General features: G+C 47.1%; 3 protein-coding genes, 1 long non-coding RNA gene, 1 other non-coding gene and 2 pseudogenes across 10 annotated transcripts; 4 read left to right on the top strand and 3 right to left on the bottom strand.

Annotated features, from left to right (window-relative positions):
* Window positions 1-63,561: 63,561 nt before the first annotated feature.
* Window positions 63,562-190,843, top strand: RASGRF1 (Ras protein specific guanine nucleotide releasing factor 1). 6 transcript variants are annotated; one of them, XM_030814881.1, is made up of 29 exons: window positions 63,562-64,276; window positions 91,040-91,146; window positions 97,185-97,332; window positions 106,057-106,149; window positions 108,663-108,916; window positions 120,348-120,427; window positions 123,230-123,423; window positions 124,030-124,139; window positions 127,681-127,799; window positions 130,055-130,215; window positions 135,358-135,421; window positions 137,556-137,692; window positions 140,049-140,131; window positions 141,544-141,666; window positions 142,874-142,912; window positions 144,061-144,309; window positions 146,357-146,730; window positions 148,766-148,891; window positions 150,576-150,746; window positions 151,661-151,767; window positions 152,278-152,390; window positions 154,699-154,759; window positions 159,365-159,468; window positions 160,910-160,994; window positions 166,154-166,351; window positions 170,632-170,711; window positions 177,916-178,033; window positions 179,397-179,465; window positions 188,558-190,843. In XM_030814881.1, the coding sequence occupies exons 1-29, from the start codon at window positions 64,001-64,003 to the stop codon at window positions 188,648-188,650; spliced, it is 3,936 nt and encodes a 1,311-aa protein (XP_030670741.1). In that variant the 5' UTR covers window positions 63,562-64,000; the 3' UTR covers window positions 188,651-190,843. The 6 variants fall into 6 exon arrangements, with proteins under 6 accessions (XP_030670741.1, XP_030670740.1, XP_030670743.1 ...); XM_030814880.1 differs by having other exon boundaries at window positions 144,061-144,318; XM_030814883.1 differs by lacking the exon at window positions 141,544-141,666 and having other exon boundaries at window positions 144,061-144,318.
* A 5,475-nt stretch (window positions 190,844-196,318) lies between these two features.
* Window positions 196,319-220,159, top strand: CTSH (cathepsin H). Its single transcript, XM_003275470.4, has 12 exons — window positions 196,319-196,514; window positions 202,324-202,355; window positions 204,080-204,185; window positions 207,677-207,747; window positions 208,352-208,456; window positions 210,915-211,001; window positions 211,862-211,917; window positions 213,847-213,928; window positions 215,585-215,653; window positions 217,909-218,015; window positions 218,816-218,941; window positions 219,718-220,159. The coding sequence occupies exons 1-12, from the start codon at window positions 196,424-196,426 to the stop codon at window positions 219,791-219,793; spliced, it is 1,008 nt and encodes a 335-aa protein (XP_003275518.1). The 5' UTR covers window positions 196,319-196,423; the 3' UTR covers window positions 219,794-220,159.
* A 15,330-nt stretch (window positions 220,160-235,489) lies between these two features.
* Window positions 235,490-242,676, bottom strand: LOC115835527. Its single transcript, XR_004030575.1, has 2 exons — window positions 242,633-242,676; window positions 235,490-236,252 (listed from the first exon to the last, which is right to left on the bottom strand). It is a non-coding gene; the product is annotated as an uncharacterized LOC115835527 (long non-coding RNA).
* A 2,903-nt stretch (window positions 242,677-245,579) lies between these two features.
* Window positions 245,580-245,675, top strand: LOC115835628 (annotated as a pseudogene).
* A 1,108-nt stretch (window positions 245,676-246,783) lies between these two features.
* MORF4L1 (mortality factor 4 like 1) lies at window positions 246,784-271,978 on the bottom strand. Its single transcript, XM_004088329.3, has 12 exons — window positions 271,697-271,978; window positions 266,497-266,543; window positions 264,202-264,269; window positions 258,278-258,364; window positions 257,137-257,217; window positions 253,450-253,475; window positions 252,896-252,984; window positions 252,156-252,257; window positions 250,867-250,955; window positions 250,266-250,438; window positions 249,599-249,683; window positions 246,784-247,546 (listed from the first exon to the last, which is right to left on the bottom strand). The coding sequence occupies exons 1-12, from the start codon at window positions 271,734-271,736 to the stop codon at window positions 247,462-247,464; spliced, it is 972 nt and encodes a 323-aa protein (XP_004088377.1). The 5' UTR covers window positions 271,737-271,978; the 3' UTR covers window positions 246,784-247,461.
* A 9,015-nt stretch (window positions 271,979-280,993) lies between these two features.
* On the top strand, window positions 280,994-281,481 carry LOC115835575 (annotated as a pseudogene).
* A 2,597-nt stretch (window positions 281,482-284,078) lies between these two features.
* On the bottom strand, window positions 284,079-284,151 carry TRNAK-CUU. Its single transcript has one exon. It is a non-coding gene; the product is annotated as a tRNA-Lys (tRNA).
* Between the last annotated feature and the right edge of the window lie 4,207 nt (window positions 284,152-288,358).

Genomic DNA, 288,358 nt, shown 5'->3' with positions numbered 1-288,358 from the left:
TACAGGAGATCTCTAGAACATTTTTATCCTGCATAACCAAAACTTTTTATGCCCATTGAACAGCAAGTCCCAATTTCCCTCTCCCCCAAACTCACCATTCTACTTTCTGCTTCTATGGTTGACTACTTTAGATATGTCATAGAGGTAGAATCATGCAGTATTACTCTTCTGCAACTGGCTTGTTTCACTTAGCATAATGCCCTCCAGGCTCACCCATGTTGTTGAATATGGCAGGATTTCCTTCTTTTAAGACCAAATAACATGACATGTACACCACATCTTCTTTATGCATTCATTCATTGATGGACATTTAGGTTGCTTCTCACTCTCGGCTTACAATTTTTATACCTTTATTTCTTTCTCTTATTGTTTAGTGCTCTAGAAAAACTATCAGATAACAATGGTGAGAGTGAGCATCCTTATCTTCCTGATTTTAACAGTATTAATAGGTTTTCATCATGAAGAATAGTGCTTACTTTTGGTTTAAGATATGTTTTTTGAACCAGGCATGGTGGTGCATGCCTGTAGTCCTAGCTACTTGGAAGGCCTAGGCAGGAGAATCCCTTTATCCCAGGAGGGCAGTGAGCTATGACTGCAATTGCACCACTGAACTACAGCCTGGGTGAGAGAGAGAGATCCTGTCTAAAAAAAAAAAAAAAAAATATATATATATATATATATACACATATATATACATATATACACATATATATATACATATATATACACATATGTATGTATATATACACACACACATATATATTTGACTACAAGCACAATTTTGTACAGCAGTACAACATATATATATATATTCTTGTTTTATTAAGAAAATACCTGTTTTGTTATGAGTTTCCCTAATTCATATTTTACTAAACATAAAACATTTTATTTTTATTCCATTTAATTCCATTTATTATTATTCCATGTATTATTTTATTCCATTATTTTTCATTCCATTTATTTTTATCAGATTTATTATTATTCCATTAAACATTTGTAATGTTTAATAAAATAGGAATGATAGCAAATGAAGTGTAAAAAAATTTTCTAATATTGAACCATCTTTAACTCCTGGAATGAGCCCCACTTGGTTATAGGCCTTTCTCTTTCTTTTTGCGTGCTACTGGTTTTCATTCACTATTATTTTATTAGGATTTTGTATTGATCATCATAAGTGAAGTTCATCGCTATTATTCTTTTTTATGCTTTGCTGGATTTGAAATCCATATCACACTGGTTTAAGGCAAAACTTGTAGTGTTTCTTTTGCAGTCCTCTAATACAATTTAAAGGGTTTCGCAACTCTGTTTTCGTTCACATTTTATAGAATTTCATTTTTTTTCTTTTTCTAAATTTCATTTCCTTTTTAATTGACATAATAATTGTACATATTTATCGGAAACAATTTGATGTTGTGATGCTTATAAACATTGTGAATCATTAAATCAGGGTAGTTAGCAAATCTGTCATCTTAAATGTCTATTATTTCTTTTTGGTAAGAACATTCAAAATCTTCTCTTCTAGCTATTTTGAAATAAACAATACATTATTGTTAACTATAGTCATACAGAATTCAATTTAAAAAAAAAAAAAAGACTTGTAAAGTCAAAAATAGCCCAGCAATAGGGAAATGATTAAATATATTTGGAATGAAATACTACATAGCTGTTTAAAGGAAGGGGGTAACTCTTTGGCAAATTTCTCATTTTACTCCACAACAATCCATCAGGTGGATTTAGGTCTTCTGTCTGTAACACAATTAATTTGGGAACTTTATATTTTCCAAGAAAGTAATCCAGTTTCTTCAAATTTTTTTACATAGAAATAAGTATTTTCTTCAATCTTAATTTTCTTTGTTTCTATGATTATTTTTCCATTCTCATTTCAAATTTTTTATATTTTATATATTTTTGTTTTCTCCCTTTTTGTCTTGTGTATCTTAACTAGTGATTGACTAATCTCATTATATATTATGTTTATAATATATAACTTCTCCTTGCTGCCTCCATATAAAGAAGGATGTATTTGCTTCTCCTTCCACCATGATTGTAAGTTTCCTGAGGCCTCCCCAGCCCTGCGGAACTGAGTCAATTAAACCTCTTTCCCTTATAAATTACCCAGTCTTGAGTATTTCTTCATAGCAGTGTGAAAACAAACTAATACAGTAAATTGGTACTGCAGAGAGTGGGGTGCTGCTATAAAGATACCCGAAAATGTGGATGCAACTTTGGAAATGGGTAACACACAGAGGTTGGAACAGTTTGGAGGGCTCAGAAGAAGACAGGAAAATGTGGGAAAGTTTGGAACTTCCCAGAGACTTATTGAATGGTTTTGACCAAAATGCTGATAGTGATATGGACAATGAGGTCCAGGCTGAGGTGGTCTCAGATGGAGATGAGGAACTTATTGGGAACTGGAGCAAAAGTGACTCTTGCTATGTTTTAGCAAAGAGACTGGTGTCATTTTGCCCTGCCCTAGAAATCTGTGGAATTTTGAACTTGAGAGAGATGATTCAGGGTATCTGGCGGAAGAAATTTCTAGGCAGCAAGGCATTCAAGAGGAAGCAGAATGTAAGAGTTTGGAAAATTTGCAGCCTAACAATGCAATAGGAAAGAAAATCCCATTTTCTGGGGAGAAATTCAAGCCAGCTGCAGAAATTTGCATAAGTAACAAGGAACTGAATGGTAATCACCAAGACAATGGGGAAAATGTCTCCAGGATACACCAGAGACCTCCACAGCAGCCCCTCCCATTGTAGGCCCAGAAGCCCAGGAGGGAAAAAAATGGTTTCAGAGGTTAGGCCCAGGCCACCTACCCTCCCCCACCACCCCACCCCACCCAGGGCATCCTCAGGACATGGTGCCCTGTCTCCCAGCTGCTTTAGTTCCAGCTGTGGCTTAAAGGAGCCAAGGTACAGCTTGGGCTGTTGCTTCAGAGGGTGCAAGACCCAAGCTTTGATGGCTTACACGTGGTGTTGGGCCTGCAGGTGCACAGAAGTCAAGAATTGAGGTTTGGAAACCTCCACCTAGATTTCAGAGGATGTGTGGAAATGCCTGAATGTCCATGTGGAAGTTTGCTGCAGGGGCGGAGCCCTCATGGAAAATCTCTGCTAGGGCAGTGTGGAAGGGAAATATAGGGTTGGAGCCCCCACATAGAGTCCCCACTGGGGCACTGCTTGGTGGAGCTGTGAGAAGGGGGCCACTGTACTCCAGACCTCAGAATGGTAAATCCACTGACAGCTTGCACCATGTGCCTGGAAAAGCCACAGGCACTGAATGCCAGCCCATGAAAGCAGCCAGGAGGGGGGCTGAACCCTGCAAAGCCACAGAGGTGGAGCTGCCCAAGGCCATCAAAGCCCACCTCTTGCATCAGCATGACCTGGATGTGAGACATGGCATCAAAGGAGATCATTTTGAAACTTTGAAGTTTGATGACTGCCTTATTGGACTTGGGACTTGCATGAGGCCTGTAGCCCATATGTTTTGGCCAATTTCTCCCATTTGAAATGAGTGTATTTACCCAACGCTTGTATCTCCATTGTATCTAGGTAGTAGCTAACTTGATTTTGATTTCACAGGCTCATAAACAGAAGAGACTTGCCTTATCTCAGATAAGACTTTGAACGTGGACTTTTGGGTTAATGCTGGAATGAATTAAGACTTTGGGGGATGGTTGAAAAGGCATAATTGTGTTTTGAAATTTGAGGACACGATATTTGTGAGAGGCCAGGGGAGAAATGGTATGGTTTGGCTCTGTGTCCCCATTCAAATCTCACCTTGAATTGTAATAATCCCCATGTGTCAATGGCCAGACCAGGTGGAGGTAATTGAATCATGGGGGTGGTATCCCCCATGTGGTTTCCATGACAGTGGGTGAGTTCTCATGAGATCCGATGGTTTTATAAGCATCCAGCATTTCCCCTGCTGGCACTGCATTTCTCTCTCCTGCTGCCATGTGAAAAAATACGTGTTTGCTTCTCCTTCCACCATGATTGTAAGTTTCCTGAGGCATCCCCAACCATGTGGAACTGTGAGTCAATTATACCTCTTTCCATTATAAATTACCCAGTCTGGGTATTCCTTCATAGCAGAGTGAGAACGAACTAATACAATTTCCTAAAGTTAAAAAAAAATCATATGTTGAATCCTCACCCCAAGATGATGGTATTAGGAGATGGGGTTTGGGGAAGATTAGCTCACAATGGCAGATCTTCTATAAGGGCACTTGGAATACTGCCCTTACAGAAGAGGCCCCAGAGAGACCCCTTACCCTTCCTCCATGTGAAGAAATGAGAAAGCACTATGTATGAACCAGGAAACAGGACCTCACCAGACGTTGAGTCTGTCACTGCCTTGATCTTGGACTTCCCATCCACCAGAACTGTGAGAAATAAATTTCTGCTGTTGAAAAGATGCCCACGACAATGGAAATAATCAACAGAGTGAAGAGACAACCTGTATAATTTGAAAACTATTCACCCAACAAGGGACTAATATCCAGAATCTACAAGAAATTTAAACAACTCAACAACAACAGCAAAAAGTAATAACCCACAAATAGTCTCATTAAAAAGTGGGCAAATGATCTGAATAGATATTTCTCAAAAGAAGACATACAAATGGCCAACAGGTATATGAAAAAATGTTCAACATCACTAGTCACCAGGGAATGCAAATCAAAATCACAATGAGGTATCATCTCACCCCAGTTAGGATGGCTATTATCAAAAAAGAAAAAAAACACAAACGTTGGTGAGGATGCAGAGAAAAGGAAACTCTTATACACTGCTGCTGGGAATGTAAATTAGTACAGCCATTATGGAAAACAGTATGGAGGCATCTCAAACAACTAAAAATAGAACTACCATATGATCCAGCAATCCCACTATTGGGTATTTATCCAATGGAAAGGAAATCAGTATATCAAAGAGATACCAGCACCCCAGTATTTATTGGAGCACTATTCACAATAGTCAAGACATAGAATCAACCTAAGTGTCCATCAATGGATAAATTGATAAAATGTTGAATATACACAATGGAATACTATTCAGCCATAAATAAGAATAAAATCCTGTTATTCACAGCAACATGGATGTAACTGGAGGTCAATATGTTAAGTAAAATAGCCAGGAACAAAAAGACAAATATCACATGTTCTCCTATATATGGGAGCTAAAAAAAGTTGATCTCATGGAGGCAGACAGTAGAATGATAGTTACCAGGGGCTGGAAAGTGAGAAGAGAATGAAGAGAGTTTGGCTGATGGGTCCAAACATACAGTTAGATAGAAAAAAATAAGTTTTAGTGTTCAATAGCACAGTAGGGTGACTACAGTTAACAACAATATATTGTATATTTCAAAATAGCTAGAAGAGAAAATTTGAAATGTCCCAACACGAATAAATGACAAATGTTCAAGGTAATGGATATCCTAAATATCCTGATGTGATCATTACACATTCTATGCATGTATCAAAAATCTCACATGTACTCCATAATTTGTATGATTATTATGTATCAATTAACAAATGTTTAAGCTCTCAAGTCTATGGCACTTTGTTCTAGCAGCCTGAATAAACAAAGACAGTAATATAAGAATCTGAGGATAGCTCTAGCTGTGGCCTCTAGATCTGTGGTCTCTAATGCAGTACCCACTAGCCATATGTGACTATTGAAATTCATTTTAATTAATTTAAATGAGATAAAACTAAAAATTATGTTCCCTATCAAATTAGGCATATTTTTATAATCTTATAGCCATATGTGGCTTGTGGCTACTGTATTGGACTACACAGATGTCAAACATTTTATTCTATTAGACCCCAATGCTACAGAATATAATATATAGTTGTATTTGTTCAAATTTCTATAGTTACAAGTACAAAAACCCAACTAAGACTCAATTAAGTCCTAGAGGGAAACCATGAATTCAGTGCCTGCAAAGCCCTGGAGTACAGCTGGGTTTCAGCACAGTTGGATTTACTGCTTCGTTTCTCTTCATCTTTTGGTTCTGCTTGTCTTAGCTTCCTCAAATCATATTGCCAGGGTTTTTTCTCCCTCTCGTGTCTCAGTTATCCTTCTTTCTATTTGACTTCTCTTTGCTCAGCTTACCAGTGTGTGGCATGACAGTGAAAACCTTGAGCTACAAAGTCAGACTCTCTGACTCTGAATCCTTGTTCCACCATAAATGTCAGCAATTTATTACTTAACCTCTGTATGTTTCAGTGTTCTCATTTGTAAAATTGGGATACAATAAAAACCTTATAGAGTTGTTGCACAGATTAAATGAGATAAAGCATATACAACACTTAGAATAGCACCTGACATATAGTAAGTGTTCAACAAAGACTACCTGTTATATTAGTAAGGTATGTTCTCTCTATGTGGCAGGCTATCTGGCCACTGGCAGCTACAGTCTCACATTGTCCAAACCTAGCATTCCCAGTAGAAAAGTGTGAGCCTTCTCTATTAGCTGAAAAATCTGTTAGAACTCTAACCCAATTTGGGCCAAATACTCATCTTTAAACAATCACTGTGGTCCAGATCATTGGTTACTCTTGACTGTCCAGGCCTGGGTCCCACGCCCCACTTCTATGGCCAAAGTAAGATTAGTCATTGTAATTAACAACTGCATCAAAACAACAAAGTTTCAGACAGATACAGTTTTCCAAAGAAAAAGTGGGTTACTTTTGCCAGAGGAAGGATGTGGAAAAGTGTGTTGAATAGTCAGAAACGATAGCAAACAGTCTATTACATTCCACCCCTTGAATACCTAACATGTGCACACACACTGCTTTCCTGGCATATAATTTCTAAATGCCCACTAACACAATGCAACTATCTTACATACAGCAAAAATATGTAAACACTTGTCAACAGAAGACAACTCCAAAGTTACATCCAATTACTGTATCTATCTCGAAGTCCAGAATCCCTGAGTATTGTGTATTCCCAATGACCATGCATGCACCCTGACTAAATGATGCATTTAACCACCCCCAAGCACACCAAATATACAATGGCAAATACATGATGCTATAAGTGCAAGTGCATGCACATGCACACACACAAACACACACACACAACCTTGTTGAGAAAATGGAAAATAAGAAAAGAGTAAGTGTGGTCTTAAATCATTAGTGTAAGCCACATCCCACTATACAAGAATAAAAAAGACTCCATTATCTGGCCATGGGTTTAATTCCTTGGTCAGTCACTATGTGATATGGTTTGGCTGTATCCCCAGCCAAATCTCATTTTGAATTGTAGCTCCAACAATTCCCACATGTCATGGGAGGGACCTGGTAGGAGGTAATTGAATCATGGGGGTGTTTCTTTCCCATGCTGTTCTCATGATAGTGAATATGTGAAGAGTGATAGTGAAGACAGTGAATCATGAGGTCTGATGGTTTTATAAGGGGGAGTTTCCCTGCACAAGTTCTCTTTCCTGTTGCCATGTAAGACATGCCTTTGCCCTCCACCATAATTGTGAGGCCTGCCCAGCCACATGGAACTGTAAGCCCATTAAACCTCTTTTCCTTTATAAAGTATCCAGTCTCAGATATGTCTTTATCAGAAGTGTGAGAACAGACTAATACAGTAAACTGGTACCAGTAGAGTGGGGTGCTGCTGTTAAGATACCCAAAAATGTGGGAGTAAATTTGGAACTGGGTAACAGGAAGAGGTTGGAACAGTTTGGAGGGCTCAGAAGAAGACAAGAAAATGTGGGAAAGTTTGGAACTTCCTAGAGACTTATTGAATAGTTTTGACCAAAATGCTGAAAATGATATGAACAATGAAATCTAGGCTGAGGTGGTCTCAGATGGAGATGAGGAACTTGTTGGGAACTAAAGCAAAGGTGACTCTTGCTATGCTTTAGCAAAGAGACTGGTTTTGTCCCTGCCCTAGAGATTTGTGGAACTTTGAACTTGAGGGAGATGATTTAGGTTATCTGGTGGAAGAAAATTTTTTTTTTTTTTTTTGAGACGGAGTCTCGCTCTGTCGCCCAGGCTGGAGTGCAGTGGCGCAATCTCGGCTCACTGCAAGCTCTGCCTCCCGGGTTCACGCCATTCTCCTGCCTCAGCCTCTCCGAGTAGCTGGGACTACAGGCGCCCGCCACCACGTCCAGCTAATTTTTTTTTGTATTTTTAGTAGAGACAGGGTTTCACTGTGGTCTCGATCTCCTGACCTTGTGATCCGCCCGCCTCAGCCTCCCGAAGTGCTGGGATTACAAGCATGAGCCACCGCGCCCGGCCGGAAGAAATTTCTAAGCAGCAAAGCACTCAAGAGGTGGCTTGGGTGATATTAAAAGAATTCAGTTTTAAAAGAGAAACAGAACATAAAGGTTTGGAAAATTTGAAGCCTGACAATGCAATAGAAAAGAAAAACCCATTTTCTGAGGAAACATTCAAGCTGGCTGCAGAAATTTGCATGAGTAATGAGGAGCCAAATGTTAATTGACAAGATAATGGGGAAAATGTCTCCAGCATATGTTAAAGACCTTTATGGTAGTCCCTCTCATCACAGGCTTGGAGGCTGAGGAGGAAAAAATGGTTTCATAGGCTGGGCCTAGGGCCCCCCTGCTGTGTGCAGCCTAGGGACTTGGTGTCCTTTGTCTATGGCTAAAAGGGGCCAAGGTACAGCTTAGGCTGTGGCTTCAGAGGGTGTGAGCCCCAAGCCTTGGCAGCTTCCACATGGTGTTGAGATCATGGGTGCACAGAAGTCAAGAATTGAGGTTTGGAAACCTCCACCTAGATTTCAGAGGATATATGGAAATGCCTGGATGTCCAGGCAGAAGTTTGATCCAGGGGTGGGGCCCTCATGGACAACCTCTGCAAAGGGCAGTGCAGAAGAGAAATGTGGGGTTTAAGACCCCACACAGAGTTCCCACTGGGACACTGCCTAGTGGACCTGTGAGAAGAGGGCTACTCTCCTCCAGACCCCAGAATGGTAGATCCACCAACAGCTTGCACCATGCACCTGGAAAAGTTGCAGACACTCAATACCAGCCCATGAAAGCAGCTGGGAGGGAGGCTGTAGCCTGCAAAGCCACAGGCGTGGAGCTGCCCATGGAATCCTATCTCTTGCATCAGTGTGACCTGGATATGAGACATGCAGTCAACATGTCTCATGGAGACATTTTGGAGCTTTAAAATTTGACAGCCAGCTAGATTTTGAACTTGCATGAGGCCTTTAGCCCCTTCGTTTTGGCCAATTTCTCCATTTGGAATGGATGCATTTACCCAATGCCTGTACCCCCATTGTATCTAGAAAGTAACTAACTTGCCTTTTATTTTACAGGTTCATAGGCAGAAGTAACTTTCCTTGTCTCAGATGAGGCTTTGGACTGTGGACTTTTGAGTTAATGCTGAAATGAGTTAAGACTTTGCGGGACTGTTGGGAAGACATGATTGGCTTGAAATGTGAGGACATGAGATATGGGAGGGGCTGAGGTGGAATGATATGGTTTGGCTGTGTCCCCACCCAAATCTCATCTTGAATTGTAGCTCTCACAATTCCCACATGTCATGGGAGGGACCGTGTGGGAGATAACCGAATCACTGGGGCGGGTCTTTCTCGTGCCATTCTCATGATAACAAATAAGTCTCATGAGGTCTGATGGTTTTATAAGGGGGGTTTCCCTGCACAAGTTCTCTCTTCCCTGCCACCATGTAACACATGTCTTTTGCCTTCCGCCATGACTGTGAGGCCTCCCCAGCCATGTGGAATTGCACTTCCATTAAACCTCTTTTCCTTTATAAATTACCCAGTCTCAGGTATGTCTTTATCAGCAGCATGAGAACAGACTAATACACTATGGGTGCCCCAAATTCTGCACACTGAGGAAATCTCCCTCGATTAATGTTCTACATGCCCATGTATTAGATAGGTTTGGGGAGGGATTCCCCTTCTAGAGGATACACTGCCTTAGAATTCTATTTTCTGGTGGCATAATTAAGGGGGTCTGGGGGTCGCCTTTTGGTTTGAGTAATCACAGATCCAATTTGCCAGTTTAGTTAGATTAGGCCATCTAACTCCTTTAAAATTCTGGTCTTATACCTGAAAATTGTTTTCTGGTATCTCCTTTGAGCTGAAATACCCACAAGAGAAATCCTGCTAAGTTATAGTCTTTGAAGCTGAACACCTCTATTGTCATTTCTGTCATTCAGAAATAATCTTCTCAGAAAATTTGGACTGAATTGACTTTTGGTAAATAAAATTTTGGTGCATTTTCACATTGAATCTGAATTTCCTCTAAAATTGTTTATGAACAACCTGATTTAAGTGCACTTGAAAATAACACAATGAAAACATTTTCTAAGCTATCCAAACCTTAGTTCTGTTATAATCACATGCAAGCAGAAAAAACCCACCCACTCTCCAGAAGTTCAGTGGGGAATAAAGATCGACTGTTTGAATAATATAAGATGACTGATAGGCACAATCATAACTATATTGTCAGGCATTTTTGCCACTATAATTCAGAGTCAAAGTTAGCTAGCCAAGTTAGCTTTGTTTGAAAACCAAATGAAATGTCAATCTATCAAACTTTTGGGGTGCTGTCTTTAAAGCTGGAGTTGAAACTCATTCATGTCTGTAGAACAATTTTCCTGCTCTTAATCGTGTGGCAGTGTCTGTACAAAATAAATAAGTTTGTGAGTACATAAATTAACCATCCTTCTTTTGGATGGTTATATTTCCATTTGACAAAGCAGTCTGGGAGTTATCTGGTTATTTTTATGAGCACAGATCACTGCATTGATTAGAATTCTGGGCTGCAAGCAACAAAGACCAAGTCTAGCTGATGACACGGAAAATTGGTTCATTAAAGGAGAGTGCATTGCTCCCTAAACTGTTGGAAAAGCTGAGGCTTGAGTCTAAGATTTACAAATCAATGACCAAAACCACACCATAGAACTTTCCTACTGATAAGCCCTCCTTCACTTCTTCCACCACCACTGTCCCCCTGGTTCCACTCCACCTTGCAGATTGACATGATTTGGCTGTATCCCCACCCAAATTTCATATCAAATTGTAATCTGAATTGTAATCTCCACCTGTTGAGGAGGGACCTGGTGGGAGGTGATTGGGTGGTTTCCCCCATGCTATTCTCATGATAGTGATGGAGTTCTCATGAGAGCTGATGGTTTAAGTGTGGCACTTCCTTGCTCTCACTCTCTCTCTCTCTCTCTCTCTCTTTCTCTCCTGCCACAATGTAAGATGTGCCTTGCTTCCCCTTCACTTTCCACTATGATTGTAATTTTCCTGAGGCCTCCCCAGCCATGCAGAACTGTGAATCAATTAAACCTCTTTCCTTTATAAATTACTGAGTCTCAGGCATTACTTATAGTCGTATGAAAACGGACTAATACACAGACGCTCCAACCCTGAAAGCCAGAAACCTCAGCAGCAGCCACATTAGCAACATGATTCCACCCAGAGCCTCCTCCTCATGTTACTGTCATTCAAATTAACATCACAAGTAGGTAAGACTGACTAGTAGAGATGAGGTCATATCCCTACATCCTAGACACCAGGAAAGCTAGAGAAAGTTTTCAAGGTTCTCCCTTAAGGAAGATCAGACTTGTAAGGGTAGATGTTCTCTGAATGTAGCAATGTGGCTCAAAAAATTCTAAACATCCATAAAATGTGGTCAATGCCCATTTCAATCGTCAAACTAGATTTTTCAGCCATGAAATCTACATTCAAACATTTGAATTGGATAATTGCCAAAATTCCATACATTTAGGAGTTGTAGACAGCAACCCCCAGAAGCCTACAGACTATCACATGGAAAAATATAATTGGAACAATGAAATCTTTCTCTACCTTCTTTCCCAAACTCTTATAAAGTTGGCCCTAAATAAACCATTGTTGAGAAAGCTACATAATGAATACATTTGGCTTACATGGATTCATGCTCTCTAAAAGGTGATAATGAGACATCTCTTCCAGGCAGATAATTATGAAACTTACCTCATCATTCGCCACTACTGGGCCTCCTGTGTATATCTGGCACACCTAGTTGTTTGTCTTCGTTGTTATCAGTCACCTGACTTAGGAACTGCCTCTTCTGGTTAGATGAAGTCTCTTAATGGCTGCCTTCTTTGTGCCTTTTTCTCCTTCTGAATGTCAGAAGCTGCAACCAAATATCAGTTTTGATTCCCATGCTTGTTTTGATGAACTGATTTTTTTCTTTAGTATCTGGACTGATCTTCTAATGCATTCCCCAAAATGCACCAGGATGGTGGCAGGTGACAGATCAAGACTTTTCTAGGAGTCTCTCTAGGAGTTAGGGTCACCACTAAGGCTGCTATAAAAGGGCACATTGTCTTCTATCCCATCCCACCCCTGACTACCAGCACCCTCCATAGCCCTCCACTGAAAGTATATTAAGTCATGGTTGATAATAGAGAACATTTGTCAATCCTCCTACAGAGATAGGATTCAATATGAAAGAACCATGTTATTTGAAAAACAGTGGGTCTTCATTTGCATACCATGATCCCTGAAGACTCTCCTGGAGCATTTGGATCCACATTTGATATGTAGGTTGAAAAAGAACAGGCCAGATTCTGATTCCTACCTCTCAGTATCACAGACACAAGACAATGATGAACTAAGTGGATTTGATAATGTATACTGGTGGCCTGGGATGCATAAATCTATTTCTTTATTTTTATTTTATATTAATTTTAAAACACCCAGCTAATAAAAACAGTAATCTGCTGTCTTTCCTCTTCCCACCTCCATATTTAGCTAATACAGCATCTACATCCCTACCACAAAATAAGAGGCTTCCACCACTATTTCTTAACTTATCAATTTATTGCAAGATTGACTTTTTGCTGTATTGGATGAGAATGTCGCTATCTAAAACTGTTCCCTTCCCTCCAACCTTCCCCAGTGTCCCAATACAATTATAGCACTAGGTAGAGCTCCTTTTTTGGTTACTTTTGTCGACATGAACAATAAACTAACACAGTATTTTTTGTTCCGTCAGTTTCCCCTTTCCAAGATGAGAAGCTCATAATCCTGGCTTCCCTTCAGCTATTTCTCCTTCCTTCTATATTTCTATTTCTGTCAGCTGAACTCTTACCTTTGCATTTTTAACACTGATAAAATTTGCATTCTGTTCTGTAATGAAAATTAAGTTGTCTTTGCCTTGTCTAAAGGTTAAAACTAAATGCCAGAATTCAATAAGCAGTGTTTACGTGATTGTGATTATGAAACAATCCTTCACTGCAGAGCCAAGTAGTGTAGGATTACTACTCCTTCTTTCTTGCACAGCTATTTACTTTTCCTGAAGTTTATAATTATGTTCTATTTCTATTATCAGCATCTCCATTTTTTCCCCCATAGTCCATAATATCACCTATTTTCTCAAGTCCCTTTTATCCCCCAAGGACCCCTTTCAAGGATTGTTTGGCCTGCACGCAAGTCCCTCTAGTTCTCCTCACTGATTTTCAGAGTTGATTCCTCAGTTTCCTGAATCCCACATCTTCATTTTCCTTGGTTTACTCTTTTACTTTGCAGCACAGTTTCAAACAGCTTCCCCAGAAAAGTGAATGTAGGAGGTAACATTTCAGAGTTCCAGCATGTCTGGAAACAAAGTACTCCTTCCTTCTAATTTCAGTTTGGCTGGGTATAGAACTCTAGGTTACTAATTTTTCCCTTGACAACAACAACAAATCACAACAGCTTGATGCAGAAGCAGATATGGGACTCCAGCTGTCTTTTCCTAAGACAAACATTTAAAAGGTTGCCAAAAATGTTATTTATGGCCAGGCATGGTGGCTCACGTCTGTAATTTCAGCACTTTGGGAGGCCAAGGTGGGAGGATTGCTTGAGACCAAGAGCTCAAAACCAGGCTGGTCAGCACAGCAAGACCCTGTCTCCATAAAATGAAAATTTAAAACTTAGCTGGATGTGGTGGCACAGGCCTGTAGTCCCAGCTACTCAGGAGGCTGAGATGGAAGGATCACCTGATCCCAGGAGGTCAAGGCTGCAGTGAGCTGTGATCACACCACCGCACTCTAGCCTGACAATGGAGCAAGACCCTGTCTCTAAAAAAAATACTAATAAATAAATGTTATTTATGTTAACATATAATGGGTTTATTATCTTTTAATAGATTCATAAATTTTTTATTTTTTTAATAATTTTTTTCTTAAAACTTTGAAGACATTGCTCTATTACAACCTAGCATCCAGTTCTGCAGATGAGAAAACCATTGCTAATTGACCTTTGTTCTAGAGATGACCTACGTTATCTCTGGAGTCTTTTAATCTCTTCTTGGTGACCTGACATTTCACAGCAAAAGGCCAGGCGATGGTCTTTTTCATTCCTTATTCTCTGCACTTGGTGTACCCTGTTAATCAAAAGATTTGCGCCTGTCAGGAAAATCACCCTTTTTATATATTTACATAATTTCTTTCCCTCTGTTTTCCCTATTCTAGCTTTCTGGGCTTCCAATTATTTAGATGTTGACCCTCCTTAATGGATTATCTGTGACTCTTTTTTTATTTCTTACATCTTTTCTATTTATTGTATTTTCATTCACTTCCAAAGATATTTCTTCACATTTGTCTTCCAACTTTTCTTTTGAACTTTCTTTGGCAATGTCATTCCCAACGTCTAAGCACTTTCTTGCCCCTAATTGCTACTTTTTCACAGCATCCTCTTGCTGGTTAATGAATATATCTTCTAGAATTTCTGTGGATAGTAATTAGAGGTGCTTTATGTTGTAAGTTCCCTTTTGTTCCCCCAAATTAATCTATTTTAGGGTCTTTTTTCAGTTCCCTTAGTCTCTGTCTTTCATGCTGGAGGATTTCTTCAAATGTTTAGTGATTCTTGATTTCCCTGCATGTGCAAGAGTGAGACAACAAGACAGCAGAGAGAGATCTGTGCATGCAGATGGCCTCGTTTGCTTAGGGCGACAAGCAGGGAACCAGCTGATGGGTCTAGCAGGGTGACTCCCAAATACCCAGGTGGGATGTTCTGGCTCAGGACCATGCCATTTCTTTAGAGAGAGCCCTCCAGTGTATTTCTTTTTTCCTGTAGGACATACTTTTGGGTGTGTGTTTATGGGGCTGAGGAATGGAGAGTCCATCACCGCAAATAAAACTGTTCACCCAGGGCAGCCGAGGCCATCTCTCTCACAGCCCGTTTCCTGCCTTCCTCGGCTCCCTACACACTTGGTGTTTGCACCTTCCGCTCCAGCAGGAGATTAGACCAGGAGGTGGCGCTCTAACCGGCGGCCATTTCCTCCAAGCTGAATATCTCTGCTCTACCAAAAACCTAAGTCTTCCGCCGGGCATGGTGGCTCACGCCTGTAATTCCAAAACTTTGGGAGGCAGAGGCAGGTGGATCATCTGAGGTCAGGAGTTCAAGATCAGCCTGGTCAACATGGTAAAACCCTGCCTCCACTAAAAATACAAAAAAAAAAAAAAAAATTTGCTGGGTGTGGTGGCGGGCACCTGTAATCCCAGCTACTTTGGAGGCTGAGGCAGAAGAATCACTTGAACCTGGGAGACAGAGGTTGCAGTGAACCGAGATTGTGCCACTGCACTGCAGCCCTCTAGCCTGGGCAACAAGAGCAAAACTCCATCTCAAAAAAAAAAAAAAAAAAAAAAAACCCAAGTCTTCGCTTTGAAGTTGCCTGTTATCAGTATAATGACTTACCAAAGGAAAAACTAGATTCTATTCTACTCCCTCTGCACGCTATTTTCTTTTCTTTATTCCATTCCTCCTCCTCTTTGTCCCCATCATTCCATCTACTTTCTTGGGCAAGCCGTAAGCTGGCCAAGAGCACCTGTTGGCATTTTGCTTCATTCTTTCTTTCTCAGGCCTTCAGAGATTGTTAAAAATATTAAACTCCCAGTTCTTGTTGACTGTGGCACTTTCGTGTTCACAATACATCAAGTGGCATCATTTAACACTGCAACAGCTTCATCATGATTACCAAAACCAAGGATTTTATTATACATTGAGTGTGCTCCTGCCATATGGTTTTGAAACACACTTCATGTCTCAGAAGAAAGGCTAGTTTAGGAAATGTTAATATTTAAAATTCCCCACAGTATTACAGCTTTGTGAAGTCCTTTTGCTCCCTACTGTGAGTTTCTGACAACAGGCTTCTGCTCAGGGATGAATTTGGAATGTGATCCTTCATGTCCGCAACACCTCTGCACCCTCTGCTCAGTCTTTGGGCAGGCAGTTCTGTAACTGGGGGTCTGGGCCTGCCTCTGCTATCGGCCCAGGTGCATCATATTTCTGCTGGTATTTATTGTGTGCTGAGGAGCTGTCAAATGCCTGTGGCTCTGGCTAGAGTTGTTTTTACATTACATTACCTTGATCCTGGTGCTCACTTTAGTTCCAGTTAAATTTCAGCAGAATTCAGTCTGACCCCTGCTTCTGGAATCCCCTTCTCTGCCTTCTGTCTGAATGACAATAGCAACGGGCAGTTTGGTTCTCACTATATCCTTCAGGCAAGGGCCTCTTTGGCTTGAGTCCCTGGTTCCCTGCAGAGGTGTGGGCCCTCCAGTGTCACACACATGATCATGCTTCCCAAAGACAGAGGAAGGATGATCCCACCAGGAGACACTTGAAAAATGGGAAACTTGGGAAACTTGAAACATGAGACTCTATTCGATCAGATTGTTTTTCAGAGACATAACTCAATTCTTTGTTTATAAAAGACAGGATGGGCCAAAAGCTCAATGTGAAAAGGCTTCATCTGAAGTATCTGAGGAGTGTTAAGGTCAGGCAGGAAGCTGCACTTTGCAAGGTTAGAAACAAACACGAAAGTCTCTTTCAAAACTTCGAGATGATAGTACCAAATCCCAGCCAAAGAATGAACTAAACAAGTGTACTAGCCTCCTCTGTTGAAGGCTATGTCCCAAGCACTTATGGATCTTGCATTCTAATGGAGGAGATTGAGAAAAGGAAGGAAGTAAGTTAGGAAGTTGGAGGGAAGGAAAGAAGGAAGGAAGGAAGGAAGGAAGGAAGGAAGGAAGGAAGGAAGGAAGGAAGGAGGGAACGCAAGGAGGGAGGGAGGGAGGGGAAGGGAAGAGTAGGGAAGAGAAGGGAGGAATGGATGAAGGGAAAGAAGAAAGGAAAGGAGGGAAGGAAAGAAATGTCAGCTGATGATAAAAAAATGCAAAGAATTAAAATAGAGGGATAAGCAGCAAGTGGCTGGGAGCTACTTCATTTTGCATGTTCAAGGAAAGCCTCTCTGAGATGCAATTTGAATGACAAGAAAACAGTCATGTAGAAACATCTCTGCCGATCCTATGATATATGTGCTGTCACCAGTTCCTAGATGAATAGACAAGGGTATATAACGTTTAAAAATAACTTATTCATGGTCACCCAGCGACTAAGGAACAAAATCAGCTCAAGGCTCCTTCTACTTCCATAGCTAGCTCCGATTCGGCAGAAGACATGAAGAAGCAGAAACAATTTTTAGGATATTCAAGAGCCTTCTGTCTGGACTTATCTCCAGATATTTTCAGGCAGGAGCAGTAGGTGTTTATAGGTAAACTGAACACCAGTTTTCTGAAATAAGCTCTTTTGGGGGCATAGCGTTAGGGCCATAATATACAGAGGCGCCACTGGCACTGCACAACTCTAGGGGTGTCACCCACACAAGCTACAATGTGAATGGCGTCCCTGCCCCCTGGGATTGTGACAGATGCCGAGGTGCTCCCTAACCTGAGTGATGCACCACAGTATTACAGCCTCAGGTCTAGCACAGAATTGAGTCTGCAAATATCCAGTGATTTTTTTTCTGACAAGACAAAGACAATGATTCTATGGCATTATCTGGTAAAGAATTCCAGCGTGTCCCAAGGCTAATGTTAGAAGACCACTTCCAGGGCTCATTCTGAATGAGGGCTCCACCACCTTCTTTGGTGATAGGAAATGGAGGGAAGTTGGATATAGTTTCCTTCTCCTTCTATAATTCCCCAGTGTACTTTCCTCCAGCTTTTTCCACAAATTCATTACGATAACCTCTGTAAGTGCTGTTTCAAAATATCTGGTTCTGGTGGATGTTAGGGAAATACAATTAAAACAAAATCTCCTCGCAACCCAGAAAACCTCTCCACAAAGATAGAGGAAGAGAAAGAAAACACTTTTATTACTGAATGAGCATTAAACCAGAATGTGATGCATGTCTCAGGCAATTCACAGAGACACAGCAAAGATAGAAAGAACTCTCATCCTTTTATTTGGCCAAGCAGATACAGCACACTGCATACATGTTCTCAAGATGAACAATAACTAGTCCTCAAGTAGAAGAACTCGATAGTATCATGTGTCGCACGTAATTCATCTCAAATTCACTTGATAATTTGGGTGACCACCTATGTTAGCTAATTGGCTTTACCCAAAGGGAAAATTAACTTCTCTTTATCTTTTTGACAGGAGGTAGTTTTACAACTTGGAGGCTCTTACCTTCCCACAGAAACTGGTAGATAAGGGCCCTATCTTCCTTGATCGTTACAATTCAAAGCAATGGTTCTTAAGTCCTTAAAAAGGATGTTCCTAGATCTCTGGGTTGGAAAGCTGGCCATAGGGTTATTTCACTTTTTAAAAGGTTTACATATATATCAAAGAGACAGAGAAATAACTTACAAGTTTTCTAAAGCAAATGCTCTGAGAAAAAGGGAGGAGGAAGTCTCTTCCCTTATTTTTGACAGGAAGAATTAAGCCACTTATTTTTAATTTCTATTTGCTTTTTTATGGGCATGAGGGAACCATTGCAAAACTTTAAAATGGTTTTTTAAAATGGTTCTTTTAACTAAGTTCCGCCTCCTGAGTTCACGCCATTCTCCCGCCTCAGCCTCCTGAGTAGCTGGGACTACTGCCGCCCGCCACCACGCCTGACTAATTTCTTTTTGTATTTTTAGCAGAGACAGGGTTTCACCGTATTAGCCAGGACGGCTACGATCTCCTGACCTCGTGATCCACCCGCCTCGGCCTCCCAAAGTGCTGGGATTACAGGTGTGAGCCACCGCTCCCGGCCTTGCACATTTTTAAGTAGCTTCCAAAGTCTGTGATTGCACAACCAACAGCAGTTGCTATGGCAGCAAAAGTTAATGTTATTCTAATCTAGTTGGTGATGAATTGTCTGGATTTGGGTGCAGGAAGCCATGTTTGGGTGCAGGAAGCCATGTTCTTCGTGTGGAGTTTTTAGTTTTTGTGCCATATCATGGCGAGAAATAGGCTGAGCTTACTGTATGGAAATCAGGGTGTGAAAGTAGGGCACAGACCCAACATGAGGTCTGAGCAGCCATGAGTCAGAAATCAGAGGAACATGGGAAATTAGAGGTGCTTGGGTTTCTCTTTTCCAACCAATCCTCACTGGAGATTGGGCTAGGGCTGGGATCAGGGAGGGCAACTGAGCGGTCACTGTGTGCTGCAGGAAAATCTAGGGATTTTATACACGTGATCCCCTCTAATCCCTCCAATAGCAGCAAGATAGACATCACTGTACGCATTTTACAGATGAGGAAGTGAAGGCTTATAAAAACAAAAGCAACATGTTCAAGGCCATAGAGTTGGTGGCAGTGTCAGGAGCAGAATCTAGGTTTTTCGTCTCAAAGTATGATGAGTTGGCAGTATTGATCTGAGCAGAAATTCAAGGAAATCAGTTTCACAGGAAGAGGAAGTGTTTGGTCTCAGGGTTAGAGGAGGGAATGGAATAAGTGTCATCAGTGAATTTAGGTCCAAGTTATCTAGAAAGAGAAAGAGAAAACAAGGAGAGGAAGCTGATGATACAGATTAAAGCTTCACTAGGATGTAAGGCCCAGGAGGGTGAGGATGTTTGTCTATTTCATTTACTACTGTATCTCCAGGCCCAAGAATAGCACTGGGTACAAGAAAGTCCTCAAAAAAAATGTTGAATGATTGTTGAATGAATTATTGCAATAACATAGGCTGAGGGAAGAACATAGCTTGACAAAGTGGCTTTAGAATTTCAGCAAAGACTAAAATAGTACATATCAATAACTGTGAAGAGTCTGAGGTTTTATCACTTTTACAAGCTGATGAGTTAAGCTGCCAGTTTCATGGATGCTGGCAGAAGACACAAGACTCACGAGGTCGGGAGATCGAGACCACGGTGAAACCCCGTCTCTATTAAAAATACAAAAAATTAGCCGGGCGTGGTGGCGGGCGCCTGTAGTCCCAGCTACTCGGAGAGGCTGAGGCAGGAGAATGGCGTGAACCCAGGAGGCGGAGCTTGCAGTGAGCTGAGATTGCGCCACTGCACTCCAACCTGGGCGACAGAGCGAGACTCCATCTCAAAAAAAAAAAAAATTTAAAAAAAAAAAAAAAAAAAAAGGACTGTGTGACTCACTGTAGTAACAACAGTCAGAGTATCAGCAGATTTTTTTGTCCCACAGGATAATGTAAAGAGGGCCAGGTGACACCTGCATACTCAGTGAGTTGCATTTCAAGAGAGGAACACTGAAGTTAGGGAACTTAAATATTTTCTAATGGGCAGTAAGCAAGCCTGCCCTTTGCTCCAGAGGGAGATACTATCTCTATCTTCCATGACTATTTGGATATATAAACCATTGAAAAAAGTAGTCTGGAACAAAGGCCTCTATTTGTAAGGCATGCAGAAACATGACAGTCCCATGCAGAGTTATGTCCCAACAATAAACTAGTACTATGTTCCCTGGCCAGAGGATCACCCCTCAACAGCAATGACATTGAGGAAACCACATGCAGATGAAGTAAAGGGTAAAAAGTGATAGATCCTCAAAGCAGACAGCACCAGCCTCCCTGAGGTCTGGGGAGAAGTTCAGAAAGGTGTTGATTTTTGATATTATAGAAATTCAGCAATCAGATTTACAGGGAATAAAAGGAAGTAACATTGAAGTGACCTCACAGAAGCTTAATTCCATAAACACATGAGACCTTAAGTACCTTAGTCTAAACTCCCCCAAAGCTTGCATGAAGTCAGTCTATTCGAAAAGTAATCCCAAGAAGCAGAAGTGAGGAACAGGGGGAGTAAGACACTCAAGAAGGAAAAGGTGATCCAAGGATATGTTCACAAGTTGGCCACCTCTGTGGACAACAATGCTCAATCCCATGGCTTCTGTGGAGGCAAAGGAAATGTATTCAAAACTGGCTTCCCCAGAGATAAAAGAAAAAGCATGTATCTGCTGAGTGCATATTGATCAGCTGGATGTGGAGAAATGGGATTTTTACATTCTTGGGTTGCTAACTTGTTGCTAATGAAGAACCAAAGACATTTAAATGCCGCCACAATGTTAGTAAAGACCCCAGGGTTTGCTGCTGACAAGAAAAGAAAAGAAAAGAAAAGAAAAACCATGTATCCATTGGTTCTGCCCCCAACTCCCATCCACTGGTCATAGGATTGAACTTGGCCTGAACATCCAGGTTGCACATGTGTGAGTTGCAAGCAGGTTCCTGGGATTCTGCATGCTTGGGGCAGGAAGTGAGAGGTACTGGCACAGGCCTGAGAAAAGGAGATATCATGCTGCCCCCACATGAAGCTGGTTAAAGCCTATGTGGAACTGGCCACCACGAGGACAGTGGGATAGAAAGTGAGGCTGAAAGCATATGAAGATACACAATGGGCATTATATACAGTCCACCCCTTGCACCACTCAGTTCTACAGATGTCCTTCATTAAGGTCAGTGCATATAGTGTTCCCTTCAAGGTGGTGGTCAAGGTGATGGTCAGCCATAATATCTTCAAAGATAGAATGCAGCTGGCCCCGAAGCCATAAGTAAGCATTATCCTTCTCTACCACTCACCCTAGCTTTGCCTCACCCACAGCCAGTGTAGGAGACAAGGGAAAACTTCCAGTTTGTCCTCTGAAGGTTTGCTGAAGAGTCAACTGACAAAAGGCAGATTAACTGGAGAAAAGGCATACAAATGAATTAATGTGCAGACAGGGGAGAACCACAGAGTAATTATTCCAACTCCCCAGTGGGATTCACAAGTTTATATACCATCTTAAGGCTATAGAAAGAATAGGGGCTGGGACCATGGCAACACAAGTTTGGTGGTAAATCAGGTTATAGTGGCAAAACAGGTTATGGGAGAGAGAGAAGAGGAGGCCTTGCTGGCAAAGGTAATCTTGTTATGTAGATGAAATCTCAAAGGTAGCAGCCCTCAGAGAGAATAGATGGTAAATGTTTCTTTAAAGGTGTCAGACTCAGTTCATCTTTCCTAGATCCAGACAAAGGGAAGCTTCAGAAAATGCCTGGCAGCATCAGTGCAGATTTTCTACAGATGCAAATCTCCCCCTACAAAAGACAGCTTCTGTTTGTAGACCCTCTGAACAGCCATCTCAAAATATGCCAAAGCATATTTTGGGACGAAATATTTTAGTTTCCTTTGCCAGCATGCTGATCTCTGTTGCTCACTGGGCAAGGTGACCCAGTTCTTTTACACTGAAGGGTGTGAGCCCTTAATCACCTTGCCGGTTGTGGGATTGTGGTTGCCGAAACAGCCCACTCACCATGATCACCAGGCATGGAAATGCCATAAAACTCCAGTATATCCTCTGGGCTCCAGACCTGCTCCTTTCTGACCCCATTGTATAGCACGGCCCCAGCACCTTGTGGTCATTAGGGTAAATTACATGCCCCACCCCTCAAGTTAAAGCTGTGAGTGCTCCATTCATATCCCCTTGACAATCACTGTCACGTGCACATGAGCTTCGTACCTCAAGCTCTAGAGACTCCTTGCTGAAGCCTCCCTCTGGCTGTGGGAACACACTCAGCCTGCCCTCAGAGCAGGTCAGAGGTACTGAGAAGGGCACACTCTGGGGACAGTCTCAACTAATGATGACTAGGAGTTGGTAGATAAATACCCCAGCTATGTGGCCCCTCTGATGGGACTGGGACAACTCTGAGGCATGTCCACATGGTCTTTTGGAGATCCTTAGCAGGACTGAGCCCCAGTTACCCACAATGGTGACCTGCTCCTTAAGAAAAAGCACGTACCCATTGGTTCTGCCCCCTACTCCCATCCACTGATCATAGGATTGAACTTGGCTTGAACATCCAGGTTGCACATGTGTGAGTTGAAAGCTGGTTCCTGGGGTTTGGTATGCTTGGGGCAGGAAGTGAAAGGCACTGGCACAGGCCTGAAAAAAGGAGACATCATGCTGCCCCTCCATGAAGCTGGTCAAATCCTATGTGGAACTGGCAAACACAAGGACAGTGGGATAGAAAGTGAGGCTGAAAGGATATGAAGATACACAATGGGCATTGTATACAGTCCACCCCTTGCACCACATGGGCTTCCTTCCCTGCCTTATCCCACTCTCTCATGCCCCTACTGGTGTTTCACTCCCTAACAAACTACTCATCCAGAAAGTCTAGTCTCAGAGTCTGCTTCAAGGGGAACCTAAACTAAGACATTTGGTACTGGAAGTGGCCCCAGGAAGCAGATCATCAGGCTGGGATTCTGGAATTGAATGCCTCACTGGCCAGAAGGCAAGAAGAATTGAAATTCTGGTGGTAAGTGCAGTGGTCATCACCCCCGCCATGCTGCAGCATCGCTCATGTGCAGTGGGTTTGGAGGGGCATAGGGGAAGGAGATGTAAAGGCTTAAACAATAGTTCTGACATCTGGAAAAATCAGGGGATGATGGTGATCATAAGGATTATGGCACTGACTAGCTGTTGTTAATGGCTATAGGAACGATGAAGAAAGAAAATAACAACCACGGGCCAGCCAGATATCAATTCAGGGCACAGTGTAAAAGCCAGAGGGGTCCATGAGGCATTTAAAAAGGCCCTTATCTTGAAAAGCTGGAGGGATAACTGTACTGAAAATCAAGCTCCGACACGGAGCCCACCCATATCATTTAAGTATTTGCTGTGGTTGGGCACTCAGCAGCTTCCTGCTGTGAACACCACTGCTCCCTGACTGTGGGCTTTCTCCAGCCTTCAGAGCATGCCGAGCTGCCATTCAGTGCAGGACAGGGTGCCCTGGAGTTGAAGCTTCTGGGAACAGCAGAAATTAGTGTATAAATACCCCAGTTTCTCTGCCTTTCTGGTGAGACAACTCTAAGGCATGTTCCACATTTCTCCCAGATGTCCTCAGCAGAGTTGAGTGCCTCTTTCCTCAACAGCAATCTTATGTTGGCTTCCTTCTTCAATCCGTCTTACTTCTCTACTCCCCTTCTGGTATTTCCTGCAATCGTCTTCCAAATAAACTATTTGCACTCAAATCCTGATTCCAGGACCTGCCTCTGGGAGAATCTATTCTAAGAATCCACTATAACTTACTTTGCCTCCTGGACCATGGGCACAAGGAGCCAAAGTGACCAACTAGATGACAGTCATAGCTTCCAAGTGAAAGGAATTCCTGATAGAAGCATTCCCCACTTGGGAAATAGGACCCCTAATACAACAGAATATAAGGGTTCAGGACAAGGAAATACAGCTTTCCTAAGTGTCACTGGGAGCAATAGTGAAGGGGACCAAACTTGCTTCCCCTTTCGTTTGCCAGACCTGTGTATTCTAGCTTCTGGTGACACAGTTTGCTCACCAGTTCAGTGTGCATATGGCATCCTGGAGCTCAGCATGCCAACCCTGCAGATTGTTGTCCAAGAGCCAGTCCCTTAGCTAAGCCAACAGGTCATGTCATTGTTGCATTGGGCTTGCTCCTTCCACCTGATGGGTATACCAAGGGAACCCTTTGCAGTGTGCCATTGTCAGCCCTCCCTTTTCCATAAAATAGGACCTTCAAGCTGTGGCCATGTTATTCAGAATACCATACCAGTTCTGTCTGTCCACAGATAGGAGTGTTGGCAGAAACACTATAGATAGAGAAGGCAAACTCATATCTACAGGAGGTAAAAATCTAAAATGAACAAATTGCTGCCCCATTAGAAGAAGAGTCTGATGTAATTAACCTGTAGTCAAGTAGCTGGCAGCCTTCCTTGAGCAATAATGCCTTAGCATAGGGCTCAACATCAGTCTCAACTTTATGCTTATTGATTGGTGGCAAGTCTTAATATACTAATTATATTAATAATTTGCCGTCTATGCTACATTTTGCCCCATTTTATTTTACCTTTAAGTCTTTATTATGATGGGTTTATAGATATAGAAGTGCCTAGCTTTTGTTTTTAGTGAAATCTATTTATATTCCTGTATGGCTTTTTGCCTCTGTTCCTGTGCTTTTAGAAGGCTTTTCTCATTCTGAGGTTGTATATATATTCACCAATATTCTCTAATATACTGATGACTTCTCTCTCATTCTTCTTTTCTTAACATTTAGATGTTTCACCTATCTGGTGTGAGGTAGGGATCTAATTCTATTTTTCCCTAAATGATTAACCAGTACTCCCAATATTGTATATTGTATCACACAACCTTTCATTACTGATTTGAGATGCTGTCATCTCCATATTCTGAATCCTTCTAGTTTCTTGGTCTTTGTTGAGATTTTCTCCTCTTTTCCACCTATGTATCAATTCATGTGGCAGTCTTAAACTGTATCAGTTACCATAGCCCAAGGCACTTTCACATCTGGTTGGGAAAGCTCCCTTTCTTTATTAACCATCTCTAAAAATTTTCCAGCTATTGTTGCACATATTTTTAAAGGAAGCTTCTATATGAATTGGGGAGAGCTATTCTAAAGCATAAGAGATGGAAGAAAGGGGAAAATGTTTCAAGGCTTCAGATTTAGTAGGAAGGATATGAGGGGTAAGGCCTGAGAAACTGATCCAAGTGTACCCAGATGGTCCTTGTTGTGCTGGGGGCTTAGCCAGCTCCAGGAAAACTCTCCCCATGTGCACACTGAGGGGCAGAGGGTTGGCCAAACCAAAGCTCAGATGATTCACTCTCCCAACAATTTGGGAGGGCTCAGGAATCTCTGGAAAAACTCTTTTTTCCTACATCTATAATGGCAAGAGTCAAAATGGAGGCTTACATGTCAAAATGGAGACTGGAGAAGGAGTCATTTGAAGAGATTGATTGAAAATATGAAAGTCTGTTGCCCCATTTGAATCCTTTGAGACTGCTGGAGCTAGGTCACAAAAGAAATAAAGACCTGCTAAACTTAAGGGGAAAGACTTTGCTGAGATGACCATGGAATGGCCAGACTCCCAAGCAAGCAGGTCTCTAGTTTGAGCTGGGAGCTTAACAGGGAGCTGTCAGATGCAAATGGCAATATGAACCAAGAATGTCAGATCCTGGAAAAAGAATAAAAGAATACATTGGAAAATACTTCTTTTGAATCTGTTGGACATTTTGACAAGCAAGAGCGATTCACTGCATAAAATTGTAACCTCCCATGGAGAAAGAAGGCAGGTTAAGAGCCACCCTATGTCTATAGTTGTATCTGACTTTTTCAAGTAGGAGCTAAAACTGAAAAGAAAAGGAAGAATGCTGTTGTTTTAGAAGCAGGCTGTGTGAACAGACCATGTACTAGCAAATGTGGGCACATGTGATCCATTTGCTAAGTGGCTTTGTAGCCCCCTCCAACAAATCATAATATTGCTCAACTGGGAAAATGCACTGTAATTGTACAAACCATAGGAAATTTTTACTGTGAATGCATGTTTATTTTGAATGAATACAACACATTCGGTTTTTTAACATTTTTTTCCCTCTCAGGGTATGTACTGATTAATTTGGAGATTATTTTTTTCTAAAATTATTATCTGCACTTTCAAAGTCACAATGTTAACTCTTTGAGCTGTTTGGACATTTTCATTATGACAATGAAGACAGAATTTAAGAAATCTAAATTCAGCTTTATAAATCAGTGTGTTTACTGGATTTTTTGGTACCACATAAAGGCGTGTGAACCTACACTATGATCCATGAATAAATGCATGGACATTTATTTTATTGGGCTTGTTAGGGAACACGAACAAGGATGTTCAGTATAATGTTTCTTAATGTGGCCAGGGTTGGAAGCCATTAGAGTGTCCATCCCCGGCAGAATTAATAGGTGAAATGTGGAGAATGAACTTCCTGGAGTACCCTACAGCACTTACAAACAGTAGATCAGATGTTCATATAGCAACATAGATAGATCTTAGAAACACAGTGCTGAATTTTAAAAAAAGGAAGAAACAATGGGATCTGTAACATAATACTAGTAACAACAATTTTAAATACATGCCCACAAAACAACAGTGCACATTTACAGGAAGACATAGAAACAAAACAATACTAATTAAATATATTAGAATGGTCTTCTACAGGGAGGAGAATAATGAAAGTAGGGAATGGAGATAAAAAGAGAATAAAAAAAGAACATTTTATAATACCTTTTCAATTCTTTTATGCGTACTTCATATTTAAATTGTGATTTTTTTCCCCTTCTAAATCAGGAAAAAAAGCCTCCCACCCACAATATTCTAGGGAGAGAGATGAATATTCACCATCTAACTTCTGAAATTGACATTTATTTTGTGATTCAAGAAGAAAAGGTGGTAGGAATAAATAACATAACTAGGGAATCTAATCCATAAAACTGGGAAGACAAATTAGATTTTATTAATAAAATCTGAACTGGGTACAATCATCAGCTTGTGAGATTTACTCACTTGGTGATCTTAATGCGGATGGGGAAAATTTTTAATTAGTAACTTTGCCTATTTTTATGGGAATTAAAAATTTTCCCCTGTAGTTTGGGTACGCATTCACCACTGGATGCAAAACTCAGTGCTCAGATGTGACATTTTCACTCAGTGATGCTTTTTGGACACAAATAGCAATGGAACTTACTGAGAAACTCTACAGGATGATTAGTCCCTAATACTGTTTTCTGCTTTCGTTTTTATATAGCCCTGGGATTTCAGCTGTATCTGTGTCTTCTCAGCTGATTTTTAGCAGCCAAGACAAGATTGTCAGCAGCACCTGGGTCCAATCGAGCCCCCTGATGAGGCAGGTCTTCCAGCTCTCACCAGTTGGTAAAGGGATCTTAAGCTGGCCTATTACTCAGAGCTCCTGTGGCCTTCCTAGGCCATGCCTAGAGCTAAGCATTCAATTCTTGCTTTCGAGTGAGAAGTCAGAACCCCACAGTGAGGCAGAGAACTCACCACACTCTTTGTTGAGAATTTCAGTGGCATCGGTGGGCATCTATGCTGGGTAGCACCATCAAACGCATGCAATTACCTCTCTACCACTCCCATATTGCCCAGAACAAAAGAGGCAGCACTCAGCCCTCATTGTCCTAATTCCCTACTTCCTCAAACTGGGTGTTGAGTATCTTTCAATAAGCACTTTCTCAACCTACAGAGGAAAGAAGTGTGATGTCAGTAAACTTAGGAAGCAGAAGCTACAAAGATGCATATGGGTAGCAAGGTCCGCAGGGCTGTTTCAGTTATCTATTTCTAGAAAACACAGTGGCCTCACACAAGAACCATCTAGTTTGCTGGAGATTCTGAAGGTCAGAAATGCAGACAAGACCCAGCTGGGCGGTTCTTCTCTATTGCTCTGTATTGCAGTTCATGTATTGTCTCTTCACTGCATTTGACTGGTGACTGGGCTAGGTTGGAAGATAGAGATCGCACGTCTGATGGCTCAGGGCTCATCCCTGTGGCTTATCTCTCTCACCGTGTATTTTCTTCATATGATCTCTCTTTCCAGCAGGATGGCCTGGACTTCCTCACAGTATGGTGGCTGGGGAGCAAGAGGAAAAGGCCCAACGTGCAAGCACTTATCGAGCCTCTGCCTGCATCACATTTGCTAATGTCCCATCGGCTAAAGCAAATCACATGGCCAGGCTCAAGTCTATGTGGAAGGAGACTACACAAGAACAGAAATACTGGGAGGCATAATTCTTCAAAGTAACAGTCTATCACAATTTCTAATTCCAGCTCTTGCAGCCAGAAGACACTGTTGGGTTTTTAGACGCAGGGACAGCCCAGAGATCCAAGCAGAGGAAATACGTTTGGCTCTGGGAGAGTCTGGAGTTTTATTAGCAGCTAAAGAGCCTGACCGGGTTGTTGCATGTGACTCCATGGTGCAATACAGCCTTTCCAGCCCAGGGGCCATAACACTAAGAAGCCTCCGTAACTGGGAGCCAATGAATGAAGGTATCCTGAACAAGCCTGAAAAGGAGTATCAGCTCAAACAGAAGTTCTACGGGTCTAGGATGGGATCTTGGCCCCAGAGTGGGAAGCGGAAGAATAAACACCCCAGCTTCCTGGCCCCTCAGGTGTGTTCTGGACCACCTCCCAGAATCTCAGCAAGACTGAGGTCCAGGTGCCTACAACATAACCTTCTCATTGGCATTCTTTAATGGTTTCCATCCCTCCATCCCTGTCATAATTCTTCCCTATCAGGGCTTCCTGGGGTCACCTTTCAAATAAACCACTTATACTCGAATTGGACCTCAAGTCCTGCTTCTAAGAAAACCCAGGTTAAGACAATGATGGATTTGGACCACTGGATGACTTCAAGAGTTATTCAGTGGTACAAATCCAAAGCTTGAGAAGTCCATGATCTGATCAATGGTGCGGTGGTGTGCAGTTGGCACTAGACAGGCATGGACTGGAGCCTCAACTCTGCTGCTCACCAGTTTTGTGGCACTTCTGTTTCCAGAGAGGGCTACCAACTATCCTTCTCATTGTTTGTTACACCTGCCACACCTCTCCTCAAGAGATGGAGTCTATTTCCCTTCTCCTTGATTCTGGATGGCCTTGGGCTTGCCCAGCCATATGACTTGCTTTGATCAGAAAAATAAAAGTGATATGGACTTAGGACTTCTCAGTCCATGCTTTGAAAAGCTTGCAGCTTCCACTCTTTTGCCCTCTTGGAAGCCAGCCACCTTGTAAAAATCCCTGACACCCTGCTGAAGAGACACCATGGACATAAACAGTCTCCAGCCAGTCCCCAGCTGTTCTAGCCATCCTGGCTGAGAGGCATGGGCTCTGAGAGCTTTTGAGATGTCCAAGTGAAGATGTCAAGAGGACAGTTAGATACAAATAATTCCCCTATATGTCTCTGAATAACAACCAGGGCCTTTCCTCTGTTGCTTGGGCAAAGAGCTGCGTTGTGCCATCTGAGGAGTTTACCATTGTAAATGGCAAGGCTGCGTGTGTATGAGTATGCGAGTGTGTGGTTTGTGGGCGGAGTGTTTGAAACAGGCTGTGCAGTCTCCCGCCCCTCACAGCCTCCCTCCTACAGACCAAGCCTCAGCCACACCTGTCCCCTCGAGGCCCAGCCCAGACTGCTAAGTCATCAAGCCCGCAGCGCGACCGCAGGACCTCACTCCCAGCCAGCACATAATGTAGCACTTGAGGCCAATGGGAGAGCCTTTCTCACCCGCCTGTGGGACCATCCTAGCGTGCTAGCCTCTCCTCTAATGCTTGCCTCCCAGCCTCCCCATCTCACCCATTCGCCCTCTGCAACTTCCCTCCCCAGCCTTCCCATCAGCCATGACCCTAAATCCCCGTGCCCTGGCAAACAAACTCCCTCCCTCTCCCCTTCCACCTGAGTGGTGGCTTTGCTGAGGATGTCCTTCCCCTGCACCCCCTGGAGGGGTTCACTGCTCATCCTCATGCACACACCCCCAGCTCAGGGTCTAGAAGTTGGGTCAGGGTCCTCTGCAGCTCAGCATCCTCTCCTCTGACAGGCCACACCAATTACTATAGGGAAAGGCAGCCCCAGGCCTGGTACCTGATTAGTCTAGGTCAATCATGAGGCTCTTAGTAGTAATTGGGGCAAGGGTGAACATGTGACCCAACTCTGGCCAATGAGATGTCAGGGGAGGTCTGTCAGGGGACTTCTGGGAAAAGATTCCTTGCTCTTAGGAAGGAGATGGCAGAAGGAATAACTCTTAAACCATTGGATGCTGATGGATCTGGGTGTGATTCCTAGAGCTGCTGCCACCATCTTGCACTGAAGTTGAAAGTGAAATCACAAGACAGGGAGATGGAGGGAACCTCCATGAGATTATTATACTATTGAGCCCTGTTTCCCTGAAAACTCTTCGATCTCTGGACTTCGTATCAGGCGAGATAGCACAAGGCATTACTGTTTGTCATCTGTAGTCAAAGATGCCGTGGTCGAGATAGCCCTGTGCTTCTCCCATCTTTTGAGGTCTCCTGCCTGGACTCTGCTCTGTGCACTAAGGCACCTGCATGACCCAGAGGGTCACAGGCTTGTGCATCTTACAGCTGGGATCTGCCTTCCAGACTGAACACCCTGCTACCTGCCACAGAACAGGTGTGACCTTGACATCCTCCGCCCCAAACCTTTGATGCCAATGCCTGTAGTCCAGAATCCCTTACATGGCATTACAAGACCCAGAATTCCTCTCCAGGTTAGCTTCCGAACTGGCTTTGCTACACTCTGCTTCAAACACATTGATCATTCTTTCATGTAAGTCATTTTCTATCCCTTGACATGTGCCTGGCACTGTGTGAGAAAAAGGGACACAAAGGTGAGTCTGGGGCGGCCCCAGCCCTCAGGGAGCTCAGGCTCTAGTGAGAGCCCAGAGGAGTAAATGACAGTAGTATGTGGTGTCAGGTGCTATCAGGTGTGCACCACGGAGACTGAGGGGAAGGGCCTGGGTGAAAAAGGAAGGCGTCACAGAAGAGGTAACATTAGACCTTGTCCGGTGGATAGGAGTTGGGTGTGTGCGCGGAGGACATTCGTGCATCTTGGGCAGCCTCTGTTCCTAGACCTAACCACGCAGACTCAGAGCTCTGTGCCATTGTACTTGCTGTTTCTCCTGCCTGGAATGCCCTTTCCTTTGTTGATTGGCCTAGGAACTCCTCCAAGGACCCAAGTCATAAAGCACGTCATCTGAGAAGCCATTTCATGACTCCTGAGGCAGGCTGCTCCTCTCTCCGTTCCCATATCTTTGCACTCATTTCCTTCTAAGAATTTGTTCCCACTTTATTTGCCTGTCTATCCTTTCATCAGACAGTGAGAAAAAGACCAGGTCATATTCACCACTATATGCCCAGCACTTGGCCCAGTGCTAGACACCTGACAAATGCTCCTCTCTCCCCAACTCCCTTGTCCCCTCCCAGCCATATTTCCCAAAGGGTTGAGCAGACTCTGACATGATTGAGGGAAGCAATGACTGATGACAGGAAGCCCTGTCTGCTGGGCAGCCCCTACAGAGAGGGCTCCAAATACCAAGCCAAGTAGGGTCCTCCCCAGCCTTAGAGACCTTTCCACTCAAGACCACCATATACAGTGATTCAGGTTGTTTACTTCACAAAGGTATCCAGCCAAGGCAGCAAGGAGGGACCGAAATCCAGCCAACACCCCATTTCCCAAACCTTTTTGCTTTTGCGCAGTGCTATAACCACCTATAGGGGCACCTTTTTCTAATTTGCACAAAAGTTCTATGTAGAATAGCTGTGGCCTTTGTCCACTTGTGGCAGAACCGTCGCCCATCACAGGGCTCCCCTAGCAGGCCTGAACCCCAAAGGTACCAGGGCCTAGCCAAAGAGTTATTGCTAAAGGCAGTCCTGATGAAGAGAAAACATCATTGGTCATAGCTCCATTGCACCTATTTACACTGTTCTGTTTTCTGGAAAGTACAAAAAGATAAGGTGTCTGGCCTGCAGTGACATGTTTGCTTGAAATCATAAGGGAAAGTGTGATTCTTACCATAAATTATAAGCATCAGTTACATAGGCCAATTAAAACAAGGTCCACTGAGCAAGGAAAGTCAGATAAAAGGTCAGCACTCAGAAATGCCCATCTTAATGACCTCGAAAGTTATTAAAGCTGCATTAAAATTTTAGCTCTGAATTTCTAGGCAACCAAAGTTCAAAGGGAATCTCTATCAGTTACATAATTCTTCATTCAATCAATCAAACATCCTGCCAAGGCTGATGGCTGCCTGCTCTGCCAGGCACTGTTAGGCACAGGGAATCAATGCTGACAAAATAGACATGGCCCTGACCTCATGGAGTTTACATTCTAGTGGGGAAAATCAATTTTTAAATATACAAGTAAACAGATATAAGTAAAATGGTTACAAATTCTAATATGTATAATGAAAGCAACAAATAAAAGACTAAGAGAATAAGAGAAATTGGGAGATCTATTTATAATATAGTAGTCAGAAAAGTCTCCTCTGAGGAGCAAAAAATAGGCTGAGGCCTGTAGGACAAAAAGGAGCTAGTCTTGCAAAGGGGTGAAAGGAGGCTAAGAATGGGGAATAACACATGCAAAGGTCCTGTGGCAGGAAAGGAGTTGGATACAAATATACCACAGAACTATGCATACTTTATTGCACTGATCCACCTCATCTCTGTCCTTACCATCAGTAAGTGTCTGCTCCCCCTGCTGCCCACACCTTAAGGCATCCTGCCCTAACAGGTTGTGTACAAGAAGCCTTATGTCAGTCTATTCAGCCCAGTCCCCCACTGCCCAGGTGCTGGACCAATTCAGGTTTGAGGCAAAGGAGTTTCAAGCGGTCAGGAACCCTGCAGGGTGAGGTTAGACATCCAATCACCATTCCCATCAGTCTAAGCCAGTATCTAATCTTTAACCCCTGGAATCCCAAGTGACCCACCATTATAAGCCCAGAAGGTTCTCACTATTATCCTGTAGGATTCTTTCATTATCCTATTCTTAGGATAATGAAAGATGTATATAAAACACATGATGCCTGAGAACCCCCTATAAGTTCCCTGCGTTCTTGCTCCTTGAGCCATGTATGCTTGAGCCAATAACACTCAAACCAGCCATGCAAAGAAACTAATAGGAACAGAGAAGCCTGGACAGGATTTGCATCTGATTTTTATTCATTCATTAAATTAATCAATCTTTATTTGTCACCTACTACGTGTCAGGCCCTGCACTTTCCATACTGAGAGGATGTGGACAAAGTGGGCGTTCAGTTGGGGCTTTTCTCCCAACCAGGCCTGCCTCTCCACCTGGAGTGGCCACCACCCATCTCTCCTGGACCAAATTCTACTCTTCCTCCAAAGGAAAGCTGTCGCCATTGGCTTAGCAGCTACTATGTGCCAGGGATCATTTTAAGCTCTGGGGTAAAGCAGAAAGATATGATTGTCTTCAGGGAGCTTAAAGTATAGTGAGGAAGACACTAAACCAATCAGGCCACAAGGGCTTAAGTAATTCCACCTGTGATATGGGCTTCACAAGAGAAGCACGGGGGATTCTGTGAGAATACAATGAGGGGCCTCAACCCATCTGGGCGGGGCAGGGAAGGCTGTGCAGAGTTTTCAGTAGGAGCCAGCACACTGGTCTAATATTCCCATATGGAATCAAAAAGTAGAAAATACAATAAAGAAATAAATCAGAGAGGGAAACCCAGACCTGAACCATTAGCTTTGCTCCCTACAGCTTGCCTTTAGCAAGACACAGGACTTGTAGTGTCCCTGTGTAGAAATTATCCTGCTGTTAGGATCAGGTTCCTGGGTTCCAGTCCAGGCATCACCCTTTCCTCAGTGTATTATTACCCTGCCCTAGTCTATTATCCTCTTGGAGCCTCAGTTTCTCTGCCTGTAGAACGGGGGCAGCATCTCCCCCATGGGGTTGTTGGAAGATCAAACAAGAGATGCTTATTAAATGGTACAGTGTACAGAACTGTGGTTAATTCCTCCCACACTGTGACAGCCACATGTTCCTGTCTTGTCATCAACGGTACTCTCTGAAACTCCCAGAGCTTCTCAGCCCAATCATCCCATGGACATGCTGACACACATCGGGTTTTTTTTTTTATATGCCCCTCACAAAGGTATGAGATTCTTGCCTAAGCTGGAATCTCCTGTCCTTTCTGTCCCCAATTTGATGGCATGTTGCAAGTATCTGTTTGACACTGTCGACAACCAAAATAGAAATCCCATCTCCAGCTACCCTGGATACAGCTTGTCACTGTCTTTAGAAGATAAATTTGGTGATGGGCTCACTTAGAATTCTTTCTAGTAAAGGAAGGAGCCACAGAAGCTAGACATCAAGTCCGTTCATCCAGATGTGTGGCAGAGGTGGCATTTTAATAAACTGAGGGGCAGGCAGAACATCCCCTTTCACTGTGCTAGAAAGCTGTTCCCTATTCATGCCTGTACTACACTCCAGCTGATTTTTGTTCAGATTGATAGAAGCTATTGTTTATTAAAGTCTACCATGAGCCAGGCCCTGTGGTGGGACTTCACATCCAACACCATTAATGCTCACAACCGCTTTGCAAAACGAAGGTTTTTTAGCCCATTTTATGGATGAGAAAACGGAGACTTCAGCAAGGGTAACTGGTTCCAAGTCACCCAGCTGGACAGTGCTGGGGCCGAGCTTTGAGCTCAGGTGCCCCACCCCAAGCTCTGTCCTGGGCACCACACTGTCTCTGCCTCACTCATGGACATTTTCCATCCCTGCCTCTTGCTCTTGGCCTCTGCCTTCCTTGGCTCCTCTTAGCTGGTGGGTTCACAGCATTCCTCATCTGTGGGCCCCCAAGCTGGGATCTGGGTTCCTGGCAGACACAGCTGGTGCCTGCCCCCTTTACCCATTGTTGTTAAAGAGACTCAGGAAAGGCTGTGCCAGTGTCCCCAGGCCCCTGTGTTCCACCCACTATGCCTCTGCTTGATGCCTACTTCTGAGTCTAAAACAGCCTGGAACCCACAAGCTGGAGTCTCCCCTAGGCCTCCTGCTGATCTCTATATGCCAATCACCACTTCCTGGGCCTTCCAATTGGCCTGCACTTCCTACATCCCTGCCCACCAGAATGGTCTCCAGCATTGGCCCAACTCTGCCTTTTGGGCAGTGGAGTGCAGGTCACCCTTCTGTTCTGATAAAAATCCTGGACTTTTCACCTGAGATCCCCTCATTAGAATATCCTTCCTCTACTGATATTTCTCTCTGCTCATACCAGCCTCCCAAGTACAAAGGCAGGAAGCATCTCCCATCAAGCGTTCTGCAAGAAGCAAACTCACCTGGACTGCTGGTGCAGGAAGGGCCTTCATACCCATCTTGCTGATCCCCACAGTGCACAGGGAGACTGAAGCCCCGAGAAAGGAAGAGGCACAGGGTCTCACTGGCAGAGCAAAATCTAGAGCTCAAATCAGGTGGCTGCTGTTGATGATCAGGCTATCCATTTGTGATTAGGATTTTGAATGGTTTACAGGAGATAATGCTATAAAAATCTAGGGCTAGGGTCCTTTGGACAGTCCAGAAATCCCCCATACAGGTTTTTTACCACTAGAAAAATGTGCCCTTTCCTCAGGGTGTCCCAGCTCCACACCAGGGCAAAGTCTTGGCCAGCAGGGCAAGTGCTAGATTTCTAGCCTGCCTCTTCCACCTGCCTCTTCAGCAGAGCACCCTTGTGCAGTAGAGCACCTGAACAACTGTACATGGTAGCCCTGCACATGTAACAGTGAAATTCTTGGCTTAAGTGTGTCTGCTTCTTCCACCAGACTTAGGGCTCTTTGCGAGTGAGCAGCCTGTTTCATTAATCCTTGGGTCTGTCACCCATACAAAAGGCATGCCAGGCAAAGAGCTGAATCAATGTGTGTATAAACGAAAGAGTATCTCTTTGCAACCTCACTACTTCCCTTTGCATATATTCACTTAAGCAACCTTTACCTATATTTAATTTTTGTAATTTTCCTGCACCTCAGTGTACCCATCTGCAACAGGAAAACACTAACATCTGTTTGTTATCTTCCTCCCAGGAGTGTTGAGAAGGTGGATGGAAGCAACAATAGTTTTTGTATCTCCTTGGAGAAAGATACAAGCCATTACCAGAGTTTTATAGATGAGAGCCCCACTGTTCTCCCTAAATTCATGCGTCTGAGCTCCTGTCTCCCTGGTTATGCATTGCTGGCTGGCTGGAGTTATTCTGGGCATTTCTTCAAGTGTCATTGGTAACTTAGAACTCACCAGTGACAAGCTGGCAAATTCACTTACAGAATGCAGCTCCTGAAAACTACTAATGATGCCGTGAGGAGACAGGAGACAAGAACCGGCAGTATTTGGTCTTCAGTTTAAGGCATAAATATCTGAAAATGAGAAATTCCTTGGAGCCAGCCTCCCAGACGGAACATTTAGTGCTGAGTTACATAAAGAGCCACAGAAGCCAGGAGATCAGGGCAGAGCTACAGCAAGGCCCGGCAATGGGCCTGGGCGGCAGGCGTGGGAGGCAGTGACAGTGCGTATGGGGGAGGGGGACATTGAGAGTATTGCCCAGTTCACCGGGAGTGGTGAATGTCCAGCTTACCTTTATCCATCTATCCAGCTGCTCTACTGAAGTAAGAGCATAATGCCAGACACTGCCGGGAGGAATTTGAATGTGGCAGGATTGCCCAATGGGCAAACCGATTGTGCTTTATGATGTTATAGACTCATTTGAAAGAGAAAGTTGCAGAAAACAGAATTAAAGGAACCTCATCTTTCTCCTCTGAAGAGAACCAGGAGAGCTCTGTGTCCTGAGATCTGTTCCACAGGAGAAATGAAAGGCTTTTATTTTCTGAAGTCTAGGCACTGGGCGCAAAGAGCTGGCTTGTCTTGGATGGGCAGGGGCTCTGGGATGGACAGGAAGAGGCTGAACCCACGGGGAGACCCAGGTTTTCCAGAGACAGGAAGCAAAGGCATGGTGGGATATATGTTGGCGTACTGGTGAAAGCTAACAACGTGTTCTCAGGGTGGTGGGCTGGAGGGCAGGCCTCCTGATTTACAGTGTTTACCAGTTTCTGTGGTGTAAATATTTCCACCATGGTCAATTTCAAGCTACCAACTTTATGTCATTGAGCAGGAAGTTGGGAAGAGACACACACAATCGGCTCTCCTGAGCCAGTACAAGCCAGCTCCAGCACACCACTGACATGGAAACGCGCACCCAGCTAAATGCAGCACCTCAGGAGGCGGCAGGACCTTTGACAGGGAGGCCCCTGGGTGCCAGGGACTGACAAGCAAGCTCTAAGACCTTGTGAGCTGCTGAAAAAGATCTCAGAGCCTGGCTTGGCATGGAGAGAGAAGAGCCACCCTTCTTTGGAAGGAACCATTTGGACTTGAGCATGAGGCTCCAGCAGTGACCATATGGGGCTGAAGAACACAAGCTTTGCTGAAGTTTCTGGACTATGTAAACCATCCTTGCCCACCCTAAGGAGGGGGTGCTCCAGGCAATGACTCAACCATGGTGACTGGGAGCTCACAGCCAGATTTAATTTGGTTTACAAAAATAAAATACTGCCATGGTTCTTGCACATGACTGTTGGGATGCAAATTCATACCTGCTGCAGATTGCTGGGTTCATCTGATTTATGGGGACATATGTTTCTCAGTCTAGGAGGGGAAAACGAAACACGCATTCAAATAACCATTATGCCCAACAGAATGTGGTATGGGCCATAAGAAGGATTATCAATATAGTAAAAAAAAAAAAAAAAAAAAGGCTGTCACCCATTTTATATGTTACCACATTTGCAAGGAGCTTTCTATGTACAAGATCTCCTGCCCAGGCCGGGCACAGTGGCTCACACCTGTAATCCCAGCACTTTGGGAGGCTGAGACGGGTGGATCACCTGAGGTCAGGAGTTTGAGACCAGCCTGGCCAACATGGCAAAACCCTGTCTCTACTAAAAATACAAAAATTAGTCGGGCATGGTGGTGCCTCCCTGTAATCGTAGCTAATCAGGAGGCTGAGGCAGGAGAATTGCTTGAACCTGGGAGGCAGAGCCAAGATCATGCCACTGTACTCTATCCTGGGTGACAGAGCAAGACTCCATCTCAAAAATAAAAAATAAATAAAAAGGATCTCCTGCCATCCTCCTCACAACCCTGAAAAGCTGATAATAGTACCGTTTCACAGATTTGGATGCTGAGAGTCATGGAGGCCCAAAACTATATGGTCCATCAGTGCAGCACCAGCACTCTCCTTCCTGCCTTCTGACTGCCACGTTCAGTGTTCTGACCCCTGTGAAGTGATCAACGCATCCTGGCTTGCCCAGAACCTTTCCAGTTTTGGCACTGAAAGTCCTGCATCCTGGGAAACCTCTCAGTCCCAAGCAAACCAGGATCTGTCCAGGAATGGTTTCAGTACAAAAGTCCTTTGTTCATTGAACCTCTTCATCTTGGGTAAACAGGAACAGTCACTCTAATCCCCCATCCTACTATGGAACTCAGAGGAGAAAAAGGAGGAACTTTTGGCTGGGCAGTTGAAATCAAGGAATTCTGGAGGAAGTTTCCATTGGCTAGGTCTCTAAGGCTGAATTTGAACATATGGGAAGGCGGGGGATGTGCTAGGGTGAGGAGATGAACACTTTTCAGGCAGAAATAAAAAGGACATAAACACAGAGAGGAGGTCTCCAAGGGCATGAGGGCATTGGCGGTTGTGGTTCTGCCTGAGGCATCAGGAAAACCGAAGTGCCACTTCACTTGTGCTTTCTGGAAGGAACAAGGTCTCAGTAGCTAAAGAGTAGTTAAGAGTCCAGAACATGGTCACAGAGACTGCTAGTCCCTTACCACTATTCATTCTCCCCTTCTCTTTGTTAACAGAAACCCACTTTGGCCAGCAATACCTCCAGCTAAAAGAATGTATTTCCAGCCTCCCTTGCACAGTGGCCAATAAGATATAAGTAGAAGTTGTTGGATAAACTTCCAGAAAGGCTTCTTAAGAGAAATCAGCCAGTCAGAGAATGCCCTTTTGCCTCTTCCTATTTTTTTTCTTGCCTGGAACTTGAGTGTGATGACTAGAACGCCAGCAGCCATCTTCTGACCTTGAAGATTAAAACAACATGTTAATGAAGTTGGAGCAAAAAGGTAGAAAGAGGTTGGGTCCCTCATGACCATGGAGCCACCAAACCACCCAGGACCACCTACTTCTAGACTTCCTCTACATGAGAGCATGAACCTGCATGTATTTAGACCGCTAGAATGAATTCTGTGTTGCTGGCAGCCAGTTATAATTCCAGCTAGGGCACAGCTCAAGCAAAGGCACTGAAGCAAGAATGCACACAGCTTTGGGGGTTGCTTGATTACTCCCCAGGGTGGAGTAATCCCTTGGCATGGTTTCTTTGGATTTTAATTTTCATTAGGATCTCTTCCCCTACTCTCACCCATGGGCCTCTTCCTGGCAACTCACAGTAGTGTGTAATGGATTCCTGGGACCCAGGATCACATCTTCCTTTGTCCCTTGGTACCTCCAACTACTTGCCAGCTTTTCACCCAGTCAGCCAATGGCACTAATGACCTCAGGGAATGAGTGTGCATGGAAAAAAGCAGGAAATAAAAGAGGTAATGCTTTGCTTTTGAGTTACAAAATCAACTGTTGGAACTCACGGGAAAGACATTATTTTGAGAAAGGTTTTTCTAATTTCAAAAGCCTGGATACTGTACATCCCTGTGAAATTTCAAAATACCAGCAACAGAAGACCCCACAAACTTCCAGAGAGTAAAAACAGACGACATACAAGAAGGAAGAAGAACCAGAATGGCTTCTGAGTTCTCAGCAGCCAGTTGCTAGAAAACAGGGAGCAGTGCCTTCAAATTTTCATGAGAAAATCATTTTCAAACTAAAAGCCTATTCCCAGCCAAATTATCAATCAAGAGGGATAGCAGATCCAAGACACTCTCAGACATCCAAAGATTCAAATGTTCTATCTCCTACACACCCTTTCTTTAGGTAGCAAATATAAAACAAGAAAGAGAAAGACACAGCTTCCAGGAAGCAGGGGTTCCAATACAGGATAGCCATGAAGGGGAATCTCAGGAAAATGCATACAGTTGGCCTAAAGGGTAACCAGGAGGGGAGTATATGGGAAAACGTGTAGCCACAGGTGCAGAGAAAAGCAGACACATGAAAGGCAAGGCAGCTATGAACTCCAGGACACAGAGTTAAACAGCGTCAAAACATTGTAAGAGTGAACTCTTCATTTATCGTGAAGCAGTATTTGAACACATATAATACTGTATACACGAGCGAATAAAATGACCAAAATGTGAGAAAACTATGGTAGGCAGAGGTTAGCAGTGGGAAAGCTGTGGGAGAGTTAAGTTCATATCTACCATGATAAAATGTAAACCAATAATATCAATTGTTGATAAATAAAATGATATCCATATAAACATATCATTTAGGGACATGGTAAATACAAGGAAGAAAATTCAGAGGAGTTGAGGGTAGTTGCCTCTAGTGAATGGACTTCAGGACATAGGAAGAGGTGAGATACTAACTTTTTAAACTATGTACATTTATTATATCACTAAATATAAATAATAGCTTTGAAAATTATCATTTAAAAATAATGAATTTTTTTATGCCTGTATCAAAATATATCATGTACCCCATTAAATATATACAGCTACTATGTACCCATGAAAATTAAAATAAAAATGTTTCAAACTAAATAAATAAATAATAAAAATAACTTTTTTAAAAGTAATGAATTTTTCAATGTGTTAAACAACCAATTTTAACACACTGGATAACAGCAATATAATCTATCTGTAATCCATAATTTTTAAATGTTATAAATTTAAATTTACAAAATAAAATTTTAATCAATCTTTTAAAGCCAAGGCACTAAAGGCACAAACAGTAGATTACAAAACATTTATGATAGATCAGAACAGTTTTTTTCTAATACATATGTATATTTTTAACTTTTTATTTTAAAATAATTATAGATTCACAGGAAGTTGCAATAAGAGTATAAAGGGGTCAGTATATCCTTCATCCAGCTTCCCCCAAGGGTCTCATTTACATGACTACAGTACAATAACAAAACCAGGAAACTGGCTGGGCGTGGTGGCTCACGCCTGTAATCTCAGCACTTTGGGAGGCCAAAGTGGGTGGATCACCTGAGGTCAAGAGCTCGAGACCAGCCTGGCCAACATGGTGAAACGCCATCTCTACTAAAAATACAAAAATTAGCTGGGTGTGGTGCTGGGCACCTGTAATCCCAGCTACTCGGGAGGCTGAGGCAGGAGAACCACTTGAACCCGGGAGGCGGAGGTTGCAGTGAGCTGAGATCATGCCACTGCCACTGTACTCCAGCCTGGGTGACAGAGCAAGATTCTATCTCAAAAAAAAAAACAAACCCAGGAAACTGGCATTGGTACAATGTGTGTGTACAATTCTGTGCCCTCCTGGCATGTGTGTAGATTCATGTGATCCCCTCTGCAATCAACTGTTTCAATCACTACAAAGATTTCTCTCCTGCTGTCCCCCCAATTTCTAAACCCTGACAATCACTAATCTGTTTTTCATCTCTAAATTTTGTCATGGTTAGAGTGTTATGTAAATAGAATCATATCTACAAGATTGGCTTTTGAGACTGGCTTTTTTCACTCAGCATACTACCTGTGAAGTCTATGCAGGTTGCCATGTGTCTCAGTAGTCCATTCCTATTGATTGCCAAGTATGATTCCATAGTATGGCTGTATCAGAGTCAGTTTAGCTACTCACCTATTGAAGGACATCCTTGTTGTTTCTACTTATTGGCTACTGCAATAAAGCTGCTGTAAGCATTTCTGTACAAGTTTTTGTGTGGACATACATTTTTATTTTTCTGGGATAAATGTCCAGGAGTGGGATTTCTGGGTTGTAGGGCAAGTTCATGTTTAGTTTTGTAAGAAACTGCCATTCTCTTTTCCAGGGTGGTCATCCCTTTTTACCTTTCACTAGCAATGCGTGAGAGACCCAGGTTTTCCATATCCTTGCCAGTATTTGGTGTTGTGACTGTTTTTTATTTTAGCTCTTCTAGTAGGTGTGAAGTGATAGCTATCATGGTCTTAATCTGCATTTCCCTAACACCTCGTGACTCTGAACATCTTTTCATGTGCACATTTGCCATCCATGTGTCCTCTTCAGTGAATTGTCTCCTCGTGGTTTTTTGCTCATTTTCTAATTGTATTGTTTGTTGTTTTGCTGTTGAGTTTTGAGAGTTTTTTAATATATTCTACATATGAATCTTTTGTCAAATATTTGTGGTTTGCAAATATTTTCTCCAAGTCTGTAGCTTACCCTCTTTTTATCCTCTTGGCAAGGTCATTTTAAATCTTTTTGTTTGCTTCATTTTATTTTCTTGTAAACTGACAATTTATAATTGTACACATTTATGGGGTAGAAATTGATGTTATGATTTATGAATACACTAGAGAATAATTAAATCAAGCTAATTAACATATCCATCACCCAAAATGCTTATCATTCTTTATGGTGAGAACATTTGAAATTTACTGTCTTAGCAATTTTGAAATGTACAGAACTCTATTATTAACTATATGCACCATGCTATGCTATACAATAGATATTTTTTTTAAAAAAAATCTTACTCCTCCCGTCTAAGATGCTGTACTCTTTGACCAGCATCTCTCCACTCCCCACAACCCCTGGCCTCTGTAATCACCATTCCACTCTCTGTTCTATGAGTTTAATTGTCTTAGGTTCCACATACAGATGAGAATGTGCAGTATTTGTCTTTCTATGCCTGGCTTATTTCACTTATCATGATGTTCTCCGGTTTCATCCATGTGGTTGCTAATGACAGAATTGTCTTCTTTTTTAAGGCTGAATAGTATGTCATTGTGTGTATATACCACATTTTCCTTATCCATTCATCTGGTTGATTGACATGTAGGTTGATCCTGGAACTTGGCTATTGTAAATAGTGCTACAATGAACATGGGAGTGCAGACATCTCTTTGGCTAACTGGGTTTAAATCTTTTGGGTAAATACCCAGAAATGGGATTGCTGGATCTCATTTCTAATTTTGATTAGGTCATGTTTTTGATATTTTTCTTTAATAAATCATTTTTGTTGTCATATCAAATTACTCTCACCAAGTCCTATGTCCTGATGATTTTCTTCTATAATTTCTTCTAAAAGTTTTATAGTTTATATGTTATATTTATACTTATGATCCATTCTGAGTTAAATTTTTTTTGTATACAGTGTAAGACTTAAGTTGAGGTCCATAGTTTTGACTGTAGATATCTGATTATTCCAGCACCTTTCTTGAAGAATTATCCTTCTTCCATTGAATTGCTTTTGCACCTTTGTCAAAAATCAGTTGGTCATAATTGTTTGGGTCTATTTCTGGATCTTTTCTTCAGTTCCATTGGCCTATGTGGCTACCCCTCTGCCAATACCACACAGTTATATAATATCTTGAAATCAGATAGACTGATTCTTCCTACTTTCTTCTACTTCTTGATTATTGTTTTAGTTATTTTAGGTCCTTCATCTTTCTATATAAATTTTAGAATTATCCTGCCTATACTACAAAAAAAATGTTGCTTGAACTTTGATAGGAGTTGTATTAAGCCTGCATATCAATTTGGGGAGAATTGGCATCTTAGCCATGTTGAGACTTCCAATCCATGAATATCATATATCTCCATTTATTTAGATATTTTTATTTCTTTCATCAGCTTCTGCAATTTTAAGTATACAAGTCCTATACATATTTTGTTAGAATTATACCTAAGAATTTCTTTTTTAGCAATGATAAATGGCATTGTATTTTTAGTTTTGGTTTCTGTGTGATTGTTGCTATTATATAGAAATACAATTTATTTTCATATGTTGCTCCTATATCTCACAACCTTGCTGAACTCACTTATAGTTCTAGGACTTTTTTCTTTGTTGATTCTTTTCTATATAGACTATCATGTCATCTGAAAATAGGTAGTTTTATTTTTTCCTTTCTGATTTGTATGCTTTTTATTTCATTTTCTTCCCTTATTGAGCTATCCAGGACTTCCAGCACTATGTTGAATTGTTTAAAGGAGAATTAACACTACCTGCAGATAATCTCTCCCAGAAAATAGTAATAGAATAAAGAACACTTCGCAATTCACTTTATGAAACCAATATTACCCTGATAGCAAAATCAGATAAACACACTTTAAAATGTGAAAACTACAGACCATATCCTACATCAATATAGATACAAAAAATCCTTAATAAAATCTTAGCAAATAGAATTCAGCAATATATACAAGGATCCAGGATCTTTTACACACTAGAACCAAATGGAGTGTCTTCCAGCAATACAAGGTTGGTTCAATATTTAAAAGTCAATCAACCATATTAACAAGCTAAGAAAAAAATCACATCTTAATATCAACTGATGCAGAAAAAGCATTTGACAAAATTCAACACTTTACCACTTCATGATAAAACCTCTTGGAAAACCTCAAATCGAGAAGAACTTCCTCAGTTTGATAAAGAACATCTATTTTTAAAAGCCTGAAGCTAATATACTTAAAGGCGAAAGCTTAAATGCTTTCTCCCTAAGATCAAGAATAAGGCAAGAACAAGTACTCTTGCCACTATTATTCAAGCAACTATATATTTTTTATTTTTATTTTTCCTATTATACAATCCCTGCACTGGAAGATGGAAAAAAGTCAGATGGCAATGAGGAGAGTTAGAAGATAGAGTGGGTCCCCAAGAAGGGGCCCTGTACCACCACTCCTGGATTCAGCCCTATGGAAAGGGAACAGCAGAAACCCTCTCTCTATGTAGGGATCATACAGCAGAAAAGCCCTGTGCATCATCTCTCAGTTTCCCTCCCACCCAGCTTGGTGCTAGGGCAGTAGAGCAGAGCTGACTTCTTAAAGTGTCTGGGCAATGGCCCAAGTTAGCTTCAGAGTCTCCACTCCTCAGCGAACAGGGTGGGGGAACCAAACGTTCCTTGCCCCAAGTTGCTACTAAAACAGCTGAGAGAGGGTGGTACCTAGAAAATTCTGCAAGTCAGGGATGAGGAGGGCACAGCAGTGACCTTGTGTATTGTGTGTGACCAAGGTCCAAATAGAATAAAGAGCATCTCCGAAGATGCTCCAGTGGCCCCTGTCAGTGATCACACACATACACAGCAAAAGCTCACCACTCCTGGGTGCTTGCTCTTCTACAGTCTACCGCCACCCAGAATTTAGACAGAACACCAAAGAAAAGGGAAGTGAAACCCTGACTAAATGGAAAATGTGAACCGACTGGATTTACTCTCTGCCTCCCATCAGAATCAGGCACAAAATAGAAACGAAGCTCAATTATAGAAAAATACATGACTTGCACATATAAGTTTATGGCCTGAGTGGCTGCTGCACTTATTTGAATGCAGATTTGCCATTATCACATTATCACAACCTGATGTAAAATGACCAATAAAAGAAAACCTAGAGAGCTCAATTTTGAAACATTGGAATCCTCTGACCCACTTAGGTGCCCCTGGGGTGGGTGGAAGGATGATAGAAAGGTAGACCCCGTGGCTGAAAGAAGGATCACAATTGTGGCCGGGTGCGGTGGCTCACGCTTGTAATCCCAGCACTTTGGGAGGCCGAGGCGGACAGATCACGAGGTCAGGAGATCGAGACCACGGTGAAACCCCGCCTCTACTAAAAAATACAAAAAATTAGCCGGGCGTGGTGGCGGGCGCCTGTAGTCCCAGCTACTCGGAGAGGCTGAGGCAGGAAAATGGCGTGAACCCGGGAGGCGGAGCTTGCAGTGAGCCGAGATTGTGCCACTGCACTCCAGCCTGGGCGACAGAGCGAGACTCCTCTCAAAAAAAAAAAAAAAAAAAAAAAGAAGGATCACAATTGTGGAAAGACTCTTACATTCCAACATAACAAAATATGTACAACTTGAGTCATAGGGTTCCATAATGCTTGGAAGAAAGTGTTGATCCCTAAAGGAAACGCAAAGCTTCCATCTGGCCACCCTTTCCTCACTCAGCACTCAGAAATGCTGGAATTCAGGCCCCTGAAAGAGAAAGTCCATGCTTTCACTGAACGGGTCATACACCAAAATTCTTACCAGGAAACCTCAACAGGATTGAAAGCAAAAGCCTCTCATCTCCTACACCAACCTGTGACTGATGGCATAACTAGCTAAAGATGAGGAGGTCCCCAGGTATCAGCTCACCTTTGTTAATAAAAATTCCCTGGCAGATTCAAACTTCTTCCCTGACAGATAGCAGATAGCAGTCAGTGACCCAGAAAAAATATAGAGATGGCCAAAGCTTAGACTTTGTTTGACACAACTCTGGGTTCCACACGCAGGTTCCTACACACCATGACCCCTCACATAACTCTGTCATCTCTGTCATCAAACAGCAGAACAAAGCACCATTTTGAAACTCTGAAATCCCTCCCCAGGGACCAACAGCATTTTTTCCCCACAAGATGCCACACCCACCAGAGGTGGAGAAGGACTTCAGCAGGACAGCCATGAACATCTGGCACGGATGCTCTGTGGACATCCTGAAGCTGCCATGTTTGGACATGACCTGCCACAGAGTGGCACGTGGGCCACTCCAATGGGACATTTTCCCCTTCCTGAGCCTCCGTATCTTTATCTGTCAAGTGGGGTTGTTGTCAGGGAGAGGGCCTTCCAAAGGAGTCTACAACCTCAACGCCTGGTGGCTCCAGTTTGAGCACACACAGCAAATTCAGAAGGCAAAGCCATTCAGTTCATTTCCCTTTTAGCTGTACTAGCCAGGGTTCTGTAGGATGCAAGTGATAGAAAACCAAACTAGCTTAGGCAGAAAAGGGGAATTCACTGACTAATTTAACTGAAAAGTAGATTCAGGCACAGCCGGATCCAGTTAAACAAAACCATCAAAAACCAGTCTCCTCACCTCTGCCCGGCCGCCCCGTCCGGGAAGAAGTGAGGAGCGCCTCTGCCCGGCCCCCTATCGTCTGGGAAGTGAGGAGCGCCTCTGCCCGGCCACCCATCGTCTGGGAAGTGAAGAGCGCCCCTGCCTGGCCACCCATCGTCTGGGAAGTGAGGCGCCCCCTGCCTGCCACCCATCGTCTGGGAAGTGAGGAGCGCCTCTGCCCGGCCCCTGTCTGGGAAGTGAGGAGCGCTCTGCCCGGCCGCCCCGTCCGGGAAGAAATGAGCAACGCGTCTACCCGGTCGCCCCGTCAGGGAAGTGAGGAGCGCCTCTGCCCGGCGCCCCGTCTGGGAAGAATGAGGAGCACCTCTGCCCGGCCGCCCCGTCTGGGAAGAAATGAGGAGCACCTCTGCCCGGCCGCCCCATCTGGGAAGAACTGAGGAGCGTCTCTGCCTGGCGGCCCGGTCTGGGAAGTGAGGAGCGCCTCTGCCCGGCCACCCCGTCTGGGAGGTATACCACGGAGGCCAGAAGCAATCTGGGGGCTGGATGTGGTGGCTCACGCCTGTGGTCCCGGCACTCTGGGGGGCCGAGGCGGGTTGATCACTTTGGGCTAGGAGTTCGAGACCAGTCTGGCCAACATGGCAAAACATATGAAAAATACAACAGACAAACCAACCAACCAACTCAGTGACAACAAAACAGGTCTATCCTGGAGTCATACTCTAATTTTTTCTATTTTCCTCCCTTTCTGATCCTTTATCCCATTTTCTTTTTCTTCCTCTTCCTTCTCCTTCTTCGTCAAATAGAGGATTGAGTTATTATCACTGATCCATAAAAAAAAAAAAAAACCAGTCTCCTTCATTCATTATTGCTGCTTTTCTCATGCTGGCTTCAGTCTCACTGATACTGGCAAGACTGGCTGCCAACAGCTCTAGGCTCATATCATATGCTTTTCAGCATCCCCAGCAAAAAAGAAAATGCATATTCCCTGAGAGCTTCAGAATGCCCCTAGAATTTAATTTCTTTGGCTCTGATTGGCCTGGCTCGAGTCACGTGACCATCCCTAAGCCATTCACCAAAGTCAGAGGGTGTCCTGATGATTAGTCAGGCATGGAGCTGCAGGTAGAGTCACTTTTCATCTGAGCCATATGGCTGAGAAGTGGGAAAGAGGAGCCCCAGACGAAACCAGGGTACTGTTACCAAAAGAGGGAATAAATGCTGAGCAGCAAAAAAAAAAAAAAGACAGGTCCACTACATTGGCTCTTGCTCTTCTATGAGATGAAGTCCCCAATCTAGAATTCTAGCATCTGATATTTTTGTAGCCCTGTGGGCAACACTGTATTTAGCCTGCCCTGGAGGTGTCCATTCCAGGGTGTGAGGTCCGAGGCAGAGAAGATAGAGTGGTGAGTCCTGCTGTCCCTATCTACAACGAGGACGCAAGTGTCTGCTGATGCCTCCCCATCAGCTAGCTGGCAAGTACCCACTTGCCTCCCTGCCCACCACAGCAGCCCCAAGGCAAGGCCTCAAGAGGTGATGATCCACAGAGTGAACACAAAGCAGCATCAGAGAGTCCAGAATCTCAGCACCCTTTCAAGCCCCTCTGCAAACCAGGATGCCTATACTCGGCAGCTTTATCCCTGAGCTCTGGCCAGAGGGACATGACCACTGTGCATCTCAAACTCCATTCCACTGTGTACATGGCTTCCCCTGGGCCCCAAAACCAAACCCACACAGAGCCTGAGCTCCCCATGCAGTACAGGTCTCACCAGCAAGACTTGTTTCCAACGGGTCTGTTTATGGATGATGCTGGATCTCTTCCAGATGTGCCTCTCCTGATTGACTCTCCACCTTGATCCATGTCCTAAGAAGCTTATCTTTATGGACTTCATTGACAGGCTCCTTGGCCCTCCACCTTCTGGTTAGGTTTGTTCAATGGGAAGCATCCATAGGAGATCGGGTGAGGGTGGGGAGAAGTTGGGATGTCGATTCCTTCCAGGTCACCATGGGTTGTCTCTATCCCTTAATGAAGGTCATAGCTCCTGTTGCATGACCCTCCCCACATGGCTCTCCCTTTGGGACTAGCAACTACCCCTTCAAGCCTTGTTTGGTGACAGCTCCCCATTGTTACTGGCCCTGGGCTACTGCACCATCTATTGTGGTTTTCATAAACCCTGACACACCTTTTCAAATAATTCTGCTAATAACTGTCCTCTGTTACTCAGAGTGTGTCATCTGATTCCTGCCTACACCATGTCTAATCCATGGCCCATTCCATGTGACCCCTTGGCTTTCCCAAGGCAGAGTCCAGTTCTCTTCCAGAGCATCAAAAGTGAAAGGAACCTGTTCTCATGGCTTTAAAGTTTGCAGCGGAGGAGCATCAGCTTAAGTGGCAACCCTTACAATGAGGCTTTATGATAAGAAAGTAGTGGTGGCAATAGTACAGATGAGAATCAAAGAAAGATTAAGAGACCTGCAGGTGGAAGACTTTACATTGACTGCTAAGAGGGAAGAGCACTGCAGGCCAAGAGAAGAAGGAATGGCATGTGCAAACACCAGAGGCATGAAGCAGCCTGGGAGGACTAGGGAGCCTCATGCAACTCAGCATGACGTCAGCAGAGGATGCAGGGCAGAAAAGGAGGAGCCTTGAATGGCATGCTGCTGAGCTTACATTTTATTCTAACAGTAACGGAGAGCAAATCGGGGGCTTCTTATTCTCGGATCTAGAGAGAAGCCAGATTGCAGGGAGGAAGGCCAGTGAAGAGTCTGTTTGGGATTGAGAATCTGGCAGTAGAGACGGAGAAAAAAAGGAGGAATAGAGAGAACTCAAGAGATTGTATATCTGGGACTTGGTGACCATCTGGCAGTGGGTGAAGGAGGCATTTTACTGAGACCCAGAGAAGTGGAGCAACTTGCCCACTAGAAAATCAGCAGTCTTGTGGTACGCCGAACTAAGGTCTTTTGACCCCAGTCAGGACTAAGTGCATTTCTCAGCAACTTGTAAATTAAAGTTGATTTGATGTTCGATGTAATCAATTTTGCAGACTCAGTTCCTGCTTGCTGAACTGCCTACCTAAGGACCTCAAAATCCATAACTCCCTTGCCTTCACATACCCAAGATGATTTGGAACATGCTTCCTCACATACCCAAGATGATTTGGAACATGCTTCCTTATCTCCCATGTATATACAACTCCTTCTCAGCACAAGGACTGGATTTGAGCACTTGGTCCCTTTGGATAAGAAGAAAGCTGCCGGCCGGGCGCAGTGGCTCACGCTTGTAATCCCAGCACTTTGGGAGGCTGAGGTGGGCGGATCACGAGGTCAGGAGATCGAGACCACGGTGAAACCCCGTCTCCACTAAAACTACAAAAAAATTAGCCGGGCGTGTTGGCGGGCGCCTGGAGTCCCAGCTACTCGGAGAGGCTGAGGCAGGAGAATGGCGTGAACCTGGGAGGCGGAGCTTGCAGTGAGCCGAGATTGCGCCACTGCACTCCAGCCTGGGCAACAGCGAGACTCCGTCTCAAAAAAAAAAAGAAGAAAGCTGCCTGTTCCTCACCCTACAAATAAGGCAATGTCTTTGGCACACACCACCCTGGATTCCTCTGACATCTTAGGTATCAGCTTTTCAGGGGAAAATTCTGCAATGAGACAAGGGCAGGAGCCCTTGTTTGAAGCAGCAAAACATCACAGAAAGGGGCTAAAGAAATTGGCCCTCTGGTTGTACTGTACCTCTGGCTAACCTGGCAACCTCAGTTCTCTTCCTTCCCACAGGTTGGGATGAATGAAGGACATGTAGAGTGGTTAGACTCAGTGATTTCCGCAGTCCTTTTCAAATATAACACCCTGTGCTACTATGAATGATTCCAGGATTAAGAGACTCAGTTTCAAGTCTTGTTTGTGTCACTGGGGAAATCACTTAACGTTTTGAGCCATCTTTTCCTCATCAGTAAAAATAGGAGAGATGACAACAATCTCATTGTGTTGTTCATGCCTATCTCAAAGGGCTATTGTATCTCAGAGCTCGACAGGCACTAACTCATAGCAGATTAAAGGCAAACAGCCTAGAATCAGGCCAGGTGACCTGCAGAGGGATAACATAGGCCACAGAGATCTCCACATTCTCAGCACCAAAGTTCCCCAGCAGGTGATGGAGTCCCCACCATGGGGTCCAGCCAGAGACAAGAAATCTGGAAAGAAAGATACTCCCTGGCTCCATTCCTAGGAGAAGGAGTTTGTTATCCTCAAGGGTACAGAGGACAGTTCAAGGCTGTACTGTGAGCCTCCAAAGGTATCAAAGCCCTAGGCATTCTTCGAGGAGAGGAACTTGGAACTGGGATCAAGATGGGGGCATCTAGGCAGGGGCTGCAAGGAGGACACAAGCTCAGAAACTGGCGGAAAAGCCCTGTCACAGGATCAGAACTGTTAGTGGGTAAAGCAGGCAGCCACTTGAGGAACCATGCTGGGGACCAGAATTAGGTTAAATGAGAAGCAGTCTCAACACCCATTTCCTTAGAGTCAGAACCCAACATGTTCGGGAATCACTCAGGAACTAGAGAAGAGCAACACCTGAAGATGGCGCATCTGTGTGCCCAGCTACGGAGAGCTGGGATGGTAGAGACCAGTAAGGTGAAGCACAAGAGAAGAGAAGTTAACAGCTACCAGAAGCAGCTGAAATGGTGACTCGGAAGGCACTTTGAAAACTATAACACACTCTGCAGACAGAAGGCGGCAGTCTTCTCCCTCTTGGTTATCTGGGCTCTTAGGAGGCAGTGTGACATCGTGAAAAGTGTGTGGGATGTGAATCCCATAAATTAAACTCTGCCACATATGGGTTGTGTGACTCTGGGCGGTTTCTTTAATCTCTCTGAGATTTCGTTTCCATCCAAACCTGTTATCCCCTTCCTCCCAGGCACATGGCTAGTCCACATTTCCCAACTTCCCTTGCACTTAATGAGTGGCCAAATGACTAATTTTCACCAATGGAATGTGAACAGAAGTGAGATATGCCACTTCTGAGATGGAGCTTTAAGAAAGAGGCTGTGCCTCTGCCCCACTATTTCCCCTCCCACGATTAGAATCTGGCTAAGTAACATGCTGACTAGAACAAGGCCCTAGAGAGCAGCAGAACCGCAAGATGAAAGAAGCCTGGATCCCTGAATCGCCATGTGGAGAGACACTCACCCAAATACCCTGGACTATTAATAAATCAGAGGAATAAAGTTCCACTGGGTTTAAGCTATAAACTTTTGGATTCATTTATAAAGTCTAGCCTGTGTCAGCTAAGACCCAGAAACAGACCTGGGAGTTCATTTACAGTGTATTTAGGCCACGTGTCTCAAGGAGTTGTGCAAAGTATAAGAGCTCGAAAGGTGGGACATTGCTATGGTTTGAGTGTCCCCACCAAAACTCCTGCTGAAATGTAATTGCCAGCCAGATGCAGCGGCTCACGCCTGTAATCCCAGCACTTTGGGAGGCCGAGGCAGGAGGATCACTTGAGATCAGGAGTTTGAGACCAGCCTGGCCAACATGGTGAAACCCTGTCTCTACTGAAAATACAAAAATTAGCCAAGTGTGATGGTACACACCTGAGGTCCCAGCTACTTGGGAGGCTGAGGCATGATAATCACTTGAACCTGGGAGGCAGAGGTTGCAGTGAGCCTAGATTGCACCACTGCACTCCAGCCTGGACGACCAAGCGAGACTCCATTTCAAAAAAAGAAAAAAAGATTAGTTGCCAATGTAATAGTGTTGGGAGGTGGTGCCTTTAAGAGGTGATTAGTTTGTTATGATAGATTAATGTCTTAGTTCTCACAGGAATAAATTAGTTCTTATGGGACTGGATTAATCCCTGTGAGCATGAGTTGTTATAATGTGAGGACACTCTTGTGTTTTGTCCCTTCACACGTGTTCGATCCCCCTTGACCCTCCACCATGTTATGATGCAGCATGGAAGCCCTTGCCAGAACCAAGCAGATGCCAGTAACAGGCTCTAGGACCTTCCAGCACCAGAATCATAAGCTACCTAACCTCTTCTCATTATAAATTATCCAGCGTCAGGTATTGTTATAGCAACACAAAATAAGCTAAGACATGAAAAGTGATTCATAAAGCGATTCTCCATGTTGGGCACCACAGTTGCAACAAGAAACCCCTCATTGATTTTTCCTTTTTTTTTACTTGAAATATTGCAATAATCCTAATGATAGTATGTTTTTTAAACTCTCTGAATTCCATTTTTTAAAAATCCTCTCCTATTTTGGACTCTGCAACAAACCTACTCCAAAGAATCAGTATGGGATTTTGGACCAACCGTTCCTCATTTAGTAAGGCAGTAAAAATCTCTGCTCCAGAATACTCTAGAAACTCTCCAGAACTGTACCATTGTGGATAGATGAACACTCTAAATAGCTGAAGATTTGCCTACTCTCTTAAGCACCAGAAGTTTTTGACTGAAAACATTTCTTAAAGTGTTTTATTTCTTTACTATCATAACTTTTTATTACAAAAAGTAGAAAATATAGATCAGAGAAAAAAGAATATTGAATCTAAATAAGAAAATGAGCACATATGCCTACCTCTCCTCCCACTCCCCTAAAATGATTCAAAAGATCAGATTAGCTGGGCCTGATTCCAATGAAGGGGGTGGTAAATCTTTGACTTATTTTTCATATTCTTCTGTGTTTATAAGTCAACTCTAGCTCTCTGTATTTAACAAAATTGGATTGAAAGAATACTGGAGATGCAAGAATAGCAAACTAAGATTCCAGGGTCTGGAATTCTAGTTCTAGCCATAAACTTGTGACCTTTAGCATGCCTTTCTCCCAATCAAAAGATGAGGAGCTTCGGCTAAATTATTCCTAAGTTTCCAACCAGCTCTGTATCGTTTAGGGTCCAGTAGGAAACAGATGAAACATACAAATTGGGTAATTTGAGAGTCGGGTGTAAAAAAGGGACTATCTGCAAAGGTTTGAGCTCGGAGTAGGGAAACCACAGGAGCCGGTGCACTGCCCTAGATTAAGAACATCCCTAGTACTGGAGCAGTAAAAGCAGGGAGCAGTTACAGGAACCTAGGCACAGGGCTGGCAGGAGAGATGCAACACCAACCTCATTCTCCTCTCTCCCTCCAGGAAAACAATTCTCTTGGTCCAACCAGCACCAGAAGCCCTTGATGCAGGTGAGACCCAGAACTGATACCAGCCTCCTGGGACACAGCAGGGTGGAGAAGAGTGGAGAGCAGGTCTGGAGGGGCAAATGGGAGCTGTCCAGCACAAATTTGTACTGGTGATTGCACTAGTGCATGATACTCTATCCTCTGGGCTCATTGAGGGCTTAGATATGTTTCTCTTCACTTACTGTCAACCACATGTTTGGCTCACTCATCTATGAGTTTTTCATGCCCAATCCTCAATGTTCTAGGAAGCCGCATCACCAGATTCACTAAAAGGCACTGTATAATGTAAACACAGAGGCAATGAGCTATGACCTAGGGGGCTTAACTCTGGTAACATCAGAGCTTGGGAGTACATGGACATTAGTGGTCTTCCTTTTGGCTACTCAGGGGCCCTTTGTGTTTGTTTTCTGGCCTGCTGCTGAGCTCTAGACTTTAGCAAGTCCTTGAGCCTCAGGGACACTGGACAGCATTAGAGGAGAAAAATATCAGCTTTCTCCAGCCCTGGTGCTCTTGACAGTACAAACATCTGCAACTTCGGTGCACAGCTGCACCTACGCTAAACAGAGATCAGTATCAGAGATTTGTTCCTGAATAATATAATTTATTAAACTGATATGTGCCTAGATATGTGTCCAACTCTACACCTTGTGAAAAGAGTGTGTGTTCCCTTTCCCAAAGTCCATGGAACAATCACAAAATTGACCAGATACAGGACAAAACAAAAACGGTAATAAATTTTGAACTGTAGAAATAATACAGACCATTTTTCTGAGAACAATGCAATATAGCTAGAAATAAGCAAAAGCAAGCAAAAAAAATTGACTTGGAAATTCAGAAAGTACTCAGTTAAACTTTGATAAATATCTACCTAAAGAATAAATCAGTTTCATACTATTTTAATATAGTGGTAATCAGAAATTTATATAGCAATCCTGTTGTATCTGGAAGAAATCTGCACTTACAAGAAAAGGTGTAGTCTTAAACACTATTATTATTAAACAAGAAATAATGAAAATAAACTAAGCATTCAAGAAGTTGGGGGGACAACAAAACAAATCTAAAGAAAGCAGGACAAATAATCAAATAAATAAACATACAGGTATATATTAATGAGCTAGAAGAACAATAGAATTGACAAATGAATTGGAAGTCTTAATAATATGATTTAAACTCTTGTAAGAAAAGACAAATAATATAAAAACACAAAATCAGCCCTTAAAAAGGGGAAGTAACAAGTGGAGAAAATTAGAAAAACTGTAAGATAATATTTGGTAGGGCTATTTAATAAATTGGGAAATGTAAATAAATTATCTTGGAAATTATAAATTACCAAGACTGACTCAAAAAGAGACAGGAAAAACTAACTAAATCAATGATAATGTAAAAATTCTCCATGGCTAAGTGGGGTTTATCTAAGAAATACAAGCATGCCTAAATATTGGAAAATATATTAATGTACTTCAGTTGTCTAGCTGGCAAATTCAAACAGATGAATTAAAATTTTAGAAACAAGAATGATTCAGGATTCAGGACAATAACAGCTTAAAAATAAATATATAAATAGCAATCGTTTTCTTATATACTAAGACTGCCCCTTTTTTAAAAAAAAAAATAGGAAAGAGATCATATTTCCAACAGTAACTGCAAAACATATCTAGAAATAAATTAGATAAGAAATATGCAAGATAGGTATAAGGAGAAGTATAAAATTCCACCAAAAGATTTTTAAAAACAAAGAATTGGCATGATACCTTTTTCCTGAATAAGAAGACAAAACATTTATAAAAGTCTTCATTCTTCCTGAACTAATAAATATTTTCAATGTAATTCCAGCTGAAATCTCAATGAGACTTTTTTGAAACTAGACAAACTGAGTATGAATTAATCTTGAAAAGTAAATACAAAAGAATATTCAGGAACAGTATAAGGAGGAAAAGTGATGAAGATGTGTCTGTACTAGCAGCTTTCAAAATGAATAATAAAGCAATAAGAAATAAAATCATGTGTCAGTGGCATAAGAACAGATGGACAGAACAATGGGACAAAAAGTAAAATCTGGAAATAGTCCCAAACATAGACAAGAATTTGGTATATGATAAAAACGCTACTTCTTATCAGTAGTAGAGTTTGAATTATTCAAACAAGTGGTGGTAGACAACTTGCCAGCCATTTGAGGAAATTAATAATAAAGCCAGACCCTAACCTTAATCCTTTCTCAAAAATAAATCCAAATGAATTAAATGATAAATGCAAAAAATAAAACTACAAAAGAAAATACAGCAAATGTTTCAATCTTGAGCTAGCATGGTAGGGGGGCGATCTAAAATCAGAAACTATTAAAAAAAGATTTGTCAACATTCATTTAAAATTTGTTACAACATACACAACATATAGATATGGATATACAGGATTAAAATACAAACAACAAAGTGAAATAAGCCAGTCACAAAAAGACAAATACTGTCGCATGATTCAGTTACCAGAAAAAGGGGTCTCACTGCAGACCCCAAGGGAGCATTCTTGGATCTGAGGCGGGAAAGAATTCAAGGTGGGTCACAGAGTATAGTGAGAAGAGATAGCTTATTGAAAGCAATTGCATTACAGAGTGGGGTGTCCTCGGAAAGCAAGAAGAGAAATGCACCGTCTTTAAGATTTTATTTTATAGGGTCTTGTCTATGCAAAGACAAAACTAAGCTGTGCCTACATGCGGGTGAGCAGGCAGCATGACAAAATTCATTATTCTATTGATTTAAAGAAAACTATCCTTGACATTTTAGTGTGTGAGTACACTGAAGCCTAACTATTATTATCTTGAAAGCACATGTTGTTATGGGTATTCAGACATCTGGCTTTCTGATGTTGTAGGTGTGTGTCCTTGTGGGTTTTCTTCAACTATAAACATCTTTGGACCATGGGTTGCGACTGGCAAGGAATGTGCCTTGCTAGTTCTAAGATGGAGCTGAACTTAAAATGGCTTTACTCTGGCTCTCCTAGGCTTCTGCTTCCTTAACAATCCCACTTACGTGGTACTTAGAATAGCTAAATTCATAGAGATGGAAAGTGGAACGGTGGTTGCCAGGGACTGGGGAGAAGGGGGAATGGGGAGTTGTTGTTTAATGGGTACAGTGTTTCAGTTTTACACAATAAAAAGAGTTCTGGAGATGGATGGTGGTGGTGGTTGCACAACACGGTGAATGTATTTAATACCACTGAACTGTACACCTAAAAATGACCAACATGTAAACATCACGTGTATTTTACCACAATGAGAAAAAGATAGCACTATTTCCAGCATGTATGATAGCCAATGGTTAATATCCCTAATATATAAAACACTGTGATAAATCTACAAGAAAAATATAAACACAACTGCCAAAATAAAGATATAAAACAAAAATTCAAAAAGAACAAATGTGAATGACTGTAAACATGTTAAAATGTCTAACCTCACAACTTTAAAAAGAAATTAAAATTAATACAAGAAGGAATATCATTTTTTGCCCTTTCAAAATGGGCAAATATTTAAGAGATTGGCAATATTAATATCCAGGATTGACAAGTGGATGGAGAAATGGACTGTTTCATCCACTGCTGGTAGCCATGTAAGGAGTAAAAGCTCTCTGGAAATCAAGTAATACAAACCGATGTTATAAATGTGTATAATTTTAACTCCGAAGTGCCACTTTCAGAAATTCAGCCTAAGAGAGGGAAGTGTATATAACAAGATATTAATTGCATTATTTCCAAAAACTTTGAATTGAAAACAACCTAAATCCCCAATCAGAAAGAATCCATTAATTAAATTTGTAGCAGTATTTAAAATGTCCCCACATACTGTTAAGTAAGGAGACAGCAAGAGATTGAGATCATAAAATAGCATAGCATAGTTTCTGTATTCCAGAAACACACTTTGGTAAATATATTTACTTAGGAAAAGAGGATTGTATAGAAAAAAAAAAGATCATTAGAGAAATTATCTGTTTATTTTCTATATTGTCTTAGCTTTTTACAAAGAGCCTGCAGTAATTTTAATCAAACGGAATACTATGGCTATTTTCATTGGCTAGAAAGCAAAAGCGTAAATCACTGGTGTCTGCAGTTGGATGCCTGGGCAAAGATGACCAACTGAGCCCAAAGTTGGAGTAGTAAATCCCCATGGGCAAAGCCTCCATTTCCAAGTCTGCTTCTGACCCCTTGTGCTTAAGTCTAAATTTCTTTAAATGACATGGAAACTACATTTTTCTTTTGGAATATGTTGCCAAAGAAGCAAAGGTTCTCTAGATACTCCATCCACATACACGCTGCATGCCCCACACACATACACACCATACCACTCAGAAACTTCCACACATGCAATACACAACACCCATCACACACACACACACACACACGCACACACACACTAGAAATCCTCACTAGCAGGCACCTCCCATCCAGTCAGACCCACAGAACACCCATCTCAACAAATACCTAAGTTGACCTCCAGTCCAAAGTCTAATCGAAATCCCACATGAAGACTTAGCAGGATTTGGAACTGGGCAATGTCCCTGTCATTAGCCAGCCATTTCTAACTGCAGAGACCAAACCCACCAAAATATTCCTTAATTCTCCTTCTTGATCCTTTATCTACAGAGACCTCGGCCCACAGGGCTGGGAGGTGGGAAATCCAGTAAGCCAGTTCTTCTGGGATGAGGCCTGGACGAGCAGTCAGAACACCTCATCCCAGCTCCTCCCTGTAAGACTCTGTGCATGTTGTTTCCACTATCTGGGCCTCAGTTTTCCCATCTGTGAAATGGGGTTATTAACCTTATGCAAATCCTTCTTGGGAGAATGGAATGAAGCATGGCAAAGCCCAGATGCATCTACAGTGCTCCTGTAGACATCCTCTCCACCTTTGAGGGAGGGTTGACCTCAGGCCTAGTGGACAGCACACATGAGACCTAGGTGTGCCCACTTCCACCAGCTATGGCAGGGAATGCCTACCCCCTTCTTGGCATTCCCCACCCCAGCCCAAGCTGGGGCCAGCCTGGTAAACAGTGTCTTCTTAGCCAGCTAACTTAAGCACCTTCTAGGGGCTCTGAACTCTGACTAGCATTGAGGCAAACGACCACAGAGAGGCCAGTCAGGAGCTCTTCTCCGGTTTCCGGCTGTGGGAACTAGAGAGAAATCAATATGCACACAGCTCAGATGGGAGTCATCAAAGCGCCAGGGCTGATGCCACCCCCCTCTTTCTCACACAGAGGTTTTAAGCCAAGCCCAGCCCTCCAGCATGGACTGGCCCCTCAGGAATTCCTGTAACTCCAAGACCAGCAAAAGGAGGTGGCTCAGACTCCCCAATGCCAGCAAGGGGAAGGAGGGAGTTGAGAGCAGATGTTCTTGGCCCAGGCTTTAGACCAGTGGTTCTCAACCCCAGCTGTGCATTGGAATCGCCCGCGGAGCTTTTAAAAGCACAGATGCCCAGGGCCCACCCTCAAAGGTTCTAACTTAATTGGCCTGGGGTGCAGCCTGAGCACAGACATTTTTAAAACATCTCCAGGTGGTTCCAAAGTGCACCAGGGCTGAGACCCACTGAAATGGGTTCATTTTTTATTTATTTATTTATTTATTTGGAGACAGAGTCTCTCTGTGTCACCCAGGCTGGACTGTAGTGGTGCGATCTCAGCTCACTGCAACCCCCGCCTTCCGGGTTCAAGCAATTCTCCTGCCTCAGCCTCCTGAGTAGCTGGGACTACGGGCGTGTGCCACCACGCCTGGCTAATTTTTTTGTATTTTAGTAGAGACAGGGTTTTACCGTGTTGCCCAGGCTGGTCTCGAACTCCTGAGCTCAGGCAATCCGCCTGCCACCTCTGATCAGAATCTCTCCCCCAGTTCCAGGGGAAGACAGTTTTCTTCCTGCTACACTAAGGATCAGGCAGACAAGGCATGCTTGGGCATCCCTTGCAAGACAGGGACTGTATTTTGTTTATCACTGTATCCCCAGTGGCCCACCCATGCCTGGCACGGATGAAGGGCTAAATGAACACTAGTGGAATGAAATGTGTGTGAATGAGTGAATGAATGAATGAATCCCACCACCTCCCACCTCTCGAGTGCCCTAGAACTTTCAAAGTGTGGTCTGCAAACCAGCAGCTTTTCACTACCAGGGAACTTGTTAGAAATGCAGATTATCAGGTCCTGTCCCAGATCCACTGAAAGAGAATCTGCATTTTCACAAGATCCCCAGGTGATTCATGACCATATCATGAGTTCTCCCATATATGAGCGGTTCTCCACCTTCACTGCACATTACAATTACCCATGAAAGTGTAGCTAGCCCACCCATGATCTCTGGGAAGTGCTTGTTAAGTGCTCCCAGGTGATTCTGACGTGCAGCCCCGGTTCAGAACCTATGTACCATAAGTCCCTCTGCCACAGCAGCCTCTGTGCAGGCTCAGCCTTGACTCCAGCCTACCTGGGAGACCCTCTCTTGACCATCCTACCCCTTCTTGGGATAAAAGCCAACCTCCCTGCAATCCAGGGACCACCCACTTAGCTCTAAAAAGACCTCTGGGACAGACTGCTCAGTTCAAATCCAACCTCCGCTGCTTCCTAGCTGAGCAGTCCTGAGCAAGTCATTCAACTCTCCCATGCATCAGTTTCCCCCGTCTGTACAATGGAGCTCATTAGGGAAAAAAATAAACTTATTACATTGGGTTGCATCAAGATTCAATGGCTTAATTGATCTAAAGCACTTAGAACAGTGCCCTTTCCCTGAAGTTTTCCTGGCTTCTGTAACAGACTTCCAAACAAAAGAGTTTAGACAAAGAAAGGCCAGATTAAGAACCTCAATCCTGCGCACTCTGCTTCCATGAAGAGAGCAAGTGAGAAGAAAAGATGGTGATAGTGTAGGGAAAATTAAGACTGAATGAAAAGGCTTAGCCATCTAGTCTATTTTCATTATTTGTGAAGAAAAATCAGCACCACTGAGTCCTTGGGGTCCCTCAGACTGGAACGATGGCACTAGAGGGAGGACTAAGGTTAACAAGGCCAGTTCCTCTCCCAAAATGCTCCCACTCCAGGAACACAGGCCTGCCTCACTCTGCTCAGGACAGGGGCAGCTCCGTTCCTCTACAGCAGAGTTTCTCCGTGGATTCTTCCTTGACCTACACAGGGCTGCCTGGTTTCCAAGCCCTTCCCTAGGGCTCCAAACTAAGGGGTGTGTGTGTGTGTGTGTGTGTGTGTGGTGTGCTGCATGTGTTGTATGGGGTGTGGTGTGTGTGTGTGTGTGTGTGCAGCCCAGGTTTGGTCTGTGGGGGGGGGAGTGTTATGTGGTGTGTGTGTGTGGTATGTATGGTGTGTGGTCTGGTGTGTGGTGTATGTGTGGTGTGTGGGTGTGTGTTGTGTAGGGGTGTGTAGGGGTATGTGTGGTGTGTGGGTGTGGTGTGTGTAGTGTGTGTGGTGTGTGTGGTATGTGTGGTGTGTGTGTTGCGTATGTGTGTGTGGTGTGCAGTGTGGGGAGTGTGGGGGTGGTGTGTGTAGTGTGTGGTGTTTGTATGGTGTGTGTGATGTGTGGGGTGTGTGTGTGGTGGGGGGTGTGGGGAAGTGTGAGGGGTGTGTGTGGTGTGTGTGGTATCTGTGTGTGGCATGTGTGTGGTGTGTGTGTGGTGTGTGTTGTGTGTGGTGTGTGGCGTGTGTGTGGTGTGTGTGGTGTCTGTGTGTGATGTGTGTGGTGTGTGTGTGGTGCGGGTGTGGGGAGTGGTGTGTATGTAGGGTGTGTGGTGTATGTGTGGTGTGTGTGGTGTGTGGGTGTGGTGTGTGTGTGGTGTGTTGGTGTGTGGTGTATGGTGTGTGTGTGTGGTGTGTGGTGTTTGTGTATGCGGTGTATGTGGCACGTGTGTGTGCGTGTGTGGTGTGTGTGGTGTGTGGTGTGTGGTGTGTGTGGTGTGTATCTGTGCGTGTGTGGTGAGTGTGGTGTGTGTGTGTGTGTCGGGGGAGGGGTGTACGCAGTTTCTGTGCGGAAAGATGGTGTCTTTCCTTCAGAGGACTGCGCGGGCACCCATCCCCGCTGCAAAGCGCCCGGGCCAGGGGCGGCTTGCTCTGGGTCGGGGCGAGCCTGCTGCCCTCTGCGGCAGACAGCGATGCGCGCTCCCCGCCCCAGCTCCCGGCTCGCCCGGCGGCCCGCGCGCCCTCCCGGTGCAGCATGCGGGCGCTGTGACGTTCTCGGATAAATGCCGTGTAACTGTGTAGGCGAATGAGAGCTAAAAATAAGAACGGAAAATCTATCATTAAGGTATCATTGCGCCAGCGCAGCTATTTGAAGGCTCCCATGGTCCCCGGCGCCTGCGTTTGAAGCCCGCCTTCAGGCTTTGGGGGGTATTTGCAGAAAACTCCCGGCAGCGGCTCGCCAACCAGACCTCAGGGTGCAGGGGGGGTGGCGCCGGTAATTATGGCAACTCTCAAAATAATATAAAATAAAGTAACCAACGTTCACCAACCGCCACCCCATCTCACCCCCTGTACTGTCCTCAGGTAGCTGGGGAAGCCGCCGGGAGTGCGGCCGGATGGTGGAATTCAATGTGACCCGGCTGACTATGCAAAGACTAGGACTGGACGCTTTTGCAGCTCTATTTTGCCACCCACCTTCCTCCTTCCACCTTGTATTAGAAATAAAGTAGGGGGTGGGGGAGCCTTTGGAGGAGAAAATGACAAATGGCACTTAACCCCAGGTCTACAGTGCGCCGCGGTGGGGCGCAAAGACGCAAACTCCCGGGATGGCGAGCCTTCGGGGTTCCATTGGGTTAAATGAAAATTGATCTGATTTGCTTTTTAACATCCGAAGGAGAGAAGGGGAGATGAGGGGAGGGAGGGCAGGGTTTGTGTGTGTGCCTGTGCGTCTGCGTGTGTGTGTCTGGGGAGGCGGAGGAGGCGCCAAGGTGCAGCCTGCGCGCGGCTCTGCGCCTCGGCGGGGCTGCGTGCGTGTGTCCCTGTCCGCGCTGCTGAAACGGGCTCTTCGAGGGATCGGCGTCACATGACTCCGCCTGCCCCTCGCCAGCGCGCAGATCGCCAGTCCCTCAGTTTGCCCGGCGCCGGAGGAGGGTCGGGCGGCATCTTCCGGGCACTGGGGCTCTACGGAGCGGAGAAGAGGTTCCAGCGGGGAATGGTGTATCTGGATTCAAGAAGTCGCGGCTCGGCGCCACATCCTGGAGTGTAGATATTTGGGGGGAGGGGAGAGCTAGAGGGAGCGAGCGAGCGAGCGCCAGAGAGAGGCAGCGCGCAGCGCGCACGGACGGGGGGCTGCTGCGCGAAGAAGATGTAAGCGCGTGGGGTCTCGCTGGCCTCTGAGCACCATGCAGAAGGGGATCCGGCTGAATGATGGCCACGTCGCGTCCCTGGGACTGCTGGCGCGCAAGGACGGCACGCGCAAAGGCTACCTGAGCAAGCGGAGTTCGGACAACACAAAATGGCAAACCAAGTGGTTCGCGCTGCTGCAGAACCTGCTCTTCTACTTCGAGAGCGACTCGAGCTCGCGGCCCTCGGGGCTTTACCTGCTGGAGGGCTGCGTCTGCGACCGCGCGCCCTCCCCCAAGCCGGCGCTGTCGGCCAAGGAGCCGCTGGAGAAACAGGTGAGGCGAGCGTCGCGTCCTGACCTCCCCGCGTCCCGGCCGCGGCCCTGGGGGCTCAGGGCCTTCAGCTGGCTGATGACGCTTGAACTTTGGCCCCTCTACTCTTGGCGCCCTAGGCGCTGTCTGCACCCTCAGCGAGAGGGGAGGCTTGCTCCCAGCCGGGCGAGTGACTGCGGCGGGCAGAGGGGGCAGGGATTGAGGGCGGGGAGTAGATGTGGGCTGCGGCTGCCCTTCGCCGGACGAGCCCCGTGGGAGGCGGGTACAGGGGGGCCGACACCTGGAGATGCAGAGGAAGATGGGGTCCTAAGGACCAGACAGAGACGATGAATCTGGACACACGTCCAGCCAAAAATGGTGCTCCCAACCCCCACTCCCACCGCCCAGCCCTAATAGCCCCATCGTCTGTTCCACACCAGGAACGTGTAATTCCCCGCGCTTAGGCATGGGAAGGGCAAGACGGAGGCGTCCGAGCGCTGCCAGCCCTTGCCTCGCCGCAGCTGAGGGCAGAGAGCAGCCTGCGCTAGCTCCGCGGAGTTGGGCTGGGGTTGCGGGGCTACACGGGTAGGTTCGGTACCATCGAGCGGTGGTGGGCTCCCAGCTGGCGGCCGCCGGAGCAACGAGCCCAAAGATTCCCAAGGACCGCTCTGATGCGCCGGGGCTAGGGCCAGGGCTGCTGCGGAGGCAGCGGGACAAGTGGGCGCTTCTCTCCTCCCCCGCCCCCTGCGCCGCCGCCGCCGCCGCCGCCGCAGTCGCGGCTATAGCGCTGCGCTCTGGTTTCCTGAGCTGCAAGGCTAAAGAGCCAGGCCTGGCTCTAACAGGGAGCCCGGGCGGGGTGGAGGTGAGCCTCTGGCGTGAAGGGAGGAGGGGCACCTGCAGAGAGAGCCACCTTTAAGCTTGGTGCGCTTTCCAAAAGCATCTGGTACAGCCCCTTGCCTCTAGGAAGATAAAGCAGATGATAGTGAATCCTAAAATGCCACTGCCGGCAGGAACCTGCCATCCATAGGGCCCAACGGCTGGTGATTGCCTAGATGGGGACATTGAGGCCCAGAGAGAGAAATTCACTTGCCCAGCGTCATGCAAGTAGTTGAGGCCGCCCCAGTGTTCTGAAAAGACAACCGAGATCTCAAAAGCCACTGCTGCATGAAGACACAGACTGGTGGTGGTTGAACTGGTTGAAATAGAAGCATCGCTTGAAGTCTTCCTCCCAATTGTCAGGACAGACAATTGTCAGTCTCTCTAGCACATCTCTTCCTTCCCTACCCTCAGCCAATGGGTGTTAGAAGATGGTTTCTGAGGACTGGGAAGTGTGGACAGGAATTTTTGAGGGTGGGTCCCTGGGAATGACAAGCCATGTGGTGAGCAGGGGCTCCCAGGTGGAAAGAAGAGCAAAGGGCAGGCAGCTCCTTAAGATTAAAGCTCAAATGGAGCCTGGGGAACTCATGCAGAAGAGCCAGTCCCAGGCCAGACTAGAGAATTTGCTCTCAGCCCTTCAGAACTTGCCCCTCTCCGGCCAGTGTCTACCCATACCTACCCAAGGCCTGCAGCCCAAGCCCCAGCCCCAGCCAGAACCCCCCTCCATCCCTCAACCCACTACACTAGATCCCAGAGCTGAGCTCCTGGGTAGGCAGGAAGTGAGGGGTGGGGGAAGCCAAGTTGGTATGGACTCATATTATCTGTTCTCAGCCCCCTGGACATGAAGACAGACAGGCCTGAGACTGAATCTCAGCTCTATGACTTCCTGGCTGTGTGACTTCAGTTAACTTGCTGAACTTCTCTGAGTTTCCATTTTGTAATCTACAAAATGAAGATAATAACACCTACCTTTCTGGGGTTTTGAGAGCCCTACATTGTATATGTATATGAAAGTATGCTCCCAATACATTTTAGTTAGATCTAGACGAATCATAGTTGACTCTGAATTATACCCACCTGGACAGAGCTATTTAGGTCACCAGATGTTAAAGTTGAACAGAACCTCAGAGACACAGCCTTTCCATTTTACAGACCAAGAAACTGAGAGGCAAAGAAAGGGAGTTACCCAGCAACGGAGTAAATCAGTGGCAGAATCAGACCTAGAATTCATCCAATGCCTAAGAATTCCTGAAAATGAGACCCTACATTGATTTCAAATCATCCAACTCTTGGCCCAGGTATTGAATCATCCTAGCAGTAGATCATGGGAGGAACATCAGTGCAAAACTAATTGATGAGATGCACTCATGTTCAGGGCCGTTTCCCCAGAACACTACTAGTCAGAGATCCTCAGGTGTGTTCACAAGAGCAGCCCTCCTGGCACAAGAGAACAGAACAGGGTTAAAAGTAGCAGATGATGGTCTGGTGAAAATTTCTGTTAAAGACTCATACTTTAATCACATATGTTTATATAGGTTCCATTTGCCTCTAGACCAGGTTTGACTCCTGTGGAAAACTAGATCCTGCTCCTTCCGGCTACACATGTGTACAAAAATTCATCGCTGTTTCTTTTCTCAATCTTTGAGTAAAATTGATGGTGCCAGCAGCTGCTCCATGTTTCTCTTTGACTTGGGTGCCCCATGGCATAAGCCACAGAGCCTAGCATGATAGGCCTAACTCCAGGCCATTCTGTGACCAGGTTTGAGCCTACTAGAAGCTTTGGCTCAATCTGCTGGGCAAGTACAGAGTGCCTGAGTTGAGAGGCGTCTACAAAGCCATCTGTTTAACTAGACTAGCTGGTGTCTGATAAAGAATTGGTTTCAGCAGGAAGCCATTTTACCAATGTCCAAGCAGACAGCTTCCTCCCTGAAAGGCCAGCGGTGGTTTTTGAAGGAATAGAAACCAGTTCTTGGCTGGGAACCCCTAAGTGGCTGGGGCAGAGTCAGGGACCATGCACATAGTAGATGCACAGGAAATGCACACTGAGCTGGACTTTTTAGCCTATCATATGTTAATTCCATATTTTATGTCCTCAACCTAGAAGCTGACTGTCACAGGCCGTGAGCCCCTGAGGAAGACAGACATAGATAAGGGTGAGCTCCTTACCCTGTGAAGATGCTCTAATAATGGGATATGCAAGGTGCTCTGGCACCGAGCCCCAGGCCCATCCTAACATTGTACAGTCTCATCTGGCTGTATCCAGACCAGTCTGACTGCCTGTGGTGCAGCCCCAGTGTCCAGGAGCTCTAGCCTGGGATCTTAAGGCCTCATGAAGATAGACTGGCACAGCCATGCCCCCTATTCCATCCAGCAGCTGCAAGCCACCTCCCTGACCTGGGCCCTTTGCTCAGTCCTGATCTCCTCTGCTCCCAGCCCTGTAGCCCACACACTGAAAGCCCAGGTGCTGTTGACTTAGAGCTTGGGTTCAGCTTCCCTAGAGGTTGGCCCTTGGTGTTCCATACCTTTCTTTGGCATGCAGTCCCCCAACCCCGGCTTTTCCCACTCTCATTCCAAGCTCCCTGAAATAAAATGTCCAGCCCCAGCTTCTCAGCAGGGTGCCCAGCCAAACCAACTCCAGCACTCCTTTCATTCTTCCCAACCAGGAAGGGTCAAAACGTAGGCACCAGGCTCTTCCTGGTTCTCTTAGGATAGAAGAGACTCAGACAAATCCTTGCAGCCAGAACCTCAGAAGCTGATGTTGGTGGAGGTCCCAGAAGCTGGTGGGGGGGGGGGCTCTTAGAACCTGTTGTCTACCCACTTTGTGCCCTTCTCTAGAGACAAGACAAAGCCCCACTCCTGGTCCTCATGCACAGGACACATTACTGGTTGGCCTGGCAGATTCAGATCAACAACAGCCCTGAGATTAATGAGTACGCTCATTTTACAGATGAGGAAACAATTTCATCTGTGGCTGCCCAGCAAGGCAATGGCAGAAATGAGATGCGTTCTCTGGCTTTCTCACTCTGTAGCTATTCTATTGTCACCACAAAGCGCACCCTCCTTGGAGTTACAGCACATTCAACCTCTCAGCCAATCAGAAAAATGAAAAGCTGAATGTAGAAAAATAAGGTTGCTCTAAAAGCAGCAGCCCTTAGACACAGAACCCTGGGACGCTGGTATACATATGGTGCCAACAACACAGACTGTAAGATGCTTGCACCTACAGGAAACCAGCAAGACTACCCAACCCGTTCCAGACCATGCCCAACCCTAGCAGGTGTGGGGCCCCAGGATCACCTGTGTGGGCTACTAGTCTCCCACCCCATCCCCCAAATGTTCCTAGAGTTGGAATGAAGTTGAAGAGGCACAGTAATTATGCCTGGAGTGGGACAAGGGAATATTGGCTCCTCGCGCCTATGCTTGGTGACAGTGTGGTGAGGATCAGAAACAAATCGTACATCCACAAGCCTGACCTAAAATTCCACATTGTTTATTCACGCCCTTGGTGAAACATTTTGGCCCTTAGTGTCAGGCCTGTGGTAGGTCCTGCAGTCACAGAGAAGAAGAAAACTTAATCTTTGTCTTCAAAACACTCACAGTTGAGTAGGGAGCTCGCCTCTCTCCTCAAAACTCACTCCCACAGTAATCATCAAGTGCTGGCAATTCTCCCTCCTGAAGAGCCTGGGACTCTTTCTCCCTGCCTTGCCTTGGTTCAGGAGCTCATGGAACCCTGCTTGAGACTTATTGTAGCTATTCTGTTGTCACCACAAAGCACATACTCCTTGGAGTTACAGCACATTCAACCTCTCAGCCAATCAGAAAAATGAAAAGCTGAATGTAGAAAAATAAGGTTGCTCTAAAAGCAGCAGCCCTTAGACACAGAACCCTGGGACACTCTGAAAACATCAGTGACTCCCATTGCCTTTAGAAAAATATTCAAACTCCTGACCATGACCTGGAGTACCCAGTGAGATCCAGGTCTTTTGCTGGCCTCTCTAACCCAGAGCCACCCATCCCCTCTCCTCCTTCCTCATCCTGCTCAGGCCATCACTTTTCAGAGCTGCATATGCCTCCCCTTTCCTATCTCAAGGCTGTGGCAGAAGCCGTTCCCTCCACCTGGAATGATCTCCCACCAACCATGCCCTTAGAATGAACAGCTCCTTCTTCTCCTGCCGGTCTTAGCCTAAACGTCGCCTCCGTCATCACGTGCGTTTACAGCACTGGACTCTTCATTCATACGGCTGATCACAGTCTGTGATTACTTCATGTATCTGGCCAGTTGCAAACCATCCTTCTCCCCACTGGAACATAAGCACCAGGAGAGCAGGAGGCAGGCAGAGGCAGGAGACTAATCAGGGGCTGCTGGAACCCAGAGTCCAGGTGAGAGAGGTGGAAGCCGAGAGGATAAAGGAACGGGGTCTTTACAATTAAAAAAAAACTTTACCAAGAGACACTCAGGTGGAAAATTGGCAAGACCTGCCATCCCATTGGTTGTAACAGAAAAGAAGACAGGATCAAACCTGATGTCCATGGTTCTGCCTGAGGCCACCAGGCAGATGCGTGTCACCAGTAGAGAGGGGAGAGCTGAAGACAAGCAGGTTTATGGGCAGTGGAAGAGGATGAGTGGCAGTGATCTCATCACATTTAATCTCAGGGAGGTCACATTTGAGAAGCCCAAGGGCAGAAAAGGGCTTTAGTGCCCCCCCCCACCCTCTGGTATGGTAAGGACACTTATTACAGAAACCAGCGGAGTCCCACGAGGAGGACAGTGGGTGGTGTGTGCTGAGAGGTGTGGACCGAACAAAAGGGCATGTGCAGAGGCTCAGCAGGTGGCGGCCCTGTTGTCCAGAGCCCAGAGAATGAAGTGATGTGGCTGCCAGGTGCATCGCAGGGGACGTGCAGGCTGGCTGAGAATAGTGCCACCTGGGCAGAGCCTCATGAGGTCACTTTGGGGTCTGCCTGCACTCAACACTTTCACAGCCTGGCCTGGCTGGTCAGCCTTTGCATGCACTTCTTCAAGAGCAACAAGCCAGCACTGGGAAGTTGCATTTGGCAGCTCGTCCACACAAGGATTTCAGTTTTCAACACTGCCAGGCAGATGCCGTCACTCCTTCATAGGATTTGCCAAACCTGCACAGGAGAAGTAGGATTTGAACCTTCTCTCCCACTGGGTCACTGTAGACAAATCCTCAACTTCCCTTCGTCGATGCTTTTCTGCCTCATTCTGAGGAGCCCTGGGGGCCACATTCCCACATCAATCAGAGCAGTCTCATTTTTAACTGTTTTATATATTAGGTTTCCACATGAGATTTTCTCTTTCCTCATGCTTTAAAAAGCTTGACCTTCACCATGAGTTATTACTAAATGCCCTTCAACTCTGCCATGCTACAAATGCAGATTTAAATGTATATAATTTTGTATAGCAGGATGTTTCAAAACACCAGATCAAAAATGCCGAATGACAATAAATACCATTTACTGAGCACCTGCTGTGTGCCAGGCACCAGAGTGCATGTTTTGCATGTAGCTCTTCCCTTAATTATTCCAACAGCCCTGTGAGGTTATCACTATTTGCCCATTTTCTAGATGACAAAACTGAGGCTCAGAGATGTTAAGTTGTTCAAAGTTATAGAGCAAGTACATGCAGAAGCTGGCCCATGAACCCAGGAGGTCTTCCTGATTCTAAAACCTGAGCTCTTCATCTACAAACACAGCATAAAGACTGGCTGGGGACTGTTATTCCTTGCTGTCTATTGCCAAAATACATGGAGAAAGAGAATTAATAGCAGGTGAAAATATGTCACAGTCGCGCCAGTGATTTTTGTGAAGGCGGCTTTTGTTTCTGCTTGGGTGGGAACCTTGCAACTCTGAATCCCCTGAGCGTTGATGGGAAGCGCACCAAGGCAGGCATCCACGCCCCAAAATCCAGTTTCCCTGGAATCTGTGGGAGCGTGGAGCCGGTGCCGGTGTGCGTGCAGCCAAGAACAGAACTCAGCCCCCTGATGTTTATGCAGGAGCACTAGTGACGCGTGGACTTGAGAGAGGTCCAGAACACTGCCAACGCCCAAACACTTCCGTGAGGGCGACTGTCGTGCAGGGAGCAGCTGGGAGGTGTGACACCCCCACTCTCTGTCCCCGACTCAGAGAGGAGAGTACAGCCCCTCACACACGCAGCCTTCATTTCCAGCCTCCAGCCTCCTTCACTGAGGAGTTATTTTGTCCCTGATAGTGAGGCAGCTTTGAGAATTTCCAGCCATGGCAACCCGGCGTTAGATCCTGGCTCTAAATCTCGGCTCTGCCACCTCCTAGCTTGGGAAGGCTTTTAAGTTCTCTGAGTCTCAGTTTCCCCATCTCTGTGTTAAACTACATGCTGTTTGGAAAGCCCTAGCACAGCACAGTAGGTGTTATTAGTAAATTGCAGCAGCTGGGGCTTTGGCTTCTACCTTTATGACAAGACTGTTCCTCACTATAGCAGTGACCCAGGTCCCTGGGGTCTCTCGCAGGCTGGAAGCAAGCCAACACTGAGCCCTGACCCTGCATATGAAAATAGGATGGAAATCTTAGCTCAAAGAACCTGTGAGTTCCTGAAAAGGTCTGAGCAAGCAAGCCCCTACCAAAGGACAGATGATTGCTGCAGCAGCGTCCTTCATCCCTGTGGACAAACCATCACCAAGCCCTGTTAGTTTTTCCTCCTGGGTATATCTCTCAGAGCTGTGCCCTCTGTCCCTCTCTTCCTCCACCACTCTGGTCCAGGTTGGCATCACCTCTCACCTGGACTCATCTTATGCAGTGGCCTCATAACTGGTGTGTTGGTCAGGGTAGGTTGGGTTGTGCTGCAATAACAACCAACGCCCAGATCTCCATCGGCACAACTAAGGCTCATCTCTTGCTTGTGCTTTACATTCCATGCAGCTGGCAGAAGGCCACTGCTCATGATGATCACTCAGGGACCTGGGCTGGTAGAGGCTTGGTCCTGACGCCAGCCTCCATGGTCCCCTCCACTGAGGGGAAGGAGTGTGACAGATGTCTCCTTGGCTTTTCCCAGAAGGGATCCACTCTGAGCACTAGACAGGGTGAGCCACCTGGCTTTATTTCAGAAGAGGTGCAGAAGTACAGACCTACTGCGTGCCTGGACACAGAGCACCAGAAAGGCTGAGAGGAGAATATGGTGCTAATGGTATCCACTGTCCCCACACATGCAAGGTGCCCCCACCCCCAGTCCACTGGCCTCTCTGCAGCCAGAACAATCTTTCCAAAATGCAAATCGGATCATCAGGCACACACACAGTAGCTGAAGAGAGGTTTTATGGTGGTTTCATGAGGACACGGATAGTATGTGGTGTGAGTGTGAGCTCGGAGCTTACAGGGGCAGGATCCTTGCCTGGCCTCCCCTCCTTTCATTAAGCTCAGTGACTGTCATTCTTTACCAAATGTCACAGAAGCATTTTGGCCACTAGGCTTCCCTGGAATTAACAAGAGAGAGGATTTTAAAGGCTAAAGTGTCCTCCTGAGATGTTAACACTCCATTGACAGCCTTTACTCAACAGATTTACCAGTACCTCTGAGGAGCCAGGCCTGTGCCTGCCTGGCACTGGGGGGATGGGACAAACAGCAGGGGCCCTCCCTGGAGGGGCTTGCCATCCAGTGAGGGGACAGCCTGTGAACAGACAGTGACAATGCAGTGTGATCCCTGTTGGCACACAGGAGAGTCAAAGAGGGGTGAGAGCTATGGGAGTCCAGTAAGGGCACTTCCCCCAGCCCTGGGGTGCGGGGGGTGATTAGGGGCATATGGGTTGCAGGGGACACCAAAGCTGCCCTAAAAGCCTGTGTGCTATGTCACAAAGCTCAGGCCTTCCCAGACCCAGTGCAGAGCCAGTGCAGGGCTCTGAGTGGGAAAGCGGCAGCTCCGATCTGTGTGTTAGGAAGATCACCGCAAAGTGAGAATGAACAGGAGAAAACCCATCTGGAGGCAGGAAGCCAATTAAGAGGAGGCTGCAGAACTGAGCAGCAGCAAAGGCCTGAATTTGGGAAGTACCATGAGCACTTAAGGTCTCCCCTCCACTCCCATCCCAGCCGTGACTCAGCCACTGAAGCCTGTGCTTTAGTAGTGGGCCATTAATACCATCCAAAGCTCAAGATCCTGAGACTCTGCAGCCCCATGCCCTCTGCCCCATGCCCTCTGGGGCTTCCCACATCCTGGGTTTAGGGCGGCAGTGGGAATGTCAAATTCTCATCCCGTGAAAGCTTCAAGTGTTGTCTCCACACCTTCCAAGTCAGCCACCCACTCAGATAAAGCACCTTTTCAGATTACAAAGTCTTTTTCACGATTAGCATTTCATTTAACCACCACAGTAAACCTGCAGTTACTGTGGTTCTACATAAGAGAGGCACAATCCTCATTTGACAGACGAGGCTTGCATAGACAGAGTTCACTCTCTCCACAAATACCAATTGAGTGTCTATTTTGTACCAGGCACTGAGCGCTCGCTGCTAAATGTCAGAGTCAGTATCTGCACCAGGCCTCCCGGCTCTAGGTCTAGTGGACATTGAGGCTGGTTGTTAAATGAGGTAATTTATACTCTAAAGACTAGATTTTACTAATCCATCAGGGCTAATGCAATTTCTTTCCCCTGAAATGAGATAATTATTTTCCAAAAGATACTTCCTAGTTGAGCTTTTTATTTTTTTTTCAAACTGGAAAATCCAACTCAGATCTTAAAATAAAGTCCTTTCAAAATCAGTTTTAGAAGAATGAATGAATTTTTGGTAACCTTAGCTGGTATTCCAAAACTCCATGTAGAAATTTAGAGAAATTTCTGATTTCTGATCAAGAAATGATCAAGATGAACTTTTCCTGTGAGACTATATGAGTGAAATATAATCAACTTTGTTTAGATACCTCTTGGGCTCTTAGCCAAACTCAAGAAATTAGTGAAATCGTTTGGAAGAACCTGTTCACATGTAGTGTTCTCAGCCTGCCCAGTTTCCCTGTGCCCTAAGCCTGCTGCTGCCCTCCCATCCCCTTTCCTCCCTCAATGGGCCTTCCTGCCCCCTCACTGCACTAGTGGCCACCCCAGCTCCCTTCACCTCTGGTCACATCTGCAGGCAGCAAGGAATTGGAGTTGGAGGGGAGGGCTGGTGTTTCAGGAGGAAAGCCAATATCAGGTGGGCACCAGTGAGGAGAAGCAAGTAATTACATCTTAGAGTTTCCTGGTAGCCTGAGCAAGGAGGGAAACAGGCTAGTTATGAGATAGTCATTGCCTCATGGAAAGACAAAGTCTAGTTGCTCAGGCAAGAGTACTTGTGTCCCAGGAGCTTGCATACGGGGGACCAGCAGGGAAATGATGATGACCTCGAGGGCAGAGGCACTGCCAGTATAGGGCCTGCCCCCATGAGCCGCATCTGCTGGCTCTTAGGGGAGGCTGAGCATGCTCAGTGAAGATCACATTCCAGGAGGCTTAAATGGTGGGGTCCCAGGGAAGTGTGTCCTGGTGTCCAGAAAACACAGGGTGCAGCTTGGAGAAGCCTGGGGAATGGATGGGCAATTGGACCCTCTTAAATAGCCATTGCTTTCTTTTATTTTAAATTTTAGGATTGGTAATGCATTTCCATAGCTCAACATTCAAAACAGACAAAAAAGTATACAGTGACAATGTTCCTTCAATGACTCTGTTCACTTCCCTAGTGGCCATTATACCAGTTTCTTATCCATTCTCCCGGAGGGATTTTATATATATATATATATATATATACATATACATGCAAACATCTGCCCATCTATATGCATGCGTGTATAATTATATAAATGGTAGCACAGTCTGCACCATGTTTTTCTCACTATTTTATGGAAAGGATTCTCTGTGAATACATTGATTACCATTCTTTTTTATGGCTCTATAGTATTCCATGGTGTGGACGTGCTATCATTTTTTTTTTGGCCAGTCTCTTCTTGAGGGATATTTAGGTAATTTAAAGTCTTTTGCTATTACAAATGGAGCTGCAGTTAATAAGTAAATATCCCCACACATGGGCCATTTCCAACCAAGTTTTTGACAAAAGCTGAAGGGCAGATACATCCATACTGAAGTTCGTACCTTCTTTCAGCAAGTATGAGAAAGGGGGCTGTTGAAGGGGAGGGCAGGCTGGCTGAGGTGTCATCAAAGATTGAAAAATGTTTGTGCAGGACCAGCCAAGTGTAACAGCCACCAGGACCCGTTCCATCTGTAGCCATGGTGCCCAGGCCCTGGAGTAGTTTACATTAAAACAGAGACCCTTCCGCAGGCAGAAGCTTGGAGGCCTACACTGACATGGGCCCCCAGGCCTTGGGTCAAACACAGCCTCGTTCAAGGCTGATTCTGAAAGAGGGGGGCTTTCAAGGGCTTCTAAGCCCTGAGGTTGCAGTCACTTCCTGAATCTCCTCCCACCTACTTCCTCTCAGCTCCCAGCAAGGCCAGGTAGGGAGGATGAGTGAGCACATAGTATGGCACCCAGGAGGTCAGTCTCTGGCTGCAGGCCTCTTCCTGGGCTAGTTTGGGGCCCAGAGTGACATATGGCTCAGGCCCTAAAGACTGGGAATCTGGACAAAGACCTGAGACAGGCACTGAGAACAGGGACAGAGGTTCTGGTGCAGCCACCACGACCCAGGAAGACTCAGACTTGAGAACTCAGAGGCAGAGGTTGGGCAGAAAGAAGCCAATCGGAGCTAAGAAGGAGGTAACAAAGTAGGGTCCTGATGCTGCGTGAAGCCACATCAGGAGAGGTAGGGGGTATGAGTAGTCAGGGTGGATGAGTGTGGGGGAACTAGGGGGGCATGGGAGAAGCTGATACTTCCTGCTCCCTCGACTGCCTTCCTGCTCAATGGAAGTATTAGCCTCTGCTGGCCCCACAAGTGCAGGAAGTATTCCCCGACTTGGGAATAATGTGCTTAGTGAATCCCCCACTGTACACCACGGCATGAGCACGTGCAGCCAGGGCTGGAAGGAACCAGCGATGACGAGCATGCACTGCATTGCAGCAGCTGTGAGAGAGGTCGGAAGATGGTCTTGGGGTAGCCTGCAAGGGTCATGGGACAGAGTGACTTCCCCTGGGAAGGAGATGGAAAAGGGAGCTAGAGGATCTGGGTGGGGATAGGGGGACCTAGATGGATGTCCCCATATAGATGGAAGGAAGGAGAGAAGATGGACCCCCGGCCAGGGCAAGTGCACACACACGCACATGTATGTACGCGCACGCACGCGCGCGCACGCACACACACACACACACACACTAGGTTCTCTGTAGCACAGCCCCTCCCTGCACTGGGACATCAGGCAGCATGTGGCAGAAGCACAGCGCCTGTGGGCCCTCAGCCCCAAAGGTCAATGATGGTGGGGGGGGAGGAGCCAGGACCCAGTTGGGGAGAGCTGGCCCTAACCAGAGCAGCAGAGTGGGACCTGGTAAGGGGTGGGCTCAGCCAAAAGTGGTGGCATCTATCCCCCAGCCCATCCCACCCACCCCTTCTCTCAGAGGAGGCAATGAGCAGAGGTCCAGGCAGCAGGTCTGAACTCCCAAAAGGCGGGATGAATTGGAGAGGGCAAGGAGATCAGAGGGGACTGTTTGATGATCCTGGTGGGTAATGATGAATCCCTGAAGCAGGCATGGCAGTGAGGATGGGGGAAGGCACAGGTTCCAGAAATACTAGAGAGGAAAAACGGATACAACTGGCAGCCAGTTACACAGCGGGAAGAGGAGAGAAGCAGGAGCTGAAGATAATGTGCAGGATGCCACAAATGCCATCTCCCTGTAACCCACTGATCTTGCATGGCTGTGACCATTATGGTTATGAGCCCCTCCCCACCATGCCCTCAGGACGGTGGCTGGATCCTACGTTGTGTGTATGTGTGCAGGCATATGAATGCTCATGCATGTGTGTTTTCCAGTAATGTGCCCCTGCTAGGTTGATTAGACCCATCATTTGACCTTGTAAATGAATCCAGTGCTTTACAAATCACTATTTGAGCCTTTTCATGAATGAGGAGCTCCCACAATGCTGTCCTAAACAACCCCATGAGGTGGGTAATATTGTCCCCATTTTGTGAAAGAGGAAACTGTCCACAGAAGTGAAGAGTTGTGCTGAAGACCCCAAGGCTAAATAATAAATAATAAATTTGAACCCCAGTGTGATGACTCCAAACCCTGGTAGACCCCACAACCCCAGGGCCCCAAAATGGACTCCCTGGAACACTGGTTTTATGGAATATTGATAGATCTTCCCAAAAAATGAAAACAAGATTCCATGGGGGTTCCAGAAAAGGCTCCTTATGGAAGGACTGCTCTGCGCCCTGTCAGCTCTCCCTGAAGAGGCACAGATGGCTTTCATGAAAAACCAGACCCCCCAACCCCTTCCAGCCAGCTCCATTGCCCATGCCTGAGGGGTATATTCAACATCACCCCCTTTGTGGCTTTTGCTATTAACCAATTAATAAGCTGGGCTCCTGGGCAGTGGTGACAAATGCATTCAGTCAACCAGGGCTACCCTGTGCTCCGGCCAAGGCACGGTGCCAGGCTCCAGGGAGAGTTCTTGGTCAGGAATCATTTCTTTGAAAGGAGCAGGGGCCTTTTGCTCAAAGTAGCTTGAGCAAGCGAGGACTATCCTGGAAGAAACACAGCGGTAGTTAATGGAACCCAGGGAGAAAATACACGTGTGGGTCTCCATGGCCTGAACACCTCCGCCTAGCCTTGCCCCCACGACTTGAGTTCCATCACCACCTCTTGCCACTTTCTCTGAGACCCTTCTGCTTCCTTCTTGGCTTCTTACTTGCACTTAGAGCTCAGCACATGCAGTTCATCAGCCTGGTCTCTCTGTGCCACTGTGCCACATTCCCAGGAGCCCCAGATGGGTGAACCCTGATGCATGTCCACTGCTGCTCCAGGCAGCTGCGTCCAGGACCATGGGCCTCTGAGAGGGCATGAGGGGCAGGGGAGAAGTCCTGCGTTTCCAGTATGACAACAACCACATTGCTCCTCCCTCAGGGGTTCCAAACTCTGGGTGATTATAACCAGCTGGGGGGCTTTCAAAAAGACCAGTGCCTGAAACCTCCCCTCCCCTCCCCACCCACCACTCTGTTTTAATGGATCTGAGAAGGGACTTGAGCGACAGTGCTTCTTTAAGTTCCCAGACATCGCTAATGTGTAGCCTGGATTGAGACTATGGGCTGTAGCTGGAAAGATAATCAGAACATCGTTATGATATGAGTTGAGAATGGCCTTGATGGCACAGGATGGGTCGCTATCTGGGAGCCCCTGGCAGCTCGCCCATTAGGAAGAACCACCATGCCTTTCCAAAAGCACGTATACAGCTGGCATGCGTGTTGTCATTGATGGCTGCAGAGTGAACTATGTCTGGCTTCTAGTGGGGGCTAAATACTGGTTGAATTAATGAATGAGAAATGACTTGGAGAGTAAAAGGTGTGGGAAATTTTCACTCTAATACCACGTGTATAGAATTGACCAAGGCAAGTGTTGGGCCTGTTTGTCAGAAAGGAACCAGGGCTCAGAGAGATGAAAAGGCTGCCCAGAGTGCCCAGCTCTGCGCTTCACTGCCAGACTCAGACTCAGCTATGGAGGCTTCCACCTGCTCCTCTGTCTGTAGGGGAACCAAACATCCCAGTTTGCTCAGGACTGTCTTGGTTTTAGTACTGAAAGTGCCACGCCCCCAGGAAACTCGTTAGTCTCAGACAAACCCAGTACAGTTGGTCACCCTACTGTCAGCGGTTGTCCAATGTTCTGTGTTCAGTGGAGAGGCTGTAGGGGCTGCTGGTCAGTTGGGAGAGGCAGGAGGCAAAAGAGTGTCTAAGTAGGTAGGGCTTCAAGCCTCCAGCCCCAGCTTCCAGAGGGGAAGTAGATCCAGCTGCAGACTGACCTGGGGTAGCAGGGGCCATTTTGCAGCCTGGTTGGACAGGAGAGGCATACTGGGGCCAGGAAGGATGTACTGGACAGGAAGGGCATACTGGGGCCAGGTATGTGCTGGAGCTCATGCACCTCCAGGCCAACTGAGGCCACAGGTGTAGTTCCAGAACATTTCCTCCAGTGAGTCTAGTCCTGGCACAACCCCAGATGTGATTTCTGAATCCCCGCCTGTGAGCCTGGTAGGTCGCAGGTATAGTTTGTGGATCAATCCCTCTCTTCCTACTGAAGCCCCAGGGGAAAGTCTAGACCAGTGAGTAGTTCTCAACTTTGGCTTCCCGTTGGAATCACCTGGGGATGCTACATCAAACTCCAGTGTCCAGCCATGGTTGAGACTCACAGGTCTAGGGATACTCAGCAACCCAAGTCAAGCCTCAGGAGGTCCAGGCTCCATCCCTGCACTTGGGAAGGCCTTGGAATCATTGTGGATCTGTTACAGAGATTTTGATACTGCGAGTATTTCTCACTCGATCTTAGGACTCCTGGTGGAATCTCAAATCAGGTTATCCATCCCTTACTTCAGGTCTAGGAAAGCTCTAGGTCCATCCTTGACCTCTATGGAGGCCCCAGGTGGAGCTCTGGGCCCGTCTCTGCAGCCCTGCAGGGGCTTTAGAAGTGGTTCACCAAGTCTTGCCTCTTCTCTAGCAAAATCGGGTGTGGCCCATTGGTGGTTTCTTCCTCTGTTGCATTTCTGGGGAGTCCCCGAATGAGGCTGTGGTCTGTTCATACAACTGCAGTTGGACCCCGGCGATGGTTCTGTGAATCCCTGGATGCATTATGAGGCCTAGGTGTGGCTCTGAGTTGGCCCATGCAGGCTAGTGAGGCTCATGATAAGGGTCTTTCTACACAGCCCATGGCACCTTCCAGGTGTGGTAGTGGACCTGGGCCTCCTGCCCAGGTGAAGCTCCACATAGGGTACTGGCCCTGCCCTCACAACCTGGTGAGTGGCCTGGTAGTGCTGAGGCTGTCCTTGCAGTACTGGGCTAAGCCAGGTTTGGATGTATCTCTGGACTATAAGACTTCCCATCATTGACCCTCACATCAACTGCCTATCCTCACCCTAACCTGGCTCCAGTCCAGTTCAGGGAAGAGCCTCAGCCCAGTTTCCCCACAGGGGCCAGTTGCCCTTAGAAGGAGCCATGGGCAACAAAAGCCAAAATTGACAAATGGGATCTAATTAAACTAAAGAGCTTCTGCACAGCAAAAGAAACTACCATCAGAGTGAACAGGCAACCTACAAAATGGGAGAAAATTTTCGCAACCTACTCATCTGACAAAGGGCTAATATCCAGAATCTACAATGAACTCAAACAAATCTACAAGAAAAAAACAAATAACCCCATCAAAAAGTGGGCAAAGGACATGAACAGACACTTCTTAAAAGAAGACATTTATGCAGCCAAAAAACAAATGCTCATCATCACTGGCCATCAGAGAAATGGAAATCAAAACCACAATGAGATACCATCTCACACCAGTTAGAATGGCAGTCATTAAAAAGTCAGGAAACAACAGGTGCTGGAGAGGATGTGGAGAAATAGGAACACTTTTACACTGTTGGTGGGACTGTAAACTAGTTCAACCATTGTGGAAGTCAGTGTGGCGATTCCTCAGGAATCTAGAACTAGAAATACCATTTGACCCAGCCATCCCATTACTGAGTATATACCCAAAGGACTATAAATCATGCTGCTATAAAGACATATGCACACATATGTTTATTGCGGCACTATTCACAATAGCAAAGACTTGGAACCAACCCAAATGTCCAACAACGATAGACTGGATTAAGAAAATGTGGCACATACACACCATAGAATACTATGCAGCCATAAAAAATGATGAGTTCATGTCCTTTGTAGGGACATGGATGAAACTGGAAATCATCATTCTCAGTAAACTATCGCAAGGAGAAAAAACCAAACACCGCATGTTCTCACTCATAGGTGGGAATTGAACAATGAGAACACATGGACACAGGAAGGGGAACATCACACTCCAGGGACTGTTGTGGGGTGGGGGGAGTGGGGAGGGACAGCATTAGGAGATACACCTAATGCTAAATGATGAGTTAATGAGTGCAGCACACCAATATGGCACATGTATACATATGTAACAAACCTGTACATTGTGCACATGTACCCTAAAATTAAAGCGTAATAATAATATAATAAAATTTAAAAAAAGAAGGAGCCATGGGCTTATCAGTTCTCCTTGAGGCATGAGCATGTACGGAATCACCTAGGGTGCTCTTTAAAATAAATCCCAGCCATACCCCTAGCGATCCTGATTCAGAAGGCAGCTAGTGCCTGGAGATCTACATTTTTAGCAAGCGCTCCAAGGGATTTGGAGTGGACAACTGGGATACTGAAGTAGGAGAAATGCATTTTTACATCTACTTACCTCTGGGGCAACTCCTGCCCAGCAGAGCTGTAGATCTGAGCCTGGTCCTGGAAAACTGGTGGCACCCAGCAAGACTGAAGACAGTCCTGGCCCCGCATGTAGTTTTATCTCAAGTAATGGTAGCTTGTCTTAAGCAATGCTTCTCATACCACAGGGTGCAGCAGGATCACCTGCGGGACTTGTTTCAAAACAGAAGTCTGGGGTGGAGCCCAAGAACTTACAGTCCTAACAAATTCCGAGGTGATTTGGGCGCCGCTGTGGCTCCAGTGACTTTAAGGATTCTCATGGCAGTAAGCGTGGTGAGACATTCTTGGAAGAACAAGAACCACAGTACAGGTAGCATTACCAGCACACATAACTGAGAAGAGGTGGAATCCAGGTATTCCAGGGCAGCCAGTCTTGTCCCCATGCCACCCTCAACCACCTGCAGCCAGAGCCTGACACGCCACCTCTAGCTTTCCACCCTCAGTGCAACTCAGCGGCACCCCATGTCTGCCAGTGCCACCCTCGGTGCTCTGCTATCTCTGCTTGGCCTCACACCTCCTGCTCACCTGCCCTTCTTGTCTCTCACAACCCCGACTCCTAGTGGTCTCCTTACAGCTTCTGATGATACTGCCAAACAACTGCCTCTCCTCCTATTTCCTAAGGCAAACTCCCAGCCTCACTTCCCTGTTGGGGCAGTTTGGGGAGCCCTTGCTCTACCTGGCTCCAGTCCAGTTAAGGAAAGAGCCCCAGCCCAGCTTCCCCACAGGAACCAGCTGCCTTTAGAAAGAGCCATGGGCTTATCAGCCATCATGACTCCCCTTCCGGGATCTGGGCAGTCTGGTGAAGGGCTGCGGGGGATGCTAGATCTGTTCCAGCAACTCTAATAGGCCTGTGAAGATTTGTTATTGAAACTTGGACTCGGGTCCTATATCTGAATGTATCCTATAGCCTTGATCACATATAGTTGAGTCCTGATCTCATCTAGGGCCCAGGGAAGGTGGGCATGAGGCTCTCTGTTGCATTGGAGTTTTAGGGTGTCCCTGGGACTGACTCCAGAACAATGCTGCTGTTCTGCAGAGGAATCCAACTGGGATCCAGGCAAGCCTATGTGGTCACATTGTTGTGGCAGGTGTGACTCGGGTCCTATCCTGTGGTCACACTGAGGCTCATGTGTTGTGAGTCTGAGAAGCTCTGGGTAGCTCTGGTTGGTCTCAGCATCATTCTGGGGATGTCCAAGTTGTGATCCTGGCCTCATCACAGCAGCTCCAGTGTTGCCCCCAGTGTGAGTCTGGTTTTTACTCTGCAGCTTTGGAGGGATCTGTCTCTGGCCTCTGCCCAACCTTGGAACTCTGAGGAAGCTCAGGTGGGAGTTCAGCTTTCAAAGGTGACTCAGGTCAGCCTGAGCTCTGAACCGATACCAGTTGAGGTTATGAGACTGTCTCAAGAGCTCTGGTGCTATGCAGGGTCATTGTTTTTCCATGGAAGAAATTGATATTAAGATTATTTATCAAGAACTTCCAGAAACCCCCTAACTGCTCCAGACCGCCACCCTCGTGAGGTCCTCAGGCAGTCGCTAGCAATATAATGCTCCTCAGTTCTCTCCAGCTATCTCAGAGCTCCAGGAGCTGGGATGACCCAACTGAAGCTTTGGAGCTTGGGTCTCGAACCAAAGCAGGCCAGTGGCTCCTCCTTCCTCCCTCAGCTCATTTCCCAATAGCAGATGGTACTGCTCCAGAATCCAGAAAGCCTCTCCCAAAACATACCCAAACCAGCCAGAAAAGATCATAGGGACAGGAGAGCGAGTCTCAGGGCCAGAAGATATGTGTTCAGACTTCTAGGACAGGGGAAAGGAGATGGGAGCCCCTGGCCCTGGCACACTCAGTCACAGCCTGGAGAAGAGGAGGGAGCCAAGAAAGGGGAAACTAGGGGGCCCCAATATGGGGTGCCACTTTGCAGCTGGTACCACCCTGACCAGCTGACTTCACCTGCCACGTGGAAAGAAGCTGGGAAGAGTGGGGAGGGAAGACCTGGGAAGGGGACACAGAGGAGAAAGGCAGGAACAGAGACACAAAGAAAGAAGGAGACAGCTGCAGAGGGCCAGGCGCAGTGGCTCACAACTATGATCCCAGTACTTTGGGAGGCCAAGGCGGATGGATCACTTGAGGACAGGTGTTCGAGACCACCCTGGCCAACATGGTGAAACCCCGTCTCTACTAAAACTACAAAAAAAAAAAATTAGCCAGGCATGGTGGTGCACACCTGTAGTCCCAGCAATTTGGGAGGCTGAGGCAGGAGAATCACTTGAACCCGGAAGGTGGAGGTTGCAATGAGCAGAGATTGTGCCACTGTACTCCAGCCTGGGCAACAGAGTGAGACTGACTCAAAAAAAAAAAAAAAAGAAAAAAGAAAGCTTCAGAGAATGCAAAGGAGAGAGACAGAGAGAAATGGAAAGAACAGAGAGGAAAGGAAATGATCCCTTTCCAGGATCAAAGAGCCAAGAGGTGGAGTTTTTCTAGAACTTTGGCCTATCCATGCCAGAGGCAGCCCTGCTCCTTGTTGAAGGTGCAGTAATGGGAGATAGGCTTGCAGTGGGTCCTGAGACCCGCCATGAAAACAAGGCTTCAGGCTCAAGCATGTCCAAGCCAACATTCATCTCTCTTGCATATTTGCTCCTTAGGAACACAGCATGAGCTTCGGCAGCCCAGCCTGAGGGTACAGCTGCTCTCTCGGGGCTGGACACCAGCAGAGGACAAGAGGTCCGAGTGTCCCTTGGGGAGGGTTGCCCTGAGCCTTGACATGCTCCATGTGCAGCCACCAGTCACCCACGAGATGCGCAATTGAGATCCTCAACAACTTTGTGTCTATTTCCCTGAAGTTGTCCTGAACTTCTATAATGGAGTAGGGCCTAGAAGATCATCATATTTTTTACCCCAAGCCCATACTAGCCAAGAAATCACCTGTGCTTTGAAGTAGGCACCCAAGCTTGCCAAGGAGAAAGTTATAAAAAATATTAATAAAAAAAGAAGCCTAGTGAACGTGCATTGGATGCTTGCTTGCAGGGACCAGCATTATCTCACTTGACTCTCACAACAACCACGTAAGGAAGGGACTCTTCTTATGCCCATTTTGTAGATGAAGAAACTGAGGTGAGAGCCATCCAGTGACTGGCCCCAGGTTACACAGCTAGCAAGTAGTACCAACAATAGCATTTCCCAGATAACACAATGGCACCTACGCCTGTCATTTGTTGTCACCTGAAACATTTAGGAATATGAACCTCCACCTGCTTAGTCCTCCTCCAATTATTAAGGCCACTTCTTTATCTCAAAAGGAAATCAAGTTTCCCAAATAGAGTCTCCCTTTTTTTAAAAAACCCCAGACAGAAACTAAGGCTGAACTGAAGCATCTGTCTCCCTTTTTCCCCCGTTATATGCTCTGTCCCAGTCAGGGGAGCTGCCCAGGTAGGGGCTGGGTGGAGAGTGGGCTCCTTGACCCAAACTGGACCACAAAGCTGGGCTATTGCAACCCTGAGATTTCCATGTGCTCTCCATCTCCAAAGTCCCAGAAGATCAATGGGACACACAAGCATATCCCAAGACCCAACCTCACACCTGTGGAACCAAAGCGACCTGAGCAGAATGTTAGCACCTGAGCATTTCCCAGGCAGAAGCAAGGCACCCCCAACATTACTCCCCAGTCCCTGCTGCCACCATCCATGGACCTCATGGGGACATCCGGGGTTGGGGGCTTCCACTGTCTTCAGGTGTCTGTGTCAGCTCATGGCAGGGAAACTTCCATTTGGGTGAATGGTGCATAAGAGCCTCTTAAGGGCCAAGGTTTTCTGCAAGTGCCATAAGGTGTAATGGTGAAAGCTAGGTGGTGGGATATGGGTTTTTACTGTAAAATAATTATAATGTCTGTGAATGTTTAAAATTTTCATAATAAAATGTTGGCAGTGGGTGAGGAAGGCGGACAAAGATTAAGGCATTTTCAGCCCAGGCACCTCAAGGACCCAGTAAGAAGCAATAGGAAGGGCCAGGCACGGTGGCTCACGCTTGTAATCCCAGCACTTTGGAAGGCTGAGGCGGGCGGATCACGAGATCAGGAGATCGAGACCACGGTGAAACCTCGTCTCTACTAAAAATACAAAAAAATTAGCCGGGCGTGGTGGCGGGCGCCTGTAGTCCCAGCTACTCGGAGAGGCTGAGGCAGGAGAATGGCGTGAACCCGGGAGGCGGAGCTTGCAGTGAGCCGAGACTGCGCCACTGCACTCCAGCCTGGGTGACAGAGCGAGACTCCATCTCAAAAAAAATAATAATAAATAAATAAAAAAGAAGCAATAGGAAGTCCCTTCTTCTGCCCCCATTTCCCCCAAATCTTTGCCTTCCCTTACTTAAGAAACACCAGCATTTATAGTCTTTACTATTCTGATACCATCACCAAAATATCTCTTTCTGTCCAACTGCTGCAGCAAGACCTGCTTCCCCTGGAGAAGTCTGCCCAGTCCCTCCATCCTGGCTGGAAAGCAGGATAAAGATGGGAAATTGGTTGACACAGAGAAAATTCTATCACTTATATTCCTCACTCCCAAGGCTCCACTTATTTGGGGTGAGCCTACATTGGGACAAAAACAGTGGTTACAGATCCTCACTAACCAAAGACAGCAAATGGGGTCTTGCCATCCCCACATGGGCCTGTGTCCCTGAGAGATACAGCAGTGTGGCTGGGATGTCACAAGTGCCCAGAAAGGTTGCTTGCAGAATCATTATTAACAAGTGCAAGAGGGGTGAGGACCATCACGAGGTCCTGGGTGCCTCATCAGGACGTCATCAGAACCCCAAGGTGAAGCATTCGTGTGTCTGTTCATTCACTCATTCTTCAGCTATTCATCAGCATCCACTCAGTACGAGGCTGTGTGCAGGGTTCTAGAGTTTCCAAATGAAGCAGGTACAAGCCCTGGCCCTGAGCAGTCCAAGACCAAAGGGTCAGCCGGGCTGTGAGGCTCCAAGGAAGGAGGGGCCTCAGGGAGAAGTCCTGTAGGTGAGGGGAAGGATGGAGTGCAGACACCCCCCATCCCCAAGCCTAAGCCCGGCCAGGCCTGTGGTCCAGGCAAACTCTTTTCCCTGACACCTGAATCTCTGGCCTGTGTGTTCCCTGGGGCCCAGGGGGGGTCCTCGCCTGGCCTCTGCTGGGGTTCCGCCTGCCAGGCTGACCCCAGGACACAGTGCCTTGCCCAGACCCTCAGACCACACTTAGGCCACACACCTGACACTGACAGAGAAGAGGGATGGGCCAGAAACATACACAGCCTCTGAGAGCTATGGAAGAGATTGGGAACAACCCAGGGCCTATCCAGAAGTGGAGGGAAAGACCCAAAACACATCCACACACATCCACGCGTGCACACTCTCATTCACATTCTCCAGATATATCAATGGATAGATGTAAAAGCGTGTGTGTGTGTGTGTGTGTGTGTGTATACACATATATATAAGTATATATGTATGTATATATATGATATATCAATGGATATAAAAGCATGTGTGTATATACTTATACATATATGTGTGTATATATATGTATATATACTTATACATATAAATATATGTGTATGTGTGTGTATATATATATATATATATATATAAGCTCAAAAAGACCTTGAGCCCAGCTCATTTAACTCCCCATTTCATAGATGAGGAAGCTAAGGATGACAAGGAAGAAGAGACTTAGTTGCCCCCAAGCCACACTGTCTCAACTGCAGAACTGACACCAGATAAGACCCCCTTTCCAGTACTCTTTCCCTACCCAGAAAGCCACTTACCCCCTATTAACTCTTGTCCATTACAGTGAAGAGAACAAACAGGGTGAACAGAAGGGCGCTGGGCTAAGAGCCAAGCCACTGTCACCCTAGACAGCAATCTCAGAGACACCTCACACCCACCTCCAAGCCTCAGCCCCCTCTGTGAAGTGGGGTCATGCCACCTACCTCCACCGTGGCTGGGCTCCCTCAGGAACACAGGGACAGTGCCTGCAGGGTGACAGGCACACAGCAGGGCCTCACAAAATCAGTCACTTTCCCTTTTTTTCCCCACACCACTGGTTGTGTTTTAGGTTTTCCTGCACATAGGTTTGGAAATCTGACATTCTCACTGAGGCCCTTCCACCTCTCTAAGCTCCCTTTTTCATAGCATCTTCCAGGAGCCTGGAGGTCATCCTCTCTCTCTAGACGTGGGCTTTGGTCTTTCCCAGTGGATTATACTCTGTCTCTGCGTCTCTGTAGGCTTCTCCCTCTCCCACCTGTCCCCCACGCATCTATCTTATCTCTGTCTCTGTCTCTATCTCTGTCCCTACCGATTCCTACATAGAGCAAAGTCTCATTTACTTGCTACCCAAAGTCCAGATTTGTGCTGATTCAGAAACTCTGGGTGGAAGCTGACTTTCCCTTAGCAAACAATTTCTACAAGTCAGTCAGGCAATGTGGTTGCATAAAACAGATGTCAGGGGGCAGGTTTACAAGCACAAAGGGAACAAACTGCTCTCAAGTCATTCCAGGGACTTATATTCCAGCTCAGGCCTCCTGCAGCAGCAAAAGCACCACCGGGCAAAGGCAGCCCAGGGTTCTGGCTTCAGTGATGCTGTTTCTAGCCTGGTGACCTTGGACAAATGAATGTGTCTTGCCTCCACATGCCCTCTAAATGGGGATAAGAGACTTAATTTCTAGGGCAGTTGTGTCTAGTCAGCTGATGTGTTGAAAGAACCTAGTACCAGGCCCGAGGCATGGTAGATCCTCCCGCTTCCCCTTCTCCTTAAGGTGGAGGCCCTCACAGCTGCCTGGATTGCAGTTCCTCTGGCCGGGAGCCTGAAGTGGCTCTGGATACTCCCAGAGCTCGCCCTGGCCCCTGGAGCCTGGCCGTTATGCCTCACAGGGAAGCTTCTGGGTCATGCTTGTCCCAAAGGCCATCCCTCCATAAACTGGCCACTTCACTTGAACTCCAAGCCTGTCAGTCACTCAGGGTCTAGGCAGTGTCTCCTATCCCAGGAGGACAGCAGATGCAGGATGCTTGTTAGGAGACTGTGACAGTAGCCCAAGAGAAGGGTCGTGGGGCCTAACCTAGGGTAGCGGTGATGGGGTCAGAGCGAGGCCACACAGATGGAGTAGACGGGCAGATGAACTAGCAACTATTGGAGTGACAGGAAGGGAGTGGGGAAAGCCTCTGGGTAGCCTGCGGCCGGCTTCCTGAAGCCTCCAGGAACCCTGTGCCTGGTCTGCAGGACGGAGAGTTGGGCATCATAACCTGTCAGAAGCTCAAGGTCTCTGATGACTGGGTTCAGGCCTGGAGGGTCTTCCCGGCATCCTTCCTCACAATTAGGTTTCCAGCAGGGGTGAGGCTGCAGGGGATTCCAGTACACATGGGTAGCAGGGAGCCATCTGCTTCCCCACTCAGTAGGGGTGATTGGGAAGAAGCCTCTGTGAGGAGTGAAAGGCCTCATTCAAGCCCATCACCCCATGCAGCTCTCAGTCCCCTGGTGACCCAGTAGGGAAGGAGAGCACTCCTGCTCTGGTCCCAGCAATGGGCTCCTATAGCTCTGGGACATTCCCCTTGGGGCTCTAAGGAGACCCAGCAACCCCACTGTGCCTATTTGTAGCTGAGTGCCTTGTTTCTGATTTGGGACTCTGAGTCTCACCTACCTACAGGCTCCTTGAGGTGGGGACTTTGCCTTTTTGTCTTTGCATCCCAGGACCAAGCCCAGGACCTGAGCAGGTGGCAGTTGCCCAGTGCGGGTTTGTCATCCCAGTTTCTCTGCTTTCCTGCTGTTTGGCCTTAGGCAAGCAGCTCAACCTCTCTGAGCTTCAGGTTCATCAGCTGTAACACAAAGAATACCTGTTCTGCTTGGTGAATGTGGAAATAATGAGATCATGGGAGACAAGCATTTGTGTGTTCATCATCTCTCGAGAGATGGGGAAAGTGCTAGGTAGCCGCCTGCCACTATGTGTCACCTGTTTCCTCCTGGAGGAGGGCAGGGTGCCCACTGGAGCCTTTCAGATTCAGTTATTTGAGGCTGTAGCTGACATTTCATTCTATAGCCCCAGTTATCTGTTTCCTAGGAAACAAGAGACAGACACTGACTCCGTAACAACTCACTCTCTTTCTCTCTCTCTCTCTCTCTCTCTCCTGCCATACTCATTCCCCCCGCCCCCCGCTTCACATACACCCGGCTGCCACCTAGACTGACAATTAACAAAAATACATAAATGTCAGCAGAAGCTAAAATTAGTTTACACACTGCACCTTGTGCTGCTGCTCCCTGCCACCTGGACACCGAGGGATGGAGGGACGGGCACCCTCTCTGGCTCGGTGTCACACCATGGCTGGCCCGTGGTGCATCCTCTGAATGGCAGACCTAAGGGCCCCTCTTTGCACCTCACCCCCTGCCTCTCTCCTCCCAGTTTCATCAGGCCCGGGCCCAGGCCCAGGCTGGGCCCCCAGCACTTCGTTTGTCTGCCCTCTCTCTCCGACGAATCCCTCTGCATGCGGAGTTGGCCCCTCAGAGCCCCCTGCCCCTTCCTCCTGCCTATGCCCCAGCCCAGTGTATGACTCTCCCAACATGCGCAGTTGCTCAAACCAGAAACTTGGGCTTTGTCCCTGCTGCCCTCTCCTCCTCTCAGCTGCACCCCAGGCCCCTGCCCACCTGCCCCCTGGCATCCCTGTACAGCCCCCTCCCCCTCCCAAATGTGCTGTGAGCTCTGGACACCAAGCTGCCCCCTATGCTCTTCCATTCAGCTGAAATAAAACCAGAACCAATGTCCCATCCTCTGGGAAGCCCTCCTGATCTCCCTGGGATAAGTCAGTGGGTGACTTTCTCTGTGCCCCCACAGCCCTTTGTTCTTAGTTCCATGACGGTAGTGATCGCACCACATTAATTACAGCAATTACAGTGCTTACTAGGTGCCAAACATTCTTCTAGGAGCCTTACATGTATTTAACTCATATAACAGTATTGCAGATGGGTGTCTATTGTCTGGCTCTTCCGCTTCCCTGAGTCCTTAAGGGGCAGGGCCCATGGTTGGTATGGTTCTAAGATAGTCACCTGCACCCAACACAGAGGTGGCTTCCAGTGGGCTCTTATAGGGACCGTGTCTGTTTACTCATCACTCTAACCCCAGGACCTAGAAGGGCACTTAGTCCATTTTTGTGGAGTGAGTTAAATACATGCTGCATTGAATTGGTACCCAATTCCCAAAAGGATGTTCTAATGATGTGCTTTCCCTGCCTTTCCTCCAGCGCGCCTGATGATTTCAAACTGGCTTTTTTGCAATTTGTTGTCAAACAGGGCTTTGTGTGTTTTGTTTCCTTCTTACAATATCCTAAGCATAGGCTCTGTTACATGGTACAAAAGCCCTTTTAATCGAGAATTGGCAACTGCTAAATAGAATGGTATTCTGATTATCACAAACAAGGAATCTGTGCCTAGCTGATGTGACAGCGGGCACTTTGCAAAACAGCTAGATTGATTGTGGGAGTCGCTGTTGGTCCCATGGACACTCTGGTAATTGGAGATGTCTTCTTCTTGGTACAGCATTACTTCACGGTGAACTTCAGCCATGAGAACCAGAAAGCTTTGGAGCTGAGGACAGAGGACGCAAAAGATTGTGACGAATGGGTGGCAGCCATTGCACATGCCAGGTATGTCTCCTTGCCCAGGGCAGGAAGCCCCTATTCCACAGTCCAGGCAGAAAAGACCAGACCCAAGGGCCCTTGAACAAAGCCAAGCCCCATGAAGAGGAGGGCATGGGAAAGGAGGAGGAGAAGCATCTCTTGGCAGGGTCACCCTTACAGCCTGCACCTCTGGGATGAGCCTCTCAGTGCCACAGGGAATGAGAGGCCATGAGTATTGCAGCTCCTGCCCTGCTCCCACACTAGTTACCTTTTTTATATTAGTGGAACCAAGTATGATTTGGTTTGGTTAAAGGATTTTGTGGCTCCTGAAGCCTAAGGCCTCCAACATTCTGACCCAAATGCAGCCACTCATTTGCTGCATGACCATGGACCAGTCCTCCCTGCTCTCTGGACCTCGATTTTCTCATCCAGAGCTGACATTCTAAACCTCTCTGAACTTTGACACTCAGGGATTCTAGGCCTGCTCCTCCCCTCTGCTCCAGCAGTAAGTGCCCCCTGTAGGGAGACTCCCTGGGCCAGGAGAGGGGAAAGCCAAAGGACAATAGGTGCCACAGAGACAACAGGGGCTTCAAGCTGAACTGAGTCCCTTTTGGGTCCTAGGGAAATGATGGGTTTGTGAGCCAGGATGTGGTCCCAGAGCTGACAATCGCCTGGCAGAGCTGAGCATGGTTGGGGCAGCAGCACCCAGACTTCCCCTTCTGGGCAGTGGATCTTTCTACCTTAGTGGATAATGGTGTTTCTGTGTCTACTGCCTAAAAAAATGGAAGCTCCTGAGGGCAGGGACCAGATGTGATTCTTTGCATTACCAAGGCCTGATAAAGGCATAAACAGAGTGCCCAGTAAATATGGGTTAGAGGAATGCAAGGATGGATGGGTGGTTGGAGGATGGATGCAAAGCTGGTTGTTGAGTTTATATATGGAAGATGAATGGTGAATTAATGGAGGATACATGGATGATACATGGACAAGTTGAAAGTATGTGTGGATGATGGATGTATGGTTGGATAGATGGATCCTAGGGCCCGTCCTTGAGCCTTGGGTCAGACTAGTTAACCAGAAGCCCTTATTATGACTATAGCAATGACATTGGCCCTGAGATAAGGCCATCTCTAGTTCTTTCCTCAAGGGGTATCCATTCTAGCTACAGAGACCAGGTTGTCACATATGAACCAATAGTCAGGCCCAGTGCACAGTGCTGGGAGACAGATGGATGCAACATAAGTATTCCCCCAGGGATATTACAGTCTAATCATGTAGACATTAGACGTATGCACAGGTAGCTCTGGTGTATAGAGGCTGGGTTAAATACAAAACAACATGAGAGAGAGACATTACTTCCATCTGCAGGGAAATAGGAGAATCTGGGGAAGCTGGAAATAGGGTAAGATTTGGCCTGAGTAAGGGGATTGGGAGTCAGACTTAATGGGTTAGATTGGTAGCATTGAAATGCTCATTTCTCCCCACCCACCCCAACAACAACAACAACCAAAAGCCTTAAACAAAGGTGCTGATACAGGAAAGAGAATTCCAAGAATAATGAAGAGGCAAAGTTTGGGTGTCATAAAGTAGATGAGGTTAGCCAGATGCGGTGGTTCACGCCTGTAATCCCAACACTTTGGGAGGCCAAAGTGGGCAAATCACTTGAGGTCAGGAGTTTGAGACCAGCCTGGCCAACATGGTGAAGCCCCATCTCTACTAAAAATACAAAAATTATCTGGGCATAGCGGCGGGCAGTAGGGAAGCCTATAGTCCCAGCTACTCAGGAGGCTGAAACAGGAGAATTGCTTGAACTGGGGAGGCAGAAGTTGCAGTGAACCGAGATCGTGCCATTGCACTCCAGCCTGGGCAACAGAGCAAGGCTCAGTCTCAAAAAAAAAAAAAAAAAAAAAAAAAAAAAAGAGAAAGTAGATGAGGTTGGACCATGGGCTGCAACCAGACCATAACTGGATCTTGAATACCACTGAGATGTTTATCCTTTCCCCTGCGAACGGTGGGAAGCCATTGAGGGTTTTATACAAGGGGAGTAGCATGATCAGAACTATGATCTGAATTGGAAATTGCTCATGATGTAGAGGATAAAACTGAGTGAGGAAGAACCCAGATGCAGGGGGAGCAATTGGACCTCAGTCTCCTAAGCACTAAAGTAGAACCAAGAGCACAGTTATTTTGAGGAGCAAATAAACTTATTTACGTGAAGGGGCTTTGTAAATGTAGAAGTATTATAGAATTCTAAATTTTACATGCTGATAACCAGGACTACATTGATTTAGAATCTCAATGAATACAAAAAGTTTCTAAAGGCAATGAAATACCAATACTTATAGAGTAGAGTGGCTAAAATGCTTAAGACAGACAATATTGAATGTTAAAGATGAGTGGAACAAACGTAACTCTCATCTAGTGCTGGCAGAAAGATAAAATGGCACAACCACTTTGGAAAATTGCAAGGCAGTTACTTAAAAAGTTAAACATACACCTGCTCTGTGACCCAGCAGTTCCACTTCTTGGTACCTACCCAAGAGAAATGAAAAAATGTCCATAAGAAGTCTCGTATGCAAATATCCCTTAGCAGCTTTATGCATGATAGTCCAAAACTAAGAATAGCCAACGTGTCCATCAACAGGCAAATGTCTAAAGTCACCTTGGTACATGCATGCAATGGGATGCTGCTCAGCAGTAAAAAGAACCAGCTACAAATGCATGCAACCTGGTGGAAGAATCTCAAAATCAATTTGCTGAGTGAAGAGCCAGACGCAAAATAGTACATGATATTTGGTTCCAGTTATGTGAAATTCTAAAATAGGCAAAATAAGCCTGTGGTGATAGAAATCAGAATCGTAGTTGCTTCTGGTGTAGGGATTGACAGGGAAGAGGCATGAGGGAACTTCCTGGGGTGATGGAAATTTCATCTGGATTTGAGTGCATGCATTTATCAAAACTGATCAAACTGCACTTAAGACCTGTGCTTTCTACAATATGTACGTTAAACCTCAAATTTTAAAAATGAATGATATATATATACTTATTTTAAAGATAGTGTTCTAATTATCTATTGCTGCATGAGAAGTTACCACAAACTCAGCAGCATGAAACAACATCCATTATTTTACCTCCCTGTTCTTCGGGTCAGAAGTCCAGGCTTGGCTGAGGTCTCTCTCTGCCCAGGGTCTCACAGGCTAAAATCAAAGAGTCAGTGACTGAGCTCCTCTCTGAAGGCTCTGAGAAATCATTGCTTCCAGCCTCGTTCTTGTTGTTGGCGGGATTCAGTTCCTTGTAGCCCTGGGACTGAAGTCCCTGTTTCCTTGCTGGCAGCTGAGAAGGGGAGGAGGGGGCAGTTCCTAGAGGCTGCATACTCCTTGCCACATGGCCTCCTCCATCCTCAAGCTAGCAACTCTCCAGCCTCAGATTTCTCACTGCCCCTTCTACAACCAGCAGAGAAAACTCCCCGCTTTTAAAGGCTCATGCAATTGGATCACAGCCACCTAGACAATCTCCCTGCCTTAAGGTCAACTGAGCCACATTGACACAAGCCGGTGACAGGAGAAGAAGCCCTGCAGGGCAACTGTGCAATGGTGCATGCCAGGCAGGCCATGCACACCTCTCCTGCCTACCATGGACAGGATAATTTTTCAAGCAATTCACTAAATTAAGGACTGGCTCTAAGAAGCCAATAAAATAATAATAATCCAATTGACATCAATGCTGCCAAGCCTGTCTGGGCCTCCAGAGCCTGACAGAATGTTCTGCATCTGAGGGTGTCTGTCTGCTCTACAGTCTGTCCAGCTCTCACAGTTCATCATGTGCTTAAGAGAACCCAGGGAGGGGTCTCTTCAGCCCGTTTGACAGACGTGCAACCCAATGTCACACAGGACATGGGTGCCTGAGCGGGGGTTGTGGAGTCCCAGATCCTGACTCCCAGCTTAGAGCTCTGCAACTGCCAGGTAATGCAGATTCAACACAAACTAGAAGCCTTCCTCCTCAATAAAGGAGCAGCTGGTGATCAATACCGCCTACCTGTGAACAAAAACCTCTCTATATGCATCATCCTTTTGGAAGCCAGCGGCACATGTCAATGGGACAATGGTGGAGTGATGGGACATGCTGATTGTTTGCCTTCTTCCTTTGTCAAGCCCTGGGGTCTGGGTCAGCCCACTGGCCTCCCAGGAATGTCTCCCATTCAACCTGGGGGGGGGGGTGGGGGAGTGACACAGTGATGGTCGCAGAAAGGGAAATCGAGTACCTTCCTTAGAATAGTCAACATCAACATCAGCCGTCCTGGCTGAGCTGAGGCTTGTTGAGCAGTGCCTGGGACAACAGGAGCTACCATTGTACCACTTATCTATTATCTAGGGAGCTGGCCATAAGACCAGAGGGGGACACCATAACTGTAAGCATCACTGAACCTCAGACACCGTGTGTGTGTGTGTGTGTGTGTGTGCGCGTGTGTGTGCGTGTGTATCGGGGAGACACTGGCTGTCTTCCACAGCCATATTGAGTATTAAGTATTTTTACATATTCCCAATTTAGTTTTTATTTACATATACATAATAGATACTTCCTATGTACGAAAAAAGGCACTGGAGTGTATTAATATCATGTAGAGACACAATGTTCTCTCGTGCTGTATGTATAATATTCTAGTATTATGGGATGCCTCTGTGGGGGGTGTGCGTTTATATACAGCAAGGTATAAAATGCAACATCAAGTGCATTTTACGATGTACGTTTCAGGGGGGAGAACTGTATGCCAAACCAGAAGACGAAACCACTAAAGGGGGCACAAATGCATTGTCAGGGGCTGGAGCCCGACTCTAGCCCCAGCTTTGACGCTCATGGACTGTGATTTGGACCTCAGTTTCTTCATTTGTGAAATGAGATAATTGGTTTTTTGTGATCCCCAAGTTCCCTTCTCACTCTGAGAGTCTGTGAGTCTGTAAAGATTGCACCTGCACGAGGGGGGATAGAAGGATAGGGAAGGATAGGGGAGGATGGGGAAGGATGGGGGGGATAGGGAAGGATAGGGGAGGATAGGGAAGGGAAGGGAAGGAAGGAAAGGAAATGATTGGGAAGGGAAGGATAGGGAAGGGAAGGATAGGGAAGGGAAGGGAAGGGAAGGATAGGGAAGGGAAGGATAGGGAAGGGAAGGATAGGGAAGGGAAGGATAGGGAAGGGAAGGATAGGGAAGGGAAGGATAGGGAGGAAGGATAGGGAAGGGAAGGGAAAGGAAGGATAGGGAAGGGAAAGATAGGGAAGGAAAGGATAGGGAAGGGAAGGATAGGGAAGGGAAGGGAAGGATAGGGAAGGGAAGGACAGGGAAGGGAAGGACAGGGAAGGGAAGAGAAAGGAGGAAGGAGAGGAAGGAAAGGAAAGGAAAGGAAAGGAAAGGAAAGGAAAGGAAAGGAAAGGAAAGGAAAGAAGGATGGAGGGAGGGTTGGAAGAGGGACAGAAGGAGGGAGGGAAGTTAGCAGAGCAGCCTGCAGATGAGGCGGACGCCTGTTTTACAGCACTCTAACGGGGTCCATTAGTAAGAAGAGACTAATGAAGCAGCTGAATTTTCACACCCATGGCTTGAGGGGAGGTGTAGTGGTACAAAAACAGCCTCCTTCATGCTCTCAGCTGAATTTCCTTTGCAAGGAAAAACAAGTCTCTTGAGAAGTTGGAAAAACTTAAAAACCTGATATTCATTTTCATAACAGAAGCACAAAATCTTATTATACTTTAATAGGATAGCATTACAAACTAAAGGATTCTCTCTTCTAGCCCTGTTATTTATCTTTAAAAGTGGGTGGGAACAAGAACACAAATGTGCTTTCCGGAGCAGGCTCGTACTCGGGCCCACCGCCCCGCCTTGCTCCAGCTGTCTCCGTGCCTGGACTGCCCCCAGCTCTACCCTGCCAAGCCCTCTCACTCTTCGGGGTGCTGGGAGTCAGGGCCTTCTGCTAAGTGCAGGTGGGTGGGTGAGCCCCTCTCCCGGTCAGTGCCCTCCTTGGTTCGCCAGAGGACAAGGAGTCAGCATCTTACCTGCCATGTCCATCTGTCCACAGCTACAGGACCCTGGCCACAGAGCATGAGGCGTTAATGCAGAAGTACCTGCACCTGCTGCAGATCGTGGAGACGGAGAAGACCGTGGCCAAGCAGCTTCGGCAGCAGATCGAGGATGGGGAGATTGAGATCGAGCGGCTGAAGGCAGAGGTGACTGCGGGCTGGGGGGTGGAAAAGGCTGGCCAGGGGCCCAGGCTCTAGGCACAACATCTCAAACCCTGGGCTCCTGCAGGATTGGGGGGCCACATGACGGGCAGGGGAACCAGCTCCCAGATGCAGTTCTTCCAGGCTCCAAACTTAGGATGTGGTGGTACTGGCAGAATGAGAAGGTCCTGTGGTCAGACTGAGTTTAAATCTCACCTCTGCCACTTATTGACTGCAACCTGGAACAAGTCCCTCAACGTGCCTGTGCCTCAGTTTCTGCAGCTGTAAAACAGGGCTTTCTATAAACACCTGACCAGGTCGTGAGGATTGACTGAGATTATCTTTGGCAAGCTCCTAGTTACTGTGTCAGCCACTGTATTGACTGAGCATTCTGCATTATTAGCCCAAGACTCCGGAGGGCGCAGGGTCACTGGTAGGTCGAGTGTGGGCTTCTGCCCAACTCCAAGGCAGCCCCTTCCCTCCATCCATCTTGATGAAAGCTCCTGCAGCGGCCCACCAGCCAGCATTCTGGAGGCAGCATTGTTGCCAGACTAAGCCTCTTGGCACCTGGCTTCCCCAAGTGTGGTCCATGAAGCAGCAGCATTGCTTTCACCTGGAGCAGAATCTCAGGCCCCACCCCAGATCTTCTGAATTGGAATCTACAGTTTAACAACAGCCCAGGTGATTCCATTTACATTAAACCTTAGGGAGCACTAGCTCTTAGTTCCTTAGATGCCCCTCACCAGCTATCAACCCTGGCACAGAATGATCTGATCATCTCTTCCCCTTATCACCTCACCAGCATGCTCAGAACCATCTGGCCATATCATACAAGGACCACAGACTTTGCACTGAGGAGGGGAAAATGAAAACAAAGACTCCTGAAGTCAGCTGGGTATCTAATTTGCAGGGTCTGATGTGAGGTGAAAATGCAACGCCCAGGCCAGGGAAGTCATTCTGCTGTCCCACAGCCTCCTGACTCGACTCATGGCAGACGGGCAGCACCCAACCTCAACCTCCAGCCTCCCCTGCCCCGACTGCCAGGAAGTGCGCAGTAGCTGGACTGGGGTGGGCAAGGAGCTCCTTCTGAGTCACCCACCTAATGCACCCTGGCACTGCCAGCCTGCAGCAGGGATGGCTATCGCCTTGCCCTGCAACACCATGGGGCGCACACTGGACCCCAGCCTGCACCTATGCCCAGGCACCTGCTGAGGGTCGGGGGCGATGGTGGACTGTGATTCTCCTCAGCTGACTCAACCAGTTGCTCCCTGAACAGATGGTAGCAGAGGTCTTGGGGCCTGGGATGCCAGAGTGTGGGGAATAAGCAGCCAAGAACCCATCCAAGGAGCTGAAAAAGCAGTGGGAGGTAGGAACATGCATGAGCCAAGGCTCCGAGACCCTGCGGTGTGCTCATGGTCCCATCAGATTCCACTCACTAAACACAATTCAAAGAGAAAACTATCTTAAGAATTTCAACAAAAGAGCTTGAAGTCCCAAATGCAGAGCCTTCTGAGCATAGGACCCCATCACACCTGCAAATCCAGCTCTGCCTGGAATGTTCAAAGATCTAAAGCCAACAATTTCACCTTGTTCTGCAGCAGCCAAGCCCTGAACTAAGAGTAACATCAACTTGCAACCTCAAGGTCAACAAAAATTCCAGATTCTACACATCTCTGCTAGCCTGATAACAGGCACCTTCATGACATACTCTCATTCCCCACAACCATCCTGATAGGATCAGTCACCTGCATTTCACAGGAGGAATCAGACTCAGAGAGCCCAATCCACTTGCCCAAGCTCACACAGCTGGGAAGTGGCAGAGCTGGGACTGGAACCCAGGTCTTCTGTCTGCTTGCCAGTCTTTCCACTCTACTCTGGTAGCCTCTTCCCACAGGGCTACCAGAGCTTAGTTCAGGGATGTCCCCACTCCAGCCCACCCAGTTCATTCTGGGATCAATCCTCGCCCAACACAGATTCCTAAATCTAAACCGAACTCCTGTATGGGATCAGGGAAGGAGTCCAGCCCCAGTACCAGATTATTAGCTTCATAATCAAGAGTGTCCAAGTGTCATTCATTCATTCACTTACTCACTCACTGAAGATCACCTACCACTGACCTCATCCTTTTCCCCAAGCACCACCTCTTCAGTCACTGTGGGCACCGTGCACTACCCGCCTCCTGGCCTTTGCACATGCTGGTGCTTCTGTTTGGAATGCCCTTTTCATCCCCACGTGTCCTACCTGGTGACATCCTACCAAGCTCAAACACCTCACCCTGGGGGACCCCTGCCCCGGAGGGTGCTCCCTGCTGTCTGCTCCCATGGCTTTCCCACACTCAGCTCACCATGTGAGAGCAGGCTCCATGTGTGCCTGTCACCCCAACAGGCCTGGCGGGAACTCCATAAGGACAGGGCTGTGTCGCTTATCACTCCTTCTTTTGGCCTGGCACATAGTAGGTACTCAATAAGGGCTTGATGAATGGATGGTTGTCAGGCTCTGTGGTAAGCATTAAAGAGATGAAAGTTTCTGCCTTTGGGTCTGATTGTGGTAGAGTGTCTTCAGTGCCATCGTAGGGCTTGCAGTGTGAACCCAAGTCAGGAAGTTGGTTGTTTTACAGCCTGGGAGGTGTGGGTTTATGTTGCACGTGGCCTTAGAAGGTGTCAGGGCGTTGTAGGTCAGAGAAGGGGTGTAGGTGCAAAGGGCAGAGCCCCCTGTGGTGTTGTGGAACAGAAAGCAGGTCAATCATGACTGAGTGAGAGGGTGTGTGTCTGTCTCAAAGTGGCAGCAGAGACTCATTTGATGGGAATTTTCGGAGCAATGCTTCCAATCGAGTGTATTAGGGCAAAATATTTTTAAAGAAGGACCATCTTGGGAAAGCTTTCTGGCCATAGTGTCTCTCTTGGTCTCTCTCTGTCTCTCTCTCTCTCTCTCTGTCCCCCGATATACACACACACCTACACATATGCACAAACACGTCCTGCAGGTCAGAGGGTACTTGCTGGCTCTGAGTGGGCTCTAGGAGAATGGAAACAGAGCTCATTCCTGAGGAGTGGCCATCAGGTGGGCAGGACACACTGAAAAGCCAGGTGAGTGATGAGTGACACCAGTGAGGAAGGCCCAGGGTCTTAGACTATCAGACCCAGGAGGACTCTGAAGACACCAAGGTCCATGGGGAGGAAGCGACTTACCCAAAGTCTCTCGCTTCCACCACTGGATCTCCTGGCTGAAATCCTTGGCCTGAGCCTGCCCCACCACAGCCTTCTCCTCCCTGCTGAGGAGAGGACCTTGATAACAGGGTACATATTCAGGAATGACAGTGTTGCCTGGATGGCCCCACACTCTCATGGTCCACCTCTCTTCTGATGGCCAAATAAGCTTCCTCAAGCCCCATCCCACATATTCCTGAGGATTCCCAGGGGTTTCCCTGGCCACCTCTTGCTTTCAAACTCCACTCTCCTGATCTATCACTGCACTTCTCATGGCTGCCTCCCCTCAGTCTTCACTGCTTCTTTCCCCTTGCGTGGTCACTACCTGTGTCTGTCAGAATAGGCTAGATTATGCTGCAGTAACACCCTCCAAATCTGAATGTCTTAAAACAACAGAGGTTGATTACTGACTCTGTGTGTCCATTGAGAGTTCTGCTGAAGACTCTGCTCCCCAAAATCCTTCAGTGATTGAGACACAAGCCAAGGAGGCTTCTGCCATCAAGAAATTCACCAGCCATGTGGCTGGGCTGGGGAAAGGCACGTGGCACACTGCTCACATCACATTGGACAAAGCAAGTCACGTGACTGTGCCCAACTTCAGAGGATCTGGGAAATACAATCCCACCATTTCCAAGAAGAGAGAGAACCAGAGTATCTGCAAAAGTCCCAATAACGACTCAGAGGAGGCTCCTCCTTCAGTCCCTACAACCCATGACACAGGCTGTTGTATGTAACAGAATGGAGGGGCACTCCACTATTAAAACAGAAAACAGCTCAAAAATGAATAGAAAACGCCTCTGCCCTTATGTCACCCAGCCTTTCCTGCCACAACCATCCTTCACCAATCTCCCCTTTACACACTGACTTCTCTCCTCACACTGCCACGTGCCGCTTTTGTTGTTGTCCATAACCTCTTTCCCTACCAAGGTCTTCCCCCTGCATCTGGTGATGTGCCAGAGCCTGCTTCTACCATTGGCCATTGGCTATCTACACAACACTCTATCACACCAGCTTGCAAGAGCCAACTGTTAGATTTTCAAGAATTTCGCTAGCTGGGTATTTGACCTTTGGTAGCTTGAAATGGGCTGAGCTAGAAATGGGCTGACATCATGGGAATTGGCAAATGCTACAAGTCAGTTTTCCTTTCAGAGAGCTTTACCATTTATAATTTACCATTATATCATTGTCTGCAACTTTTTTCATGACCAGCTCTGCAATTTGCAGGGCTCAGCACAAAAGAAAATGTGGGGCCCTTAAAAACTTTGAGACAGCAACTGCAGAAGCTCAAACCAACCATTGGGCCCTTGTAAGCCTGGGGCTCTGTGCCAGTGCACAGGCCACACATCCATGAAGCCAGCCTGTCTCTTCTCCCTCTGTACCCTCCATCCCGTGGCACCCACCCCAGCCATCTCTGTTAACAGGAGATCATGCCGACACACCTGTAACTTTACTAAGCAAAACAATCAATCCACTGCTGACTTAGTCTCTTCTCTCCCTTCTAAACAATCCTATCAGGACTACTCTTTCATTACCAGAAAGCCCCATCAAGGAACCATCTAAAACAAGGGAACATCTACCTCCGAGAAGACTCCTCTCTTCCTCTAGAATGCTCAGTTTGGCATGATTTCATTTTCTTAATAGCTATTTCTCTCCCATTTGCAATTGGAAGTAAATTTGGAGAGCTAAGACAGGCCCTAAAGGGCAGCATAGGAGTTTGCAGGTGGCTGTAATATTTTACTGGAACGGGAACATACATATCCTAGAAGGCTGACAGTGGAGGGAACTGCAGAGATCTTTACCCTAAGGTTCAAAATGAAGACTTAGCCTTGGAATCAGTTTTGGGTTTTTTTTTTTTTTTTCTTGTCGCCCAGGCTGGAGTGCAATGGCACGATCTCGGCTCACTGCAACCTGCACCTCCCGGGTTCAAGCAATTCTTCTGCCTCAGCCTCCCAAGTAGCTGGCATTACAGGCGTGCGCCACCACACCTGGCTAATCTTTATATTATTAGTAGAGATGGGGTTTCACCATGTTGGCCAGGCTGGTCTCGAACTCCTGTCTCAGCCTCCCAAAGTGCTGGGATTATAAGTATGAGCCATTGCAACCGGCCTAGAATCAGTTTTGCAAACACACTTTGATGTGGAACCCCAATATACAAAATAGGTAGAAGACTGCTCTGGGGAAAGGAGGGGAGGGTGGTCTTGGTCCTTCCCCACCAGCACCCCCTCTCCATGGCCACCCTCTCTGCTGTGGCCCTGCTCCCCATCTCTCCTGCCATCCCCCATTCCCAAGACCTGCTGCCCTGGCACACAACACTCTATCACACCCATGCCTTTGTTCATATCATTCCTTCTATTTGAATTCCTTCCCCCACATATACCAACTGTTGGACTCCTGTTTGCCCTTCAAAACCTTTCCTGGGGAGCCTTGCCACTTCCTGGCCCAGGCTCTCCCATGGCAGTGGGTACACAGCTCTGTTCTGGCCTGGCCTTGTTGGATTGCGAGCCACCTCTGTGAATGCCTGACCTCCTTCTTAGGCTGGGAGCTCCTCCAGGGAAGGGGCACTTGGCATGGTGTCCAACACAGACACCATCAGAGCATGCTGATAAGGTTGGCACAAAGGGAAACAGAGATAGGGGCACCTGTTGGGCTTCAATGGGGGCAGAGGGAAGCAGGGAGGCAGGAGAGAGAGCTGAGTTGTGTGGCACCTGCTTGAAAAGCAAGCAATGCAGCAATCTTTAGTAAACCGTTGGCTGCTAACAAAGAGAAAAAGATCTGGATTAATTCCATCACCCGTTACTGCACTGACTAAACACACTCCAGGTTAAAGAAAGTGTCTCCAGAGAGGGGAGTAGGGTGGAGCAGGAGCCAATGCACCGTGCCCAAAGCGGGTGTAGCAAGTGAGAGTTTGCCTCTAGGGGGCAAAGAAAGCCAGTCTGATGGTGGTGGGTGGGCAGGAGCCAGCCAAGACACCAGGCATGGAGCCAGGTGTGGAGTCGGCCAGCCAGAGTCAGGGCGTGAGCCAGAGGTCCAGTTCCCCATGGCTGTAATTCATGAGGGTCAACTAAATAGGGGCAGGATGTAACCAAACAAAGCAGGGTGCAAAGCAAAATCTACTTCCAGGAGGCACCTGCCAGTGTCAGGGAAAGGCTGCCTCCATGAGCCCTCCATGAGCCCTTTAGGCCTGGGGCTCCCACCACCATCCCAATACTGGCTCCAAGTTGCAATGGACCAAGACTAGACATAGTTCAAGACTTTTGCGGAGTCCCCAGGCTTGCAACCCTCCAGAGCTTTGCCCACTTAGCCTGATCCTTAAATAAAGCCTCTAAAGTTTTTGTTGCCTGCGCATGTAGGATGGTGCCTGACCTAATTGCATCTATTTTCTGCCCTAGTCCCTGTTGAGTAGATGTCCCGGAATGCCTCTCTCTGAGAAGAGCGCAATCGGTTTTAAACCCAGACCACTTCCCCCAACCCAGCACACATACACACACATATCACCATCCTAAAGTGAAAAGGGGTGCTATGTGCAAATCCCAAAACTGGCAAAGAAAGCATCCTGGCACAGAGGTGAGAAGAAGCCGAAGGTAAAGTTGTTGACTGAGCAGGCTCCAAAGGCGGTGTGTGTGTGTGTGTGTGTGTGTGTGTACGCTTGCGTGTTCCTTAGCCCTTTAGAGTCCAGATCAAAGAATCAGTCATCATTTCAATGTGCAAATGTTCTCAAAGGATCAAAAAGGGGGAGGGGGTGGGGAGAAAAGCCCATCTCCACACTGACTATTTCTCAGTTAGATATTTTCAGCCACTCTTCAATCACAGGCTGGGGTAATTTTAGCAACCAGGGAGTGGAGAGCGGGTAACTGTTCCATTTTGCTTTCAAAGTGCTTGATTCGCTCAATTATGAGCGCCCATTCATCCTGTGGTTCAGCAAGTGGCCTTGAGGGGACAAAAGCCATGTGTTCCCAAGAGAGAACAGCGCCGGGCTTTGCAGCTTTGTTCGTAGAATCCCCCGAGCTACTATCTTTAGACATGTGGGGCTTCATTATTGCAGGGTTTTCCCTTGGTTAATGTTTTTGTTGCTGCTGTTGCTCTGATTTTTTTTAATTCACTTATTTGTGTAGACAAACAAGAATGTGTTGAGTGCCCAACCTCGCGCTAGGCACCAGGAGCACAATAAATGAAACAGCTGCAATCCCTTCTCCCTTAGAGCTCACAGCAAAGATAGAAGAGTAGACAGGCAATTCCAGCATTTTCACAGGAAAGTCCATGGTGCCGTGGGAACCCTGCTACAGGACACAAAACAAGGACTCACAGAATTGGAGTGGTTGGACGAGCCCTGCGCAAGAGGATACACTACTGGCCTGTCTACAGGATGAGTCCCAGAGGCCCCTGGCCACAGTGCGGCTTCAGTTGCACCTTCTCCTAGGCACCATGCCTTGGTTTTGTTCTTGCAGCTATGTCGACATCTGTGATCCCCAAATTATGCAAATGGAGATGTTCAGAGCAGCTAGATATTTGAAGAGCTGCTCCACTTTTCTAGGCCAGCAGTTTCCAGGTTATGATTGAAATAGGCCTCTGATTCTAAGAGGTGCTTTGGGGCTGCCTAGGAAGGAAAGCGCCAAGCCAGCAGGACTTCACCCGGAGCCACCTGCTCTATCTGATTTATATCCAGATACAATTTTGTTTGAAAAATAAAAGGATTACCTAGATGCCCATCAAAGGGGGAATGGATAAATAAAATGTAGTCTACACACACAAGGGAATATTGCTCGGCCTTGAAAGGGAAGGAAACTGACCCATGCTGCAACATGGAGAAACTTGAGGACATTATGCACCGTGAAATAAGCCGGTCACAGAAAGACAAATAGCGCATGATTCTACTTAGATGAGGTACCTAGAGGAGTCCAATTCAGAGGCACAGAAGGTGGAGTGTGGTTGCCAGGGACTGGGAGGAAGGGGAATGGAGAGTTATTGTTTGATGAGTACAGAGTTTCAGTTTTACAAAATGAAGAGTTCTGGAGGTAGATGGTGGTGATGGTTGCACAACAATGTGAATGTCCTTAATGCCACTGAACCATACCCTTAAAAATTGTTAAAATGGTAAATTTTAATATGTTACATGTGTTTTATCACAGCAAAAATTATTTTTTTAAAAAAAGGGACTGGTTGTTTGGGGAGTAGGGAGGAGAACCACAGATTCAGGCCAAATTCTGAGATTACAAATGAGGTGGCTACAGCCCCGAGAGCAGAAGGGCTTCGTCCAAGGCCACTCTGGTTGGGCAGCCCAGCTGGCCTGGAACCCAGGTGTCTACCCATTCCCCGTGCAGCACTTGCTTCTCACAGATGTCTGGGGCCTGTCTGGTTCCATGACCTGGATGCACAGAGTCAGAATCACAAGCTGTGGCATCATGGCTTTTGGGGAAGAAGAGGCAGGGCACTCAGCTGCCACCCTGTGCCTGCCACCCACCGGCCAAAGACTTGGGGCCTCCGTGAGCCAGTGCCCCTCACAGGCTGACCTGTGTTTCTGTTGCAGATCGCATCCCTGCTCAAGGACAATGAGCGCATCCAGTCCACCCAGACTGTCGCCCCCAGTGATGAAGACAGCGATATCAAGAAAATTAAGAAGGTCAGTACTATCCCTCTGGGTGGCCTTCTTTGGAGCTCTCTCTTTAGAGAGCCAGTCCAGGGTCAGCAGTATCCACACCACAGCCCCACTGTCCTCAGGGCGTGCCCCCCATCCCCCAACCTCAGCTCCAAAGACAGAGCCCACACCCCCTTATCCCTGAAGGGTACCCTGTCAAGTCATTTCTTCTGGTTATCCCTATGGGGCAGAGTGCTTCAGCCCCGTTTTATAGATAAGAAAACTGAGGTCTCACAAGAAGAAGGAGTGGGGAAAGCCAGGACAGAAACCCAGGCCTGGGACTGTCAGCTGACCGCTTTCCTCGCATTGCCATTCACCTTGCCAAGGCCCCCAGGGCCACCTCTCCACTGCCACTCCCTGGCATGCCACCCCCACTGCCATGTACATGCCACCTCTCACAAGTACCTCCTGAGTCCCAAGCAGACCCAGCATGGTAGTCCAGCCTTTTTCAGACCTGACTGCTTTTACCCTATTAGAGTTCAGGAGGGACAGACATCTCAGAAGCTACCAGGGATCTGCCCAGTGGCCAGGTAGTAACATACCATGGGCCACCCTGTGGTGGTGTGGCAGAGGGAAGGAGCATGGGTTGTGTTTGTAGCTTGCCAAACTCAAGACAAGGAAGCCTGACTCACCCTAAGAAAAACAGGTGAAACCACAGAATCCTATCTGTTGAGTGCGTAAAAGGACCCTAATGCCATCCCTAGAAACTGCAAACTGGCATCCCATGGGCCAAGTTCAGCGCACCAGCATGTTTGAGATTTTGAGATTTTCATCCCACACAGTGGGCTTTTTTTGGTTTACATTTTTAAAAATTTGTTGCCAGTGCTTTAAAAGCTAAACACATCACACAAAAATCTGGATTTCTGGTTTCTCAAGAATAGAAATAGCTAACATTAATTAACTACTTTCTATGTGCCAGACATTATTTTAAGAGCTTTATGCAGATTAATTCTATCCTCACTAAAATCCTCTGCGGTTTATTTATTATTTTCATTTTACATACGGGGAAGCTGAGACACAGAGAGGCAAAGGAACTTGCCCAAGGTCACACAGCTAAGTATTTACGGAGTAACATTCAAACCATGGCGGCCAAGCTCCAGAGGCCATGCCGCTGGGACGCGACATCTCCTTAAAAAGCAGAAGGTCCAGCAGCCCCAGGCCACCTCCTGCACATGACAGCAGCCGGCCCAGGCAAGAGGTCCCACCTTATGACATCCCCCACCCCCAGCCAGCTTCACACACCTCTAGGAACTGCCAGGGCCCCACAGGCATTGGGACTTGCCACCCAGGTCTGAGTCAAGTCCCACCTGGGCAGTGACGCCCTGACCCATGTTCTCTACTACAGCCCCAGTGAGCTTCCCAGCTCACCCCTGTATTTGGAGCATTCTGGTTGGAACATTTTGTTAAAGGCTAGCTGAAATCCACCTCCCATTACTCTATTTTCACCCTCATGGAGCCTCAGAGTAAGCCCCTCCCTCTTTGAGAAAGCCCTTCCTATCTTCCGAGATAGCTCTTGGGGCTCGGGCTGGCCTCTTCCGTCTACGGCACCCATCTCTAGCCAGCAGGTCTGCCCCTGGACAACTGTACCTGCTGTTTGGAGACAGTGGTCCTTTCAGTGGAGAATACTGTATGAGCACCTCTGCCTGATCTCCACTGGTTCATCCCAGTACCCTTCCTCCCAGTGTGGACCGTGAGCTTGCACACAGCTCAGAGGCCCCTTGATTGGAAGCCTGTACAGCTTAAAACAACTCTCTGTGTGTATGTCAATCAAGGCCCTTTCCCAAGTTCTTGCCAACATGAGGCCACTCCAAGCAGCCCAGCTCCAAGGCAACTGTGTTAAGTGTCTCTGTTCATTTCCCTACTGAGTCAGGAGGAGAGGCTCCAGGCAGGCACCAGGACTCAGAAGCCACTGATGAGGGCTAAGTATGAGATTAACTAATTTTCCATGTTCTGTTCAATTTGATAATCACTCTACTATCCAGAAGAGCTTTAATTGAAACTTCTGGGCTTTCAGGCAAGTCATTAGACAAGACAAGGCATGAGCTGTGCCCAGCACGGCCCTGCAACCCTTTATCCTCGGGCAACCTCCCATTATGGAGACATGGAGCCACATTTTTCCTACTCCAGCAAATGCTTCCAAAACAACCCAGGGGTCTTGTTAAACTGCAGAGGCCTGGGGTGGGGCTTGAGAATCTGCATTTCCAATAAGCTCTTCAGAGATGCCGATCCAATTTGTGGACCACACTTTCAGTCTAGCCATCATCTCTTTAGCCCCATTTTACAGATGGAAAAACTGACTCAGGGCAACCAAACAACTTGCCCTGTATCATGTGGGCAACAGAGCTAGGCCTGGTCTACATCTGAGCTCTTTTTGCTACATGCCTGGCATAGGAATAACAAAGCCTTGGTCCCTACCCTTGGGGAGCTCACAGCCTGGAAGGACAGGAGTGGTCCAGACTGCCTGACAGGAGCCTCTCACCACCGGTCCTGCTGCTCAGGTGCAGAGCTTCCTGCGGGGCTGGCTGTGCCGGCGGAAATGGAAGACCATCATCCAGGACTACATCCGGTCACCCCATGCCGACAGCATGCGCAAGAGGAACCAGGTGGTGTTCAGCATGCTGGAGGCTGAGGCTGAGTACGTGCAGCAGCTGCACATCCTCGTCAACAATTTTCTGCGCCCGCTGCGGATGGCCGCCAGCTCCAAGAAGCCTCCCATCACGCACGACGACGTCAGCAGCATCTTCCTGAACAGGTGAGCACCCCTAAAGGTTGGCCAAGGCAGGAAGGAGACTAGTGAGCATTGGCCACAGCTAAGCTTTGACACACTCTCTCATGTGGTTCCCACCGAGTGCAGATGAGGCTCAGAGAGGACGAAAGTGCCGAAGATCATGTGGCTAGAAACCACCAACCCCAATAATTGTGGGGTCTGGGGCAGGGGTACAAATGTAGGCTCACAAAGTATAGTTCTAAACCAGTGGGCCTCAACTGGGGCAGTTTTGCTCCCCAGGGAACACTTAGGAATGTTTGGAAACATTGTTGATTGTCACCACTTGAGGGAGGTTGCTGTTGGCATCTAATGGGTAGAGGCCAGAGGTGCTGCTAAATATCCTACAATATGCAGGACAGTTCCCCACCAACAAAGAATTATTCCAACTACAATGTCAGTAGTGCCACAGTTAAGGAACCCTGGTTTAAATGTTTAAGAGTTACAAATCAAGCTACAAAACGTAAACTAAAATACCTTATTCTTCGACCTTGATACCATCCTAATGACCTGGAGGCCAGGTTGAAACTTAGAATTCTCAGGTGCCTTAGAGTTCTGCTGTGGACCACGCTATCCACATGTCTTACAAAGAAGTCACTTCTCCCAGATGGTGACCCTGGCATTAATATGGGGCTTGTGGTTCTTCAGAAGGCTGCGCTGATGGCTGCCCTTCTGCTGTTGACTTCTTTTTAAAAGGAAATGGTTTAAATGAGCTTTCTGGTGGGTGATAAAATTGTATAAACTAGATAAAAGCAACAAAACAGCATGCTATTTACAATGGAATGTCATCTAAGAATTCAAGTAAATCATTATGTTCCCCTAGATGTTCATTCAACTACATTTCTTTTCAAATATTCAGCATTCAGTCCTTTCACTAATCTCAACCAGCCTTTTCTCCAAGCCCTCTGCATGAATATTTGGGACCCAGGGCCACCTTCCCTGTGTCCTCCTCTTCCCCCTTTCCCTAACAATGTGATGTGCTGAGTTTGAGGGGACTGTGGAACACCCCAGCGTGGGGATGTATGAGGTTGTGAGTCGGACATGAGTCTGAGGCTCAAGTGAGAGATTGGGCTGAAGAAACTGAAAGTCATTGGGGTGGGACAGGTTGACACTATAGAGGTGGGCAAAGCATCATAATATGGGAGACAGAGAGAGAAGGAAAGAGAGAGAAGCAGGCAGGAGGAGGAAAATAGCTTTTGGCCTCATGAGACCTTTTTGAGACTGAATCACAGGGCCCCACAAGGCTGCTTTTTAATAGACATGTTGATCACAGTTCTTAGACATTCAATAAATGCTTTTATGCATTGACTAAAACAACAAAAAAAGAATTATGTGTGTGTGAAATCAGGTAACATTTAACCCAGAAAGTGGGTTGTTTAGATTCAGTGACCTGGAATTTGAATGAAAAATGTGAAGAACGTGTTCCTTGCTGAGCAAACCCTGGATAGCTCAGCTGACTTCACATATTCTCAAACACAAGCCCATCTGTAGGTCTGGGTGGAGCCCAGGGGACTGCATTTCCAACAAGCTTGCAGGTGCTGCTGATGCTACTGGTTCCAGATGGCACCAAAATGGGAGGCTTGAGATAAACAGAGGTGGCTGCCTGTGTTTATCTCCACCATGACTCCTTATTTGAGATTTACTTCAGGAGGCAGTAGTGTAGTTCTATGTTATTTGTACTTTTTTGCATTTTAGGCCACCATTGCAAACTTTTGGTGACCATTTATCATCATCACTAAGAGGTGTCCTTTTGTGTTTGTTACCTTTTCTTAATTTTATTATACTTCATTGATTCATCTGAAATAGAATTCTTTTGACCTGGAATCTTTGATAGAGAATATTCATGCCAGCTCACAGCATTTGTTCAAAAGTTGTTCAGGAAAAAAAATCACAACATGGTTTTATATTTTTATCTTCAAAGAACTGAATGGATCAGGTCAGATACCTTTAAGGGAGAACAAATGAGAAGAAGGAAAGGGGGATTTTGCCTTCTCATGAAGCTGATATTTTCAACAATGACCTTAAAAAGAAACACAATAGACCTCAAGATAGACCCAGGAATCCTTCAGCAGGGCAACTGGAAAGATTTACCTAAATCTGTTTTTCCCTTTCTGTTGTCAATACAAGGCAGTCCATAAGGGTTGGGCCCCAGCAATGATTAGGGATGGAAGGAATGTGTTGGTAGCCAGCAGCCCCACCAAAGGGAAGGACACTCATCCACTCGCTCATTCAACAAACAAGCAACACAGAGTGCCTGGCTGTGTTCTGGGTTCACATATACAGAGTGAGCCATGAAAACCCCACCATTGGGTCGAATGATCCAGCAGATGTTTACCATGAAATGTGGTGAGAACCACCAAAGAGGCTTCCTGGAGGAGGTGGTGTCTGAGCTTAGTCTTTAAGGACACGAGAGAGTTTACAGGAGGAGGAGGAGGAAAGAACTTTCCAGGTAGAGAGAACAGCATGTGCGAAGGCCCAAAGGTGAGAGTGGGACTTGATTCTGGAGGCAGGAAGGAGCCATCAGACATTTCAGGCAGAGAATGTCGTGGTGAGGTCTGTCGCAGGAAGCTCAGCCCCTCTTCCATGTGGAGGGACACTCCTTGGGGAGAGTGGAGGATGGGAGGCTGGTAGAGATGCTAAGTGAGCATGCAGGGACTCCAGGGCCTGAGCAGGCATGACTGCCCAGCACATGTTTGCATCCTGCCAGCAGAGGCAAATGTGCATCTGAGCGCACTTCCCTGGTGCCTTGTAGGGGGCTGGATAACTGAAGGCTGGTGGACCCAGAGGCAAAAGTTCGGAAGAGTAATGAGCTCCCCATCACAGTAAGAATTCAGAAGAGTAACCCTTTGTCAGAAACATCAAAGAGGTTTAGAAGTTTCATTAGATGCCTTTTAAGATCCTCCAGCTCTGAATAGTGACACTATGACTGTGATGCTTTCAGGACCTCCTGGGCAGTGTGCATGCCTGCCTAGAACAAAGATGAGTGGCATCCTCCAGAGGCTTCAGCCTGAGAAGCTCCCTTACCCATCCCCATCTCCCCAGGTAGCCACTTCTTCATCCCAAGGATGCTGCCCATTTCACCTTCTTTATGATGGGCCCAAGGCTAACTGTTGCCTGCCTTAGCAATGTTATTGATCCCAGGAAAAAATAGCAGCAGCCTGATCAATTCTCAAGACCTCTAGAATATGGACTCTAGAGGTCATCAGTAAAGGCTGGCCCAGGAATGGTACCTGCCTCTTACAGGCACTGAAGGGTCAAAGAAGAGACTTGGTGTAAAGTGTTTAGCACAGAGACTAGCATAGCCCAGGTGCTCCATAATAATGCACCTGCAAGAAATCAAAATCAAATATAACATGGAAGGAACACTTCTGACTCATTTTACAAAGTCAGCGTTACCCTTATATCACAACCAAATACATCACAAGAAAACTACAGCCCAATATCCCTCATGTGCGTATATACAAAATAGCAAAGTGAATCTAGCAATATGTAAAAAGAGTAATACATCCTGACCAAGTGGGATCCATCCCAGGAATGCAAGGCTGGTTTAACATTGAAAATCAGTCAATATAATTTACTCTATTGTCTTCCTAGATTAAGTGAGAAGACCTGGTGGTTATATCAATGGTTGTGAGTCTGATGAGGCTGGTTCCTCTCCTCTACCCTGGTCCCTGTTCTCAAACAGGTGCAAGCCAGAAATCTTTCCTTCCCCAGGGGTCAGGGTGGGAAGGAAGAGCTGGAACATGACTGCCTCCAGATCATCCTCGCCTTATACGTGGTCACTTAGGGACAACACAAGCTTCACTATCTTAAGCTCTATGCTTTTTTGCAAACATAAGGAACAGCTGGAATTATTTTTTGTGACCTTAAAACAGCCCCCACTCAGCACTTTGCAGGATTGAAGCTTCTGGACTACACTTCCCACATTACAGCAGGGCTTTATTGGACCTGCATTGTGCTGGTCTATCTGCCAGCACTTGGCCTGCATGCTTTCTGATCCTCAGGGACACCTATGAGGCTGGAGCCAGGATCATAGAGGTGGCAGGAAATGCTCAATAGCACACAGCGAGTGGGGGCAGGCTGGGATTGTAACCTAGATCTGTTTCATGGTAAGGCCCCAGCTTCCCCCTGCTGCCTTGTTAAATAATGGGCTGGAATTCTCTCCAGCAACCCATTTTCCTTGCCCCCACTGCTAATGAGTGTGGGTCATTACAGCACAGGTCTGGGCATGCACCCTCTGTTGGAGAACTCCCCCTTGTGTGTGAGCCCCACCTTTTCACTTGCTGTCCACGCTGTGGGGGCTGATCCAGGACGTGAACCTCACTGCTCTCCCTGCCTCAGACCACAGCACAGAGGTCTGTGTGTCATAAGCCATGGTGGAGCTGCCAGCTCACTTGCTGGAAAGCTTTTTCATATGTAGCTGTCCCCTAGATTTGCTTTTAGGCTGAAATATACAGCCACATTAGAAACCTGATGCTAATTTGGTGATTTAATTTACTGAAGCTCATTTTAAAAGGTCCTTGGGAAGAGAGAAGCTTGGCAGATTCATTGAGGATGTTGCAGAGCTGGGGAGGGCGTTAATTGTGTACTTCTCAAATAGGGGGGAAAAGATCTTTGAACTAAACATTTGCAGCCAACTTTGTTCAGCCAAGATAATAAGCTTAGAGACGAGCTATTTCCCTTTAATAAAAACCATGCCCAGTGCCATGTGCAGGGAACCACAGGTGTTGCCCATGACAAGAGGCATCCTGTCCCGGTGGCAGATGGTTTGTATCTTGCTTCCTGCGCTGACTGATTAGCAGTGGCTGCCTGGAGCCCTGAGCTGAGGGAATGATGAGGCTCAGCAGGGGAGCCTGCCACAATCAATTCATCCTGTCTGCATGGGCTGGAGAGTGACGAGGGGCAGGCCCTGAAACCCATGATGAGTGACTGGTGCAATGCAACAGGCAGGGTGTGGGGGCAAGAATGAAGGGGCCTGGTTCTGTCCTGCCCCTGCCCAGCCCTATCTGCCTTGGACTGGCCTTGGGTACGTCATGCCCCTTTCTGGGCTCAGGGAGGGAACCAGGCAAAATGAACATGTCCTGCAGTCAGGCCACTTCTCTGGCTGGAACATTCTTCCTACCCTACTCTCCTTCCAACAGCAATCATACTCTTCTTCATGTCTTTCCTTGGATGCCATGTCCCTGACCACCCCCACGCCCCTTGCTGCCATTGGCTTATGTCCCCTGGTCGTGCTGTCCCAGAGCCCCTATGCTTCTCTTTGTTGCATGCATCACACTTAAATAAAGATTTCTTTTTGTGTCTAGGTCTTTCACTATATTAACTGTTCAATGTGAGTGGGACAGGGCCATAGATTACAGCTGCACCAACTGTGCACTGTACAATTCTGGGGACACCATTCACATTGCACAGGGATGAGCGGACTTTATTCTGTAAAGAGCCAAGTAGTAAATGTTTTAGACTTTGTGGGACATACCATTTCTGTTACAACCAAGCAGTCACAGATAATCCAAAAACAAATGGGTGTGGCTATATTACAAAAAAACTTTTGTTTTCAACCATTTAAAAATGTAAAAATTATTCTAAGCTTTCAAGCCATACGAAAACAGCGGCTATGCTAGATTTGGCCCATGAGCTATAGTTTGCCAACCCCTGACATACACTAGGCTGTGAATGGTGGCCACTAGAATTGTACATCCAGCAGCCTTGATGGGGACTATTTCTGTTTTTATCATTGCTGGAGTTAGACACAGGGAGACCATTGTCTGAGCAAGTGCCTGACACCCAGTAGGTACTCAATCACTATGTGTTGAACGAGTGAATGTAACACTAGTTCTGCAAGACGTTATTAGGTATTCCACCTTCAAGGGGTCATGTAGATTTGAGAAAGGTGCATGGTATATTCCCCTTAGAGAGTCACAACGAACTTGGCATTTTAAAAGAATAATCGTTTTTATTTAAACTGTTATAGAACATAGGAGAAAAGTGAAAAACTTCCCAATTTTTTTTACCAAAACTTGATTTTAAAAATAGCACATTTGTATGTGCACAGACTCTCTCTCTCTCTCTCTCTTTCTCTAGCTCTCGCTCTCGCTCTGATAAATAGAAGAGCTATGCCAACAAAGGGGGTGGTGAGAGCAAAGGGAATGGCCTGTGCAAAGGCCATAAAGCAGAAGAAAGCAAATCCAGGGAACAGAAGGCCAGAGTGGTAAGAAGGCATAGGGAAAAGGGAGTAGCCCATGAGACAAACAGAGGCAGTTCCTACAGGGCGTTGAAGGCCAAGTTAAGGCCACTCCCCCGATTAGATTCGATTTTTAAGAGGTGAATCCACTATGTGGAGAATGGGTAGACCAAGGGCAAGAATGGAAGCAAAAGACCAGTTAGGGGCCCACTGACAACAGTCTAGGCAGAGGTGACAGGGGTGGCAGATGCAACAGACAGGAGACAGCAGAATCGGCAGCTTTGATGGAGTAGATATAGGGATGATGGGGGAGGAGGTGATAGGTGATTCCCAGGTTCTATCTGAGAGGCTGGTGGGAAGGGCTGCTATTTGATGAGAAGAGAAGAAGGAGAAGCAGCTCTGTGGGGTAGACCTGAGGTCAGGGTCAATAAAAAAAATCCTAAAAACTATTAGGAGTTCATGTTGTTAAAATATAAGCAAAATCAGGCTGGGCACAGTGGCTCATGCCTCTAATCGCAGCACTTTCGAGGCAGAAGGATTGCTTTAGCCAGGAATTCAAGACCAGCCCAGGCAACATAGGGAGATCCCATCTCTACAGAAAACCTAAAATGAGAAGGTCATGGTGGTGCACACCTGTAGTCCCAGCTTCTCAGGAGGCTAAGGTGGGAAGATCACTTGAGCCCAGGAGGCTGAGGCTACAGTGAGCCGAGATCACACCACCATACTCCAGTCTGGGGGACAGAGCAAGACCCTGTCTCAAAAAAAAAAAAAAAAAAAAACAGCAGCTTTTCCCTATATCTACAGCAACCACTTAGAAAATATACTATGAGAAATAGCAACAAGAACGTAAACTGTCTAGGAATAAACAAAGGACCTATGTGATGAGGCATCAACAAAGACATAGTAGACAGATGCAGCTGGATGAAAAGATGTGTGTCATAAAGATGTCATTTCACCCAAAATGTTCTGTAAATTTAATGTAATACCAATCAAAGTGCAGCCTAGCAAAATGATTTTAACATTCAATTGGAGGAATAAATGCATACAAACAGATAATGTTCTTAAAAAACAACAATGAAAGAATTCCCTACCTGTAATTAAAGTATATTATAAAGGCTTATAAATATATTGCAAAGTAATAAAAACAACCTAAGACTGATCCAAGATCAACAAAATAAAATAGAAAGTCCAGAAAGAGACTTAAGCATATATTAGAATTTTTTTTTTTTTGAGACGGGGTCTGACTCTGTTGCCCAGGCTGGAGTGCAGTGATGTGATCTTGGCTCACTGCCAACCTCTGCCTCCTGGGCTCAAGCCATCCTCTCAACCTCCTTAGTAGCTGGGACCACCAGTGTGCACCACCATGCCTGGCTAAATTTTTTATTTTTTGTAGAGACGGAGTCTCCCTATAGTGCCCAGACTCAAGCAATCCTCCTGCCTCAGCCTCCCAAAGTGCTGACATTACAGGTGTGAGCCACCTCACCTGGCAAGAATTTGGTAACTATGAAAAACCAGCCTAGTAAAAAGCTGGTATATTTGATTAACAGAATTGACAATTGACTAACCAAACTGAGGGAAAGGCTATGTCTAGCTCCCTTATTCATATCGTACACCAAAGCAAACAATAGTTAAGTATTTACATGTAAAAATGAAACAATAAAATAATCTATACATGAGTATGTAGGCAGTCTGGGAGTGGGGGAAGATATGATTCCCCAAGCCAAGCAGAAAGAAAATGGTCTGCCTTACAAGGAAAAATGGAAAAGCTTCAGAATAACACCAGACACAAAATCAACAGGCAAATAGCTGAGCAAAGATGTCTACAACATAGATGTCAGACTATACACTTAATATAGTTATTTAAAATTAATAAGAGAAAAGATTAATAAGAGAGAAAATAGCAATGAACATGACTAGGCAATTTTTAAAAAGAAATACAAATGGCCAATATATAAGAAAAATGTTCAACCAACCCATTAATAATTTGATTTTTTTAAGCAAATCGAGTCAAAATGAGATAATTTTTTTAGTTGGCTGGGCAATGATAGTAATTTCTGAGTAGTAGGATTACAAGTGAAATTCTTTAAATTTAACCTTAGAAATGGAGGCTTCATCAACTATATTTTTAGAATTCTAGCTTATGATGTTCCTGATATGCTGCTATACAGGCATGTGCAGTATTGGGATATAAGAAGGTTCATTTCCTCCCTGGTCCATCCTGACAGTTGTCTGCTGTGCTGAAGCTGTCTGGGAATGGCTATCCTAAGTCTTGCCATGGCAGTACTCAGGGTTATCTAAAATGAACTAGACATATGTCAAGATCCTATATATCAGGGGTCCCCAACCCCCGGGCCACAGACTAACACTGGTCTGTGGCCTGTTAGAATCTGGACCCCACAGCAGGAGGCAAGCAGTGGATGAGCGAGCAAAGATTCATCTGTATTTATAGCCACTCCCCATTGCTCACATTACCACCTGAGCTCCACCTCCTGTCAGATCAGTAGCAGCATTAGATTCTCATAGGAGCACAAACCCTCTCGTGAACTGCACATGTGAGGGATCTAGGTTGCATGTTCCTTATGACAATCTAATGCCTGATGATCTGTCACTGTCTCCCATTACCCCCAGATGGGACCATCTAGTTGCAGGGAAACAAGCTCAGGGCTCCCATTGATTCTACATTATGGTGACTTGCATAATTATTTCATTATATATTACAATGTAATAATAAAAGAAATAGGCCAGGCATGGTGGCTCATGCCTGTAATCCCAGCACTTCGAGAGGCCAAGGCAGGTGGATCACCTGAGGTCAGGAGTTTGAAACCAGCCTGGCCAACATGGTGAAACTCTGTCTCTACAAAAATACAAAAATTAGCCCGGCGTGCTGGTGCACACCTGCAGTCCCAGCCACTCAGGAGGCTGAGGCAGGAGAATCGCTTGAACCCGGAAAGAGGAGATTGCAGTAAGCCGAGATTGTGCCATTGCATTGCAGCCTAGGCAACAGAGCAAGACTCCACCTCAAAAATATAATAATAATAATAATAATAGAAATAAAGTGCACAATAAATATAATGCACTTGAATCATCCTGAAACCATCCCCCCACTGCACCGCCCCCACCCCACCATCCGTCTGTGAAAAGATTGTCTTTGACAAAACCAGTCCCTGCTGCCAAAAAGATTGGGGACGGCTGCCAAATATGGCTCCCTCAAGAACCCCTGAGAGTCCCCTGACCTGACCTCCTTGCCTCCCACCTCAAGGCAGACATTCTTCCCTCTCTGCACTCTCATGCACCCCTGGGTTGGTCTCTTGTTATTGGGCATTTTGAAGGGTCTTCACATGTGGACTCCCAAAATTCTTAAAATTGGAACATTTATCCATTCAACAAACTCATTTGGGGGTCAGAGCCAGACAGAAACCAGCCTTACCAAGGGTCATAAGAAGTTGCCATACCTGGAGGGACTCTTTCTCTTGGAACTTTAGGGAGATGACAGACAATTCACAATACTGGTGGGATCCACACTTAGAAGTGAGAGCTCAAAGTCTTTGCTTGGGTTTTTAAGTTCGCATTGGTTTCAGTCTTTCTCAGTTTTCCTTTCCTTCTATATATTCTGTGGAATGCAGTTGCTAGTTTTGCCCTTTAGCCTGGAGGTGTTGTGTTCTGTTCTGTTCTCTCTCCCTCCCTTCCTCTCTTACCTCCCTCACCCCTTTCTCTCTCTTGCTATCTCTCTCACATCCTCTTTCTCCCCACCCTACCTATTTCTCTGCAAAGCAGGCATGCACAGGACATTTCACATCCCTCTGAGGTCCTGAGCTTCTAACCTCTGAGCCCCCTCCATCTACTGGCCCCTGTGCCCTGCCCCCCACCACCTCGATGCTGGAGCATCTCTGTGCTCACCAGATGTCTTCCACCCTTGACTCTCATTGTGCTAAGACAGTGAGATGGAGGAGGGCTGCCTCAGAGCACAAACTGCTGGGAGAAGGGCCAGCACCCCAAGGTGGGAAACACCAGGTGCCTCAAACAGCCAAACAAAGCACTGGAGAAACAGAGGCGGGAGGGAGCCCAGAGCACGCCGTGGAGAATGCCACCAAAGAAAGCAGCAGAACATTCCAGGGACAGAGAGGGGCTGTCCCAAAGGCTCAGGGGCTGATTCCTGAGGTACTCACTTTCTCTCTCTGGGCCTCAGTTTTCCCACAAAGAGCCTAGGGGGCATCTGGGGGAAACCCCCAGGTCTCCAAGGTGGTAGGAGCTAAGGAGCAGGGGAGAAATGGTTGGGCAGGAAGGAATGGGGGTGCCTTCAGGAAGCAGCAGAAGCCGCTTCGCTCTGGTGTTCTCTCAGTCCTCACAGCTTGTCCTGGGAGAGGAGACGCCTGGACTGTGTTCTGGGACCAGCTGCTTGGGGAGCAGTGGGTGGAAAACGGGTTGGGGGGAAGGCCCGGCAAACGTGGCTGCCTGTACCCAGCCTGCGCTAAGCTGCCAATGAGAATACGAGTTCAGCACGTTATGTGGCAACAAAACAGGGGCTTTGCAAGCAGCGGGACTCTGGGTCTTTTGGCTTCTCTGACTTTGATTCCAAACAGCGGGGGCGTTCACTGGGTGTTGGGGAACTAGCGTTTGCTGAGCGTCTCCTGTGCACTGGGCACTCGAATTGTCCCACTGCTTCCAGGGGCCTCCTCGTTTCACCTTCATGTTTTACACAGAAGGACTCGAGCCTGGGAGACCTTAGGTAACTTATTCGTGGTCTCACAGCCGGGAAGGGGCATCAGGCAGATTTCAGCCCCTCTCTGTGCTAATCCCAAACTCTAGCTCTTCTGTTGATCCATGGCTTTTACTCGTGTTTGCCAGAGCCCTGGTTTCCTCCAAGATACCTTGGGGGAGGGGGTGTGGGGCCCAGCAGGCCGGGACTTGAGGAGACAGAAGCCACTGGCCAGAGCAGCTCCCTGCCCTCTGCCGGCCCGTGGATGTGCCACCCCATGCATAGACAAGCCTGGGCTTGATTTAATGCTGTGCTGTCACCATCTGGGAATGCTTAGTAATTCTTTAACTAGGGGCCTGCATTCTCATTTAGCACCAGGCCCCTCCGGATTGTATCATCCATCCTGCCGATGCAGTTTTCACGTAAGGTCTCACATGAGAAAAGGGTTTGCTGCTGAAGTCACGCAGGAGGTTTGGGGACAGTCACCTCTGGAGGAGCAGGAAGTCCCTGGGGCAGAGGTGACCCTGTGCTTTCTCTTTCAGCGAAACCATCATGTTTTTACATCAGATCTTTTACCAAGGCCTGAAGGCCCGCATCTCCAGCTGGCCCACGCTGGTCCTGGGTGAGTAGTCAGCCCTCACTGAGGCCCCCAGAGAAGTCCCCCTCCAGGGGCCACCCCAAAAGGCTGGGGCAGTTTTGTCCTTCTAGAGCATAATAGAGTGTCACTTTTTAAAACCCACAGAATCCCTCAGAGGGGGCAGAAGAGAAAAGACAAGTTGGCAAATGCTGTATTTCTAAGAGGAAATGATATATTTTTAGTTTCCTATCCACTTTCCCCTTTTATAAAGAATGTATACACATTCATTTCAAAAAAATTGAGAACCCATAAAAGTAGAAAATGTTTAAAAATATCAAGCATAGTTCTGCTTCCCAAAGATAACCACTATAAACACTTTGGTGTGTTTTCTTCCCATTTTTTTCTGTGCATAGATCTTGGGTTTTTTTCCACTTTACATAATTGCAAACATACTGAATATAGAATTTGTATCTTGCTGTGTGTTGTTTTTTTTTTCTTTTACTTAGCATTATCCCATAAGCATTTTCTCATGCCAAAAGCATGCTTTTTGATCGCTGTGTAATACTCCAGTACCCATGAAGGCACTGTCATTTATCTAACCATCTGCTATGGTTGGCTTTTAGAGTTGTTCCAATTTTTTGTTGTTAGAAATAATCATCTCTTCATAAGAAATTTTCTCCATATTAGAGATCATTTCCTTGGGATAAGTTTCCAATGAGCAGAATTGCTAAAACAAAGAATCCAAACATATGAAAGGCTCTTGCTTCATACATATTGTCCCATTGTTCTCCAAGATGGCTGCACTGCTCTAGCTCCACAAGCAACAGACAGAAGAACCTCCTGCATCTCACCCTCAGCCTGTACCAAATGTCTTTCTTTTTTGTTTCACTTTCTTAACTTGGTAGATAAAGGTGAGTGTTGGTGTCACCTCCACGATGGAGGCAAAGAAAGTGGCTTAGGGAAGTAAAGGAATAGCAAAGGCTGCATGGGTGGAGGGCACAGAGCAGGCCCAGGCCTGGCTCTCCAGGGCTCCCCTGCCCTCAGGCATTGAGGCTTCCCAGGGGGAAGTAGGCACTATTATTTTTCTCAAGTCAAAGACCTGTGCTTTTCTCTAAGGTCAAAATAAGAAGTGTCCTTAGAAAGATGGGGTCCGCATATTCTGCAGTTGCATTGATGAAGACATTGTCCATCAGGTGGTCGGACACCCATCACATGAGCTACCATCTAGAGTTGATTACAAGGAAACCATGTTTCCTTTCTTAAATGGGACTCACAAGAAGATGTTTTGGCCAGGCGCAGTGACTCACGCCTTTAATCCCAGCACTGTGGGAGGCTGAGGCAGGCAGATCACCTGAGGTCAGGAGTTCAAGACCAGCCTGGCCAACATGGTGAAACCCTGTCTCTACTAAAATTACAAAAATTAGCCAGGTGTAGTGGTGCACACCTGTAGTCCCAGCTACTCGGGAGGCTGAGGCAGGAGAATTGCTTGAACCCAGGAGGCAGAGGTGGCAGTGAGCCAAGATCTCACTAATGCACTCCACTCCAGCCTGGGTGACAGAACGAGACTCTATCTCAAAAAAAAAAAAGAAAAGAAAAAAAAAGAAGATGTTTCAAGGCCAGGCACAGTGGTTCATGCCTTTAATCCCACTACTTTGGGAGGCCAGGGCAGGCAGATCACTTGAGGGCAGGAGTTCAAGACCATCCTGGCCAACGTGGTAAAACTCTATCTCTACAAAAAACAAAAAACTCAAAAATTAGCTGGGTGTGGTGGTGCACACCTGTAGTCCCAGCTACTTGGGAGGCTGAGGTGGGAGAATCACTTGAACACGGGAGGCAGAGGTTACAGTGAGCCTAGACTGCACCATTGCACTCCGGCCTGGGCAACAGAGCAAGATTCCATCAAATAAATAAATAAATAAAGATAAGGAAGATGTTTCACATGACTCCATCCCAGCCTATCAAATCATTGAAGGGCAGATTTGGGGAGATTGGTTGGGACTTGGGGGCACTGGAAAGGCAAGTTATATACCCAGGAAGCTTGAGACAGAACTATAGCCAGAAAGGGCCCCACCTGGTGAACTAGATAATGCAGAGCCTGGAAGCCCTGCTGGGACAATGACAGATGAACGAAGGAGCAAAGACTCATGTGTCATATGGTAGGAAATCCCTGGAATCAGGAGGTCAGGAGACCCAGCTCCAGGCCGGCTGCTGACTTGCCCTGTGACCTCAGATAGGCCACTTCTGTCTCAGGACGGAGACTCCAGGAGGGAGGAAGGCCTCTTGGGGAGTGTCCTAGGCCGTAGCGCCATAGGGCATGGGGGCAGGCAGAGGGAGGAACTGGGCAGCCTTCCAGCTGCAACAGAAGCCTCAGCCGACCCCACAGGAAGCTCTGGAGAAGGGGTGGCCTCACACTGATGTCCTGAATTGAAGCAGGAGGACAGACCAGGCAAGGCAGCTTCCTCCAGCTGAGGGCAATGCCTGGAGAGGGACCCAGCTGAGAGCCATCGGCCACCAGCACTCCTGGCAGCTGGGGGGATCCAGGTGGCACCCCACAGTGCCCACTCTGCCTCCTCTCTCTGACACTCCCATCACAAGTGTCAACTAGACAGGGCCCCACATCTCTAAGAGTCTGTGATTTTAATGTGGTCCCAATGATGGGGGCCCACCTACTAGCGCTGGATAGGGCAGTGGTACTGGAGTCATCCCCAAGAGCAGAGTTGTCTCTGGGTTGGGGAACTTGAACCTGGCCCCTGGCCTCTCTGGGTATAGTTGGGGGAGCCAAGGGCCTAGGGGATTCTGTCCCCACCAAGCTGCCCTGGCCACCCGCTGACTGCCTCGTCCTTCCAGCTGACCTATTTGACATCCTGCTGCCTATGCTCAACATCTACCAAGAGTTCGTCCGCAACCACCAGTACAGCCTGCAGATCCTGGCCCACTGCAAGCAGAACCGTGACTTTGACAAGCTGCTGAAGCACTACGAGGCCAAGCCTGACTGCGAGGAGAGGACGCTGGAGACCTTCCTCACCTACCCCATGTTCCAGGTGGCGTCCGGCCCTGCCTGGGTGGGGGAGAGTCAAGGAGGCAGGCATGGGGGATGGACCATGGCAGTGGGGACACAGTGCTTAACACACCCCAGCTCTGGGCTGCCAAAGCGGGCGGGGGAGGTGGTTAGGGCCAGCAGCGGACAATGCTGGGTGCAGGGCAAGCTGACTGCGGGCCTGTCCACCCCACCTTTCTCTCCTGGCTCCTGAGCACCCCACCCCACGCTCAGCCAGAGCAGAGCCCTAGACAAGACCCTGGAAGAGCCTCCAAGTTAGAGTCTGTCACCAAAGGGCAGCCTGTCTCCTTCCTCGGTTCTGCTCATGGGAGTCCTCTGGGCTAAAAGAACCATTTTCTCTCTCCCACCACCACCCTCATGCTCTCTCTCTCTCTCTCTCCCCCGGCCCGCACCCCATGCTCGTGCGCTCTCTCTCTCTCCCTCTCTCCCCTGCCCTCGCCACCTCTCTCTCTCTCTCCCCTTCCCTCCCTCCCTCTCCCTCTCCCTCTTTCTCTCTCTCTCTTGCTCACTCCCTGTCTGCCGCTGCCTTACTCCCCGGCCCTACTTCCCTGGCTCTTTCTCCACCCTCACCTTTCCCACTTGCCCACAGATCCCCAGGTACATCCTGACCCTCCATGAGCTCCTGGCCCACACGCCTCATGAGCACGTTGAGCGCAACAGCCTGGACTACGCCAAGTCCAAACTGGAGGAGCTGTCCAGGTGAGGCCTGGCTCTTCAGTGCACCAGACCGGCAGACAGGGCAGGGCTGAGGGTGCCCCTCACCAGGAGTTCGCTGAACCCCTGACAAAGCTCGAGTTCAGATGGGGATTGTAAGGGAGGGGCAAAGCTTGCCACAGCTCAAAGCAGAGTCCCATGGAGTGGTCCTGAGGGGGTTACAACTCAAGCCCTGGTAGGCAGGAATACTGGGTGCTGTGCTATCCCTGGCACAGATGGGGCCTGAGGAAGGGCCCTGGGCACTCAACACCTCCCAGGAGAGGGACTATCCGGGACTCCCAGGCACTCTCTGCCTGTTTCCTCTGTTCTCCAGTGTCAATGTGTCAAAACCTGTGGCCATAGGAGGCCCAGAGGGGGTCCTGGGTGACAGGAGGCTCTAGTTAACCAGAGGCAGGTAGTGGCAGTGGCTGGATAAGCACATGGCGTGTCCAATCTAGTGCCCCAGTCCTCTGGTCAAGGCCCCTCACCTGGCCCCCTTTCAGCCCCTGAAGCCCAGAGGGAAGCTTCCTCTGCAAGGGCAGAGACAGGGGAGCACCGAGGGGGCTCTTCCAGCACCCCAGGCAGCAGATGACTGGTCATCCAGGAAGAGGTTCCAGGAAGAGGTTCAGGTCCTGGATGCATTTTGAAGGTGGAACCAACAGAAGGTGGATTCTCTGATGGATTTGATGTGAAAAGAGAAAGACTAGAGTCAAGGGTGATTCCAGGATGTGCGGCTGAGCCACCAGAGGGGCGGAGGTGCCATCAACCGAGCTGGAGAAAACTGCAGGAGGGACAGGTCTGGAGGGGAGTTCAGGAGCTTTCTTGGGGGCATGTTGAACTTAGTTGCCAATTCAATGTCCAAGTGGAGATGACAAGAAGGGACTGGGGAATTCGAGTCTGGAGCAGAGGGAAAAGAGAAATCCGGCAATCATCAGCTTGCAGATGGTGTTTAAAGCGACAGCACTGATGAGATTGCCAAGGGAATTAGCTTGGGCAGGAAAAAGATGAGCCTGGGGGTATGCACCCTGGGAAGACCAAAAGATGAGGAAGGGCCTCGTGGTCAGAACTGGGCTGCCAAAGGCTACAAAGAAGGTCAGTCTGCAGGGCCTGGGATCCAGCCCCGGCCCTACCCAGGGCACTGCCAAACACTCAGTGCCCTAAAAGCCTTCCTGAGGCCGGCAAGGGGCAGCCAATCAGGCCACAGCTCCCAGCTGGGTGGAGGGAGGACCAGGCTGGACCAGCACAGGGTATAGGCTGCCCCCTGATTCTTCCACAACCCAGCCAAGTTGCACACCTGAGTGGAGAATCAGGGCAAGGATGTCATCAGGGTGTGATTGCAGGGTAACGAACCACCGAGCAGGAAAGTGGAGGGACTCCAGTCCTCCCATGCCCAGGGATCCAAATCCCACACACTCTTCCCCAAGGGAGAAGGTTTGGGACTCAGGTAAGGCAGCAGGCTCCTCCTTGCTTAGGGATATACTATCCTGTTGCAAACAGAGCTGCAGGTGGCACATGGTGCCAAGGTATTTGACATAAGACCCTGATCCCTTATCCCCGGGATCCTAGGTGTGTGGCCTACTCTTCCTTTCTCCCACCCAATTGCCTGTACCTGGCCCTGAACCCATCCCAAGTGGCACAGAAAGTTTTCCTATCACCATGACAGCATCCCTTTAATTCTCCTCTCACGCTCCCACAAGCAGGAAGCCATTAGGTAGCCAAACCCCTCCTAGGCTGCGCTCAGAAACACTCCCCACCTCTGGGGACTGGGCCTTCCTCCCACCTTTTTGTCCTGACCCCTATATTCTCTGCTCACTGATAACCCAAGTCATCATTTCCAGGGCTCCCAGGAGCCTCACGGCCTTGAAACTCCCCCCGCCTTCCCAGAGCTCCCCAGGTGTGTGCGCGTATGGGTCCCAAACACAGACCCCCACCTGAGGCTGGAACTTAGAATGTGTAAACCACACCTGCTCAGGAAAACTAGTTTCGCTACCTTGGAATTACTCCCCTTGTGTTTTGCCAAACACAGGCTTCCCCCTCAAAACCCCACCCTCATCAAGAGAAGTGGTTTTAATTACCATTGGCTACTTCCATAATGAATCCATCTCTAGGGAACTAGCATGTGTCCAGAGGTGCCTCCCTCTCAAACATCAAGCAGGGGCCTGGGCTTCCAAGAAGAGCATTGCTGGGGAAGAAAGGGGGAAATTGAGGCTCCCAAGGGAGAGACTCCAGCTAAAGGCCTTCGTCCATTTATCAAAGCGCTAGTCTAGTGAATTTAAGCCTAAAATGCATGTCCTCAACCAGAAAAGATAATAATAACTCTTTTGCAACCAATGATAATAGCAACAACAATCACTACTACCCTTTATTTAAGCAGCTGTCACGTGTCAGGCATGGCATGGCATGCGCAGGTACCTGAAATCCCTTTTATTCCACCTTCACCCCAGCATTCTGTAGATGAGGAAACTAAGGATCAGAGGGATTGAGGAATCTGGTCAATGTCATGCTGATTCAGTTAAGCACAGACCCAGCTCCGGAAGAGGCAATGTCATCTTTGTTTTGGGGTTTAAATTGAATAATGTCTATGAGAGAAGTTTGTAAGCCACACATATTAACCAGCCTTCTTGTTGGTCTTAACTGTGGAAATTTAGGCATCAGCAGCAGATAAAAGGTTTTGTACTTTTCTTGGAGTAGGTGGGGTATTTTTTGCCAGAAGCCCCCCTTCCCCACTCCCCAGACCCTGCCCCTTCCAAATTCCTCACTACCTTCCCAAGACTCCTGGAAACCCGCCAAGGCAAAATTGGCAGCTCACACCCACCTTTTCCCACCAACGCCATTTTGTAAAAGCTATTGGATGGCGCCATCTCTTGGAGACCAGGGGTATTACAGCAGTCGGAGAATGAAATAGGGGAGTTGTCTATATTCCCTCCCAGAAGGGCCAGAGCCTGCAGAAGTAAGCTAAGGTCAGTCATCCCCTGAGCCAGCGGGATTGCCAGGTGCTCCAAAAGGTAAGCCATTTCAGGGCCCAAGCAATATTAAGGACACAATTATGCAAATATTTGGAGAAAGAACATTCAAGAAGAGGAGACAGCAAGTGCAAAGGCCCCGAGGGAATAATGAGCTTTGTTCTTGGGATGGGAATAAGGCTGGTAGAAGGATGAGTGTCAGGGTCATGAATACAGGATGTCTCCTGTGCTCCCATATCCTTCCCAGTGCTGAGCTGCACCTGCTGTCTGTTCTACATAGTTCAGACTCTAAAATCTGACAGATCTGCTTCATAGCTGCTGAATTCTGTTTTCTTTTTTCTGAAATAAGAACACTTGCCTCCTTGAGCTGTCAGAAGGATAAAATGAGGTCATGCCTATGAAGTGCCTGGCATGCAGCAGGCACTCAGTAAATGCACACTCCCTTCCCCTCCATGACCACAGACTCCACCTGAGAATCCATGTGCCAGGCTTTCTTCCTAGGTCTGGCCAGAAGCCTGGCATTCTCACCTCCCTGGGAAGTAGGGGCAGCCTGTCTCTGACTGTTAAGTTTCCCATCCCCACAGAATAATGCACGATGAAGTAAGTGAGACGGAGAACATCCGGAAAAACCTGGCCATCGAGCGCATGATCATCGAAGGCTGTGAGATCCTCCTGGACACCAGCCAGACCTTTGTGAGACAAGGTATGGCCTCTGCACCCTGTATCCCCTGCCCCCACCAGGTGGGCCCCAGCAGCAGGAGGGAGGCGGCACTCGGGGACGCCACCAGTTGGTTTGGCTGCCACATGCCAAGACCTGCCAATGTGATTGCAGAATATTCCCAGGCTGCTGGCGGAATGCAACAGCTATATGTAGATGTCAGTATCTATACATATAGATGCAGATATTATTGGTTTTCACAGTTTCCTTCTCTCCAGATGTAAACAGAATTCTACCCAGATGGCCTTGGTTTGTCTATTGTATGTCATAGTAAACATCGACGTGTCCTTTTTGGGGAGAAAGTATGGGGCGGGGGATGAGGAGCTAACAGTTGTCTCTGTGAGTCGGAAGCATTTTCAGTGTCTGGGAGGAGGTCAGTGTTGGGTCCATCCCCTGTCCTTTCCTCATCATCCTCTGCTGCTTTGGAGAGACCATTTTCACAGTGGTTCTCATGGGTAGAAGGTGGTTCTCATGGGTAGAAGGTCTTTCCCACGCTTCAGCCTCGCTTACCTTGGGAGCAGTGTTTGAGAGGCACAGCCCCGTTGAGAGGGGCGGGTGAAGGCTCTCTGTGTCTCAGGGGACTGACATCAGAACTGCAATGCATTGGAAATTCATCACATTCAACTTCCATGTTTTGTGGGAGACTCAGCTCCTGCTGGCATGCCTCACAGGTGACCTCCACCTCAAACGGACCTCCAGAGTCCCTTCTCTGTAGCCCTGGGATTCTCTGCCTAATGAAATACTTGCTAGCACCTCCCGCTGGCCTGTGCAGCTGCCTTGGACAAGGGTATCACCTTTTCGGAGTTTTGTCCCAGCCCCTGTGTGTGGTGGCCCCTTTCCTTCCCCAGGCCCACCCTGTGACCTGATGAGCTCAGAGCCAGCCCTGCCTGTTTCTCAGCTCCCCTTGGGCTGTGTTGGGCATTCTCTGTGCCAGAAATATTCTCACGTAGTATTGTAGGCCCCCTCTGAAGGAACCCCAAGTGGACCTGGCTTGGAAGTAGCCCAAGAAATGACCCCTCCTGGGGTGGGCGGTATCCCCACAGACCAGAAATCCGTTCCATCACCCTGAGCCAAGGCATTTTCTCCCTCTCCAGCTGGGCTGGACCTGGAGACAAAATGAGTGGATTATACAAGGCGTTTCTCACTTGTCAGTCATGCAGCCAACACTGATACCTGCCCTGCTCATGCCAGACGTACAGGGGGTTCTGGGGACACTCAGAGAACAGCCTCAGCCTTGCCCTCCGGAAGCCTATTGTACAGAGGAAGAGAGTCATGAGGACAAACGCAGGAACACCAGGTGCCAGGTGGATCTCCCTGACGCAGGAGGCAGAGTGGTGGCCTGGAGCAGGACCAAGAGAATCACGAGGGCTTTCCCAAGGATAAGCAGGAATTCACAGGGAAGACAGAGTAAAGGAAGGGCTTTTCAGAACTAAGAGTGACCCTCAGGCTAACTTGACCCTGAACTACATGTGAGGCAGAAGAAGAGGACAATGGTAAGAGTGCAGGCTGGGAGGTGTGCCCAAGCCAGACCACTGGAAGGCCTCGAGTGCCTGAATCCTGGGGACAGTGAGGAGTTGTGGACCTCAGTGGGGAGGGGGCCTGTAGGGTATTAGGGTGGGTACACCAGAGTAGGGCAGCAATGGCTTTCATGACAGGCACCTACTCTGCTCAGTAGTGGCTTCCTAGAGTGCTGTGCTGAGGACTGAGAGGCTCTGTCTGGGCTCTGCAGTATAGTGCAGTGATTGATTGGTAATGTCTGCCATGGCTGTGGACAACGGGAGTGCAATTTTTTTTTTTTTTTTTAATCTTAGTAGCTATCTTTTTTACAAATAGGATGGGAGGCAGGGTTTGCCCTAAGCAGTTCCCAGCAGGAGTGCAATGTATCTTGTTAACCCCTCGGGGCCTGCAGCCAGCTTCCAACTTGTTCAGCTCCCTGCCATCCCCAGACCTCAGCCCAGCCCTTCACTCTCACCACATGGGGTTCCTTTGCTTGCTTAGCCCCTAGCCCCTGGCTGGGATGTCAGTGGGCCCTGCTTGGAGCTTCCCTGATCACCTCTCAATCCCCGGCCATCTGGCCCTGCAGAGAGGCCTAAAGGAACATCCCAGGGGCACATTTGCCACTGGAAACCAGAATGGACTTGTCCCACTGCTGCTGCCCCAGCATCTCAACCTTCAAGGCTGGGTCAGAGGCAAAGGTCACCCCAGGAGATGGGCTCAGGGTTTCTCTCCTACACCCACAGGTTCCCTCATCCAGGTGCCCATGTCTGAAAAGGGCAAGATCACCAGGGGGCGCCTGGGGTCTCTCTCCCTAAAGAAAGAGGGCGAACGACAGTGCTTTCTGTTTTCTAAGCATCTGATTATCTGTACCAGAGGCTCTGGAGGGAAGCTTCACCTGACCAAGGTAAGGGCTAGGGGAGAGGGGCTTGGGGGCTGCCCAGCCAGGGTCATGCAGGCGCTGTCCTGGCCATAGGGTCTATGGGCCCAGGTGGTGGGCAGGGGTGTCGGAGACATGTGCATGCACACACACATAGATATACACACACCCCATAGTTTGGCCAGTTGGAGCGAGCAAAACTTGACCGATTTTCCACTAGGGAAATCCTAGGAGATGGGAAGGTGAGAATTGAGGGCCTCAGATTCCCCACACTGGGCACCTGGGCAGAGGAGCCAGAGGGCCTGGACAAACCCCTAAAAGGCATGTGTGTGTGTCTGTGTGTGTTTGTGTGTATGTATGTGTGGTGTTTTTGTGTCTGTGTGTTTGTATATGTGGTGTGTGTGTGTGTATGTGTATATGCATGTGTGTGTGTGCATGGTGTGTATGTATATGTGTGTGTGTCTGCATGTGTTTATATCTCTCTGTGTGTATTAGTCCATTTTCATACTGCTATGAAGAAATACCTGAGACTGGGTAATTTACAAAGAAAAAGAGGTTTAATGGGTTCACAGTTCCACATGGCTGAGGAGGCCTCACAATCATGGTGGAAGGCAAAGGAGGAGCAAAGGTATGTCTTACATGGCAGCAGGCAAGAGAGCATGTGCAGGGGAACTGCCCTTTATAAAACTATCAGATCTTGTGATACTTATTCAATATCACAAGAATAGCATGGGAAAAATCTACCCCCATGATTCAATTACCTCCCACTGGGTCCCTCCCATGACACATGGGGATTATAGGAGCTACAATTCAAGATGAGATTTGGGTGGGGGCACAGCCAAACCATATCAGTATGTATGTATGTGTATATGTGTTTGTGTCTGTGTGTGTGGTGTGTGTATGTATGTGTGTGTATATATGTGTGTCTGTATTTGTGTATATGATGTGTGTATCTGTGTATAGTGTGTGTATGTGTTTGTCTCTATGTGTGTTGTGTCTCTGTGCATTTGTATGTGTTCATTGTGTGTGTGTATGGTATATAGCATATGTATGTGTGTATATGTATTGTCTTTCTGTGTACAGGTGTGGTGGATATGTGTGTGGTATGTGTCTGTGTATCTATGTGTATATCTGTGTATGTCTATATGTATGTATGTGGTGGGTGGGTGTGGTATATGTGTATGTGTGTGTGTGTCTGTATGGTGTATGTTTTTGTGTACATGTGTCTCTGTGTATGTATGTGTGATATGTGTGTGGTGTGTATATGTGTATGTGTGTGTGTGTTTGCATGTGTGATGTGTGTATCTGTGTGTGTCTATGTGTGAGATATGTGTTTGTGTGTCTGTGTGTGTGGTATGTGTTTTTGTGTCTGTGTGTGGTGTATGTGAGGGGCAGGGTAGAGGGCCTCCACTGGCTGAGGGCCAAGGCATCACTCGGAGCCTTTCTTTCATCTCCACCCCAAAGGAGCTCTGACAGAGCCCCTTCCAGTGACCTTCTCAGGCATCCCCTCCTCCAGCACAGGAGCCCTGGAGGCTGCTGAGCTGCTCCACACAGAGCCTCAGGACCTTGCAGCCCTGCGTGAGGCCCTGACGCTCAGCTAACCAGCTCATCCCTAAAGGTGGAGGGAATGAGCATCTCAGACCCGCTCCTGACTCCTCATAGGCCCAGGGCCTTTGCTCATGCTGTCTGTTCAGCCATACAGCCTCCTCTCCCCTGGCAGACCACCTTCACATACCTCAAGGCCTGTTCAAGTGCCACCTCTGCTGTAAAGCCTGTGGCCTGGGCAGGATCTCCTGTCCCCCGACACAGCCCACTGCTTGTCTCATTGCTCTGAGCTCACCATCAGTCCCAGCTCCATCCCTCACACACGTGACCCTGGAAAAGACCCCCACCCCTGTCCACACTTCCTCTATCAAATGAGGACATTGACCCTCACAGAGACATTGCACAGATAAGTTAGCAGTGAGCTCACAGTGGATGTAGATTTGCTGTCAATTAGGAAGCACTTGCCTCTGTAAGCTACAGTCCCCCCAGCCCTGCATTCATCACCTTGGAAGCCTGAACACACTGTGGTCTGGAAAGGGCCAGAGGGTGCTTTTTTTTTCCCCCCAAGATGGAGTTTCGCTCTATCACCCAGACTGGAGTGCAGTGGCGCAATCTTGGTTCACTGGGAACTCCGCCTCCCGGGTTCACCCCAGTCTCCTGCTTCAGCCTCCCAAGTAGCTGGGACTACAGGCGCCCGCCACCACACCCAGCTAATTTTTTGTATTTTTAGTAGAGACGGGGTTTCGCTGTGTTAGCCAGGATGGTCTCAATCTCCTGACCTTGTGATCCACCTGCCTCGGCCTCCCAAAATGCTGGGATTACAGGCGTGAGCCACCGTGCCCGGCCCGGAGGGTGCTCTTAATTAAGCCACAGCATCAGATAAACCATTCTTCTAGACCCTGGATGCCTGGCCCATAACCTCCTGCAGAGCTAACAGACCCAGCAATGGCTTCAGGGAATATACTGCTTATGTTCACATGGCCACAAATTAGCTGGTTGGCTGCACAAGGGGAAATTAATTTACAAATATTGAATACTTCTGTTTTAACCAAATTATGTATCAAGAAACGCTTTCATTATTTATAAGCTCTGGAGTTTCTACTGATAAGATCTCTGTCTAGGCTGGGGGTGTGGTGGGGGTCAGTGGAGGCAGGTTAAACTGAAGACACCAAGGCTCTGAAAATCCAAAAGCATGTTTTTATGTTAGTTTTATTTTATCTGGAGTTTTTTGTTTGTTTGCTTGTTTGTGTTTAGTTTTTTGTGGGGTTTTTTGGTGGGGGGGTTGTTTGTTTTTGAGGTGGAGTTTCACTCTTGTCACCCAGGCTGGAGTGTAATGGTGCAATCTCTGCTCACTGCAACCTCTGCCTCCCAGGTTCAAGACATTCTCCTGCCCCAGCCTCCCGAGTAGCTGGGATTATAGGCACCTGTTACCATGCCTGGCTCATTTTTGTATTTTTAGTAGAGATGGGGTTTCATCATGTTGGTCAGGCTGGTCTCAAACTCCTGACCTCAGGTGATCCACCAGCCTTGGCCTCCCAAAGTGCTGGGATTACAGGCGTGAGCCACCGCACCCAGGTGTTTTTAGTTTTAAAAGTCTCTTAGCACATTGTTGAAAGCATGGAATCAGAAATCAACTCAAATCCCAGCACTGCCACCCACCAGTAGGTGACCTCGGACAAGTCACATGGCCTTATCAGGCTTCAGTTTCCTTATCTGCATAAAGGGTGTAGAAATACTTCCTTCACAGGAGTGCTGTGAGGAGTAAGTGAGGAAGTTCTCGTGTCAGGTACACACTGCTCACTGGATAACAGACATTGTCACTCTTAATTATGTAATAATGAACTTGTATTTATAACATCAAGCCCTTGCATAATGCTTACTATGGGGCAAGAACTCGCTCAAATACATTATGTATATTTAATTCCCAGAACAGCCCACTGAGACGGATACTATCATTTTCCCCATTTTATATAGATAAGGGAAGCAAAACAGAAGAAGCCAGCACGTGACAGGGCTGGGATTTGAACCCAGCCAGTCTGGCTTCAGAGTCTGTGTTCTTAATCACTATGCTCTAGTCTTCAATAGCCATGAGCTAAAATTCAAATCACTTCTCTTGAAATATCACAAGTGGCAATAGGATGCCTTAAGTCCTTTCTGAAGGGGGCAGACTACAGATCTGCAAGATTTAAAACGACTGTAAGAATTTTTGAGACCCTGAAGTAAGAGAATGTCAGAGCTAGATGGGGCTTTCAAAATGATCAAGCTCAGTGACATCACTGGGCAGGCTTGAGGCCCAGTGGGTTAGTCCTGGGGGCCAACCCAAGGCCACCAAAGAGCAAAGCAAGAAGTCAAACACAGGGTTTGGTGGTCCACTTTGCCTCCCAAGGGGCAGCCTGCTCTGCAAGCATTTTCATATGTAGATTAGTCACATGGCCAGGTCTCCATTATCATTCATTATTGTTTTACTTTATCTGTTGCTATGTAACAAATTACCCCCAAATGTGGTAGCTTAAAACAAACATTTATTACCTCACAGTTTCTGTGGGTCAGGAAATCAGGAACAACTTACCTGAGTGGTCTTGGCTCAGGGCATTTCAGGGGTTTGCAGTCAAGATGTCAGCTGAGGCTGCAGTGTTCCGAAGGCTCAAATGGGGCCAGAGTATCCTTTTCCAAGATGACACACCTCCATGGCTGTTAGCTGGAGGCCTCAGTTCCTCATTCATAGACCACTCCCCACAACATGCCAGTTGGTGTCCCCCAGAACAGGTGATGCAAGAGACAGCAAGACAGCAAGCAGGAGAATGTGGTCTCCAAAGTGGCACACCATCACTTCTGATTTATTCTTTTAATTAGATGTAAGCCACTAAGTCCAGCCCACACTCAAGAGGAAGGGAATTAGGCTTTGCCTTTTGAAAAGAGAAACGTGAAAGAATTTGTGAACATGTCTTAAAACCACCACAGCTGTGGCCACTCTTATTTCTCACTACAATATCAAGGGACCTCCTACCCAAGAGATGCTCACACACTCATGGATGGGAGGCATTTTTCCAGGTATTCCTAATAATTAAAATAAGTAACTGACCAGGACTGGGATCTGGCCCTTGAGGCTCTCTCCAGACTCACTGCTAACTTGCCAGGGGACCTTGAACAAGACATGCAACTTCTCTGTCTTCATTTCTTCACCTGTAAAATGAGAATTACAATACCCATAAGACCAACCTCTGTCTTCCTGTGGGTAACCTGATAGCTTTGGCCTAAAACGGGGGATTTCAAACCTCTGCAGATTTAGGGCTATGAAGTGATGCCCTGGAGCTGCTGTGGAAGCAAGAAGGAGCCAAGCAGGCCAGGTTCTGGCTGCTCCACCCATGGCCAGAACTCAACCTTGGTTTGGGGAAGGCCTCTCTGAGACAATCCCCTTTGACCCACTTCATTGAGCTTCTTATATGAAGATAAGGTCCTTCCACTGAAAAAGAGAAATACCCACTTGGCATATAATATATCCATACATCTGTGTGTATACATGGATGCTTCTTGTTAAAGTCCCTTCCAACCCTATCATCCAGGGACTCCTAAACCAGCACATCCACCTCTCAATCCAAAGCGGCCCCTGCTGCTCTTTTTCAGAATGGAGTCATATCCCTCATTGACTGCACTTTATTGGAGGAGCCAGAAAGCACGGAGGAGGAAGGTGAGTGTGAAAGCGGCATGTGCGCATGTGTGTGCTTGCACAGATACACACACGCTCACTCCTAAAGGTTGGGCCAGGCATTGGTTTCTTTGGGAGGAAGGGAGGATGCTGAAGTGCAGAGGGGAGGTCCACACATGCCCTCATGCACACACCCTGTTCAGTCCCTGCTACAGCTGGGCTTTGCTCCCCTCGTACTTCCAATAAGGTGTGGAGAGGCCAGAGCCTGAGGCTTTAAAGAAAGAGCTCCCAGCCCAGCAGGTGATGGCCCTGATCCACCTTCCTGGTTCCTTCCAAGCTCCTTGGGCTGCTGGACCAGTTGGCACTGTTAGGTTTTGGGGTCACAGCATCTCAGTGAGCACCCCTCATTCACGCACCTGTGTGTGACATGCACAAGGGCTCTCGGGGCCATGTGCTGGAAGCCAGGGAGACACCCAGCCCTATCTCTGTCCTGCAGTGGAAAAGGAAAGAATGTGCAGGGGCCACTGACAGAGGGATTGCAGGGCTGAGGGTCCTGAGAGAGGGAACCATGCCCTAGCAGGGGCCAGGAGGGGAGGCAAGACCTCGGTGAGAAGGGGCTGAACAACTCAAATGGGAATGAAGGGGGAAGTGCATGGAGGGCAAAGTCCTTGGTGCTGTGATGTTTGATGGGATTTATCTCCCAAGGCATCAGAATTGGAGGTGGGGTCATTATTCAGATTAGGGGGTGGGATCACTACTCTCTCTTGATTGGGCCAAAGTTGGCACTCGTCTCCCTTCTTCACTGACCCCAAGCCAAGACCCTCAGAGATGCCTCTGGATGCCCTGCCCTGTGGGGACACCAGCAGGACCTGTGCTCTTTTCCCTCCTCAGACTGGGCCTCCTGGGGTGGGCTGTGTCTGAAGCACCTCAGCATCGCAGGCCCAGCATGGCATGGGGATGGGCATTGGCCTGGGGGTTGCCACACACACACTTGGCAAACACACACACACACACGCCCTCAGGCACACACCCTGTTCAGCCCCTGCTACCACTGGGTTCTGCTCCCCTCGTGCCCTTCCAATAAGGGCCAAACCAAGTGGTTCCCCAAGGGAAGAATAAACAAGGAGGCAGCTTACCTGGAGCCTTCCTACCAGTGCAGCCTTCTTTCATCTTGGCCACAGCAGGTCCACAGGAAAGCCCAGACTCAAGTGGCACTGTCAGGGCCCAAAGCTCTTTACCCTCTTAGGCCCAGGGAAGTGGGAGCATGGCCACAAGCATCCCCCACCTGAAACACACCCACACACAAGCACCCACTTCTCAGAGACTCCAGCACAGTCCCAGGAGAATGGGCTCCCCCGTGCCCAGCAAGGACTCCTAAAATTCTCAGATGTCACAACTGGAAGGGACAGGAACCTCAGAGAAATCAAGTCCCACTCCTGTTGTACAGGAGGACATCTGAAGCCCAGAGGGGGAAGGAAACCACCTCAACATCACACAGCCATAGAGCTTCAGAGCAAAGCAGAACCAAAGCAGGCGCTTTGCACCATTAACCCATTCGGTGCACCCCCAATTAATGTGAGTGCATTGAAAAGAATCTTGAAGCTGTGGTCTTAGTCTTTCCAAACAAACAGCTTTCAAGACTTCAAGGAACTTTCAGGTTAAGAGCAGTAACAAAAATACCTAGAATTCACTTTTGCTTTGGGGAGCTCTAAACTGAACTAAATGTGCAGCCCAATCCATAAAAGTTTAAGATCTTGAAGTTCCTCATTTGGCCCCAGAACCACCTTGGGGTAGCAGGAGGGCCTGGCTGTGAGGCCCATTCTAGCCCCGCCCTGGCTTGGCCGCCACCCTGCTGGGAGCCTTGGGCAAGTCCTCGCCGGCGACCTCACCTCCATTGGTGTGATAAGGGCAGAGGGCAGACTGTGATTCCTAAAGGCTCTCCTGCTCTGAATCCGGAACTGCCCCTGAGTGGTTGTAAGCTACGTCTTAGTTCTTCCGTCTTCGAAATGGGGATTTCCCACTTAGGAAAATAATATTCTGAAAGTAGCAGCAATTGGCCTGGTGCCTTACCAACGCAGAGCCTCCACCGGTACGTACGACAGGGACCACTAAAACATTTTCCAACTGAAAAAGCGTCCACGTTCGTGCTGCTAACTTTATGTTTTACAACTGGAAGCCAAAGGATCCGGCCAAGACATAGATCACTTGGATTTTAAAATCGGGGTGGAGCCAAAGGATTCCCCGCCCTTTACAGTCATCCTAGTGGCCTCGTCCAGACAGGAGAAGGCAGCGTGGACCAGTGACATCAGCCAGGTGAGTAGCGTCACCTGTTCCTGAAAGCGAGTGGTCCCTTCATGCCTAACCAGGTCAGGAGCTTGGCTGGTGGCAGGTGGGGGGTGGGGGCGGTGGAGTAGCTGCACTGTTCTGCAGAGAAAGATGCAAGAATCTTCCAAGTCCACAGCCCTACCCAAAGCTGAGCTCAGCTGGTCCATCCCGTGTGCAGTCCCCTGGGTCACCTTGAAAGTGTGGTCTGGAAACCCCTCTTGCATCTGTATCACCTAGCGAGGTGATTTTAAAAACTTCAGTCTCCTGGACCCTTCTCCCCTTTCCCCACTATCCTGCAGACCTACAGATCTAAATTGTTGGTATATGACCTGTAAATCTGCATTTTAGTACATGCCCCAGGTCATTGAGATGCACAGAAAAGTCTGAGCCTATTAGATGTAATAATGTTCACAGCGAGAGAACGGTGTCCCTGAAAGCCAAGGGTAGCTTCTTCAGTGAGTTGGGGCAGCTACCTAAGATCAAACCCAGCCTCAACTATGCACACGGAAGATTTAGTTTTGCTTTGGCCTGCTGCAAGCATTAGGGTCATTCACCCTATTTGGAGCACTAACCAGGAAGCACAGACTTTCCCAGGTACCAGTGAGCAGACCCAGAGTGCCCATGGGTGCCTAAAGTACAAGGGGTGAGACTTGAGTCTAGAAAGAGGCTGTCAGCAGCACCGGGGTTCAGGCCCCAGGACAGGCCCCTCCCTGAGCCCAGCAAGGGCCTGTGATGGGTCAGGGATGTGCCATCCCAGCAGCTGGGAGCCTTGGCCATCCTCTCTGTGGGGTGGCGTGGTAGGAGCGCAGCCAACAGCAGAAGGGGAGGGAGGTTGGTGGCCCCCCATGGTCTAGAGGGTTGCAGGAGGCCTGTGCCTGTAGGAACTGAAAGGGCAGGGCAGTATCTCCATGGGACCTAGGACGGCTTCCCTTGCTCGCTCCCCACCTTCTTGGTTTTGTGCCCCTTCCAGGCTCCCCTGACTGCTGCTCCCAGCCTTCCTTCTGGCCCACCTGCCCACCTCGCAGTCCCAGAGGAGTAAGGCGGGTGGGATGATGCATAGTACGTGCCTGTTCTGAGTCTTCCCACATGTCTTCAAAACACCCAGAAAACCGTAGAGAAAACTGCAGACCCTGAGCTTGGCCCTTTCACATCCCCAGTGAGCCACAGCCACAAAGGCCCAGGGCTGCTTGCCCGGAGGGTGCCCACCAGGCCTCTGCCCTCCTGGCAGCCATTGTGGATGCCAGTGAATGGGTCAAGGTGGGAGTCCTCTGGCCCCTTCCCCAAGCCCTCCTGCCTCCATAACACTCTGAGCCCATGGCCAAGTCTTCTTTGTTTTGGAGTTGCTGGTAGAACCAAAGCTAGAGAGATTGTCAGATGGGTGGGAGAAGTGGGGCTGAGAAATGCAAATGACAGGAGCCTCCCTCTTTGGGGTCCGGGCCTTGCCTAGAAGTCTGGGCCTGAGAGCTCCACTACCCACTGTGCCAGCTCTCAGCTGCTACTTCCCAATGACTTTGACACCCTCCTCCCTGCAACACACACATTCTCAAAACCAGAAGATTCTGTGATGTGCCACCAAGACTTCCCTATTGCTATGCCAAGAAGAAACCCTCTTATGGCAGAAATGTGAAGACCCAGGGCAGGGGACAGTGCAGGGGAAAAGAGGCAGCCCCCCCAAGAGATGCAGCTTTTATTTTTGTTTGGGCGGGTACTTTCTATTCAAGGCAAAATTTGGATTTTGAATATTTTTGGAGGCCGAGTGAAACGTACAATCATCTGTGCCCCTCCCGCCAGTAGCCTTGCCTTCCCCAGGACCCCACACCCATGGATTCTTCATATGGAAAACCATCCACAGCATCCAAATGTTGGCACTGTGGTGGTCAGAGGACAGAGAGAACAGTTCAGCACCCTTGTGCAGGGGGTGCAGAGGTCCTGCTGGGCTGGCCTCCCAGGAGAGAGATCCCACATCACCATGGATCTGATCTTGTCCTTGACACCGGACCCCAGAGGTCAGCAACAGAATGGTCAGTGTCAGATGCATTCATTTTGCATCCCAATGGTTGTTTGTAATCAACCCAGTGAGGTAGAAGTCATTATCCCCACTTTGCATATAATGAAACTAAGACTTGAGGTCAAGTTCCCCAAGGTCATTCAACTGAGACTTGACTTCTGGCCAAAGTCTAAAGGATGCTCCACGCTGACCCTGCCTTTGCCAGGACAATGCCCTTGAAGTTTGAGGACCCTGTATCAGACTAAGGCATGTGAACTTTACAGTTGGCAGAGCTCCTGGTGGGCCTGGGTCTAGGAATGGAGAGCTCTGACCCTGGGGTCCTCTCTCTGATTCCAGTGTGTGGATAACATCCGATGCAATGGGCTCATGATGAACGCATTTGAAGAAAATTCCAAGGTCACTGTGCCACAGATGATCAAGTAAGTGCCCTTAACCCCATCTTGACCAGGCAGCATTCCAGAGACTGAGTAACACAAGGTGACAGCCAGGACACTGGGATGAGCCAGATATTGGGGTTCAGAGATGCTGGGCTTTGTCTTTGGGGGTGTTTCGGATGTTTTCTTGTTTGTTTGTTTTGAGTTGGGTGATTGCTATTTGGATGATTGCTTTGGCTTAGTTTTTGTTTTGGTTTTTTTTTTAATTTTTTATTTCCATAGGTTTTGGGGAACAGGTGATATTTGGTTACATGACTAAGTTCTTTAGTGGTGATTTGCGAGATTTTGGTGCACCCATCTCCCCAGCAGTATACACTGAACCCAATTTGTAGTCTTTTTTTTTTTTTTTTTTTTTTTTTTTTTTTTTTTTTTTTTTTTTTGTGAGACCGAGTCTTGCTCTGTCACCCAGGCTGGAGTGCAGTGGCGCAATCTCGGCTCACTGCAACCTCTGCCTCTCAGGTTTAAGTAATTCTTCTGCCTCAGCCTTCCGAGTAGCTGGGACTACAGATGTGTGCCACCATGCCTGGCTAATGTTTTGTATTTTTAGTAGAGACAGGGTTTCACCGTGTTAGCCAGGATGGTCTCGATCTCCTGACCATCTCATGATCTGCCTGCCTCAGCTTCCCAAAGTGCTGGGATTACAGGCGTGAGCCACCACCCTCGGCCCCAATTTATAGTCTTTTATCCCTCACCCTTCCTACCCTTTCCCCCTGAGTCCCTAAAGTCCATTGTGTCATTCTTATGCCTTTGCATCCTCATATCTTATGTCCCACTTATGAGTGAGAACATACGATGTTTGGTTTTCCATTCTTGAGTTATTTCACTTAGAATAATAGTCTCCAGTCCTATCCAGGTTTCTGTGAATGCCATTAATTCATTCCTTTTTATGGCTAAGTAGTATTCCATCATATATATGTATGTATGTATATATATATATACCACAGTTTCTTTATCCACTCATTGATTGATGGACATTTCGGTTGGTTCCACATTTTTGTGAACTGTGCTGCTATAAACATGCGTGAGCAAGGATCTTTTTTGCGTGATGACTTCTTTTACTCTGGGTAGATACCCAGTAGTGGAGTTGCTGGATCAAATGGTAGTTCCACTTTTCCTTCTTTAAGGAATCTCCACACTGATTCCCATAGTCGTTGTACTAGTTTTCATTCCCACCAGCAGCGTAGAAGAGTTACCTTTTCACCACATCTATGCCAACATCTGTTTTTTTTTAATTTTTTATTATGGTGCTTTGGCTTAGTTTTGTTACGGTTCATCTGTTTTGTATATGTGGATTATTTTTGTATTAGGCTGTTTAAAATATAACATTAGGAATGAAACTTTATGTACTCTGTTTTAATAACTATTTTTCTTTTCCTAATTAAAAAATGAATACATAGAACATTTCAAAAACCAGAAAAAACAAAACACAGGCTCCAGGACCACTGCGTTTGTTTGAACAATCCCCAGAGACAAGAGGGATTTAGCAGGTGTCCTACTAAACGCAGCTCTCCAAGCCCTGGGTAATGCAGCCTCCCTCACCTGCAACAGGCACGATTTTCTTCCAGTCACCTGCACGCCTAATCCCCTCACCACACCCTCCTTCCTGCCCCAACCCTGGAGCCCACTGGCTCTCTGGCCTCCATTCCCACCTCTGAATTCTGAGCCTGCCTTGCTCACCTGGTGCACGCTAGGACTCTGCTCCCACCTGGGCTATGTTGCTGTTGCCAGAACAATCATCTGGGTAACCCAGGCCTTTTGCTACTTCACATACATGCCCTGGGGAACTGCAGATGTAATGCGTTTAATGCAGAACGTGATTTAATGTGTGAAATCCTTTGTTTCCAGTGGCCACCAATCTGTTCAATTCTGATGAAGTGAGCCCTTTATGAACCTACTGTGTGCCAGGAGCTAGCCGAGGCAGTTTCAGGTTCACCAGGTCTTTAAGCCTCTGCATGAGTTGATAAGGAATTATTCCCCTCACGACTACATCACTGAACAGGTGGTGGGGTACAGCAGAAAGGTCTGGCCTTGAAGGCAACAGCCCTGGTCCCTAGCCCTAGCTTTGTGTGTGACTATGGACAAGTCACTTAACCTTTCTGAGCTTGGGTTTCTCAAGTCGTAAATGGGGGACATGATAATACCTACCTACCTACTTCCTAGATCCATTTCAATAACCCAGTAAAACTCACAGCTGGAATTACTATTATATGTTTAGTGAGTACCCACTCAATTACCATTATATGTTTAGTGAGTACTCACTCATGCTCTGGAAAGGGTGAACATTGAGACAGCAAAAGGAGCAGATGAACTTTGGGAGGCTGAGGCGGGTGGATCACTTAAGGTCAGGAGTCCAAGACCAGCCTGACCAACATGGTGAAACCTCGTCTCTACTAAAAATACAAAAATTAACCAGGCCTGGTGGCACACGCCTGTAATCCCAGCTACTCAGAAGGCTGAGGCGAGAGAATCACTTGAGCCTAGGAGGCAGAGGTTGCAGTGAGCCCAGACCTCACCACTGCACTCCAGCCTGGGTGACAGAGTGAAACTCTGTCTCAAAAAAAAGAGAGAGAGTGGATGAAACAAAAATAAAATTAAAATCACCTATGAAAGAAAAAAATAACAGAATTTTGAACAATGATGGCGATAAAGTGAATGGAATGTCCAGATTAAACTGACAACTTCAAGGACCCATCTGCTCACCAATCTAAAGCCTGGTTTTCTTCACAGGAGGACCAGGGAGGGGACCAGGGAAGCAGAAATGAGCAGGTGGGGTGTCTGTCCTCGGGAAATTCGTCGTTTAGTGAGAGAGAGACACATAGAGAGATTATTAGAAAGCTTTGTAGTGCATGCTGTAAAATGGAATCTGTGTAATCCAGGCGAGGTCCAGAAGATGAGTGATAGATCTACCTGGCACAGTTGAGGATGGTTTCTTATGGAAAAGGACATCAGAGCTGGCCTCAAAGGACCAGCTGGAGTTTGCTAGATGACTGAGGGGGAAGGGCATTCTGGGAAGAGGGAACAGCATGAACATAGGTTCAGAGGCAAAAAAGTTCATGGTGTCTGGGGAGAGTGCAGGGTCGAGGAGAGTGATGTGTCATGCAGGCAATGACCTTGATGCAATTGTGGTCTCCAGGTACACTACCAGACAAACTATTCTAGAGGCTTTGGAACAGATTCATAGGCTAAGTTAAGATGCTTCATTACAGGGTCTAATGTATCAAAACCACATTTTGTTTTTCCACTATCAGCTGATGGACACCTGGGTAGTTTCCACTTTGGGGCTATTACAAATAATGCTGCTAAGAACATTCATGTACACATTTTTTTTTTTTTTTTTTGAGGCAGAGTCTCGCTGTGTCACCCAGGCCGGAGGGCAGTGTCACAGTCTTGGCTCACTGCAACCTCCATCTCCCGGGTTCAAGCGATTCTTGTGCCTCAGCCTCCCTAGTAACTGTATTACAGGTATGGGCCACCACACCTAGCTAACTTTTGTATTTTTGGCAGAGACAGGGTTTCACCATGTTGCCCAGGCTGGTCTCGAACTCCTGACCTCAAGTGATCCTCCCTCCTCAGCCTCCCAAAGTGCTGGGATTACAGGCGTGAGCCACTGCACCCCATCCACATACACATTTGTGTGAACAGAGTTCCTTACATCTTGTGAACTCAACAACAAATGTTTTTAAGTTTGTAATATTTCTCCAGTATTTCTAGGGGTTTTATAACGGAGAGTTTTTAGGATATTGGGAAAAAGAAGTTGTAGCCCTCCTTCAATGTCATCCTTCCCAAGCTTGTTCTCTTAATTAGACCATCCTGGGCTGTCAGTGTGTGGGGGAAGCAGTGATGAGCAGGCCTGGTGGGTGCCATTCAGATGCCTTTAGACCCACATCACCTCTGCATCCTTCCTCCCCTCTCAGGTCTGACGCCTCCTTATATTGTGATGATGTTGACATTCGCTTCAGCAAAACCATGAACTCCTGCAAAGTGCTGCAGATCCGCTACGCCAGTGTGGAGCGGCTGCTGGAGAGGCTGACGGACCTGCGCTTCCTGAGCATCGACTTCCTCAACACCTTCCTGCACTCCTACCGCGTCTTCACCACCGCCATCGTGGTCCTGGACAAGCTCATTACCATCTACAAGAAGCCTATCAGTGCAATCCCTGCCAGGTGGCTGAGGTGCCCTTCTCCTCCCATGCCCGGAGAGCTTCCAAGCCTTGGAGGAAAACTCAGCTTGCACGGGGTCGGGGGGTGACCTGGAAGGTCCCTGGAGGAGCAGCAGTAACACTTGCTGGGGTGCTGCGGGACACACACTGCCACCGCCCTCTCTCCCCAGGAACCAAGCCTCCCTCTGTAGAGAGGCAGGGACAGCTCACCTGCCTGGTGCTACTGCTCAGTCTCAGCTTCTTTCATCTGCACCTGGGGATCCTGGGGTGTGGAGGGTGCTCTCACCTCTTAGCCCTGCTCCTAGAAGCACAGGGTCCCACCGTCACCAAAGGACAGTGCTTCCTTTGGTGAAAAAAGAGAAAGGAAATGAGGAGGGGAAGGAGGACAGAAGGAGAGAGGGAGAGGGAGAAAGAAAAATAAAGGGAGAGAGGAAGGAAGGAAGGAAGGAAGGAAGGAAGGAAGGAAGGAAGGAAGGAAGGAAGGAAGGAAGGAATGAATCTATCTTACCCCTGCTTTGCTTAGACCACCTCCTACTGTGAGAAACGATGGAGCCCTTTTTGGCCTACTTGGAGTGAGTCAACATAAGGAATGCAGGCCACCTTAGCCTTTGCTTCCCAAAAGGCATGGGGCAATGAAGGACTTGGCCAAGGCTGCCCAGCAGTAGGCCAAGTTCAGGGATTGGCTCAGGCCCCTGATGGGCCTCACTGCTCCAGGAGGGGCCCGTCCAGGAATGGTAGGTGATTATCTTTTCCGAGAGGCCACCTACCCAGATCCCAGTTGTGGACAGCCCATCCCAGCCCTCACAGGCTCAGAGGCTCTCTGAGTGCCCTGCCCCAAAACACCCTAGGTGAGACGTGAGGCCAGAGCCTCAGCTCTAGGGCTGCCTGGAGCAGAGCTCCTGAATCACACTGGCTCCCCAGGGCTCCCCAGGAGCCTCACCATTTCTCCCCCAGTCCACACCTCTGCTGCCAGAGCAACGCAACGACTCAGAATACACCCATTCCCTCTTCTGTTCCCTCCTCCTGCCCCTACCTCAGGCCTCACTGGGGCAGGGCACATCTTGCCTTTCTGCCCTGAACTTCTGAAACCTCAATGATCAGCTTCCCAGGGCTCTGAGAAAGCAGAAGAAAACATCCCATCCAGGATGGATTTACCCCTAAAAGTCACTGAGATCATTCCCAGGGGCCCAGCAGACAGTGTCCTTCCTTTCCCAGCAGCAGTGCCCTGCAGAACAAAGAGGCTGGTTCAGAGCCAGCTCTCAGCCCTATGGCCTTGGCTGAGTCCCTTAACCTCTCCGAGCCTCAGTTTCCTACCTGTGACATTCCTACAGTTATCCTGTAGGGATAAGAGTGCCTACGTCCTGGGGCAACAGTGAGGGTTAAGAGATAAATCCTGTCCTGTGTGCAACGTGGGGCAGACAGCCTCGATGAGACAAGCTATGGTTTGCAATGTTCTGGATGTATAACCTGTTTCCAGCCTGGTCTGAGGTGGAGCCCTGTCATGAGGATCGTAGGGGCCACTTTCAGCTTCCCATCCCCCTAAGTTTGCATACAGGGCCGCTCAAGCCCCAAGGCAGGTGGAAAGGACCCTGGGTTTAGAGTAGGAGGCATCAGATGAGTCATTTCCTGTCTCTGAGCCTCAGCTTCCTCATTCCACAAAACATGTCTGAGGACCTCTCTAAGGATGAGGCCAGAGAGTGTAGGCGGGAGCAGGCCCTGTGTGGGATGGAGGGAGGTTTTGCACAGCCCACAGGTCAGGGGACCCTTAGCACTTCAGGTCAGATGCTGCAGCTGCTGCCCTGAGGGGGTGGGGGGCGGAGCATAGAAGCCCCAAATCCTCTGCCCAAACCATCCAGAGCAGGACCCTTGGCCCCAAGCCATTTAATCACATTGTCCCTGCTCAGAGGATCAGCCCAGGTTTGGGTTTCAGGGATCATAAGAATGATGGAGTCGTTGCTGCCACTCCGAGCCCCGCCCAGAGATGGTCCCCAGGCCTAGGCGGGCAGGCAGGCCTACGCTAACTCTCATTTTCACCCCCGCCCTCCCCACAGGTCGCTGGAGCTCCTGTTTGCCAGTGGCCAGAACAATAAGCTTCTGTATGGTGAACCCCCCAAGTCCCCGCGCGCCACCCGCAAGTTCTCCTCGCCGCCACCCCTGTCCATCACCAAGACATCGTCGCCGAGCCGCCGGCGGAAGCTCTCCCTGAACATCCCCATCATCACCGGCGGCAAGGCCCTGGACCTGGCCGCCCTCAGCTGCAACTCCAATGGCTACACCAGCATGTACTCGGCCATGTCGCCCTTCAGCAAAGCCACGCTGGACACCAGCAAGCTCTATGTGTCCAGCAGCTTCACCAACAAGATTCCAGATGAGGGCGATACGACCCCTGAGAAGCCCGAAGACCCTTCATCGCTCAGCAAGCAGAGTGAGTGGCCATGCCGTCGGAGCTGCCCCCCCAGCCTCCCAGCCCCACTGAGGCTCAGCCTGGCCCAGCAAGGCCTCAGGGCTGCTCTTCCTGCTCCCATGGGGAAGGAAGGGAGAGGCTTGGGGGTCCCACCAGGCAGACTGGAGGCAGCACAGAGTCTGGGCGGTGCAGAGAGGTAGCCGTATGTGGGAGCCCAGGCTGCAGGGGGAGGCAGGCAGAAATTCCCAGGGTATCACCACACTTTAGAAGGGCGTCAGTTCCCATCATGAGCAATTTAGGCATCCCTCTGCCCTGACCACAGCATCCTACGGCATCCCTGTGTTTGTCCATGTCTGCAGAGGACAGGGCCCGGGAGAGAAGAGGTCGTCAGCAGCTCCTGTCCCCTGGGATTCAGTCTGGCTGAGGACCCAGACCAAACACTGAAATGTGGACACCTGATACGAATGGCATGTGTCAGGGGGATGCTCAAGGGGCACAGGGGCTGGAGTGGGAACACCATTAGGGGCGTCATAGAAGGCTTCCTGGAAGAACTGTTGGATCTCGATTTTTACCAAGAGGAAAGGAGAACATTCTAGACCATGGGAACAGGATGGGAATGACTGAGGAGCAGGAAAAGGCCTTGTGTGTTTCGGGGACAGCTGGACGCCAGGCAGACCTGGAATGCTGAGTGTGAGACAGAGGCTGGAGATGATTCCAGGACAGGCTGGAGCCTCCCTACTCTCAGGGTTTCTCCTGACCGTTCTAAAAGTGTCAGGTCTGGTTCTGATTTAGATCCGATCACGCCACATCTTGGGTGCCAAGAGCGTGGTCTTGGTTAGCACAGGAGAGCATGTGCACACACGCACGCACCCACGTGCAACCCGGGGCTGGTCAGACGCCCCAGGCTTTGAGGAGGAGGCCTTTGAAGAGGGAAGGATTTCTCTCCTCTGAGCTGGCAAGAGGGAAGGCAGAGGGCACCCCCAGCAGAGGGCACTCCCAGCAGAGGGCACCCCCAGCAGAGGGCACTCCCAGCAGAGGGCACAGCTGGGGCGAGATAAAGCCTCCACCAGGCTCCATACCAAGTAACACTCACCCTGGCACATGCAGTTAATGGGTGATGCACGCAGCTGAAAGTCAGTCACCAAGGAAATGGCCTACCAGAAATTTCATAATTCCACATTCTGAAATGTAACGCAAGGCAGTCCTGAGAAGTCATCCGGTACCAGGCTTCTCGACTGGTGATCCAGGAGCCCGTGAACCTAATTGTGTGCCAAACTGTGTGTGTGTGTATATGTGTGTATGGGTATTTGTGTATGTATAAATGTGTGCGTGTGCATGTGCATGTGGACATTCTTGTCTAAAGAGAAGACCTGTGGCTTTTTTTGCGTTCTCAAGGTCAGATGCAACTAATCCACTTTCTACGTGTGTAAACTGAGGCCTAGAGCAGTTAAGAGTTTCTGACCAAGACCTCACTGTGCCAGACCTAGGCTTTTAATACAATTCATCAGCTTCCCCAGGGTGTGTGGACCAGGAGATTAGGAAGCCTCTATAATTAATTGTCCAAGACAGGATATTTTAAGAGTGACAAGGGGCATGGGGCAATAGGTTAAAAGCAGAGGAAAACTGGAGCAGGTGGTCACCTTAACTAATAAGCCTCACCAAAAAAAAAAAGAGAGAGATCGTGCGACTCAAATTGTGGTCCGTGGACCAGCCACATGTCCATCACCTGGAACTTGTTAGAAATGCAGACTCTCAGCCCCACCTGAGACCCCTGAATCAGAATTTGCATTCCGACAAGATCCCCGGGTGTGTCTGGTAAGGTTTGAGAGGGCCTGGTAGAGCAAAAGCCACCTTGGAGATTGACAGTGCTCATTAGCAAGAGAAAGGTTCTGATAAGTCCTGTGGGAAACAAAGCTGTTAAACTGTCTTCAGCGGCTGTATCCCAAGCTTACTCTGTTTTGCCTCAGTAAATTATGGACATAAATTTTAAAATCAAATATTTAAATTTTAAAATTAAAATTGAGAAAAGTAAAATTATTTCTTTCTTTTCTCCCAGGCTCAGAAGTCTCCGTGAGAGAGGAGTCAGATACTGATCAAAACCAGAGTGATGATGGTGATACTGAAACATCACCAACTAAATCTCCAACAACACCCAAATCAGTCAAAAGCAAAAATTCTTCAGGTACAATGCACCAATTCAAAACCACAAATAGATTTCCAGTTTGGGAGAGGGCAGCAGGTCAAGTCGAGTCAAGGCAAGTGGGCGTCATCCCTTATGCTTTATGAGTGACTCCTAAGAGCAGTAACTTTTCTGATTATTTCATAACCCACCCCACCCCCCGCCCCAGCCCCAGAGGAAGGGGCTGTGGGCACTGGAACATTGGCTGGGTAGATCTTGCTCTTCAACTCAACCAAGTCACTCTCCCAACTTCAAACAAGACTGCCTTGAGCCCACCCAGCACAAGTGGGCAGGGAGGCTCAGCATCTAGGGCTCATTCATGGAAGATCCTGATTCAGAATGTGCTTCCTGAACTGCATGTCAGGCTCTGCGCAGACCCCTTTCATCATCTTGACAACCTTGCAGAAAGGCCAGGTTTTTCAAATAAGGGGAAAGACTCACTCCAAGAGGTGGTGACATTGCTCACCTGCAGTCTCAGACTCCTGATCCTGAAGGGTCCTTGAGAAGCAGTCTTGGTCTCCGGTTTTCATAAAGCCCTTTCCCCTGTACAAAGGGGCTATGAGATACCCAATGGTGAGAGAGAGCTCCCAGGGGACCCACCTCCCGGGCAGCCCCCTCCTCACACAGCCTTCTCCAATGCCCCTGCTCTCACATGCAAAGGGCCGCCTGCAGCCTGAACTCGCCACTATCCAGACCTTCAAAAGAAACCCAATAGGTAACAGGGTCACCGAGCTTTAGAGAGAAACTGCCTGGACGCACTGCAGCCCTGCCACAGCTGCTCAGACACGCAGAAACAGAGCTCATGGAGAGCCACATTTTAGAAATAAGCTTTGAGTCCTTAAAATAAATCACCTGTGCCTCATGGCATAAATACTGCTATTTTGTCTTAAGTAGTCCAGATTGCTTTCCGGAGACAAGATGAAACCAAAGGTTTCAAAAGTAGGTTTCTCCTATCATTACTACTAAAAATTATTATTATTATTATTATTATTATTATTATTATTACTAGTAGCAATGATATTCCATGGCATTTATATAGCTTTTCACCTAATACAAAGTACTTTCATCTATGTTATTGCCTTTAATCTTTATATCCACCTTTTGAAGCTTTATCCCCATTATTCAAAGGAGATTACTGAAACCCAGAGGGGTTAAATGACTTACCCAAGGTCACATACCTAGTAGGGGGTAGGGGAGAATTTCAACTCAGGTGGGCTGGACTCCAAGAGCCATCCTCTCTCCATCCCACTGTGCCCACGAGCCCATCAGTATGAATTGTTATGGATGTCAGACATTGGACAGGTTATGTGTTAATCCCAAGTAGACTGAGAGGGTAAGAAAACTCATGATGCCGCCCTCAGGCAGGCCCGTGCCCTGCTGGACCTGAGAGGTGAAGGGGTTGAGAGCTGCAGAAAGATGGAAGGGGTGACTGGAGACCTTTTTCAGAAGCAGGAGGGTGCTCCCCAACCTGGGACAGCCCTGAGGGTGTTGTGGTGTGACTCTCCCCAGAGCTTCTAACACAGAGAGAGACACACACACATACCAGCACCACCCGACATGCCCTGGGACCCTGAAGACACAGCCTGCTGGCTCTTGAGGCTGGTCTAGCCTCAGGACCCCTGATTTTCTAACAGCCTGAGGAGTTGGGACTGGGGACAGCTGAGGGTTGGTTCCCTCCTCTCTGCAGAGTTCCCGCTCTTTTCCTATAACAATGGAGTCGTCATGACCTCCTGTCGCGAGCTGGACAATAACCGCAGTGCCTTGTCGGCCGCCTCCGCCTTTGCCATAGCAACTGCGGGGGCCAACGAGGGCACCCCAAACAAGGAGAAGTACCGGAGGATGTCCTTAGCCAGTGCAGGTATGTGGGGTGGTCTCCGCTCACAGGGTCTTCCCCATGGTCAGCCCCAGTGGCAGGTGATAGCAGACATGGTCCCGGGGACTTGCTCTGCTGTGGGTGTTTACGGTGTGCTAATGATGGTACAGGTGGGTCCTGTTAAAGCACCCACCCCTCGGGGAGCTCCCTGCTTCCATTGATTACACTCACTCACTGGACACGAAGCTTCCTGAATCATTATTTTGGCTTGGGCACCGCCTTCCACTTATGGAGGTGCTGGGTCACAACCCCTACCTCTCTGTACTGGTTGGGGCTCTGCACACACCCAGGGCCTGAACCCCACACCTAGAGCCAGGGCCACTGCACATCTAGAGCACAGCCTTCCCTGCACCCTCCTCTTCCAGCTCCCAGCTGAATGCTATCCATCCCACCCCAAAACTTCCATCCTGCAGGCCTTTGCTAGTGCTGACCCTCCTGCCTGGAGGCCCCTTCCTTCCCACCCATCGCCCTTTGCTACTTGGCCAACTTCTACTCGACATAAAGCCCGTTGCCCATGGCAACCTCTGTTCCGCCATGCTCCCACCTGCCACTTCTGCAGCCTTGATCCTCCAGCAGAGACTGGAATAAGGGCCCCCTTGAGCTCTGGTCCCTGGGGAGGGCCTGTGTGGCCCTGTCTTGGGAGGCTTCCTGGACCTTCCAGCAGCTCTTGAAAGATGGAGAGGTCTGGAAGAGGCTGGGCATGCATGGACCGTGTCGACTGAGGAGCCATGACATCTGTGCTCTTGGTCAGACACTAGTTGTTAAATGTGTTATTATCCCCCTGCCCATGACCCCCTTGCCCCAGCTCAGCCAGATCTGAGAGGCAAATCCAGACTAGTGTCAAGCTCTGTTTCTTGTCCTCACCTGTCCTCTCTCCCCTCCTCCACACATGCTGCCAGGGTTTCCCCCAGACCAGAGGAATGGAGACAAGGAGTTTGTGATCCGCAGAGCAGCCACCAATCGTGTCTTGAATGTGCTCCGCCACTGGGTGTCCAAGCACTCTCAGGTGGGTGGGAGCCCTCCCTGGGCAAGCTGCTGGGGACCACCAGGCAATGGCCCCAGGAACCAGCTGCCTTCCAAAAGCAGCTGTGGGCAGAGTGAGCTGATGGCTGGCAGTGGGGCAGCAGGAGGGAGGGAGTTCAAATGTGCCACCCTGATGTTCCCAGAGGACTGCTCAGATTCCCTAGGAGGGAACCAAGGACATGGAAGGGACAATGGGCCTCTGTCTATCCACCCTGCCTGTAGCAGGGGTACAGGTAGGTTTGTGCCTCCCTGGTCCAAGGGTGCAGCCAGCTGAAGGACGGGCTTTGGTCTGGCCCCAGTTCCTTTATCTAAGATTCTCTAGGCCTGGAGAGCCTCTCATGCCCTGCCAGGAAGCCAGCAGAAAGGAAATGAGGCAGGTCAGCCTGCCCTGGGCAGAATAGAAACTGGAGCTCCTTCCTCTGGCCTGGGCCCACACCACTGCAGAACAGCTCAAAAACAGTAACCAGAGCCACCCATCACACCTTCCCGGCAGGACTTTGAGACCAACGATGAGCTCAAATGCAAGGTGATCGGCTTCCTGGAAGAAGTCATGCACGATCCGGAGCTCCTGACCCAGGAGCGGAAGGCTGCAGCCAACATCATCAGGTAAAGGCAGTACCTGGTTCCTGGCTCAGGACTGCCTGCTGGGACAGGAGCTCTGCCTTCTGCCTCCATGTGGGCTGGTCAGAGGCCAGGGAGGTGAAGAGCGCCCTTGTCAAGGACAGCCCCAAGGAGGAGTGCTGGGCTAGAGGGGAGCTCTTGGGGGCAGCCTCACGGCTGGGTAGTCCATTTGTCCTTCTTTCCTCTCCCTACCCTACGCCAGACCTTGATCTCTTTGAAGCAAGAACCCAGCACACTTCTCCATATATGTCCACAGCTGCTAACCCCTGTCTAGCCTGTGCCATCCAATATGGTAGGCACTAGCTACACAAGGCTATTTAAATCTTTTTTTTGTTTATTTGTTTTTGAGATGAAGTCTCGCTCTTGTCACCCAGGCTGGAATGCAGTGGCGCGATCTTGGCTCACTGCAACCTCCACCTCCCAGGTTCAAGCGATTCTCCTGCCTCAGCCTCCCCAGTAGCTGGGGCACCTGCCACCATGCCTAGCTAATTTTTTTTTTATTTTTATTTTTAGTAGAGACAGGGTTTCACCATGTTGGCCAGGCTGGTCTCCGTCTCCTGACCTCAGGCGATCTGCCCGCCTTGGCCTCCCAAAGTGCTGGGATTACAGGCATGAGCCACCGTGCCCGGCCTTGGCTATTTAAATCTTAATGAAAATTAAGTAAAATTTAAAGTTCAGTTCCTCAGTGACATGAGCCCAGCAGCCTCAGCTTCACCCCTGACATGTGGCTAGCAGCCCCTGCACTGGACAGTACAGGGTGTAGGATGCTGCCATCACTGCAGAGATCTACTAAACAGTGCTGGCAAAGCCTGATCTGTAGGTGCTCAGGGAGTGTCTGTTGAATTGAATTCAGTTAAGTTGTTTATCCCCAAACCCGTGCTTGTCCTCTCCTGGCAGAGGTCAGGGTCAGGCAGCCCCATGTCTGAGCTGCTCAGCCAGTGACTCATGTGACCTGGGCAAGTCCCCTCTCTGAGCCTCATCCATAAAATGGGTGAACAATACCCGCTTCGAGGCTGGGGTGAGATCACGGGTGTCACTTTTACAGGCTGTTCAGTGGGTGGCAGGCACCTACTGACTCAGCCTGTCTGCTCCCAGCCCAGCCCAGGTGTGAGGGCTTGGACCCTGGCCTTTCCTCCTCACCTCTTGCCTGGCCCCAGCCTCCCCAGACTTTCCCCTAAGTCCTGCCTGTGACCAGAGTGCCCAGCCTTCCCCCCCAGCCAGGCCGTAGAGGCCCTATGCTGGGGCCCATTCTTCCCTCAGGCTCACAGTCCTAAAATCTCTTTCAGGCCTCGCCATCTTCAGTACAGAGGCCAGAGTGTGTGCACACATACACACACACACACATGCACACACACACATACGGCCACCACTCACAGTCCTCCCAGGAGGCGTTAGGAGTGTGTGGAGCCCCACACCAAGCATGTTGATCAAAGCCACCCTCGGAGGGGAGCCTGTTCCCTGGGTGCGATGAAAGAGCAGGCTCTGGAGTTGGCAGCCCTGGTTTGGAGTGTGGGCCCACCATGCTGCAGCTGCAGGACCCCAGGTGAGGCAGTTCCCTGAGGGGCTGTTTCCTCAGCTATAAGATATACACGACAATGCCTTCTGCCAGGCTGATCCAGAGACCCACTCCCCGCAGCCCCGGCAGGCCTGCAGACCCCTAACTGTCCCCACGCAGCCCAGGCCTGGCTCTCCAGTGTCCACAGCCTCCGTTGGCACTCACCAGCTGTGGCTCTGAGCCCATCACTGTGAGCGTGAGACACTTTGGCCTGACTTTGAGGCTCCGCCCTCATTCCCCACCGTGGGTACCACTCTCCTCTGCTCTCCCAACTCCATCCTCACAGTCCCTCCTCTGGGCCTGTGGCTGCCATGCTGCTGCCTCCCCGCTCCTGTGCTTCCTTCGTCTCATGCATCCTGTCATCCATGTCATCCATCCATCACAGGAGCGCCTGCTAAATGTCCAGTCCTGTGCTGGCACCAGAGCTATGGGGCTGAATCAGACACCGTCCCTCCCTCGAGGGCTCCCTGCCTGAGGTGGCAGAAAGGCCATTCCCACCCAGCCAGATGCAGGAAGCCCAGGGGCTGAGAGGGCCCCAGAAGGGGACCTCCCACAGCCAGGAGCGTCAGGACCATCAGGAAGAAGAGAGTGAAGGAGGAAGGGGAAAGGGTGCTCCTGGCGATGGGGATGACAAGGACAGAGGGGCGTAAGAGCAGAGGCCATGTGGGGCTGTCCGAGCTGGGGAGGGGCTGCCTAGAAGTGAAGTGGGGCTCACCGTGCCTTCTCGCTCCTGCCTAGGACTCTGACCCAGGAGGACCCAGGTGACAACCAGATCACACTGGAGGAGATCACGCAGATGGTGAGCTGGGCCCGCCCTCTTGCTTTCCAAGCTTTTCCTCCCCGTCCTCCTGCCCAGGACCCCTGACCCAGCACAGGCATCACCCGTATTCATTTTCTGTGGCTGTTGTGAAAAAATACCACAAACTGGGTGGCTTAAAACAACAGGAATGGGCTGAGCGCAGTGGCTCACGCCTGTAATCCCTCGCACTTTGGGAGGCCGAGGTGGGCAGATCACCTGAGGTCAGGAGGTGGAGACCAGCCTGACCAACATGGTAAAACCCCATTTCTACTAAAAATACAAAAATTAGCCAGGTGTGATGGCAGGCGCCTGTAACCCCAGCTTTTCAGGAGACGGAGGTGGGAGAATCACTTAAACCCGGGAGGCGGAGGTTGCAGTGAGCCAAGATCGTCCACTGCACACTCCAGCCTAGGTAACAGAGCGAGACTCCGTCTCAAAAAAAAAAAAAGAAAAGAAAAAAGAAAGGTATTCTCTCATAGTTCTGGAGTCTGAAATTAAGATGTGAGAGGGAGGCCAGGCGCGATGGCTCACAACTGTAACCCTAGCACTTTGGGAGACCGAGGTGGGCAGATCACTTAAGGTCAGGAGTTCAAGATCAGCCTGGGCAACATGGTGAAACCCCGTCTCTACCAAAAATACAAAAAATTACCCAGGCATGGTGGCGCATGCCTGTGATCCCAGCTACTTGGGAGGTTGAAGTGGGAGGACTGCTTGAGCGTAGGAGGCAGAGGTTGCAGTGAACTGAGATCGAGCCACTGCCCTCCAGCCTGGGTGACGGAGTGAGACCCCCATCTCAAAAAAAAAAAAAAAAAAAAGATGTTGGAAGGGTCGTGCTCCCTCCGAAGGCTCAAGGGGAGGCCCTAGTGGTGGTGTAAGAGCTGGTGTTCACACCCAGGTGTGGCTGACTCCAGAGCGACAACTCTCCCTCATTCCATCTACCACACTGCCTCATCCCCAGAAGTCGGGGTGCAGCTCACCACCTGCCCAGAAATGATGGGACCCCAGAGAGAGAGCTGTGCTCACCATGAACAAATCCAAGCTCATAGTGGCATTCCACACAGAGTAAGGGAAGGATGGTCTTGTGCACTTCCAGGGTCCAGCTACAGCCCACTTTTTTCCAAGTCAGTGATATGCACCCCAGAATGCCATCACAAGCCACCCCAGAGCCCTTGGCCCCTGCATCACAGCAGCCAGGGGTGCTCAAGACAGACTCACCCTGACCACACCACCCCCACCAGAGGCAGAGATTGTGCAATGCTGGCTCAGCCCCTTGCTGGTTGAGTGACCTTCAGTCTGTTGGAAGTAGCCAGCATGAGGACTTGGGACTCTGGGTTCTGGGCCCCTGCTGCCCCCACCCCTCCCATGTTCCCCTCCTGGTTCCTGGAAATGGTGAGGGCACCTCTGAAGCTGTAAGCACTCTGCCCACACTCTGCCCCCAGAGCAGCGCTGCAGGGCTGGGCCCCCAGGAACCCACACGTGCTCTTCAGGCAGGGAGGTTGACGGTGCCCAGACCCTACTTCCTCCAGACTGACCCTTTGGGGCCAGAATGCTGGGTAAACCCCGAGACAGAAGTGCTCCTCTCGGCAGCTGAAGGGAAGCCGACTGCACCCCACTCCTGTTTCCCAACAGGGGCTGACCCGGAATATTTACCCCTCAACGGCATGAGAGCCCCTTGTTCCTTTGTGAACAGCCTGAGGTTCTTCCAGAACAAACAGCTGCTGAGCTACCCTCTCTTGTCCCCAGAGCCTGTGTGGGGCAGATCCGGGTTGAGACGGCCCCACTAGAGACAGTGAGGATTTTCAAAAGCCTATAAAAGGTGGAGGAAGTTGTCAGTTTTGATCTCTGCTTCCAGGGTCATCCTCTTTCCCAGGCCACCCCAGAAGGGAGCAGAAGGAGCCAACCACCCCACCTTGGCCAGAACGCCTCTTCTGGCCTCCGATACTGGTGCAGGCCTCTGGGCCCCACAGCGCCTGGGCCTCTGGGCCATAAGCCACCCAGCCCCTTGAGCTCACCCTTGGCCCTGACAGTTCAGCCCAACCCCAGGGCACCAGGCAGGACCCTCAGATGGGAAGGTGGCTGGGCTGCCCGCCTGTATTTATTCACTCATCTGCTTCAGAGGCTGAGGGTCCCCTCCCTGTGAGCACACAGGGGATCCTCTGCCTGTGTTCTCTCACTACAACCCAGCATCCCAGTGGCCCTGCCACTCTCCTCTCCACGTCCCCAAAGGCTTCATATCCCCCGACACCCATGCTCCTGCACCTGGGTTTCTGTACACACCCCTCCCTGCCCAGCACAGCTCTGCCAGGAAAAACTCACCGACAGCCACCACATACACACATACACACCCACACACACACACACACCACACACCACACACCACACACACATACACTACACACACCCAGCAAACATACATACCACACACACACCACACCACACACACAGACACCACACACACACCACGCACACCCAGCAAACACACATACACCACACACAACACACCACACACACAACACACACATCACACCACACACACATACACACACTTCACAAACACAGCACTCACACACCACATACATACACACACACCACACATACACCACACCACACACACACCACAGATACCACACCACATACCCCACACACACATACACACACCACATACACACACATCACCCACACAGGTGCACACCACACACACACAAACACCACAGATACCACACACATACCATGCACACACACACCGCATACACCACATACATCACCCACAGGCACATACTACACACACACACACACCACACCACACCACATACCACACCACACCACACACACTCCACGCACACAACACTCACATACCACATACACACACACCACACCACATATACACATACACACCACATACCACACCACACCACACACACACCACATACACACCAAATTACACCACACACACCACGTACACACACATCACCAATACAGGCGTACACCACACACACATACACACCACAGATACCACACACGCACACACCACACACACACCACATACACACCACACCACACACACCACATACACACACACGCATCACCCACACAGGCACACGCACACACACCACATACACACACCACACCACACGTACCACATACACACATCACCCACAGGCACACCACACACACATTCACACACACACACACACACACACCCCACATACACATGCACATACCCCACATACACCACCCACACACCACCCACATAGCACACACACAGAGGCTGTTTTTCTCCACGGTCCTCGCTCCATTCACATGACTTGGAATCACTTAGGCTGAGCTCCCTGAGGTCAGGAACCGTGTTTCCTGCCTTTCTATCTCAGCGTGTAGCGAGGGCCTTCGTGCAGACCTCGGTGTGCATCTGAGGAGGAAATGGGAGGAAGGGAGACACTTAGTCTAGGAGGGATGGCCCCACTTCCCTTGGGACCCGGCAGATGGGCTGCTTGCAGGTGCCCAGCCCAGCCGGGACTTCTGGACAGGGTAAAGTGAGCATGAAAAAGCGAAGGCATGAGGCACACGAGACAGTGATCTCTCGGAGCACCTGCTGCCCGAGGGGTTGGCCGCTCTCCTCCTGTGTGGCCCAGTTGGTCCTGAGGTGGTGATGGGGGAGGATTCTTGTTCCTAACAGGCTCCTCCCAAGACCAACACAGTTGTCCCTTTACCCACCGCCTTCCACTCAGATCCAGCAGACCTTCCATAAGGCCTTTGTGCCTAATACACTGGCCTCCCCATGTCCACCTCTCATCCATTTCCTGCCGTGGCCACCACTGTCCCCTGGGTAACATTTCCCTGAAGATTTTCTCTGGTCAAAGGGCCCAAGTAGTGGAATCCCTTAATGATGGTGTCCGAGGGTGGCCCCTGGGGGCCAGGGACATGGACTAAGGCCCAGGACTAAGGCGGGACAGCTGTCTTCTGAGCACAGGGCCATCCCAGGAGCTAATCATGCCTGGGAGTCCACACCTGCTAGTTTCAAAAGGAAATTGTATACAGCCAGTTGTGGGCTCAGGCGGACCCTGAAGGGAGTGGCCAGGCACAGCCTGAAGTCAGACGACCTGGGCTTCAGTCCTCGTCAGCCCACTTCCAGCTTAGCAACTTGGGCCAGTGGCTCACCCCTGGAAGCCTCTGTTGTCTCATGCATGTGCTGGGAGCTTCCTGGCAGGGTGGGTGAGGGCGGTCCAAGCACTGGGCTGCACACACCGGCACAACAGGGCGGGGCCCATCTCCCTCCGTCCCCTTCCCTCCACCTCCCCTCATCATACTCCATCCACCCTCTCATCAGATTCGAGGTGGCGTCATACCCCATCCACCCACCCACCAGATTCAAGGCGGCATCATACCCTATCCAACCGCCCACGAGATTTGAGGCAGAGTCATACCCCATACACTCACCCACCAGATTCAAGGCCCCATCCACCCACCCACCAGATTCGAGGTGGTGTCATACCCCATCACCTGCCCACCCAATTCGAAGGGGAGATACCAGCAGAGAGGCAACTGAGAATCCAGGAGGTGTCCATCGTGGGCCTAACTCAAAACATTGCTCCCCTAACTCAAAACCAGGCTGAAGGCGTGAAGGCTGAGCCCTTTGAAAACCACTCGGCCCTGGAGATCGCGGAGCAGCTGACCCTGCTAGACCACCTCGTCTTCAAGAAGATTCCTTATGAGTAAGTGTTGCAGGCACCACCCACCTCCCCCTGCTTCCTCAGGCACTGTCTTGGACAGCACCCCAGAAGCACATGCAGTGAATTTCCAGAGCTGCGCGGACCCTCCACAGCTTGAAACAGTAGTGTCTAGGTCGGCAGAATGAGGGAGAGAAGCCTGTTCCCATTCCTGCCCACCAAGTTCTCTCCTTACCTGTCAGCTGCACACACACACTTTTCTGGAATCATCTGTAACTCAGAGCTCCTGGAAAGAGAGTATCTAGAAAAGAGCATGTGTTCATGTGTGTGTGCACATGTACCTGTGAGAAACTGTGCGCACAGGCAAGAGCGTGGGCACGTGTGTGGGTCCAGTGACCTCCAGGAGCTGATTTAGGGGACAGGTGTGGACTTCGAAGAAGCCCCAAGGCCTGCTGTTACCTGCTCTGGCCTAAGTCATCCCTGGTGTTCATTGCAATTATTCTACTTATATAATTTTGTATCCCTCTTCTTTCATCTGACGCTATTGCCAACATGGCATTTGTAAACACTATTTTTAATAAGTACACAGCATTCTCTAACAGTGTGTTACTAAGCCATGAGAGCGTTTTCAGCCTTCACTTTTATATTTATCGCTGCAGTAAACATCCTTGTAACAAATATGTCTGAATTCCTAACAGTGGTCCCAGAATGGTTTCCCAGAATTGGGCTCGCCGGATTTGAATCATTGGGGGACTTTTGGCCTCAGCCCCACCTGGCATTCTCGCAGCCCTCCCCAGCGTGGGTGCTGCCTCGTGTAAATAGAGAAGGTCGACACTTTGGAAACCTGTCACATCTCCTGGATGTAGAAACAGATGGTGTTCCTGATATGTCACTCTAGGAGGAGAAGCGGGATGTGTTTTCAAACACAAATCACCTCCCCTGGCCCTTTCTGCTCACAGGACTCTGCCGAGGTCCCCTCTCCCTGTCACTTTATGATGTCAGGAGCCTGAGGCTTGGCTTGCAGGCTTTTTAAGGCTTTTATCTCCTCCCTTTTAGGGCCTTCTATTATTCCCTCATCCTACAGACCAGCTGCTGCAGTGACTAAAATGTGAATTCTCCCTGTCAGAAAACAAGATTCATAACAAATTATTTCCACCATACCTCACAATAAGGTGTGTGCCTTCCCACACCTTATTTCAGCTTTCCAGTAACCCTGTGAGGAAAGGGTCGTCTTTATTCCCATTTTACAGATGAGGAAACTGAAGCCCTGTGCTATAAAGGGTTTGTCTGAGGCCACACAGCTGCGACAAGGCAGAGCTGGACTTGAGCCCAGGGTTCCTTCCTTCCAGGCCTCTGCAGAAAGTTGTTCCCCCAGAAATGACAGCCTCAAAAAGCCAAATAATAAAAAAAATAAAAAGCATGGAGCAATGAAATCAGCAAGGCAAACCTCACCCCCTCCACCTGGGTCTCCCCTTACTTCCTACAGGGAATTCTTCGGACAAGGATGGATGAAACTGGAAAAGAATGAAAGGACCCCTTATATCATGAAAACCACTAAGCACTTCAATGACGTGAGTATGGATGGGAGCGCCTCGCTCGCTGGGGTTTTTCTTTGGCAAGACGCTCAAGAGGCTGGGTAGAGAACGGGCTATACACCTGGCTGGAACCAGACTCCTGGGTCCTCTCCAGTTCTGCCACCGCTTGCTATGTGGCCTTGGGCTGGTTGCCTCACCTCGGTCTCAGTCTCTTCTCCTATTAAGTGGGGCTGACCGTGGAATAGTCATAGGAGGATTAACTGGGTGGTCATCTAAAGACATTCAGCCCAGCATTGGCTCGCTGTGAGCCCTCACCCAGAACTTGTGATTCCTAAGAGGGGTCACTCCTCGGAACAGGGTTTTGGGGGAGTCTGCGGCAAAGAGAACAGAAGGGAATGAAGGATTAGAAGGAAAGGAATGAAGACCTTGCTATGCTTCCTATTTTTTAACCTCATCTCAGTATTAACAGCAAGCAATATTTGGCTGGACAGTGGCAGACAGCTTCCCTCTAATTCACACATTATCCAGAACCCTCGGAATCTCCTAATGTTTTGCTGTTTCAGCTACTCTGGCAGTGATGTCCCACTCGCTGCCCCTTTTCTTGCCTTTCTTGTGGTAAGATGGTCTTTTGGGATAACATTAAAGAGAATGTTTAATTCTCTTTAATGTTAGGAGGCCACAGTGCTGAGCGAGACTAAGGCTCCTGAATGTCCCTGGCTAGGATCAGGATGGCCCAATATCCAGCTCCTCCAGCCCCCTCCTCCAGACCTCCCAGCCCCAGCTTTCCTGGGGAAGAACTGTTGAGATGGGACCAAGCACTGGACCTGCAAACTGGCCTGGCATAAGCAGCTTAAAAGGCCTGGACTGACTCTGATTAGCACACTAAGTTCAGATGGGTGCATCACACACCCCCAGCTCCCAGAATCACTTCTCAGAGAAACATGGGAGCAGCAGAGAACTGGGGGCCAGACAGGTCCCAGAGCCTTCTGAGGCACAATTCACGTCCACAGGGAGCATTTGCAATGTTCTTTAATAAGAATATCCACTGCCCCCTAACCGGGTGCATACCTTGTGCCTAGCACTGAGCTTTTTGTGCATAGTAATCTCATTGAAAGCTCACATCAACTAAAAGATGGGGGCTGTCCTCACATTTTTAGATACAAAGAAACCAAGGCTCCAGAAGGGCAAATGCTGAGGTCTCCTGACCGGTATGTGGTAGCTCATGGCTCCCGTTGCTACACAGTGCAAATCAGCTGTGTGAGGAAAAAAAAAAAAAAAAAATTCCCTCCCAGCAACTTCCCTACATCTGTGCAAGTTCCAACCCCTGAACCACAGAGCCGAGTCCACTCCCAGCCTCGTGACAGCCCTGAGAACAGTTGCACTCAGCATCCTCATTCTTCTGAGTTTAATCATCAACACGAGGAAAGAGCCTTTGAGGGCCGGTGGTGGGAGCACATGATTCCACTTGCCCTGACCACTTTGGCCAGGGCCGCATCCTACCAACCCCAGCCCCCAGCACACCATATCCTGGGAGGATCCTCAGCAGCCTGGAAGAGACAAGAAAGACCCAGGGATTGCAGCTCAGGGAAGGAGCCCTTTGGGGCCTCCTAGGCCTGGGCACCCAGTGGTTCCCGCAGTGAGCACAGCAGCAGAAAGGAGACTCGTGTGCCTCTCAGGAGAGAAAGAGGGACAGAGACCAAGCCCCAGGAAACGTAACCTGATAGAGGCCTGATCTGACCACATCTTACAGAACCAGGCAACAAATCACTGTCCCTCCCCTTCCCCATCCCACTGTGTGCCCAGGAGTCGAGCAAGTGAAAGACAAGAATATGAAGTGAGCATTCATTGAGTGTTCACCACATGCTAGATGCTGTGCTTCAAAAGCATCATCTCATTTAATCCTGCCATTCCCACTTTGTGGATGAAGAAACTGAGGCTCGAGGAGGGGAAATTTCATCCCCAACACTACACAGCAGAGTACAATTTTGAGCGCACACACAGTCTACTTCAGAAGCTGCCCTTGTAACGACCTGGCATTTGGCCATCTCTGTTCAAATCCACCATTTGGTTCTGATACACAGGACGTGTGCTGGCACAACAGCGATTTTCCTCATCTCTCCCTGGCACAGTCCTTTTTGCTGTTTTCTGGTCCTTTTGCCTTTAATTTCTTTGTCCTCTTAACTGGTACTGGCCAAGATCTTCAAGACCATGGCCCAGCTGGGATACTGGCGTAAGGCAAACAAGCTTCCCAGAGAGCAAAATCTACAGAGCTACTCGCCCTCCTGCACTTGCACCCCACACCTTGCCTGCCTCGCCCTAGTCCCATCTCTCTCCAGGACAGCGTGGAATGGACATGGTGATCATGTGTCTCCTTCTTGGATTTTGGGGGTTTTTTGTTTTTTTTTTTTTTAGACACAGTCTCCCTCTGTCACCCAGGCTGGAGTGCAGTAGTACAGTCTCGGCTCACTGCAACCGCCACCCCCCGGGTTCAAGCAATTATCATGCCTCAGCCTCCTGAGTAGCTGGGATTACAGGTGCACGCCACTGCACCCAGGTAATTTTTGTATTTTTAGTAGAGACGGGGTTTCACCATGTTGCCCAGGCTGGTCTCGAACTCTTGACCTCAGGTGATCCACCCACCTCAGCTCCAAAGTGCTGGGATTACAGGTGTGAGCCACCGCACTCGGCCACCTTCTTGGTTTTAAAGGAGATACTTCTAATATTTCCCCATGTGGAATGATGTTTGTTCCTTTACCAGGTTTTTTTTAAATTATCTTTTATTCCTTGGGTGCTAATGGATTTAACCATGAATAAATACAGAATTTTATCAAATATTTCTTTCTGCATCCATGGAGATGGTCATATGGTTTTTCTCCCTTACTCTGTTTATATAGTAAATGACAATTATACTTTTTTTCTAATATTCAATCATCCTTGCATTCCAGGGACAAACCCAATGTGGTCATGGTACATTAAACAAATGGGTGTGTAATTTTCCTTTCTTATATTATCCATCTCTGGTCTCAGTATCAAGGTAATACTGGCTTCACAGAATAAACTGGAAGATATTCCTTTTATCCTTCTTCTCTGGAAGATTTGACTGATCTATTTATTTCAAAAATTAGTATAACTTTTATATAAAACTGTTTTTAAGTTCCATGTTCTCTTGATGGAAAAAATTTTTAACTACTACTTCAATGTAATTAAGAGGTATAATACATGTACTACTTTGTATTATTACCCTTCCTGACTCTCTTAAGTAGTAGTTCCATTCTCATGTAGTTTTACAATTCATTTTTCTTGATGAGCATCCTTTAGAAATTGTTTTTGAGAAGGTTTCTTAGCGATAAAGCCCTGTAATTTTTAATTCATCTGTAAATGTCCTTTTATCGCCTTTTTTTAAAGTAGTAGTCTTTTTTATAACTTTTTATTTTGAAATAATTAAACAGTCGCAAAGGCCGGGCACGGTGGCTCACGCCTGTAATCCCAACACTTTGGGAGGTCAAGGCCAGCAGATCACTTGAGGTCAGGAGTTCGAGACCAGCCTGGCCAACATGGTAAAACCCCATCTCTACTAAAAATACAAAATTTAGTCAGGCATGGTGGTGTGTGCCTGTAATCCCAGCTACTTGGGAGGTTGTGGTAGGAGAATCGCTTGAACCCAGGAAGTGGAGGGTGAAGTGAGCCGAGATGACACCACTGCACTCCAACCTGGGCGACAGAACAAGATTCTGTCTCAAAAAAAAAAAAAAAAGAGTCTTAGAAAGTTGCAAAAGAATGTACTGGGCACGGTGGCTCACGCCTGTAATCCCAGCACTTTGGGAGGCCGAGGCGGGTGGATCATGAGGTCAAGAGATCGAGACCATACTGGCCAACGGGGTGAAATCCTGTCTCTACTAAAAATACAAAAATTAGCCGGGCGTAGTGGCGCATACCTGTAGTCCCAGCTACCGGGAGGCTGAGGCAGGAGAATTGCTTGAATCCAGGAGGCAGAGGTTGCAGTGAGCCAAGATCGCACCACTGCACTCCAGCCTAGCAATACAGCGAGACTCCGTCTCAAAAAAAAAAAAAAAAAAAAATGTACTGGAAAGCCCACTGCTTCCTGCTGTTCCAGCTCCTTGCAGTTCCAATTCCCTGATGTTCTAGCCCCAGCTTCCCACCCCTGCCCCCGGCTGCTACTGGTCCAACCTGCACTTGATTTGTTCATGTGTGTGTCATGTTTGGCCAGGTGATGGATTCCTTGAAGATATCTTCTACTGTGTATGTGAGACCAGCAGTGCTTCAAAGTATGTCCTGTCCAAGCTCTAGTTGTATGATGGGGGATTCCCTCAGAATTTGGCCCCTTTTACCTGTTTATTCTTCCAGATAAACTTTATAATTACTTTGTCTAGAATTACTTTTCTAAAGAAAGCTCTCGTTGGCCTTTTTTGTATTGTTTGTTTGTTTTCGGGTTGTATGTTTGTTTGTTTGTTTGTTTGAGATGGAGTCTTGCTCTGTCGCCCAGGCTGGAGTGCGATGGTGCAATCTCGGCTTACTGAAACATCCACCTCTTGGGTTCAAGTGATTTTCCTGCCTCAGCTTTTCGAGTAGCTGGGATGACAGGCATGCGCCATCACACCCAGCTAATTTTTTGTGTGTGTATTTTTTGTAGAGACAGGGTTTCACCATGTTGTTCAGGCTGGTCTTTAACTCCTGACCTCAAATGATTCACCCGCCTCAGCCTCCCAAAGTGCTGGGATTACAGGTGTGAGCCACTGTGCCTGGCCTGAGTGTTTTATTGGATTACATTAAACACATGTATTCGTTTTCAGAAAAATGACATATTTACATTCCCATTTGGGAATTTGATCTCTTTCTCTGTTATTCAAGCCTTTTATATCCTTTGGTGACCTGTTTTTTCCATCCTACATAGTTCTCATTAAGTTCCTAGGTATTTACAAATTCCCATTGTTATTTGGAAGGTTGTATTTTTGTTGTGTTTTCTAATTGATTATTGCTAATGTATATATATACTTTTCATTTTTGTATATTGAACCTTTAGCCAGCAACCCTAGCAAGCTCTGTTAGTTGTTCTCGTAGTTTTCCAATTCCTTCTTGTATTTTCAAACAGGCAATCATATCTGCAAATAGTGATCATTTATCATCTTTGCAATACTTACTCCTCTTTTTCCCTGTCTTATTGCATTGGCTTAAAGATCAGTAACTTGATTGCTTCAGAAATCATCCGCAATGAGGACATCAACGCCAGGGTGAGCACCATCGAGAAGTGGGTGGCCGTGGCTGACATATGCCGCTGCCTCCACAACTACAATGCCGTGCTGGAGATCACCTCGTCCATGAACCGCAGTGCAATCTTCCGGCTCAAAAAGACGTGGCTCAAAGTCTCTAAGCAGGTGCGGGCAGGAGGCTGGCACCACTGCCTCCCTGGGGCTGGATTGGGGCTGGGGCAGGAAGACCAGTGGGCTGGCCACTGGGCATCCACAAGTGGGCAAAGGACTGGGCTGAGGTCTAACACTCCCAGGTAAAACAGAGAATCGCTTCCCCTATATCACCTGGGACCAGATAGCAGGCCCACAGATGTGGCAGTGAGACTGTGGACTGTAATTCCCACTTGAGTAATTAATGCCTCAAAGTGGAAAGAATACGATGGTGATTATTGGTCCCAACACTTTTCTTCTGGAGTTGGGGCAAGAGTGGTGGCTTTATGGGGATCTGCAGGGCAGCTGAGATGGTGGTCAGATGACCCTTCCATCGGAGGACCCTTCCGTCAGATGATCCTGCAAGCCCCTTCCCAGGATTCTAATTTCACCTGCCCTTCTGGCCACAGAGAGTTAGCTGCTCCCCGGAACCTGTTGGCTAGTTGATCACCTTAAATATGTGCTCGATCCCTCTTCACTCAGAACATGAATCTGAAAAGCCATAAACATAAAACATGAACATAAAACCGTAAGATAGATTCTTCCTCAGGAACAAAGTTGCCTGCATTGGGGTCAGGAGGGACTAGCGCTCCTTACAGGAGAGGACAATGAGGCACTTGGACCACTTCCTTGGTGCACTTGGTGGATGCCCCCACCCCAGCCTGCATGTGTGCAGGAGGCCGGACAATCACCCCCAGTAGACAGGGCAAGCCCCCAGGCATGATCCCTTGGCAGCAGTGTCATCCTACCGCTGGGTGGGCTGTGCAGGACCCAGTGGCTCCAAGGGCCCTGTCTCATGTGGACCACTCTGGACTTGCATACTGTGTCCCCCTCATTGTTCTCTTTATCACCTGCTCCTCACTACCCTCCTCATGTCAATGGCAGGTCATGATTCCACTCACCAAGCAGGCGGCATGTCCATAATCCTCCCTACTTAGCAGCCAAACTCAGGAAAGCCCTGGGACATCCCTCTACCCTTCCCCCACCTTCTGGTCACTCCAGCCCCTGAGGACAGCAGGACTACAGAACATGCAGGGACACCCCATTACAACCCAGTGGGATTGGGCCTCTTGCTTCTTGGCACACACAGATGCCAGACTCAGGGCCAAGGACCGTGAAAGATGTTACTCTTGTTTGCGGGCTCCAGGAAAGAGCAGAGCTCAGGAGCACAGGCGCTCAGAGCTGCAGGCACATCTGGCCAAACATGGTACATGCTGAGGCAAGTGTTGAGCAAGGCTCTGCAGAACCTCCAAGTCACCCAACCTCGTTTTGCTTGTCAAGGTTCAGGCAGGGCCCTTGCCACAGTCTAGGGGCCCATTCCAGGTAAATCTCTCTCTCCTCCTCACCTGTACTATGGGAATGACGTCATCTTTTCCAGAGGCCCTGCAGACCGGGCTTCAGTTTTCTGCCCCGCTTAGGCTTCCTGGAACCCACACTCCTTGCATTTCTTGGTCTCGCTCTCCTGCATCGCCCTCCTCATGGAGTTGGGAGGGAATGAGTTTGGCCATCCTGAAATCTTCTGTTCTCTGCGGAGAGTGCAAATCAAGGACAGTCAGTGGTCAGGGCATGTGATTCAGCCTGTGTTCTAGGATGTCATTCTGGACCTAGGGTCAGCTGGCCTGGTCCAAAAATCAAAAATGCCTTTGGCACCACATGAGGTCTCCACCCTCTATGCAGTCTGGACCCAGCTGTCTTCTGCAGCCCCTAGCCATGTAAGAGTTGTGTGTCTACACAGCACCTGGCCCCAGGAGCTTCTGGGAGTTCCTGGCCCTGGCCATGGCCTGCTCGGCATCTGCCAGGGGCAGTTCATTATCTCTCTACAGGCATCCCATGGACACTGGAGACCCTCTGAAATGGCCACGTTTCTTAGATGGCCTGAACTGTAACCTCAGCAGCCAGTTTTTACTGCTCTCTTAAATGTGCTCACCATAGCAGAAAAGCATTACGTCCAAGTCTGGTTCAGCCCCTGGCAAGAGTCAGGCAGTTGGGTTTCATTTGGGACTTTTCATTTCCCCTTTCTTCTTTTAACCCCTCTCCCCATCCTCTTTGAAAAAAACAAACAAAAAAAAACAACCCAAGAGGGGATCTGATGATGATGCTCTTCCATAGGACAGTACAATGACTAACGTGGATTTGTGTGTCGCCTCTCCTGGGGATGGCTGTACTTTAGTGGACACAAAAGCCTTGCCTTGGCTAACAATAGATTTTGGCCTCTCTGGGAGGGAACATTCTTGGCCAGCCAGAAGTCCTCTGCTCGGTGAACAGGAAGTGATGGAATTTAGACCACAAAATCATCTTTCTTCCTGACACTGACTCCAAGGCTCCTTGCTTGGTCCCTGCTTTCAATCACATATTCCAAGGGCCCCCCATTTCTGCCTGCTGGTGTCCACACTCTAACAGAGACACCCAAGATCCCAGAGGCTTGGTATCCCATGGAGCATCAAAGGATAGAAGCTCCTGGCCCAGCTGGAAGATACTTGAACTGCTTCAACTTGGAACATACATTTTAAGCAGCAGCTGAGAAGATTCTGTGCCTTCCCAGGCCATAGAGCTCCTTCCTGGAGAGAGCATGACAAAGAGGAGCTCCAAAGAGGAGCATCCATACACAGCAAGCATGGAGATGTGGAGGAAGTTAAAAATGTGCCCAGCTCAGAGCCACAGATTGGTTCCAGAATGTCTTCTGCACATTTTCACAGCCTCAGAGTATGGTGACACTTCATCTAGAACTGCATGGCCACCGGGACCTCCTGATCAAGCTTCTGTGTCTCCCACAGTTCTAGAGTATCTGAGCTAGTATTGCCTTAGGGAACACCTGGACTTACCCTCCCATTTTCCAGATGGGGACACTGAGGCCCAGAAAGGCAAGAGAAGTGGTGATTTGCCAGTCGGCATGCCAAGGCTAGGTGACAGAGGCTGGGGAGGCCCTAGGTTTCCTGACTCAGCCCCCGCCTCTGACCTCAAGCCGTATCAGATCATTCCTCTGCAGGTGGATGGAGAAGAAGAGGAAGGAGGGTGCAGCTCTGGAAAGGGGCAAGTGCAGGAGGGAAGCTGAGACTCTGGAACGGAGGTGGGCCGGGGCATCCAGCCTTTGCCAGTCATTGGACAGCAGACATCTCAAGTGAAAGCAGAATCATCTGCCTTGACTCCGTGTGGTGTGTGCTATTCTGTTGCATGTCTCTTTCACCAGATCCAGAACACAGTTGTGCTCTGAATAGGATTAGTCCACACCAGGTGGCGAGGCTTTTTCTGCTTGTTGATAAGGCATGGAACTGAATGGTACACTCAGCCCTTCTTTCCCCTTGAAGAGCACAAACAGATCTCCTCTTGTCAGAATGGAGACTTAGATTGTCCTTTTCAGTAGACAAATTTCTCAGCAGAAATCTGACTCCAAGATTGGGCATGTGCTTGGCCTCTGGGGCCCGTGTCCCCTCCAGCCTGACTAGGGCTCTGGTGGTGCGACGTACCACTGTGCTCCCGCGGTTTCTCAGCCACATTCTGAATCTTGAGGAACAGAGCTGCAAAGGCAGTCTCTAACTTACCTCACCATTTTATCAATGAGGGAGCTGAGGACCCCTGAGGGAAAGGGTCTTCCCTCAGGCTACACAGGGAAAGGTGCACAAAGCCAGGCTTGACCCAGGGTGCTCCGTGGGTCAGACAAACTCCGGCCACCGAAACTCTGCTCCAGTCTGATGTGTGCGCTGGGCCTGGCGGGGTCGCTTGGCAAAGCCCTTTGCTGTGGAGCTTCCTCTTCTCCAGCCAGGCCTTTTCTTTTCTGATGATCAGTTCGTCTCCCATCTTTTTTCTTGATCCTTAAATTTGGGTGGTGTTTCTGGTACGAAAAGGAGAATGTGTGAAATGAGGGTCACATCCTTTGGGTCTAGTTCATGAGAAAGATCAGGAAAATGAAAAATCTGCCATTTCCTGCTCTGAGTGCGGGCTCCTGGGAGTCACCCACCAAGTCCTTCTAAACTGCCCAGGTCTCAGGATCCTGCAGCATTTCCAAGGACCAAATCCACACTCAGATCCCTCACACCCACTTCCTTGCTTCTGAGAGATGTGTGAGCACAGGCACACTCAACAACGACCCGTGCCCAACTCCTGAGGAGTTCAGGAACAAGGTGCCCAAACACAGGAGGCCCCCAGATCCCAAGGGAATGCAATTCTGGAGCCCTGGCGGGCAGCATGTTGGAGTGTGGGCCTGATCCCCGGGCCTTGGCATGTGCTGTGTGTTAGTAAATGCTTCTGATTCCTTCTAGACTAAAGCTTTGATTGATAAGCTCCAAAAGCTTGTGTCATCTGAGGGCAGATTTAAGAATCTCAGAGAAGCTCTGAAAAAGTAAGTGTGTGTCATTTTGTCACTGTTATTTTTTAAATCATAGACCTGCATTGCAGAGGCATTCACGTGCCACCCCCAGCCAGAGCAGGAGGTCTGTCTGTCTGTTCGTCTGTCTACCCACAAGACCCCTAGATTTCCTGGACCCCAATGGTGGAGTCCTCCGTGGTCTGCCAGAGAAACTCCAAAGTTTGCTAGCATTTCCTGGGAGACGCACAGGAATAATGCTGGGATCCCTGAAAGCATAGTAGCTGTGATGATAATAGCAGTGGTGCCAGATTTCTCGATTCTAAAATGCACATTTTCTTTTCACATTTTAATAATTCTGACATCAGGAGATGTCTTAACATCAGTTTTGTTTATTTAACACGATTGTGTTTGCTTTTTCACTCAAGAATTCGTCATCAAAATGTTTGCATTTTATAAACAGTGGCATCTTGGAATCAAAAAAATACAGTTTTACAATAATCATACTTAAAGTTTGTAAAGCACTTGCCTAGACATTGTGCGTTTAACGCCATCAACATTGGCCATAAGGTGGGGTCCTCAGCCTCAGCACCCTTGCTATTTTGACCAGGATGATCCTTTGTTGAGGGGGACTGTCCTGTACATTGTAGAATCCTTAGCAGCATCTCTGGCCTCTACCTGTGAGATGCTAATGGCACCCCTCCAAGTTGTGACGACCAAAACTGTCTCCAGACATTGCCAAATGTCCACTAGGGGGCAAAATCCTCCCCACTTGACAACCATCAGGATAAGGTTGCTTCCCGTATCCTGTTCTTCCAGACAAAGAAACTGAAGAGCTAGTGGCTGGTCCAAGGCCACGTGGCCATGGCCTAGCACCAGGACCGGCCCAGGCTGGCCTCCAGAGCTTGGCAAGGTTTGCCCTGGGCTCCAGACGAGCTCTCCCAGGGAAGCAGTGATTTAGCCCATCTGTACACACTGTGGCCGTGCACTCACATGAAATGGGGGGTTTGCTTCCGTCACTCTCGTTAGGTGCTTACTCAGGCTTCTGCACTAGTCTCAACCCTCCTTTCCTTGAGTGAGTGTCCCTTCCTCTCATTGCCTGACAGACTACTCGGCAGGCCTTGGAGACACCCTGGGAGATCCCTGGGATCCCGGTTCCCTATATCGCTCAGGAAGCCTCTTCCCGCTTCCTGGTGTTCCCATGATCGTGGCTGATGCAGGGAGCACCAGAGTTTACTACCCCCAGACCCTGAGGATGGGGCCAGCCAAAACCTCCAGCCCTTGACAGTGGCTTTGACAGACTGCTCACCCCTCTGCCAGCCTCGTCTGCCTCTTCTTCGCGTTTTCTTCCTGCCGCATTTGGTCTGTCCTTTGGCAGCTCTGTGTGCCATCGCCTTGACCATCTCCACTTTATTTGTGTCCTCAGACAGATGTTGCACCCATCTGTGCTGTCCGGCCATCTCTCTTCTGCCTGGGCTCCCCAGAGCCCCTGTGGACTGTGCTTGTGGGGAGCTGCCCCCTCCGTGCATTCACCAACTTGTCCGTCCGTCCGCCCCCGGGGCACCACTCCATCCACCTCCTCACATGGCTGGCTTCCTCGTCTGCCGCCCCCACCACCGCTGCCTCCACTGCCTCTGGGGCCCCCCATTCTGTCTGAGTCCCCATCCTGACTGTCTTCCCTCTTTCAGGTGGCCTGCGGGCCTGTGTAAGTGTCTCTCCCACATTCCCCTGCTCCCTGCAGCACAGGGCAGAGGTGGCCTGCGGGCCTCTGGGAGCTAAGAGCTTTATGCAAACCGGGTTGTGGACTTACAGAGACATAGGCAGGGCACGCAGAGGAGGGAGGGACTGGGGAAACCTGGGGCAAATGCTTCCTGCACCCCCTCTCCTGAGGCTTTAAGGTTTTCACAAAGAGCGATGTTGCATGAATACTGAGTATCTGTTTCACCAGGCAGGTGACGGGGGCAAGAGTAGCAAGGTGGCAGTCCATGGGCATAGCCAATGACCTCCCCAGACAAGGAGTCCTGCTATGGGCCTCACCGTGTTGGTCTGCAGCCCATTCATACGTCCCAGGCATCTTTTTTAGCTTTTCATTAAAATATTCAATATCGGGCTAGGCACAGTGGCTCATGCCTGTAATCCCAGCACTTTAGGAGGCCGAGGTGGGCAGATCACTAGAGGTCAGGAGCTAGAAACCAACCTGGCCAACATGGCAAAACCCTGTCTCTACTAAAAATACAAAAATTAGCCAGGCATGGTGGCGCATGCCTATAATCCCAGGTACTTGGGAGGCTGAAGCACAAGAATCGCTTGAGCCCGGGAGGCAGAAGTTGCAGTGAGCCAAGATCGTGCCACTGCACTCCAGCCTGGGTGACAGAGTAAGACTGTCTCGAAAAAGAAAAAAAGAAAAAATATCCAATTTCTGCCAGCATCCAGGCTGGAGAATGGCCTTATTGCCTTTCCCAGCTGAGACTTTACCGCCAAACACCCCTCCAGCCACTCTCTTAAATGTCCCTTGCCCCACCTACAACAGCCCTAACTATGTTTGCCCCTTCAGTCCCTGCCAGATGCCCTGAGAGTGGCCTCATCTCCCCTTCTCATTCCCCAAGCCTACATCCTGGCGAAGTCCCATGCCTGTTCCCTCCTCCCAACCTCCCAGCAATCAGAACCTTCCCACAGCTCCAGGCAACAAGAATTTGGTTGAAAACTGAATTTAGCAGTGAAATGTGGTCACCAGCTCTTTTGGGGCCGATTCCAGTTTTGACTACCCTGTCTAATCTCAACCGAGCACACACTTGCATATCTGCACCTTTTGTGTTTAATTTAAATAGGAAGCCCTTGATTTAGAGGAACACGGGGGACAGGCTGTTATTGTAGGCTGCTGCAGTGAAAGCCTTTCCCCTTTGTTCCCCTGAATTAAGGATGGGAATAGCCGTGGAGGAGCATGTCATCTAGCTGACTGCCCGGCCGTCCCCTATACCGTTTAATTAGGGTGAGAATCAATTTATCTACATGAATATGATGAGCCCAAAGGCTGAGCTCTAGAGTTTCAGGGGTTCCAGCAAAGCCAAATACCTATCTCTATCTTTATTCTCTGCCTGTGACCACAGAGCAGCGTAGCAACCCAGTAGTAAAATGGGACTTTCCACCCCCACCCCATCGCAGTTTTGTTTTTCAAAGACTACTGACCTGATCACCCTGTACCTCTGCCAGAACCTTGGACCCTGGCCCCACGGGATTCAGCCCACACAGCCCAGCCTCAAGGGCCCTCACGCCCTCCCTGAATGCCTCTCCCCAGGCCTCAAGATGGGAGAGAGGAGATCCCCAACCACAGCCAGCAGAAACTTGTAAGAGAGAATAGCCCATCCCACAGCCAGGGCAGTACAGGGAAGAGAGAAGCTGGAGAGAAAGAGGAAGGAGAGATGGACTCACTGCTTGTCTCGGGTCGGTTTCCTGGAGTTTGGTGTAGAGCATGGGCAGCTGCCTCTTGCCAGCAGCAGCTGGTCCCCTATAATCTCCCTTACTCCATTTAACATCATCAGGAGCATCTTGGTGGAAAGAAACATCCAGTTTGGGGTCTCCAAACAACCACAGGCAAGGCCAGGTGTCACCAGGCATGGGAGTGCCACAGCGAGGCCTTGCCCAGAAACCAGAAGCAGCTTTCAGGCTAGGGGTGGGACACTTTCCTCTCTGCTCCCTAAAATGCTAGCTGCAGGCCCGTGAGGGCTCTGCCAGAAGAGGAAGCCACCCCTGTATCAGCTCTGCTCGATAGGCCCTGCCAAAGGCAAGGCTGGACCTCACCCAAGAGAGGCCAAAAGGCCCATATGGAAGGTTCAGGACTGGCCTGTTGTTGGGTATCTTGCCTACAGGAAGTCCCAACATGCTTCCCTTTTCATTCAGAGGCTCGGTGTGGCTCAGTCCCCATGCCGTGTGTCCCTGTGGGGCCCTCCAGCAGTCCTCTGTCCCACTCTGGCAACTCCATACATTGCCCACATGGCTCTGGATTTCGGGTGTGTGTGTGTGTGTGTATGTGATTGAGTGTTCTCTCATCCCCTCCTTCATGGCCCCTCACTATAGAGCAAGCTTGTCCAACCTGTGGCCTAAGGGCCGCATGTGGCCCAGGATGGTTTTAAATGCAGCCCAACACAAACTGGTAAACTTTCTTAAAACATTAAGAGATTTTTTTGTGATTTTTTTCAGCTCATTAGCTATTGTTAGTGTGTTAGTGTATTTTATGTGTGGCAAAAGACAATTCTTCTTCCAATGTGGCCCAGGGAAGCGAAAAGATTGGCCACCCCTGCCATAGAGGTAGTAAATAGGGACAGAGGTTAGTACTGGGGCTGGGCATGCTACTTGCAAGTGATTCGATTGCAAATCCACCACCTTCCCACAACTGGACCATGACTCCCCATAAATACCAGGGGAAGTCGACCCTCAGTGATCACAGGACCTCTGATCCTTTTCACTGGTCTGGGTGGTCAGAAACCCCCAAAAGCCTTGAGAAACACTCTGAGTCCTTTGATCATTTGCAGTCAGCTTGCAGTCACCCGGCCTCCCTTTCTCCCTTCCATCCTTAGAGCACTCCACGGCTACCTGGCTACTGTCACACATGCAGGGTGAAGGGGGAGAGCACCTCTCAGAACCCACTGGTCAGCACTGCCACAGCCTTATGACTCCAGAGTTACTTCTCAGATCTTTGGATTATTTCTCCATCAGACTCATAAGCCTGGGCTTCAGACTTGGAGTATGATAGAAAGGAAATGAAGAGCTGGCTGGGCACAGTGGCTCACGCCTGTAATCTGAGCACTTTGGGAGGCTGAGGCGGGCAGATCACTTGAGCTTAGGAGTTCTAGACCAGCCTGGGCAACACGGCAAAACCCTGTCCCTACCAAAAATACAAAAATTCACTGGGTATGGTGGTGCGTGCATGTAGTCCAGCTACTTAGGAGGCTGAGGCAGGAGAACCATTGGAGCCTGAGAAGTCAAGGCTGCAGTGAGCTGTGATTGTGCCACTGCACTCCGTTCTAGGCAACAGAGTGAGACCCTGCCTCAAAAAAAAAAAAAAGGAAAAGAAAAAAGAAAAAGAAAGGAAGGAAACGAAGACCTGAGCATGTAATAATCATGGACTAGAAGGGATGGAAGGATGCAAAGCAGCCCCTCCAGTGGCTGGATGTTCCTTACTCTTTTTTTTAATCACAAAGCACAGTAAATATATATATTTGAAATTACAAGCCTGTATACAAATAAATATATGCATTACAGAAACAAAAATTCCACAAAACAATATATACCTTTATTTCATTTGATGAAGTCAGATATTTTCTTTTTCACTTGTTATTTTTATTTGTTTTCAATTAAATAGAGATGGGGTCTCACTATGTTGCTCAGGCTGGTCGTGAACTCTTGGACTCAAGTGATCCTCCCACGTCAGCCTCTCAAATCCCACTCACTGAGTTTACAGGAGTGAGCCACCACATCTGGCCCTTTTTCACTTTTTAAAAATTCTGGTCTGTACCCTCTAAGTTGATTTCAACACCCATGAAAGGGTCAGCCCTACATTTGGAAAAACACTTCTGTCTGCTGTGTCCCTAATGCCAGGCATCTGCCTCCTTCACGACTTTGCCATACTGTGCCAACTATACTTGTGTTTACCTAATAGCCTCTTTAAATTAATTCACTTTTTCCCAAAAAGAAATAAGAAGGAAATTTTTATATCGTGACAAATGGAAAACCAGCATACTTGCTATAAATACAAGAATGCCATTTAAAAATATTCGGTAAAAACAAAATAATGTGATTGAATTCTGGCCAAATACTGATGCTTGCCGACACTCTGATTCTGACACCTGTTGCTATTTGTTTAAAAAGATAAAATGTGAAAGGAGGAGAATGGCAAGTATCAAAAGTGTCGAAGTCACACTACCACCAAATGAGGCGCTCTCCCTGAGCAGAAGGGAAAAAAGTAAAAATCTAATGTTTCTTACCACGTGAATTCATGTTATTTAATATTGTGCCTGTAAATCACCTAAAATCAGCTGCGAGACCACCTAAAATTGCTTAGAATAAATTCTTGCCTTTATTCACAGGCAGAGAATAAAGATAGAGTAGATATTTGGCTTTGCTTAGCTGGCATCATTGCTTTATACATGGGGAGCCTGAGGACCAGAGAGGGAAAGGCCTGGCCTAGAGTCACACAGCAGGCAGGTGAGGGACAGGAGCCAGGTTTCTGTTCTTGCTCTATCATCCTCCCGGACTCACCTTCCTCCAGGTTAGCAGGGCTGCCAGGCGGCCACAAGGAGACAAAGGTGAGATGGGCTGGGAATGAGGGTCACTGCACTGTGCTCGATGATGCCACCGCATCTGTGTGCTGAGCTGAGAGGAGGCGGCAGAGCACCGGGGAGGAGGCCCCAGAAGGAGCTAAAGGGAGCCCTGCCGGCACATAACGACTGCCAGGCTCCATCACAGGCTCCATCAACCCTTACCCAGCACCCAGCCAGGGGCACCAGAACACACTGGAAAGGAGCAGTAACAGGAGGCCCTGCTTTGGACCGAAAATCAGAGAGGCATGGCCCATCACTCCAGGGGCCCAGCTCCCAAAGATGCAGTCCCCCAAGAGTCACCAACCATGGAAACTATCACCCAACCCCCTGCCCCGAAGCCACTTTCAGGAAAGTGATCTCAGAGAGCAAGGGTTCCCCGCCCTGGCATCCAAGCTCAGTGCTTAGGTGGGTGGGAGATGCCAGTGGAGACAGGAGAGGTCTCAGGGAGCAGAGACAAGGGTGTCAGATAGGGTGACTGGCAGGAATCGGGGGGCTGGGGCTGCAGAGCCCTCCGGGAGGTGATTCAGGGGGAGGATCTGGATGGGAAAGTCTCAGGGAGAGATCAGAAAGGTGAGTCCAGAGGGGCTGGTGACAGAGCCCAAGGACAGACTGGGACAGAAGGCAGAGAGGTAGCGGAGGACCTTCTGGCTCAGGGAGGAAAGAGACAATCTGAGATGCCCCAGTGGGTGTAAGAGGCCCCAGTCAGCACCATGTTGCCCCCACCACCCCAGAGGACTGGCCCTGAGACCCAGCTGACAGTCCTAGGCGTGTAGAATAGTCAGTCCTAGAGTGTAGTGTGATTCTTGGTGACTGCAAGTCCCTTTGCCTCTAGCAAAGCAAAAGGTGCATGCGGGATGTTCTGTTCTTGGTAGACGTTACTTTTTTTAAATGAAAAACTTTTGTTAATGCCGTTTGCTTCCAAGTTGTGACCCACCCTGTGTCCCTTACCTGGGGATGTACCTCACCGACCTGGCCTTCATCGAGGAGGGGACGCCCAATTACACGGAAGACGGCCTGGTCAACTTCTCCAAGATGAGGATGGTGCGTTCCCCCCAGCCAGGCAGGGGAAGGGGGGCGTCGAAGCCCAGATGACTCAACCTGGGGCCCACCCGCACTCTGCCCCCCAAGGCCCAACCTGCTGCATAGGGTGCCCCCATTTGGGAGCCTGGGTCCAGCTTCCCCAATGAGAGCCATCACTATCATTGATGAGCAGTTAGAATCTGGCAGGCCCTGAGCCATGCTTTCACCGGCGTTTCCTCCTCTAGTCCTGACAGTTTGAGAGGTGGCTGCTCTTCTTATTCTGCACCTTTCAGATGAGCAGACTGAGGCTGAGTGAGATCAAGTGAGAGCCCAAGGTCACCCCACAAGTAAAGGGCAGAGCCAGGTCTGGAGCCCGGGTCCAGGTGACTCCAAAGCCCCACACTGTTATTCACACCCATCCGCATCGTTCATATTGACGCTTGATGCGGAGAAAGTAAAACCACTTACACAGCACCTCCTAAAAGAGTAAGTTTCCAGTTTTCCCAGAAAAATCTAGAACCTGGGATAAGGGCTGAGGAGACTTCTCCCATCAGAAACAGGATTCTAACCGTCTCCTTCTCCCCTCTCACTTCAACCAGAAAGCCTCTACTTGCACCGGTTTTATATAATGGGCCTCGACATTAGATTTTGTCGGATGGAAAGGGTTTTTTCAGGCACCATCCTGAAGAGCGAAAGCCCCTTTTCATCGTGTCTTGTGCACAGCAGGCGCTAAGGAAGTGGCAGATGCCTTTAACTTTTGCTGGAGTCGTGGGGTTTTGTTTTAGTGATGTTAGGTAGCTTATGCCACTAATTAAAGGAGATTTTTTTCTTCTCTCAGTCACATAGTGTAATTTACCTACAGAGTCTTGACAAGTCTTGGAAGCAGATTTCTGCTTTAAAAAAAAAGAAAAGCAAAGAACATGAGGCCGGGTGTGGTCGCTCACACCTATGATCCCAGCACTTTGGGAGCTGAGGCGGGTGGATCACTTGAGGTCAGAAGTTCGAGACCAGCCTGGCCAACATGGTGAAACCCCAACTCTACTAAAAATACAAAAATTAGCCGGGCGTGGTGGCATGCACCTGTAATCCCACCTACTCAGGAGGCTGAGGCAGGAGGATAACTTGAACCCAGGAGATAGAGGTTGCACTGAGCCAAGATCACGCCACTGCACTCCAGCCTGGGCGACAGAGTGAGACTCTATCTCAAAAAATAAAAATAAAAACAAACACACATGATGCCTCTGTGGGACCTTCCAGTAGGCAACATGTATGGAATTAAGAGGCTGACTTCAGATTTAGCTGTTGATGCCCCTTCAGTTCTGCAAAGTTGGGGGTGGAACTAGGAGAGCAAACCGCGTTCTGAAACTCTCCTTCCTCCCCACAGATATCCCATATTATCCGAGAGATTCGCCAGTTTCAACAAACTGCCTACAAAATAGAGCACCAAGCAAAGGTAAGCTGTGCCTTTTCTTGGTCACTTGCATGCTTTCACAGTGGCTCTGTCTAGGCCACCTTCCACCCTGTCCCCTCCATACCCGTCCACTTTCCTTTCCAGAATTCTCTTGGGCCCAGCTCAAACGCCATTCCTGTAAGGAAGGCTTCCTTAGTCCCTGTTTCTTCAAATTGGGCCTGTGTTCATCTTGTGACCCTTGTCTGATTTTACCTGCCATAGGATGGTTTATATTCATGTCTAATCTCCCCCAGGGCAAGACAGGCAGAGTTGATAACATCTGTTTCTGAAAGGTACTATGCTTACAAGTTACAAAATCCGCAGATATAATGAGTGCATGGTGAAAGTCCCCCAGCCACCTAGTTCCCCTTCCAAAGGCAACATTTCCACCCGTTTCTTATGTCTAGGTCCACAGGCAGTCCATAAACACAAGCTGACTTTGCATATACCATTCTCTAGCCTACTATACACTGCTCAGTATCATTCCTTCTTTTCCTTCATAATATATCTTGGAGATCATTCCCTATTAAAATAGAAGCATCCTCATTCTTTCTTACAGCTGCAGAGAAATCTATTTATTTAGCCAATCCTCTGTATTGATGGACATTCAGGTTGTTTTGATCTTTTGCTGCTACAGACAAGGCACAAAGAAATACTTTGTACATCCAGAAACAGGCAGGGAGGGCCATAGGGTATGGATCCCAGGGTCTGTGCTGCTCTGAGGGCCCAGAGAGCCTTACTGGAGGATGAGAATCCTGGAAGAGTTTTCCTGGTTCGGGGGGACATGTCTTTCTTGCAGAGAGACAGGCTTGTGCAAGGCTAAGTACAGTGACCCCACCACCACCACCACCACTAAATGGCTGACGGCAAAGAGTAGCATCGGACCTGCCAGAAACAGATGGAACTGGTGGGATCCTAAAAGGATCGGGGACTTTGTCCGTAGGACCATAAGAAGCCCTGAAAGGAGGTTATATAATTGGACTAGTTTGCATTTTTAAAAGATTGCAAGGCCATGTAAGAGAATGGTTGGTCTGAAAAAAAATAGTCTCAGCTAGCCAAAAAGAAAAAAAAATGTTTAATAAAAAAGAATGGTTGGCATGTTAGTCTCATTACATTATTCAAAGCCTGTGCTGTAGGCCCCATTTTACAGATAAAATAACAGATTTGCTAACCCAGACTCTTGGGCTCTCAGTCCTATGACTTTTCTTTTCTTTTTTTTTGAGACAGAGTCTTACTCTGTGGCCAGGCTGGAGTGCAGTGGTACAATCTTGGCTCGCTGCAACCTCCACCTCCCAGGTTCAAGCAATTCTTTTGTCTCAGCCTCCCGCATAGCTGGGATCTGGGACTTCGTCCTTAGGACCATGGGAAGCCCTGAAAGGAGGTTATATAATTGGACTAGTTTGCATTTTTGAAAGATTGCAAGGCCATGTAAGAGAATGGCTGGTCTGGCACGCCACTATGCCCCAATAATTTTTGTATTTTTAGTAGAGACGGAGTTTCACCATATTGGTCAGGCTGGTCTCAAACTCCTGACCTCAAGTGATCCACTCACCTCAGCCTCCCAAAGTGTTGGGATTACAGGCATGAGCCACCACGCCCAGCCTCCAATCCTATGACCTTTCTTCTCTGCCCAGAGATATAGCATCTTAACCTCCTCACAGTGTGCAGTTCACAAAAACATCCAGCTCCAGACACACCCTCAAGCACACCAGAAAATCAAGCTTTTATTGTTTTTCCCTTCTAATGTCCTTTGTGATCGATGCGTTTTTTGAGAATGTGTCTATTTTTTGCCATGTTCTGAGAACTCATGATCTGCTTTATAGCGGATAGCCATATCAAAGGAGAAAAATCGGTGGACTAACTACAGTTAGTTAAACTGGCCACTTTTGCTTCGCTTTCCGTTCATTCTCTCACTCCACAAATATTCACTGAGCAAGTCCTATGTGCCAAGGACTATAGTAGGCTCTTGGCTCAGCAGGGAACAAAACAGATAAACTCTTGGCCCTCACGAGCTTGCGTTCTAGAGGGAGACAGACTAAGAGGCAAAAAATATAATATGACAGATGATTATTACAACCATGGAAGAAATGAAGCAGGGGAGAGGAATGGGAGGTTGGGAAAGGAATAGGGGGCCATAGAATCCTAGAATTTTCTTTTCTTTTTTTTTTTTTGAGACAGAGTCTTACTCTGTCACCCAGACTGCAGTGCAATGGCACGATCTCAGCTCACTGCAACCTCTGCCTCCTGGGTTCAAGCGATTCTCCTGCCTCAGCCTCCTGAGTAGCTGGGACTACAGGTGTGCGCCACCACGCCCGGCTAATTTTTGTACTTTTAGTAGAGACGAGGTTTCACCACGTTGGTCAGGCTGGTCTCAAACTCCTGACCTCGTGATCCGCCCGCCTCAGCCTTCCAAAGTGCTGGGATTACAGGCGTGACCTAGGATTTTCAATGTTGGACGAAACAGAAATAAAGGGCATCATGAGCCACAATATCACCTATGTTATGCATCAAAGTGTTTCACTCTAATCAGGAGGGACCAACAGACAATTTCAGAATATGGGACATTCTGAGAGACAACTGCTCTGTAACTCAGCGGTGTGCTAGTAAATGTTAAACTGGTCTTGGGGGTAGAGGATTGAGTCTTGATGTGTAGCATTTGCTGTTGAAGAGAAAAACGATTGGAACACTTGTTAAAAATGGTAAAATTGGAACACTTGTTTAAAATAGTAGGTTTATTCAAACCTAATGCAATAGAGGCCAAGACTGTTTCTTGGGGGACAGAGATTGAACTCAACTGCAAATACAACAGGGACAGGTGGGGATTTGTAGTCAATGGGCCAAGAAAGGGGGTCAGTGGATGGAAAATTACTAAGAGGAGATAGCAAGAATAGGGGAATTCTTGCTAAACTGGCCTAACAAGGTTTTTATTAAAGTCAGGCCAAGGACTTCAGATATCAGGGGTGGAGAATGAAGAATTTGAGCAGATATCAAGGTGGGGGGATTCTTGCTAAAGGCAAGCCAAATTTGAAGCCTAGGCATGAAGAGGGCTCAGAGGAGCCTGTTAGGTGATGCCGACAGGGCCACTTTCAAACCACCACCTGGACATCACTGAAAGCAGAGTTGGGAACAGAGGCTAAAAATTGGCACGTGCAGGCTGGCATGAGCCAGCTGCAACACACTGCTGCATATACTCTTTAAAAATATCAATGTCTTTTAGCAATAAAATATTTTCAATTAAAAATATATATATTGGCTGCGAGTAGTGGCTGATGCCTGTAATCCCAGCACTTCAAGAGACTGAGGCGGGAGGATCACTTGAGCCTAGGAGTTTGAAGTGAGCCTGGGCAACATAGGGAGGTCAGAGATCCTATCTCCAGCAAAAATCATAATAATAAGTAGCTGGGCATGGTGGTGCGCGCCTGTAGTCCCATCTGCTCAGGAGTCTGAGGCAGGAGGATCACTTGAGCCCAGGAGTTCAAGGCTGTAATAAGCTATAATTGTACCACTGCACACTAGCCTGGGCAACAGAGTGAGGCTTTGTGTCTAAAAATAAAATGCACACACACACACACACACACACACACACACACACATACATATATCAATGTCATGAAAAATAAAAAAGACTAAAACACACAGGCTGGGCTCAGTGGTGAGCTTTTAATCCTAGCACTGTGAGAGGCAGAGGGAGGAGGCTACTTGAGTTTGGGAATTCAAGATCAGCAACATAGTGAGAGCCTGTCTCTATAATGAAAAAAAAATTTTTTCAAAAAAAAATAATAAAATAAGACTAAATCATATGACATCTAAATGCAATGTGTGAATGTTGATTAGATCTGGGATTTTAAAAAAACAGCTATAAAGATTATTTTATTCATTAAAACTTGAAGAAATTTGAATCTGATCTGTACATCAGCTAATTTTATTTTATTGATATTAAATGTCCTAGGTATAAGGATGTTACGGTTATGTAAGAGAATGTCTGTGTTCTTAGGAGATGCATGGCTGAAGTATTCAGTGGGGGAAACACTACACTATTTACCTTCAAATGGTTCAGCCCTCAGAAAAAGGATTATACATATATGTTGTATGCATAGTTTTTATATTTTTTAAATAAAAAGTTGGCAGGAAAACAGACAACAGTAAAAGCATTTACCATGGAAAAACAGATATAAATACTGGAAGAAATATGTAAAACAGGACTATCCACTAGAAATATAATGCAAGCTACATATGTAACTTTAAGTACCCTACAGGGCCACATTTTTAAACTTATTTTTATTTATTTATATATTTATTTATTTATTTATTTTAGTTTTTTGAAACAGGATCTCACCCTGTCACCCAGGCTGGAGTGCTGTGGTGTGATCTTGGCTCACTGTAGCCTCGACCTCTTGAGGTTCAAGCGATCCTCCTACCTCACCCTCCCGAATAGCTGGGACTGCAGGCGTTCACCATTACACCCAACTAATTCTTTCATATTTTTTGTAGAAACAGGGTTCTGCCATGTTGTCCAGCTTGGTCTCAAACTCCTGGCCTCAAGTGATCTGCCTGCCTCGGCCTCCCAAAGTTCTGGGATTACAGGAATGAGCCACTGCACCTGGCCTGTTTTTTTGTTTGTTTGTTTGAGGCAGGGTCTCACTCTGTCACCCAGGCTGGAATGCAGTGACACAATCATAGCTTACTGCAACCTCGACTTCCCTGGCTTAAGGTATGACCTCACCCAGCTAATTTTTATTTTTTTATAGAGACAGGGTCTGCCCATGTTGAACTCCTGCGCTCAAGTGATCCTCTCGTCTTGGCGTCCCAAAGAGCTGGGATTACAGGTTTAAGCCACCATTCCCAGCCCCTTTTTTTAAAAAAGCAAAAAGAAATAGGTAAAATTAACCATAATAATATATTTTATTTAATGCAAAATATCCAAATAATTGTCAGCTCAGCATGTAATCAATTTAAAAATTGACTGAGATATTTTACTTTATTTTATTCATACTAAACTTTCAAAAATCCAGTGTGTATTTTACACATCACATCTTAATTCAGATGAGCCCTGTTTCAAGTGCTCAGTAGCTACATGTGGCTAATGGCTGCTGCACTGGATTTGGGGGGCTCTGTAAGAACTGAAAATGGCTACCTCTAGAGAGCCAGACCTGGTGGCTGATAAGGGGAAACAGAGGATTGCTGGTTTTCATTATGAACCGTTTAATGCTACTTGGCTTTTTTAATTACATAAAATAAGGTATAAATTAATTTTATATCTAAAATAAGATATAAATCAACTTTAAAATAAAAAGAAATAAAAATACAATTTAAAAATAAATAGTCCCGGGCCTGGCACGGTAGCTCTCAACTGTAATCCCAGCAATTTGGGAGGCCAAGGCAGGAGAATTGCTTGAGGCCAGGAGTTTGAGACCAGCCTAGGCAACAGAGTAAAGGCTCCCAACTCTACAAAAAGATTAAAAAAAATAAAAACATTAGCCAGGCATGGTGGCTCATGCCTGTAGTCCCAGCTACTCAGGAGGCTAAGGCAGAAAGATCACTTGAGTGCAGGAGGTCGAGGCTACAGTGAGCCGTGATCATGCCACTGCACTGCAGCCTGGGCAACAGAGTGAGATCCTGACTCTATTAAAAAAAAAAAAAAAATTTAAGTCCTCATGGTCTGGTAGGGAAGCTTTGAGTTTTGGGGCATGGCTCTTAGAGGATAAACACATGGTGATTTTAATAACAAGATCAAACATTGAATCCATCAGCTTAAAGCACTAAGGGAATCAGGCCCAAGCCGCTGGGGGTTCAGAATGGCTCCTTGGCCAATTAACAGCAGCAAGCAAGAGCCTGCTCAGCATCTCTGGGGCTCCTCCCTCTGCCTTATTCAACACCAACCAGCCTCCACCCAGCCCAGTCTCACATCCTTCTCTCAGTTGACCAGGGAACACCTGGGTTCAAATCCTGGCAAAGACACTCACCAGCCGTGTTACCTTCTGCCTCAGCTGTAACATGAGATTCTCTTATTTTATTTTTGAGATGGAGTTTCACTCTGTCACCCAGCCTGGAGTGCAGTGGTGCGATCTCGGCTCACTGCAACTTCTGCCTCCCGGGTTCAAGGGATTCTCCAGCCTCAGCCTCCCAAGTAGCTGTGATTACAGGTGCCTGCCACCATGCCCGACTAATGTTTGTATTTTTAGTAGAGATGGGGTTTCACCACATTGGCCAGGCTAGTCTCAAACTCCAGACCTCAAGTGATCCACCTGCTTTGGCCTCCCAAAGTGCTGGGATTACAGACATAAGCCACTGTGCCCGGCTGGTAACATGAGATTCTTATACCAGTGTGGGATGGGTTGTTTTTGATGATTAAATATGACAACCTTTGTAAAAGGACTTTATAAAAAGCATTGCTGTCTGATGCAAGAACTCATGCATACATGAGTAACAGTTGGTTTCTGGTCTCCATGAATGGGTGAGGAGATTTTGAGGGCCTGGTGAGGGGGTCTAATGTGGCTAAAGAGGGGGGTTGTTGGCAACTGCAGGGCTAGAGCCCCTGCTTCGGGGGCAAGAACTTCAGGGAAAGAGCAGAGGGATTTAAAGGCAGTGGGTCTCCAGTGTCCATGTGCATCCGAATCATGCTCACCAAAAAGAGTGAGTTGTACTGTTTGTACCTTTTTTTAAGTAAAATGATACTCAATCCTTGACAAGCCTACTCTGCTGACAGTGTTGGCCGTTGTAGTAAGAAACCCATGATCCTTCTCCTAGGGATTTATGCTTTAAAAACTTAGTTGAGGCAAAAGGCTATATTCTAGAAGATCTTCATTGCAACATTTATTTTTTATATAAAATATCAAAAAACCTGAAAACGGCCAGGCGCGCTGGCTCATGCTTGTAATCCCAGCACTTTGGGAGGCCGAGGAGGGTGGATCACCTGAGGTCAGGAGTTTTCGACCAGCCTGGCCAACATGGTGAAACCTAATAGTATAAGTGAAAGCATACCAAGTGCTATCCATTCCGTAGGTACAACTATGGAAAAGTACTTTTGTATTTTAAGAACTAGACGATCACACAAAAAAATGAAAACAGTTATTTTAGAGTGGTGAGATTATGGGCTTCTGTTTTTCTCCAAAAAATGTATTTTATATTGTCACATCCTTTATTCTACAATAAAAAAATTAAGATAAAAGTATCAACATAACTCAGCAGTATTTGAGGGTCTGTGTTTGTATGTTCATCCAGCCTGGGAACCACAGAGTTGCCATGTGGATCACACAGGGCTCATCCAGAAGGCACCGTGGTCACACTGGGCCCTGGAAAGTCTCAGAAGTTACCAAGAAAATTTCAGGGTTTTCTTCCATCTCCTGCTTTTGTCACCTTAAACTTTGATGTGCAATACAAATACATATTACTGCACAGGGCCAGTGGCTCATGCCTATGATCCCAGCACTTTGGGAGGCAGAAGCAGGCGGATCACCTGAGGTCAGAAGTTCGAGACCAGCCTGGCCAACATGGTGAAACCCTGTCTCTACTAATAATACAAAAATTAGCCAGGCATGGTGACGCATGCCTGTAATATCAGCTACTCGGGAGGCCGAGGCAGAAGAATCACTTGAACTCGGGAGGCGGAGGTTGTAGTGAGCCAAGATGGCACCACTGTACTCCAGCCTGGGCGACAAGAGTGAAACTCCCCCTCAAAAAATAAAAATAAATAAATATTACTGCTCCTCAGACTTCTTTCATTAACAGCTTTACAATGGTGGTATATGCTGCCAGTCTCCCTCGAAAGTACGATGTTTTAGGAAAATTAGCCTGACTTAGCCAAGTCAGGTCAAGAGTTCGACACCAGCCTGGCCAACATGGCGAAACCCTGTCTCTACTAAAAATACAAAAATTAGCCAGGCATGGTAGTGCACGCCTGGGATCCCGACTATTCAGGAGGCTGAGACAGAACAATCGCTTGAACCCGGGAGGCAGAGGTTGCAGTGAGCCCAGATTGCACCACTGCACTCCAGACTGGGTGACAGAGCAAGATGCTGTCTCAAAAAAAGAAAATTTTTTTCTTTCTGCTCTGGATTTATGTAGCGGGGAAAAATGTGCCTTTAGTTCCAGACAACTGACAAGTAAATAAGTCTTGGAAAGATACTTTTTGGAGCAGGGGGCTGCCCGTGAGGTTAGAGCTCAGATCTCTCATTGCACATTTAATGCGCAGGCATTCAGCAAAATGCTTCAGAGCAGGACTGGGGTGGGGAGAGAGGAGAAGACAGGATAACCTAACTCATGTGAGTGCATCTTTCTGATTTTCCACTCTTAAGATTTCTCCCCAGGGTGAGAAAAAGGGAGGCTCTTCTCTCACACAGCCTCCATTTCCACTTGCCTCTCTTGGAGTGAATCTCTCACAGTACCATGTAATCCTAGTGTCTAAATATATTTTGCCCCAAAATTTTATTATAAAACTTTTTATTTTATTTTTATTTTAAGACAAGGTCTGTACCCAAGCTGGGGTACAGTGGTGTGAACACAGCTCACTGCTGCCTTGACCTCCTGGGCTCAAGTGATCCTGCTGCCTCAGCCTTGCATGTAACTGGAACCACAGGTGCACACCACAATACCCAGCTACTTTCTTGATTTTTTGTAGAAACAGGGTCTCACTTTGTTGCCCAAGCTGGTTTCAAACTCCTGGGCTCAAGCGATCCTCCTGCCTCGGCCTCCCAAAGTGCTGGGATTAGAGGCATGAGCCACCACGCCCAGCCTTATGAAACTTTTCAAATATGCAGAAACACTGACAGAATTGTGACAGATGGATCAAACATACAGAAACACTGGCAGAATTGTGAACACATATATCTGCCACCTAGTTTCTACAATTGACTTTTTTTACTTTTGTACCAACCTTAATATTATGACAATATTAAATAATAATCCTAAAACAATACTTACGTTGACTACTTAAAACTTATGTCAAGATGGAACACTACTGAATGCATTTTTGCCTCATATGCCCACTTGACTCTCCCCAGCAAGAGGCCTGGGCCCTAGGAGATAAAGGGCATCCACAATCAGTACTATGGAGGTCCCACAACCCTCCCATTCCCATCTCTCTTTTCTTTTCTCAGGTAACGCAATATTTACTGGACCAATCTTTTGTAATGGATGAAGAAAGCCTCTACGAGTCTTCTCTCCGAATAGAACCAAAACTCCCCACCTGAAGCTGTGCCCAGCCCAGACCCAGCTGCTCCCGGGGACACGTGCTAGATGATACTGTATATATTCGTTTGGTTTCACTGGATTTTCTTCTTCAGTATGTGCTTCTCCAAGAATACAAATCGTCCTTGTTCTTAGATTCCTGTAGAACCAGAATATGAATTTCTGCACCGTTTCAGACTTCGCCCACCCGTCCCTCCCCTCGTCTCCTGCAGTGCCTGTTTCTTTTAAACAGCTGTACTCTTGGTCCCTCTTCCCTAGACTCCTCACTCTTCTCAGAGGGGAAACAGCACCCTTGCATACAAGAATCTTAGACTCCAGTCCTGCTTCCGTCCCTCCCCAGCCCAGGCTCCTGGGTTGAGGTGGCCACCCAGGCATCCTCCCAGCATGTTCCATGTAGTTGTTATAACTGGGTGGGGGGTGGGGGGCGGCGGGAGGGGGAAACCATACCCTGAAGTCCAGTCATTGACAAATCTTCCCGCTGATGGTGATGTCAATTTCCAAAGCAGCTTCTCCAGCCAAAATCGCAGGTCTCAAAACTCCCCATGTGTCTCTCAGTAACCTGGACGGAAGGGAGTCCTCTCTGCTCAGAACCACACCCCTCATACCAATGCTGCCATCTCGTTCAGGCCCCACGTCGCTCCTTGCTCTAGGATTCACACCAGATAGCATGAATAGCAGTCTCAATACAACTGGATGTGGCCCTAGACTTCCCGAGGAAACGGAGTCACAAACACCAAGCCACGTCGACTCGTGCCGACCACTGGCCCAGCATCCACTAAAAGTTGGGAACACAAAAATGTCACTTTTCCTCTTTAAGCCGCCTAACGGTCACTACAAGCTTACATTGAGATGCTCTAAGTCTGTATACCTTGTGATAATTAGTACCACACTGTAGAATTAGGAAATCAATAACCAAGTGTTTTTATTGCATATACTGTAGTCCTGTCTAAATGCCTTCTAGCAGGAATATAGTAATGTAGTGCTTATTCTGTGAATATTACCATGTATTTTTTACACTGTACAGTATAGAAAACACAGGTTAACTCCGAAGTGGCAGGCATGCTCCACTACAACAGACAGACAACTTTTGCTGTAAGCAATACCTAGTGGTATGAGAATTCTATTTCAAGTCCTAAAATATTTCAACTTACAGCTTGTTTGGAAAAAAAATTCCATTTTTGTAAAAATATATGTTTCCTGATTACCTCTTGCTAATAAATCTATTCTATCTCAGGGTGAACACCGAGTTTTGCTGGGTTTCATTTGTTCGGTCAAGGAATATTTGATGAGCACTTGCTCCTTACCCAGCCCAGGCTGGGACCGGAGATCCAGAGCGTCAAGGACACCATCCCTGCTTTTTAGGCACCAACAGTTTGATGGGGAAGACTGTTTCAGTTGCCTATTGCACCAAGAACAAGCCACTCCAAAACATAATGGCTTAAAACCATTTTTGTTACCTTTCACAGTTCTATGGGTTGACTGGGTCCAGCTGTCAGTTCTTATTTGGAGTCTCTCATGAAGTTTCAGTCACACAGCAACTGGGACTGGAGTCATCTGAAGGCTCAACTGGACCAGGTGGTGCTTTAGTTGGTGCACCAAGATGGTGCTGTCACATGGCTGGATGTTGATGTCTGCTGGGCCGCACTGGGGCTGTTCATGGGATCATCCACACGTGGCCTCTCTATGTGGCTTGGGCTCCTCACAGTCTGGCAGCTGGGTTCCAAGACTGTTCCAGCAGCCTCAGGCAGAAGCTGCAAGGCTGCCCAGATGCCATCCTGCCCAGATGTGTCCTCACTGTCACCCAGGAAGGGAAGCCCCGGAACACCACCCTCAGTCACAGGCATGGGGCCCACCGCAAGGCACAACCCACTCCAGAGCTCCCAAGGCCGCCTCCCCTGCGACCTGCAGCCAGCTGGCTCCATATCGGCTTTTCCGTTTCCTCCAGGCATTTTCATCCTAGCCCTACTTTATGCTGGGATCTGAGGGGTATAGCAAGCGGAGAAAGAAGGGATCTAGAGGGAGAAGTTTCTAGATCCTTCTTTTGACTGCCAGCTGGTTTTGATTGCCAGCTTTACCTGCTTCATGAGCTCAGCCAAGTCACTTAACCTCTCAGAGCTTCAGTGTTCTCATCTGAAAAATGGGGATGAAAATGGTATCTCATTACAGAGTAGAATTAAATGAATTATTATAATTAATGGTATTAAGTACCATTAAACAGTTAATGGTAGAGAAGGAAGAGTGTGTTTTGAGGTGCCAATGAAGTAGTATAAGACAAGCTGCTTTGTTAACCAAGACATCAGCTGTTACTCCTGGCACCAAAAGCCATCCTGGGGTTCCATGGGTCAGTGGCCTTGATACCAAAGCAAACGGGTCCACCTGCCGGCACAGCAAAGCCAAGCACTGACATTGGGATTGCAGTGAGAGAAAGTGAGGCATTTATTGCAAGGGCACCAAGCAAGATAAATCATGCCGCTCATGCTTAACACCTGAAGTTAAGTCTTTACCCTACCTGATGGCTTACAGGTAAGAGTTTTTAAAGTTGGGATGGCAGGGGTTACAGGCAAGGTCATAAATCAACACACAGAGGCTGTACATTGGTTGATGTATAAAGGCGGGACATCTTGAGCAGGGTGCCATGCACCGGTCATAGGTGGACTCAAAGATTTTCTGGGCCAGGCTCAGTGGCTCACACCTGTAATGCCAGCATTTTGGGAGGCCGAGGCGGGAGGATTGCCTGAGCTCAGGAGTTCGAGACCAGCCTGGGAAACATAGCGAAACCCTGTCTCTACTAAAAATACAAAAAATTGGCCACGCACAGTGGCTCATGCCTGTAATCCCAGCACTTTGGGAGGCCGAGGCAGGCAGATCACGAGGTCAGGAGATAGAAACCATCCTGGCCAACATGGTGAAACTCCATCTCTACTAAAAACACAAAAAAATCAGTTGGATGTGGTGGCGGGCGCCTCCCAGCTACTCGGGAGGCTGAGGCAGGAGAATCACTTGAACCCAGAAGGTGGAGATTGCAGTGAGCCAAGATCGCACCACTGGCCTCCAGCCTGGTGACAGAGTGAGATCCATTTCAAAAAAAAAAAAAAATTAGCTGGGCATGGTGGTGCACACCTGTAATCCCAGCTACTGGGGAGGCTGAGGCACAAGAATTGCTTGAACCCGGGAGGCAGAGGTTGCAGTAAGCCGAGATAGCACAACTGTCCTCCAGCCTGGGCGACAGTGCAAGACTCTGTCTCAAAATAAATAAATAAATATTAATAAATAAATTTTTAAAAGATTTTCTGATTTGTAATTGGTTCAGGAAGAGAAGCTTTGTCTAAAAATTTGAGATCAGCAGAAAAAAATATTAGCTCTGGCTTGTGGGCATGACCTCCTACAGGCCCCTCAGGAAGAAATTTAGAACAAAACTGCAGTCAGAGTTCAGTTCTATGTGCCAGTGGGTCCATTTGGTGGGGTCCCTTCCTCTTCATCGAAGGTGAAAAGCACAGTTGGGCACTTTGGCCTTCCAGCCTCAGCAGGGAGGCTTCTGCCTCTGTCCCTACGAGCAGACACTGGGGCAATGGATGCATCAGATTGGAACTCAAGCATTTCTTCATTTATTCAAAATAGGAAGGCAGCGTGGTGGAGTGATTACAAATTCTAGAGCAGGCCGGGCGTGGTGACTCACACCTGTGATCCCAGCCGAGGTGGGCGGATCACTTGAGGTCAGGAGTTCAAGACCAGCCTGGCCAACATGGTCAAACCCTGTCTCTACTAAAAATACAAAAATTAGCTGGGCATTGTGAGGTGCCTATAATCCCAGCTACTCAGGAGGCTGAGGCAGGAGAATCGCTTGAACCCCAGAGGTGGAGGTTACAGTGAGCCAGGATCGCACCATTGCACTTCAGCCTAGGCGACAGAGCAAGACTGTCTCAAAATAAAAACAAGCTCTAGAGCAGCGATTACCAACGGGATGATTTTACTCCTCGCCTCAGAGTCTGGAGACATTTTTGGTGGTCACGGCTGGGGAGGCCAGGTGATACATCTACTAGGTAGAGACCAGAGATGCTGCTAAATAGCCTACAATGCACAGGACAGCCCCCACCACAAAGAATTATCCAGCCCAAAATGTCAATCATGCCGAGGTTGAGAATCCCTGCTCTAGAGCCAGACTGCTCAGGTTCAAATCCCGGCTTCACTGCTTACTAGCCATACGACCTTAGGCAAGTTACGAGACCACTCTATGCCTCAGTTTTCCCACCTGTGCAATGGAGACAAGAATAGCACCTGCCTTGCAGGGTTGTTGTGAGAATTAAGTGAGCTGCTACAGGTGAGGTGATCAGCACATGACAAGTGCTTGAGAACCATCAGCTGTTGTTCATTCATGAACTATTTCTAGAGCACTTACTTTGTATCTGGCCCCATTCCAGGCATTGCTGACTTAATGAACAAAGCAAACAAGATCCCTGCCCACACAAGGCCTACGTTCTAGTGGGCGGTGGAGAGTAAGCAATTTTTTAAAATGCCCAAGGAGGCTGGGCGCAGTGGCTCACGCCTGTAATCCCAGCACTTTGGGAGGCCAGAGGCGGGTGGATCACCTGAGGTCGGGAGTTCGAGACCAGCCTGATCAATATGGAGAAACCCCGTCTCTACTAAAAATACAAAATCAGCTGGGCATGGTGGCATGTGCCTGTAATCCCAGCTACTCGGGAGGCTGAGGCAGGAGAATCACTTGAACCCAGGAGGTGGAGGTTGCGGTGAGCCGAGATCGCACCATTGTACGCCAGCCTGGGCAACAAGGGCAAAATTCCATCTCAAAAAAATAAATAAATAAATAAAATGAAATACCCAAGGTTGGGTGATAAAGACCACGAGGACAACCCTCAGGGGAACACTGAGGCTGGGACATCTAGCCTGAAACTTGGATAATGCAAAGCCAGATACCTATTGTTAAGGAAGCTGTGAGGTCATCACTCACTCACTCACCAAAAAAACCAAACACCGCATGTTCTCACTCATAGGTGGGAATTGAACAATGAGAACTCATGGACACAGGAAGGGGAACATCACACTCCGGGGACTGTTGTGGGGTGGGGGGAGGGGGGAGGGACAGCATTAGGAGATACACCTAATGCTAAATGACGAGTTAATGGGTGCAGGAAATCAACATGGCACATGGATACATATGTAACAAACCTGCACATTGTGCACATGTACCCTAAAACCCTAAAGTATAAAAAAAAAAAAAAAAAAAAGACACACACACAAAAAAAAGAGAGGGCAGGGCACAGAGGCTCACATCTCTAATCCCAGCACTCTGGGAGGCTGAGGCAGGAGGATCACTTGAGCCCAGGAGTTTGAGACCCCGTCTCTACTAAAAATACAAAAAAATTAGCTGGGCGTGATGGTGCGAGCCTGTGGTCCTAGCTACTCACAAGGCTGATGTGGGAGGATCTTCTGGGCCTGGGAGGGCAAGGGTGCAGTGAACTGTGATGGTGCCACTGAACTCCAACCTGGGTGGCAAGAGAGCCAGGCCCTGTCTCAAAATAAATAAATAAAAATTAAAAAACGAAGAGACAGAGAAAGAGCAAGCCCAGAGCAGAGAGCACTGCAATAGGTCAAGGCTGGGTTCAGACACTCTCTGCACACGGACTGGAACAGTTACAATCTACTCTGGGGGCCTCAGTTTCCTCATCTGTAAAATGGGGGGTCAACAACATGCCACTTTGCAAGGTGATGATGTAAGTGAAGAACAGGGCGTCACTGGGCATTCGAGTCTATGGCACAGGCGGGTCTGAGTCACCCTTTCCTCACCCAAAGCAGTGACAGGGCCAGCCTCCTCAGCCTGGAATGCACATTCTTCTGTCTGTCTCACACCCAGACCCTTACATACCATCTTCTTCAGCTTTGCAAACTACAGAGAATGGCCCTACAGCTCTTAATGTAACTTCCTCAGCAGAAAGACTAAAATGTCTATTGAGGGGGCAAAACAATTCACAAGGAGGTCGTCTAGCTTCTTTAGTTGCAAGTCCACTCCAAGCAAAAGGGAAGCCAGGGAAATGTGGTTAACCAGGGCAGGGGGACATGGGGAGTGTGGGGGAAAGTCCAAGGTGGAGACACACAGGGACATGGGGGGCGTGAGGTGGGGACACGCAGGGAGATGGGGGTGCAAGGTGGAGACATGCAGGGACAGGAGAGGGTTCGAGGTGGGGACAGGCAGGAAGATGGGAGGTGCAAGGCGGGGACAGGTAGGGACATAGGGGCGTGAGGTGGGGAAATGCAGGGAGATGGGGGGATTCGAGGTGGGGACTAGCAGGGATATGGGGGTGTGAGATGGAGGCAGGCAGAGACATGGGGGTGTGAGGTGGTGACAGGCAGGGACATAGGGGTGTGGTGGGGATAGGCGGGAGATGAGGGGTGTGAGGTGGGGACAGGCAGGGACATGGGGGCTGCGAGGTGGGGACAGGTAGGAAGATGGGAGGTACAAGGCAGGGACAGGCAGGGACATAAGGGTGTGAGGCGGGGAAATGCAGGGAGATGGGGGGATGCGAGGTGAGGACTGGCAGGGGTGGAGGCAGGCAGAGACATGGTGGTGTGAGGTGGGGACAGGCAGGGACATAGGGGTGTGGTGGGGATAGGCAGGGAGATGGGGGGTGTGAGGTGGGGATAGGCAGGGAGATGGGGGGTATGAGGTGGGGACAGGCAGGGACATGGGGGGTGTGTGGTGGGGACAGGTAGGGACGTAAGGGTGTGAGGCGGAGACAGGCAGGGACATGGGGTGTGTGAGGTGGGGACAGGCAGGGACATAAGGGTGTAAGGTGGAGACAGGCAGGGACATGGGGGGTGTGTGGTGGGGACAGGTAGGGACGTAAGGGTGTGAGGCGGAGACAGGCAGGGACATGGGGTGTGTGAGGTGGGGACAGGCAGGGACATAAGGGTGTAAGGTGGAGACAGGCAGGGACATGGGGGGTGTGAGGTGGGGACAGGCAGGGACATAAGGGTGTGAGGTGGAGACAGGCAGGGACATGGGGAGTCCGAGGTGGGGACAGGCAGGGAGATGGGGGGTGTGAGGTGGGGACAGGCAGGGAGATGGGGGATGCAAGGTGGGGACAAGCAGGGACATAAGGGTGTGAGGTGGGGACAGGCAGGGACATGGGGGATGCGAGGTGGGGACAGGCAGGGACATAGGGGGTGGGAGGTGGGCACATTCAGGGAAATGGGGGTGCGAGGTGGGCACATTCAGGGAGATGGGGGTGCGAGGTGGGGACAGGCAGGGACATAGAGGGTGAGAGGTGGGGACAGGCAGGGAGATGGAGGGTGCAAGGTGGGGACAGGCAGGGACATAGGGGGTGCGAGGTGGGCACAGGCAGGGAGATGGGGGTGCGAGGTGGGGACACGCAGGGAGATGGGGGACGTAGGGATGGCGACACGCTGGGAGAGGGAGAGGCCAGGCTGAGACCTCCCCGCGCGGTGCCAGCCAGTCCAGGCAGATCAAGGACTCAGCCAGGCCTGATAGCCAGGCAAGCCCTTCCTCCCGGAGGAGATGAGGGAGCGACGCGGCCGGGCGATAGGCGAACTAGAGCTGGCGGGTTAGTCGGCTCCGCCCCTTCCCGCGAGCCCGGCCCGGGGGTAGTCCCGCCCACCCCGGCCCGCGCTCGCTCCGCCCCGCCCCGCCCCGCGCTCGTGCCACCGCCCCGCGCTCGTGCCGCCCCCCCCACTCCCAGTCGCCTCTCTGGGCCGCCGCCTCCGCGGACACTGAGCGCCAGAGCCCAGCCGCCACCGCCGCGATGTGGGCCACGCTGCCGCTGCTCTGCGCCGGGGCCTGGCTCCTGGGAGCCCCCGTCTGCGGTGCCGCCGAACTGTCCGTGAACTCCTTAGGTACGCAGAGGGGGCGCCGCCCGAGAGGGTGCTAGCACGTCCTAGAGTGGACGCCGGGAGAACTTGGCCAGGGGCGCACTGGGCTCCGGAGGAACGGGGCAGAGCTTTCCCCGGTGAGAGGCCAGGGACTCTGCGTGCTGGCACAGGGAGGGGTAAACTGCATTATAGGCGGGGGTCTCGGAGGGTGGGCGGCTTGTAGGACCAGAGGAGCAGATGGGCTGAGTGTCCAGGGTCCCACTTAGCCAGGTGGCTCTCCAGCCTAGAATACCAAAGGAGCCCGCAGCTCCTTCCGCCTTCCCCAACTGGAGACACAGAGTGTCACACAGAGGACTCTGATCTGTCCCTGCCAGAGGTCAGCAAGGACTTCCCAGCCTTCTCTAGCAGCTTCCCCCGGGACTTGGCACACAGGGGATCCCCGTAGTGTCTTGGGAGTCCCATCTGTAGAGTAGGTTGGACGGGCTGTTTGGAAGAGTGAATCCCTGTGCAACGGCACCAGGGAAAGCACTCAGACCAGCAGCGCTTTTAACCGCACCCCAGGGCCCAGGGTGTCAGGTGGACCCCCAGGTCTCCTCTTGTTGGCCAGGTTGGCTGCGACTGGTCCAGCTTCGTGCTGCCCTTGCATCCTGTCTACTGCCCGGGCTCAGGCACCTCCCCTGGCTGAAGGCAAGGAGCCTGCCCTTCCCTACTGCCTCCCTCCTTTCCTACTGCCCCTGGTCCAAGCCTCAGCCCACAGGCTCTGAACTTAAAGACCACCTGCCCCCTTCACAGAGAAAAGTAGCCAAGAAACAACCCGAGGAGCCATGAACCTATAGCGAGGGGGTGCCCTGAGCTCTGGAGGAACAGGACAGGGCTTTCCCCCAGCTAGAGGCTCAGGGGATGGGACAGAGATCACTGAGGCTGAATCTGGGCCACAGGGTTGCCTCATTCCTTCCCACCTATTTATTAAAAAGGCCCCCCAGCCTTGCAAACCTCAGTGGGCGCCCAGCTCCAGGTCAGTTCCCGCCTAAGGAAAACCTAGCTGCCCCAAGCGAGGGCTGCCTGGAGAAGGCTGGCGCTGAGAGGCTGTCTGAATTCCAGAGCAGGGCTTGGCAAACTTTTTCTGTAAAAGACCAGACGGTAAATAACTTAGGCTTTATGGTGGTCTCTGTAGCAACTACTAACTCTGCCGTGGTAGTGTGATAGCAAAACCACAGATTGTATGTAAGTGAGTGAGTGTAACTGGGTTCTAATAAATGATTTTTATGGCCACTGAAATTTCAGTTTCAAATGATTTTGGGTGCTACGAAATATATTTCTTCTAACCATTTAAAAGTGTAAGAAACTGTTTGTAGCTCAGGAGCTGTACAAAAACAGGAGCCAGGGGCCGGGTGCGGTGGCTCACACCTGTAATCTCAGCACTTTGGGAGACCGAGGCAGTCGGATCACTTTAGGTCAGGAGTTCGAGACCAGCCTGGCCAACATGGTGAAACCCTGTCTCTACTAAAAATACAAAAATTAGCTGGGTGTGGTAGCCAGACGCCTGTAATCGCAGGTACTCGGGAGGCTGGGGCAGGAGAATCACTTGAAACCGAGAGGTGGTGATCACTCCAGCCTGGGTGACAGAGTAAGACTCCATCTAAAACAAACAAACAAACAAACAGGGGAATACTGTCGTTTCCTGAAACCTGCTCTAAATCCAGGCAAGGCATTATGGCACTTTTAAAAGTCTTGACTAGATTGAAATGGATCTATTTGAGGGTATGGCACGGTTCACCAGCAGATTATTCTGGCCTCAGAATAATCTCCCCAGAGGCAAACTGGTAGTCAATTGTCCTAAACTCAAACCCTGCCTCCAACTCTTGTCCTGAGTTGAGGTCTGTTTTCCTCTAAAGCCCTCAGCTGCAGCAGGAAACTTAATCAAGATTTAGAATCCCCTGAAACCCTAAAGGGAGCCACGTTGGGGAAATGTGCATTTTCCCCAGGGAAAATGGCCATAGATTGGTCTCTGGAACAGGTTCGAGACCCAAAAACGGAGATCTAAATGCTGTGTAGTAGTGATCTTCACACTGGAGGTATGGATCCTTGGGGAAACACAAAGATATTTCAAGTGATGCCGGCAGAGAGTGTCCTGGGAATCCATTTACAGACCTTTTATTTCCAAATGTCCTCTTCGTTAAAACTGGGAGAGAGCCGCTGAAGGCAAGGAGGAACCTCTTTCCTCTCATTCAATCTGAACCTGAACCCATGGGTATAAAAACAATAGGGACGGCAAACAAAAAGACAAAACGGTAATAAATCGTCCATATCTGGCATTCTCAATTCCTCAAGGAAACTGAATTGGAGAGGACTTCATGGGGATATCAGCTGATGGGGTCCTAAAAATAACGTTGAGTGAGGCCAGGCATAGGGGCTCACGCCTGGGATCCCAGCACTTTGGGAGACCAAGGTGGGTGGATCACCTGAGGTCAGAAGTTTCAGACCAGATTGGCTAACATGGTGAAACCCCATCTCTACTAAAAATATAAAAATTAGCCGGGCATGGTGGTAGGCACCTGTAATCCCAGCTACTTGGGAGGCTGAGATAGAATTGCTTGAACCAGGGAGGTGGAGGTTGCAGTGAGCCGATATCATGCCACTGCCCTCCAGCCTGGGCAACAGAGCCAGCCTCCGTCTAAAAAAGAAAGAAAGAGAGAAAGAAGAGAAAGAGAGAGAAAGAAAGAAAGGAAAAGAAAGGAAAGAAAGAAAGAAAGAAAGAAAGAAAGAAAGAAAGAAAGAAAGAAAGAAAGAAAGAAAGAAAGAAAAGAAAGGAAGGAAAGAAAGAAAGTTGAGTGATAGAGCACCATGGGATTGGATGCATAGAAAGGAGTGCAAAGAATTAAGTGGCATTGCTCTTAAAAACTGCCTCCATTCCCAGCTGCTTGTTTGAGCGGGTTTCCCAGCCCTTTGACCTATAAGAAACAAAAATAAGACCAGAATTAATGCTGAACCTTTTCTCAACCAAACAATATTCACTCATGAAAATATAAATCCCTTGCGGGGGATGGATAGTAGAGTCCTGTTTATCTCATTAAGAGATGCATTTCTGATACGATTTTACTTTTGATGTTTAACAATTACTTTTCATAATGTATAATATATTTGAAATGTTTTAATCAGTTGGGACACTAATAATAATTATGATTACCCAATCCAGAATATATATATATATTTTTTTTGAGACGGAGTCTTGCTCTGTCACCCAGGCTGGAGTGCAGTGGCGCAATCTCGGCTGGCTGCAAGCCCCGCCTCCTGGGTTCACGCCATTCTCCTGCCTCAGCCTCCTGAGGAGCTGGGACTACAGGCGCCCGCCACCACGCCCGGCTAATTTTTTTTTTTGTATTTTTAGTAGAGTCGAGGTTTCACGGTGTTAGCCAGGATGGTCTCAATCTTCTGACCTCATGATCTGCCCGTCTCAGCCTCTCAAAGTGCTGGGATTACAGGCATGAGCCACTGCGCCCGGCTCCAGAATAAATTTTTATAATATTCACAGATGTATGGGTCACAGGTAGTAAAAATAATTTTTTTTTTTTTTTAGACAGAGTCTCGCTTTGTTGCCCAGGCTGGAGTGCAGTGGCACGATCTCGGCTACTGCAACCTCTGCCTCCCGGGTTCAAGCAATTCTTCTGCCTCAGCCTCCCAAGTAGCTGGGACTACAGGTGCATGCCACCATGCCTGGCTAATTTTTGTATTTTTAGTAGCGATAAGGTTTCACCATGTTGGCCAGGCTGGTCTCAAACTCCTGACCTCATGATCCACCCACCTCAGCCTCCCAAAGTGCTGGGATTACAGGCACGAGCCACGGCACCCAGCCAAAATAAATAATTTAAATTTAAACTTTTTGTTGTTGTTGCAGAAAAGAATGTGAAGGTGATCAAGTATAAAAATATATGTTCCCTTAGGATAAAATTCTGCCAGGTGGGGATGGAGATAGGTGTTCAAGGAGAAAAAGAAACTCTGTATAATATCTGACTTTTTTGTTTTGTTTTCTTTATTTGAGATGGAGTTTCGCTCTTGTCACCCAGGCTGGAGTGCAGTGGCACGATCTCGGCTCACAGCAGCCTCCGCCTCCCGGGTTCAAGCGATCCTCCTGCCTCAGCCTCCTGAGTAGCTGGGATTACAGGCGCCCGCCACCATGCCCAGCTAATTTTTGTATTTTTAGTAGAGATGGGGTTTCGCCATGTTGGCCAAGTTGGTCATGAGCTCCTGACCTCAGGTGATCTGCCCACCTCGGCCTCCCAAAGTGCTGGGATTACAGGTGTGAGCCACCGCACCCAGCCTAAATACCTGACTCTTATAGAAAAGTTTGTTCATGTTATTGATGGTGGATATCAAATCATCACGGTATTTAGATTCCACTGGCTAGCTTTAAAAGAATGATATAACAATCTTATTTTTAGAGATTTTTTTTTTTTTTTGAGACAAGGCCTCACTCCTGTCACCCAGGTGAGAATGCAGTGGCGCTATCACAGCTCATTGCAGCCTCAACCTCCCGGGCTCAAGTGATCCTCCCGTCTAATTTGTTTTATATTTCTGTAGAGACGAGGTCTCACTTTGTTGCCCAGACTGGTCCCAAACTCCTAGGCTCAAGGGATTTGCCTGTGTCCGCCTCCCAAAGTACTGAGATTATAGGCTTGGGCCACACTGCCAGGCTTTATTTTTAAATCTCAGTATTTATAAGTTGGAATATGTCTTTGGAGGTATTCAAATTTAAAATGAAATGTTTAGATAAGAACATACATGGGGAAATATGGCAGGAATCCAAAAACGAATGGCTGGCCTGCTTTTGTAAAATATTTTGTCTTGTTTGTTTTATTATGTTTTTGATAATATCTATACATATTTGGGGGTACATGTGAGGTTTCGTTTTTGTGAAGTCTTGCAGCAACGCAGTCCTACCCATTAATGTTCACACTCGCTGTGGCTGCCTCTGAGCCACAGGGGCAGAGTTGAGTGGTTGTGGCAGAGGCCATATAGACGCAAAGCCTGAAATAGTTACTACCTGTCCCCATAAGGAAAAACAGTGCTTGCCCTTGGAATAGATAGGTTTGGTTTTTGTTGTTGTTGTTTTTGTTTTTGAGATGGAGTCTCTCTCTGTCGCCCAGGCTGGAGTGCAGTGGCACGATCTCAGCTCACTGCAACCTCCACCTCCCAGGTTCAAGCAATTCTCCAGCCTCAGCCTCCTGAGTAGCTGAGTAGGTGGCACATACCACCATACCCAGCTAATTTTTATATTTTTGTGGAGACGGGTTTTTGCCACGTTGGCCAAGCTGGTCTTGAACTCCTGAACACAGGCAATCGGCCGGCCTCGGCCTCCCAAAATGCTGGGATTACAGGCATGAGCCACCGTGCCCAGCTGGAGTAGATAGCTTTTTAAATTAACTTCTTACCGAAATATAACATCATACAGAAAGGGGCACAAATCATTGAGTATGCATTTCCACAAATTTTCGCAATCTAAACACACTCAGTTAACCAGCGCCCAGATGAAGAAACAGGACATGAGCAGCACCGCAGAAGTGCTTTCTGCGCCCCCACCCAGTAGGCATAACCACCATCCTGACTTTCAGCACCATTGACTAATTAGTGTATACTTTTTCACGTTAACTTGGGGTACAGAACCAGGAAGAGTCGGAGTTTCTTTTTGCATTCTGCATTATAGAACACCGTTTTTGGTGTTTTAAATTTAGCCCAGTTTTCGAAAATGCAAATCAGTTCTACAGTGCCCTACTTTGCTATAGACTCAACGTTACTGTGATGCACCCAGACCTAATCTTTTTTTTTCTTTTTACAGAGAAGTTTCACTTCAAGTCATGGATGTCTAAGGTCAGTGCCCAACTTCTTCTTTCTGAAGTTTTTCATTTCACAAAGTTTCCTGTTATCAAACCAAACTGTCCCAGATTTGAGACAATGAAAAAGGGAATTTCCAACTTTGCCTAGTGGGGCCTTTCCAGACGTTGAATTGGCCAAACACTGGGAAAGATGCAGTTAAGTAAATTCCTTCCAAATAGTGGTCCCAAGTGATTACCTTGGCTGACAGCCTTCCAAGCCCTGGGATTCATTTCTGTATTTTGTTTTCAAAGCACATTGTGGAGAATGTAAATTAGTACAACCATTGTAAAAAAACAGTATGGAGGTTCTATCAAAAACTCAAAACAAAACTACCGTATGACCCAGCAAGCCTGCTACTGAGTATATATCCAAAAGAAAGGAAATTAGTATAATGGAGAGATATCTGCACCCTCATGTTTATTGCAGAACTAGTCACAATAGCCAAGATATGGAATCAACCTAAGTGCCTATCAATGGGTAAAGCAAATGTGGTGTATATACACAATGGAATATTATTCAGCCGTAAAAAAGAATGAAATTCTGTCATTTGCAGCAACATGGATAGAACTGGAGGTCATTATGTTTAGTGAAATAAGCCAAGCATAGAAAGGCAAATATTGCATGTTCTCACTCATATGTGGGAGACAAAAAAGTGGATCTCATGAAGAAAGACAGTAGAATGGTGACTACCAGAGGCTAGGAAGGGCAGGGAAGCAGGGATGAAGGTAAACTGATTCATAAGTACAAAAAAAATTTTTTTTTTTTTTTGAGACAGAGTCTCACTCTGTCACCCAGGCTGAAGTGCAGTGGCACACTCTCGGCTCACTGCAACCTCCACCCTCTGGGTTCAAGCGATTCTTATGCCTCAGCCTCCTGAGTAGCTGGGATTACAAGTGCCTGCCACCATGCCCGGCTAATTTTTGTATTTTTAGTAGAGATGGGGGTTCGCCATGTTGGCCAGGTGGGTCTTGAACTCCTGACCTCAGGTGATCCACCCGCCTCATCCTCCCAAAGTGCTGGGATTACAGGTGTGAGCCACTGCGCCTGTCCCAAAAATAATTAGATAGAATAAATGAGACCAAGTGTTCAACAAACAAGTAGATTTGACTGTAGTAAGCAATCATTTATTGTGTATTTCCAAATAGCTAGTAGAGAATAATTTGAATGTTCCCACCATAAAGAAATGTTTAAAGTAAAGGATATCCCAGTTACCTTGATTTGATTATTACACATTATATGAATGTATCGAAATATTACATGTACCAAAAAAAGTACATCAGTTATATATCAATAAAAAATTATACACATTTGTTTTTAGAAAACCAAAGCACACTGTGTACTGGTTGCAGAATCAGTTGGAGAACACCAGTGCATGTGCTTTTGAAAAATGGTGATTTTTGCTGTAAACTTGACCCAGCACCAGCAGTGGCGTCCAGGAGTGCCCCGCATGTGGCAGGTTTGTTCACCAGTGCCTCTTGGACCGCAAGCTGACTTTGACGCAGCTGCATGGTCTTCATTCTGGCCACAGGTCCCTGAAAACGGGGTTGTTTTGTAACTTCCCAAATTTCTCAGCAGTGCCCTGCCCATTAACACAGATTTGGCCTGAGAATCATAGCAGAAAGAAAACTTTCATCTTTCCTCTTATGAAAACAAAAAGGTCTCCCTCTAGGGAGCTGCAGCCTGTTTCCATGACTTGCTGCTGGCGTGTTTTGTTTTAGCACCATAAGACATACAGCACGGAGGAGTACCACCACAGGCTGCAGATGTTTGCCAGCAACTGGAGGAAGATAAACGCCCACAACAATGGGAACCACACATTTAAAAGTACGTGGAACGCCTTCCTTCCTGGAAGGATGTCAGTTAGTGACCCAGCCCATGAAAGGGCCCGCTGGGGGCTGGTGGGTGGAGGGAGCAGAAGCCCAGGCTCTGAAGCTGTGTTTGGCTGACCTCAGATTGTGGCTCCGCTGTTACTCTCTGTGTAATGTGGGATCATAAATTTGGGACAAAGCCGGTACCCCTCTGGGTGGTTGTGAAGTTTACAAGAGACTCTGTAGAAGCCGCTGCCCCGTTCCTGCCATCTGAGGGTCCAGCCTGGAAGCCAAGGTCTGCCTTTGGATTGTTGCAGGGGGTAGGGGTTGCTCATGGGCTCAGAGCAGCCCCTGGGAGCATCTGCCTTCACTCCGGTGTAATTTCACGAGAAACTCACACACACGCCCAGCGTATTTGCTGAGGACTCTGAGAAATATTGGTAGTTGACTAAATTGGTAATAAAGGCATCAAGCATGAGCTGGAAGGAAACTTGGGCTTGAACCTCATTTCTGCCCAGTCCTAGCCTGTGACCTTCAGGGATGCTATCATGGGCAGTAAAGAGGAAATTGAGGCCAGATGTGGTGGCCCACACCTATAATCCCTAAAGATGGGGTCAGGAGTTCGAGACCAGCCTGACCAACATGGCAAAACCCCATCTCTACTAAAAATACAAAAATTAGCCGGGCATGGTGGCAGGTGCCTGTAGTCCCAGCTACTAGGGAAGCTGAGGCAGGAGAATCGCTTGAACCCGGGAGGCAGAGGTTGCAGTGAGCCGAGATCACGCCACTGCCTCCAGCCTGGGTGACAGAGCGAGACTCTGTCTCAAAAAAAAAAAAAAAAAAAAAGCTTCCTTCCTTCCTTCCTTCCTTCCTTCCTTCCTTCCTTCTTTCTTTCTTTTGTTCCCTCTGTGGCCCAGGCTGGAGTACACTCGGCTCACCGCAGACTCCCTGCCTCCGGCTCCCGTGATGCTCCTGCCCTGGCCTGCGGGCTGCCTGAGATTGCTGGCGCGCCCCACCACCCCTCCCTCGTTTTTCTCCTTTGGCTGGAGGCGCGGTTTCGCCATGTCGGCCAGCCTAGTCTCCAGCTCCTGACCTACAGTGGTCTGCCCGCCTCGGCCTCCCCAGGTGCTGGGACTGCAGACGGAGGCTCGCTCACTCGGTGCTCGGTGTTGCCCGGGCTGGAGTGCGGTGGCGTGGTCTTGGCTCGCTGCAGCCTCCGCCTCCCACTTGGCCTCCCAGGGTGCTGGGATTGCAGCCTCTGCCCGGCCGCCCCGTCTGGGAAGTGAGGAGCACCTCTGCCCGGCCGCCCCGTCTGGGAAGAAGTGAGGAGCGCCTCTGCCCGGCCGCCCCGTCTGGGAAGTAAGGAGCGCCTCTGCCCGGCCACCCATCGTCTGGGATGTGAGGAGCGCCTCTGCCCGGCCACCCCGTCTAGGAAGTGAGGAGCGTCTCTGCCCAGCCACCCCATCTGGGAAGAAGTGAGGAGCGCCTCTGCCCGGCTGCCCCGTCTGGGAAGTGAGGAGCGCCTCTGCGCAGCCGCCCTGTCTGGGAAGTGAGGAGCGCCTCTGCCCGGCCGCCCCATCTGGGATGTGAGGAGCGCCTCTGCCAGGCCGCCCCGTCTGGGAAGTGAGGAGCCCCTCTGCCCGGCCACCCATCGTCTGGGATGTGGGGAGCGCCTCTGCCCAGCCACCCCGTCTAGGAAGTGAGGAGCGTCCCTGCCCGGCCACCCCGTCTGGGAAGAAGTGAGGAGCGCCTCTGCGCGGCCGCCCTGTCTGGGAAGTGAGGAGCGCCTCCGCCCGGCCGCCCCGTCTGGGAAGTGAGGAGCGCCTCCGCCCGGCCGCCCCGTCTGGGAAGTGAGGAGCGCCTCGCCCGGCCGCCCCGTCTGGGAAGTGAGGAGCGCCTCTGCCCGGCCGCCCCGTCTGGGAAGTGAGGAGCGCCTCTGCCCGGCCGCCCCGTCTGGGAACAAGTGAGGAGCGCCTCTGCCCGGCCACCCCGTCTGGGAAGTGAGGAGCGCCTCTGTGCAGCCGCCCCGTCTGAGAAGTGAGGAGCGCCTCTGCCCGGCCGCCCCTTCTGTGATGTGAGGAGCGTCTCTGCCTGGCCGCCCCGTCTGGGAAGTGAGGAGCGCCTCTGCCCGGCCGCCCCATCTGGGAAGTGAGGAGCGCCTCTGCCCGGCTGCCCCGTCCGGGAAGTGAGGAGCCCCTCTGCCCGGCCGCCACCCCATCTAGGAAGTGAGGAGCGTCTCTGCCCGGCCGCCCCATCTGGGAAGAAGTGAGGAGCGTCTCTGCCCGGCCGCCCCGTCTGGGAAGAAGTGAGGAGCGCCTCTGCCCGGCCACCCCGTCTGGGAAGAAGTGAGGAACGCCTCTGCCCGGCCGCCCCGTCTGGGAAGAAGTGAGGAGCGCCTCAGCCCGGCCACCCCGTCTGGGAAGTGAGGAGCGCCTCTGCATGGCCGCCCCTTCTGGGATGTGAGGAGCGCCTCTGCCCGGCCGCCCTGTCTGGGATGTGAGGAGCGCCTCTGCCCGGCTGCCCCGTCTGGGAGGTCTACCACAGAGGCCAGAAGCAATGTGGGGGCTGGACATGGTGGCTCACGCCTGTAGTCCCAGTACTCTGGAAGGCCAAGGCGGGTTGATCACTTGAGGCTAGGAGTTCGAGGCCAGCCTGGCCAACATGGCGAAACATGAAAAACACAACTGACAAACCAACCAACCAACCAAGCGACAACAAAACAGGTCTACCCTGGAGTCATACTCTAATTTTTTCTATTTTCCTCCCTTTCTGATCCTTTATCCCACTTTCTTTTTCTTCCTCTTCCTTCTCCTTCTTTTTTGTCAAATAGAGGATTGAGTTATTATCATTGATCCATACAAAGTCCCTCTCTCATTTATTTTCTTTAATTCCCACCCCCCATTTCTATTCCCCGCCTTCCCATGTGCAACCTTCCTAATATGTTTGATATGCATCTTTTTGTTTGTATGTACTTTTAGAAAATGTTTATTGTTTTGTGTGCAAAAAAAAATTAAAAATAAAAAATAAAAAGAAAAAAAAAAGAAGGAAAGGAAGAAAGGGAAAACCACAGTTCCAGCCTCAAAAAAAAGAAAAAAAAAAAGCAGAAATGATCACGCATCCCTCCTGGGGCTGCGTAGAGACCAAATTAGGCAGAGGTGGGAAGGCCCCTGGCACCAGTGGAGTGGTTCTTTACCTAGCCATCCATCAGACTCACGAGGGGAGTATCTAAAAAAGTAAGTGCCCAGGCCCCATCCCAGACCAACTGCATTAGCATCTCTGGAGTGCAGCCTGGACATCTATCCCATTGAAAAAGCTCCCCAGGTATTTTGGCAGCACTGTAAGGGCTGATCTTAGTATACTGAATTATGTCAAATACAAAAACTTAAAGGAGATGGGTTGCAGTGGTTCTAAATAGGACACAGGGAAACAGGAGGTCTCATCACTTTTTCTTGTTTCTTAGTGATTCACTAACTGCTTCTGTTTTGGTTTTTTCCTTCTCTTTTGTAGTGGCACTGAACCAATTTTCAGACATGAGCTTTGCTGAAATAAAACACAAGTATCTTTGGTCAGAGCCTCAGGTAGGTATAATTCATTGCAACCAAATCTGAATCCTTTTACTGAAAGCTTTGGAATAAATTTGGAGCCTGCTCTGCTTCTAGGCAGATTCAGTCCCATCCCCAGATGCAGCCGAGGGTATCCCCAGATTCTTTGTGGGAACCAGAGGAGTCAGCTCTCAGCAGTTCCTCAGTCCAGGCCCATGGCCTTAGCATTGTGGACCCTTAACTTAGGGCTACCAGATTAATATATAGATACTCAGTTAAAAATGGATTTCAGATAAACAACAAGTAATTCTTCACCATAAGTATATTCTAAATATTGCACAGGATATACTTACACTACAGAGTTATTTGTTGTTTACCTGAAATTCAAATTTAACTAGGTGAGCTGTATTTTTATTTGCTACATCTGTCTACCCTATCCTAACGCTCTGGACTCTCAAGGGGACAAGTCATTTAGCATTTGGGACCAGTAGACAGGAGAGGGAAGGTTCTGACAGCTGCAGCCTTTCTCATTCTCTCTTGGTGATTCCATTTTTATACATTTCTTCTTGTTGTTGTCAGAAAAGTTTTTGGTTTTTGGTTTTATTTATTTTCCTGAAAATATTGTGTTTGATTGTTCCAGAATTGCTCAGCCACCAAAAGTAACTACCTTCGAGGTACTGGTCCCTACCCACCTTCCATGGACTGGCGGAAAAAAGGAAATTTTGTCTCACCTGTGAAAAATCAGGTATGCCTGGCAATCTCCATCCTCTCCCTGCAAAACAGCCACACTCCCAGACAATACACCAGGAAGAACAACTCGAAAGGTCCACAAAACCTCCACAAGCACATCCCTGCCTCTCTTTCCCCTCAGCATCTCTCCAGCCCTCTTCCTTTGAGGGGCCAGGGAGGTCAGCACTTCTCTAGGCTGCTCTGGAGGATGCAAAAGTTCCTCTTTATTGGGCTAAAGTTTACTCCTTTCCTTCCCCATGCCCCAGATTTTCCCATTGGTCCCAGGTCTCTCCTACAGAGCCATCCAAAACGTTACGTTCCCTGTGCCCATCTGGACACCAGAACCCCATGCATCTCCTCTTCCCGCCTCCATCTTCTCTGAGCCACCAGGGTCCAGCCCCTGCCCTGGCTGGCCGCCTCCCTCTGGTTAGTCCATGTGTCATGCATCAGCAAGCTTCTCATGGCAGGGGCTGGCCTCCATGGCCCTCGCTGTGGGGCACAGAGGGCTTGGCAAGGTGAGAGGCCCCGCCTTCCTCCATGGGGGAGCGGTCTGGGGGGGGGGGGTCTCAGCACAGGCCCTGTCCCAGAGAGTCTTGACCCTGCCCGCGCTGTTCTCCCAGCCTGCTGCGGCCCCTCCCCTAGCAGGGAACCTGCCGTGGCCTTCTTCAGAAAGATGCCGACCTCTGGACTCTAGGAAATATGAGGTGAAGGTTTCCTTCCTGGAAACTCCTGGCTTTCCATCGAAATTCTCCACGAGAAATGTTTTTTCACTTTCCAAAACGCCATGCAGCACAGCTTTAAATCCTCCCGGGCTTGCAGTGTTCCTGGCGCCTGCCAAGTGCTGGATGTTTAATTAGCACCAGGAGCCAAAGCAAACCTCCCCTTGCAGCAGGAGGTGGAGTAGAAGCCTGCCTTTGCCCCTGTGACCTTTTTAGACCCTCTGAGAACCACATGACAATTCAGAGCAACACGTAACCTAAACCTGCTCACCACTTGGACAGGTGGGAAAGAGAAGCCCCCTAAGAATTTTCCAGGTCCTCCTGTTAACTGATCCTGGGCCATCAGGCAGGACGCAGCCGGCTGGGCTAAGGGAGCGGAATGAGGTGCTTCCTGTCGCAGATGTGTGCCGTCTCTTACTGTGGCCACTGTGTGGGGATAGAGATGGACAGCAGCCACAGCGTCCATCAGCTCAGTACCCTCCTTGAGAGTTTCTCACTTTATAGAGGGGGAGCCTGAGAGGGAGGGTGGTTTGCCTGAGGTCCAAGATAAGTAAGTGACAAAGGGGACTCAAAACCAGGCCCCTGCCCCAAGTCTAGCACCCAAAGGTCAGCCGAGCTCCGCCTTCTTCAGCAGTGAGCATAGTCTCCCCGAAGTGGCCACGCCTCCCTCGTTGACTGTCTCAGGGACCCTCTCACCAGGCCGTCCCTCCCTTCCCCAGCTGAGAGAGATATGTGAAGGGAAGAGATTGGGTGAGGCCAGTGTGAACCTGGGGTGATGACCTGGGAGGCAGGAAGGGGACTTAGAGACATTCCAGCTTCTACTTCAGAAGTAGAAGCTGGAAGACTGAACCAGCAAGGTGAGGAGACAGAGATGAACCTGAGAGAAATCCTTACAGCAGCCACCAGCACTGTGCCCACGGGGGTGACTGCCTGACCAGCAGGATCTGACCTAACCCTGCTAGCACCCTGTAAGCAGGAACCCTCGCCATTCCCACTTTACAAGCAATGAAGCCAAGGCTTCGAGAGGGGGAGTGACTTGCCCGGGTCACCCACCTGGTGTGTGGCAGAGCTGGGATGTGAACCAGGCAGGCAGGCTGCAGCCCCCCACACCTAACCGTCATGTTACTCTGGAGGTGTTGTGAATAAGGGGCTTGGCAGCGGCAATGAACTGTCAGAAGGTGGGGAGATGGGTGGATGGGGCGGGTCCCCCAGAGTCTGGGGTGTCAGGGGTGTCTGGCTGGGGTTGTCTGGCAGTTAGTTGGATGTCTGAGTCTGAGTGGAGGTCAGCACTGGGCTAGGGTTTGGGGAGCTGTTTAACAGGACTGTGGGCAGAATGAGACTGGAGGGGGAAAGGTGAGAGAAGGTTCTAAAAACGGAACTTTGGGGCATCCTTCTGCGGGGAACCAGTGGGGAAAAGAGGAGCCAGCTGAAGATCGAGAAGGAAGAGAGTTAGAAGACTGTAGAATGGGGTAGGGGACTCCAGGCCCTGGCAGGATGGTGGGGATTGGCCACCAAGAGGTGGGGATTGGGAGTCCACAGGCGCTGGTCAGAGGCCACCTGCTGCTCCTGCTCCTTTGCAAGCCTCTCAGGACTTGTGAGACTCAGAATGAACGGATCTGGAACAGGGCTTTGTAAACTGTCAAGGCACCTGGGGACTCGGGGGCTCTGGCAGGGTCAGCAGAGGAAGGCAGAAGGCAGGGCTGTCTCACGGCGTCCCTGTCACTGATGTCCTCTGCCCTCCCCTGGCCTTTCCAGGGTGCCTGCGGCAGTTGCTGGACTTTCTCCACCACAGGGGCCCTGGAGTCTGCAATCGCCATCGCAACTGGGAAGATGCTGTCCTTGGTAAGAAATCAGCCGCAGGCCACCCCCTGCAGAGGACACCCCATCCTGATGCAGGCCAGGCCTGGGCCTTTGGTTTCCCTGGAGCATTTGCAAAGGGCGCTGTTTCAGGTGGACCCAGATGCCCCAGCCTTGTGGACATCTGGCATGAGAATCTCAATTGATGCTTTTCCCGGGAAGGATCTGAGTTTATTAAGGAATCGGCCCAAGGGCTCATTCCTAGATGAGTGGTTGTCCTTAGCTTGACAGCCTGGAGCCCTCCCCGCGGAGGGGTTCAGAAGGGGGGAGCCTTCCTGGTGGGTAGGCAACTAGGAGCTACACCCTTCCCAGCAGCCTCAGTTGTCTTCATGAGGGAAGAGCCAGGACCTATGCATCCATCCCCTCGCCCACAAGAGAGGGATGATGCCCCTGAAGGAACTGTCCTACCCCTGCCTCTGTGTAGAAAGGAGGGACAGTGCACAGCCGGCCTGGTGACACCATGAGGACCCTGGGTTGTGGACAGGTGAGGGTAGGGTCTCTGGCTGGGCCTGTTCCCCACATCCTATACACTGCTGTGGGACCCCACGCTCTGCATCGTATGGGCACACCTACGGGGCAGGGGTTTGGACCCAACAGCCCTTGCCCCCTCTCACCTTCCCTGGCTGCCCCTGCTTACTGAGCCCCTCGCGACATGTGCCAGCTGCTGGGCTGGCACTGCAGGACATACAGCAACTGTCCCTGCCCTTGGGGAGTTTATAATTTGGTCACTTTGACACAGCACTGATGGGGCCTCAGATGTGGCTCAGCCAGGGAGGCTCTGCGCCTCCGCCAAAGCCTTGATGGCTTCTCAGCTCACAGGTCACTGGGTTGTGTCCTTCTTCCAGGCCGAACAGCAGCTGGTGGACTGCGCCCAGGACTTCAATAATCACGGCTGCCAAGGGTACGTCTCTGACCAGAAGGGGCCCAAAACCTTCTCATTTCCCACTGACCGCTTCGACAGGATCCAGTGTATGCTGGCTCTGCCACAGATACAACCCACCACTGCCCTGGGTGATGGCAAAATGGTCTCTGTTGTACAGGGGCGGTCACCTCACGTGGCCGGGTCTCATAGCCAGGACAGGGCAGAGCTGGAATCTGAGTCCAGGCCTCCGTCCTCTCTCCACTCTATCACCTGGCTCTCCACAGTGCAGTTGGCCTCACCCGCCACCAAGGCCTCTGGGAGTGTGGCCAAAAGAATTGAATAGAGTGAGCAACACACCATTATACATCATCCTCCAAACCCGAGATCCACACACAGATACAGGGTTAGCCTTTAGATGAACTCACTAAAGTCCCAGCCTCCCAAGCTCATTGTGCCCTGTGAGGGTGAGGTGGCTGTACGTTAAGGGCTGTACCTTGCCTGGACCTGCTTTCCCGGCCCACTGTAAAGCAGGTTGCCAGGAATTTGCCGACATTTCTACAGTGACTCTAGCCCTCCCTTCATGCAGTGCTCTGAGACATTTCTGTGGTCTTTGCTCACCTGGCACATGGTGTGCATAAAGCCAGGCTCTTGCGGTGCCCTGCCTCAGCTCCCCTCCACCTCCCTGGGGCACGTCCCTCTTCCAGACCCTAGCCCCTCTGAGCTGGCTCTTCCTCCTGCAGGGAGCCGTGCTGCAGCCAAGTCCTAGGGACCCAGGGGTGATGTTATAGCCTGCTGTCAGATCCACCATCATGCTCAGTGTCCTCTCACTTTTGGTCTGTTTCCACTCCACAGCTTAGAAACCCGGCCCATAACAAGAGTCTGACATTAGGGCACTCTGGGGTCCCACTGTTTTTATTTTTATTTTTTTATTGTTATTTTTATTTATTTATTTGAGATGGAGTCTCGCTCTGTTGCCCAGGCTGGAGTGCAGTGGTGCAATCTCGGCTCACTGCAAGCTCCACCTCCCGGGTTCATGCCATTCTCCTGCCTCAGCCTCCCAGGGAGCTGGGATTACAGGCGTGCGCCACCACGCCTGGCTGCTTTTTGTATTTTTAGTAGAGACAGTTTCACCATGTTGGCCAGGCTAGTCTCGAACCCCTGACCTCAGGTGACCCGCCCGCCTTGGCCTCCCAAAGTGCTGGGATTACAGGTGTGAGCCACTACATCCAGCCTGTTTTTCAAAGGAGTCTGTTTGCTTTGGTTCACGACAGTACTTCCTTTTCTCATTCATACAGCAAATATAACAGAGCACCCGCTGTGTGTAGGCCCTGGGGATACAGTGCTCAGCAGAACTGGAGAAGTGGGCATTCTGGCAGGCTGAGAGAGACCACGGTCAAGGCGGTGTGGAATGCTATGGAGAGAAACAGAGAAGGGACAGGGATTGCTGGGCAGCTGCTGAGTTTTTGTTTATTCTGGGAGGCCATGTGATGTAGAAAAAGATCCACTTTTGGAACCACTTCCCAGCTTTAGCTGTGTGGCCCTGGCCAGGTTATCCAGCCTCTTTGCCTCAGCAAATGACGGTATCCGCCACACAGGGTCTACACAAGGGGTCAGGGAGTCATGCCTGGGAAGCACCTGCCCAAGGGCTCGGCTGTGGCGATGACGGTGCTCTGGGCTGATGCTGTTGACCACGGTATGGGGCTGTGCACTCCTGACAGAGCGGCTGGCCTTGAGGGGTCTCTATCCCACTGAGGCACGTTTGGGCTGGTCCTTGGACTCCGGTGGCCTCACCTGAGTTTGCTGAGTCTTATCCCAAGGCCAGGCCTCTCAGAGACCCCCTCTGCCACTGGGACATGCCCAACCAAGTCCCCAGCCTGCCAAGCCAGATATCTCGCCGCGCCAGTCCCCGAGGGCCCCGCCTCTATCAGGACGGCCCCAGGTGGGTTCACCTGTGTGTACTTCTTGCAGGGGTCTCCCCAGCCAGGCTTTCGAGTACATCCTGTACAACAAGGGGATCATGGGTGAAGACACCTACCCCTACCAGGGCAAGGTAACTCCAACAGCCTCCACTCTGTCTTCTTGGCGTACAGCACGCCTAGCTTCACTCCCTCCCCAGCCTTGGAAGACATCCCTTCTCCCCCCACCTCCCTCCAGCCGGAATTCTCACAATTGTCTATTCTCTCCAAATTCTTCCTTCCCCTCCTCCACCCACCTAAGCCCACTGCTCTCACCAGTCCAGGGGCCTCTTATTCTCACCCCATACCCACTCTGCGGCACCATCTCTCTCCTTCCTGAGCCAGCCTTCTCAGGACCCCTTCTTCCCCCCACCTGCCCCATCTTCCTGGCTCCTCTCCCTCCTGCCATGAGCACCATCCTTTCGCCTCTCGCCTCTGTCCATGCAGTTGGCCTCTTGTGCCAAGGACTCTTTGGGGGCCCACCCCCACCCCTACCCTATCAAGGCTGCCAGGCCTCCCACCATCACCTCCGCCCAGCCTGGCCACAGCCAAGCACCTTGTCTTTCCCTGAGACTTGTTGCTCCTCCTTTATTTCCCCTCATGGTGATGAGCAGCACTGGCCTCCCTCAGAATTTCCTGGGTGTCCATAGTCCTGTCAGGCCAGTCCCCCACCCTGCCGCCAGCCTGCTGACCACCATAGACCTCACACGACTCCCTTGGCCCATCTGTGTCGCTGACCACTCAGACCGGGGCCTCCATCCAGACCCCTGGGGGTGGCCTCCCCCAGGCCTCTCAGACCCAGCTCAGACCCCACGCCTGCCTCAATCAGAACACCGCAGATGCTCCATGCAGCCTTCGGGAGAAAGCCCACACTCCAACTCAGTCTCCCTGTCTCTTTTACTCTCCTTTATTTTATTTTATTTTATTTATTTTATATTTTATTTTATTTTATTTATTTTATTTTTTTGAGACGGAGTCTTGCTCTGTTGCCCAGGCTGAAGTGCAGTGGTGCAATCTCGGCTCACTGCAACCTCCACCTCCCAAGTTCAGGCAGTTATCTGCCTCAGCCTCCCGAGTAGTTGGGATTACAGGCACCTGCCACCACGCCCAGCTAATTTTTTATATTTTTAGTAGATACAGGGTTTCACCATCTTGGCCAGACTGGTATTGAACTCCTGGCCTCGTGATCTACCCGCCTCGGCCTCCCAAAGTGCTGTGATTACAGGCGTGAGCCACCGTGCCTGGCCAACTCTCCCTTCTTAACCTCACGCCCAGGCCCAGCCGCATGCTGGTTCCTAAATGCCAGGTCCTACCCTCCCTCCAGTCCTGTCCCTTGTCCTGCTGCCTTCTCTCCTGCCGTGAAAGGGCTGTGCTTCCCACCTTGTGACCTTACCCCTGCACCTGCCTCTTGCCAGCATTGTTTCCTGGGCTGAGACTGTCCCCACTCCCCTGCCACACAGGCTCTGACTCGGCCTCCACTTCTCAGCGAGTTTCCTCAGGCCGGGTGAGGCCCCTCCTCAGGCTCCCACCACACACCATGTGTGCCCACCTCTGCCAAAGCCAGCACAGGACCATCTGCTACCAGACCCTAAGCTCCTTGAGGACAAGGATGCTGTAATTCCCCCTGAAATTATCCCATCCCCCAGGCCCTGGCACATCTTGTTTTGTTTAGTAAATGTTATTGAACTGTGTGGGGAGGCTGAGACTTCAGGTCCCTAACCTGTATTTCATGCCCTTTGCATCCTCAATAGGATGGTTATTGCAAGTTCCGACCTGGAAAGGCCATCGGCTTTGTCAAGGATGTAGCCAACATCACAATCGTGAGTGCCAATCCCCCTCTGGGGTGGGGAATGTGTCCTGATGAGGAGGCCTCTCTCACGCTGTCGGATAGCCAACAGGCCCAGCAAGGCAGCCCTTCTGGCAGCACATCCCTTTGATGAGTTCATATTATCACTGGGTCTCAGTCGCTGTGATGGTGGCGAGGCAGGAGATGGGAGGAAGAGCGTAAACTGGCAGGCAGGCGCTCTGGTTCTGAACTCCAGATCCACACATGCCTTCATTCTTGTCGTTCTATTTTCTTGCCTGTAAAATGCAAGCAATTGTCCACATCCTGCAGAAGAGGGCATGAGCACATGCTTGACACAGTGTGTGTGAGACTGAGGAGGGTGAGTGTGTCACTCAGGATGAGCCAGGTTCTGTTGCAATAACAACCGTGCCCAATCTGCATGGCTGACAATAGTCAAAGGGTGTGTGGCACTCCTGCGCCCATGCACAGCTTAGGGAGGGTGGTGTGTGCTCGGTGTCATTGGCCTCACGCCAGGACTAGAGGGAAAGAGGGTGGTAAATGATGCCCTAGCTCTAAAGCCAAAACAAGTCGCCCAGTCACAGTTGACCTCAAGTGAATAGGGAAGTGTGGTCTTACCCTGATTCTCTCAGAGAGAACTGGAACGTGAATGAACGCGCTCATGACACCAGTGTGCATGCGTGCAAGGGTGTGTGAGGAGTGGAGGAATATCACTCAGGTTGTGTGTGTGCCCACGAATATATGTACAGTTCACAAACGTGATGTCTTGTAATGACAGCAGCTGCCATTTAGTTGAAGCATGTGCCAAGCTCTCAGCAGTAACATCCTTAACTTGATGGAGTACTTCTAGGTGCTGTACCAACCCTCAACACGCACTATCCCCTCTAGACCCGAACTGGCCCTAGGAGACGAGTATCCTTATTACCTCATTTGACAGATGAGGAAACAGGGGCTCTAAGTGGTTAAGTAACATGCCCAAGGCCACAGAGCTAGGAAATGGATGCTGGATTTGAACTAAGAATATGTCATTCCAGAACCAGGGCTCATTGCCTTGACAACATACAGCCCAAATCCTGTACTCAGGATGTCACCCTCTTCAGAATATTGCTGCTGTCACTCAAGCTGACTGCTCTGAGCCATGATATCCCACGGACAGGTGAATTGGGGCCTCAAAGGTATCCCTCTGCATGGTCCCCAGGAGAGCCTCATTGGTGACACCTGCAGGGCCCTGACAACCAGGCCAGAACTAGCATTCAGCCCTCTTGGGCAGGCCCATGGGGTGGAAATGGCGCCACCTGGAGAAGTCATCACCCCTGTGCTGGGCCGGCCTCTGTGCCCTCTGTGTCTCAGATATGCCCCGACCTGTTGGGCTCACAAGGCCTTGTCCACATACCAGGAAGGAGGGTACTCCCTTGCCAGGCAGCTGTTTGCTTTTCACAGCTGGGTCTCTGTCCACCCCTCTAGGGAGGCAGGACTGAGGGAGGCTGGGCGCCCCGTCCCTCCTGCACTTGCTTTCCTTCAGCAGGGCCCTGGCCTCAGCATAGGTAACTTCCACCCTCATTTCAGCTCCCAGAGGTCTCTTGGTTAGCGCACTTGAACCCAGCCACCCCCAACCCAGAAGCTCCAAAAAGTGCTGATGCCTGGGACCCACCCTGCAGATACTGTTGGTCTGGGGCACAGCCTGGACTTGGGGTTTTTTTAAGGTTCCGCATGGGGTTCTACCTGCTGCTGTCACCTGGTCTCTGCAGCTGTTCCAAAGCTGCAGCCTCCAGGAAGCCACCTTGACTTCCCCCCACCTACCTTCCCCCTTGGAGGGGACAGGTTCTACTCAGAAGGCACGCAGCCCTCAGATGGGTCTTCTCTTGTTTCCACCGCCATCTGGGACCTACTCGTCCATGGTTTATAACCCCTGTGTTCTAGCAGCAAAGCTTTGTAGACTCTGGGTTTATGGGTGTAGGGGTGAGAGCTGCTGGCCCAGGAGAGGACCTCAGGGAATGGGTGTGAATGACTGAATGAGTAGGTCCATGCTGTACCCCATGGTCCCTATCCCAGAGGGTGCAGGGTTTCCTAGGAGCAGAGTTGGGGAGAGGAACGAGAGATGGCCAGACAGACCCAGCCAGAGACGGGAAGGGAGAGAGGCCACAGTGGAGCTGGTTCTGGCCATCCATGCTGCTCTGGGCCTCTAGCCCCTACCTTGAGCAAAAGGCTGTACTGTGAAAGGAGTGGGGAGGTGACAGGCCGTGTGTGTCTGTCTCGGTCCTGTTTCCACAGTATGACGAGGAAGCGATGGTGGAGGCTGTGGCTCTCTACAACCCTGTGAGCTTTGCCTTTGAGGTGACTCAGGACTTCATGATGTATAGAAGGGGCATCTACTCCAGGTAAGTCGGGGTCCCAGGAGCCAGGAGGGACAGTGGGGAGGGGCTTGGTGGGCCTCCTCACACCCCACTCGTAGGACTTGGGCTCGCGGCCCAGACTCCTGTGTGTCGACCCTTCATGACACCTGCCAGGTGCTGGGCGTTTTGCACATCCCTCAGTGCAAATCCTCACACAGCCCCAAGGGCCAGGAGCCATGGCCTCTTCTCACAGCAAAGGTGAGAAGGTCAGAAGGAATACAACAGACACAGGCCAGTGAGAGCTAGGGCCAAAATTTGAGAGCTTTGTGCTCCTTAACAGAAGAGCTGCCTCCAGTTTAAAAAACCCATGTTCAGGCCAGGCGTGGTGGATCATGCCTGTACTCCCAGCACTTTGGGAGGCCGAGGTGGGTGGATCACCTGAGGTCAGGAGCTCGAGACCAACCTAGCCAACATGATGAAACCTCGTCTCTACCCAAAATACAAAAATTAACTGGGTGTGGTGGCGCACACCTGTAATCCCAGCTACTCGGGAGTCAGAGGCAGGAGAATCGTTTGAACCCTGGAGGTGGAGGTTGCAGTGAGCAGAGATCGCACCATTGCACTCCAGCCTGGGCAACAGAGTGAGACTCCGTCTCAAAAGAAAAAAAGAACTGAAAGGAGTTCTCTCACGGTGACTACACGTGATTAATTCACCACCTTACATGCCTCCCTGGTCCGCTGTGGGGAACATTGCTCTAAAGTGCTCAAAGAGGCGTTGTTGGATGGGACTGTCATTGCTTTTATCCTTTCCATGTGATCACCACTTTTTAAATTTTGTTTTCCAGTACTTCCTGCCATAAAACTCCAGACAAAGTAAACCATGCAGTACTGGCTGTTGGGTATGGAGAAAAAAATGGGATCCCTTACTGGATCGTGAAAAACTCTTGGGGTCCCCAGTGGGGAATGAACGGGTAAGCAGCTCCCAGGTCCCATTGCTGGGAGGGGGATGTTGCTCAGGCCTGGAGGCCCTGGGGGCATCACTTCCACCTCAGAGTTATGGCTTCCACAGACGAGCTGGGCAGCCAAGCCCTAGCCCAGGCCAGGGGGAAAGGGAGCATGAGAATGTAGCCTCTACATCTCCAAGCCCTCACAGGGCCCCAGGTCTTCAGGACGCTGCAGGGAGAGCAAGAGGCCAGCTGGCTCAGAAGGACGGCTAGGAAAACAGCTCAGAACTCAGAACTCTGCTGGCACGAAATCAGTGTCTGGGAGGGTCCATCTTTGAGAAATCAAGGCAACAAATGTACCCCAATCACTGACAGCCCCTCCTTCCAGGAGAAAAGGCTGGCATGGAGCGGCCTGGGTGTATATGCTGCTGTGCCTTTGTCCTGTCCTCCTCCCAGACTCCATGTCCTTGTCTGAAAAGGAGAGCTTTCGTGTTCCCTCGGGGTCCTGGTGATAAAATAGCTGTGTGAGGGCCCGGCCAGGGCTAAGAGGGGGCCCTTGGTAAATTTTTGGGAGAAGTGGGATATGGATCGTTCATTTGGCAGCTAAGGAGAGGGAAGAATGAATTCTTCACAAAGTCAGGTCCGTGATTTACCGGTGATCAAATAAGCTGAATGCTACTGTTTTATGAATAAATTTAGAGGGTCTCACCCCTGAAATCAGCTCTTGGTGAGCAGCAAAACATTCTAGAAAGGCCTGTGGTGGGGAGACCGCCGGCCGGGCCTCAGCTCCTTTCTCTGCCCAGGTACTTCCTCATCGAGCGCGGAAAGAACATGTGTGGCCTGGCCGCCTGCGCCTCCTACCCCATCCCTCTGGTGTGAGCCGTGGCAGCCGCAGCACGGACTGGCGGAGAAGGAGAGGAACGGGCAGCCTGGGCCTGGGTGGAAATCCTGCCCTGGAGGAAGTTGTGGGGAGATCCACTGGGACCCCCAGCATTCTGCCCTCACCTCTGTGCCCAGCCTGGAAACCTACAGACAAGGAGGAGTTCCACCATGAGCTCACCCGCGTCTATGACGCAAAGATCACCAGCCATGTGCCTTAGTGTCCTTCTTAACAGACTCAAACCACATGTACCACGAATATTCTTTCTGTCCAGAAGGGCTACTTTCCACATATAGAGCTCCAGGGACTCTCTTTTCTGTATTCGTTGTTCAATAAACATTGAGTGAGCACCTCCCCAGATGCAGCATGCTGGTCATGGGCCATGACTCAGACCAGGTCTGTCCTCGCCACTCAGTCTCCCAGGAGGGAGGCATCGGGGGGTGCCCAGGCTCTGGCTGGGAGGATGGTGGGGGTGCTGGCGGTATTGTCCACCAGATGGGGTATCCAGGAGGAAGAGCAGGCTTAATTTGAGATCTTGACTATTTGCCCCAAACCTGAGTGGGGAGGTGAGGAGGGAGGAGAAAAATGGGCCAAGCTGCGGCAGAGGCAGGATTCAAACACACAATGTCAGCCCAGAAGCCTGTACTTCTCTGTGTGGCCTCCCCAGTCTCAGCTGCCTACCCCTACTCAGACTCTGCCCCCCACCTCCACGAGACTGCCCACCCCTTCCTCACCAACCCCTTATTTCAAACGTGCCCAGATACTCCTATCGTCTCCACGCCATCCCTTCCCTTATCTTGCCTTTTGAGAAATCTTGATCTCTGTTTAGAGGGCGGCCATGAAGTTGCTGCTGCTTCCTGAAGCCTCCGGGCTCTGGGGTGTCTGTGGAACAAGCTGGAGCCCACCAGCTCTTTGTCCTATGGCTCACAGACTTTCTTAATGATAAAAGCTGTCATGTTATTTGGGCTTCCTGAAAAGCTAAAGGCTTGAGAATATTTTAAAAATATATACGTTCATGATAAGGCTTATTTAGATAATGCAAATACAGTTAATCTATTAGAAAATTCTAGTAACATAAGACAACTGTGTAAGACAAAAAACAATCATCTTGCTGGGCATGGTGGCTCACACCTATAATCCCAGCACTTTGGGAGGCCGAGGCAGGTGGATCACCTGAGGTCAGGAGTTTGAGACTAGCCTGGCCAACATGGTGAAACCCTGTCTCTAATAAAAATACAAAAAAAAAAAAATTAGCCAGGAGTGGTAGTGCACGCCTGTAGTCCCAGCTACTCGGGAGACTGAGGCAAGAGAATCGCTTAAGCCTGGGAGATGGAGGTTGCAGTGATCATGCCACTGCACTCCAGCCTCAAAAAAAAAAAAATAGTAATAATAATCTTAATAGACTTCATTGGATGGAATTCTATTCTAGATTAAAAAAAAAAAACATGAAATGAAAGCATAATTTCTTTTTCTTTCTTTTTTTTTTTTAGATGTAGTCTCACTCTGTCACCCAGGCTGGAGTGCAGTGGTGTGATTTCAGCTCACTGCAACCTCCGCCTCCCCAGTTCAAGCGATTCTCCTGCCTCAGCCTCCTGAATAGCTGGGATTACAGGCATGCACCACCACTCCTGGCTAATTTATGCATTTTTAGTAGAGATGGGGTCTCACCATGTTGGTCAAGCTGGTCTTGAACTCCTGACCTCAAGTGATCCCAAAGTGCTGGGATTACAGGAGTGTGAGCAACCGCACCCAGCCTGAAAGCATAATGTCTGAATTTGACAAAGATTCTCAAATCAATGGTCAGTTGTATAAAAGGATTCCCACTGAAGTCAGTGGCATAAAAGGATTACCATTGAAGATACATGGCAAATAAATATAAGAGTACCATTCTTGCTTACATCTATCTGGAAGATCTGGCTGCTGTGATAAATAAACCCAATTAATATTTGCAGACAGCATGATAATGTGGCTAAAAACATTCAGGAGAATCAACAAAACTTAGAACTAATGAAAGAGTTCTGAAAGTGGCTGGATACCAGAAAAAAAATCAAAAACTCTGAAGAAATACACTATTGTTACTATTGCAACTTTTGCAACTATTGCAACAAAACCAGTAGCTAGGAATAACCACCAAAAAAGTCTTATATGAGGAAAATTACTAAATTAATAACACTATAAAGGAAGACTTAGATAAATGGAGAGGGACACCATATGCTTTTTTTTTGAGACGGAGTCTCACTGTTGCCCGGGCTGGAGTGCAATGGCATGATCTCAGCTCACTGCAACCTCCACCTCCCGGGTTCACGCGATTCTCCTGCCTCAGCCACCCGAGTAGCTGGGATTACAGGTGCCCACCACCACACCTGGCTAATGTTTTGTATTTTTAGTAGAGACGGGATTTCACTATGTTGGCCAGATTGGTCTCAAACTCCTGACCTCCTGATCCACCCGCCTCAACCTCCCAAAGTGCTGGGATTACATGCATGAGCCACCATGCCCGGCCGAGGCACACCATATTCTTGAATGGAAAGATTAGCATAAATAAGTTGATTATTGCCAGAAATAAAGTACAGATGGCATATTTCCAACTAAAATCCCAGTAAAATTCTGTTATCCTTTTTATCTGGGGGAAAAAAGGCCAAGGTAGTTTTATAAATGAGCAATGAGGGTGGATTTTTTTCACATATTAAAATTTACAAAATGTTAACCCTTAAAACAGTGTGCCAATTAAGAATAGATTACTCACTCAGGGTCTAGGAAGTAAGAATTTGATACATCAGTCACAGACGAGTCCATTTTTACTATTCAATTAAAGGTGCTAGAAGCTGGGTGCAGTGACTCACGCCTGTAATCCCAGCACTTTGGGAGGCTGAGGCAGGTGGATCACGAGGTCAGGAGTTCAAGACCAGCCTGGCCAACATAGTGAAATCCCATCTCTACTAAAAATACAAAAATTAGCCGGGCATGGTGGTGGGTGCCTATAATCCCAGCTACTCGGGAGGCTGAGGCAGGAGAATCGCTTGAACCTGGGAGGCAGAGGTTGCAGTGAGCCGAGATCGCGCCCCTGCACTCCAGCCTGGGTGACAGAGCGAGACTCCGTCTCAAAAAAAAAAAAGTGCTAGAAATTGAACGGTAGGTTGGAAAAACAATTTAGCCTAAATCCTCACCCAGCTCTATATTGTTTTTAAAATGAACATTTTCTTTTCTAACGGGTTTAGATATAGAACGACTGTGAAGACAGAGGAGAATTCTTGCACACCCACACTCAGATCTCTGCGATGAATGTAGTAGTTGGATACAAATGTCACAATTAATGATCCAATATAGAACATTATTAACCACATTCCAATTAAATACTCATTTAAAGGGAGGGTCCTGGGTGAGGTTCCAAAGAAATTCAAATTACCACAAAAATCAAATAACTGTTTTCAAAATTAGCCTCCCCTGAGGGATTTAGGTGCTCCGCAGGGATACACAGACCTGAGACTTTGAAGCAGAGTTCTCCTTTCCACAAGAGCCCTGAATGTCTCAAACCCAGACAATGATGAGAGTCTTTTATTATAAAAAGGCCTGCAGGCCTGGTGTGGTGGCTCACGGCTTATAATCCCAGCACTTTGGGAGGCCAAGGCGGGCAGATCACCTGAGGTCAGGAGTTCGAGACCAGCCTGGTGAAACCCTGTCTCTACTAAAAACACAAAAAAATTACCTTGGCGTGGTGGCACGCACCTGTAGTCCCAGCTACTTGGGAGGCTGAGGCAGGAGAATCGCTTGAACCCGGGAGGCGGAGGTTGCAGTGAGCCGAGATCATGCCACTGCACTCCAGCCTGGCAAGAGAGTAAGACTCCATCTCAAAAAAAAAAAAAGAGGGGGAGGGGGCGGGGGGGCTTGCAGGGGCCAATTCCCTCCTTTTCAGTTATTTACCAAACACCTACAGAGTATCCACTGTGTGCAGTCCTCTCCTGTGCCAGGCACCAGGGAGCACACAGGGTGTTTATAGCATCCAGTGTTGGCAGGACTGTTGTGAAACAAGCAGAATGGCCTCTGCCTTGGTGCTGTTTGGATTTAAAGAGATCGGCAGACATGGTTATATCCAACTGAGATAAGTAAATTTCAAATGCACTTGAACCCTAAGGATGCTACACAGCCTGGTACACAGCAGGTACTGCCTAATTGGTCTGTCATCACCCCTGCCCCTACTCCATGACAGGCCCGGTGCAGACCTCTAGGAATGAATCTCAGGCCCATGGACTATGTCTTTAACACTAAGGTGCTCCTGCACTTAGGGAAAAGATAGCAGAGTTTTAAAAAAAACAAAAAACAGTTAAAGTCCAAAGTTTAAAAACAAAGACATCATAAGAAAACTACAGAGCAATGTTCCTTATCAATACAGACACGAAAATCCTCAATAAAATACTAGCAGACCAAATCCGGCAATATAGAAAAAGAATTATATACCATCTCTACTAAAAATACAAAAGTTATTTACCGTCTCTACTAAAAATACAAAAATTAGCCAGCCGTGGTGGTGTGCACCTGTAATCCCAGCTGCTCCAGGGGCTGAGGCAGGAGAATTGCTTGAACCCGGGAGGTGGAGGCTGCAGTGAGCCAAGATTGTGCCACTGCACTCCAGCCTGGGTAAAAAAAAAAAAAAAAAAGTATTTCTATATGAACCCAGTAATTCCACTTCTAAGAGAATTGAAAACATGTACACACAGAAACTTGTACATGAATAATCCTAACAACATTATATATAATTGCCAAAATGTGGAAACAACCCAGATGTCTGTCAACTGACAGATAAAATATGATACATCCATACAAAGAAACATCCAGCCTAAGAAGGAAGTGCTGACACACACTACACCATAGATGAACGTTGGAAACATCAGGCCAAGTGGAAGAAGCCAGACGCAAAAGACTACACGTTGTGTAATTCTGTCTATATGAGCCAGGCACAGTGGGCTCACACCTGTAATCACAGTACTTTTGGAGGCCAAGACAGGAGAATTTCTTGAGGCCAGGAGTTGAAGACCGTCCTGGGCAACATGGCAAAACTTCATCTCTACAAAAAAATACCAAACAAACAAAAAATTAGCTGGGCATGGTAGCAGAGCCTGTAGCCCCAACTACTGAGGAGTCTGAGAGGTGGGAGGGTCGCTTGAGCCCAGGAGGTCAAGGCTCCAGTGAGCCATGACCGCATCACTACACTTCAGCCTGAGTGAAGAAGAGCAATACTGTCTCAAAAAAAAAAAAAAAAGAAAGAAAAAAAAAGAAAAAGAAAAAAAAGGCCGGGCACGGTGGCTCACGCCTGTAATCCCAGCACTTTGGGAGGCCAAGGCGGGTGGATCACAAAGTCAGGAGATCAAGACCATCCTGGCTAACACGGTGAAACCCCATCTCTACCAAAAAATACAAAAAAATTAGCCGGGCGCCATGGCCGGCGCCTGTAGTCCCAGCTACTCCGGAGGCTGAGGCAGAATGGTGGGAACCCGGGAGGCGGAGTCTGCAGTAAGCAGAGATCACGCCACTGCACTACAGCCTAGGGGACAGAGCAAGACTCCATCTTAAAAAAAAAAAAAAAAAAAAAATTAATTAAAAAAAGAAAAAGAAAAAAAAAGCAGCAGAAGCCTGTGTACTCAAGACTTTAAAATTTCAAGACACATTAATTGTGGGAGATCAGGGCATGTCCCTGCCATGGTCATTATTAGTGTGAGTGAACTAAGCATCTCCTCCCAAAACCATAGTGCCCATGACAGGAAGCCCAGCTCCTGCCAGAATATCCAGTGGAAAGAATGTTAATGGAACACAACTTTTTGGAAGCAGACACACCTGGATTCCAATCTCAGTTCTCCCTTGAATTTTCTGTGTGACCTTGGCGGTAGGGGGGTGTTAGTTACCCTCTCTGAGCCTCCATTTCATTGTCTACAAATTGATATAATCATATTTTCTTCATGATTTTTAAAAGTTTTTTAATTTTTGTAGTGATGGGGTTTCACTATGTTGCCCAGGCTGGTCTCAAGCTCCTGGACTCAAGCGATCATACCGCCTCAGCCTCCCAAAGTGCTGGCATCACAGGCGTGAGCCACCGCGCCTGGCCTTCTTCACACTTTTGTGGACAGAATTGAGATGATTTATGGAAATATTCAGCACATCTGGCTCTTAGTAAGCACTCATAAGAGAGTTATCTTTCACTCATTTGTCCAACAGTCATGTATTAAACCGTGACACATGCCCAGCCCTGCCCTAGGAGGCAGAGGCGGCACACAGCAGAGGCAAGTCAAGTCTACTGGCTGCACCTACAAACTCATGAGCTTCCTCGCCCAAGTGAGTCTTTTCACTTTGCCCTGGAGACAGCCAAGAGCCATCCCGCCAGCCAGGTTTCATGTGGGACTGTTTTAAAAGTTCCATCTGCATAGATCAAGCTCTTATTCATTAAGCACCTAGTGCAGGCCAGGCTCTGTTCTGGCACTCCAGTCATCTGACTTCCTTTAGTACGCCCTCTGGCCTATGAGGCAAGATAGTCCCATTTATAGAAGAGGAAGCTGAGGCTCAGTGAGATGACGTGGCTTGCCCATGGTTACAAGCCATAGGAGAGGAACCTGGGGTGGCCTGAGCCCTAGCCAGCACATGCCCCACCCAATCAGATGCTTGTGACAACAAGGGCTGGATTCATCAGTATGGGAACCTTCTCTTTGGTACAATTGCTGGTGGCCTCTGGGAGTGATTCAGGGGCGTGTGCAAAAATGTCCACTCCTGCAGAGCCGGGTGCAAGTTGATTTGCCCCCTTTTGTGAATTCAGCCACCACTGGAGGGCACAGAAGCTACCCTGCTGGGGGGCAGGCTGAAGACCTTCAGCAGTCCTAAGATCTGGGAAGATTAAGCCCCTTCTCCTACTTAGATATGTGTGTGTGAATAAAATGTAGAATAAATGTATATTGCTTGAAATGTCACAAATGGGCCGGGCATGGTGGCTCATGCCTGTAATCCCAGCACTTTGGGAGGCCGAGGCGGGTGGATCACCTCAGGTTGGGAGTTCAAGGCCAGCCTGAGCAACATGGAGAAACCCCGTCTCTACTACAAATACAAAATTAGCCAGGCATGGTGGCGCATGCCTGTAGTCCCAGCTACTTGGAAGGCTGAGGCTGGAGAATCGGTTGAACCCGGGAGGTGGAGTTTGCAGCAAGTTGAGATCTCGCCATTGCACTCCAGCTTGGGCAACAAGAGCAAAACTCCATCTCAAAAAAAAAAAAGAAAAAAGAAATGTCACAAATGTACATGCATGCAAAAATTAATAGCTTCCTTCTAGGTTGTCAAATTCTAGCTAAGGTCACTGAAGAAGAATTTAGGCTGGGAGTAGCCTTGTTTTGGGTGTGTGGTGACCAACCAGCCCGATTTGCCTGGGACTGAGAGTACTTCTGGGACCTGGAACTTTTAGTGCTATTAAAACTGCAAAAAGTCTCAGGAAAATGGCCAGGCAGGGCTGGCTCCAAGGGCATATGACCAGTGAAGTCATACAGAGCTGGGGTTTTAATGCTCTGCCGTCATCATCTTAACATGCATAATTATTTTCTCTTTGAATATGTGTTTTTGTAAGTGAAGTCCAAGGGGACAACTGGAGCACATGGCAGGGGGCGTGGAGCCTTGGCTGACACGTGTTACCACCTCCCACCACCTTCTTGCCTCTCTTGGCCAGTTTCTGAGCCACTCACTTCTCTAACACATGGCAGAGGCCTGAATGAGAGATCGGGAGGATTTGGAGCCAGGCACACATGCTTCATAGCAGCTCAGGATGGGGCATGGTGGTGGCTACCCCTGACCCAGGCTGGCAGCTCTATGGCACGCCAGGTTCAGTGGGGGTGAACCTCTCACCCACCCCTGATCCAGATATAAAACATGTTCCAGCACAGAGGCTGCAATCCCTGTGGGCTACCTGTCTGCATGGGTAGGAGCAGCAGGTCCATGGAAGGGGGAGACTAACTTCCTGCCCCCGCTGGGTCCAGGCATTTGTTCGGAGGCTGATGGGCCATGTGTGCATGGAGTCGCACAGTAGGACCCCAGACGCCTATGACAGCCTGTACATGCCAGGCAATTCTCCCTATGCCCAAGGGAGCACAATATTAAATAATACATGGAAAACACTATGAGAGGTCAAGAGAGAGGCCACAGGAGAAAATATTTTGTATTTTCTCATACCTTTAATGGCACTGGTTTCCTGCTTTGTTGTTTTTTGTTGTTGTCTTTTGCTTTTTTTGAGACAGAGTCTTGCTCTGTTGCCCAAGCTGCAGTGCAGTAGCGTGATCTCAGCTCACTGCAACCTCCACCTCCCAGGTTCAAATGATTCTTATGCCTCAGCCTCCCCAGTAGCGGGGATTACAGATGCACACCATCATGCCTGGCTAATTTTTTTATTTTTTAGTAGGGACGGAGTTTTGCCACATTGGCCAGGCTGGTCTCGAACTCCTGGCCTCATGTCATCCACCCACCTCGGCCTCGCAAAGTGCTAGGATTACAGGCATAAGCCACTGTGCCCAGCCTGGTTTCCTGCTTTTTGAACAAGGGGCCCCGCATTTTCACGTTGATGCAGCCAGCTGTACCAAGAGAAAGTGGTCACCCTGTTTGGGTCCACCTGCCTTGTAAGTGCTCTGGTGTACATAAAGCCTTCATCTGCTCTTGGGGTCACTGTCCCTGCTCTTGGTGGCCACCTGTGCCAGAACCCTCATCCAGAACATGTGCCAGGTGGAGGCCCAGAAACCGATCCAGGAATCCTCACTGGCTTCCAGAGCAGAAGGCATTCACAGCTCCAGCAGGAGCCATGCCATCATTCGTGGGAATTAATCATCGCCCGAACACAAAGAAGGTACAACATGGTGGTGGCCTCTGGTTGCCTGGGTTCAAATTCCAGCTCAGCCATTCACTTTATCACCTTGAGCAAAAATCAGTAAAAACCTACTCCAGTGTCCTTGCTGTATTATGCTGGACTATTGCTATTTCACATTTATTACTTCCAGCCCTTACAATGACCTATAAGGTAGGATTTATTAATATCCTCATTTTACAGGTGGGAGAATGATTCACTTTCCCAAGGCCCTACAGCTAACGCAAGAGAGCTGGGATTCAAACCCAGGTCTAACTCCTAAAATCTTTACTGCTCTTCCTTCTTACTTCCCAACTCCTGCTGTGAGCCTCAAAAATGGAGGCAAGACTAACACCTTCCTCACAGGACTACAGCATCTACTTGACATAATGGGTGTATGACCTGAAATTTTAAGGTCAAAGTATTTTTTAAAGATGTAGCATTGTTCTAAGGCTTCCAGATAAACAGATCATTACGTTTCCCACGGTAGAGTGACATTAGGATAAAACCCCAGCCCACAGGCACCACTACAATGAACCAGGAAGAGCCCACCATCAGCAATAAACCCAGTCCCCATTACATGTAATTACACAAAAAACCAAGAGGCTAAATTCCAGTAATTCCTTATCAAATGCTTTTTTCTTTACAGATAATAAAATATGCATATTGACTCTTATGGGTACACATACATTCTTCATTACAGAAACTCACTGAACTAATGAATGAAATCAGCAATCTTACTCTTAACTTCCCATTACAACACAATTCCTGAGGTTTTTCCCCTAGCAACATGAAGAAACGCCAAGCTCATCTCAAAAGTTAAGCTGAATGGAAGGTTTACCTGGTTCCCACCAGCAGTCACTTAATTCATTTACGGGTTTTGAACTCAGGATGAAATATAAACTTTTTTAAACAGACAATCATTATACATGTTTATGGGGTACAATGTGATGTTTTGATATATGTACACATTGCAGAAAGATTAATCAAACTTACGTATCCAACACATCACCTACTTACCCTTTTTTGTGGTGAAAATGTTTAAAATCTAGTCTTCTGGCTATTTTGAAATATATGGTCACCATACTATGCAATAGATCTCTAAAACGTCTAACTGAAACCAACATCTCCCTTTCCCTGTATCTCCCACTCCGGCCTCTGCTAATCAACATTCTACTCTCTGCTTCTATGAGTTCAACTTTTTAAAATTCCACATATAAGTGAAGATCATGCGGTACTTGTTTTCTGTGTCTGGCTTATTTCACTTAGCATAAAATCCTTCAGGTTCATCCATGTTATCACAATGGCAGGATTTCCTTTTTAAAGGTTGTATAGTATTCCACTGTGTATGTATACATTTTCTTTAGTAATTGTTTCTAGCATCCAAACAGCACTGAGTTTAGGTAAACACAAGAGTTTCAGCATGAGGCTGTGTTAGCCTGGACTGACTTGGAGAGCAGGGCCAAAGGCAACTTACATGAAGGACCACAGGGCCTCCTGGGAAACAGCAACCATTGGAGACAGAGGAGGAAGCATCCTACCAGCTGGTTAAGAATACTGAATCAAGGCTGCAGCCCTTGTGGTGACCCCGCCCAAGGGCACTCCTGGCCTGCCAAGCCCAAAGACCCTGCGCCAGAAACCTAAGGAGAAGATGGTAAAACTGACAAGAGTAGGCTGGGCGCGGTGACTCACGCCTGTAATCCCAGCACTTTGCGAGGCCGAGGTGGGTGGATCACAAGGTCAGGAGTTCAAGACCACCCTGGCCAACATGGTGAAACCCCATCTCTACAAAAATACAAAAATTAGCCAGGCATGATGACGGGTGCCTGTAATCTCAGCTACTCGGGAGGCTGAGACGAGAGACTCGCTTGAACCAGGGAGGCGGAGGTTGCAGTGAGCCGAGATTGCACCATTGCACTCCAGCCTGGGTGACAGAGCGAGACTCCGTCTCAAAAAAGAAAACTGACAGAGTATTTCCCCTATGCTCCTGAGGGACTCTGAGAGCCTACAGAGATGCTGGTCTTTTGACCTCTATCAAAGGGCAAGACAGAAGAAGCCCTTCCTTCTTGCGAGTGAAGCAGGTTAATCAGCTCAGCTGAAACACTGGCATTTTCTTGGTTTCATTTAACAGACACTTTTTATTTTCCAGGCACTGCAGCAGCTAAGAAATATACAGCGCACTAACTCCCCACAGCAACCCTGTGAGGTAGATACTATCATGATCCCCACTTTCACATGAGGAAGCCGAGGCACAGATTGGTTAAGCAACTTGCCCCAAACCACAAAATCGGTTAGTGGCAGAATCAGGGTTTATACCTGAGCCCTCCAGCTCCAGAGTCTCTGTTCTCAGCCTCCCTCTCTGCTGCCTCTCCAAAGAGGATGCAGAGTCCTTAGGATTCTTAAAAAGTCTCAGTGATTCAAAATGACTATGCTCTGAGAAGACCTGGCCCTGTCCGCCAGGCCCAGGATGATAGCTGAGCTCTGTCTACGTCCTCCATCTACGGCACTGCCCCATCTAAGGCCTGGTGGGTTCCCTCCTCCTGTCCACCTTGGTAAACAAGTCCTTTATTAAGCTCTCCTCACAGTACCCAGTAGACTGTGTTCTTTCTCAGGGAGCCTAGCTGATACAAGGGAGTAGCTGAAAGGTAATATTATGGGATGCTTTTTAAAAAATAGTTCTTGGCATATTTTTAGAACAGTTTAAGGGAATTATGCAAATGTAGAGTGATAGAGTAAGTCTAGGCTAGAGACAGAGAACAGATTTTCATTATTATGGGAAAAATCATGTGACCAACTTCCCGTGGTTATGTGAATGTAAAGTCAGTGTGTGTTGTTCTAGGGGAAGGCTATACACCGGAAGGAAGATCTCCGGTTTGCTGTGTGTAGTTCAGCAAAGACGATCTCTCCCGGGATTCCAGGGTGCAAGGTGGACCAACTTACACAGGAACCCAGACATGAAGTTGGGGACAGCCACTCGAGTGGTCTGGGATGCGCTGAAGCAGGCTCATGGCAGGAAAAGATCTTAAGGGGACTCCCTCAGTAGGGAAAGGAAGAGAGGTGGCTGGCCCCAGTTCAGGATCTAAAATTTCACGGAGGCCAGGTTCGCACAGTGGGTAGGGCTGAGTGAAGCTGCTGCAGGCTTGGAAACTCTGGTGGGTGTCCTACTGTGAGGGATGATGGCTGAACATGAGGTGGCCGAGAGAGGAGCAGCTTTAGGGCACTGGAGTAGGATGCCACCTCGGCCCTGTAAAGGTGGGCGGAATGGGCTAAGCCCATGGATTGTGGGGAAACCCTTAAAACAGCGACACCTTATGGCCACTATGGTAACACACTGCACACATTTAATTTTCTGGTCTCCCAGTATGGCTTCGAAAAGACTGGAATTCTTGGATAATGAAGAGAAGGGTGATCAAAGGGGAAGGATGAGATTCTCTGCCTATGGAAATAAAGGCTTGCACAATCCTCCAGAAAAGTAAAAGTGCAAGAATGTGTCCCAAGTTGACACAGGTTGTACCAGGAACCTCCAGGGTCCCAGATCAGTCCACCCAGAGTGAGTATCCTTGTGTCTCCGGCTCTGGGATCAGAAAGGGAAGGGTGACTTAGTTCCTGAAGGAAACCACGTAGCCCTCACATATGTCACAAGCACAGAGGAAATGTGCTACCTTTATTGCTCAGGTTCACCAGGGGGCTGTGCAATGCTGAGACCATTCCTAGGCCCAGGACAATCTGCCATTAGCTCTGCCCATGGTAACTTAATGCCACAGAGCACCAGGTCAAGGACATACCAAACTTCCCTCTTCACACACAAACACATACACACGCACACACTCAGAGGTTTGTCTAAACTTAATCACCCCTAGACACACCACCAGCAACCACCCAAACTCCTCCCCAGGACTGGAAGCATATCCCAGGCTCAGCTGCCCTTCTCTCTCTCCCCCGAGGCTGCATCACAAACGCACATGCTTCTGTTCTTCTGAAACCAACTATTCATCTCACATTTCTTCTTCATTTTCAATTCTAATTTTCTTGTTTCCAATATTCTAAATGTCAAGAAATAAATAAGTGGAAAGACTACTGCATGGTGGCTTGCACCTGTAGTGCCAGCTACTCGGGAGGATTACGTAAGCCCAGAAATTTGAGGCTGCAGTGAGCTATGACCATGCCACTGCACTCCAGCCTGGTTGACAGAGCAAGACCCTGTCTTTAAAAAAAACTTTTTTTTAATTTAGAAAATAAAGACTACTGGCCAGGCATGGTGGTTCACACCTGTAAACCCAGCACTGTGGGAGGCCAAGGCGGGTGGGATCACCTGAGGTCAGGAGTTCAGAACCAGCCTGGTCAACATGGTGAAACCCTATCTCTACTAAAAATACAAAAAATTAGCCAGGTATGGTGGTGGGAGCCTGTAATCCCAGCTACGCAGGAGGCTGAGGCACAGGAATCGCTTGAACTAGGGAGGCGGAGGTTGCAGTGAGCCAGGATTGTGACACTGCACTCCAGCCTGGGCAATAAAAGCACAACTTCTCAAAAAAAAAAAAAAAAAAAAAAAAAAAAGACTACTTTCCCTTCTGCCTGGTGAACTCTTCTCCATGCATCAGATCCCAACTTCAGCGTCACCTCCTGAAGAAAGCCTTCCCTGAGGAACACAAGGCCCCTCTCTAGGCTATCAACAGAACTTCACACAGCTGTGATTTCATATTTTCGGTGAAGGGGGCATTTTCCTGAGTTCTGAGAGTTATTCTAGCAATTTATTGAAATTGGGGAGTCATGGGAACCTCTAAATTTATAGCCAGTTGGTCCAAAGTGCAGGTGGCCTCAGGACTCTGAAATTGCAGCTGTAATTTAAAATAAGGGCTCCCTTGGTGGGGACTGTGCCCTTTAACTTGTGAGGTCTGCACTAAATCCAAGTGATCAGTGCCAGAATTGAATTGAGATACAGCCAGTTGGAATGGAAAAAGAAAAGCCTTTGGAGGGAAGGGCCATGTCTTCCTTCTTTCGTTTCCACTTCAATGTTTGTGATACAGACCCTATAACAGAAGGTTCAGCAGCCACCTCGAACCACCAAAAGGTAGCCTTGGGAATAGAAACTACGGATGGAGCAAGAGGTGCCTGGGTCCTTGGACCCACAGTATCATACTGAACTTCCTGTCTCCAGACTTCAAAATGCAAGAGAAAAAAGTAAACTTTTACCTTGTTTAAGCTGCTGGTCATTTGAGGCTTTACATTCACAACCTGACCAAATCCTAACTAGTATAGAGAGTCAATGGGTACTTGGATTTTTTTAAGATATTACCAGATTGCATTCCACAAAAGACTCTAATAATCCACATTTCTACCAGCCATAATGAGTACCCTTTCTCTATATCCCTACAAGAAATGGTAGCATTGCGGCCGGGCGCGGTGGCTCACGCTTGTAATCCCAGCACTTTGGGAGGCCGAGGTGGGCGGATCACGAGGTCAGGAGATCGAGACCACGGTGAAACCCCGTCTCTACTAAAAATACAAAAAAAAATTAGCCGGGCGTGGTGGCGGGCGCCTGTAGTCCCAGCTACTCGGAGAGGCTGAGGCAGGAGAATGGCGTGAACCCGGGAAGCGGAGCTTGCAGTGAGCAGAGATCGCACCACTGCACTCCAGCCTGGGCGACAGAGCCAGACTCTGTCTCAAAAAAAAAAAAAAAAAAAAAGAAATGGTAGCATTGCTTTTTAACTTTCAGCAACCTGGTAAGTCTCTATCCAAATTCTCTCTATTGAACAATGCAGTTTTTACCATAAGAAAAAAGAGTAAATTTTAGGCAGGGCGCAGTGGCTCACGCCTGTAATCCCAGCACTTTCGGAGGCTGAGGCAGGCGGATCACGAGGTCAGGAGATCGAGACCATCCTGGCTAACACGATGAAACCCAGTCTCTATTAAAAAAAAAAAAAAAAAAATTAGCCAGGTGGGCACCTGTAGTCCCAGCTACTCAGGAGGCTGAGGCAGGAGAATGGTGTGAACCCGGGAGGCAGAGCTTGCAGTGAGCTGAGATTGCACCACTGCACTCCAGCCTGGGTGACAGAGCGAGACTCCGTCCCAAAAAAAAAAAAAAAAAAAAATAGCACTTTCAAGCACAGCCCTTAACGAGCCTGGCAGCTTCCACTTCTTATCTCTTTGAACCCTCACTATTGGAGTCCTGAGATACCATGTAATTAGTCCAGCCAGCCTGAGGCTGGCAAGTCACAGTATGAGATGTGCAAACCATGCGGAGAAGCCCTCAGCGGTTGAGATGCTGTGTGGAGGAAAGAGGGGCCAAGGAACACAGAGGTACGAGATACATGAGTGAAGAAGCCATCTTGGAAGCAGATCCTCCAGTTTCAGCCACGGCAGCTGACACCAAATGGATCAAAGATGAACTGCCCAACCAAGCCTATCCTGAATTCATGATCCAGAAAGGTATGAGAAAACAAGGTTGTTTTAAGCTATGAAGTTCTGGGACAGTTTGTTAGCGCAGCAAAAGACAGCCAGAAATCAAACCTCATATAAAGCTTTTCAAAAAAATCAAAACAATATAACCACAATTGTGTTTTAAAATAAAATGGTAATCCCATCACTTTGGGAGGCCAAGTCAGGCAGATCACTTGAGGTCAGGTGTTCAAGACTAGCCTGGCCAACATGGTGAAACCCCGTCTCTACTAAAAACACAAAAAAATCAGCTGGGTTATGGTGGCACACACCTGTAATCCCAGCTACTCGGGAGGCTGAGGCAAGAGAATTGCTTGAACCTGAGAGGTGGAGGTTGTGGTGAGCCAAGACTGCACAGCATTCCAGCCTGGGCAAAAAAGCGAGACACTGTCTCAAAAAAAAATTTTTAATTAAAACAAATAAATAAAATGGTGCTTCTGCCTGGTCCTTTGGAAAAGCCTGCCCCAGTAAAACAAGGTTTGGCCATTTGCCTTTTTGTAATCCTTCCTCTATCTGGAAGAAATATAGAAACGTGATAACTGTAACAAGGAGATATTGCTACCTCTCAGCTTGGGCAATTCCCAAACCCCCAAGAGGTGATTTATATGTGTTACAAGGAGCAAAGGAAGAGAATGAAGGCAAAACTGTTCTGGGTGCTGGAACCTCTGAGGCCACTTCTGAGCATCCCCCCTCTACCCCCAAAGTAGAGACTGGACCCAACAGCTGCTGTCAGGCAGCTAACAGAACAGCAAGCCACCAGGAAGGAGGAAGATCCTTCCCTCCCACCGCCCCCCACCCCCGGCCCCCAACCCTTGCCTTCCAGTTTCCCTCTAATGCCCTCTACTGGCAGAACTTAACAAGAAGCCAGCTGACAAATTATTAGAGTCCCAGCCACAGGATCACAGAGCAGGATTTAGAGCTGAGACCCAGTAACTTCATAACCAACTCAGTCCTCCCCTTAGGATGCTAGGCATCCATATACACCCTTCCACACATATTTTAATCACCATATACCACCACCACTTCATGCTGTAGCCTAGTAAGATACAATACCCTTTACACAAAGGTAGACACTCTCATCCTCTTCACCAGTGTCAACAGTCTGTATTCCTCACTGTGCAATGTTAATTATTCTTCTAATTCAAATGTAATCCCATCTGAATATTCTATAACATGAAAAAAGGCACAAAGCTGTTACAGTCCTTGTCTTCATCTTGTCTTCATAATTGGTCGTAAGACCCTATGTAGTTGTTATTTCTTCTTCTGCCTGCCTGTTCCACGTTTCCTTTGCTCTCAGCCAGCACCTCAGCTGTTTTTGGTTTTGGTCTTGTTTTGTCACCAGATAGGGTGACTTCAAAACTCATTCCTAGAAGAATCTGAAACTTCAGTGGTCTTGTGTTTTTTAATTTATGTACTTTTCTATTAAACTTACCTAGGAACACAGAAGTACTAACACCTATCCCAGAGAATCCTCTGGGTTCCAGACATGGTCCTTTCTCCCCTCATTGTATAGCAGCACCCAAATTTCTTCTTGGTAATCAGAGCCGATCATCTCAGCCAGTACAGGACTTCTCTTCTTTGCCTGTTGGCTCGGTGGTATGAGACAACCAAAATAGCTATCTAACTTCCAATCCAATTGACCCATCATGTTGCCTGGATGACAGAATTTCTCCTTGGGAACCAAAACCTCTATACCAACTGAACCCAAAGTTACAGGAATGGGAAGCACACATTCTGTAATTGGTTTGTGATAGTGAGAAGCCACTCCTATTAATTTCCAAACCTGTGCATTCCATGAGAGATCACTATATATGGGCCATATTCATAGCATATACTGCATCCTTTAATTAAGAACCTCAACTTTTCAGGTCTCCCAACTGGCACCAAAACTGACTCCTCAATAGCTCATTCCACCATTTTCTCAGGCTGATAGGGTATGCCAGAAGCAATGTTACATGGAATACCATGAATAAAGGTTTCTGGGTCCACAGATGATGGTGTTAGCAAAAGCATTAGACAGGGAAAGTATTAATATTATATTAATAAATCCAGATATCCAGAATGCATGTCTATTCCAGGGAGGAAAAACTGGCATCCCTTTGATGATGGAAGGGGTCCAACGTAATTAACCTGTCACCAGGTGGCTGGCTTGTAACCTCAGGAAATGTACCATATCAGGGGATGGCAGATTTGGCAATCGCAATGGCAAGTAGCCAAGTGTTCAGGTCACCCACTACTACATAACAAACCACTCCAAAACTTAGTAGCTTGGAACATTATTTATCTGACTCACAAGTCTGCCATTTGGGTAGGAGCTGGAGGGGACAGCTCATCTCTGTCCCATTCTGCATCAGCTGGGAGGGCTCAAGGACTGGGAGCTATAATCATCAGAAGGCTCACTCACGTCTGGCAACGATGAGACCCTAGCTGGGGACGTGGTTAAAACACCTATAATTCTTCTTATACAAGATGACACACGGAAGCCTTGTCTATCATGAATGCCCTCTGGTGAACTTTCATACAAGACACTAGTATCTTCACTCTGGATCTACATAAACTCCTCCTCAGAAATCCTTGCGTCAATCTTCCATATTGTATAAGACAGGTCAATATTTGAAAAATTTGCATAACTCAGTAAGTATTTTCCAAATGACCAATGCAAAAATCTTACAAAACCATGTATGAGCAAAATATCCATGCAAACACTAAATGATTCTAATGTAACAATTCTAATGTAACAATTTTTTTTAATTGTGGTATGCTTTCACAGTCCACCTTGCAATGAACATTTAAGAAACTAACTGTAATCCCAGCACTTTGGGAGGCCGAGGCGGGCGGATCACGAGGTCAGGAGATCGAGACCATCCTGGCTAACTAAAAATTAAAAACACAAAAAAATTAACTGGGCGTGATGGCACGTGCCTGTAGTCTCTGCTACTTGGGAGGCTGAGGCAGGAGCATTGCTTAAACCCGGCAGGTGGAGGTTGCAGTGAACCGAGATTGCACCACTGTATTCCAGCTTGGGTGACAGCGAGACTCCATCTCAAACAACAAAAAAACAAAGTAACTTTTTCTCCAGTTTGGGTTTGCTGGTAAGTTTTCTAACACATTTTTTGAGTTTTGTCTGAAAATGTTTTCTTGAAGGGTTTTTACTGAGTTTAGAATTTTAAATTGCAGTTTTGTTTCAGTTTTCCAAACATACTCCATTGCCTCCTGGCTTCCATTATTTGCACTGTCAAGTCTTTTTAATTGGGATACCTTTAAAATTGTCTTTAGGTTTTAATTATATACGCTTTTTTTTTTTTTTTTTTTTAAAGACGTCTTGGCTCTGTTACCCAGGCTGAAGTGCAGCCTTGAACTCCTGGACTCAAGCAGTCCTCCCACCTCTGCCTCCCAAAGTGCTAGGATTACACTAATTAAGCTGCAGTGCCTAGTCTTAATATCTTTAACTGGTTTTTATTTTTGTCATGCTTAAAGTTAACACTTTATTAACAGTTCTGCAAAGTCATCAATCTCGATTATTGCCCCATTCGCTCCTGCAATAATTATATTTTCAGTTAGGTTTACCACTGCATTGTCTATCCTTAATGTCTCTATCCCTCAATATGCATATTTGTTTCCTGACCTATATTCCCACTGTTAAACCTATTGAGTTCCTATTTTAGCTACTGTGTTTTGCATGTGGAATTCTGATATGCTTTTTAAAGTTTGCTGTTTAAGTTTTTATCTCATCTCTCTAAATATAGTAAGCATAGTTTTTTAAATGTCTTACAATGTCAATATCTGACTTTCCTTACTTAAAGAATGACGTAGGGCACTTTGTTTTTGAGACAGGGTCTTACTCTGTTGCCCAGGTTGGAGTGCAGTGGTGCAATATCAGCTCACTGCAACCTCAACCTCCTGAGCTCAAGTGATTCTCCCACCTCAGCCTCCAGAGTAGCTGGGGCCACAGGTGTGCGTCACCATGCCCAGTTCATTTTTGTGTTTTTTTTGTAAATGAGGTTTTGCCATGCTGCCCAGGCTGATCATCAACTCCTAGGCTCAAGTGATCTTCCTGCCTCAGCCTCCCAAAGTGCTAAGATCATAGGCGTGAGACATTATACCCCACCAGCACTTATTTCTGAAAGTAAATTGGATCTATAACAGCCTATATCCTGTCTGTTTCTCAAATGAGTTTCTTGATGTTTTCTCCAAGTACTTCTATTTCTTTTTTGAGACAAGGTCTCTCTGTTGCTCGGGCTGGAGTGCAGTGAGGCAATCAGCTCACTGCAGCCTTCCTGGGCTCAAGCAATCCCCCCACATCAGCCTCCCACGTAGTTGGGACTACAGGCACACACCACCACACCTGACTTCATGTAGTTTTGTCTCACGCAAAACTAGCTATTCGCTGCATATATTTGTAAAATTGTTTGAAGAAATAATTAAATTTGGTTCATCTTTATTCCTGGGGTATATCCTTTTGGGGTCCTAATTTCTTGGCAGATATCAGACTCCAAATCATGTCCTTTAGCCCAAGTGAGACTATCAAAAGAACCAGACCATAAGCCTCTCTGACCTTTGCAAACAACTGCAAAATAAAAGCCACACTGAATATGGACTTACAGTCCTGAAACTCAATTCTCTACCAAATGCTGGCCCATTAAGTCTTCGCCATTTTCTTAGGTCTCCAATACCCTCAAGCAGATGTTTTATATCTCTGCTTATTTTCTAGTCTTCAGTGGAAGATTGCTCTGAATTATTTACAAAGTATGCCATTACTTTATGCTGGTCTTGGTTAAGTCTATCTTGTTCCCTTTTCTCACATTTTCAATTCTTTTTATATATTTTAAAGATACTTTGTATGCAGTATCTCTGTATTACCTAGATTGAAGGCAGGCAAAATTTTGGGGTTTTCAGTTTTAGTCTCTTCCCTTTTTTTGCTCATTTATGCATTTAAAAGGAAATTGTATTTGGCCAGGTACAGTGGCTCACACCTGTAATCCCAGCACTTTGCGAGGCCGAGGTGGGCGGATTACCTGATGTCAGGAGTTTGAGACCAGCCTGCCCAACATGACAAAGCCCCACCTCTACTAAAAAATACAAAAAATTAGCCAGGCGTGGTAGTGGGTGCCTGTAATACCAGCTACTCGGGAGGCTGAGGCAGGAGAATCGCTTGAACCTGGGAGACGGAGGTTGCAGTGAGCCGAGATTGCACCACTGCACTCCAGCCTGGGACACAAGAACGAAGCTCCGTCTCAGAAAAAAAAATAAATAAAGAAAGAAATTACCTAGGTGTGGTGGCACACGCCTGAGAGGCTGAGGCACGAGAATCACTTGATCTCAGGAGGTGAAGGCTGCAGTGAACCAAGATAACCGAGATCGTGGCACTGCACTCCAGCCCGGGTGACAGAGTGTGACTTCGTCTCAAAAAAAAAAAAAAAAAAAAAAGTTATATTTTATCTTATATTTCCAGGTATTCTGTAGTCTAGCTCCCCAGAACAAATCTCCAGACCTTAAAAAAACAAACCCAGCTGGGCGCGGTGGCTCACCCCTGTAATCCCAGCACTTTGGGAAGCCGAGGCAGGCAGATTACAAGGTCAGAAGTTGGAGACCAGCCTAGCCAAATATGGTGAAACCTCGTCTCTACGAAAAATACAAAAATTAGCCAGGCATGGTGGCAGGCGCCTGTAGTCCCAGCTACTCAGGAGGCTGAGGCAGGAGAATCCCTTCAACCCAGGAGGTGAAGGTTGCAGTGAGCCGAGATCGTGCCACTGCACAGCCTGGGCGACAGAGACAGACCCCGTCTCAAAAAAAAAAAAAAAAAACCAACCCACGTATGTATATACCCTAGGAAATATGGTATTTTTTCATATACTGTATTATTGTTCTCCAACTTGCTTTTTCCATTCAACAGCATGTGAAAGCAAGCTTAGAAGCAAAAAGCAAAGGAGAACTGACTGAAACACAGCATGGTGATGTGAAGACTGGGGAAGCTTGTGGGCAAAGGATTACTCAGGTGCCGAGGCAAGAGACTGAAGGCACAAACTGTTTCAGTATAATAAAGAAAATAGTTAGAATAAGAATAGTTAAAATACAAATTCGATATAGAGATTATCATGGACATTATCAGTCCTTAGTATAAACATTATTAATCATTGGCTTTTAATATTACTCTTTATTGTACTACTAATATAACCAAGGAATAACCAGCAGGTATTGGGTCAGGTGCTGAAGGGACATTGTGAGAAGTGACAAAGGCAGCAAGAGGTGAGCCTTCTGTCACGCCTGCATAAAGGCCAGTTGAGGGTTCCTTGGTCAAGCGGTAACGCCAGTGCCTGGAAGGCACCCATTACTTAGCAGACCGCGAAAGGGAGTCTCCCTTTCCTTGGAGGAGTCAGGGAACACTCTGCTCCACCAGCTTCCTGTGGGAAGCTGGATATTATCCAGGCCTGTCCACAGTCATCCGGAGGCCTAAACCTCTCCCTGTGGTGCCATGCTTCAATGGTCACACTCCTTGTCCACTTTCATGTTCCTCCCGTATTCCTGGTTCGTCTTGGAAGTTCTTAGAAGATAGCGGTAGAATAGTGGAAGTCTTACTCTTTAATCTTTCTGATAAGTGCATAGAAGAAAATGCTGACATATGCTGCCTTCCCTCTCTGCTTCGGCTACCTAAAAGGGAAGAGCCCCCCGTCTCGTGATCACATGACTTGCTTGACTTTATCAATCACTTGGAGGGCTCACCTTCCTTATCCTGCCCCCTTGTCTTGCATGCAATTAATATCAGCACGCCCAGTGGTCCCCCGGGCCCACCTGTTTTCTCTTTATCTCTTTGTCTTGTGTCTTTATTTCTTACAATCTCTCGTCTCTGCACACGGGGAGAACACCCGCTAAGCCCCATAGGGCTGGACCCTACAGAAGCTGTGTTTAGCTTCGGAGTTTGTACCTTAACCTAACTTGGCCTTTACTCCCATGATTCAAAACACTATCATACAGGAAACCATTTGTTTTAAAGGAGAAAGGAGTATGATTATTTTAATCCAGAAAACTATTACAATACATTCTCCACTGTAGACATTTAAGAGGCAGATGGGACAGACAAAAGTATTTGGTAATTCGTAAGACTCAGGAATTTAATGGATATGTGTGTGGCTGGGAAACAGGGTGGTGTTCAACTCAGCTCTGTCACTTCTTAGCTACATGACCAGACCATAGGCAGGGTTACTAAACCTCTGTAACTAACTTTGTTTGAAATATACACTGCAAAAATGACAGCAGATATTACTACAACAAATACCCATAAGACATGGCAGTTATAAGGATGCCCAAGAAAGGAGAATCAAGGGCCAGTTACCTCGATTTTGAGGAAATAATTTCAAAACTTAGAAAATACCACAACTGATTAATGGGAGAAACTATAAAAACAGAAGTACCTGGCTTGTGCTCATTGGAAATTAACAAATTTTTTAAAAAAGAAATAAAAAACCGGGGTTTGTGACCAGCCTGGCCAACATGGTGAAATCCCGTCTCTACTAAAAATACAAAAATTAACCAGTGGGGTAGCACGCACCTGTAATCCCAGCTACTCAGGAGGCTGAGGCAGGAGAATCGCTTGAACCCGGGAGGAGGAGGTTGCAGCGAGCAGAAATCACACCATTGCACTTCCAGCCTGGGCAACAGAGCAAGACTCCATCTCAAAAAAGAAAAAAAAGAAAGAGTAAACTTTAAAAAACTATGTATTGAGGCCGGGTATCGTGGCTCACGCCTATAATCACAGCACTTTGGGAGGCCGAGGCAGGCAGATCACCTGAGGTCAGGAGTTCGAGACCAGCCTGACCAACGTGGAGAAACCCTGTTTCCACTAAAAATACAAAATTGGACAGGCATGGTGGCACATGCCTGTAATGCCAGCTACTCGGGAGGCTGAGGCAGGAGAATAACTTAAACCTAGGAGGCGGAGGTTGCAGTGAGCCAAGATTGCGCCATTGCACTCAGGCCTAGGCAAAAAGAGCAAAACTCCTTCTCAAAAAAACAAAAAAAAACTATGTATCGGCCGGGCGCAGTGGCTCACGCCTATAATCCCAGCACTTTGGGAGGCCAAGGCGGCAGATCACTTGAGGTCAGGAGTTCAAGACCAGCCTGGCCAACATGGTGAAAACCCCGTCTCTACTAAAAATACAAAAATATTAGCAGGGCGTGGCAACGGGTGCCTGTAATCCCAGCTAATCAGGAGGCTGAGGCAGGAGAATCACTTGAACCAGGGAGGTGGAGGTTACAGTGATCTGAGATCAAGCCACTACACTCTAGAGCAAGACTCGGTCTCAAAAAAAAAAAAAAAAAAAAAAAGAAAAGAAAAAAACACAAAACCTATGTATTACTTAGATATAGACCAGAACCTTTAATTAGAAGCAGTAACAGGAAAAGGAGAGGATGGCAAAGAGCCAGAAGAATACTTGTCAAAATGCACCCTTCATCATAAGCCATGCTTCTTCCTACCCTTCCAGTAACTCTTCCTTCAATCTACTTGAATGATTAGTTCAAGAAATAAATTGAACACTAAAAATTCTAGATTGTACTACAAGGCTGCTAATCCAGGAAAATCTCTAACATGGCTGAGACTCAATCTGCCTGGGTTAAGTTTAATAAGCACTAGAGAGTAAAAATACCTGGAAACATGCCGGGCATGGTGGCTCACGCTTGTAATCCCAGCACTTTGGGAGGCTGAGATGAGTGGATCAGTTGAGGTCAGGAGTTCGAGGCCAGCCTGGCGACCACGGAGAAACCCCATCTCTACTAAAAATACAAAAATTAGCTGGGCGCGGTGGCTCATACCTGTAGCCCCAGCTACTTGGGAGGCTGAGGCAGGAGAATCGCTTGAACCCAGGAGGCGGAGGCTGCAGTGAGCCAGAATCACACCACTGCACTCCAGCCTGGGCAACACACACACACGCGCGCGCACGCACACCTGGCCAACACAGTGAAACCCCGTCTCTACTAAAAACACAAAAATTAGCTGGGCATGGTGGCATATGCCTGTAATCCCAGCTACCTGGAAGGCTGAGGCAGGAGAATTGCTTCAACTTGGGAGGCAGAGGTTGCAGTGAGCTGAGATCGCACCACTGTACTCTAGAGCTTGGGCAACAGTGCAAGACTCTGTCTCCAAAAATAAAAAATAAAGAAAAAACCGTATTAAAACCTAATGGTACTAATATTAATATTCATCTAATTTCATGTTTTGGTAAGCAATTATTGATCAGTATGATTTTTATTACATAATTCCAGCTACTTACTACTACTACGTAAGATATTCTGGAGCGACATTAAAATTACTAGTAAATGAAAACATATTCAAAATACTCTGTAGATTTAATATCCAATGATTACTGCCTCTTTTACTGTCATCAGGTAAACCTATCAATGCTCTTTTCTAATGCTATATTTAAATGGAGGGAGGAGGCTTAATGAATAATGAAGAAAATCCTGACTTTCAGGTTTTGTGAAGGAACGTTTAAATTTCTGAATACAGAACCCTAAGATTGTTATAATCCTCAGGACACAAATATCTATAGCAGCAGTTCTCAACGAGAGGTCCAGAGATCTCTGCAGTACCTGAGATATTTTCATGCAGCCTATGAGGTTAAAGCTATTTTAAATCATTGCCTTTTTCTCGAGTGTACATGAAATTTTCCTGAGGTTACATGATGTGTGACGGTATCATTCTGATGACTAATGAACACACGTATTTTTATATTTTAAGTTTTAAAGTTTTAATTTCTAGCATAGTAAATACTGATAATATAAACGAAAAGATCGAGTCCTCAACTTTTTTTTAGGAGACAGGGTCTCGCTCTGTCACCCAGGCTGGAACACAATGGTACAACCACAGCTCACTGCAACCTTGGTATCTTGGGGTCAGGTGATTCTCCTGCCTCAGCCTCTCAGGTAGCTGAGACCATGGGCACACGCCACCATGCCAGGCTACTTTTAAAATTATTTGTAGAGGCCAGGTGCAGTGGCTCACGCCTGTAATCCCAGCACTTTGGGAGGCCGAAGCAGGCAGATCATGAGGTCAGGAGATCGAGACCATTCTGGCTAACATGGCGAAACCCCATCTCTACTAAAAATACAAAAAATTAGCCAGGCGTGGTGGCGGGTGCCTGTAGTCCCAGCTACTAGGGAGGCTAAGTCTGGAGAATGGCGTGAGCCCGGGACGTGGAGCTTGCAGTGAGCCGAGACCGCACCACTGCACTCCAGCCTGGGCAACAGAGAGAGACTCTGCCTCAAAAAAAAAAAAAAAATTTGTAGAGACAAGGTCTCCTCCCTATGTTGCCCATGCTACTTTCAAACTCCTGGGCTCAAGTAATCCTCCCACTTCAGCCTCCCAAAGTGCTGAGATTACAGGTGTGAGCCACCACACTCGGTAAGCAAATCTTTAAATACCTAACCAGTAACACTAATGTTCAAGGGACCATGAGTACACATTAAAAAAAAAAAAAAAAATTCACATCTAGGGCTCATTTTGTTAGCAAAAATATTAAAAATACAAACAATCAAGATTAGCATGGCCCCGTGCCAAGAATGACACGTAAATTCTTGAAGTGTTTCATTTTTTTAAGTCACATCTAGATAAACAAGAACATTCAACAGCTGAAAAGACCCCAGGCAACAACAATCCCTATTTGTTAGAAGTCTAACTAAATCAGTATAGTTGTGACAAAAAGGAAAGGGTAAAGAAAAAGAAAACAAGTAAGCCGAATGAAGGAGGCGGCAGGAAGACAACTATGGGTAGAAGCAGTTCCCTTCAAACAACTCAAGCAAATTCTGCTTCTTTGGAACTTACTCCTATTTCCCTCCTGCACTCATTATCCCTCTTGAACTGCTGCTGTAACTCTTGCCATCTGAACTTATCTGCTGCTTTGCATTTTAATTCTGTTTTTTGAGGTTGTTTTTTTTTTTTTTTGAGACAGAGTTTCACTCTTGTTGCCCAGGCTGGAGTGCAATGGCGCGATCTCGGCTCACTGCAACCTCCGCCTCCTGAGTTCAAGCAATTCTCCTGCCTCAGCCTCCTGAGTCGCTGGGATTACAGGCATGCGCCACAACGCCCGGCTAATATTTGTATTTTTAGTAGAGATGGGGTTTCTCCATGTTCGTCAGGCTGGTGTCAAACTCCTGACCTCAGGTGATCCGCCCACCTCAGCCTCCCAAAGTGCTGGGATTACAAGCGTGAGCCACTGCACCCAGCCGCATTTTAATTCTTAACATCTGCCATCTTCCACCCAAGTACAGAACACTTTAGTGTCTCTATCAAAGGGGAGAAACGTTGCCCTTTACAACTTTTGTGTTATTTTAATACTGTGTTGTCTATTGACATTTTTGGCTGTTTCTAGAGTAAACCCACAAAAATAAACAATTATAGACAGAAAAAAGCTGACCATAATTTTACACAGGTGAAAATGCCCTTAATTAATGCTCAGAGTAAGTAACAATTTGGGGAAAGTAAAAAAAAAACAGTCATGTAAACTTCTAACTTTTTAGCTAAGACTCAAGACAGCAAACTGCCAAAGCTGCTATGGATTAGCGCTACGTACCAACGCTAAAGTGTCTCATTCCATAAAGGCCATACCAGAAACAAAGCACGCACCTGAAAAACCACTGTCTGAATACAAGAAGGAATACACAAATATACAATGGTTTTTGTAAGGCATCAACACAAGCACATTGTTCTTTGAAATTTAAAGAAAAAATTTATTGAAGATCTGAAAAACAATTCCTAAAAGATTGACTTTTCCAGAAAACTAGCTACACAATGCATTGCGTCTATCATGTTAAAACGTGCATTAGACACAAATACAAAAACCATGAAATAAGCCACCATTCTTCAACAATTTGAGCCAAGATAAAATGCCTAAGTAACAACATGGATGACTTGCAAAGGATGGGCTCTTTACTTTAAGCACCATAAAAAAAAAAAAAAGGAGCACAAATGGATGAGTGTGTTCAGTTATATACACTGAATTGAACCTTTGGCACTAGGAATCAGAGCATTTTGTCATATAGCATTAACACGTATTATAAAAGTGCGTAGTGTCAAAGGAATAGAACCACCAGCATTCAAAAGCAGCTTTGTCAACTAGGCAATAAAACACTCTACAGCATATCCCTCTGTTGTCCATCATTGAAAACACTGGCAGCAACTTTGAAATGAAAAAAAAAAAAAAAAAAGAAAGAAAAGAAAAAAGGAGCTATTACCCCTTTTATTTTCTCTGTTTAAAATCAAACAGAAAACAAACATCAACTGTTATACACTAACATCTTCAAAGCACATTGTTTGTACAAGAGATAGACTAAGAACAAAAATGTGTTTACGGAGATCCAAACATATGTGAGTGAGAGTGCCTCTCACACAGCTTTCCGATGGTACTCAGGAGGAGCCACTTCATAATCGCTGGCACTAAACAAAGTTGCAGAATTCTTTGCCAGGTACCTAAAAATAAAATATTCATTACAAAAATTTTTAAAGGTCATTATCTTGATCCAAATCTCTTCCTATATATTATATACCTAAGCCACAGAAAACACTTTCCTAAAATATGTTAACCAAGACATTCTCTCACAGTAAAACCATACATAATGACAATTCACGTAAATAGGTAAGGTTATACAATGAACAACACTATGCATATACAAAGGAATGAACTCTGGAGTTACTCCCCTATTTATAAACAGCAAAGAACAGTTATGTCTTCAGAATACCAACTTGGGAGCTTGAACTATCTTTAAGAGACAGTTATTATCCTATTACATGACAGCATTACCCTAAAAGAACATCTAGACATTTTCTTTAGAAAAAAATTGTATCAGCCGGGAGTGGTGGCTCACGCCTGTAATCCCAGCACTTTGGGACGCCAAGGCAGGCCGATCACCTGAGGTTGGGGTTCAAGACCAGCCTGACCAATGTGGAGAAACCCGTCTCTACTAAAGACACAAAATTAGCTGGACGTGGTAGCGCATGCCTGTAATCCCAGATACTCGGGAGGCTGAGGCAGGAGAATTGCTTGAACCTGGAGGCAGAGGTTGTGGTGAGCTGAGATCACACCACTGTACTCCAGCATGGACAAGCACGAAACTCCATCTCAAAAAAAAAAAAAAGAAAGAAAAGAAAAAAGAAAAAAAATCCTATCAGACCTAGCACTGTAATCATAGCACTTTGGGGGGCAGCGGAAGAAAAATTTGAGGCCAGGAGTTCAAGACCAGCCTGGCCAACATGGCAAAACCCCATCTCTACTAAAAACACAAACATCAGTCAGGCATGGTGGTGTACACCTGTAATCCCAGCTACTTGGGAGGCTGAGGCACAAGAATCGCTTGAACCCAGGAGGAGGAGGTTGTAGTGAGCCGTGATCGCATCACTGCACTCCAGTCTGGGCAACAGAGCAAGACTCCATGTCTAAATGAATAAACTTTTTTTTTTTTTAAATCATTATATAAAAGGGAACGTGAAATGTCAAGTAGTAAAGCACATTCCATAAAGAAAACTGTGGTCCAAAGAAGGTATTTATCATTAGTAAAGCAAAGACGATAAATTTTGCCTAGATTCTCAAGTCCACGTTGCAGTTTTAAGTTTACTGTAAAATGATTGTAATGAGAAAATTCATATACAGAAATATACAAAGTAGAAACTGAAAACTCCCACCCTTCCCCCCAACACCATGCCCAAGAAATAACCCAGTATTAACTAAGATCCACATTGGAAAGCCAGATCTTATGCAAAGATTAAAATAATGCTTCCCTACAAGTAACAATTACACCATATTCCTCTACTACAACTTGGCTGTTTTTCAATTGAAAACATGGACATCTTTATCAGTATGTTTAGAGTGACCTCATCCTTTTAATAAGTGCTTGTTTCAAATTCTTCACTATTATAAAAATGCCCTCCAAAAACTTATAGAAACCAGGATTGCCCTTTTCTCCATTTCTTCAAACATTTAAACCTTAGCCAATCTGACAAGTGCTACTTTACTGACAGTTTATACTTTTATCATTATTTTTGACATATTTTTAATGGTCCTTTGTGCTGACATTGCTGTAAATTTCCTGTCCTACTTTTCACTGGTTTGTTCATTTCTTACCGAAGAACTCTGTATTAAAGGTACCAGCCATTTATCATAAATGGAACACTACAGAACTATGAAAATATTACATTTGTCCTTTCATTATCTTAACAATTTAATTTTAAACCAGACTCATCTAGAATTTTGGTACATGACAAGTGTGGCTTTGTTTTCTTCCAAACTGTCAGCTGTCTTACCACCAATCTACCAGACTCCACTGCTTTCCCCTACTGCACCAATATACCATCTATATACCATCTATCATTTCTGAGACTCCCATGTATTTGCACTTATTTGTATTGCTCCATTACCATCTATCTATGCCTGTACCAATACAAAGTTTAATGTTTTAGCATCTATACTGCCAATCATTACACACTGAATTTTCAAATTCATGTTTCTAATTTCAAGCACAGACTTACTTTAGGAAATCGTGAAGATAATTGAGTAATAAAGCAAGGCTCTTCTCATCCAGAGGTGTATAGGCCAACATTGCTCCAATTCGTACTGTTTAAACAAGAGAATTTATCCAAAGTTACATCGAAAGCAGGGGCACTACAACCATGTATTTTAATTATGCGAGCAAACACCACCAATTTATTTAAAATACATGATTTTAGGCCGGGCGTGGTGGCTCACGCCTGTAATCCCAGCACTTTGGGAGGCCAAGGTAGGCGATCACTTGAGGTCAGGAATTCAAGACCACGCTGGCCAAAGTGGTGAAACCCCATCTCTACTGAAAATACAAAAATTGCCACAGGTATGGTGGCGCACACCTGTAATCCCAGCTACTTGGGAGGCTGAGGCAGAACTGCTTGAACCCAGAAAGCGGAGGTTGCAGTGAGCCAAGATCGCACCACTGCACTACAGCCTGGGCAACACAGTGAGACTCTGTCTCAAAAAAAAATTATAAAATAAAATACACGATTTTTAAAACTCTTGCTCCTAAAGAGATTTTGCTATTTATTAACATTCTAGATAAAAGTTCAAATTAAAATGGAGTCATGTTTTGGAAAGTTAATTACTTTACTTCATTTAGAGAAGACCTCCCAAAAAGTAAAATCCATTATTTTCTACATGACATATTACCAAATAATCTCAGGAGATGTGGCGCTCCATACACCTGGGACATGGGTGCATCGGGATGATCTGCAAGAATTTCGGCATACTGTGGTCTCTCAAATTTGTAGAGTAGCTGGGTGCCCAACATTACGTTGAAGTATTCTTTTATCCCTGCCACAACTTCATTAACCGCATACTCCCTGATAAATGAACAAAAACATTCCAAAACTGGTCAATGAAAATAACTGAGATAGAGAATAATTCAACCAATTTAAAGAATTAAAAGCTGAGCTAATAATAATGAACCATAGCTGAGATTTTTTTAAAGGGCATATGAAAGCAGGGTTTGACAAACTAAAGCAATTAAGATGATTCTTACATTTTCAGATGGTTAAATTTTAAATGGTTATGCAAATACCTACATGATAGCTTAAATTTTACCTAAAATATTTACTATCTGGCCCTTTAAGAAAAAGTCAGCCAGCCAACTCCTGTGCCAAAGCAGTGAAATTCTATTTTGCTAGTTTCTGGTGGTATTAATGTTTCGGAGTCAGTACAAGTTTCAGATGACTTATTCAGAAACTTTTTTAAATGTCTTTGAGTCTATCTGAAAAATGTATATTCTTACTTATTATCTGTGTTTCCACGAGATTTCTTGTAATTTGCATAATCCTCAAGAATGGAATCCACATTCTTCTTGGCAGGAAGATAAAAGAGCTATGAAGACAAAAACATGCTTAAATATAAGCACTCTCTTTTTTAAAGAAAAATCATACCAGGCAAGTTTTTATACAAAGATCAGGTAACAGTATTTCAAATTAGGAAAGATACTATTCAGCACTTAAAACATGGATAATGTAGCTGAGAAACTAAAAATGTAGTTACAGACAGTTCCCAACTTACAATGGTTTAACTTAATTTTCCAACTCTGCTGGGTGTTATGGAGCATCTATACATTTAAACAGCCAAATGAGACTCTACTAGACAGAACAGCACAGCTTTTAAAAATGTCAATCTGCTAGACACACATAACAGACATGAATGTGCCTTTGTGGTACTACCAAGTCATCATTTACTGTTATGCATGTTATTTGCTAGATCTAGTCTAAAGCATTAACATAATTATCTTTTCATCCTCTCATCAGCATTGTCAAACACAAACTATTATTCCATTAAATGCAGAAACAGAAGCACAAAAAGGCTATGAAACTTGTCCAAACTCACAAATAATAAGTGATACAGCCATGCTTGAATCTTCGCAGTTTAGCTGTAATTGCATAATCCTCCAAAGGATTCAAATCAGAATTCAAACTATATCCACATACTGTATATGACTGATAGGTCTCTTAAGTCTCATAATCCTCAAACAGTCCCTAATCATCTCCCCCAACTATCCCTAACCCTACCTATGCCATTTGTTTAAATAGCTTCATTTGTCCTATAAAATTCTCAAGTATAGAGTTCAATGATTGACAAACATGTCACTCCATTAAACATCCTATTTCCTGCAAACTAATGATAGATCCAGGCGCTTAGTAAGATTCAGGTTCTTTTCAGGGTCATGAATACCTTGCAGGTGGTGGTGTGTGCTTTCTATGGCCTACCATTAGCAATGACAGTAAGACACATGCTTCTTCGCCTTTATGAATTTTCAGAACGAGTTCCTGCCCTAGCAATCTCCAAAAATGAGTTATTTCCACCTTTATCATTACAATCTCATAAAATTTATATGTCAACTTTTATTCTTCTAAGTTACTCTTTCTGGTAGTAGTTCTAAAGTGTTCAGCCTCTAAATTAAAATATTTTATCAGTCATACCTTAATAATTCAAGTCAATATAACACTTTCCTTTAAAAACTTTTTTTGCTAGCAAGAATGTATCATATAGCTTAATAATCTGGGTAGCTTTTTAAGTTACCTGTTTTTGCCTGGTAATTAAGTCCCAGTCATCAACAAGCCATGGTTTTAGCTCTTCGGGAATCTTTACTTTAACTTCAACTCTGTTCATGAATGTTTCCTCCTAAATAGAAACAGGAAGAGTATTAAAAACCTAACCTTTCTTGCTAAATACCAAACATGGAGGGGAGCTGACCTTTAGAGGCACTAGGGATAAATCTTAAAGTAGCCAAGCATACAGCTGTACTGTCATTTTTTAAAATCATTAATGAAAAAGACCATACGAAGTAGCTGTTGGGAGAAAAGAATCTGACCTAACCTATAGTCTATTTAGTGCATTTTCTTGTAAAGGTAAAAATTCTTCAGTAAGGTTCCTCTTGTTCAGGAAATGAAACACCCTGACTTGATACATTTTAACTTAATATTTTCTTATTTACCACTGATATCAAAACTATTTCAAACACAACCATCTTAAAGGTACATCTTTAACTCATAAAAATAAATATCTAACACCAAAGAAATAGTCTTGTAGGTGAACATGAAGCTTAAACAACAAATGATCAATTGGGTAGGTAAATCTGGAGCTACAGGTGAAATAAAGATGTACAGAAATTTATCCTTTACCCCCAAAAGAGAAAATTTTTAATTTCAGGAATTAACCATGTAAGCAAATCTTGTAGAGAATCAAAGCTCCCATGGTTATGTCATGTAACCGAGACTAAAAATCCTAACATGCTATTCATAAACTCAAGAAAAACTCACATTTTCAACAGTAGGATCTACCCGAGCCCTTTTCTTCCGAGGAGGCTGAGGGGTCTCACTGGTACTGCCACCATCTCCATTTCCAGGTGCTGTAAATGTTGGCGGGGAGGGGTCTCATTTAGCTAATTTAACAAACTCTATAAGGAAAACAGTCTCGACACATTATCCCTTTTCATTATTTCTCCATTACACAGCTGTTACCTCAATCTAAGTTAAAGAATCATATTGCTACCAAAAATACAACTTTCCCTGAAGAGCTCTACCAAACATTCAGTATAAACATTTAGTATCACCATCTTCCACTTATTTATAAATGTTATCTTCTCAGTGGGAGACATTAAGACTAAAGCAGATGAAAATAAATGCTCACAAGTTTCTCCTTGGTAAAAAGAGGTCTCTACCACCATGTACCTATTTTATAACACTGCTGTGAGACTCCTATTTGAGATAATCAATAAACATAAGCTTACTCCAAAATTTCATAGCTTTCAAAATAAAAATGTCAGTGTCATAGACGTAACATAAATTAACGTTAAGAAAGTTAGTATTCTTACTTTTCTGTTTGTTCTTTTTTGTTTTCCTAAAAGGAGAAAAAAAAAGAAAAATAATTATTTCCAGTAAAACTGCCTTTGTTTCAACTCCCTTTATCAGGGTTAAGTTCACAGAGAAATACTAACTTGGATAAAAGATCAGGTGGTAAATATGTGTCCTACTCAGACACAAGGATTTTTATTGATAGTTGGTTAAATTCCCATCTCTCTCCACATAATAGAAAAAAATAAACCAAGCCAGGCGCAGTGGCATATGCCTGTAATCCCAGCATTTTGGGAGGTAAAGGGGGGTGGATCTCTAGAGCTCAAAATTCGAGACCAGCCTGGGCAACATGGCAAATCCTGTTCTCTATAAAAAATACAAAAATTAACTGGGCATACTGACAAACGCCTATAGTCCCAGCTACTTGGGAAGCTGAGGTGAGAGGATTGCTTGAGCCCAGGAGACCAAGGCTGCAGTGAGCCTCGACTGCACCACTGCACTCCAGTCTTGGTGACAGAGTGAGACCCTGTCTCAAAGACAAAAAAAAAAACAGAAAAGCAAACCAAGAACACAGTAGTAAACAACTTCGTTCTTCCAGGGTTATATTAATATATGTTATAGTATATACCACATTATTAGGCCCACCAAAAAAAAAAGTGTCAAAGGTTAAAATTTTTTTTCCAATTATTTTTGTTCCCCAAAATATTTTTAGATTTGCGTATTTTTTGTTGTTGTTTTAAGTCTCCTCATCTTGATTGTCATCTCTAACAGCAACTTACCTCATGTCTACTTATATACTGCCAAATGGTAAATTGCTAATTTTGCTTTATTTATTTATTTATTTTGAGACGGAGTCTTGCTCTGTCTGTTGGGTGATCTCGGCTCACTGCAACCTCCTCCTCCCGGGTTCAAGCAATTCTCCTGCCTCAGCCTTCCAAGTAGCTGGGACTATAGGCACCCACCACCACTCCCAGCTAGTTTTTGTATTTTAATAGAGACGGGATTTCACCATGTTGGCCAGACTGGTCTCGAACTCCTCACCTCAAGTGATTCACATACCTCGGCCTTCCAAAATGCTGCTATTACAGGCGTGTGCCACCATGCCTGGCCTAATTTTGCTTTTTTACATTATTATTTCTAGACCACAAGGGAAACAGTTTATAAAGCCCATGATTATGGATTACTTTCGACGGAAAGATACTATAACACCTGGATTTTTTACTTTTCTGTAGCTTTAAATAATCCTTATAAATGTTATTAATTAAATATATTCCTTTAATTTAGGTCTTAAGGTTTGACGATTCAAATTAACTTATGTTGGATATAAACACAAAAATCTGGCCAATCTGAAGTATAGGTTTTCTCTTGTCTGTTAGTTTTGTAAAAATCTGTTGGACTGTATTTCTTGGTCAAAGTCAACCATGAACTTTACTTGCACGTGTCAATATGTGGAGACCAAGAGAAACCAAGAGTCCTCACAGTCAATCCTTTACCCACTCAACTCTGTAATATAAAACTAAAATACTGACAGGTGATCTCAACTCTGAAGTAAAAGATCTATAAAACACAGATGGGTTCAGCATCCCAAAGCCAAAATGCTCCAAAAATCCCAATTTTTTGAGCCAACATGACATTCAAACGAAATGCTCATTAAAAGAATTTGGGATTTGGGATTTGGGATGTTCAACAGGTAAGTATAACGCAAACATTTCAAAATCCAAAAAATGTCTGGAATCTGAAACGCTTCTGGTCCCAAACACTTCAGATAAGGGATATTCAACCCATACACTTCAGTAAGTCCCAGTAGTAAGAGCCTGACATTCATGCTTCAAACATCTAGACTCAGGATCCTTCAAAAGACTCAGAAGCCAGTTTGAAGAGGCTTCTACTGTCCAAGAATGGGAAATTTAAATTTTAAAGCTTTACTTCATATATTTACTCAGCCATTATTTTTGTAGTTGAGACTGCACAATGCTGTATTCAAATGCAAATAACTTATGGGCATACTACCACTTGGATTTCTATATAATAACTTAGCAGTGACACAGAATTAGTTATAAACTATTACTTTTGATAAAAATCTCTTTTCTATATAAATAGAAAATTACTGCCTTTTAAGATGTAATTACTATTAAATCCTAATGAAATACTACACTACAGTTTTCCAAAGAACCAGATCATGAAAACATGTTACCACTTATTAAAACTATGAACAATCCTCAAATAGTAACACACTTAATCCTTGCCAAACCATTTATCTCCTCACCAAAAAGAGTTTAAAAAAAAAAAGCTTCAAACATCTCCAATGCATTAAATACTAAATACCTTCATTAGTAACACCTTACTTTTTTTAAGAGGCTAGAGTGCAGTGGTGCAATCACAGATAACTGCAGCCTAGAACTCCTGGCCTCAAGCAATCTCTCCCGCCTTAGCCTCCCAAAGCACTGGGTATAACACCTTACTTTTAAGTAGAAAAGTCAGATCAGTAAGTCTGGTAGGAAATAAAATGACCTCTTAATAAAAGTTATAATCTTTGTTTTTATTATTACAAATACTTAAGAATACTTATTAAGTTACCACTCTTGTCATCCACTTGCAGGTACATCAACTTTTTTTTTTTTTCTTTTTAAAAGACAGGATCTCAGTCGCCAAGACTAAAGTGCAGCCTTGACCGCCTGGGCTCAAGTGATCCTCCCACATCGGCCTCCTGAATAGGTGGGACTACAAACATGTGCCACCACCCCCCGAGCTAATTTTTTTATTTTTCTGTAGAACCAGAGGCTCCCGATGTTGCCCAAGTTGGTCTCAAACTCCTGGGCTCAAACCATCCTCCTGCCTCAGCCTCCCAAAGTAGGGGGATTACAGGTTGAGCCACCGCACCATCCTACATCCTACATAAACTTTAAACATACAAAATGTATGCATGCACATGACTTTCTCACTCTAGGTTTCTTATCAGATGTTCTAACATCTAGAGTTAACAAGAAGTAATGGTTTTGTGCCGGGAGCAGTGGCTCACGCCTGTAATCCCAGCACTCTGGGAGGCCAAGGCAGGTGGATCACCTGAGGTCAAGAGGTCAGCCTGACCAACATGGTGAAACCCTATCTCTACTAAAAATACAAAAATCACCCAGGCGTGGTGGCGCATGCCTGTAATCCCAGCTACTTGGGAGGCTGAGGCAGGAAAATCACTTGAACCCAGGAGGCAGAGGTTGCAGTGAGCACAGATCACACCACTGCACTCCAGTCTGGGCAACAAGAGGGAAACTCTGTCTCAAAAAAAAGCAATAGTTTTCTTGGGGGTGGGGACGGGGAGGGCAGTTATTTGAAACCTTAACTTCTCACATATTCTTACCATGAGTTTCACCAAAGTGGGGGTTAATTCGTATGTATTTTTAGCACTTGCTTTTTAGGTTTGAGAAGGCTTGCCAAAAGTTATCTCAAAACTTATAACCACTAATACTATCTTTGTGAGATAAAACATCACACACACATATATTTATACACACAAGTTAAAGGGAGGGGGAACGTGCTGAGGAAGGAATATGTATTTTAAACTACTTTAACGATCTGATACCTGAGGAATGGGATTCTTACTGGTTCCAACAATGTTCCAAAGTTTCCATTTCAACACAGTCTAACACACAATGAATATAAAATATTATCTTCACATATAGTATGCAAAATCAAAACAAAGAGCTTCTTACACTTCAACGTTTTTCTGTTGCAGACCAGATGTCTTCTTTCCTGGGGCAGCCCCTCTCATCTTCCCCTCTGCATACTGCTCCCTTCAAAAATAATTTCAGTAATGTCAACATAAAATGAGCATTTATGTGAAAAAAAATTATGTCATCCTGATTCCATTAGGAATTTATATTCAAATTCTGGCACCAAGTTTTTAACAAGTTGGACAGAGATATTTCCAAAAAAAAAAAAAAAAAACACTCAAGAAACAGCAAAAGGCTCAATAAAAATCAATGTAATAAAAAGTGACTGTAATAGACTGTTCTCATAGCATTGAAAATTCCATTTGTTTTGGAATTCACTAATCCCAGTGTTTTATTTGTTCCCATTACCATTTTAATTTTTTTTTTTTTTTTTTTTTTTTTTTTTTTGAGACAGAGTTTCTCTGTGTTGCCCAGGCTACAGTGCAGTGGCGCGATCTCCGCTCACTGCAAGCTCTGCCTCTGGGGTTCACGCCATTCTCCTGTCTCAGCCTCCGGAGTAGCTGGGACTACAGGCACCCGCCACCGCGCCCGGCTAATTTTTTGAATTTTTAGTAGAGACAGGGTTTCACCATGTTAGCCAGGATGGTCTCGATCTCCTGACCTCGTGATCCACCCGCCTTGGCCTCCCAAAATGCTGGGATTACAGGCGTGAGCCACTGCGCCCAGCCATCATTTTAATTTTTTTAAATACACATTCGACTTTGAAATTACCCTATAGATCATACAGTCTTTCAGGGTCCCTTTTCCTGTGCTTTCAGAGATGAAAAACAGAATAGGAAATGCCTCGTTTGCTTTCTTGTCTCCCCCACCAAATTTGTCTTCCAGAGCCCCAAAAATACGGAAGATTTTTATCAGTGAGTTCATACCTATAGCAATTTCCAACAACATTCTGCTGTTTTCTACCTGGGTCTAAGATAAGCTCAAGTAATGGCAGGTATGCTACTTCCTTTACCTAGATATGGCTTGATCACTTGAAGTCAAAGCTGTAACAGCAGCTGAGAGAGGTACCAGGAATCATTTTATACGCAGGGCAGCCAACATGATCTCCATTGTTCATTCCATGTCCAAAATTAATCTACAGGCATTTCTCCTTAATATTCAGTTCACAAAACAAACTTACTGATTGGCTTTTTGAAGTTCTCGCTGTTTCTGCAAATTGGTGTCCACGTATTTGAGTACTCTGCTCTCCGGAACCCACTCATCCCAACTGAAAAAGAGGAAAGTTAAAATTTAACTCAAAAATACTCTGTTCTCCAACTAATTTTCTGAGATCCAAGAGGCAAGACTGGATTTCTCTTAAGTAAAATTTGATGAACTGGCACTACAGACATATTCTCAACTAAAATGAAAATCTAATGGAAGTCTGTTCTGTAAAAAGGAAAACTTTTTATTTTCAAAAAGCAGCATTCCAAATCTAAGCTGCCAGAGTCCAAAAGCAGATAATTCAAATCATTTTTAGAAATGGCTTAAGAGTTTGGCACTTAATGTAAGATTCACTAAGTGATTAGTCTTACATTATCTTAAAGACTTTTATTGTCAAAAATAAAGCATAGGAGTCAAAAACTGTTATTTTTAAAAATTAAAACCAGCTGTGTGTAATGACAAAGTTCCATATAGCTCTTTGTGTTTTCATTTCATTATCTATGAAATGAGGATAACAACAGTACTTATCTCAAATAACTGTTATGAGAATACACGTAAAACACCTGAGAATCCCTGACACAAAACAACACTAAAGGTATGTCAGAAACATATAAGGAAGTCTACAATACTCAAACACCAACTAGATTGACTTAGTTAAGTTTGTAAAGTATTAAAATGATTTGACACCATTCTTCACCTTCATTCAGTCACAAATGAACACACACTAACTTTCAAGGCTGATCAGAAAGCTGGCTTTCTAAATATCAGAAGGCAGAACCAACTCTCTTAAAAATGTTAAGGCATTCTGGCACTTCAAAGAGCTTGTTCAAAACACAATTTCTGATTATGTGTTTTTTCCCCAAAAATGGCAAACAAAAACAATGTTATTTCTTAGGGAATGCTAACTTTTTTTGAGCAGCAAATCTTTTCTCCTGCTGATGGAGCTCCTTTAGTGACACAATTAGGTGTACTCTCAAGGCACCCAATTACAAAAAAAAATTAAGACTTTCTTTTGTTTAATGATTTCCCACCTCTGACCTCTTATATAATACAGCCAAAAGGAAATTAATAAAAAGCAATCCTGAACATGATTTCCTAGAGAAAATTTCAAAACATGCATTTACCTAGAGGTCAGGAGGGGGTGGTGTACTGAGGGAGCTCCTTCAGGAACAGGAAAAAGGGCTACAATATCCTCATGTGTCTTCAAAGATTTTTCAGAGCGCCTGGGCCTCACAGCACTTCTGATACAGACAGCATAGTACAAAGTAATCTCAGTGACCAGGTGCAGAATTTAGCTTCAGCTTTATTAAGATTCATTTACAAATGGAGTATTTAAGTGTCTGTGTCAACAAATTCCAATGAAGTTTGAAAATTTAGAAATCTCAATCATTTATTATGTTTTTGAAAAAAGATTAACTGAAGTTTAAGAAAATTCCAATTTAGGGATTAAGGTTTTGTTGTGCGAATTTTAAAAAGTACCCTGCACAAGCCATTTTCAAAATGAGATTATTTTTGAGATATTTATGTGTGTGTGTGTGTATATATATATATATAATTTTTTTTTTGAGACAGAGTTGCGCTCTTGTTGCCCAGGCTGGAGTGCAATGGCGTGATCTTGGCTCACCACAACCTCTGCCTCCTGGGTTCTAGCGATTCTCCTGCCCCAGCCTCCTGAGTAACTGGGATTACAGGCATGCGCCACCACGCCCAGCTAATTTTGTATTTTTAGTACAGACGGGGTTTCTCCATGTTGGTCAGGCTTGTCTCGAACTCCTAGCCTCAGGTGATCCGCCCACCTCAGCTTCCCAAAGTGCTGGGACTACAGGTGCGTGCCACTACACCCAGCTAATTTTTAGTAGAGATGGAGTTTCACCACGTTGGCCAGGCTGGTTTTGAACTCCTGACCTCGTGATCCACCTGCCTAGGCCTCCCAAAGTGCTGGGATTACAGGCATGAGCCATCGCGCCTGGCAAGAATTTCAGGTTGTTTTTTTTTTTTTGAGACGGAGTCTTGCTCTGTCGCCCAGGCTGGAGTGCAGTGGCACGATCTCGGCTCACTGCAACCTCTGCCACCCAGGTTCATGCGGTTCTCCTGCTTCAGCCTACCAAGTAGCTGGGATTACAGGCATGAGCCACCACACCTGGCTAATTTTTGTATTTTTACTAGAGACGGGATTTCATCATGTTGGCCCAGCTGGTCTAGAACTCCTGACCTTGTGATCCGCCCACCTCAGCCTCCCAAAGTGCTGGGATTACAGGTGTGAGCCACCGCGCCTGGCCCAGAATTTTGTAGTTTTCTAACGGTAATGTGACTAATTCCCAGAGTCACAATGATCCATGGGCATTACTTACATAGACTAAATACACAACACACTAGGTATCTGAGTAACTCCTCCCCCTTTCAAAATGAATTTAAAGGTTTCTTTAAAGACTTTCCAAAGCTAAGATCATTCTTTCAATATTGCATACATTTATCTACATGCCAAGTCAACCAAAGACATTTCTGATATATTAATATTCCTCAATACATCTACGAAGATAGTAACAGATCTCTAATATTTGATGCTATTTTTTCTTAACTTTCCCCAACAGTAATTAATATGTGTCAAATTAGTTGAGAACAAAAAAATCTACACAAACCGGCCGGGCGCGGTGGCTCACGCTTGTAATCCCAGCACTTTGGGAGGCCGAGGTGGGCGGATCACGAGGTCAGGAGATCGAGACCACGGTGAAACCCCGTCTCTACTAAAAATACAAAAAATTAGCCGGGCGTGGTGGTGGGCGCCTGTAGTCCCAGCTACTCGGAGAGGCTGAGGCAGGAGAATGGCATGAACCCGGGAGGCGGAGCTTGCAGTGAGCCGAGATTGCGCCACTGCACTCCAGCCTGGGCGACAGAGCTAGACTCCGTCTCAAAAAAAAAAAAAAAAAAATCTACACAAACCTATCATTTCTTTGAGTTACTGGACTACAATACACCAAAGAGGAAAATGTCCATTATTTTTCGAAGCAATAAAATCAGAAAATACAAGCATTTGGTATTTTCACATTTGTGACAAGCTACAAATGCCACTTAAAATCCAGTTTTTGCACTGTACACATCTATGTGTGCAATTTTATACAGGGTTATCTATTATATGTGAAAAAGAACTAAGCACAAAAGCTGTATTCACAGTTACTAAGGAGAAATTCTAAATTAATTTTTTAAGGTTTTTAAAAATATCTCCTTTATTCTATTCCCTTTTCGTAGTTTCCCTTAGTTTTTTATGTGTTCAATCGCTTTTTTTTTTTTTTTTCCCTGAGTCTCGCTCTGTCGCCTAGGCTAGAATACAGTGGTGCAATCTCAGCTCACTGCAACCTTCGCCTCCCGGGTTCAAGCGATTCTCCTGCCTCAGCCTCCCGAGCAGCTGGGACTACAGGCGTGTGCCACCACACCTGGCTAATTTTTTTATTTTTAGTAGACATGGGGTTTCCCCATGTTGGCCAGGCTGGACTCGAACTCCTGACCTCAAATGATCCAACCGTTTTGGCCTCCCAAAGTGCTGAGATTACAGGGGTGAGCCACCACACCCAGCCTCAAACACTTTTTTAAAATTTTTATTTGCTTAATTATAAGAGGGGTGTCTAGCTATGTTGCCTAGGCTGGCCTCAAACTCCTGGGCTCAACCTCAGCCTCCCAAAAAGCTAAAACTATAGGCACCACCATACTGGCTCTAAAACAATTCCTTTAAAATGCAGGAGGTGGAGAAGAGTAAGCCTAAACCATAAATTTGCTTTGTGTTTTTCTTTGATATCCTACATGGTCTTTCCCACTCATAGTATGCATAAAATTAAGATGCTATCTTTCCTGTAGAGAAATGAAATTCTCCTAACACTCTCAACTTTATCTGGATATTGTCAGAGTATCAACACATAAGTCTAATAAAGATTGAAATGCAGTTTTAGCAAGGCATTGTTTAGTAATAAAAAGTTATGAGATACACTAGGAGTCACTATTTTCCTGTTTCCTAGATATTAGAATCCATTTAGTACTAAAAGCACAGTTTACTTCTACCAAGACAGTTTTCTCCATTATTTTCCCAATTTCTCAATATTTAAAATACAAGTCCATGAGGTTAGAGTTATCTATCATTATTAGAAATACATGTTGTTGTTTGTTTTTAAAGGAGTCCAGGTCTTGTTCTGTCACTCAGGCTAGAGTGCAGTGGCACATCATAGCTCACTGTAGCCCCAAACTCCTGGGCTCAAGTAATCCTCCTGCCTCAGACTTCCAAGTAGCTGAGGCTACAGGTGCACACCACCACACCTCACTGATTAGAAATACTTTAATTATCATTAACTGGGGAAAAAAACCCACAAGTTGTCAGGATGCTCTTCTATGCATTTCAGATTTCTACCTTTCCACATTTATATTAACGGAAGTGAAAGGTCTGATAAATTCTCAGCTGAAAACATCTGATATGTGAAAACAACTTCCTAACAAACAAATAAAATTAACTGGATTGGTCACCTGGATAGAGTACTAGATGAAACAAGACCAAAGTCACAGGGCCAGTGAACTTCATAGGAAAAATAAACTCCTTCCACAGTAACAGAATACTCATCAAATCAGATGGCACTGCTCCCATGGTAAACCAGGTAAAAGAGCCTGAGTCAGGTGACACAAAGCCTTAAGTTACTAGAGGACAATTCTGCAAGAACAATACTAAATAGCAATGGCAGTGCTATCTTTGAAAGACAAAGCATCATTAATAAAATGTAAAACCTCCCATAGTAAAAATTACAAATCTTTTAATTACAATCACCAAATAGGAGACTTGGGTAAATTTTTAGACAGGGTTATTTGTGAGGCCCAAGGAGAAAAGTCCCATCACTGAAAAACAGCTCCACTGGATGGACATTCTAGAATGTGTTCAATCTATACCCACTGTCCATTCCTGGAACAAGATCAATAACATCGGTGCCTTACATCCACACACACACACAAAAAGGCCGGACAGTGGCTCACACCTGTAATCCCAGCACTTTGGGAGGCTGAGGCGGGCGGATCACCTGAGGTCAAGAGTTCAAGACAGCCTGGGCAATGTGGTGAAACTCCGTCTCTACTAAAAATACAAAAAATTAGCTGGGCATGGTGGTGGGTGCCTGTAATCCCAGCTACTCAGGAGGCTGAGGCAGGAGAATCACTTGAACCCCCGAGGAGGAGGTTGCAGTGAGCCGAGCTCACACCATTGCACTCCAGCCTGGGCAACAAAAGCGAAACTCCATTTCTCAAAAGAAAAAAAAAAAGTCTTAACTCTTAGGGGTGAGAAATTAAGACTTTAAGACTCCATAATTGAATTTGTTTCTGTGTTAAATCATACTAAAAAGTGAGTCACATGAAGTCATTTTCTGTCAACACTAAATAATGTTTCCAAAGTTCAGAAAATGGATTGGTAAATTCTGTCTTTATTTCCCAATCAAGCAACCTTTATCCTTTCCCCTTTTCTAGACAGAAAACCCAACTAGTTTTTAGCACAGCTGCTTGAAATAACATATACAGTCAACATGTTTGTGGTAAGGCCAAAAAATTCAGGCCATCCTAAAAATGTACCAAACCAGGGAAAAAAAAAAAAACAGAAAAATGTGATTGCCACATTCAACCAGAATAATTGACTGACTATATGACCATTAGATATTACACTAGAACATAATAAATACTCCCAAGAACCAAGTATATTTAAATTAAAATGGCTCAGTACCCTAATTTCTAATAGTTTTGTCATACTACAAATGATTCACCTTTGCTTCAATATGTACTATATTACATTAAAACTGCAGAAGAATTGAAAAGCATATGCTTGTTAAGCCAGTCAGTGACACAAGCTATCTTATTATAAATAAAATTGTAAGATCTAATACTCACTTTTTATTCCAACCACTGTAATGTATAAAGTATTTCACTTGTTTGTCCTTTATGGCAACCTTTACACACTGAAATTAAAAAAAAATAATAATAATTCACTTAGAAATTTTCTAAAGAGACACTACCTTTTCAAATCATCCTTCAAAGGCACTCTACAAAAGCTTTATGGTGGCCTAAACAAAATGACTAAGAACACTAAGCTTGTAGAATACTCAAGTTACAAAACTGCAGATTAGTCACAAAAGGTCCAACAAAGCTGAGAACCACAAGCATAACAGGTCACCTTAAATCTTTAATCAATGGATTACAAAAGCTATCCAAAGACAGCTAATGAAAGCTATGCTTGTGTTTTCTCAGTCTAATTAGCCAGGAGCCATATTTATTTCAAAAGCAAATTCCTCTTTATAAAGCAAAGTCTTTATATTATAAAAGAACCTAATTAGCTTATGAAAAGCAGTAAACGGACCTGTTTCCGAAAAATTAGTTTAAACAACTTGTAAAGCAATGAATTCAAAATATTTCACTTTTCTTAAAAGCAGCCAGACAAAAGGAATTACTAGAGGCAAGTCATTAACTATGACAAGTGATGACTATCTGGTTTTGGATTTAAAAGTCTTTAAAAGAAAACCAAAATAACCACAACAGTTTAATTTGTTTCAATCGCTTCAATTCAAAAATTGTTCACCAGGGCGTCAGCTGCCAGGAGAAAAATCAGCCAGTTTAGTAGAGTTTGCCAAAAGTTGATACAACAATAACAACATTCAGGGATAAAAATGATTAACAGGACATAATTTTTGTTTTTTTTTTGGTAGAGACAGTCTTGCTATCTTGCCCAGACTGATCTCAAACTCCTGACCTCAAGCGATCCTCCTGCCTTGGCTCCCCAAAGCCCTGGGATTACAGGCACCCGGCCATGAGTCGTAATTTAGCACTTATAAACATTATATCATTAAGATGTATGTACATATACATATACTTAGAAATTCCTGACCATCTCCATACATCCAAATTCAGCCATTTTAGGATTTCTTTTTTAAGAGACAGTCTCCCAAGGTGCGATGGCTCACACCTCTAAGCCCAACACTTTGGGAGGCAGAGGCAGGTGGATCACAAGGTCAGGAGTTCAAGACCAGCCTGGTCAACATGGTGAAACCTGTCTCTACTAAAACTATAAAAATTAGCTGGGCCTGGTGGCTGGCGCCTGTAATCCCAGCTACTTGGGAGGCTGAGGCAGGAGAATTGCTTCAACCCGGGAAGGGGAGGTCACAGTGAGCTGAGATTGCACCACTGCACTCCAGCCTGGGCGACAGAGCAATACTGTCTCGGGCGGTGGGAGGTGGGGGGGGGGATAAAAATAGAGAGACAGTCTCGCTTGGTGCTTGGTTGCCCAGACTGGCCTTGAACTCCTGGGCTCAAGCAATCCTCTAGCCTCAGCCTTCTGAGTAGCTGAAACTACATGCATGTGCCACCGCGTTTGGCTCTTTAGAACTTTAAAAATACACTTCTGTGTATTTAGAACACAGAAAAAAAAAGTAGTGAAAATGGCTAATATTTAGTCAGAATTGTCTGACACTTTAAGGCTTTTTTCAGACACATATAGCATAAAATTATTCACCAAGAATTTATGCAGAAATTGCATAAATTAAACATACTGTTTTGTATTTTACGGGTTCATTTTTAGAGCTACAACTGTTTAAGGTATAGTCAAGTCTTAAATATTTGTACTAAAAAAGTTATCAGAAACAAAATACTAAAACTTTTTTTGACTTTGGAATGCCTTCTCCTGCTTACCTTCAGCTAAACGTAAAATCAGTTTTTATAACTTGAGCGCACCCTGATACAAAGGGAGCCTCCCAGAATACAAACTTTGCCAAACAACCAAAAGTTAAATGTACTTATTTTTAATATTAGCTTTTACCTTTAACCTAACATAATTAGCTCAATGCTTACTCAGCACATATTTACTTTTAAAAGTAACTTCGGCAATGTCTTCTCACCAAGTCATTAACTACAAAATGCTCTTTGTTCCCACAACCCATCTTCCCCTTCTAAGATTCCCCTCAAATGCTACTTCCAGATCAGTAAGAAAAGCGGGAGAGTAGCAATGTTTTAATTCATTTGAGCCACTAAGCAAAACAGTAAGAATCTCAGAAAGATTAAGAAATTTATTAACTATGAACCTAAAAAAGGCAACTCTCTTACTGAGGCAACGACAAAATACTGTACTTGTATATTATATGGTCAGATCTAACCAGTAGTTTTGGCCAACTTCTCAAAAGAAAACAAGTTTCATACCTTTGCTTCATAAAGAAGAGGCCCATGAAAGCACAGCACTCGCTCACCTGTAAAGGGAGAAAAAGTACTGGATTAATTGTAATTTCTTCTCATACATAAGAAGAGTCACATCTTAGAGAGTCATCACACTTTTATTAGGGTATTCCTAGCCAAATTAGGAAAAATGAGGACGGCTATACAGAGCACCACTTTGGCTCAAACTTCAACCATACCCTACAACAAAAACACGTTGGTATCCGATGGTAAAAACAAAAACAATTTATTAGCAGGTCAATCTACTTAAATAATCAAATCATCTGTCACCTGTTAAGCACATAAGCGGACTCTCCTGCAAAGCTGTCAAGGTTGGTTGGTTGGTTTTAACTATATATCTGAAAATACAGTTTTTTAAATGCTTTCCTCATCTGTTTTTCTAAGTTGAGGACCTTTACTCTCCACTTGTATCTCTGCTTCCAACCCTTTTACTCAGTGAAATATCCTACAAATTAAAATACCAACATGCATCAGAGATTGGCTGGATTAAGGGGTCTCACTATGTTCATTCCTCAAATGTGGAATGATGTTCTAGATGCTAAGCTGCTTCAATGAACAAAGAAATGAGACAATAAAGCCTAACCTTTGGAACTTAACAGTCTATGTTGAGCCTACTTCAAGACTAAACAAAATGTCAGGACCTGGAAGTCTTGGAAGCAATTCTAGGCAGTACCTCAGATTACATTTGACTGTAGCTTGAAAGATTTTGCACACATTATTTTCAGTCCACTTGATTTCAACAGACCCATGGACAACTGAAATATCCAAGAATGTCAGCTCTTTTTTAGCTCTAAAATTAAAAGAGCAGGAGGGGCGACGTGGCTCACGCCTGTAATCCCACCACTTAGGGAGGCCGAGGTGGCTCACGCCTGTAATCCCACCACTTAGGGAGGCCGAGGTGGCTGGATCACCTGAGGTCAGGAGTTTGAGACCAGCCTGGCCAACAGGCGAAACCCTGTCTCTTCTAAAAATACAAAAATCAGCCAGGCATGGTGGTGTGTGCCTGTAATCCCAGCTATTCGGGAGACTGAGGCACGAGAATCGCTTGAACCCGGGAGGTGGAGGTTGCACTGAACTAAGATCGCGCCACCGCACTCCAGCCTGGGTGAGGAGACGCCCTCTCAAAAAAAAAAAAAAAAAAAAAAATCAGCCGGGCATGGTGGTGCGCACCTATAGTCCCAGCTACTCAGGAGGCTGAGACATGAGAATCGCTTGAACCCAGGAGCTGGAGGTCGCAGTGAGCAGCGATCACACCACTGCACTCCAGCCCGGATAGGAGAGCAACACTCCACCTCAAAAAAAAAAATTAAAATTTAAAATATTTTTTAAAACTACGTATTTTCAAGCCTCACCAGAGACCCATATTATGAGATTCTCCCAGAGCACGACCTATTAACTTTATTTTTAAATCAGTTCTATAATTCTTGTAAGTGGTTCACTCTATAAAGAATCACTGCTAGAGACTGCTGGACCTATGCATAGCATTTCTGAATTAAAGACGGAGATTGGAAGACAGGGAAATCAAAGACTTCTCCAAAGTCCCAGGAACAAGAACTAAAATGGGTAAACTATACTGCTAATAAACAGCGCCAAAGATCAGATCAGATCTGTGTTTCCTAATTTCACTCTCCTGGTACATTTTAAAGGCACTCTGAAAATGGTCTACCATTTTTTTCCCCTTGGCTGCTGCTGCCGGAAAAAAGTGCACTGAAACCGAGGCCCTGTGACCTCCATTCTAGCTACGAGGCCCTAGTATTCTGTTAAAAAAATATACAGCTAGCTGAGGAGTATGACCCAGGACAGCAAATGCTCCGTCTCAAAATCAAAACAAAACAAAAAAGAATTTCCAATGGAAAACCAAGTCCAGTGCAAAGCAATCACTATGCCTTAAGAATTGCTTATACAACATATATCGCACGCCATTATCAAATAAAAAAAAAACTTTTTTACAAGTTCACGAGTTTTTTTTTTTTAAACAAGTTTACAAGGATCATTAAAAACTCTATTTCTCGGCCAGGCGCGGTGGCTCGCACCTGTAATCCCAGAACTTTGCGACACCGAACTAGGCGGATCAGGAGGTCAGCAGATCGAGACCATCCTGGCCAACATGGTGAAACCCCGTCTCTACTAAAAATACAAAAATCAGCTGGACGTGGTGGCGCCTGCCTATAATCCCAGCTACTCAGGAGGCTGAGGCAGGAGAATCGCTTGAACCCAGGAGGCGGAGACTGCAGTGACCCGAGATCGCACCACTGGACTCCAGCCTGGGAGACAGAGCAAGGCTGTCTCAAAAAGAAAAAAACAAAACAAACAAAAAAAACACTACTTCTCGCCACTCTTTTTTCTACCATTAAACTCTGCAGTGTTTCAAGACGATTCTGTTAGCACTCATCAAATAGTCCTTTTCCCTTGCAAGATATTCTCCGATCATCTTATAATAAACTCTTTTTTTTTTTTTGAAATGGAGTCTCACTGTGTGGCCCAGGCTGGAGTGCGATGGCACGATCTCGGCCTACTGCAACTCCCGACTCCCGGGTTCAAGCGATTTCCTGTCTCAGCTGCCCCAGTAGCTGGGATTACAGGAGCCTAACACCACCCCCTGCTAATTTTTGTATTTTTAGTAGAGACTGGGTTTCACCAGGCTGGCCAGGCTGGTCTCGAACTCCTGACCTCAGGTGATCCACCGCCCCCACCCACCTCGGCCTCCCAAAGTGCTGGGATTAGAGGCGTGAGCCACCGCGCCCCGCCCACTAAAATCATTTTTAGAAGGTGGTTATACAATTCCATTTTAAACACAAATAGAAAACACACCTGGAAAGTAATGTTAAGTACAGACTGTCTTACACAGCTTTCAAAACCTTACCTGGGGATACCTTGGTTCCTACTCTTCTCCAATTACACCACTTAAAACAGCACAAGGAATTCTCCTCTGCTGCTATTCATCTCTTAACTAGCAACCCTCTAGAACTAAAGCGCTTCCTCCAGAACAGCCATCCTTAGGTTGTTCCCACAGCAGCGATTAACTTTTTGTGTCTGGACAGTCTGATAAAGCCTACGAGCCGAATTTCATAAATACATAAAACACGCACTAGTACGAAGGAAACCAACTGTACTGAAACAAAACACTTTAAATGTCACGTTCTATGACCTTACAGGACAAACAAGACTTGGCTGCTAATCCAATAACTACCCTAATTTTGAAGAAATGAGAATGATTGCGATAACTGAAAACATCTTCCATAACTCTAATGTTGAGATATGAAAATATACTGAAAATGCTAATGTGGTGGTTTTTTTCGGGGTTTAGGGGGAGCAATTACACTGTTAATTGAAATACTAAACTTGGGTAGATAGAAAAAAAAAATCTTCCTCATTCAATTTCACGCACCCTCTGAATTAATGCACTGACTCTAGATTAAGAATATCTGCTCTAAAATGTCTAGTAAAATAATGAATCCATAGGAGGTAGAGTCAACAGCTTCTCAAGGTGGGAGACGGGTATTAAAAGTCACACGGCCGAGAGCGACGCCTCACGCCCGTAACCCGCGCCCCCCCACTTTGGGAGGCCGAGGCGGGTGGATCGCTTAAGCCCAGGAGTTCGAGACCAGTCTGGGCAACATGAAACCCCGTCTCTACCAAAAATAAAAAAAGAAAAAAAAAAACCCTAAAAAACAAAACAGAACAAAACAAAACTTAGCCGGGCGTGATGGCGCGCGTCTGTGATCCCAGCTACTTGGGAGGCTCGCTTTAGCCCGGGGGGGCAGAGGTGAGCCGAGATAGCGTCACTGCACTACAGCCTGGGTGACAGAGACATCGTCTCAAAAATAGAAACAAAAAAAGTCACTCATTAACAAAATACCCCTAAAACCTCCTTAAATATCCCATAAACTTAAAATACGCAGTACTACGGTTTGAGGTTTACGGCTCTAAAAGGAATTCTAATGCAAGTCTAAAATTCCCTAGAACAAAAATCGTACGCATGTAGACATCGTATTTACGGTAACTAGCCTAAATTTCCATAGCAATGAAAAGGAATGTTAAAGTGTTCCTCCTTTTCAACAGGATTTTACTTCCTTTTTAGCTATTAGACCTCCACCTTATTATACGTTAATTGAAGGGTTGTGAAAATTTAAAGAGTTGCCTTCCACTGGGAGTCAGTCTAACCTTACCCAAAACTCACGTCAATAGAAAACAATAAAAATAAACTCAACTTTCAAGTCATTCTTAAACACTGCAACTAATCAAACAATTACTGCATTTAAAAAATGACGTCGAGGCAATGGGACTTACAAACGCAAACGGCTTTAACACTACATTCAGATCATTTTTATTTACTTTTAACGAGCAACTGCAAAGCGAGAGCGCACTCACATTACCATAGGATCTTGGCACTGCGCCTAAGAATAGCAGAGTGATGCCTCCAGGCAACACAAAGCGGAGGAAAACGCTCATCCCACTGATCCTTTTTTTTTTTTTTCTGTCCCCACCCACCACTGAGGTAAGCGGAGGGCCCCGGCAACCTTGCGGTCGTCGTGGAAGGGGGCGCTGCATCTGCCCGTAAGCTGTGCCTGCATATGGGACCGAGACGCCGGCGGCCATGATCGCGCCGCCATCTTGCAACGGCCATTTTACAACGCACTTCTCCCGCCCCGTGGCGCCAAACCCACCCCCATCCGCAGCTCAGAGTTTCCACCGAACGCAACCTCCTCGGGGCTCCAGGAAGCACCGAACTGCCCGTCGTGGCTGCCCAAGCGGCCGGGCGCGCCACAGGACCGCCCGAAACAGCCGCCGCCCCTGCCCCCACCGCCGCCGCCACATCACTTCCCCTAACCGCCGCCATGGCGCTCCCGTCGCCTCCCTACAATAGGCTGCTCTCTCCGCGCCCTCTTCCTCAGAACAATAACAAACACTTGACGAGGGTGTGCCACGCGCCAAACGCTCTCTCTCCCACTCTAACGCCTGCGTGGCACTCTCGCTTCACAAAGCGCTTTCTCACAATGACGCATCGGAATTGCCATCCGCAATGCGCTTTCTCCCCACAAAGCACTGTCCGCCGCCTTCTCAGGGCGCAGCCCGCGCCGCCCCCGGCCCTCAAGCCTCAACCACCTCGAGCCCGCCTCCATCTCCTGCGCTGTTAGGTGCCTTTTTCCCAAAGGCGCACACTCACCCTCCTGGAATTTAGGCTTCGGGTCCTGCTTCGGCGCCATTTATAAGTGATTCGCCGCCTCCTCCTTCTCCCACCACCCCCGACTACCGCCCCCTACTCTCTACCCCACCCAACTCCGCGTCAGACGCGCCGTCAGGCACTGCCAGCTCTACATCCTGGGCCGGATTTGCCAGCGCCCGCAGACCTCACAGCACCGCGACCCGCGCAGCCGCTGCTCCAGCCAACGACAGCCCGCCGCGCACGCGCCCCTGCGCCCGCGCCGCCCCAGGGCACCCCGGGACTGGTAGTTCGGAGTCGGTGGAGGCGCCCCCCCCCCCCCGGGTGGGGGAGGGGCCGGCTACCCCACCGCACCCCACCCTACCCTACCCGGCTTCTCTCTCCATCCCCCCCAGCTGCTGCGGGTTGGTAAAGCGGGGATTTGATTTCGTGGGAGGTTAAGGCAGAGCTGGCGATGGAGGACAGTGGGGATGGTGAGCCACCAGTGATAATAGAATGGGAAAGGCCCAGTTGCGACCTCCCTTGGGCAAATAAGCCCCTGTTGATGTTGAAGTAGCCGGAGAGAATAGGGCTGACTCGGAAACATACATTCAATAGCATTCCGCTGGTTTTTGCATAGAAAGGCTTTAGGATCAGCAATCTGGCCACAAGAGGGTGGGAAGTGGGGTCCGCTTCTGGAAGCTTCGTTGTTTAGCAACGGAGCCTATTTGGTGGGATTGATAGCCATTTGTTTTCTCATAAGACACCCAGGTCTACCTCCTCTTCTCCAGCCCAGCCTTGCGGAAGTGAGGAAGATGACGTGGGAACACTAGTCAGGCTTTAGCTTTTTGAGATAACGGAGCTCTGCTTTCTGAAAAAGGCTAGTGTGAATATGTCAACGTCTGTATTCCGTACCTGCCCTGTTTGTGCTTTTGGTCACTCTAAACAAACGGATTTCAATATTATACCTTTTTTTTTTTTTCTGAGATAAGAGTCTCGCTCCATTGCCCAGACTGGAGTGCAGTGGCGCGATCTCGGCTCACTGCAGCCTTCGCCTCCCAGGTTCAAGCGATTCTCCTGCCTCAGCCTCCGGAGTAGCTGGGATTACAGGCACGTGCCACCACGCCCTGCTAATTTTTGTATTTTTAGTAGATACTGGGTTTCACCATGTTGGCCAGGCTGGTGTGGAACTCCTGACCTCGTGATCCGCCCGGCTTGGCCTCCCAAAGTTCTGGGATTACAGGCGTGAGCCACCGTGCCTGGCCTAAACAAATGATTTCTTTATGTCGTTCCCTATTTAAAAACAACTTCTTTGGCTAAGCTGCAAAATAGCACCATTTACGTCAGTTTATTGTGAGAATTACATATACGGGCTTAGCGCGGTGCCCAACAATGAATAAGTGCTCAATGAACTTCAGACGATAAATCTCAAAGTCCTTAGCCTGGTATTTAAATCCTTCCACAAACAGCCCTTAGCCTACCTGCATTCCCTATGCAAACCTTTGTCCTCCTCTGCAAACCTTTGTCTCCATGGCTTTTCTATTTTTTTTTTCTTTCTGAGACGGAGTTTCCCTCTTATTAACCAGGCTGTAGTGCAATGGCGCGATCTCAGCTCACTGCAACCTCTGCCTCCCAGGTTCAAGCGATTCTCCTGTCTCAGCCTCCCGAGTAGCTGGGATTACAGGCATGTGACACCACACCGGGCTAATTTTTGTATTTTTGTAGAGATGGGGTTTCTCCATGTTGGTCAGACTGGTTTTGAACTCCCGACCTTAGGTGACCCGCCCGCCTCGGCCTCCCAGAGTGCTGAGATTACAGGCGTGAGCCACTGCGCCCAGCCTGTCTCCATGGCTTTTCTAAGCCCTCCCCTGCCCGGGTTCCACACCCCGCCAATTCCGGGCCCCTCTCCATTTATCTGACTTCCATTTCTCCTTCGGTCTTTTTAACACAACCCCTTCTCTGACAACAGAAACCCACAAAAACCTTCCTTATTTCAGTTGAATATACACCATCTTGTCACGACTACTTCTTGCAAGCTTGTCCAACCTGCCTTATTTTGTTGTTGTTTTGTTTTGTTTAGGCTTTTAGCACCCTGAAGCCATGGTTTTTAGTTTCAGTCTCTAGTGATAAGTGGAAAAGAGGGATGAGGAAGGGGCTTTACTTCAGAAACTAAGAACCCATGACTGTATTCACTCCCTTGGACACCACTGCTAAATTGTAAAAAGGGACAAGGGCTTCTTTGGACCCCACCCCACCGAAACTGTCCTGTACACTTTTAAATTTTTTATTGAATATAAAATACATACTTTTTTAAAAATTTTTTTGAGACAGTCTCGCTCTGTAGCCAGGCTGGAGTGCAGTGGCACAATCTCAGCTCACTGCAACCTCTGCCTCCTGGGTTCAAGCGATTCCCCTGCCTCAGCCTCCTGAGTAGCTGGGACTACGGGCGCGCACCACCACGCCTGGCTAATTTTTTGTATCTTAGTGGAGATGGGGTTTCACCATGTTGGCCAGGATGGTCTCGATCTCCTGACCTTTTGATCCTGCTGCCTCGGCCTCCCAAAGTGCTGGGATTACAGGCGTGAGCCACTGCGCCCGGCCAATTTTTTTGTTGTTGTTGTTAGGAGACCAAGTCTCACTCTGTCGCCCAGGCTAGAGTGCATTGGCGCAGTCTCAGCTCACTGCAGCCTCACCTCCTAGATTGAAGCGATTCTTCTGCCTCAGCCTCCCAAGTAGCTGAGATTACAGGCGCATACCACTATGGCCGGCTAATTTTTGTATATTTAGTAGGGATGGGGGTTCACCATGTTGGTCAGGTTGTTCTCGAACTCCTGACCTCAGGTGATCCACCCGCCTCGGCCTCTCAAAGTTGTGGGATTACAGACGTGAGCCACTGCGCCCAGCCTGCACATACTTTTTTAATCCAAACGTTTAAAAATACAAAAATGAAAATAGTGGGCTGGGCGCGGTGGCTCACGCCTGTAATCCCAGCACTTTGGGCAGCCAAGGCAGGCAGCTCACGAGGTCAGGAAATCGAGACCATCCTGGCTAACACGGTGAAACCCCGTCTCTACTAAAAATACAAAAAATTAGCTGGGCATGGTGGTGGGCGCCTGTAGTCCTAGCTACTCAGGAGGCTGAGGCAGGAGCATGGCGTGAACCCAAGAGGCGGAGCTTGCAGTGAGCCGAGATTGCGCCACTGCACTCCAGACTGGGCGACAGAGTGAGGCTCCATCTCAAAAAAAAAAAAAAAGAAAAAAAGAAAATAGTGAAAGTCTCTTTCCCACCTCCACCCCTCATCTGCCCAGTTCCCCCACTGTTATGAGTTGTTTGGGAATCCATGAGGAGTTCTTTTCTCCTAGAACCCTCTGTGTTATTTCTGCTTTTGTATTGAGGTTAACTTATTTGCCTTTATGTGTTAATTACACAGGTAATATTCAAATATTTGGGCTCATGATGCAACAATTGAGAAATATAAAATACAGGGCAAAACTTAAGGAACATGTTTATTTCCCCCCCTATTTACCTTCCCACCATTTGGCGTGTGCATTTTTCTCCATTTTTTTTTTTTTTTTACCATAAATGGTCTGTACATATTGTTCAGTTGCATTCTTTTTTTTTTTTTTTGGGACAGAGTCTCTGTCACCAGGCTGGTGTGATCTCGGCTCACTGCAACCTCTGCCTCCTGGATTCCAGCGATTCTCCTGCCTCAGCCTCCTGAGTAGCTGGGATTACAGGCGCCTGCCACCACTCCCGGCTAATTTTTGTATTTTTAGTAGAGACGGGGTTTCACCAAGTTGGCCAGGATGGTCTCGATCTATTGACCTTGTGATCCGCCCGCCTCGACCTCCCAAAGTGCTGGGATTACAGGCCTGAGCCACCACACCTGGCCCAGTTGTATTCTTTTTTAACATAATAATATATCCTGGAGATTGTTCAAATTACATACAGGTCTATCTCACCTTTTTTTTTTTTTTTTTTTGAAACAGGGTCTTGCTCTGTCTCCCAGGCTGGAGCACAGTGGCATGATCATGGCTCACTGCAGCTTGCAGCTCCTGGGTTCAAGTGATCCTCCTGCCTCAGCCTCCCCAGTAGCTGGGACTACAGGTGGATGCCACCACACCCAACTAATACTTTTATTTTTGCAGAGATGTGCTCTCGCTGTGTTGACCGGGCTGGTTTCCAACTCCTAGCCTCAAGTAATCCTTCCACCTCTGCCTCCCAAAGTGCTGGGATTACAAACATGAGTACCTCAGATTTTCAATAGCTTTCAACATACCACAGTATAAATATTTCAAGATTTATCTAATCTTTGTGCACGTTGCTTTTTCTTTTCTTTTTTTTTTAAGAGACAGGGTCTCACTATGTTGTCCAGAATAGGGCGTCAACATAGCCAGGCTATGTTGTCCTGGCTAGAGTGTCCAGCCTGGAATCCTAGGCTCAAGCAGTCCTCACGCCTCAGCTTCCAGAGTAGCTGGGAATACAGATCATGCCACCATGCCTGCCTTCTGCACTTTGCTTTTATTTTTTTAGGACCCAAGAAGTAGAATTACTAGGTCAAAGAATGTGGGCATTTTAAATTGCCTTGTGAAAGGTTTCATCATTTTACATTTCAAGTAGCAATTTAAGAAAAGGCTTGTTTTTCCACATTCTTGACAAACACAGCATCATGGAGTCTCTGAAAACTGGTGTTTCTTTTTTTTGAGATGGAGTCTCACTCTGTCGCCCAGGCTGGAGTGCAGTGGCACAATCTTGGCTCACCGCAGCCTCCGCCACCTGGGTTCAAGCGATTCCCCTGCCTCAGCCTCCCTAGTAGCTAGGATTACAGGCACCTGCTACCGCGCCCAGCTAGTATTTGTAGTTTTAGTAGAGACAGGGTTTCACCACCTTGACCAGGCTGGTCTTGAACTCATGACCTCATGATCCACCCGCCTCGGCCTCCCAAAGTGTTGGGATTACAGGCGTGAGCCACTGTGCCCAGCCTGTTTTTGTTTTGACATGGAGCCTCGCTGTGTCACCCAGGCTGGAGTGTAATGGCATGATCTCAACTCACTGCAAACTCCACCTCCCGGGTTCAAGCAATTCTCCTATCTCAGCCTCCTGAGTAGCAGGATTACAGGTGCACGCTGCCATGCCCAGCTAACATTTTGTATTTTAGTAGAGGCGGGGTTTCACTGTGTTACCCAGGCTGGTCTCGAACTCCGGAGCTCAGGCCATCCACCCACCTTGGCCTCCAAAAGTGCCAGGATTACATGTGTGAGCCACTGCGCCCTGCATGAAAACTGGCTTTAATATAACAGGAACTCGTGTTGTACAAAAGAAACCAGACATGAAAGAGTATATACTTTATCAATAGTGTTAGAAATTAGGGGCACTAGGAAACTACAGAACAGTGACAGAAATGTTCTGTATCTTAATCCGGTGTGGTTAGATGGTGTTACATGTTTCACACATGTAAAAATTCATCAAGCTGTACACTTCCTAGTAATGCACCTTAACAAACCTACATTATACCTCAATAAAAATATTTTTAAAGTCACTTTTTAAAGATTTTATTATAAGAAGTTCAAACACACAGAAAAGTAGAAAGAATAATACATTTTAGCCAGGTGCAGTGGCTCACGCCTGTAATCCCAACACTTTGGGAGGCCGAGGCGGGTGGGTCACCAGGTCAAGAGTTTGAGACCAGCCTGGCCAACATGGTGAAATCCCGTCGCTACTAAAAATGTAAAAATTAGCCGGGCACTGTGGCACATGCTTGTAGTCCCAGCTACTCAGGAGGCTGAGGCAGGAGAATCGTTTGAACCCGGGAGGCGGAGGTTGCAGTGAGCCGAGATTGTGCCACTGCACTCCAGCCTGGGCGACAGAGCAAGACTCCATCTCAGAAAAAAAGAAAAAAAAGAAGAAGAAGAAAAAGACGTTTTATATCACCTCCATTAAACAACTGTGAACATTTCCCCGTGTGTGCCTTATATTGACATATATTTATGTGGGGCGTGTATGTGTGTAAACACATAATCATTCACACCTGGTTTCCTTAGTATGTACTTTCAAAATAAGCATTTTCTACATGCCACAATACCATATCACATCCAGCACAATAACATGCAGTCTGCTTTCAACTTGTTGCTATTAGAAACCTATGTCAATAGGGAATAACAATAGTTTCCTAAAATTATGCAGTACTCACTCCAGATTTCCTCACTTGTTTGTGTCCTCCTTTTTTCAAAACAAGACCTATTAAATAACAATGTATTACATTTGATTGTTTAATCTTTTTTTTTTTTTTTTTGAAACGGAGCTTCGCTCTTGTTACTCAGGCTGGAGTGCAATGGCATGATCTCGGCTCACGGCAACCTTGGCCTCCCGGGTTCAAGCAATTCTCCTGCCTCAGCCTCCTGAGTAGCTGAGATTACAGGCATGCACCACTATGCCTGGCTAATTTTTGTATTTTTAGTAGAGATGGGATTTCTCCATGTTGGTCAGGCTGGTCTCGAACTCCCAACCTCAGATGATCTGTCCGCCTCAGCCTCCCAAAGTGCTGGGGTCACGGGTGTGAGCCACCACTCCCGGATAAAATATCTTTTTTTTTTTTTTTAATTATGCCCCAGAACTGAACAATCTCTTGTTTTTGTTTGTTTGTTTTGGTTTTTTTGAGACAGAGTCTCAAATCTCGGCTCACTGTAACCTCCGCCTCCTGGGTTCAAGCCATTCTCCTGCCTCAGAGTAGCTGGGACACACACCACCATGCCCAGCTAATTTTTGTTTTAGCAGAGGCGGGATTTCCCCATGTTGGCCAGGCTGGTCTTAAACTCCTGACCTCAAGTGATCCACCTCCCCCAGCCTCCCAAAGTGCTGGAATTACAGGCATGAGCCACTGTGCCTGGCCAAATCTCTTGTCTTTTTAAACCTAGAGCAGAAGTTCTTAAGCTAGGAGTCTGTGGATACAATTCAAAGGGTCCATGAAGTTGGATGAGGCAAAAATTACATTTTTATTTTCACCAAATTCTAATTAAAATTTAGCATTTCCTAGGCCGGGTGCAGTGGCTAACGCCTGTAATCCCAGCACTTTGGGAGGCCGAGGCGGGCGGACCACAAGGTCAGGAGATCGACACCATCACCATCATGGCGAACACAGTGAAACCCCATCTCTACTAAAAACACAAAAAATTAGCCAGGCGTGGTGGTGGGCGCCTGTAGTCCCAGCTAGTCTGGAGGCTGAGGCAGGAGAATGCTGTGAACCTGGAAGGCAGAGCTTCCAGTGAGCTGAGATTGCGCCACTGCACTCCAACCTGGGCGACAGAGCAAGACTCCGTCTCAAAAAAAAAAAATTTAGCATTTCCTTCCATTACAAATGAAGATAACAAACTACAATACTATGAGCTGTGGCTTTGTCATCAATATAAATTACAGATGTTTTCATATCACATTATGGCTATTGAAAATATCTCAGAAATATAATTTATATTCATCACTACTTTAAAACTATTATAGTTGGCTGGGCGCAGTGGCTCACGCTTGTTATCCCAGCACTTTGGGAAGCTGAGGCAGGCGGGTCACGAGGTCAGGAGTTCAAGACCAGCCTGGCCAACATGGTGAAATCCTGTCTCTACCAAAAAATACAAAAATTAGCTGGGTGTAGTGGTGCATGCCTGTAATCCCATCTACTCGGGATGCTGAGGCAGGAGAATAGCTTGAACTCAGGAGGTGGAGGCTGCAGTGAGCTGAGATTGCACCACTGCACTCCAGCCTGGGTGACAGAGCAAGACCCTGTTTCTAAATAAATAAATAAAATAAAACTATTGTAGTTAGATCTTGTTATTTAATGCATTAATAATGGAACATGTGTATTCCATATTGTACTTTAAAATATTTTGATAACTATATTTCTCTGGGCACGGTGGCTCACGCCTGTAATCCCAGCACTTTGGGAGGCCGAGGCGGGAGGATCACCTGAGGTCAGGAGTTCGAGACCAGCCTGACCAACATGGAGAAACCCCGTCTCTACTAAAAATACAAAATTAGCCAGGCATGGTGACACATGCCTGTAATCCCAGCTACTTGGGAGGCTGAGACAGGAGAATCGCTTGAACCTGGGAGGCGGAGGTTGCAGTGAGCCGAGATCGCACCATTGCACTGCAGCCTGGGCAACAACAGCAAAACTCCGTCTCAAAAAAAAAACAAAAAAACCCCGTATTTTTTAATAATCCTGTTTTTTATTTTATGCATTTAAGACATTCTGAGAAAAGAATTCATTGGCTTCACCAGACTGTCAATGGGGCTGGAGGGGAAGCCTTTGGCTCAAATACAGTCTGCCCCCACACACATAGCCTTTATTAGTAGTGGTATTAGTCTTTGTTTAGTATTAGTATTTGCTTTCTGAAGAGCCCAGGCGTTTGTTGAATGTCTGACATTCTGGATTCACCTGATTATTTACTCACGGTGTTACTTGTTACTTACATTTCCTATAAATGTAAAGTTAGGTCTAAAGACTTGATTAGATCCAAGTTGAGTGTTTTGACAAGATTATTTTAAAGGTGATGCTGTGCAGTTCTCATTGCATTACGTAAGCAGGTACATGATATCTGGTTGTCCCACTGTTAGTGATGCTAAGTGTGATCACTGAGCTACAGAGGTTAAGACACTTTTGTTTTTGCATAATCTAATGATATTTAAATTTATGGAAAAATGTAAACATATACAATAGCAGAGGTGATAGTGTAATGAACTGTGTTGTATGGGTCACTCAGCTTCTACAGTTATTAACATGCGGCCAATCTTGTTTCGTTGATATGTCTTCATTCCTCTCCCCCCGAAAAATGCATATACACAGATTCCAGAGATCATGTCTATTTTATTCATAAACAATTTAGTATGTATCTCTAAATGGCGTTATTGCATTTAATTGCAAATAACTCCTTATCTTCAAGTACCCAGCCTGTGTTCAGATTCCCTGATTGTCTCATACATGTTTCTTTATGACTGGTTCAAATCAAGATGGAAACAAAGTCCACACATTTCATTCCATTAAGATATCTCTGTCTCTCTCTTTTTTTGCCACTTACTTGGTGAAGAAACTGGACTGCATTAAATTAGCACACTGTGTTAAAGTGTTCATTTATAGACTAATTGAACATAAAATCTTCGAATATGAGTTCCATGGGAGAATAAAATGTATTCGACGTGGTATATCTTTGCATTTTTTAGTACAAATAGTAATAAGTCACTACTCAACATTATGAGTCATCAGCCAACAATAAGAAAAAATATCCATTAAGATTAAGCTTGTTCCTTTCGGCCGGAACTGCCATCTTCCAGTAATTCGCCAAAATGACGAACACAAAGGGAAAGAGGAGAGGCACCCGATATATTTTCTCTAGGCCTTTTAGAAAACATGGAGTTGTTGCTTTCGCCACATATATGCGAATCTATAAGAAAGGTGATATTGTAGACATCAAGGGAATGGGTACTGTTCAAAAAGGAATGCCCCACAAGTGTTAGCATGGCAAAACTGGAAGAGTCTATATTGTTCCCCAGCATGCTGTTGGCATTGTTGTAAACAAGTTAAGGGCAAGATTCTTGCCAAGATAATTAATGTGCGTATTGAGCACATTAAGCACTCTAAGAGCCGAGATAGCTTCCTGAAACGCATGAAGGAAAATGATCAGAAAAAGAAAGAAGCCAAAGAGAAAGCTACCTGGGTTCAACGGAAGCGCCAGCCTGCTCCAGCCAGAGAAGCATACTTTGTGAGAGCCAGTGGGAAGGAGCCTGAGCTGATGGAACCTATTCCCTATGAATTCATGGCATAATAGGTGTTAAAAAATAAATAAATAAAAAAACTCTGGGCTGTTAAAAAAAAAAAAAGATTAAGCTTGTTAAAATGCTACTTCTGAAGGCTCGGTGATCCTAACTTCCCCCCTTGACCTTAGTTTAGGACTGCATCAGAAAAATCTATTGCTTCTCACAGACTTTTTGAGAATGAAGGTGATGACAATTACTTAATATAAGGTATAATAAAATAATAAATAATAAAATTTAAAATCAAAATTACCTCCCAACTGGAATACTGATTGTATTAGTTTCTCGGGACTGCCAAACATAAATTATTTTACAATTCTAGAGGCTAGACATCCCATATAAAGGTGTTGGTAGGTTTGGTTCCTTCTGAGGACTGTGAGGAAGAATCTGTGCCATTCCTCTCCCCTAGCTTCTGGTGGTTTGCTGGCAATCTTTGGCGTTCCTTAGCTTGCGGGAGCATTGGTGTTCCTTAGCTTGTAGAAGCATTACCCCAGTTTCTGCCTTCATCTGCACATGGCTTTCTCCCAGGTTTCCAGATGTATATTGGTGTCTGGGTTTGTGTGTCTTTTTCCAAATTTCCCCTTTTTTAATAAAGATACCAGTTATAATGGATTAGGAGGCCACCTTACTCTGGTATTACCTCATCTTATCTTAACTAATTACATCTGCGGCAGAGCTTTTTCCAAATAAGATCTCATTCTGAGGCTCTGAGGGTTAGGATTTTAACATACGAATTTTTGGAGAACACAAGTAAGCCCGCTCTTCTATTTTAAATTAATGTATGACATTTTCATTGACCTTTCATCAATTTACCAATTTGCTTTTTTTCCCACCTGGTTTACTTCTCTGGAAAAAATCCGGGCCAGGCGCAGTGGCTTATGCCTGTAATTCCAGCACTTGGGAAGGCCAAGGCAGGCAGATCACAAGGTCAGGAGTTCGAGGTCATCCTGGCCAACATAGTGAAACTCCATCTACACTAAAATACAAAAAGCTCGCCCAGTGTGGTGTTGCGGGCCTGTAGTCCCAGCTACTCAGGAGGCTGAGGCAGGGGAATCGCTTGAATCTGGGAGGCAGAGGTTGCAGTGAGCCAAGATTGCGCCACTGCACTCCAGCCTGGCAACAGAACGAGACTCTGTCTCAGAAAAATAAATAAATTAGTTAATTAATTAATTAATTCACCTCACCTCCCATCACCTAGAGATTAATTATGCATCTGTAATAATGGGGGTGTTTGGGTATCTTCATTTCTGATGCTGAAATTTTTTAATATCTTTCTAACAAGGTCTGAAATTGTATTTCGAATTGATGAGCTAACATAGTAATTGTGGAGAACATTTGAGAATTGCTGGGAATGACTAAAAATATTTAGGATGAGGAAAAAACTTGCAGCTGTCAACATATAATAGTTTTGCTCAAAGAAAGTGAGCTTCTGGCCGGGCGCAGTGGCTCACGCCTGTAATCCCAGCACTTTGAGAGGCCAAGACAGGTGGACCACAAGGTTAGGAGTTCAAGACCAGCCTGACAAACATGGTGAAACCCCATCTCCACTAAAATACAAAAATTAGCCAGGTGTGGTGGCGTGCACCTGTAGTCCCAGCTGCTCAGGAGGTTGAGGCAGGAGAATCGCTTGAACCCGGGAGGTGGAGGTTGCAGTGAGCCAAGATTGAGCCACTGCACTCCAACCTGGGTGACAAAGCGAGACTCCATCTCAAAAAAAGAAAAGAAAAAAGGGTATCTACATAAAAGCACTCAGAAAAAAAAAAAAAAGGATAAAAAATGTTCTAAGGCTCTGTTCACAATAACCACCATATTCGTTCATCACTAGAACAATCTTAACAGTGGTTTAAAAATACACAGAATTGTTCTCCAAACTAATCTTCAATATCACATAATATTAAGTAAAAAATAAACATTTCAAACATTTTAACAGATTACTTGGGCAATATTATGAACTCTACAATTTCATGAGTTTTAATGTCTTCTTATCTCCTAACTTTTGGTGTTTGGCGGCCCTTCAAACAGGCCACTCAGCAACAAATACTTTTTTAGGGCAGATAGCCTTTAAGTATGTAATTTACAAGATGAAATTTACTGGTTTCATTGTTCCTTTTTTTTTTTTTTTTGAGAGGGAGTCTTGCCCTGTCGCCCAGGCTGGAGTGCAATGGCCGGGTCTCAGCTCACTGCAAACTCCACCTCCTAGGTTCAAGCGATTCTCCTGCCACAGCCTCCGATTCTCCTGCCACAGCCTCCCGAGCAACTGAGACTACAGGCACGCGCCACCACGCCCAACTAATTTTTGTATTTTTAGTAGAGACGGGGTCAGGGACAGGGGGTGGGGTGGTCTCACCATATTGGCCAGGCTGGTCTCGAACTCCCGACCTCGTGATTCACCCTCCTCGCCTCCCAAAGTGTTGGGATTACAGGTGTGAGCCGCCGCACCAGGCCCATTGCTCCTTTTTTAGTCTTAGTAGTTTTGTATGTATTGGATTATTTTAAAATAAGACCATCCAGGCTGAAGTCTGTTATTACCGTTGATGAGAGCTGAAACTGGTGAAATTAGTACCGTTGATGAGACCTGAAGTTGGTCAAATGAAAGCAAAACGAACGTCGCCCAACGTGGGGCTCGAACCCACGACCCTGGGATTAAGAGTCCCATGCTCTACCGACTGAGCTAGCCGGGCAGTTGGAGGAAAGGGTTGTGTCTAGATCTTTTCAAAGGAATAAGATTGTTTTGATTTGCTCCAAGAATTACATTTCGTATTAAATGATCTTTCCATTTTATATATATATATATATATACTTTTTTTTTTGGTAAAGTTTTTCATGACTTTTAAAACTTGTGTTTCATGTCTGATTCTGTGCGCACAAACTTCTGTTGTTTAACAAAAATGTATAAACAGCCCTCTAGTGGTCAGCACCTTTCCGTTTCCTTAAAGGTAAGGCGGGCCAAGGAGGGCGATGCCGACTCCAGCCCAGAGAATAGGAGTGAGTATGGGGGTGCTTCCAGTTCATCCTAAAGATTCCCGCCGGCAGAGCGCCCACCCCTTGAAGCACGGGGACCACAGATGTTCTCAGCACCCGCGTGGCCCACTGCAAAAGACGGCTCGGGAGAAATGTCCTGCACACTCTCTAGAAACAATTGGAACTGAAAGCCCAGCTGCAGAGCTGGCTTGCCTCTCGGGATCGTGTGACTTAGAGATTTTCGGAATTCTTTTCTTTGGCACGACAGTGGTTCAACTAAGACATACCATGGTGTTTACACGAGAGATTAGAAAGCTAAAGCAGTCTCAGCGAGTAATTGAAAATACCGTAGAGAGTTTGCTCACACTCAAAACTAAAAAGTGAAAACATTTATTCCATAGACTGATAGAACCTCAGTGTGGGAAGGGACCATTATTCCAAGCCTCTCCCTACAAAAACAAAAACAAAAAAAAAAAGATTTATTCTGTTTTCCAGAATAAACGATTTCACAGTAGCCAAACAGTCCCAGTTAATGAGGGAAACTACTTTGTAAGAAAAAAACAAAGGCTGGGCGCGGTGGCTCACGCCTGTAATCCCAGCACTTTGGGAGACAGAGACTGGCGGATCACGAGGTCAAGAGATCAAGACCATCCTGGCCAACATGGTGAAACCACGTTTCTACTAAAAATACAATCAGGCGTGGTGGCGCGCGCCTGTAATCCCAGCTACTTGGGAGGTCTGAGGCAGGAGAATCGCTTGAACCCAGGAGGCGGAGGTTGCAGTGAGCCGAGATCATGCCGCTGCACTCCAGCCTGGTCACCGAGTAATACTCTGTCTCAAAAAAAAAAAAAAAAAAAAGCAGGATTAGAAAAGCATACTTTGGCAAATTCATTTATTAGTATTATTATTGACACAGAGTCTTGCTCTGTTGCCCAGGCTGAAGTGCAATGGGGCGATCTCAGCTCACTGCAACCTCCACCTCCAGGTTCAAGTGATCACTCCTGTCTCAGCCCCCGAGTAGCTGAGATTACAGGCGTGCACCACCACGCCTGGCTAATTGTTGTATTTTTAGTAGAGATGTAGTTTCACCATGTTGGCCAGACTGGCCTCAAATTCCTGACCTCAAGTGATCCACTCGCTTCGGCCTCCCGAAGTGCTGGGATTACAGGAGTGAGCCACCACACCCAGCAGTGGCAAATCCTTTTAAACAAGGGTTATCAATTGTGGTTAAACCATTATGTTAATTTTATATGTTAATAGTTGGTGGAGAACTGGATATTTACAGGGTCGAAGTAACACCACACAGGTTACTAGATGCAAGGAGGACAATCTCAATGAATGATGGTGGGTTCCGGTTGTTATTACCTTAATCCAGAAATTAATCTGAGTTTTGCTAGTGCTTTACTAATCTTCAACAAGATAGTGTATCTTTAGCAGTGATACAACACAAAATCAATGGTAACTATTTATTCTAGCCAAAAATTTTTTTGATTAATTAGTATCTAAAGGTCCATAGGCCTTTTGATATTAATTCCAGTTTACAAGGAATATAAAGGATAGAGGAACAAGATGAATGACACCATAAGGAGCCAATAACACAAAGTCAGAGGGTGGGAAATTCTCCAGGACAACTAACCTTCAATAAGTATTATATATTTTTTAACGACTTTTGCTGTTTTTTTTTGTTTTTGTTTTTGAGACCGAGTTTTGCTCTTGTGGCCCAGGCTAGAGTGCAGTGGTGCACTCTCGGCTCACTGCAATCTCTGCCTCCTGGGTTCAAGTGATTCTCTTGCCTCAGCCTCAGCCTCCCGAGTAGCTGGGATTACAGGTGCGTGCCACCACACCCAACTAATTTTTGTATTTTTAGTGGAGACAGGATTTCACCATGTTGGACAGGGTTTCACCATGTTGGCCATGGTCTCGAACTCCTGAGCTCAGATGATCCACCCGCCTCGGCCTCCAAAAGTACTGGGATTACATGTGTGAGCCACCACGCCTGGTCGACTTTTGCTAAATTAAAAGAGACAAAAGGGCCATAATAGTCAGATGCAATAGGTGATCCTAGATTGGATACTGTTCTGGAAAAACTAGTTATAAAGAGATTTTGGAGTCAACTGGAGAAACTTGCATATAGTTTGAATATTGGATGAAATGAAAATTTGCTGTAATGGAAAGTGGAGATGCTTGGTTGAAAAAAGCAAGCTACAGAATAAATGTAATCACTCATTTTGGTAAAAAGAAGGCCATTTACTAAGATATTAATACTATTATTTGGGTAGTGGGAATCTAAACGTTTTACTTTTTTAATTTTTTGCTTGTCTTTATTTTCAAATTTTCTAAAATGCATATGTATACTTCTGTAATATTAAAAGGGTTATTTTTTAAAAGTACATGAGAAAGAAGAAAGAAAGGAAAGCAAAGATAAAACTTTAAAATGTGGCCAACAATTAGACTTACAGAAATGAGACCCAGGCCAGGCGAGGTGGCTCACCTGGGATCCTACTACTTTGGGAGGCCAAGGTAAGAGGATCACTTGAGCCCAGTAGTTCTAGACCAGCCCTAACAACATAGCAAGACCCCCCACACCCAGCATGGTGACACACACCTGTAGCCCCAGCTACTTGAGAGGCTGAGGTGGGAGGATAGCTTGAGCCTCCCATCTCAGCCTCTCTTGGGAGGTCAAGACTGCAGTGAGCCTTGGTCACGTCATTGTACTCCAGTGTACTTCAGTGGGTGACAGTAAGAAACCTTGTCTCAAAAAAAAAAAAAAAAAGAGACTCAGAGGTTCTGGATACTTCTTTTGTATAAGTAGACTACAAATCTCATCGAAAGCTTTCTAGCAGTCATGGTGGAAAAGGAAAGCTGATCAGTTACACAATTCATAGGGTCCTCACAACGAAGCCATTTAAACCAAATCAACTCCTTGGTTACTTAGATCAAAAAGAGAGAGGAGTATATAGATCCTGTTATTCAGAAATAAATGCTGCTAAACCTAAGATATCTGGATCCTTGTTCCTTTTGTATGTGTGTGTCTGCGTTTCTTTCTTTTTCTTTTTCTTTTTTTTTCTTAGACAGAGTCTTACGCTGTCGCCCAGGCTGGAGAGCAGTGGTGTTACCTTGGCTCACTGCAGTCTCTGGCTCACTGCAATCTCTGCCTCTTGGGTTCAAGCAATTCTCCTGTCTCAGCCTCCCAAGTAGCTGGGAGTACAGGCACCCGCCACCATGCCCAGCTAATTTTTGTATGTTTTTAGTAGAGACGGGGTTTCACCATATTGGCCAGGCTGATCTCGAACTCCTGACCTTGTAATCCACCTGCCTTGGCCTCCCAAAGTGCTGGGATTACAGGCATGAGCCACCACGCCCAGCCTTTTTTTTTTTTTTTTAAATTGTGGCAAAATATACATAACATAAAATTTACCGTCTTAACCATTTTTAAGTGCACAGTTCAATGGCATTAGGTACATTCACATTATTATGTAACTATCACCACCATCCATCACCAGAACTTTCATCACCCCAAACTGAAATTCCATGCTTAGCAAACTGTAACTTCACATTGCCCTCTCCCCACCTCAGCTCCTGCAACTGCCATTTTTTTTATTGTTTCTTTCTTTATTTTTTTTTTTTGAGACGGAGTCTCACTCTGTGTCCAGGCTGGAGTGCAGTGGTGTGATCTCCGCTCACTGCAACCTCCGCCTCCTGGGTTCAAGTGATTCTCCTGCCTCAGCCTCCTAAGTAGCTGGGATTACAGGTGCGCCCCACCACACCTGGCTATTTTTTTTTTTTTTTTTGAGATGGAGTCTCGCTCTGTCGCCCAGGCTGGAGTCCAGTAGCGTGATCTCGACTCACTGCAAACTCCACCTCCCAAGTTCACGCCATTCTCCTCCCTCAGCCTCCCGAGTAGCTGGGACTACAGGCGCCTGCCAC

The sequence above is a fragment of the Nomascus leucogenys genome, chromosome 6 (assembly GCF_006542625.1).
Source record: "Nomascus leucogenys isolate Asia chromosome 6, Asia_NLE_v1, whole genome shotgun sequence".
NCBI classification, from domain to species: Eukaryota; Metazoa; Chordata; class Mammalia; order Primates; family Hylobatidae; genus Nomascus; species Nomascus leucogenys.
This window is presented reverse-complemented; position numbering and strand designations above follow the sequence as displayed.

Bases quoted from the DNA above. Each gene is read 5' to 3' on its own strand.
- MORF4L1 (XM_004088329.3), bottom strand. From the start codon at position 271,736: ATGGCGCCGAAGCAGGACCCGAAGCCTAAATTCCAGGAGG. The intron at 258,365-264,201 runs GTGAGTATTAGA...CCTCTTTTTCAG, and splicing joins TACAGTGGTTGGAATAAAAA to TTGGGATGAGTGGGTTCCGG. The intron at 247,547-249,598 runs GTAAGTCTGTGC...TTTTATTTTTAG, and splicing joins TATCTTCACGATTTCCTAAA to GTACCTGGCAAAGAATTCTG.
- RASGRF1 (XM_030814880.1), top strand. From the start codon at position 64,001: ATGCAGAAGGGGATCCGGCTGAATGATGGCCACGTCGCGTCCCTGGGA. The intron at 108,917-120,347 runs GTGAGCACCCCT...TTTCTCTTTCAG, and splicing joins AGCAGCATCTTCCTGAACAG to CGAAACCATCATGTTTTTAC. The intron at 179,466-188,557 runs GTAAGCTGTGCC...TTCTTTTCTCAG, and splicing joins AAATAGAGCACCAAGCAAAG to GTAACGCAATATTTACTGGA.
- CTSH (XM_003275470.4), top strand. From the start codon at position 196,424: ATGTGGGCCACGCTGCCGCTGCTCTGCGCCGGGGCCTGGCTCCTGGGA. The intron at 207,748-208,351 runs GTAGGTATAATT...TGATTGTTCCAG, and splicing joins ATCTTTGGTCAGAGCCTCAG to AATTGCTCAGCCACCAAAAG. The intron at 218,942-219,717 runs GTAAGCAGCTCC...TTCTCTGCCCAG, and splicing joins CCCCAGTGGGGAATGAACGG to GTACTTCCTCATCGAGCGCG.